General features: G+C 40.6%; 10 protein-coding genes across 20 annotated transcripts; 6 read left to right on the forward strand and 4 right to left on the reverse strand.

Moving 5' to 3' along the window:
• The first annotated feature begins 532 nt into the window (after positions 1 to 532).
• On the forward strand, positions 533 to 6,571 carry LOC135485668 (procathepsin L-like). Its single transcript, XM_064768005.1, has 8 exons — positions 533 to 663; positions 2,108 to 2,359; positions 2,799 to 2,951; positions 3,590 to 3,713; positions 3,847 to 3,947; positions 4,468 to 4,628; positions 5,025 to 5,135; positions 5,597 to 6,571. Exons 2-8 carry the CDS (start codon positions 2,108 to 2,110, stop codon positions 5,694 to 5,696), a joined length of 1,002 nt encoding a protein of 333 aa, XP_064624075.1. The 5' UTR covers positions 533 to 663; the 3' UTR covers positions 5,697 to 6,571.
• Positions 6,572 to 14,588: 8,017 nt separating this feature from the next.
• LOC135485670 (uncharacterized) lies at positions 14,589 to 23,037 on the forward strand. Of its 2 annotated transcripts, XM_064768015.1 has the most exons (14): positions 14,589 to 15,726; positions 15,934 to 16,025; positions 16,315 to 16,499; positions 16,890 to 16,963; positions 17,486 to 17,669; positions 17,858 to 17,949; positions 18,448 to 18,541; positions 18,728 to 19,143; positions 19,379 to 19,523; positions 19,864 to 20,100; positions 20,491 to 20,614; positions 21,498 to 21,635; positions 22,036 to 22,188; positions 22,377 to 23,037. In XM_064768015.1, the coding sequence occupies exons 1-14, from the start codon at positions 15,704 to 15,706 to the stop codon at positions 22,475 to 22,477; spliced, it is 2,058 nt and encodes a 685-aa protein (XP_064624085.1). In that variant the 5' UTR covers positions 14,589 to 15,703; the 3' UTR covers positions 22,478 to 23,037. The 2 variants fall into 2 exon arrangements, with proteins under 2 accessions (XP_064624085.1, XP_064624086.1); XM_064768016.1 differs by lacking the exons at positions 14,589 to 15,726; positions 15,934 to 16,025 and adding an exon at positions 16,065 to 16,084.
• LOC135485669 (sodium/calcium exchanger 1-like) lies at positions 23,023 to 134,862 on the reverse strand. Of its 7 annotated transcripts, none has more exons than XM_064768010.1 (9): positions 132,671 to 134,862; positions 54,957 to 55,057; positions 53,701 to 53,730; positions 47,874 to 47,897; positions 45,207 to 45,394; positions 44,838 to 44,937; positions 40,290 to 40,400; positions 39,773 to 39,931; positions 23,023 to 27,646 (listed from the first exon to the last, which is right to left on the reverse strand). In XM_064768010.1, the coding sequence occupies exons 1-9, from the start codon at positions 134,419 to 134,421 to the stop codon at positions 27,270 to 27,272; spliced, it is 2,841 nt and encodes a 946-aa protein (XP_064624080.1). In that variant the 5' UTR covers positions 134,422 to 134,862; the 3' UTR covers positions 23,023 to 27,269. The 7 variants fall into 7 exon arrangements, with proteins under 7 accessions (XP_064624080.1, XP_064624077.1, XP_064624082.1 ...); XM_064768007.1 differs by having other exon boundaries at positions 44,835 to 44,937; XM_064768009.1 differs by lacking the exon at positions 23,023 to 27,646 and adding an exon at positions 28,426 to 36,749.
• A 3,762-nt stretch (positions 134,863 to 138,624) lies between these two features.
• LOC135485671 (N-alpha-acetyltransferase 40-like) lies at positions 138,625 to 147,134 on the forward strand. The gene is made up of 9 exons (XM_064768018.1): positions 138,625 to 138,719; positions 139,016 to 139,060; positions 139,209 to 139,259; positions 139,724 to 139,776; positions 140,015 to 140,110; positions 140,454 to 140,612; positions 142,516 to 142,599; positions 143,351 to 143,428; positions 145,368 to 147,134. The coding sequence occupies exons 1-9, from the start codon at positions 138,714 to 138,716 to the stop codon at positions 145,540 to 145,542; spliced, it is 747 nt and encodes a 248-aa protein (XP_064624088.1). The 5' UTR covers positions 138,625 to 138,713; the 3' UTR covers positions 145,543 to 147,134.
• A 357-nt stretch (positions 147,135 to 147,491) lies between these two features.
• Positions 147,492 to 157,969, reverse strand: LOC135485672 (interferon-induced very large GTPase 1-like). Its single transcript, XM_064768019.1, has one exon. It carries the CDS (start codon positions 157,882 to 157,884, stop codon positions 151,954 to 151,956), a length of 5,931 nt encoding a protein of 1,976 aa, XP_064624089.1. The 5' UTR covers positions 157,885 to 157,969; the 3' UTR covers positions 147,492 to 151,953.
• Positions 157,970 to 169,967: 11,998 nt separating this feature from the next.
• LOC135485673 (interferon-induced very large GTPase 1-like) lies at positions 169,968 to 185,837 on the forward strand. The gene is made up of 3 exons (XM_064768020.1): positions 169,968 to 170,140; positions 176,541 to 176,608; positions 178,379 to 185,837. Exon 3 carries the CDS (start codon positions 178,408 to 178,410, stop codon positions 185,776 to 185,778), a length of 7,371 nt encoding a protein of 2,456 aa, XP_064624090.1. The 5' UTR covers positions 169,968 to 170,140; positions 176,541 to 176,608; positions 178,379 to 178,407; the 3' UTR covers positions 185,779 to 185,837.
• Positions 185,838 to 195,977: 10,140 nt separating this feature from the next.
• On the reverse strand, positions 195,978 to 197,568 carry LOC135485043 (uncharacterized). The gene is made up of 3 exons (XM_064766771.1): positions 197,154 to 197,568; positions 196,620 to 196,850; positions 195,978 to 196,456 (listed from the first exon to the last, which is right to left on the reverse strand). The coding sequence occupies exons 1-3, from the start codon at positions 197,348 to 197,350 to the stop codon at positions 196,300 to 196,302; spliced, it is 585 nt and encodes a 194-aa protein (XP_064622841.1). The 5' UTR covers positions 197,351 to 197,568; the 3' UTR covers positions 195,978 to 196,299.
• Positions 197,569 to 203,525: 5,957 nt separating this feature from the next.
• LOC135485674 (ethanolamine kinase 1-like) lies at positions 203,526 to 209,150 on the reverse strand. Of its 2 annotated transcripts, none has more exons than XM_064768021.1 (9): positions 208,983 to 209,150; positions 208,102 to 208,255; positions 207,183 to 207,457; positions 206,789 to 206,944; positions 206,313 to 206,461; positions 205,856 to 205,942; positions 205,107 to 205,270; positions 204,470 to 204,549; positions 203,526 to 204,109 (listed from the first exon to the last, which is right to left on the reverse strand). In XM_064768021.1, exons 2-9 carry the CDS (start codon positions 208,243 to 208,245, stop codon positions 204,034 to 204,036), a joined length of 1,131 nt encoding a protein of 376 aa, XP_064624091.1. In that variant the 5' UTR covers positions 208,246 to 208,255; positions 208,983 to 209,150; the 3' UTR covers positions 203,526 to 204,033. The 2 variants fall into 2 exon arrangements, with proteins under 2 accessions (XP_064624091.1, XP_064624092.1); XM_064768022.1 differs by having other exon boundaries at positions 208,979 to 209,150.
• Positions 209,151 to 211,400: 2,250 nt separating this feature from the next.
• On the forward strand, positions 211,401 to 218,750 carry LOC135485746 (uncharacterized). The gene is made up of 4 exons (XM_064768140.1): positions 211,401 to 211,410; positions 212,745 to 212,830; positions 215,729 to 215,950; positions 218,329 to 218,750. Exons 2-4 carry the CDS (start codon positions 212,755 to 212,757, stop codon positions 218,565 to 218,567), a joined length of 537 nt encoding a protein of 178 aa, XP_064624210.1. The 5' UTR covers positions 211,401 to 211,410; positions 212,745 to 212,754; the 3' UTR covers positions 218,568 to 218,750.
• Positions 218,751 to 219,097: 347 nt separating this feature from the next.
• Positions 219,098 to 225,744, forward strand: LOC135485675 (uncharacterized). Of its 3 annotated transcripts, none has more exons than XR_010446595.1 (4): positions 219,098 to 220,078; positions 221,239 to 221,366; positions 221,738 to 225,214; positions 225,313 to 225,744. XR_010446595.1 is itself a non-coding variant. In XM_064768024.1 (4 exons), exons 1-3 carry the CDS (start codon positions 220,050 to 220,052, stop codon positions 222,649 to 222,651), a joined length of 1,071 nt encoding a protein of 356 aa, XP_064624094.1. In that variant the 5' UTR covers positions 219,098 to 220,049; the 3' UTR covers positions 222,652 to 222,671; positions 225,313 to 225,744. The 3 variants fall into 3 exon arrangements, 2 of the variants coding, with proteins under 2 accessions (XP_064624094.1, XP_064624093.1); XM_064768024.1 differs by having other exon boundaries at positions 221,738 to 222,671; XM_064768023.1 differs by having other exon boundaries at positions 221,738 to 225,744.
• Positions 225,745 to 288,358: the final 62,614 nt, after the last annotated feature.

Here is a 288,358-nt window from a genome sequence, read left to right on the forward strand (position 1 = left end):
GTCTCTTTCGTGTATCTTGGAGAAACTGTTTTTTTCTGATCTTACGTCTCCTTTGGCATATGGCGGACACGGACTGCCGTTATCTTGGAGAAACTGCGTCTCTTATGTTTCCTTAGGCACGAGACTGTCTCCATCTTGGAGAAATGTATCTACGTATCTTTAGGCAAGCGGGGGCACGGACAGTCATCACGTCCACGATACAAACCTAATCCTTCAGTACTGCGTTTTTAATGTCGATTTCAGCCCTTAGTCTCCCCCGCTCCCCGCCGAAGTTGGCGGCCAGTGGATCCCGGTCAGAGCACGGTATCTTCCACATTCGCCTAAACCTTTTTCGCCTAAACCTTTTTCACCTAATCCACATTCGCCTAATTCCACATAGGCGAATGTGGCATAAACCATATTCTATTGGTTCAGAGGAAAAAACCATACCTAACTATATATTCAATGAGAGGAACAGGTTCGTCTTCCTCATTCCCAGTAATGATTAAGATAATTACGGTAAACATCATGGGACCAGGAGCCACACATTCAATGGAACTGGGCCATTTCATCAGCAGAACCACCGGCTATAAGTGGTTTCCAGATCACATCCTCTATCACTTTGATTCCACTCTCTGCACACCGCTCAACAGCAGCCAGACGAAGCGCAGAAAATCTTAAAAGGTAAGCGAATTTGCTTGTCATTTTCGTTGTCCGTTTTCAAAAGACGGAAATAAATGTCATTATAACACGTCTATCTTATGACCTGCCCTCTCTTCCGAGAGTACATCCGGGCGCGACCGGTCTTTGAGTTTTTCTCATGGTCATACCAGTGCCGGTACCTTTGCGAATCACGATGTCCGAGTTCACAGATGTTGCTGCAATCCCGCCCAAAAATTAATGTTAGTCTAGTCAACAGGTGACCATCTACCATACGAAGGGCACTAACTGCTGCTAAACACCTTCACAGAATAGGCTTGCGAGACAGTTCTCAATGCGAATGTGGAACTGGAGACCAGACTCCAGCTCATGTGCTTCATACCTGCTATCTCTAATGAAGATTAGAAAGGAAGACTGGCTAAAAGTCGCCACCCTTACCACAAAGATCTTGGGCTCTGAACTCTCTCAGGACAGCCAACTTTGTAACGAAAACTGAGTGACTGTCTAACGTGTGTCTCAAAAATGCCAAACGCCCAGAAGAAGAAGAAGAAGAAGAAGAAGAAGAAGAAGAAGAAGAAGAAGAAGAAGAAGAAGATATCTCCTAATCTTTCTAATAAGGCAGTCACAACCAGCTGACAAGCACATCTTTAAATGGCCTAAGATGGAGTGTCCCCGGGAGAAAGGCATATCGAAGGTCACTGGCCTCCACAGAACCAGCATAAGAACAATACATTAGTCCGTCACCATACAAAAGAGGACACTTTTTCCATAGTACTTTTAAGACTGCTACTCCGGAGGACGACAGATTATCGAAGTTTTGTAACAGTACAATATATACCAATGCAGGATCCCATTCAAATATAGAAACTATGACCAGGTATAGATACTCACATATACACCGGAGTAGCGCAGAGGAAACTTCCGCGCCTGTCACCTCCGAGGTCCCCGGTCGGTCCCGGTACACCCATGGGATAGAGAGGGCGACTCTCTTCGACAGCCTATAGGTTTCCTGTGGGTTCTACGGTTTCCTTCTACATGTACTTACATTACAATCGCCCAATGTTGTTTATAGAGCTGGTTGACGCTCAGCTCTCAACTCAATATTTTTTACCATCATCAGTCATGTGCATATAGATATGAATAAATAAACGGTTAATTTATTAATAATCAAGTAACGGTCATGGGACGCATGGCATCCTCGATTACACCCATTGTGTCAAAATGGGCATGAACGGGTGATCATTTTTTTGATGAAATGTTTGATTTGATAACTAGTGGATAATTGTCGCAATCAGCGCCAGAGATATCCTGATGTGGCCTACTTCTGGTAAGTCTGGATGGACGACAATGATGTTGTAAACCGGATGCTGTCATCGGATCCATCATTGGGAGTAAGGTGCAATAGTCAGATTGTGACAAAATCTATTCGGGTGCTGCTATTTTCTCATTGCCTCTTTCCTCTTCAAAGATGAAGACCGCCGTCTGCCTCCTGGTATTTGGCGTACTCGGCCTTGCCACCTGCTCGTTTCAATTCTCGGTCGACCTTGAAGACGAATGGTCCAAGTACAAAGTCAGCTACGAGAGGAGCTATGAAGCGACGGAAGATGGCCTGCGGAAGATCATCTTCATGAACAACTTGAAGACAATCATGCGTCACAACATCGAGGCGGACATGGGCGTCCATACCTATTGGATGGGCGTCAACCAATTCACTGATTTGGTAAGTGGGGCCAATTTTCAGCTATCTACATCACAAGCGCGGAGTGAGGATTTTTCGCGGCGGGTGGTGGTGGTGGTGGTGGTGGTGGTGGGGGGGGGGGGCAATGTACGTCGGTTGGTCTTGCGAGGTACACAGGGTGTAGATAAAAGGTGATTGGAGATTCAAATGGTGATCTTTTCCCAACATCTAGCAAGGAGCGGCGGCCTCTTGATCCGTGCGTGCTATGGGATCAATTAAATTATCTCCAAAGTTAGGGGTGGGTTCATCTGTTTGTGCAAGACACAGAGTAAAATTCGCATCCAAATGTCCCTTTGACGAAAGAATGAACACTGTTTTACCGTGCTCGTCATAACCGATACTCGCTAGCTAATAAGTAGATAGCTGTTATAACTGAAATCGAATGTGTATCTCTTAAATAGAGTGTGAATTCTCTTTTTAGAGTCATGAAGAATTCAAAAATCTTATGTCTGGGTGTGTCCTGAAGCCGAACAACATGACCAGTGGCTCCACCTACTTGCCTCCTGCCAATTTGGATGCACCCTCCACAGTTGACTGGAGGACCAAGGGATACGTTACCCCAGTCAAGAATCAGGTACGTCTTTGCCACCAAGTGCCCTCTAGGCTAGTCAAGGCAATCATTGATTGTTGGAACTTTTTTCAACAGTAAATCTTCCGAATGTCCTTTTTAAAATCTGTACATACCTACTCTCAAAGCAAGCTAGTAACCAAGATATCAAATAGTATCTGATCAACGTGATATACCGTCTGCTGTAATCAGCATAATTGCGGACTAAAAAAACGAATATAGAAATTAGTCCGAAAAGTCCGTGGCAGAATAATTGAGATCGTGTTGCCAGGATGTGCCGTCTTCAGTCTTGCCATCGATCGTGCCAGGTAGCCGCCTGGAATGCCTTTTTCGTCAATCTTATATCGTACTTCTCCCAGCCTTTCTGTGGACGAAGGACCGACCTATGAGTAAAAGTGTAAGTTAAATGTGAGGACGAGAAAAAATAAAATAAAAACGAATAGATCTATATATTGCTTTGCTATCGTCAGTCCCATCCAGGCCGGTATATTAGTTACTGCGTCATCTCATCTTTTCTTCCCTGGCAGACTTCTTTATACATACTGATGCGGCTATTAAAGCAGAAAATATGGCATCCTAAGATTCATGGACTCTTACAATACAAAAAGTTAATCCAGAACGTATGCATGATGTTTCATTTACAGGCACAATGCGGCTCTTGCTGGAGCTTTTCCAGCACAGGGGCATTGGAGGGACAACACAAGAGGAAGACAGGCAAGCTAGTCAATCTGTCCGAACAGCAACTGGTAGACTGCTCTACACGCTGGGGTAGGTAATCGATCACTCAGAAAAAATACGCTTCCTTATAACTGATATATACATATCGATTTGATGTGGGTTCAGTGGTAAAAATACTGACATATATTTTATATAGGCCCTATCATTTACATTATTCGCCTAGGTAACAATGGATGTAATGGAGGAATGATGCCCCTGGCCTTTAAGTACGTGAAGGACGTTGGAGGTCTAGATACGGAGGCGTGCTACCCCTATACAGCAAGGGTTGGTAGATATTTTATTGTAATTGGTTTTGAGCACAACCAGAGAGTTCCACGAGTCATAGCCGAACAGACCAGAGAGTTTCAAATATGACTTACAGCAACTTTGGCCCAACTGAGTCAACGGAACGCAACCAACGCGCAGCATGAAATTGGAAGATGTTTCATTGTCGGGAGCAACATGAAACTACAACCCAATATTTCTGTACCAAAAGGCAACAGCAACGTAGGATAGCTTGTTTCTCGCCCGAGCAGCATCCTTACTTTCATTCTCCCATTGATAAAGTTTCCTTGAATAAACTACATTCGTTTAAAACAATTTTGGAAGAAAGTCATCGATGGGCATTTCCAAATCCCTGATGACGATAAGTGTAGGGCAGTTCTCTTTGCGGTTAGTCAGTGGAACCTGTAAAAATGTCCTTGTCTGAATCGTTTCCCTGCAAGCTCCGTACAGCTACTTCAGTCGAATGAATGTGCTATACTGGAAGAGTTGCATAAGAATGAGTTTCAATTCGAATTTACAGGATGGTACATGTCATGCTAAGAGGTCATGTATTGGAGCAAAGTGCACGGGCGTCCAGCTCCTGCCCCCGGGTGATGAGCGAGCTCTCAAAACCGCTGTAGCCAGCGTGGGTCCTGTCTCTGTCGCCATCGATGCCGCGCAGCCCAGCTTCCAGCAATACAGGTAGGTCTGTGCTGTGACCATAAACTACCGCAACCTATTGTATCCAACAGAGGTCAGCATCTGATCCCATGCCGCCTTGACAATTGATACGGCCCCTGGCCGAGATTACAGTGTGGAAGGCTTATGGACATGTGGCGATGAAGTCAACGTTAATGAAGACAAAACACACCAATACGACCAAAATCCTGAAATTGGCTTGTTCTATAAGACGATAAAAGGGACAATATCGTCGGATATATGAGTAGTTGGGGCTTGGGAGTGTGTCCGTCTCGCCGCGATCGAACTATTGATCAAGATGAACAATGGTTTGTGGTTCTTGTGATAGTGACGTGACAGTAATCTGTTTGTAGCCGGAGTCTCCTCCTCAAATCCTCTCCCCTCCTCTCCTCTTTCTAGTCACGGCGTGTATAACGAGCCCAACTGCAGTCCCACCAAGCTAGATCACGGTGTCCTTGTCGTCGGGTATGGAACAGACCAAGGCAACGATTACTGGCTCGTCAAGAATAGGTAGGCAAGAAAAACTAAGTCAGTAAAATATCTTGCCACTCAAGGCTCAGAATAAGTTTCACTTTTTTACTTGTTGGAAAAAGGATGGCGATTACTAGACTACGATTGTAGTGACAATGGTGCAAACTGGCATTCTCGAAACTGCAGATGGTGGTGACAGATTCGGATAATGTCGCCATTGGAAAAGCTAGGCACCGGTCAGCTCATGACCCTAACTCTTACCCACTTCCAAATGTCCTTATCCTACTGGTACGTACATGTACAGCAGTTTCTTTCATGTTTTGCAATGATTCAGAATGTTTTATGGGGGGCCGAGAATGAAATATGCAGCCAAAAGATAGAAGGCACATTATTGTCTCTTTCATAGATGTCCGAAGAAGACGTAAATGGCAAATGCGTTGGTGAAAACTCACCTTGTCAGCAGCCATATTCACGTTGTCGCAACCTGTTGTCTCTTTCAGCTGGGGGCCCATGTGGGGCTTAGGTGGCTACATCAAGATGTCAAGAAACAAGGGCGACCAGTGTGGTATCGCAAGTTCTGCCAGCTATCCATTAGTTTAGACGACAAGACGACTCGGGCCATGCCACTAACGTCAATGTGCCAAATCAACGACTCTAACAAATATAATTCAATAAAAGAAAGCGACTTTATTCAAATAATAATGATAAAAAATGATTCGTCTCGGTCCTGGTGATTAGGATGATCGTGTTTTCAGATTTGGCCTACTGCTATAGAATAAAAGGATTCCCACGATATTAAAACAGACATATTATTTAAGCATACCGCCTCATCACACTACCAGGATGACCAAGTCTGCAATGTATCGATCCAGTCATACACTATTCATGTTATCGTTTGTTATCGATATGCGCTGCTGTATCTCTCTATAATTGATTGTACAATTTTATGAATAAATCAAATGATCTCGTGATTTATACTACACGCTTAAAAAATAGGAGTGTCATGTTGAAATCTTTGTACAAAGACTTGCCTCCATTTATTAGGGAGGTGTTCAGTTGGAGCACATCTAGCTCTCAGGAGTGGATCATCAAACTCGAACAATAGTTGACATCGACTCCAGGCCGTCAAGGTGGGTGCTGTGTCACAACTAATGACGAAAGACATGAAATATCTTACAGCCGAAATCACATACAGTGACATTATTCAGGGTGGATGTGACAATCATTGGTCTCCGAAAGCCACTGCATACACAGTGGCAACACTGATGTTATTGTAATACAGCCGCAACACTAGGACACTACCCTGGTACATTACCTCGCAATCCCAGTCCGCTGTGGTGCAAGTCAGACTGAGTAAGTTGATACGCTCCCAACTGCCGAAGACCAAAACCTCTGAACGGTAGGGGAAGTAAAATACTCTTGTTATATTCCCTACGACACCAACAACGTGCATGGCGGTCTGCTCTCTTTTTATTGAAGTCGCTACAACTTTCTTGCTTTTTAATCATATCAACCAATAATATGTAAAGTCAAGGACTTAGTGAGCCCCCCTTTAGGTCGGGGGAGCTCCCCCGAACCCCCCTACGAGCATATGTTAAGTGCAAGCTCTAACAACTACAGCTGTTACAATGGGGGGACACCCCCCAAACCCCCCTCCGTCGACATAGGTTTTTACCAGTGCGTTGGGGGGAAGCTCCCCCCAAACCCCCCGGTGGACAGTCAACTAGCCCTTCTGTGTCATACTGCTGGAGGGGGGGGGGTGCGATGGGACCATCCATATAGTTCCTTCCGACACATTTTTGTTTTGGTAATGTAATACATTGTGATTGTCCTTATTCACGGGAATCGGGCGTTTCCAGTGATATACGACACTTAAATGGATTGTCCTCATGCATTCACTTTGGAAACGCATTTTAAAATAGATGTCACGTCCTGTTAATGGGGCACGTCATCATCGCGTACATTTGGGAAAAACTCCCTAACGAGACCGGAGCAGACGGCTGAAAGTAGTTTAATTATTGGCCGCTAGGGTACAGAATGTACGTCGCTCACCCGAAATTTTCACGCAACTATAGCTAAATAGAGCTAGTTCTAGTTTGTGATTCATTTTGATACTTCAGATTTGGGCAGTAGACCAATATAACTTAGTCGTCAGTGTGGTTTTAAGCTGGAAAAACGTATTTATTTTTCTTAAAGTGCCTTTTTTGGACGGGTGTGTGCGATTGTTTTGTTTTTATGTCACGTGACCTCGACCATGTCGACACAAAATTGAAATAAACCACCCTTTTCTGTCATTATTTAGGACGGATATTTCTCTAATAAAAATATTAATATAATTGGCGAATTTCTTAGGCATATGATGTAGCGAATTCCCATGAAGATTTAAATTTAATTTAACTTAATTTCAACCAATGGGATAGCAACCACCACCGGAAGATCGCGGAGAAATCGGTAAACTCAACGGAGTTAATTCAGAAAAATACCAAAAAAAATTGTTTGTAGGATATACAATTGTTACTCTCTTTATTTCTAATCATTCACTATATACTCCCGCACACACGTGTATCTTAAGAGCCCCTCCTAAGAGGGGGGCTTAAAATCAAATATGTAAAGTCAAGGACTTAGTGAGCCCCCCTTTAGGTCGGGGGAGCTCCCCCGAACCCCCCTACGAGCATATGTTAAGTGCAAGCTCCAACAACTACAGCTGTTACAATGGGGGGACACCCCCCAAACCCCCCTCCGTCGACATAGGTTTTTACCAGTGCGTTGGGGGGAAGCTCCCCCCAAACCCCCCCGGTGGACAGTCAACTAGCCCTTCTGTGTCATACTGCTGGAGGGGGGGGGGGGTGCGATGGGACCATCCATAGTTCCTTCCGACACATTTTTGTTTTGGTAATGTAATACATTGTGATTGTCCTTATTCACGGGAATCGGGCGTTTCCAGTGATATACGACACTTAAATGGATTGTCCTCATGCATTCACTTTGGAAACGCATTTTAAAATAGATGTCACGTCCTGTTAATGGGGCACGTCATCATAGCGTACATTTGGGAAAAACTCCCTAACGAGACCGGAGCAGACGGCTGAAAGTAGTTTAATTATTGGCCGCTAGGGTTCAGAATGTCGCTCACCCGAATTTTTCACGCAACTTTTGCTAAATAGAGCTAGTTCTAGTTTGTGATTCATTTTGATACTTCAGATTTGGGCAGAAGACCAATATAACTTAGTCGTCAGTGTGGTTTTAAGCTGGAAAAACGTATTTGTTTTTCTTAAAGTGCCTTTTTTGGATGGGTGTGTGCGATTGTTTTGTTTTTATGTCACGTGACCTCGATCATGTCGACACAAAATTGAAATAAACCACCCTTTTCTGTCATTATTTAGGACGGATATTTCTCTAATAAAAATATTAATATAATTGGCCAATTTCTTAGGCATATGATGTAGCGAATTCCCATGAAGATTTAAATTAATTTAAATTAATTTCAATCAATGGGATAGCAACCACCACCGGAAGATCGCGGAGAAATCGGTAAACTCAACGGAGTTAATTCAGAAAAATACCAAAAAAAATTGTTTGTAGGATATACAATATTTACTCTCTTTATTTCTCATCAAATCAGTATATACTCCCACACACACGTGTATCTTAAGAGCCCCTCCTAAAGGGGGTCTTAATATGTAAAGTCAAGGACTTAGTGAGCCCCCCTTTAGGTCGGGGGAGCTCCCCCGAACCCCCCTACGATATGTTAAGTGCAAGCTCTAACAACTACAGCTGTTACAATGGGGGGACACCCCCCAAACCCCCCTCCGTCGACATAGGTTTTTACCAGTGCGTTGGGGGGAAGCTCCCCCCAAACCCCCCCGGTGGACAGTCAACTAGCCCTTCTGTGTCATACTGCTGGAGGGGGGGGGGGGGTGCGATGGGACCATCCATATAGTTCCTTCCGACACATTTTTGTTTTGGTAATGTAATACATTGTGATTGTCCTTATTCACGGGAATCGGGCGTTTCCAGTGATATACGACACTTAAATGGATTGTCCTCATGCATTCACTTTGGAAACGCATTTTAAAATAGATGTCACGTCCTGTTAATGGGGCACGTCATCATCGCGTACATTTGGGAAAAACTCCCTAACGAGACCGGAGCAGACGGCTGAAAGTAGTTGATTTATTGGCCGCTAGGTTACAGAATACGTCGCTCACCCGAAATTTTCACGCAACTATAGCTAAATAGAGCTAGTTCTAGTTTGTGATTCATTTTGATACTTCAGATTTGGGCAGTAGACCAATATAACTTAGTCGTCAGTGTGGTTTTAAGCTGGAAAAACGTATTTATTTTTCTTAAAGTGCCTTTTTTGGACGGGTGTGTGCGATTGTTTTGTTTTTATGTCACGTGACCTCGACCATGTCGACACAAAATTGAAATAAACCACCCTTTTCTGTCATTATTTAGGACGGATATTTCTCTAATAAAAATATTAATATAATTGGCGAATTTCTTAGGCATATGATGTAGCGAATTCCCATGAAGATTTTAATTTAATTTAACCAATGGGATAGCAACCACCACCGGAAGATCGCGGAGAAATCGGTAAACTCAACGGAGTTAATTCAGAAAAATACCAAAAAAAATTGTTTGTAGGATATACAATTGTTACTCTCTTTATTTCTAATCATTCACTATATACTCCCGCACACACGTGTATCTTAAGAGCCCCTCCTAAGAGGGGGGCTTAATATGTAAAGTCAAGAACTTAGTGAGCCCCCCTTTAGGTCGGGGGAGCTCCCCCGAACCCCCCTACGAGCATATGTTAAGTGCAAGCTCTAACAACTACAGCTGTTACAATGGGGGGGACACCCCCCAAACCCCCCTCCGTCGACATAGGTTTTTACCAGTGCGTTGGGGGGAAACTCCCCCAACCCCCCCCCCCCCGGTGGACAGTCAACTAGCCCTTCTGTGTCATACTGCTGGAGGGGGGGGGTGCGATGGGACCATCCATATAGTTCCTTCCGACACATTTTTGTTTTGGTAATGTAATACATTGTGATTGTCCTTATTCACGGGAATCGGGCGTTTCCAGTGATATACGACACTTAAATGGATTGTCCTCATGCATTCACTTTGGAAACGCATTTTAAAATAGATGTCACGTCCTGTTAATGGGTCACGTCATCATCGCGTACATTTGGGAAAAACTCCCTAACGAGACCGGAGCAGACGGCTGAAAGTAGTTGATTTATTGGCCGCTAGGTTACAGAATACGTCGCTCACCCGAAATTTTCACGCAACTATAGCTAAATAGAGCTAGTTCTAGTTTGTGATTCATTTTGATACTTCAGATTTGGGCAGTAGACCAATATAACTTAGTCGTCAGTGTGGTTTTAAGCTGGAAAAACGTATTTATTTTTCTTAAAGTGCCTTTTTTGGACGGGTGTGTGCGATTGTTTTGTTTTTATGTCACGTGACCTCGACCATGTCGACACAAAATTGAAATAAACCACCCTTTTCTGTCATTATTTAGGACGGATATTTCTCTAATAAAAATATTAATATAATTGGCGAATTTCTTAGGCATATGATGTAGCGAATTCCCATGAAGATTTTTATTTAATTTAACCAATGGGATAGCAACCACCACCGGAAGATCGCGGAGAAATCGGTAAACTCAACGGAGTTAATTCAGAAAAATACCAAAAAAAATTGTTTGTAGGATATACAATTGTTACTCTCTTTATTTCTAATCATTCACTATATACTCCCGCACACACGTGTATCTTAAGAGCCCCTCCTAAGAGGGGGGCTTAATATGTAAAGTCAAGAACTTAGTGAGCCCCCCTTTAGGTCGGGGGAGCTCCCCCGAACCCCCCTACGAGCATATGTTAAGTGCAAGCTCTAACAACTACAGCTGTTACAATGGGGGGACACCCCCCAAACCCCCCTCCGTCGACATAGGTTTTTACCAGTGCGTTGGGGGGAAGCTCCCCCCAAACCCCCCCGGTGGACAGTCAACTAGCCCTTCTGTGTCATACTGCTGGAGGGGGGGGGGTGCGATGGGACCATCCATATAGTTCCTTCCGACACATTTTTGTTTTGGTAATGTAATACATTGTGATTGACCTTATTCACGGGAATCGGGCGTTTCCAGTGATATACGACACAAATGGGTTGTCCTCATGCATTCACTTTCGAAAGGCATTTTAAAATAGATGTTACGTCCTGTTAATGGGGCACGTCATCATCGCGTACATTTGGGAAAAACTCCCTAACGAGACCGGAGCAGACGGCTGAAAGTAGTTTAATTATTGGCCGCTAGGGTACAGAATGTACGTCGCTCACCCGAATTTTTCACGCAACTATAGCTGAGCTAATTCTAGTTTGTGATTCAATTTGATACTTCAGATTTGGGCAGAAGACCAATATAACTTAGTCGTCAGTGTGGTTTTAAGCTGGAAAAACGTATTTGTTTTTCTTAAAGTGCCTTTTTTGGACGGGTGTGTGCGATTGTTTTGTTTTTATGTCACGTGACCTCGATCATGTCGACACAAAATTGAAATAAACCACCCTTTTCTGTCATTATTTAGGACGGATATTTCTCTAATAAAAATATTAATATAATTGGCCAATTTCTTAGGCATATGATGTAGCGAATTCCCATGAAGATTTAAATTAATTTAAATTAATTTCAACCAATGGGATAGCAACCACCACCGGAAGATCGCGGAGAAATCGGTAAACTCAACGGAGTTAATTCAGAAAAATACCAAAAAAAATTGTTTGTAGGATATACAATATTTACTCTCTTTATTTCTCATCAAATCAGTATATACTCCCACACACACGTGTATCTTAAGAGCCCCTCCTAAAGGGGGTCTTAATATGTAAAGTCAAGAACTTAGTGAGCCCCCCTTTAGGTCGGGGGAGCTCCCCCGAACCCCCCTACGAGCATATGTTAAGTGCAAGCTCTAACAACTACAGCTGTTACAATGGGGGGACACCCCCCAAACCCCCCTCCGTCGACATAGGTTTTTACCAGTGCGTTGGGGGGAAGCTCCCCCCAAACCCCCCCGGTGGACAGTCAACTAGCCCTTCTGTGTCATACTGCTGGAGGGGGGGGGGGGTGCGATGGGACCATCCATATAGTTCCTTCCGACACATTTTTGTTTTGGTAATGTAATACATTGTGATTGTCCTTATTCACGGGAATCGGGCGTTTCCAGTGATATACGACACTTAAATGGATTGTCCTCATGCATTCACTTTGGAAACGCATTTTAAAATAGATGTCACGTCCTGTTAATGGGGCACGTCATCATCGCGTACATTTGGGAAAAACTCCCTAACGAGACCGGAGCAGACGGCTGAAAGTAGTTGATTTATTGGCCGCTAGGTTACAGAATACGTCGCTCACCCGAAATTTTCACGCAACTATAGCTAAATAGAGCTAGTTCTAGTTTGTGATTCATTTTGATACTTCAGATTTGGGCAGTAGACCAATATAACTTAGTCGTCAGTGTGGTTTTAAGCTGGAAAAACGTATTTATTTTTCTTAAAGTGCCTTTTTTGGACGGGTGTGTGCGATTGTTTTGTTTTTATGTCACGTGACCTCGACCATGTCGACACAAAATTGAAATAAACCACCCTTTTCTGTCATTATTTAGGACGGATATTTCTCTAATAAAAATATTAATATAATTGGCGAATTTCTTAGGCATATGATGTAGCGAATTCCCATGAAGATTTTAATTTAATTTAACCAATGGGATAGCAACCACCACCGGAAGATCGCGGAGAAATCGGTAAACTCAACGGAGTTAATTCAGAAAAATACCAAAAAAAATTGTTTGTAGGATATACAATTGTTACTCTCTTTATTTCTAATCATTCACTATATACTCCCGCACACACGTGTATCTTAAGAGCCCCTCCTAAGAGGGGGGCTTAATATGTAAAGTCAAGGACTTAGTGAGCCCCCCTTTAGGTCGGGGGAGCTCCCCCGAACCCCCCTACGAGCATATGTTAAGTGCAAGCTCTAACAACTACAGCTGTTACAATGGGGGGGACACCCCCCAAACCCCCCTCCGTCGACATAGGTTTTTACCAGTGCGTTGGGGGGAAACTCCCCCAACCCCCCCCCCCCGGTGGACAGTCAACTAGCCCTTCTGTGTCATACTGCTGGAGGGGGGGGGTGCGATGGGACCATCCATATAGTTCCTTCCGACACATTTTTGTTTTGGTAATGTAATACATTGTGATTGTCCTTATTCACGGGAATCGGGCGTTTCCAGTGATATACGACACTTAAATGGATTGTCCTCATGCATTCACTTTGGAAACGCATTTTAAAATAGATGTTACGTCCTGTTAATGGGGCACGTCATCATCGCGTACATTTGGGAAAAACTCCCTAACGAGACCGGAGCAGACAGCTGAAAGTAGTTTATTTATTGGCCGCTAGGGTACAGAATGTACGTCGCTCACCCGAATTTCACGCAACTATAGCTAAATAGAGCTAGTTCTAGTTTGTGATTCATTTTGATACTTCAGATTTGGGCAGTAGACCAATATAACTTCGTCTTCAGTGTGGTTTTAAGCTGGAAAAACGTATTTGTTTTTCCTAAAGTGCCTTTTTTGGAAGGGTGTGTGCGATTGTTTTGTTTTTATGTCACGTGACCTCGACCATGTCGACACAAAATTGAAATAAACCACCCTTTTCTGTCATTATTTAGGACGGATATTTCTCTAATAAAAATATTAATATAATTGGCCAATTTCTTAGGCATATGATGTAGCGAATTCCCATGAAGATTTAAATTTAATTTAACTTAATTTCAACTAATGGGATAGCAACCACCACCGGAAGATCGCGGAGAAATCGGTAAACTCAACGGAGTTAATTCAGAAAAATACCAAAAAAAATTGTTTGTAGGATATACAATAGTTACTCTCTTTATTTCTAATCATTCACTATATACTCCCGCACACACGTGTATCTTAAGAGCCCCTCCTAAGAGGGGGGCTTAATATGTAAAGTCAAGGACTTAGTGAGCCCCCCTTTAGGTCGGGGGAGCTCCCCCGAACCCCCCTACGAGCATATGTTAAGTGCAAGCTCTAACAACTACAGCTGTTACAATGGGGGGACACCCCCCAAACCCCCCTCCGTCGACATAGGTTTTTACCAGTGCGTTGGGGGGAAGCTCCCCCCAAACCCCCCCCGGTGGACAGTCAACTAGCCCTTCTGTGTCATACTGCTGGAGGGGGGGGGGGTGCGATGGGACCATCCATATAGTTCCTTCCGACACATTTTTGTTTTGGTAATGTAATACATTGTGATTGACCTTATTCACGGGAATCGGGCGTTTCCAGTGATATACGACACAAATGGGTTGTCCTCATGCATTTACTTTCGAAACGCATTTAAAAATAGATGTTACATCCTGTTAATGGGGCACGTCATCATCGCGTACATTTGGGAAAAACTCCCTAACGAGACCGGAGCAGACGGCTGAAAGTAGTTTAATTATTGGCCGCTAGGGTACAGAATGTACGTCGCTCACCCGAATTTTTCACGCAACTATAGCTAAATAGAGCTAGTTCTAGTTTGTGATTCAATTTGATACTTCAGATTTGGGTAGTAGACCAATATAACTTAGTCGTCAGTGTGGTTTTAAGCTGGAAAAACGTATTTGTTTTTCTTAAAGTGCCTTTTTTGGACGGGTGTGTGCGATTGTTTTGTTTTTATGTCACGTGACCTCGATCATGTCGACACAAAATTGAAATAAACCACCCTTTTTTGTCATTATTTAGGACGGATATTTCTCTGATAAAAATATTAATATAATTGGCCAATTTCTTAGGCATATGATGTAGCGAATTCCCATGAAGATTTAAATTAATTTAAATTAATTTCAACCAATGGGATAGCAACCACCACCGGAAGATCGCGGAGAAATCGGTAAACTCAACGGAGTTAATTCAGAAAAATACCAAAAAAAATTGTTTGTAGGATATACAATCTCTCTTTATTTCTCATCATTCATTTACATTATCTACTCCCGCACACACGTGTATCTTAAGAGCCCCTCCTAAAGGGGGGCTTACTAAAGGGGGGCTTATTAAATAGAATATATTGTCTGAACAAACCAATCATAAAGCATATTTTGATTACTCTTTTGTCTCTAATATCCTTCCAGTTCGCCTCAAATGCGGCCTTTTATAGTGACAATTTTTCTCTCTTTGTTTTTTACTTTTGACGAAAGCCGAAATCCTTGATTTCCGCAGGGGCCGTTGTGTGCTCTGAAGACAGAATTTTAAGGGGCCTTTCTTCTTTTGCTTCAAGACCCATCTTTCAAGTGTTGATGGCAATTTATCATTCTTCTGGCCAGGTGCCTGGTCTAGCTTGCTCGGTTACTTTGCCTGCTAAGATTTGGCCCTGCCAGCGTCACTGTCCCGTGTCCAACTCCAAGAAGAGATGACCCTGACGGTGATTATGTGAATCACTTCTTCATGCCCAAAATGAGCTGTCATGCTAGTGTCATCATTCTTGTGTGTTCCAGAACAACAGATTGTTTCAATGTGTGCCAGTGTACTGAACAAAATCCAAAATGAAGGTTGTTGCCCTGATAAGGTAGGTTTTGGTTCTAGAGTTTCGTCAAAGAAGACGTAGTAAAGTGTCTGATCTCATCCTCTCCAGCACTACTGTTGTATTTTTGGGTTCGTGTACTTTCTTAGTATCTTGTATCAAGTATGATTGAGATTTGTGATATCATTGCCATTCTCAACCCGCTGATGTTCCTATCCTGCTCAATTTAACGTTTCCCTAAATCCCTTGCAGTGGTGGTAAGGACAGCTGTTACAACATGATGCAGTGTGTTGCTGAAGGTCATGAAATCGTTGCACTTGCTAACCTCAGACCCAAAGACAAAGGTAAATCCGTGATTCTGACTTTCACTTTAATATATTCATGGGTGTTTAAAGATCTTATTGTAAGTGATTCAATGGCTAAAGCTGACAGAATGTCAGTTGACTTTTTCTTAAAGAACATGACAAGTAGTAATTTAAAGTTAGATAAATTAGATGTCAGAAATCGTTTTGTTAAGGCTCGTTCTTCTTGACAAGACAGTCAGGTCGGCTCGTAAAATGTCTGGGTTAGTTTTTCAATGCTGTCCGTTATGAAGATAAAACACACTTGTCACGTTTATCAATATGTCTTCAGATGAACTTGACAGTTATATGTACCAGACTGTAGGCCACCATGCCATTGACTGCTATAAGGAGGCCATGGGCCTGCCTCTGTATCGCAGGACCATTGAGGGTGCTTCCATTGAGTTGGGCAAAGATTATGTCAAGAATGAAGAGGATGAAGTAGAGGACTTGTATCAACTTCTCAAAACTGTCATGGTAAGTTCTATTATACCTTGGAATCTTGAAAAGATGGCTGGTTATGATAGTTGATTCAGCAGGCAGCATAGGATATCATACTGGCAACCATCCACCTATGGGACCTGGGTTGATACCAGATTTCCTCTTGGGCAAAAGACGGTTCTACTCTGGTTCCTCTGCTTCCTTCTGTTGAAAGGAAACGAAATGAGCCATTGTTGATTGTTTGTTGATTGTAGACATGTATTAGATGTAAAAAGCACTGATAAGTTCTGCTCTATTTTAACTATTCCAGGATAAACTTAAGAATACCAACACTGTCTGGTACAGAAGTTGGCAAATGAATTAGCGTCGGCAAAAATAAGTAAGCGAGTTGACATTGGTATCAATTTTTTGGTTTTTTGTTTTCAGGATGATATCCATGTTGATGCTGTGTCTGTTGGAGCCATACTGTCAGATTATCAAAGAGTCCGAGTAGAAAATGTGTGAGTTGTTTGATTTTTGTCCTTAAATGACTGCTATGCACAATAAGTACATTCCCCCATGTTTACCCTTTTTCGACCATCATTGTCTTGTAGAATGGCATGCATGCCGTCAGATCCATTCTACGATATTTACCTATTCCAACCATCAATATGACAACTGTATGGTCTTGTAGAATGGCATGTAAGCCATCGGATCTTCGTCTCTCAAGTTTGGCTGACAAGAATGGGCTCTGTGCAGAAATGCTGACCTTACATTTCATAAATTAACTTCTCTCATGCAAATATATTCAGGGCTGGAAATAACCCCCGAAAAGTGTCTCTTGAAGCACAAAACTTGGCCCAGGACCCTCACATATAAAACTGTCAACTGAAAAATCAGTTGCTGGACTCCTGAGATTTTGCAAAGACTTACGTTTGACTTATGATCAAGAAAGTCTATCTCGAGCCCTGTAAATGTGAATACACTTGTCAATGATTGTGGAATTGTATGTCAACTCAATGAAGTTTTCTTGGTGTTTTCAGCTGCATGCGACTTGGCCTGACATCTCTAGCATATCTTTGGAGGAGAGACCAAACAACACTCCTCAATGAGATGATAGCAAGTGGTGTGGAGGCAGTTATCATCAAGGTGGCTGCCATGGGTCTGAAGCCAACTCCTCACCTTGGGATGTCCCTGGCAAAAATACATCCCATCATGCTTAATTTGGTAGGTCTTATTTTCATCACTATTATGATCACCATTTTCATCATCATGTCCCCAATCGGTCTTCATATTGTGGATAACACATCCTGGTAACCAAAGGTCCCAATACAACTTTCAGTAAAGTGTCATTCTTAAAATTTAATGCTGGATTATGATTATGAGTTATAGTATCTACGATGCTGGCTTTTCAGGAATCCAAATATGGTCTGAATGTGTGTGGAGAGGGCGGAGAATTTGAAACATTCACTCTGGATTGTCCTCTCTTTAATAAGAAAATTGTGGTGTAAGTATGATTCAAGTTTCTGGTTTCACGGCTAAACAGGAGCTGCTGCAAAACAAGCTGTGGACTTATTAGGGGCAATACGTATTCATATGTTTCCAAGTCTCAACCAACCACTTGCAATGGTAGTAACCATAGTTATTTGGTCCATCCGACAAAGTAGTAGGGAGAGTTCCTTTGCCAATCAGAATAGAAAAACATATGCTGGATTTAGGGGGTGGCGCATGAGGTTTGCCCCCCCCCCCCGTTTCGTCATAGAGCAAAGATTTTTCGGGATCCCTCTCCCAAAGAAGCAATAAATTACTTCTAGTTTTAGGCCTTAGGTGCCGGGAAACGTACATTTGGCACTTTAATATCCATTTTTGTTGATGGGGAAGGCACCAAGATCATGCCTAAATGCATTTGTATTCATATTGACTCAGAGTGGTTCAATATCATTTTCCAAGGTTACAGTGTATAGTGTAAAAGTGTAACTGTGTTCCGGTTTGTTTATTTTCCCAGTGATGAAGTCGAGACAATAATTCATTCTGATGACACCATTTCTCCTGTCGGCTACCTCAACTTCACAAAGATGCACTTGGAAGAAAAAGATCACGTAAGCTCACATGTCTTGGATTACCAATTGATTCCCTGACCAGTACTGCAATGCTCTGTTATACATCTACCAGACAGGAGGCAGTTGTCTATATTTCATACCAAAAACAACCAACTCTATGTTCACTCACTGAGTGACCTATTGCCTTTTGACCCAGTCCATAATATTTTGATTTGTTTTTTCTAGGATTTCATAAAACTCTCTCACTCTGATCGGATAAAAATGCTACCGATGAAAACGAGTGGTCTTATCTGCCGTGAACTTGGTCTTTCACCACCACCCGATCTGCCTCCAGCTGGAGATGTCCCTAAACCAAGTGTTTCCTCGTCTCAAAGAGAACCTAGCCAACCAAGCTGTAGAATAGTTTCCTGTGATGATGATATCTTAGTTTCCAATATATTCGGGATGGCCTTAAGGTCGGATTCTGATTCAGTTGAAAGTGCTACAAAGACTGCCATGGATAACCTCAGAGATGCTCTCGTGAGCTGTGACTTGACACTTGGTGCTGTGTTCATGATGCATTTATATGTAAAGGATATGTCGCAATTTGCTTTGATAAATGGCGTCTATAAACAATATTTTGGAATCAACCCACCGGCGAGGTAAGGATTTTGGGGTGCTGTCTTTCATATAAAGTTTCTCATTGGAGTCCATTGGTTTGTGGGGAAGTAAGGTACTTAGTCGCAGTAACATAACTCATTCACTGCCATCTTCACATAACCAGTGGTAAGCCCATTATAATAGCTTCGATACGCTACGCTCTCCATGGGGACTGAGTATTGGTCTAGAAACCCTGGTACTCCACCTCCAAATTTGATCTATTTTGCTACATTTCAGGATATGTGTCGAGGCTGATCTACCCGAAAAAATGTTACTCCAAATTGACTGTATTGCCTGCCGGTGTGAGCGTTCAACCATGCACGTTCAGGGTCTGTCACACTGGGCTCCGGCTAACATTGGACCATACAGTCAAGCTGTCACGGTAGGCTTAACACTGTTAAAAACTTGTTACTTGAAAAAAGTACACTCTCGTCTAAACTTGACTTGGCCAATAAATGTTATTCATCATTATTTCCATCTTTAAGATGTCAAAAATCTGACAGTTTTCCTATTCCAACTCATCACTTTTGAGTATTTGATTACAAGGTGAAAACATCATTTGTCTCTCAGCAGCTCTTGAGGTACGGGCTAATCTGGTATTGTCACTCATTTCATGTTCTATGGTCTATGGTCTGTTTCTTTTAGTTTGGCTTTGTCATTTGTTCGTAAGACCTTATTATCCTGTACATAATCTATACAACTTTGAGCACTTTTCATTTTAGATTGGCTCCAAGGTGTATGTTGCCGGCCAGATAGCCCTCTGTCCAGCCACTATGAAAATCATCGACGGTGGCATAAAAGCCGAATCCCGGCTGTCACTGCGTCATGTCCAGCGAATCCTGGCAGCAAAGCATCCAGGTCTTCTGCTCCATGGTGTTACCATGGGGATATGTTACGTGACATCATCGAGTAGTATACCAGATGTGGAGGCAGAATGGGAAAAAGCTTTAGAAGACGAGGTGAGGGAATCAGACATTAAAAATTAGACGTCATCAAAAGACTTTACACATGGATGATGACTAATTTCATTTCCTTATCATCTCCGAACTAGTACATCTGATGTAACCTGTGTTTTAACAAAGATGGAGAGTACCACCAATGTATTCGTGGTCAGCTTTAACTTTTCTGTCGGCTGGAAAATGCACATTACAAAGTTTAAAACCATTTCCACTCATTACAAATGATTGAGCCTTGAGCTGAGCTAGTAATGTCTAGATAGAAGTGAAGTGATTGTGGGGAACTCAGACTCCAACCTCTGAAGTGAATGCGTTGCAATACTCGTTGATTTATGAAAGAAACTGCCAGTCATGAGAAATTTACATGGAAAATATCTCTGTGCTTCTTTATAGAGAGCAGTCGAAGACTTCATCAGTGGTGATAGTGTGCCTTTACTTCAAGTGGTGGTCGTGTCTGGCTTACCGAGGGGAGCTCTGGTGGAATGGCAGGTGGTGGCTTCAGTGCCAGGAGCAGAAGGTACGCAATGTAGATGCAGTCACCCATGACAGCATTACGGTGGCCCATAGAGGACATGCGTTTATTTTCAATATAATAGAAATTTTTTTTTTTACAATGCGTTTTTTTTCTCTCGAATTACAACCGCCGTCGGATTTATTTCTCACCGCCGAATAAATAATTTCCACCGCCGGCTAAAAAATAATAATTCCCACCACCGCGGTGGAAATTAATATCAACAGTGGTGGAAATTAATATCGACCGCGGTGGAAATTAATATCCACCGCGGTGGAAATAATATCCACCGCGGTGGAAATAATATCCACCCGGTGTCAATAACGAATTAGCTCCCACGGTGGATATTATTTCCACCGCGGTGGATATTATTTCAACCGCGGTCGATATTGCGGTGGGAATTATTATTTTTTACCCGGCGGTGGAAATTATTTTTTTCGGCGGTGAGAAATAAATCCGACGGCGGTTGTAATTCGAGAGAAAAAAAACGCATTGTAAAAATTTTTTTTTCTAATTATATTGAAAATAAACGCATGTCCTCTATGGGCCACCGTACAGCATTCTAGTCAAGATGCTGGTATAAGCTGTGCACTGACAATTATCACCCGACCTTAGTTTGGAATTACTGTGAGATAGGAGAGACGATTTTTGTGACTTTCTGTAACTTTATTTTACCCACCTGGCTCACATTTGTACTCTCTTCAAATCATTCTCACTGTGTTGTGCCTGTTGTCAGGAAACAACTTCTAATTCTGAATTAGAAAACGCTGACCACTTATCTGAATTCATGATTCGAATTTTTTCCAGCACTGTGTAGATTGGGTCAAGTGGCTAACCCTGAATTGAATAATTCGAGAAGGCGTGACTTGAGATTTGATGTCTTTTTCAGATGATAAATTATTTGATATGGAGTCCTTAACTCCACTGCATAGTGAAGACAATATAAAAGAAATTGCACTGGAAGGCCTTAAATACCGTTGTATCTTAAGACAAAGAGGTACCCCTTCCAACAGGTGGTTACATCTAGGTAAGCAATATTTTTTTGGGTTAACTTTCCTTGTAGCCAAGATTCAGAATGAAGAGAGAGAACATTTAAAAGTCTGTGAAGGCACTTTTCAGCTTGTAGATCCGGTAATTCAAGACCCTGACCCTTAACATTTAGAGAGTATTTCACTTATTGTACTGTATTCTATTGTGCTGATTTGCTGGTATTTCTATGTATGTTCACCTCAATTATAGATAGCCTATGTGACTTCTGTCAATTGGTTTGATAAAGCCTTTGGTAATTCTTGGTAACTCTTGGTAATTCTTGGTAATTCTTGGTACCAATGAATACGGAAGGTTAGGCAATACAGGATGGAAATCTTTCAATCCTCATTAGAGTTGCCATTATCAGTAGTTTTCATTTACTAGTCTGTCTTTTCCAGCCTTCACGGATACATTGGACAACATTTCAGAAGGAGACCGTCTCCATGCATTTGACCATTTGTTAAGAAGAGCTCATCTTCTACCACAGTTTTCTAAAAGGGCGGTGGTATTCATCAGGACGGATGCCTATCAGTATGCTGATCTTCTTCAAGGTGAGTAGTACAGGAGAATCATGTGGTCAAGCCAGAGGAAATTTAGGCCCACAATGTTTTAAATGGTCTCCTATAGTTTTCTGTGCTGTCTAATGGTGCATTGCCTTCGATTGATGGAACCTTTAAGTCGATCATATGTCATTCGTCTGCATAAATTTCAATCTCATCACCACATTTTCTCATTCCAGTGTTGACTAATCAGTCTGCTCACCTTGATATGCCCTCATGGACTCTAGTCCCAGTACGTGGCTTCCAGCAGCGAGAAAGCGTGATCAGTATATGCGGCTGACAATGAACAAGTTGCCAGACACGAAAGTTAAAAGTGATCAGAAAACTGTGATGTAACATTTGCGATTTTTGGAGGATTTGCGTCCCCCAAAAGCGCTTCATGAAAAGATCTATATGCCTCAGCTCTCTTTGAGAACTTTGAATTTTCGAATCGGATAAAAAATAAATCATATTTTGCAGGATATTGCAGTTCCAAGGACAGCATTGTCACATGTGAAATAAATCTAAATTTCTTCATTCTGGGCACTGCCACATCCCTGGCAAAGAAAGCTGCAGTGGACTTGAACTTGACCAAGGACATCCTATCCAGGTTTTGGCAAGGGGGACTATTGGCTGGTACTTGGCTGTCAAATTGATGGTCTCCGAGTGGCTAAATGTAAAGGGATGTAACAGGTGTCTGTTTTTACTTGATAAAATATTTGTCTGTCCTCATAAGCATGCATTGTTAATATAGTGCCAAATGTACTTTGAGTTGAGACACGTGACAGCTATTTGTTAGCACTTTATACTAATGAGTATGTGAAATAATTGAAGAAGTCTGTGATGTAACAAAACTTGGATGTTTATTCTTCCCCTTTAAGGTGATCACTGCTACAACAATCCTGAGGATTATCTGGGGATGATTCTACACGAGAGGGGAGGGGGGACAGGTAAATACACAAATCTCTTAATGCTGACAGTGTGTCTGGCTTCGTTTCTATATCGTTTTCATCGAAGTAGCATTTGATGAGCTCCGAGTCTTTCTATAAATTAACTGAAAGACTCAAATGAGCTTTGGGCAAGTCTTACAGATGTATGAATTAAAGAAGCAACACATGGATGCCTATGTAGTCTGTAACTTGAAAATAGTTTGTTCATTTTCTGTTTATTTTCTGCTCGGGTCATGAGAAGTATGGAAACCAAGCCTTTGATCCACTGCACTACGGCACTGTTGAAATGATGTACAATATAGACAAATACACACTAGTTTTAGAGTCTAATTTTCTGAGAGTTCTGTATCATCAAAGCCAAATAAAGGTACTTCATGTGGCTCATCTCACATTTACGCAAGCAGTTCTTGAGTTCTCTCATTGAAAATGAGGGGATTCTAATGACATCCAACGAAAATTCCTGGTTTCTCAAATGTACAGCTCCGGAGATGTATAACAACATTACATGTGTATTTCACCTACATGTAGATGATTTGTATACATTTGAAATATACATACTTGGGGAAATGGACTTACATTATCATTATAATCAAACTTACAGCGTGTTCAAAGATAATGCTCATAGTTATGGATAAACCATACAAAAGTAAAATCATTGGGACATTATCTTTGGCACACACTGTATACAATATATATTGTTAGGAGTGAAGCTTGGCATGCTGAAAGAAAGCTTACAACTGTCACAAATTTATACAAAGATATAAGGTCATTTTGGATGAAATATTATAGAATGATTATTGATTATTGATGATTTTATAACATATCATATTTACAGATAAAATAGTGATTTGTTTCTAAAAGCTTGGTTCTCTGCTAATTATGCTAGATTTCAATTAATTTGAGTTCTCCCTCTTTAATGCTACCCTGGCAGTCGCCTTCTCAGTTGGCCAAAAATGTAACTGTTCATCTAGTCCTGCATGGTGTTTAAAGACATTTCTTCACACATAAACACCATGATCTCCGTGAAAAGTTTTGTGACGGCCCCTCTAGATCCTGGGACAACACAGCCTTGAGAGAGGACAGTCTCCTCTGGTCAACAAAGTGCTTCCTGAACACACCAGTCTTCAACGTGACTGAGGACAATGTCTCCTAGGGAATCAGACTCCTCCCGGCCTCCGTGTTGCATGTTGGAGCACCAACTGGGGACTCTTTTCACTAGTTAGGACTTCATAGAACAGTCTCATTTATACACCCCCCCCCCACCCTTCGTAAACAGGAAGAGCTTAAAGAGCATAGAAAGAGGCAGGGTGTTATATCTATGCTCCTCGAATGCAATGTAATCTCATACTACCAAATTTCTGGTGTTTATGTTCAATACAAAATGTCTTTAAACTGGAGTGTGAGATTCTGTTCCCTTCAGGATGACTTTTACCATTTGGCTCACACTTGCTATGCATCTCAACTCTGGGTGTCTCGAGCAGTCTCCCGCAATGGAGCTGGTTGTTTCTCATTGAGGGTGCTTACCATGGTGGCAAGTTTGGAACGAGTCAAGTAAACCCAGCAGAAAAAGCAAAATGTTATGCATAGGCCTAACAGATGCAAAACAGCAATAATGGATCATCTAAAAATACATTGAGGCTGTGAAAAGTACAAGTTGCGTCTCTGGGTGTGGCGAGATTTGAGAACTAACTCATCATTGTCACCAAAGTATTGAGCGTTGTGAGGTTGTGATGTGAATCTCACTGGTCTTTTTGGAGGGTAGTGTAAATTCCGTCTTCTTCAGCTTGAATGTATTTTGAGATAATCTTTATGTTCCTGAGAAAGGGAAGGATAGTTATGGCTTGCGCGTATGGAGTAATGGATGTTATGGCCCATTTTGTGAGCAGTCTCCTCACTCATGTATGATGATTACTTGAATGTCTAGGTTGATTTTGGCTTCAACGTGGCTATACCTGTTGACTTCAGCGTTCAAAGCTAATAACGATGCCAGAAATGGAGAGCTTTGTAAACTTCCATGCACTAGAAGCTGTGAAATTAAATGCCTCAACGAAATTGCCCGGACAAAAGAAATCTCATATTCACCACAGAAGAGTTATCTCACCATGATGATATAAGCAGCAAGCTGTGAGTTAACCATCGTGGTGAATTGTGGATTTTGCCTTGGTGAAAACGGACATTTCGCACTGTCTGACCATTCTACAAATATCGGATCTCAACAAGGACAATATCTACCAGGATACCTAAAACGGCGATTGCCCTATCTGACCATTTCACAAGTGCCAGATCTAATAGAGGACAAGGACAGGGTTACCTCATACTTCTCATTACTTGAGTAGGGGAGGGGTACAACACAAAAGTTCGAATGCCTAGGAGTGTCTTCCGAGGTTCTGTTCTGAGGCAGAACTGTGAGAAAGAACGACACAATCCGAAGTGGTAACCAAGTACCCCCCCCCCCCCCAAGTCAGTAGCCCTTGACCCAGAACACCTGGTACAGGTATTGCCTTAGTTGGTGGTACTAAGTACATCTCAGGTATGATATGGACTGAATCAGCTACTATGAAAAATATGAGTTGTTTTAATGGTCAGGACGGGCCCTTCTTCAAGTGCATAGTGAGAGAGAAGTTCGACCAAAGCAAGGCAGAATGGTACTGATACTGGGTTTCGTTCACAAATGCCAAGCGTAAATGTAATGTGGAAACATTTACTAGTTGCATTTTTATCCATGTCACCAAATGACCCGAGTGAAGTACCTGGTCTCAAGTACTGTCCTTGTAATGAACTTCTTGAGGTGGTTCAATGGTCAGGCTGGCCTGGAGAGGGAATCTCTACGGTACCAACGTCAGAAGTGTCCTAATGTTGTCCCAAGTATCGCACCTATTTCGAAGTACTGTTCTCTCCACATACTTGAGGTAGACGTACATTTTTTACTGGTACGAGTATGGTCAGGTTGGGCCTGTCTTCAAGAGCACAGCGAGGTGGAATCACTACCAGAGACAGAATGGTCATGATATGTTGTCCCTTATCATACCTTAGGAACATGTTTGTCCTCTATAATTATGGCAAAATCTACAGTTCACCATATATAGTTAGTTGACAGCACATTACCATAGTGTTTTCGAACGCTGATATATAGTCAACTATGTGGTGAGAATCGATTCCCCAATGGTAAAATAATCTTCACCTTCGGTAAAATCACATTGACCATGGTGAATTCAGCATTTACCACGGTGAATAAGAGATTTTTTCATTAGGGTTTGGATGGTGTGAATGCATGGAATCTCCCTGATCACACAAAGCCTACATCTTTTATTTTATCAGGTTGAAAAAAAATCATCAACACTCTGGAGGCAAAGTTGCTTCAAATTGCAGATTAGGATGTTGGAGTCGAGAAAACTCAAGAAGATACCTGCAGATGCGTCATAATGAAAGAGATGTAATGAAAATTGCATCACATGATTACAAATCATTATTTGAGGAAATACTTAACAACCTATAAGCAAAAACTAAGCTACAAGTAAGCTCTCAACACTCTATAAGCATTACTTTAAAGAATTGTATCTACTCTTCAACCTTATTTACACCTTCATAATTAAACCGTTTCACTTTCCTCTGATGATGATCATGCCGCATCATGCCAACTTACTTTTTTGTAACATGTTACGTATGATGATTTGCACACATCTGCAACTCTTTAACATCTGCTTCTTTAACTCTCACTTACGTAACGACTCAAGATCAAGATCCATCTCACTATTGACTAAAAATTCATTCTGTAAGTGACAGTGATGGATCTTGAAATACCCAATCACTCTTGCATGCAGAATGATCCATCACTCTCACTTGCAGATGACTCTTAATTGAGATTAGAATCCATCTCTCGCACTTGGCAGACTCAAAATTCAGGTTCCATCTGACTTCAATCAATTAAACGTGCCATACTCTGTTGGTCGTTTAGCATGCACTTTTACGCCTCAAAAGTCACTAGACCAAATTGCCTCTGTCTTACCGGTTACCCTCATTCGCCTGGTATGGGCCAACGTTTGCTAGTAGTCGTTGTCTTTAGGTGACAACCGTCATGACGTCACGTCTGTACCAGCAACTCAGTTGCATCAGTTAACGAAACCAAGGTGGTCCTTAACTTACTTAGAACCCTCCAATATAACAATATTCTTTGAGAGAAGACAAAACGATGTATAAAACCCATAAGGAAAAGAAAATAATTGACGTTGGAATCTTGAGTTTACGTGGACCACCTAATTCTCCCCCGACGATCGGGATCCTGCGTATAATCATCAGTGCGAACGCTATCGCAGCGAAGATGCAGAAGATGGTGACGGAGAACCCAAGGGAGCCTGGGTTGACGTAGAATGTGCCACCGATCGCCGCGTGGTAGACAGCGGCAAGGAACCAGGCGATGCCGATTCCGAGGAAGACGTTGACGGCATTACTTCCAGTGACGTTTCCGATGGATGCATCTGCGGTTTCGTCTCCTACAGCGGCGACTTTACTGGCGAACGTATCTGAAAGGAGTAGATGGTAAATGCATAATTAAACAAGACGGACGGTTTTAACGTTTTTTATGGAGCTGATGTTAGTAAGTCGTTTGTTTGATATATGATGGTAGGTGTTTCAACTCAATCTTTCAAACGCCATTTCAATCATCTGGAAACTGCATCCTTCCAGGCTTCCGATAGTAACAATTGTTGCTCTTTGCAGCTTAAAAAACGAAATTGAGCTGAACGTCAACTAGGACATTATTAGCTCTATAAACAAAATCAGGAGATTTTTACAGCTGCCCTTCTCAGCGTTATGCCATGTTGAATTGACAAACTTGAGTGTTGATTTTAGCTTCATATACATAAAGTACTCATAAATAATTTTGCCTCGTTAATTTCACGACATGTTGAAAAGAACCTTACACATGTCACCGTGCTTGGCCGCCTGAAACTTGGTTGATCAGTTAGTATTTGGTTGGTGGGTTTGTCCGTATCGAGTTAGTATTTCAGGGTGAAGGATTCTTTGAGATGATGTGTGAGGGTGTCACACTCCAACTGGAACCAAAAAGGTCTCCCCCAATTGAAATGTTCTGTCCCACCTGGGTGATGTTCTCTGTCAATCAGGACCCCCCCGCCGTAGCCCCTGCAGATTCATCATCAGCCAACATTTTTGCATAGGTGGCGTTCTTTGTTCCGTAGCAGGACATTTAACACAGGGAAACTTAAGGGAAGTCTTTCAGTACAGGACACTGTCGTCTTCATTTTACATGAAGATAAACATAGAAAATAAGAAAGACGCAACATCAGATTATATGCAGTTTTATTTTCTTGGTTGGTTCTGACCAGTGAATAACAATCCTCATCCATTCATATACGACGCGAGGTGGTAGTCACAAAAATGAAAGCCTTGTCCCTCTCAGCAAAACTGAAGTGATCACCAGTAGACGTGGCGACATCATACAACAGCAGTTTAATTCATAGGACTGAGTTGGCACTTATACTACTAGATCCACCAGAAGCCGTAGTTTGACATGTCATGTACTTCCATCTCCAATTTAGTACAGCTCTTGATAGATTTCGCAGTAAAGGCCTTTACTCATTGCGTTGATGTGAAATGGCTGATATATATTACTTTTCTATAACATGATAAGAGGGGCAATTGTAAACTCTAAGACAACAGCACTATTCTCTGATTAAATATTATTAAATACAGCATGACTTATTGCTTTTGATGCTGTACATGGCCCCTGACATCATGGATGTTAGAGCTGTTGAACTACGGCATCAACTTCAGCTTGGACTAGGCCTGACACAAAACTATCTTACATCTAAACATTTTAATTCAAAAATACTGTGATGTTGTATTGTGATACTTTGGTTCATTTGGAACCGTGAAGTGTCTATGATACATCTCCGGTGGGTTAAACACTTAGCACTTACGAAATTGAATTAGATGAAAAACGGTTATTTATACTTTCATTATAAACTTCAGCGACACTTTAATGATGATGCATTTTTACCTTGGTGAATAGTCTAGAAATTAAAAGATGTATCCTATAATCCGGCTGTGATACATATGCATGTCTATAGGGTCGATATAGCGATTACTATAATAATTATAATAGAAAAATAAACATCATTTGTTTCAAAGCATCTTTCGCCAGACTTGACACTGAACATCGAACCATCTAACTCACACTTGCACTTATGATCCCAGTATATGTTCCAACTATAGAGACTCTGACGACCAAACACAGTATTATGTCACATAGTCACTGCAAAGAATATCTTACAGCTCATCATAAAGAAATGAATACGATACAAATAAAATATTGGGTGATATCAATAATTCATATATTTATTCTTGGTGATATGAATAAAGACTAGCTAGTACATGCGTTTTCTGAAAACTTCATGTACATTTACACTCGGACTTTCAGTAAAGACTGATCATTTACTAGTCTTTATGCATATCGCCAATTAAGTTTTAACATTTTATTTGCACCATTTCCAATGAATATCAAAACTTTGGTTATCAAAATGTGATGCTTTTCTCTAAAGATTGTTTCACCTCACGCGAGGTCTACCAGACTACCGCATAAAACTTGCCTTCGCTTCTACGTGCTACAGCCAAACAACAATATCATTTTCCCGTTTCAGATGTGTCATTGAAAACGGACTGTCACGATAACCCCTTATTTGAAGCAGATATCCCTATTACCAGGATTTTAGCTTTAGAGGAATTGGGATGCTTATAACTTTTCGTCTGAACTGATTATTTGGTGAATTATTGACACTTGAATATGAATGAAACATAAGTTAATACTTTTCGATAATATTTGTGCTTGTGTTTATATCAATCAGTTTTGCTGGGAGGGATAAGGTGTCGTTATCATACTACTACTACTACTAACTACTATTTACTACTTACTACTATTATATACATACATCAACAAATACACAGAGGAAATGTACAAGGGCGTGACCAGCTTGTGGCAACGTTGAAAACAAGCCAGAAATCATTCACATTCAAATCGAAAATGAATTTTTCTTACACTGGTGCCTATATGCTCATAAAAATACATCAAATGCAATAATTAGACTTGAGATTTATCAAAAGCAGTTTGAAGGGATGTTGACATGGACCCACTTCTAACTATATTAAAGCTAAGGTCTGCCAACTACATTGGATAAGAGAGAAAGTTTTATGGTTTAGAGGAATTATTGACATCTATATTCTACATTAGGTCAATCATAGATTTGATTTATTTATTAATATATATTGACATGCCAAGAATTAATAGAGACTAATTTTTATTCATTCTTTATATAACCAACTACCACTTGGAATATAACATTTGTAAGAGGAAATTCGACTTATGCTTAATGCTTTGTCACATGTAGAATTGCGTCAACAGAGTTCTTTTAAATGTCAAAATTCTACAGAAGATGGTAAATATTAAAGGCGTTATAGCGATTAATTCCATTCTTAATTCTTTCAAATTCTCTCAATTTCTTCTTCATCGACACATCCCCGTATATTGAATAGTAATACCGTATTTTCCATCAATCGAGTGCAAACTACGACATTGAACCATGACCTCGGGTATCCATCGACTGCCCCATTGACAAGTCTAGATTGAAAATGAATCCTTTTATCCCATATTCCACGGTAACCGGACTTCATTCCCTGTCAACAACCGCCGCATACCTTATAGGTTTGTTGCAATCTGTACATGGGAATAACTGTTTCACCCAAGAGGCTTAACCGACACTTCTCTTAAATCTAAATAAAACGTTTAACACCAAATTTGAGTTCAATCGAGTTCATGACAATCCTTAGGCGTTTTTCAACATCTCAGATCTCAAATAACCGTAACGGGATCAAGTTTTCCTCTCATTTTATAAAGGAGAACACACTAGGAACAATATCTACAGCTTTTATTCAGTGACTACCTACAATACAATCAAGAATTAATAAGACTTATCAATTCTTGCTACAATCTACCCTATGAAATATCCGAATACAAAGGGTCAATGTCAACTGGTAAGGATGAGGAGACTAACTTTAGTGGCCACTAACTTTACAATAACTGTACAGAGTTTATTAAAATGATGAATATACAGCAGATACAGCATGATGCTGTGTGAAGCAGTGATGACTGCAGCTTGAATGATAAAGGCAATCATAGTGATGAATGACACAAGGATGATACGAACTGAAGTGGTCTTCTTTTGATGTACACCTACACTTTTAGAAATCAAGGTTTATCATTTGAAACTAACCATTCAAGGTTTTCGGCTAACAAAAAATATACACCTTTCCAGAAATGGGGCGCTGAGTGTCCGAAATAGTGATGTCATAAGGGGAAACTAGGCCTTATGGTGGAGGGACAAAGGAGATAGTCATGGTTGACCAACACACTTGAATGCCTTTAATGACGGACAAGGGGGAAAAAGTTAGTTCCAATGCAAGCCACTGATTTCGGGAAGCATGTATAGAGTTCTTTGGTAAAATGAAAAACCCAAATGGTTTTTGAGATTGTGAACAACCTCTTAGGGTTAATCACTTCGCTGAAAACCTCTCAGCGAGAGGTGCATATTTGTTGTGGCCAAGAATAACCAATCAAGGTTTTTTGTTTTTCAAATCTTAAATTCTAAGAGTGTGTATATATTATATGAGGCGCTGAAGCCACAATCTGACGCATCATGAATAGTCGAAATCACCATAAAATGCACGTTTTGCTAGAAACTAAGTGTCTTTCTCCACTACGCACAGTGGCAAGTTTCATGCACAAGTATTAAGCATTAGCAAAATTAGCAAAATAAAGAAGAAAAGGTCACACAAATTACCCGAAAGATCCTGATTTCTTTATGAATTAATTTTTTTTCAGGTAATTGCCGACGTTTGAGTTAGAAACGCGTTCCTCACACTATGCTACGTATTTACATGCCATCTGACCGAGGTTGCCATGGTAATCATACTAACAATACTAGTTAACCCTTTAAGGAAGGAGTTGTCTTGGGAAAGCCACTGTCCCTTGATGTCTATTTTCATTTCCAGAGACCTCGCGAAAAGGTTCCAGCGACAAGACCTTACTTGTGTGTGTGTAAGGAGCAACGCTGGCGGCCACATTTGTTTTGGTTATTCTTATCATAACCACGATAACACTATGCATCAAAGGGTTAAATATCTATCAACAACAAACACTTCCAAAATCATTATCACACTTAACATTTAGTTCAGCAGTTTTGTAAACAAGAGAATGCCGTCTTCATGGTTTTTTTTCTTCCAAATCTCCTAAAGATTGTCTTAAATGGACAAGCATGGCGTTGGTTTTTTATAAAACGGCTTTCAGCAGAACCTAGACTTCTCCAACAGGATCACTGAAAACTTTGCAATAACCAGTGCACTAGATGTACCAGTAGACCTGCCAACAACTCGCAAGTCATGTCAAAACTAGCGAAATTGATTTGTTAAAGATCAGCATAAATAGCGTCACGGTACATATGGCGGTGTATTATCCACCAAACACCTTATCAAACCAGGTTGTCCCTTTAAGATGTTCAAGCATCGAAGAGGAGTACGCAGTGCCAGCTGCCTATAGGTTTAAAGTCTACACTAACCCATCGGCATTTGGCCTCGGTAAGACACTATGTACTTTACCTGTAGCAAGGCTATACTGCCACGAGACATCAACCAGTCCTTGCATTACTCAGCCATTCACTTGGTAGTATCAAAGTATCCAGGCAAATGAATTGAATGACATGACCCCGCATTCCTTGCACAATCACAATTCAAGTTAAACATTTAGAACTTGCAAAACCATTTATTCACTGGTGTAACCGGAGGCATAAATTTTCAAATCAAAATATCGAACAGAATGAAATATCATGAACATTTAAAAAATACCGCCGGTTTTAAGCCATGAATCTTTTATTCCAAATAGAACTGTCGTCCTCCCTCCAGCCAAATGAAACTATAGATTTCTATTTTCCCCAATCCTACATCCTAACTAACTACCTATAGTGAAAATGTTGTCCGATGGCATCTAAATGGTATAAAAGGAGCTATATACATGAAGTACAATGCTAAGCAAACCACGTCCCCTATATGCCATAGCCCTTAGCCGCAAAGACACTAACAATAGGTAAAGGCGAGACAAGAGATGGTAAGACATATTGTCAAGATTCTGCATCATCTACAATGGCCTTGACTTTGTTTTAACATTGCTTTAATGTTTTATTTCAAGTTGACTGAGGTATAGACTTTTTGTGCTTAGGCGTACATAGGATCTCCAGACCAAGGGGTGGGACCGTTTGCCAGAAATACAACACGATTTCCCCCACATCCGCACATCCAATCACCCGCTCTGGCTATGCACCTACGAGTCGGCAGATATTACATGGACTTGGGCAGACGACCCTTCATAACCTTGACCTGAACAAAGGTCACGACAGAACGAGTACTGCCTCAGGAAAATACCACGAAAGGGATGCTAAAGGTCATGGTCTTTCGGCGCAAATACTATTCAGCTGTGGTGTTCTCTGTGTCAAGCATTAGGGGAGTGGTTTCCTTATGCGAGCAATAAAATTAACAATTACTTCAACAAACATTATATTAATTGTACACTATGTACATCTTCATTTGAGAAAACAAGAAAGGTTCAACATATAAAAAAAGAAAATGAGCCGATTTTACTCTGGTCCATCCATCATGGGATGAGAAAGATTTGGCTAAATCTGATCTGATTCAAAATCATGTATACATTCCTTAGCAGTTGGTGGTTTTATTCACAGCCACGAGTCGAAAGTGGGCAGGCTACTTTTGCTAAAAGTACTGGCACATTTAAAGGGCCCTTATCCTCCTCATACAAATGTTTCACAAAAGCGTTTTTTGCGGTCTGTGAAAATTTATTAAACTACTACCCGTTTCTTCAACAACAGGCCTAGCTGAAATGATGATTGTTTAAAGAAAAGAAATAAAAGAATCATTCTGATCATTGCTGTATTGCACGAACGGTGATTCTGTGGTGTTTTAATAATAATTTCCATTCAACCCCTAAACTGTCCTTAAAGGACGAAGTCACAACCAGAATGAAGGGATAATGTCATTTTAAACATGTCTAACTAAATTAAGGAGACATAGAAGTTAAATGCTGTTCTTGAGCAAAGCCATCTCCCGAAGTATTATGCAGAAACAATGAGTCTTTCTGATCCACCCTTCTCCCACAACGCCCTGATGAATAAACCAGAGTTTAAAACCAAAAGAATAACAGAATAAATGCAACAAGTCATCAAAACATGTACAATTTTCGCAATAATAAGATAAAAATATTCTCTCAATAAAGACCTTGCTATGGTGCCAGGGTGGAGAGTATCCATAACTATGTAACTCGATTGTATTCTTTATTACATTCACAGGGTGTACCAAAACATTTTCCCATCAACCAGATTGCTTCTTATTGTTATTTCCAAAGTATTTTTAATGAATGCCCCCAAGAAATACTCTTCACTAACCAGCAATATAAACAAACGTTTGTTTCTGAACGTGCTATTAAAAGTATATGACAGTTTGTCATCATCCATCATAATCAAACCTAAGCATAAATAAACCCTCAGCTGCAATCTATTTGGTTGGAGGACATTTTCGAACAGCCTGCGAACACTGTAACACTGAATAGTTTATATTGCCCTTTAGAGATAAATTCGATGGAGATGTGCTAAGAAAATAAATAAGAAATGTTCTTTTCGAGGATATCAAAGGACGTTTTTTTGTTTTTCACTTTCAGTTTTAACAAAATCTCATATATTCCAAGTTTAAAACTGTCAACGGAAACTGACAAACTGATAAAACTTACAAGATTGCAGTGCCTTGATATAGTCCGTCAAAAAATTGAGAGAGCACTTATAATTTTCTGACCAACAGGACATGCTGGAGTTCTTAGATGGTTAGATAGTCGCGGATAGTTAAAGTGATAAATAACGTGCAACATTGTATTTAAGATTTGAAATAAATATATCTACATTCTACATCACAACATGGTGAAGTTGATCAACATATATACAGACTTATTGGTTACTTTAAAAGAAATAAAATTCTGCAAATAAATAATCGGCCATAATGTCTATCTTGGTTCCCAATTTTCCCCAAGATTGAGGATATTCGTTTTGCAATATTGAATCTTAATCTATCAACGATGTATTGACATTCTTGAAGGACCTCCCTATGTTTGATTTTCCTTTGATCGAGAGGATTAGTCAGCGTTCAATTTTAGTTTCTTAAAGGCCCATTAAAACACTAGAACTTGCTGACTCAGGAGGTAGGCAAAGGCACATCTTGTGGACCCTGAGCTTCAAGTTCTCGACCACACCCTACATAATGATAATAGTTTTGAATTCCACGTCCCACTTTGAATAGCATGCTGTTTTGTTTTGAAATGAAGAAATGAAAGTAATGAAATGAAAAGAAGAAATGAAGGTTTGAAAGACAGAGTAAGAGCCACTCATAAATGGGTTGAGGGAGAACCTTGATACCAATATCCACCGTCCATGATGCAATACGTGTGATAGAAGAAAGAAGAAGTTCTCTAAGATTGATAAATGAGATGTTGTATCTCTGAATATGGTACAATAACTTGTTAATAATGAAAAAAAAGAATATTGCGGGTAAAAACCGTGAATCGTATTGTACTAACATATATTGATATATTATTTTTCAAATATTTCGAAAAGGAATTGTCAATTACTGATTTATTCCTTTTTTAAATATTTGAAATATGACACCGCCATGTCTCTTTACCCAACCCTACGTGATATATCAGAATCATAACTAGTCGGAGCCAGTTTCCATTGGAGCAACAGTAAGTCCAATTTTATCACTCTAAGCTATAGTTGCCAACCATGTAAAATAAGTTAGAAAGAAAACTGCTTTACAAACACTTGAGGAAAATGTGTTTAAAATATTGAAGTTATTATAAATATACGCATGTGCCTATGGCATTTCGATAAATATTTTTTAAATTCTGTGATTCGGACATGTGTGGCATACTATTCCAACACTTTGAAGAGAAAATCGATCAGAGAGGTTTGATTCCTTAAGATGCGAAACGTTTTCTCCAACTCTTCAGTATCTTTCAATAATAGTACGCAATCCATATGTGAGGATCCGTGCATGCACGTGCATTGGCAAAACATTGCACAAATTACAGGCAGGCAGTAGCCAAGCTTATGTTAACCACTTTAATGCTTTAGAACCCTTTGATCCAACAGTAAGTCTCCAGACTAGATATTACCACGTACAAAACCCATAACCCGAACAAAAATATGACAGTAAATATCTTCATCAACTTTGGCCCGCCTAATTCTCCACCAATACACTTATGCCTTCTTATCATCATTAGTGTTATTGCAACAACGGCAGAAATGACATAAACAGTTACAGAGAAGCCGAGAGAACCAGGTGGAACATTGAAAGGTGTGCCATCAATGGCATGATACACTGCTGCAATCAGCCATGCTACTCCGATGCCCAGAAAAACGTTGACCGCGTTACTTCCCGTCACATTACCAATCGACGAGTCAGCATATGCGTCACCCACTGCGGCCACTTTACTGGCGAATGTATCTGGAAAAGAAAACAATGAAATCAGATATGTCAATCAGATTAACTAGCTTAAATGTATGATATTCGAAGAGATTTTGTGTTTTTCTATATAAGACTTCTATAGGTACAGCTCTATCCACTCGTAACATGTATTGCCGGGGCAAACAGTCCACAGTTACATTCAAGAATAAATCAAACCTGAAAAACCATCTGTCCAGATGAGTTAACTTGGTGTTACATGTAATGCAGAGATCGAGTTTCATCGCAAAATGCGACATGCAGAATATGCAACATTTTGGAGTTGACCCACACCACGGCATTGCCAATGTGATGTCTTCTTAGTCCTCTAAATGTGAGAGAATTCGAGCCAACAGTTTAAAAAACGTTCTTAATGAAAAAATCCACAGTTTTCCTATTATGCATTTTCAGTTTTCAATGAATACCAAGCACCGAAGCTATTTTTCGCAAAATCGGATATACGTTGTGCCTCGTTTTGCGATGAAACTATTTTTACTAATAGTTCGAACATAACTCCAGCTGCAACTCGCAGATAAGCTGTGGAACAGAGCATCACAGTTAATTAAGACTAAATCGTGTTGGAATGACAGCAGAAAAGTACCGTGCTATTTGCTTGTCAAAGAAACTGAAGAAATATTAGTCAAACAACACCAACAACATTTCAACAGAATACAAACAGAAATGAATTAGTTTTAACATGCACAACTTTCAATGATACAACATGATAATATCAGAAGACCTCGCTCTGAAGCCTGGAAAACAAGAGCAAGACACAGCCGGTGGATTAGTCATCCTGACTCTCATGTGTTTGCGTCACCACTATCGAGCTCTGAGTGATTTAGCGATCTCAAAACAATACGGGTCAAGATGTTCTTTGATAGTACTGTGGTTAACTCTCTTGACAATCACCAACTCTGTGGAAAGAATGTCTGCTTTCGCTTTCGGAGTTTCAGATTTCCAATCCCTTAATCAGACTCCCAAAGCCCGATTTACTGTGACCGGGTCTGACAACACGGATAAAATGGTTAAGAAAATAATATCGGTCACCCTCGAAAAGCTACATGTACTAGGACCGGGCCGGAAGCAAGGGAAAATGCAATTACATTTTTAGCTATAGCTTCAGGTAAATAACGCCAAGATTTAAGCAAGACTAGTCTATTTTCACTGATAGATGTGACCTAGTATTTACAGTTTCTACCATGATAAGCCGCGAATATATCGAGACACCCGAAACCTTGGTTTACACATCATTATTCTCTTTTCATTGTTATAAGTTCAGTAGTTGATATTAGGAAATTTATTAGATAATATCGATTGATTCTAGCACTGGTATGCATCACATTTGCCACATCCTCTGCTAATTATCACCTTCAACTCATTGGCCTTATAAAATTGAAAAAAGAGCATTTTGAAAACGGACGCATGCTGCATTCACAGGTTGTACTTGTCGTATTTTCTTCACATGCCGATGGGCAAGTTATTTTTATTTAAATGGAGACTATAGGCAGGAACTACTTATGCAGAATAGGAGGTCACTGATATGATTTTGGAAAATCTATCCAGAGAATGATCTTAGACATGTTTGAGTAAGTGAATCTGGAGACTCACATCAGGTTGGTAGTTGAAGCAATAAATGGAGTTTGTTATAGTTTGTTCATAAGAAAACTGGCACAAGACTATGATTTGGGCTCACAGCTGAAATTCTCTCTCTGTAGAGATTGACGCAACGCCTGTATCATAGGATCAGTTATTTTATGAGCAGAACTTTGACTATTAATCTGTTTTCTTACTCTAAGGAACACATTGGTATCGAGCACTCAGAACACCACATGCTTCAAACGGCAGGCGAGACAATCTGAGTTGACTCTTACCTAAAATTTGATTCAACAAAGGACAAAATGACAAATTCGCTGGAAGTTCTGCCTTAGGTTGTCCTCTTGAATATTCCATCGACCTTTTCAAAATGGCTCCCATCGAAAACAGCCATTCCTACTGTTTACAAGAGCCGTCTACACTACGTGTCTGTCTCTCCCTGTTATCTGACTTTCTCCAGACTAATGTAATATGACCTGAACTGATGGTCAGGTTCGCCCAATGAATATGAACTCATGCAAATGGAACACATCAAAAACCATCAAAACACTGACTGTTCAGCGACAAGAATTGGTCATTTGTCCACGAACATTTTATTGTAATACGAGGACATGCTATCAATTGTACACCTTTACGGGTACATTACAGGACACGTGATATTTGCCATAATTCATATTAATAGCGCTTTCAGTAGGATGAACAACCGAAGGCACCTAGGCAGAGCTGTGAGCACAGATGCGGTAAGAACGGCAATACCCTTCAAGCTTTTTTGAATATGACCCTTGCAATCACGCGAAGAGGGCACAGTAACTGCGGCATGCATATTTCCTTGGTATATGTTGCAGAAACACTTATGTTCAAGAACATTCACCATATTCCTAAAGGGCAGAATGATACTCAAAATAACAGGCTGCTTTAAGCTAAAGCTTAAGATTGGAAGATAACTGGATGGCGGATAAAAAGATAATTTAAAGGAGGATGAAATACAGGACACAGTATATCGCAACATTTACTGATGAGTTAGTATACGAATGGCGCTTCGGGTCTGGATGAGAAGTTATATCTCTTCACCTTTGGGGTTCACCACCTATCCCTGTTTTATGGACGTTTAAAAATGAAATCGAGCAATAAACAACACCTACAACACGAATAAAAATGGTGCCAGAAATGACAAAAGGTCTTGAGAGTGTACAGTCAGATGCAATTATCCAAGTCCTTCCCCACTCTTTAGACGCTTATTGTTACAAAATCGTCCTTCCCTCTGATAGAAGCAATGAAACTTTCGACCATGATGTAATTTCCACAAGTCCCAACATGACAAAGGAAGAATAAGAGACATTCTTTCATATCTTAATTTTTTTGGATAATGTTGGACCCATTGTCATCCCTGACCAGGACAAAATTAAAACATGTCAACTGTGAAAGCCACTCACCTGGTACACTAGTTCCTAAGGCCACAAATGTGATAGCTGTCACGGAGTCCTTCATGCCTACTGTGCAACCGAAGCTTGATGCCAAGTCTCCGATAACGGCTGTCAGCAAACCAATCATCGAAATGGAAACGACAAAACAGGCCCAGCCACTCCAGTAATCTGGAAAGAATAGAATGTAAATTTATTGAAACATTGAAATATTCCTATTTGTTCAATGACTCCACAGAAATAAATCATTAACTTTGACCCTGGCTTCTATTTGGTTCAATTTGTCAGTTAAAGTACCATCATTAACATCCAGTGAATGAAAAGTTGCTTAAACTTGTTAAAACAATAAATTGGGTTGAGGGCATAGCTGATAATAAATATAAATTAGAAATATCAAATTCTTATTCATACCTAATTACTTATTACAAATCAGCAGGGAAAGAGGGAAGACAACCAGAATATGTGTGCGTTTTTTATCAATTTTACAAATAGAAATAGAATCAGAAATCTTCATATGGCTGTACTGTACCTGTGGGTGGGACACAAGCAAAGAGCACCTTCCAGAAGATGGTAAGGAAGTGCATGACATAGTCCATGCAGGATGGTAGCTTTTCTTCATCTTCATCTTCATCATCATCACCTGGAACATTGAAATTTAGATACAGCTATGTAGCAGCAAATAGTTACCGGTACCAGCACTGTTAGGGTTTGAATGTTAAAACCACGAAACATGGTTAAAATGGCAAACACGACTCTTTGGCCCAATAATACAAAACCAATACATGAATACTTCTTTTTGCCAACAGCAAGGATTGTTAGCTTATCTATCTCACAACAGCCACGCAATTCCCCCACTTGATCTCAAAGCGACCTTGGACTCAGAATTGAGGGAGGTATTGTGGAGTTCCACTGCATAATTTTGGCCCAAGGTTTCTGCTTCTTGCATACCGAGGGTTGGAAGTAAATGGCAACGGAATACAAGGGTTGGACTTTGTAGCTGAAGTCAAGGTCGTAATTCGCACACTAGTAGTAGTTATAGCCTTTGGAGTCTGAAAGCAGGTGAGGCATACAGACATTGCTAATACAGATTCCACTAGCATATTGAAGTTATTCTAGCCTGATTACATTACGACAGCCTAATATGATAGAAAACCTCCCAGTCCAAGCTTATACAAAATGAAACAGATGTAAAGAGTGATGCAGGGTTTTGGTCAATGATATAGTGTCAATATTGATCCACATTGAATTCAAGTGTTAGATTGCTAATATATTTCATTTGCAACCAAATTTTCCTTATTTCATTTCATTTCATATGAATAACTTTCGGCAGCATTGGCAGAGACATAACCAAGAAAAGCAAAATATAAAATCTCCATCAACCTCGATGAAAGCAAGAGATTTTAATTGAAAAACAGATTGATTTTGTGGTATGTAACTATCGATAATTAGGAATTGTTCCCCACAACCATGGTAAATGAGACAGAAAACTCACAACACGGGCTTGATGCTGTAGATGTTATTCTATACTGTAAGCCTGGACATATCAGACCTGTATCTGCTAAAATTCAGGTAACATCCCTCACAACGCACAACATTTGCATAACAATACATATCACATTCGTAAGGTTCCCTGAAATGTAGATCTCTCTTCATGGGTGCACTCTGAAGTGCACTTACAACAAGTTTGTAGAATACATGTAGTAGGTGGTATTGATAAAGATCAGTAAATGCTTTTACTTATGTTTTGTACATAAAGTGAATGAACATAAGGATTTTCCATTAAAAAGCATTTACTTGTTACATTATCACTAATTGTTTGATAAATGTTGCAAGTGATGTTACTGCAGGTGGCAGCTAACGTATCTGACACTCCCCTCCACCCATAAGCTAAAAACACAAGTTCATATTTCTAACTTAATCAATAGAAGAACACTTTTTTTTGACTAAGATTAAATGACTACTAAACTAACTCTGAGAAAAGTTAACAAATACTACTAACACGATCGAAAGAAACAAGCTATCCAGGTTTACAGTATTGACAACAGACACAGGCAAAATTGACATTATGAAAATGAAAGATCGGAGTCTCTGTCTCATTTAGCTGACATATCACAAATCAACCATTTCGACCAGAGCTTGTTCAACTGAGACAGGAAGATCACAAACTCCACAATATTTCATATTATAACATGCTATCGTAAACTGTCTTACATGAACTTCAGTTGATATTGGTAGATTTTAAATTTGCAATCATATTGAAATTGGCAGGGTTACCTTTCAAATTATACAAGATAAGCATCTTTGTTAAGTTCAACGTGTGTGGTTGGGAGTTAACTACCATAATATATACATAGTCACAACACATAAAGTGAGTGTCCTAGTGCATGACACATGAGTCAGGCTCACTCTCTTTGGGTTTGATATCCTTAAAGATGCCGTGGGCTTGTTGTTCATTTCATCTCTTTGTGTGTTGTGACAAACTAGTTGTTATTTCCATGTAAACTAATGAGTGTGAAAACGACTTACTGATGTGTTGATTGAAAAAGCTACAAATTAAACTAAACTGCTGCCATAATCAAACATGAACTAAAGACAAATGGAAAACTGAGACCTTTTTACCATTGGTTAACTTACTTGACTTATCTGTAGAAGGAAATTAAGGGAACATTTTATCAATCAGCCTCTGGTTTAAGCACTTTACTTTTAAATTTTCTCTTTAATTTCATTTAACTAAATCAACTAAGCCTCTGTGTTTTGGTCAAAAAAGTGCCTCATTATACAGTGTCTTCAGAATACTTAAACACTAGGAACTGACTTGCAATTAAAAAGTTCTTTGTTTGTTGAACTGTTGAAAAGCATTCAGTGCATCGCTTTAGGTATTTCTCTGCATACTTCATTCACCATCGATTCATCATCTAGGGTAGACAAATCAAACCATTCCGGCATATGGAATAGTATTCAACCTATAGGCAGTTGTGTTACAGAAGGCAAATAAAGTATGACTTATAGAGCCCATGCATACATGTAATGCTGTTCAAGTGAACAAAACAAAGTATGAAAAGAAGTTTTTTTCTCACTCAGTATAAACAGAGCGAAATTTTACATGCACTCTTTTTACAACATGCCCAGCCGGGGAGTTGCATTGGCATTGCCAATGTTTTACAGCAGGCTTGTCATCACACACTTATAAATATTTAAATTGAGCATAAAAAACCAACCATAGCGACAACATTTCCAAAGTGCTCCAAAAGCAATTTCAGAAGCAAATTGTTGAAGCTGTTTAAAGCTGATGTTGAGGCAAATTAAGGCTAAGATCATTTTGGACTCGGAACAAATCAAATTGTCTTCAATTTTTAACAACTTGCAGAAAGATGGCAACTCCCCTCAATAAGTGTGACTTTGTATTTATCTACAAGTAGCATGTGCAAGTCCCTTCCAACAGCTATCAATGTGCAAAGACTTTCCATGTCCAAAGAGACATACCATTTATTGATAAAAGTCGAGATCAGAGGCAGGATTGAAGATGTGTGTAGAAAAAGAGAGCAAGATTCTGTTAACTGCTGATAAAACACCAGCCCAGCGAACTGAGGGATACTAAGTATTTTTTACAAAGGCCTGAAGGTGAAAGAGAAGCGGGATTGACCATTGTGAAAAAGAAGGCAATAAAATATCCTGAACGACTGAATATTATCATTTGATACCCCACTAAGATTTAACCCCTCCTCCCTTCACTATAATATATGCTGATGCCTTACACCTTGGTCAGTTGATAGTAGTGTATAGCACAATGAATGCCAAGGTATTTCACATGTCAGATACGGGTATGTAATGAGAGAGTGTTATCAAGCAGTGCAGTTGCAGACATGTGAGAACTGTGCATAACGTCGTCAATACACTTGTAATTCGTTTTATTCCTTTCATGCCACCACCATGCAATTATTGAGAAGGATTTGTACCCTCATCATGTTCCAGCAAACCACAGCCCATCTGTGCATTGCTGGATTAAAAACTTCTGTATCAATGGCAGATTAGTTCCCGACACACTAACCAGGTAACAGAGATGATACTATCACGTTTTTGATGTGTTTGACCATATCTAAACTTATTTCAAGGTCAAACACATTTAGGTCACCAGGTCAACCGTTCCCAATTGACCCGCATACTACTCTAATGATATTTCGTATGCTCTAGTAAATGGACCGGGTCACAATCTTCGAGGTTTGTAATTTATAGCAAGGCCCCAATATTTGGAAGGATAGACCAAGATTGTTGAATACATAAGATCCAATTTTCCGCAAAATAGGTCACGACCTTCAAGATGGCAGCACCAAAAGTAGGAAGGATGCCGGGCTGACAATAATAATTATTGCAGGGTTATTGTGGAGGAGCTCTGTATTAAGCATATAGTATCAGAATATGTGTACAACAGTTTATATTACCTCCGTCTACATCTTCTGATACATCAAAGAACTGCCTGCCATGCAGGAATTCAGTAAACCTTAGCTGGCATTATTCGAGAAACCCCGCCTTCCAATGATATTTTCCATAAAATACGAGTGCGTCTTCTTATGAGTCGCAATGACCCCTATCTGAGTTTATCTCCGATATATCAATATTTCGTCTACTCAGGAACTAGTGAACCGCCAAAAACCCTTACCTGACAAGATGGGCAAGTGAACCAATCAAAGAGACGGCGTGTCCAGGATATAACAGGACAAGGCAACTGTGGTACTGTCATTACGTTACTCCAACCTCTTCTCCCTCACCGGAAGACCTGCGTGATTATGCCACTGCGCCTTGCCGCATCTCTTTAATTGTCCACCTATCCATATGTGATGTTATCAACGGAAACCAGACAGCTGTTGGAATTACGAAGGTGAACAGGTTTACTTCAACATATGTATCATTCATTTAAAAAGAAGTAAATTTCTCTTCATAATTTCCAATATTCTAGTACGGGTTTCCAAGACAACACCACGAAGTAATCTTACGCCAAACACGTCCAGCCACAGCAGAAAAAAGCGTGATGTCCACAGCCAAAGAAAGCGACATCAAGCGAAAAATGATAACTCACTACCTGCACTGACGGAGATGGCCTCAACAAACTGTTCTCTCCAAGATGACGTGCCCACCACAAGGGACAAGTTGGCCTTCTTCAATAATTTATCCACAGTACTCTGAAAGAAAAGGCTATTGTAAGTGGTGGAAGTTTATCAGTTGTTTGTAAAAATGATGAAAAAGGCACATTCAAGCACAGGCAAGCACTGCAACAATCGCTTCTTTGGTAAAATAGCTGTAGATCAAATCAATCGTCCTCAACTGAAATACAAATAATAAGCAGAGTATTACCCCAATGAAGGATACACACATGATGAAGTCGAGGCCAATTTTACATGTTTTAGGGTTAGGCTGGTCAAATATGGTATCTACAGTAACCAATGCTGACCTTGAACTCCATGCTCTCTCTGATGGCCACTTCTATACGGGTTGTGTCGCCAAGAATTGGCTTGCCGAGCTCTGCTAATCGCTCTTCTTCGGTGAGAGGCTCGCCGGAATTAACCTTGGCGTGGACGTCGTGGGCGCCAGAGTCTTCATCCTCATCCTTTTTGCTCAGCCATCCCTTCTCTGTATCACGTAATAAAAGAAAGAGCACATGGGTAAGACAATCTGATAGAACTAAGACAAAATATACGAATTGGGGTCAGAATTATTTTTTAAATCCTGGGCAAGATCATGCTCATGGAAAGTGTGATGAAGCACAAAAAGTGAACCTTCCAATATCAGGTTGACCTATTGGTATGTACACGTATATGTCAAGACTATCTTAAGAGGAGTGGGAATGTTTTTCGACGAGACTACTCTAGTCGCCTGCGGTGTTTGCTGGGTCATTTCGTCAGAAGCAAGAGTTTCAAATAAGTGTTTGGCTTTAAGAATCAGATGATAGACTCTGATTGTTGTGCATCAGAAACCTCTGCCAAAACAAAGTTCTGCTTTGTTTCTACCATGAGACAAGCTCATATTATGCTGCTGATGTAGGAAAACATAACGACGAATGATCGAGATCAAAAAGGCTCAAAGCCTTGATATAGACTCAGAAATTGTCAGATTCCATTTGCTTTCTATGGAGAGAGCAGATGGTTCTTTAAGACACTTTTCTATAACTTGATAAAATTAGTCTCATGATAAGCCGTTAGTAAGGCATCCAGAACACCATAAAAGTGACAAGATTTTAATTGAAAGAGGTTAAAATCATACGATTTCTTGTGGAAGTATTACAACTTTATATTAAACCAACTTACAGGTTAAAATCACAGTTATTAACATTACATTTAAAAGCTTGATAGCAAAAGAAGTGGTCACTGTGGGTTTTCCAAAAATGAAGCACATTGAACATAAATATATCTGGGTTTAACAGCGCTCGCCAGAAGCTTCACAAACAACGAAACAGAAATAACCGGGAAGATATCCAAAGTAATGTATGCCTTCCCAGACAATATGAAATAATGCAATAATATAATTAATTCAACCAATGTCCAAAACAATACATCCGAGAAGCAAATTTTTTATTATTAGCATTGCATTCCGACAACGTATAACGGGAGAAATTACAATGAAACAAATTGATTCATAAATAATCTTCTAATGTTGTCTTTAGGAACCAGGAACCAGTTTTTCACATCAGTTACTAGTTCTATAATGTCGGTAGTCGGCTGCCAAAATTCCAACGTCCAGGTCACGCCTTTCAAGGCCTTATAAGTTTGCGTGCCACACCACAAACATTCTGCAACTTTATCATGTTTCTGGAGGGACAAATATCTGAGCTTGGTCTCGAGTCAGATACTGATTTCGTGACTTCTTTTCGAGGCAGTAAATTTAGGTGCTTAATGATCGGTGGAATTGTCTTTTATTCCATTCTCTGCAATCAAGGTTACATAGCAATTCATTAAAAAGCTACCTTTATATTGCTACAAAAAGTGAATACTACTATATGAACTGCAACATTTTTGCCCGTATTTATTTTATTCATAAATTTTTCACAATTTGCCAAAATTTCTGAAAAAATAAAATGTTCACCATTTTAATTTTGATCAATTATGAAATTTCTCGTAGTTTTTCCAATCAAAAAATAAATTTCGCGATATTTATCTTTGCGAATCGAAGTTACAGTACCATGACGGACCAAGAGCGGTTTGGGAGGGGCTGCATCGACTTCAGACAAAATCCGCTGATTGATTTAAATGAATCGTCCTAGTAAATACTTATTTGAAATATTCATCAAGTTCGGGGAGAAAAAAAAATAAGAAGGAAGTAGGAAGAATATTTCGCCCGAGTGGTGCAGATAGCGGCTGCTTTGACACCATCTATGATCACCACACAACAACTTGTGTGGTATTGATAATGGAACAACGGTTCCTCCTGCAAAGGAAAGTTATGTTACGCGAAAAACACGAAACAAACATTAAACCCTACAGGGACTGAGGACAAACGAACCAAAAAGGTTACATAGTTAAAAGTTCCGAAATATTCCAAAACATTTCAGAAAGTGGAACAGTGCAACAGTGACGTACTGGTATTCTCTACTTCTGCGTTTCTTTTCTGGTAAATTGTTTTTAACGAGGGGTTCAGGAAGCATTGATAGTCCTCAGTCCCATATGAGTAAGACAACCTATCACAAGGTACAAGCCTTCATGCTCATTATAGCTGGGGCTAACATTATTACATGTGAAAGATATTAACAAAATACTATATTTAATACTGAATCATGCTGTACATGCAAACGGTCATTATTAAGACAAATGTATGGCAAATAACCGCAATTGACTGTAATGGACCAATACAACTCTACTAGGCTAACCAAGGCATTCGTTTCTGAGTTTGGATGCTTCTGACCTTAGAAGGTGATTCTTCTGAGTGACAAGGTGTGGATCCAGAACAAATTGTGTAACTGCTAAGGCACAATTGGCATATAAACAACTATCAAATGGCGAAGTAAACTTGGCCAGTACAATGTCATGTAGAGTAATACTGGTCGATTCAAATAAGAAAATAAAGAAGCAGCTTGATTTGACGGTTCCATGCAGATTTCCTGACGATCGCATCATGAGATACTTATCTTCACCACCAGATCCAGAGTCAACTAAAAACAGAAACATAAGGAACACATATGTAACAGATGAAACACATGTGTGATGCATGTGTAACACATATGGAATAAACCAAGGTGATGGAAGGTCCATGAATCCAGTGACACAGACCTAAAACAATTTGTATAAGAACGGCAAGTGAATTGTAACACACGCCATGAGAGGAATATGTGTTATAACACCATTTAAAGAGATATGTGTAACACATTACAGAGGGAATAACATTGTTGTGAATTCAAGTAGAAGAAATGCAGTCATTGTAAGAGGTATTGGCTGGGCCCCTCCAAATCCACCTCGGCTTGTTTGGCTAAGAGGATTCAGCGATGAAGGAAGGGCATGTTTTGCAGAGCGCCTGCAGAGAATAGGGGCTATATATGCACCAAAGTTAAAAGGAAATAAGGTGAATAAAATGATTCCGTCTGTCCCAGAGTGTCAGTTATCTGAAAAATATTGGTGAAATCTATCTAAGAAATTGTACAGTTTTTCTCACTGGTACTGGCAAGACCGATATTTAGCCAACTCAATACCACGGGTTGAATTAAGTAATATATTTCAGAAGGCAACCTGAAGTGATGTTCTGGTCAATTTCATGGCTTACAATGCCATAAAATGTTAGTGGTTTATAGCAAGTACCCGTTATATACTTCATCTAATGACATTCGAACACACAGACAACACTTTTCTAAATAGCAGTATTAATTAGGGGAATAAGGAATAACAAACTGAGGAATAAAAGTAAGACTTAGGAAATTTAAGGAAAAGGACAATGGAGATCTATTAGCTGCGGAAGGTAGGGAATCTATTAGTTAAATGCATTGTCAGAAACTCGAGCAGCTCGAGTAATGATGCTGTCTCAGCATCCTAGGGCTTATACAATACAACTTTGCCAAAGTGTGGAATCAGAAATCAAAACCTAGACAAATTTTCTTCAATCTCCTATGACTACAAAGTTGCTGACGACCAGATAAAACCTAAAATGCTGCCAAAAACAAAGGGAAAACAAACTTAGAAATCAAAACTTCAGATTTCTGAACTAGGAAAACTCCTAAGGCACAGGAAAATCCTCGTTTGTTATTGAGCCACATAACTGAGACAAGACAAACTGTTAGCCCACCAAAGCAGTCCACGAACCATCAACACACACTATAACAGCTTCACAAGTCACAAACTGTTGAAGGGAAGCTTTCTGTTGACTGATGCATTGATTACTTGGGCTTTCCTCTAAATACTTGTGCATCAGTGCGGTGATATCATAGCTACTTGACGACACCACAGCAAAGAAATAATATGTTAGTGGAAGTAGTTGGCCTGCATATTGTCCTCATTGTTTAGCTAAGAGGTTGGATGGGTGCATGTACGTTGAGAATAAGATAATTTTGGCAGAGAATGAAAAGCGAGCTGGCAGCAGATGGCCTAAAGTCTCTCTCTTGTAAGATTTGACTGACTGACAAAATCAACCAATGACTTGTTTCGCAAAGGATCGAAACCTATGATTGGTTGAAGTCATTACCATTTGCTCGCACGGCGATTCCGCATTGGTTGTTGTTGGTTTCACAAGGCTAAAGGAAAGTATACAAGCCACTGGTAGGAAATGAGAAAAAAATAGTGCCAAGGTTTCCTGTTAATAACTCTACAATGTAGTAATGCCTAGGTGCCTTAACTGGAGCGCAATGGTGTAAAAACATTTGCAGTGTTTTCAATAAAAGTCAGCTATTAATTTACTTGAAATCATGGTTGTGTTCAAATGTGTTTTGTGCTAGTAATCTTACTTGAACACCAGTCAGGAGTTACCATAACCTTACAGGTGGAAGCAAAAGTTCTGTTATGATTCATTTCATTTATAGGGCAGGTGTTTCTGCCACAACTCCTGAGAAGTGCAGTAAGGGTTTCAAAATGAATGGTGGCATCTAGAGAAGAGGTATTAGCAGGAGACGTACTGGAAGAACGTTTTATTTTTGGGGTAGAAGCAGAATTAACAGACAGGTAAAGGACGGACAAGTGTTGTGAAACATTGATGTTAGAGCTGGATACCATGTGTCCAAGGAGTCTTATACCTGGTGATGCTGAAAGAGTGAGAAGATAGGGAGAGATAAGTGGTGCAGGAACGTGACGAATAGTTGCGGATGATGTTCTTGATGTGCGTATGAAAAGATGATTGGGTGTTGTCAGGCTATTAAATTGCTTGAAAGCCTAGACATATTGACAGATGGTAGTGCAAATCATTACATTTGTACTTCTACCCCTCATCTTTTGATCCGTACCTCATGAACTGCCCTTTTTGTACTAACACGACTAAGAGTCACAAAGTACGATCTGGCAAAAGTGGACCATGATCAGAAGAGGGAACGAAATTTCGGTTTCATGCCAAATACTTTTAGGGATAAAGCCTGCGCACTAAGAGTCTTCATTTCGTTTCCTCTGCTTATCAGTACCGGTATAATTCCAGTATCAGAGGGAAGTCAAATTTCAAGCCTGATCTCTTGCTCAATTAGTCTAACAACCAATGTTCCCAACTGTGTCAATGATACAGAAGCCACAGTAACCAAAGTCCATGCCATCATAAGGAAGAATTTGAAGACCGTACAACGCAGAAGAACCAGACCTTAAATGGTAACTCTAGAGTAGCCCCCCACATGAGTTCCATACATGATTCGTCAAGTATCCCTGTGGTCAACACCATCTGTGGTGCGATGACCACATACATGCACAACAAAAATGAAAACGATCATTTCTTGAGAAACAACTAGTAGTAGAAAGTACAGCATCACCGTTCCCACTGAACACTATGTCCATAGCCGTCTGGCTAATTACTATACACTACTTCTTCTGAAGATAAGACTCTATCAATAATTATATAGTTCATGCGAACTGGACATTGTCAGGATAGCAACACAACTTTTACCGCCAACAAATCATGTTTCTCCTGAACAACGGATGGGAAGCTGGTTTAGATTGAATTCTGAATACATCTGGGGCTGAGTAACGAGTTTGAAAGGTTGAAGTGGGTGGGACATTATCACACCCATGAGGGCCATATTAACAGCAATATCACTAATGGAGAGTCAGATAGTTTTATTTATGATATACATGAGCATCGGTCAAACCAGTATAAGGTAAGAAGCAAGCTAATTCTGGATCATAAAAGTTACTTCTCGTTTCTTTTTGCAATCTGCATGACTGGAAGTACGATACAGGCAAAATATAGTCACAAGTCTTGCTAGTGTGCCATGAGGATACCAGATCACTAATAAATTTAATCGGAAACAAATAATGGGATGACAAGCACCATGACAGTTACTCTGGGTCCGGAAAGGGACATTTCTCCGTATGCAATTCGAAAGGTTCGAAAGAAGCTGACGCATTTCATAGCCAAAGGGAATGATATTGAGTTGTAACAATCCACCCTTGGTAAGGAATGCAGTTTGTTTTTGTCTCCTCTTCCAAAGTCGACTTGCCAACATCCAGACGCAAGATCGAAAGAGCAGAAACATTTTCTGGACGTTTTCAATAAAAACACATTCCCCCTGCAAATACTCTTCAAAATTTGTGAACTTTAAACAGTTACTTTTTTCTGTGGATGAGCCCATGGCAAATCATAGACTATGGAAGTTAATTCGTTACAATGGAATTGTGAAACTCAAATCCATTACACGAACATTTTGTCAAATGGAAAATAAAAATCATGTGAATTATTTATCAAACCCTTTAGCAATTCAAATTTTTACATAGATACTTGTTTCTATGGAATAGAGCATTTTTCATTATGGTAAATACACAAATTACCAAAATATAGTTTGCACACAAAGGAAGTAAATCCCTGGATTCGTAAAGAAAGAAATCCGGGATAACTCTATTAACACTGCGCATATATATTCGAAAGGTTTGAAAGTAGCTGACGCATTTCATAGCCAAAGGGAACGATATGAGTTGTAACAATCCACCCTTGGTAAGGAATGCAGTTTGTTCTTTGTTTCCTCTTCCAAAGTCGACTTGCCAACATCCAGACGCAGGATCGAAAGAGCAGAAAAGTTTTCTGGAAGTTTTCAATAAAAACACATTCCCCAAAAATAATCTTCACAATTTGTGAACTTTAAACACTCGCAAATATCCACCAACTATTGATATCCTCGAGTTTCAGCATAAGATGTTAGCAATGCAAAGGTTGTTAAAAAGGGGTAGGAATAACTAGGCATGTGAAGGGTGCCAATACGGTCCGAATATCTCCGATACAGATGCTGTGATTCGTCAATAATCTGTTTAATATGTCCGAGCAATACAATGAAAATAGATTTTTGTGAACTTGTTTTTTTATCATTAGCAGACTACATGTATTAGAAAACTAATACAAGAGACTAAGGCAACTGTTTACAGTATATAGCTCAGTTTATATACCTCGAGGTTCTGCATCGGTTGATTATAACCATATTGCGATATGGCCCAAATCATTAATGACACTTCTAATGGAAAGTGACATAAAGAGAGAGATAAATTGGCACTGATGACTTTAAGTGTTTATGTGCATCACGGAAATAGAAAGAATCTCCGTATGGGCACCGCCCATACGGAGAGTTTCCATCCATAATTTGGCGTATATCAGAATTGGCACGGCACAAAATGCAAGAGTCCAAGGTGATGAAACCCAAATAGGATCGTGCTAGGAAATCACTGATTACTATCATGACTATAGAAATGACTAAATTATCTATAACTCTTTAGTAAAAAGGTATGGTCTCATTATTTAACGTGTCAAGAGGAACATTGCAAGTCATGCACACCCGAGAACTAGAATTAGTTAGTCCTATGAACTACATAGAAGATCGTAAGGCCCATTTTATACCTTGGTTTGCTGAAACGAGAAGAGGTCTTGGCATTAAGTACCAAATGACCAAGAATTCACCAGTCTGAATTGATCAGATACATTGATAATGCATCTATCAATGCCAATTCAGCTATCAGGGACAAAAACGGGATGGAAACGAAGAAGAAAAATCTCAAGTTTACTAAAAGGACTGTAACTACTCAAAGCCTCCTCTATTGACAAGACTTGAATCGGTCCAAATACCAATAAAGGAAATGGATAAGATTCCTTTACAAAACCTGGCCACCAGCAAGACCTAGGAAGAACACTATAAAAGGTAAGGTTTTTAAGGCCATGCAACCGCTGACTCTTCACCATAACTTCTATTTTCTCTAATAAGAGATATCAAAGACATGCTATACAATAGGGCATACTAAACCCACCACCAGATTTCAATGGCTAGATAAGGAGACGTAGACATGTATATTCATGGATATGGCACACTTGTCATGATTATGCAGGGTTGGGGTTTGGTATGAGCAGCAGGCTTATGATAAGTGTTCAGCTGTGGAGAAGCTCCAAATGTGTCTACACGTTTAAAGTAGTGTTTTATAGTCACCATGATATACATGGTTTTGGCCAACCATGATATGCACAGTTTGGGCCAACCGTGGTATACAAAGTTTTGGGCCAAATATAGTATGATATACAGCTAGGGCTTTGGCTAAATATGATAAATCGAACGTACATACATGGTTTGGGCCAAACTTGTTTTATCGGGTTTTAGCGAGTTGAGTGTGTGCTAAACATGAGATGAAGGCTTAGGGAAAAATGTGACCCACACGGGATAAGCCAGACGTGGTACAAGCCAAATAATTAAAGACAGGGTTTTGGCCAACTCCATCTACCGGGATTAGGATAAAAATGATACACAGGAATCAGGCGATGCCAGTTGCAGCAGTTTAAACCCTGCAAACTGAACTGAAACGCAAACTTACCAGTTCCGCAAAAGAGATTTTCACCGGTGACTGTAATAACATGGTCAGTAATAATGCGGAGAAACACTCTCATGATAATGCTAAATACATGAATTTGTGACTTCAAACAATTTGGCCCATCATATCAAATGCCTATTCTCTTACACACTGTAGCATGATTTGAAGACCTACAGAAATAATGTAATGGATGGCAATTTACTGGCCAAAATGATGAATGGGATTGTCATTTCTTCATATTCATTAGGTGAACTTCAATATCTCAATGAGAAAATATCTTGACCATGAGAACAAGCTTTTACAGATGAACACCACATCAGTTACTGTAACCCCACCCATCGCCATGAGCCAACACTGAAAGTAAGCCACATATTAAGCATACAGTTTTAACACTATAGAAATAGTGTGTGTGATGCGAACTGGGCAACCTTCCATCACTATCTTAAACACCTCTGTAAACAACACCACAGATAGGGCTTAAGGGGAAATGGATGATATGAAGACCAGCAACTGCATTTTATAACGAAATTGTTTCTCCAAAAGCTCGATTGGTCATGCAAGTAGAATAGACCGAAAATGTATATTGGTGTCTTTTGTTTTTGTCTTTGTTTTGTTTTGTTTTGTTTTGTTGTGTTTTGGGGGGGGGGGGGTTGATGTTAGTCAGTTGGAAGAGTTAAAGGTATTTGTTTTCTCTCATCAGGTGTTGATTGGTCAGTTCTAGAAAGATCCAACATAAATTTTGGCGTTCAAACAACTGGACAAACGAGGACTAACATGGGTTTATTACCAACAGTTAGGGTAGAACATTTCAGAGGGCGAGGCATTGCAACCGTTTAAATAATTATAGAGTGTATTCACAGAGATTGATAAAGTGAAAATGATCTTCTAAACAGCAATTGGCTTCAATGAAGAAGATTATATGGAACTACAAGTCTGACTACTAGTATTAGAACAACTTTCATCTCTCAAGTTTCTTGAGACAAATTTAGAGACAGAAAGTTTCAAAGAGTTATCAAAATTCCTAACTGCTATAGATAATTCCCCTTCATCGAGTTTTTCAGGAGCCATAAATCCAATTTGCCCTCAGACTTCGTGGCTGATTTAAGAGAATTATGTTGCATCAAGGCAAAAGAAATATAGATCATTGAATCAAAACTGCAATTGCGAAGATTCATTTACAACTTCTTTCAGCTAGAACATTATGCAGGTGACGAAACATAGCAAGTAGTCAATATACTTGAGATCACGACTGTACTTACTTGATCCTCTCCTGACCAGGCGTGGATCCCCAAGTTCAATCGAAAATGTCTCCTTCTTTTCGTATTCTTCATCATCTATGATACGGATCTTAATAATTTGTCTGTAAAGATACAAATAAAGCGTATAAGGGTGATGTCAAGGTCACAATCAGTGAGATTAAGGTCAAGGTCAAGGTAAATGTCACATTGGATGTTAAAAAAAGAGATAAATTGTAGCATCATTCCTCTTGTCCCTTCTGTAAGCAAATGAAATACATAAATGAAGTGGCAATCAGAAAATCTAGGCCTCTATAAGTATCACCATTCCCTAACCGCCTGAATCACATGACAATGCTCTTCTCTCCAACCAACCATGACCAAATCACGTCTCAATAAATCAAATCTGAACTACCATCAGGAGATTAGCGAAAAGACCCCAAACTAATAATCGATATTCAACTCGGCCAATGCCTCGTGCATTTAAATCTCTTGGCAAGCATTTTCTCGACTGTCGTCAAGGATTATAGGGTAACAATACCAGTCTAGACAGCAACTGCCAAAGGGTAGAATTCGAAGACTATAGCTTGCATCATGGCCAACTGCAGCCTGATAAATTGCTTTTATTGGCGGCTAAACGATGTCATAGACAGCATAAGTGGTCCTCTTATCATTCTGAATAATGTGGAATTATCAGTCCCATACAGACATCATCCACTTCTTACATCGAACTACATCCACTCTTTAACATACATAGCGTAAGGATGCCTTCTTATAACAATGATCATACATGTAGTAGAAATAAGCCTGGATCAAGTGGTGGGTATCCCAAAAACTTGACATGTATATGACCATTCTATGTTCATCAAGCCCAATAACGCATTGATGAATAACTTCAATGGATGCATGATATGAATAAGACTATAAAAATGCTTATACTTCAGTTTGTGGACAAAGGCCCAGTGTACAAATACTTTCGACTAATAATGGTGTTATTATGATGTTGGGCAACTTCTCGAGGTACTGCAGTTAAATGGTGATGAATCATGCCACTGGCACTGCAAAGAACAAATCCTGTAACTACACGACTGCATTTCCATGGAACTATCTGTCAACTGCCGCGATGATCAAGCTCAGTACAGTATTAATTTTCCATAAAGAATCTATGAAATGAAACCTAGCGCAATTTCTGTCACATAAAACAAAGCAAGCTATCTTCAATTGAATTCCCAATGGCCCAGAACTGATCTCCGCCAAAGCCAGTCCGCCATTATTTTTGGCCCGATAGTTTCCATGTCTTCTAGCATGGAGCAGTCTGATTTATGATATCTGAAATATTCAATAGCGACTGGCCCATGAAGATCGCGGCTCTGAGTGATCAGGCTAATCCAGTAGACGGTATGCATGTATGTGGTGGATTATGCAAATGCTCGGATGGGGCTGCGAGAGTTGTCAGTGATGAGGGTCATTGGCTTTGAATGCCTTCGAAATAAGGTTCAAGAGAATTGGGTTTTAGTAATCGCTTCCGTTTGCTGAAGAGCGTACTCTCACCTAAGTTCCGGGAACAGATTGTAACTCACATCTTCGCAGAAAGGTCGAGCCGAGGCAATGATCTCTCTTCCGTTGAAAAGAAACTGAGCTGACTATAGCCGGGCATATGTCTAGGCTAACGAAATCTAGCCAATGCTTATAGTGTAAGCTTCTGGTAAAAAATGATCCAGTTGCAAGATATGAGAAGGTAAGCAAAGAGTCTCCCCGTTAACAAACAAGTGTGGCGGAATAGTTTGCAAGCAAACCTCAATCGGAGTACAGGAGTTTTCCACCATGAAGTCATGCGCAACTTGAAGAATGACAATAACAGCCACATTCGATCTCGCCAATTGATGACATCATAGTAGAGAAGCGCGATATCCTTTAAGAAGCACTTGAGACATTGTCAGTGTCAGTTCCGAATCCAGAGAGATGGCAAGCTTTTCTTCTTTTTTTAGGGAGTACACATTAAATATTGACGGAGGCTTTGGGCTCAATTAGACATTTCAACTTTTGGTCAAATGATTTCTTAAGGAATAAGGAACTTTGTTGCTGATGCGCGGAAGAAGTTAGCGGTCGAACACCCAGGTTTCCAGCCCATGTCAATTTCATCAACAAAAGGTTCTGTATTTTATTGGACATTAACCATAATTGCGACATTTGGCAATAAAAACGCTCAGAAAATATCACCAAGTGACTCAAAGTCTCCGTCTTCTCTTCCGGAGCACATGCAGAATTCCTTGCTAACTTTGATATCAAATCCAACCAACACGCAAGTACTCCCGAAGTCTACAACTACAATGTACACGGAGATAGAATAGAAAGGACGACCAAATGCTGCCCAATTTATATACCCCCAGGGTCAGGCTGGTCAGCCTGAAGTAACAGCAAGACTAACATAGCCAGTGGAATACCCAATACTGACCAGACCACAAGGTCATTAACGCGCTAATACTTCTCCAATGCTGACATTGCTAATGGTCATCCATACAATCTCATTTAGGAAGTCTCTCCTTTAGAAAACGACAAACACTAGGCCGAAGCGGAGATGGCCTCCGGCTTTTTATCAGACCGCTACACAAAGGGGATCTTCATTGCTTACAATAGGATGTCTGTGGGTTTAATGCTAATGGGAATCATCTGAAAAAACGAGTAAGGATCATCAGTAAAAGCAAAAATATAAAGAGAATCATCTGAGTAACCGAGTAAGTATCATCAGTAAAAGCAAAAATATAAAGAGAATCATCTGAGTAACCGAGTAAGTATCATCAATAAAAGTCAAAAATATAAAAGATAAGCTCGCTTATATTTTTTTAATTTCCATATCAGCAATTGGTGATAAGAAGGTATATACTTCTATTGAATTTCATGTGCATTTCACTGTTCCTTTTTGTGCAAAACTTAAGTAAGCATTTGCTGGGCTTTATTCATATCACTCCTTGTTTTTTTTTGGGGGGGGGGGGGTTAAGTTAGCAGCAGACAAAGGTTAATGGCTGCTAGATCGCGTCACAGAAAAATTAAGTTTTTTATTGATAGGAAATCGAATGATTTGTTGCGGCAGTGTCGATTAGGCCTACAAATCTAGAATGTTACTGGCTTTCTTTGCAGGCAACCCATGTTGGTTAGAGCGGATCCATGGGAAAAGCTAAGTGGGAGGAATCAAGTCGAGTCCATTTCTGACCGATCACAAATTTGATATGGTTGCTTTCCCCAAAACATAAATAGGCTAATTATCCTGGCATCCTGGCGACTGACACTACCTAATCGGGGTGTCCACAATCATCAGTAAAAAGCAGCCCCAGTGGATGAAAAATAACTGGAGGATCTGACCAGACTTTCAGATTACTCATGGGAAAGATAGACCAGATCAGTGTGTCAGATTGGATTAATATAAAGGATGGACTGGCTATCTGGGATGGCAATATTGCGAGTTTGCAACTAACAACAGTCCATAAAGCACAATGAAATATTCGTGTCCTTGATTGATGTACAGAGTGCCCGTGCAGGATGGTGGCTCAGCAATACAGAGGAGAAACTTGAGATAGGTACAGGATAACAATTGGCACAATTTGTGTTTTTTGCATTCAATTATTTCATATTCGTAATCGAGAAAGCATTGCTTCAACGATAGGAGCCCACATTTTCATCCCCAAGTAAACCTACCGTAGGTAGACTTTACAAGACTTCATCAAAAACCAGTTCTATACTATCATAAAAGCATTTTAACGCTATGGAATATCTAGAAATTTCCAAACTAATGATGACAAAATGTGTACCAGTATGGCGCCGGTAATTTAGCCAAATATTCGAGAAAGCTTTTTTGTCACAAAATTAAAAAACCGATTTGTTTACATGCGATGTTACATTCTAGAAAATGCTCTCTTTCACATTGTTAATAAAGTGGAGATGTTGCCCCAGATGAATAACAAGCTAAGCCTAGCAAGGCCTGGGAACTACATGAACGCCCACATTTTTGAAGTTCTGCTACATTATGTCAACACTATATATACATTACTATATGTAGTTATTAACCAAGTTTATGCAGGTTATAACTTATTGGGAAGGGATTGTGTCAGGAATACCTAGAGCAACCAAAATAACCTTTACCCAGATGTGCATATGGAACACACTGCAGTGGCCCAACCTCAAGACTTAGGCTACAACAAATAATACGATATCTATTAAACCTGGAAGAAGCTGATAGCCTGTTGGTGGCAATGATAAAATACAATCATACGGCCATGTGCTGTATTCTAGGGACTGGTGTCTGTACTCCACCCCCGTTACAGCGTGGTGGAGTGGAGCAGCGATCAATGATGGCTAATGCACAGAGCCACGATGATAAATATGAAAAAGGCCTCCAAGCTTTTACCCACAATCTACAACTCACTCCTACGCCACTCTTAGCCCTTAGAACTGTAAGTGTAACCGAGGTGATTAATGAACTTCTTAACAGTGAAAAAGATCCTACAGAACTCCCAATACAACACCAGTCAAGCCAGAGTTGAACACATTCGAGATAGAAACGGAGGATACATAACGAATTAGAGAAGTTATGAACGAGCCTAAAACACTTAAGGCGACAACTTGAGTGTCTTCTGCCAGGTCTGGTTTCGACTAGGAGTAGTGCTGGGCATATTTAGTGTCAATGTACATGGAATGCATTGGAAGTTCACGAATCGGCAGTATTCAGGACTGAAGGCGTGAATCTATCAATTTTGTAGACTCGGCTGATTTGATACAGTCTCTCGCTTCTTATTTTTGTACACATGCCGTTTCACTGTTGTCTCGGCCAGTATAAACTACCAACGGCCTCCCTCACCAAATATCAGCAACGCTTCTTGATATACATTCCATTGCAATGCCGATGCTTCCAACCTAAATACCTGTGTCAGTTGCTTAACTCACAGTATCCTACACTGCAATTGCTGATCGCGAGACGTTACTTTCTCCATTAACTGTTAACAAACTGACACAGTCCATATCCACAAATAAGTCCCGCGTCAACTTATAGGGACATGATGTTAGTCACTATCTGATACGGTCAAATTGTCAATTACCGCCGGATTTATCTGTATATACGACAGATTAACTCATCCTACTTAGCAGTTTTCCAAGTGCTTGCAATCTACAGGGTCGGCAGCGTGTGGTATATTTGAGTAGATCGTTGGTCGTTATGAAATAAATCGGCACGGTTGCTCGAGAAGGAGGGATTCACATTGTAAAATCACTATATTTTATCCCCTCATTGATCTAAATAGCTCACCAAGTATTATTTTGCCTACAACGATACAGTTGTAGTTAGAGTACTGTTTTAAATAATACATTTCATTCTTGTAAGATAACCTTCTTTTTCTTTTTCCACTAAGTTTAAAACATGCATATTCCATTTAACTTTTTGTCGTAAAACAGTTTGAATGTTTTTACTGGTCGACCTAATCAGGTTACCATCCATGGCCATACATGGGTTCTGCAGACTCAACATTATGGCACTTCATGCAGGGGAGGATGGATTACAATTCACAGCTGTGTCCTAGGCCTCCGCTGGTCCACATTGAAATTAATTTCACAAGAACTAATAAAGTAGCACACTCGGCACAATCATTTTACCAGGGCTGAGTTTTAAAATACAGCTGTAAAGAGGGATTATATATAAATTGCTCACTAAAAAGAATTAATGGGAAGGCTTTTATTGTTCGTTCCTGATATATATTATTATTATATTTATTCAAGTGTCATCCATTGGTACAATAATGGCCAGCCAGTTATGGCTTACAAGACACTATTTCAATTTTGGTCCTGCTCGAGGGTTTCTGCAGGAGCCCGCGCCAACGGCGTGCAGATACAATTTTTTAAAGTATTCGGGGCTAAACCTAGGGTCAACACTTTCACGTAGTTCCTGACGAAACTTAAAGATGGCCGCGACTTTCGTCTTCAATATGTGAATTTAACAGTTCATCCATGGGCTGTGATTCTATCGAACATTTTATCAACCTACTTTATGATAAGTTGACATCGCAGTGACATTATAACCAGAAATAAAGTTAATAGGCAGGCGTGTGTCAGCACCATCAATTGAAAGCCTAATACGTTCTTAAGATTATCAAGCTTCTTATAGGGCAGATTTCATGAAAGCAACTATGTTCTACTTAGGATTACTTCACATCATGGAAAATTTGACTTACGAGAAGCAATTAATATTTGATTAGTTTAATTTGTATGACTTTTTAATAGCTACGGAACTGGGATAATTTTAGAATATTATTGGGTACTTCAAACCCTGAAAATGGATTCACTTGACATTCAGCAACTGGCAACAAGGACTGCTGCACCGATTTTCATCATCAAAAGATTTCCCTTACTGATGGAGCGAGCAAAGATCGCCTCCACGTGTATTACCTTCAATCTATCTTGGGTATCAATCACCGATGTCAAAGCACTCCAGTCAGACTCGAGTTATTCAACTACACTTTGGGGGAGGATTTAGCAGACGTCTAGAGACAATGGGTGATATGAATAAAGAGTAGTAAATGCTTTTATCTAAAACTCCATGTACATTTACACTTGGTCTTTCTGTACAAAATTGAAGTAACAGCATTTGCTAGCCTTTATTCATATCACCCATTGTGTTGGGTCTTTAGGTCGTTATCAGAAACACACTTAACTACCAGTATGTCTGTCATTTTGATGTGCCGCAAATCCATTCATGGCTCTGCCAAGAATATTCACCTTGGACCAATGAAGCCCAGAAATGTGCTAGGTTTGGTTGCTCATTGTCTTCTTGAGTTGGACCAGTAGAGCATACAATCACTGGTCGTAAGAGCAGTCTGAAAAACGGAATCGATGGTAACTACAAAAATAATACCAAATGTATTGTCGCACGCTTCCGTCCTGCTGCCACACCACTGATAAAATGAGGCGATTTTCTGGCCATCTCTAACTAACACATGGAGTCGGATCAAAATAGATTTTATGCTCAAATGCCCACCAAATGTGATCATTCAGCAGATTCGCCCAGACAGATCAATCGGATAAACGCATACTCTTAACAGATTCTGATTTGGTCGTGCGTTAATGGCGACTCGGGATGTTAACCGTTTTAGTCCGGAGGTCCAGTCAAACCAAAATGCAGTTAAAGAACGGTTAATGTTAAGGATCTGAATGAAATTACGATGTAAAATTACAAATGTTGGTCATGAAATTAAGACGAAACATCTTGACAATCAAAACACATGAAAATTGTAAGAGATCATTTCTTTCTGTGGTTGTCGAATTAACCAGCTACAACGAGGTGAGTGATGGAACATGCAAATCCTATTACGGTGTGTACATAATAGTTCACATTGCCTTAAAGATCGATCAGTTTCGAGCACTTTCTAGAGCTATTCCCTTACTAGTTATTTATACAATGTAGTGTACTGATATCTTTAGACCATAGACATATCATTCAGCAAAGTTCAAGTTGAGAGAATTGAACAAAAAACCTGATGAGTGGCTTTTGAGTGAAACCAACACTGCAACAGGTAAGATAACACAATATAAAAACACTGCTTTGATTGCAAAGAGTGCTGATTAATCACACTGTAGTAGACACATGCAACAGGTGCAAGGGCATTAACCCATAGGCCTCGTTCTGGTGTTAAACAAAGCTCAGCAGAAACTTGATCTCTGGGAAGTCCATTCCACGTCAACAAGATTAATATTAGCAGAACGATCATTCGTTGCTCGGCATATATTGAACCCGAGGCGGAGGACCTTGGTTGAGTTACCAAGACACTCGAGGGTGGAGCTAAAATACAGTCCAAAATACAGTCCAAATACAGTCCAAAATACAGTCCAAATACAGTCCAAATACAGTCCAAATACAGTCCAAAATACAGTCCAAACCCTCGCCTATCGGCTCGGGTTTGGACGAAATTTTAGCTCCACCCGAGAGTGTCTTGGTAACTCAACCAAGGTCCGAAGCCGTGGGTTCAATTTCTATTCTAAAATACCTCAAACTTAAAAAGATAGACCACGAAAATAACTTGAATATGTGCGAATTTAGCAAAATTCCATCCATCGCCTGCCCGGAGCGCCGGTAGCGCCGTTGTTTACATTATGTTACGGCAGCGTGCATAGGAAGTCCGCATCGGCTCGCTCAAGTGATGCTAAAATCCGCGCAAATGGGCTATTTGGAGCGTTTTTCTCAGCAAATATGTGTAGTGCTCATTAAAAAACTTAGGGTGGTTGATGCTTCCTTGGCTGATTTGTGTTTGAAGCAGTGTTTTGAGAGCCTCAAACTTCTGAAGTGAGCTGTGTGCATGGTTTCCACATTTTAGTGCAACCCGAGGGAACTTTGGTAGAGCATCTTGGTTGCGTGTCCAAAACACTCCACTCTCAGAACGAGGCTTATGCATTTTCCATTTAAAAGTTGACTTTACGGTACCAAGGTATTTTAGAATTCTTATTACTGATTATGAACAGTGTGTCATGTTCGTCGTCTCATACTCTGCATCCCTTTATTCAAATAGGTTTATTTCCAAAACAAGACAACAGGTGATATGAACAAATACTAGTAAAATGCGTTCACTTCAGTTTTGTACAGTTCAAGGCCCAGTGTATAAACGTACGTGTGGCTTTCAGCGAAGCAGAACACTAATCTTCTAGTCATTATTTATGCATCCCGATCCTTCAGCTGAGTCGGGACGATATCGCTAATAGTTTTTTGCTCTTGAATTTAGATATGCCTGAATGCAATACCAAGGAATGCAAACCCCTGGGGAAAGAGAAATGGAGATGCACCATATTCATGATGTAAAGGTAAAATTCAAGGCCTACTTCCACGACTGTACGCACCATGCAGTGAAAGCAGACCCTATGTATGGCTCCTCCGGGAGCGTATGACAGCAGTGTACTCCTAGACATAGTACAATCCGGACGCATTGGACCGGCCTCGTCCTGTCGCCCGGTACATAAGGAGATCCAATTACTAGGAAGACGCAATGGACTGCCCCGGGAGTCTCAGACATGGTAGACAGGAACCTGTTTTAGAGGGGTTCCATGAAACACAAACAAACTTAGAAGCGAGTAATGCAAGTGTTGATAAGTACATAATAAGTGTTCTAATTAGAAACAATTAATTCAACAGATGGGTCCATCATCGCCGTCATCATCACCCTGCATCACCATCATCAGCAGCAATTATTAGTCGTTCACCTCATTTTTTTATTACGGTACAAGTTACTTCTAGAAAAGGATGAACCAGAACGGCCGGTAAAATCTCTCAGCTACAAACACAAACTTGTTCCATTTGTATAAGATTCGAGTAAACTTCACCAAAAGAAGCTCAAGTGAGTACTAACAACCACCTGTCTGGATGAATCTATCTTCTTCCTATTTCATTCCTACTTGTTTTCCGTTGAAGATAAATTGTTTCAACGCTCACTAAGATCCCGATAGATATTCTAAAGTTAATGGCGGGGGTGGGGTGGGGGTGGGGGTGAGTGAGAATAGGTCGGTGATTGACACTTCATTCCTGAACAATGGGTGATTTAAATAAAGACTATTTTACTGAAGACCGTATCTATACGTTATACTAGTCATTTCAGTACAAAAAACAGCGAATAGGCCCATTATGTTGACTAATATACTAAAACCACTGGTAGGTTTGAATTTACTGATGACTGGGAGAATTTCCAGTTAGTTTTATAAGAGTCTTTTAATAAATGTAAAAATACTCTGCTTTTATCTGTATTCACACTCAGACCCCCAAACGACAGGCAGAACATTAGTGACAGTACTCTGATCCGGGCAAACGAGCCAGTCAAGCCTCTTGCCAATACTTGTTAATCAACACAACGCATGTGGGTGAAAAGGGTCGGAGACTGGGTCGGACGAGATTAGAAAATAACTTGATTACTTACTGACATAATGTTCGCACTGTAGACCAGAGTTTTAATGAAAATCTGTGATGAAGTACCATGATTGCTTTTGGGAAGAGGGATTACCCAACACACTGAATATCCACAAGCCAGATGCCAGGCTTCGTCACAGATTTATCACGCAGAAACATTCGAGCAATTCCCCAGTATTGAATCTGTCTCCCACCAGCGGAAATAAATCTCCATTTTTCACAAGGCTTGTTGGTAATATTGCCTTGAGCATGGAGAATGGGAACGACATGAATAGACCATTGGTCGGCGTGGACGCAGGATTCAGAGAGCTTTTTGGTGTATACAGTGTAGCCTATAACGCAGAGAGACAGGCCATGAATTTTAGAATAGGCCAAAATGTACATTTGATAGCAGGCTACACTCATCCACGGCATTAGTTTGACAATTCACCTTGACTGTAGTCTTCTCTCAGTTTTACTCATGTTGAAGAATTGAGAAAAGCATATTCTTCACGTCTTATGGAGAAGAATCGGTTAATGGTTTCTACATGTACCACTATTAAAGACAAAGGAAACCATTTTGTGTACAAATGTAAGCTTAAACCTTGTACCCGTCGTAGACATTACCTAATGACGTAGATATCTTGGAAATACACCATTCCCTGCCAATTTCTGCATTCATAAAGCAGTCTCATTGACGTCATCATCAGTATGGAATATTTTATACATACCCTTCACCTGCAGACTTGCAATACCTACAGACTTGCACTGCAAACAAATCACTCCAGCTCTATGATGATATTATCAGAGATTAAGTAACCAAGTTGGCAAAATGGGTAACAGCTAACAGCAATTGTTTGCAAGTACAGCATAACAAGCCATAGATGTTTGTTAGCAATTTCTGTCATGTTTGCTTTAATGGTTGGTTGCTAATTCCCAAAACAAACTGACCAGAAATCTACCAGATATAGCCTCCTTTGATTGGCGGACGCTCTGGTGATGCAGTATTCGAATTCTCATTGGACAACACTACCTAACAGCTCCCCAAATTCCCGGAATGAACAGTGATAGCTTAAGGAAGAAAATATGATTTATGGAACCGGAATTGATACCGAACTGGAGGTTGGTATTGGTTGCCTCACCAAAACCGCTCGGGTAGAGCGCGGCTACCGAGGCAGAGCCGAGATTTTGGCCATGTCAACATTTCAGCTCCACCCGAGCGGTTTTGATGAGACAATCAAAACCGACAGTGAGGTATCAAGTTCTATTCTAAAATATCTCAAGGCGAATTAAACAATGAACAATGTGCTTTTAAATGATTTTGACAGCTTCCACATTTTGTACCAACCCAAATCAAAACGAGGTTTCGTTTGCGCATAGTGCATTTACACTGTAAAGTGCGGTTCGTTCTAAATCCAGGTATTTTAGAATATTTAATTGAAACAAATAGAGCACTACCGGCAGGAACCAATCCCGAGGTTATGTGTTTCCTCGAATAGATCAAAACCCACATTACTAAGGCGTTAACTTCCTTGGCTGCATCAACCTATTTTTACCACTAACGATACCATAGCAAGAAAATGATCTCGTCAACTGATTTCTATTCTGCATTCATTCGTAACGCTTCAACAGTTTCCTTCCAAAGAAACAGTGAAATTGAAACACAGAATATGAAACCCTACGAAGTCCAACTTTGACAGTTTTGAGAAAATCAAGATCAATTTGATTCATGAACAAGGGTGTATTAATAATTATGATATACACTGTGAATATAGTTCTCAGCAAATCGACTCGCCACGAAAATAAAATGCAACTAACTATAGTATGACATCCCCTGCCAGCACGATAGACAACGTCTTGCAATTACAGCTTTCCAGTAGCAAATACACTTCAAACATTTCCTAGCCAATATAGCCAACTTAACCGAATACAACGCACCCAAGTCCAATTACTTTTCCAATAACCAATTCACCATCACAGGACAGGCAACTACTCAACATCAATACAAAATGACAGCTCCTCTTAGAGGCAAGGATTCACCAAAACAGACACCAGCAATGTAAAAACAATTAAAAAAAATCGAACAGCAAAATACTCATCTCCACGGGGAAATGAAAGGAATAGAATCTCGTGGCTATAGGCAGTCTCGCTGCCGATGTTAAATAGAGGAGGTGGAGTTTGTCAAATGGAAACGATTGTCATGATGGATCGAGGGTGCGGTCTCTAACTGATAGTTAGCTACTGGATCTGACTGGTATGACTCTCGAAGGGAAGAGAAAATGGCAGATACATATTGCTTTAAGGTTTAATTTTTTGCTTGTGGGAGATGGCCAGCACGGCAAGATGATTGGAGATTCGGGAAATAAATATCAATGACTCCAAACTAACAATGTAATGGCTACACGGAGTCTAACTTACTTCTCTCCAATTTGATACAAAGGAAAAATATTGCTGATGAGGGGTTCAAGCTCAAAATCATTATAATATCAGAAATGTAACATGCTACTTTTTACAGCTTATTTCTAAACTAGCAATGACGAAATGCTGACGGTGTTTTCCTACTTGATACAAGTCAAACGGTATCAAACAATTCCAATTTGAATGTACTTTCTTTGAATGACACTCCAGACAAGCTACGCATTATTTCCAGACAAATTTCAGACCCCACCCTGAATTAGGTTGCTTTCTATGGATAGATACGAACCTGTTATGAATCAGTTCCACCCAATCATACCAAGACAAACATCTTTGCCTCGAACCCCATGAACCCAACCTCCAATCTTCATAACGATAATCATTGAAACTTTTGATAATCTTGTAGTAGTCACGTGCTGACGAGACAAACTCGATCGGTGCGTTACAACCAGTTCTAACTGGTACAAATTGATTAACTTTACATGGTCGGGTTGATGATAGTACACGATAATGGGTGGAGTAGATTACCATGGTTACAAGGAAAATATGAACAAGTTAAACGTGAAAATGTGACGTTCCACTATAATTGAGGATCATCGGAAATGGTTTGTGAAGAAAAAGAAACACCCATGTGTATGTACTTTACGTTTAAGTCGCTCGAGGCAATGTGTGTTCTTTTAATACTGTTTCTACCTCTGTCTTACATGTAAAGAAGTGTTTATGGTTTCAACTGAGGGTATTCGTAAGAAAGAATAGTTTAATGCATGACATTTAACTCGAGAAATATCGATAACATGGTGTAGACACTCCATTACATCACTACATTGCAATCATTTCTTGAATACTTTGATAGTGTGATTCCTAACAACAATCAAAACAGTTTCTACACCCTTTACAATTTTTTAAGAATTAAGAATTAAGACTTCAATTCTTCAATACGAATAATTATATTTGGCTGTTTTCTGTAGTAATCTTATAAGATATCATATGACTTCAAGGAAAATAATTTATTCCTTATTCAGCAAATTTACCATCATCCTCTTGCAAACAGGACCTACAACACGACTTCTCCTTCCGCATATTGATTATATATCGAGGGGAATGGCCTGATATTGTCAGGATGATTTATCACGTCAACACAGAGAGAGAGAGAGTAGACACATATATTTGTTGAATAACTCGCCTATTCCTAGACTTAGTGACGACCAAGGTATTTGAAGACCTTTCCAAGTCACCTGTTTCAATACGTCAGAACTCTCACTACAACAGTAAACAATCAATTCAAGAGGACACAGTGTAAAAAAACACTTGAAGCCATGCATTGAGAGATGAAGCCTGTTCAGCTCTTTAACTGTCGAGAATTATATCCTAGTACAAGTCCTTCTAAAAATAATGGGAATGACAAAGAAGACACAATGGTTTTTAATTTCGCTCATGCTTTTAAACTAAAGAAACTCCCCCAATCTTCTCAACACACATTGATAGTGCATACCATTTTGCAGCATAAGTTTACAATTGATGCCCAATAATTATCACATTCTGGTGGAATTGTTTTTGTGATCTTGTTAGGAGCTACTGTACGATTACCGATAAATCCATGCTGGAATGATCTGTTAATATCAGTTACTCGAACTTAACCAGTGTGGATTAGTAGTCCAGAGTTTGGCTGTTAAAATATCTGTTGGTATTATATCTATTTACTTTAGACCACATTGGACTACATGTAGCGATAACGCCAACATTGTTCAGCAGTCGACATTGTAGTTGCTCAGTAAATCAGCTATGCAGCTCTTTTAATCCCCTATGAAATGTTTCTCTACATGTATCAATGCCCTGTCCTCTCCGCGGCAAGATATCATCATCATACTCGTGTGTGATTACATGGCTTACACAGACAGCCACCTCATCAATGTTTAATCCTACCTTGTCGCAGTGTGTAAATAATATAATGAATCACGGCGGACAGATTGGACGATCAACATCAGAGGTAGGAAATCATGCCATGGGACACTGGACCTTTAAATCACTCGTCATTCGGTGATGCGAAACAAATGATGGCAAATATTTATCCAGGAGACAGATATCAGGCGACATGAACAAAGACTAGTAAATGTTATTACCGTACTTCAGTTTTGTACTGAAAGGCCTAAAATTGTAAATGCGCATGTCATTTGTGGTTTTCATCGAAATCATTTGCTTGTCTTTATTTATATCGTCAGCGCTAAAGTCAAATGTAAATTTGTTAGCAAATCGATGGCGATCAGCACTAAGTGTGGAACCTTTATTGACTCGATATCTTTAAGAAATCCATCTCGCCTTATCCCTTTTTCTATAACATAAAATTGGCCAAACAGGGAGAGAGGAGCCGTACTCAACAATCGACATACAGTTAAGTAGCTGAAAAGAATTACACTTATGACAAAGCATCGAAATCAATAGCCCTTCCAAGGAAAACCAACCCATCCATCAATAGTGTGTAGTTGATATTGGGGGCTGGATGGGAGTATCGTCAAAATCCATACCGATAAATCAATGTATGTGACCGAAGAGAATAAAGCAGTCGATCACGGTTTTACTCTTAAACTGATGAGCCAGTATTCAAATCGCGTCGGATCGGAAAATTGCATCTGAGCAGAAGATCATGATTATCATAAGTTCAGACGCATATACACATGATCATATACATAGTACTTGTAATCAAACGATCAGACGGAGTAAATAAGCACACGGTAATAACAAGTTCTGACGTATTTGAAATTGTAATTGTAAGTTCTGACGTATTCAACATATACGGTAATATATGATCGTGATATTTTGGTGATTAAGTTCAAAAAGATGCATTAATAAATATAAAGTTGATCCGACTTCAATCAGAAACAGTTCATCTTTTAAGTCTTATACCTACATACATGTAGCCCTAATTACTCTCCAATTCAGTTTTTGGTTAAGAGATACGCTATCTAGCGTTTCAAAGTCAATGTATGAGTGATGAACAGAGCTTTTGGGGCCCCCAGGGAATGAGTGGCTGTGCTGTGATTGTATTTCTGGTTTATAGACAGAGCCGTCAGGCCAGATTGTATGCACGGAGATACACCCCTCAGCTATCAAATCGAACTGCTGAACTGCTGTACTGTACACTGAGATACAGACTCATTGGAGATTCACCACTCGATTGTTTGACAAATTGAATGCATTGCCTGTTAGTAGATCAAGCCAAAATTGGAACCACCATAAGGACACCTGTTATCAGATGCTTCATTCTAGTTTTGTTTTAATTCCAAACCAATATACATGTACATGTACATGTACTTAAATCTAGATGTAGTACGTGTCCAAAACCTGTTGTTACATAATAATCCTGAAAATGGTTGGCAAATTAAATCTCTACATCTAGATAAATTGGCTTAACAGAACCACTGATACAGTTATCGTGCTGATGCTTTATTTGGTTCAGATTTTAGTCATCTCATTCGACCTACTCCCAAGGGTTTGATACATTGTTCTCGATCATATCTGAAGTTGAGATGTCACATAAAGTTGTACAAGGACCATTGGGGAGCTGCCGTAGTCAAATAAAACGACGATACGTATGAGATTTGAGTTGACTCTTTGCTTTGTATAAATATATTAAGAATATAACGCTGACCGCAATAGTCATCTAAGGACAATACTGCCCCTGTGAAAGGCCCTGCCAACGATTCAGCAGAGGGAGAGTAACTGTGATCCTGAATTTGACTCAAATCCAAAGCTAAGAATAGAATCGTCAGGGGGTATCGCCAGGCTCAATAATGGGGGTAACTATTGCATTGGTTCACACTCTTTTCTAAAGATGAAGAGAGAGCCATAGGTACGACCAACAATCCATCCACACCACTAAATGGTACGATCAATTACTGGAATATAAGTTGCATTGATTTGTGAAACCTCCTCAATCAATGTCCACATATATGAATGATACCAATACATGGAAGTGAAAGCAACTTGTAGGATATCTTGACGTCATTCAAACGCTATATTGACATCATGGACAAAGTACACATTACACACATACAAACCAGACATGACCAGCCACGGTTCAATAACATAACACCTGACTTTCCTAACAGTGCTCATTACTACCTTGATATGGACGAAATACCTTACAATGGGGAGCCAAATGCGGCCGACATAAGGTCAATTTCTAAAAACGCCTGCTACCATCTCGTTGACAACCTGCTCCTTTCACAACATATTGACAGCCAGCTAATAGAAATCATAGGCGAAGACTCAGCACTACTTCCTAATGGCTGAGGGGCTCGAATATCAAATATACCCACAAGCCTTACCAATATTGCGACAGCTCATATTTAACGCTCAAGACCGGAATCAAACTTGTAAGCACGTCGACACGAGCAATTGTGTTTTACTAACATCTTGATAACATTTTGCAACTTTGAAGTTATACAAAAAATGTCCTGCAGATGATGACGATACACAGTGGCTTGGGACACATGAACAGACCCTGCATCCTCACAACTGACTCCAATCCTCTGAACAGTAATGCACGGTAATACTGAATTAATAGAGCAGAAAGAAACAATGTCAGGGTTAATACAAACATCATGCAATATGTTGCCTGTGCGGAGTCTTATTCAAATTAATTGATACCATGTAAACATGATGTCCAATACTGTGAACGAGATTGAAATTTCATAATTTCCTATGTGCATGGGGTCATGCAGCAATGATGATCAAGAGAGCAAACAACATAGGTTTTTATGACTTCAGTGCATGCATAATTAATTACGAACTGGTTACAAATGACGCATGTCTCAATCAAGAGTGAACTGAGACACAAGTGCACATGGCTTCGGTATGAATATCAAGATTGAGTGGCGGATAAAGTAGGTCAGCGCATTGATTTGAGAGCAGAGAAATTGATAAAGGATTGCTCGACATGAAACGTTATGCGACACTGCGCAAGTCTTAAAATGCAAGAGCAATGGAGTCTTGGTGAAAACCTTCTCTGTCACTCAGAGAGAGAATGTGAAGCCCCTGGAAGATCTTTGAACATTGTATCCAACCTAGCGTGCTGTAACCAACCAGTAAACATCTCCACTATTCCACATGAAGTGCAGAATCAATTTTTCAAAAGCATTCTCGAGTATCAAAAGACATTGACACCATTTAGCTCCAAGTTTCATCATCAGAATTGGCTTTCTGCGTGCAATTGTTGTATAAAGCTGTCAAGATACGTTAAGTGCCTCAAAGCAACGGGGTCTACTGTTGAGAGGAGTATGCAACCACTTGGCATTCGTATTGCGCATATAGCACCCGCCGATACAGATTTATCGGCCTGAATGAGCAGTTATCTTGGCGTTATTTAGCGTCACGACTTATCGCATGTTGGCCCGGGTCGATCAGATCGCTGGTGGATGGATGCATGGTTCACAAGGGCAGATGCCGAGAAGCGGACAACAATGGTGTATCTTAGCAACTGGTCTAAATACATGGACCCCGTGCCAGAGAACTTGGGGAGCTTGAGAACAGCGACCTATCACGAATCCTTATACGTATACGGATAAGATTCTGTGGAAAGAGGACGAATTCTGTGTACATTTCGATCCGTATGCGTAATCCGTGATAAGTCACTGATCTTAATCTCCCTATCATTAACTATTGACTTACTTATGCCTTATTAACTAGGCAATAGTACGTATCTTGTATAAGATTTTTGCAAAATGACCACACGAGACAAACGATACATTTTTTTACAACCATCATACCATGAAAACTACTCGACAACTACGTCACGCCACAAACGGCATACCAGTTGCAGCAGTTGTGCACTGTACAACGAAACCTACTCAGTTGTCATTAGGATTGGTCCTGACCAGCAAAATCTTTTTAAAAGTCTCTGATTGGTACGCTAATGGGGACGGCTTCCTGATCACACATCGAGATTAGCGATAACATTAATTGACGGATTACCAAGTCAACATGAACTTGATGATGAGCACGTTTTCCAACTGTTTAAAGTTTCAGCCACGAGGCACATGCTCGCATGATGTTCATGACTCGTACACGGGGCAGCTCACCTTTCTAAACGTATGGATTTAAAAAAAAAATATGATGATAACAATAATGTCTGAAGAAATATGATCATAATTATTCACTGCTCAACCCTTACTTTAAATATGGCCGTCAAAATCATATAATACGTGTCTTTCTGGCCTCTTTGTCCCAATGGACCGTAACGCATATACAGCCCTATACAATGGCCTATGAGGATTAGCATTTAAAAAATGTACCGTACAAGAAGCATATTATTATTCAGATATAGTATGGAAAATGGTGTTACAATTCAAGCTGACTCGATTATCAAGAGTCTACACTGTTCATGCCACATGCCGGCATCTCTATTAGACTGCCTCTGCATTAAGCTACGGCAACCAGCATCATCCTCCCCTCTATCTTGCTACCATCCCATATATCAGTGGATATTGACTAAATGTCTTCAGACCCATCGGATATTAAACCAAATGAGACCATTAGGTTTAAGTCTTGGCAGCACCTTTTGAGCTATGCCCAAGAGGGAGTACGACGTATCTATGCGATATATATACGTGATGTAGTAGCTTTTCTATAAACTCATTTGGGTAGCAGGATGGTAACATAAAATCGTACTTAGGTTAAGAACACACTTGCCGCTAGGAGGTCACTTGAGGACATCACCTTGCATTCTGCGTGGAGAGAAATCGAAATCGCATGCAAATCAATAAACGTGATAATCCAGTCATTAATACACGATCGTGGGTTCCATGCATTGTTTCACCATAAAGAGAACCATTCGCCTAAACTCATGTTTCCTGGCCGCATGCAGATGGAACATTACCTCATTTCCTTCAGCACAGAAACAAACTCGACCACCGCCTGCGGTGCTGTTGACCACCATGGCATCCTGACATTTCCATCAGCAGACCAACAGTGGTGACGAGCCGGCATTGCGTGCTGCCCGAGGAAGCTCTCAGGCAAGAGACAGCAGACAAATATGTCTGGAAGGAAACTGAATTTCCTGGTCAAAACCTCTCTTTGTCCTTATAGGGTTTGTTTATGTATGATATTTAACCCTGGCCAGGACATCGCATGTGACAGGTGACAGATAACTCCTGTGGCAAACTGTCGAAGAGCATAGAGCTTTCTACTTGGATTTGGGGAGTTGCAATAATGGCCAACTTGACGTGTTGATGTTCTTCTACGGATGGTGTTTTAGTGCCAGCGAAATGCTCCATGACATCAATATTTTTCATGCTTGAAAGCAGAGATAGCCCAACCAAACCAATTTTCGGAAGAGTAATGTTCACTTAGAGATAGTGTCTGTCATGTAGCTCAAGTTCCAGGGGCATAAGTGATATAATATTTATAACATAAAAGCCTTTAATCGTCGCAGTCTGGCCATCTATAATGCTTCAGAGCACAGCACGGTAATATAATCTCACAGTCAGGGTTAGTCTCAGAGCCATTTCTGTCTGCAAGCTCGATCAAATGCCCAATGTATTGATCAGAACAATAAATCCAACAGCAGTGCTATCGGTCACGCTTCAAAGCACGATATCCTAACGGAGAAACAACTCAGATAAAGCCTACTACATTCGGAGGACCCGGCACGGAAAACTCTAATTGTGGGTGTTTTATCGCAGGCAGAGCATGTGGCAGTCGGACCATTTGCTGATAAGACAACTCCACAAGGAATCTGCTGAATGATAGCCCTAGTCATTTACGTACGCTGATAAACAGTAATCTCCATCATAAAACTGACTGGCAATAAAATGATGGTGTAGTTGGAAATGAAAAGACGACAATATCAAACAGAAAAGACCTATCGGTGCATATCGTGTTAACGATGTGACTTGGAGTTATTAATCATTAAGGAGAGAAATCTACTGAGCAGAAATCCACATCAAGTTTGGAATGGCGACCAGGTCAAGCTCTCGAAGAGAAAATGGTCATCAGGATAAGGTAGACAGTGTATGTGGACATCGCAGGCATCATCACCTGACTGAAATCCATGTTTTCCTGCAAAAAAGTACTGGTTGGAACATTTTCTTCGTGAAAGTTTGTTTTAACTACCTATGGCTTATATGACCCTACCTGGCCAGTCTTTAAAGGAGCTTGTATATGTTACTTACCTAAAAAGAGAGAAATGAAAGATACTTTAGTCAAATTGATTAAATAGCAGATGGAAAAGCCGCAATTATATGGGATACTAAAAGATGAAGAAATTCAGCATCAAGGATTTGAGGGCCAAAGTTAAAAGGGATTTTAGTCGAACGATTTGAGGAGTCACAAGGGAAACATGACAATGGGTGATCTGATATAAGGCAAGCAAATGCTTTTACTGAAAAACTTTTTGTACATTTACACTAAGCCTTTCTGTACAAAACTGAAGTAAAAGCATTTCCTACTTAGTCTTTATTCATATCACCCATTGGGGTACTTAACCTTGAGGGATCACTCGAAGTGACATTAACGAGTTGACTTGCCTGAAAGCATGGAATGCCAGCACGAAACGAACCCCAGTGGAGAGTTTTAATGTTGACAATGCTGCATGAACGCCTTCTATTTCAGAAATATGAAGTGGTGATGATGATGGTGATGACGATGATGATCGAGATGATGATGATGATGATAACGACGATGATCTAACTGGCACACCGTGTTCTAGTGTAACACTGCCGACTTGAGCTCTGTGTTATTTGCTGGCACCAAACTGCGAATTCATGTTTCAATGAAAATGGCAGCTTCAATAAATGCAGTCTGCGCGAGATTTGAAGAAAAAGAGACCACATCAAATCACACTTCAATCAGACTCTGAAGTAGGGCAAGCAAACATTAATCGCAAATAAAGCAGTGCCATTAAAACGGAATAGATTTGTTTAGATCACCGATTTATGCGAGATCCCCATGGAATGGGTTCAGAGATGCAAACCGGGAAGTTGATTAATGCGAGAATGACTTCGGGAGTCGATGTGCTATGGGCAAGGCATCAGCAATGAAAGGATTGGATGGAGATGTTCTAATGGAATGAGACGCTTAATACTTAGAATCGGGAAACACTTTAGGACTCTGTATAGGATTAACTGTTTGGTGGTAGCATGGGCGAAGCTGAGAGTGCATACTTAAATGAATTGCCACAGTTCTGCGAAGGCCTGTTCAAGTACTATTTCACCCAGAGCTATGAAGCTGTGACAACAAGGCCAACAAGGCCACCAAAGCAGCTGGTTATGCTTGAAATTATGTAAAAAAAGTTATTTGGAATAAACTATGTAAACACAACGTACACACAAGAACCCTTTAATGACGACAGACTAGTGTTGTCGAGTACATGTATGATTTGTGCAGTAAGGCAGCAAAGAAAAATTCCTTATTTGACACGACAGACTCTCAACAAATTACTCAACACTCCAGGATTTTCTTTATATTGCTAAACCAGGGCATAAACTTTCAGTATCAAAATTCTATAGACGGTTAATTGTCATAAACGCGATAGACTGAACTTGAAGTAGATTACAACCTCTCTTGAAGAGATAATCGTGGTCATGTCATAACCTCTTCTTATTATATAAGCACCAATGATATTGGCAATAAATTAAAACTGCATGCAGCTCAAATATTTAGTCTTCAAGCAAGGTAGCCACTACAGGTTCTCGGAAACAAGTGAACGCCACCATGGTGATAATATATTGATGTTGGATGACAACCGACTGCTTTATTGCACTCCACTTATAAAGGTGTAAATAAATAAGTGGTGAGTAATGATACTTCTATAAAACTAATATAAGCTGTTACCAGTGATTACCTGAGACATACGCACTAGTAGGAATACTGAAGCAGAAGCTCTCGGCATTAGCGTTTTGACCAAGTGAAGAAATAGACCAAGTATAAAAATATATTTCGCAGGAAGCAGAGTCGGCTTTGCTTCGTATGACCAATACATGTATTAGGAATGTTGACTTATCAGGAATTACTTCAAGATTCTTTTTGAAGCGACCATATAGGATACAAGATGACACAAACTGGCAGAACTTTTATTTTCAGACAGCATCAAACTGCTCAGCCTTCCCTGGAAAAATCTCACGTATTGCCTGCTAACGTGGTATTGTGCTACATCATACTCGAATATACCTTTTTTCAACTGGACAATTATTTAATTGCTAACTATCACCCTATTAGTATTACTATTTACCCCGACAACTACTATCCCCGTCGTAATATCGAAGTGAATGATCTGTTGAAAAGCCTCCGCTCCCAATACACACAGAATTCAAAGCGATGATGGTGAATCGATTTCAAGTGGAGTTCTAATGATAACCCATTTTTGATGATCACGCATTTGTTGATATGAATAAAAACTAGTTCATGCTTCTACTTCAGTTTTGTATTGAAAAGCCTAGTGTAAATGTACATGATTTTTTCCAGTAAAACCATTTTCTAGTTTTTATTCTATCATCCGAGTGTAGCCTGTACGCTATTCAGCGATGCAGAAACAGACAATCAGATGCAAAAACAGACAAACACCATTATCTATTTTTCTCTGAGTACCAGGGTATTGGCCATACAAAGAACAGTCTAGCTATCACATTTTACGTCAATTGGACTAAAAACTTACATTTCACGGTCGATAATGTGTAAATATTTCTAATGCATTTCCCTTTGATAGTACAATTTCAAATGCATTTTTCTGCAATTGAAAAAAGGGCATGTCGCTTTTTGAACTCTAACAGCATATATAAGGGTCGATAATACTTTTCATTTCAAGTTTCATCAGAGGAAACACTTGTTGAATGCGGGCTTCACTTCATGATTCAACTCTGACATCGATTTCCCGTGCAAACAAGCCTGCATGAAATATCAATATTCATATGCGATATTGTTACAGTAAAATGGATTAGATTTAGGGCATGACATTGGAAACTGAAAAAATAGATATTGCGACGTTATTGTGTGTTATGGTATTGGTATAGGTTAAGTGTTCTTTCTGTTTATAGATAGGCCAACGGGAAAACAGATACTGATCAATATAATAAATAAAGCAATGTCAGTCATAAAATTCTGATTATCTTGTACATTTCAATAACAATTTTCAATAGCTGAACAAAATGATAATGTCGATGGTAATTTTTTTTGGGTAGTCTTGATCTGGTCTTCAAACCTTGCTTCAGCACATTCTTGTTGTTTTTGTTATGGGTTGGGTTATGAATTCGCACTAGAACACAGCTCAATCCCGAGGCAATTTCCCTCCGTCACTAACCTCAAATAACTGCTATCAGCGGTAGGGACTTTTCCATTACTGATCCGAAAGAGGCAGTTCTTATTCCATCTGTCGTTTGATAACCAGAAGAGTGCATGCCTAAGGATGTGACCTCACAAATACGAAAAGAAACTGGCCACAATATATTATATAGCACAATTAAATTGGTTCGAAAGGGAAAGTCAGGGAGCAAGCGACATCTTGGCATAATGAATATACATGTATGTCTTATTATACCTTCCACAAGCCCTCTCACTCCCAAGACTTCTGTTCCCCATTACACATTGCCAGCCATTACCCTGACAATAAGCCAGGATATGGCCTCTTCTAGAACATCTTGTCCTGACGTCACTACCCATAAACATTCCAGGGGTTACTTACTTTGCCCTCTAGTATATCAGGCCAGACCACGAATTTAGATTTGTTTTGGCACCTGAAGGTGGAAGTGTATAACAAGAAAGCGTAGTTGTATGTTGTGTTCGGAACATTGGGTTGCACTTTATAGCCCGAGTAAGAGTATGACTGACTGCCCGGGGCCTGAGAAGCTGTTTGCTGTTGAACTAGATTGTCTATCATAATGTCTATGTTCTAAACTTCACACATATCATTCCGCCTTGTAACCAAAGGTAACATACTTCCATCTGCAAGGTTAGACCAATTTCTTCAAATCTTCTCAAGGCTATCCACCCTTTTCCGGTTATTTCTGAACTTATTACGATCGATGTACGTGTAGTTATATTATCTGGTTCTCAAATTTTAATATCTTCCCAATACAGACGAAGTAGACATAATATTCAAACATAATCCCTCTGCAATTATTGGCCTCCATGTTGTATTAGTCGCAGTACATTATACACTGCGATCGCGTAGTGTTATCGGACTGAAAATAGCCGCACTCGCCGCTTTGGGGATAAAAATTACAAAAACTGAGTAATCACAGGGGCTACATTTAGCATCAACTATGACAATTTTGCAATGACCCAGGCTATCTTACTTATTCAGTTAACATGCTTAACGAATTGGTTGAAGTCCAAAGCAAGTTACGCATACGGCACGGCGGAGATTTCTTGGAACGACCTCCTCTGCGTCAGAACTATGCGTCAGAATTGAGGACCAGTAGCCAACCGACCTCTCAAGCTTCTTGGCTCCTTCGCCTCAAAAAGCACATTCCCTGCTTCTAAATAAAACCATGACTTTTTAAGACTTCAAAATGTTCGTGAAGCAAGGTGAATGGCCTTCACCATGTTCACATGAGATAGGGTGGGAGTTAAGGTGTAAAATGATAAGTTTATTTAACCGATGAACTAACATAAGAACAGTGTGTGGATTTATTTCATTCAACAGTTCATTCAACTTGTACCTTTGGGTTGTTAGGGTTAAGATATAAGGTCACATCGTAGCCTCTGGATGAATTCCAAGGATGTCTGTCTGGGCGGGAAGGCAATTCCAGCAGAAACTTGCAGAAGTATGCTCTCCAGGTATAGGCCATACTCGAAAATCCAGAGTCAATGTACGTTACTGGGTGCCGAGTGTTGGTCTGAGGTTCAGAATGGGTATAGGCCTACCTGGCAGGAAATACTGAACCACAGGAGCTGTGTATCTCGCATTTTCACACAATAGCTACTTTATGTTCATTATCTCAAGAACGAACACTCCCTATCACTTGATAACAATATCATCAGTTCATGCCCACCCTGTGGCTAAAATTCCACCCTGCCTAAACTACTGTCAGGAAGAATCCTTGATTAAAATTTCACGATTTACGTCAATTTTTGCATTGTAAAGTAATGTTGTAAAATAGTCTATAAATACAACCAGAAGTATGTGGAAGTGCGAAGAAAGCAGAAAGATTAGTAAATGCATTTACCTCAGTTTTTCACAAAAAGGCAAAGCAAGTGCAAATGCAGTGCAAAAGTCAATGAAGTTGTTAGTGAACATGCTTCTAGCAGTCTTATTCATATTACCAAATATCTCAATTCTGAAGGGAATTAAACTATTTTGTCATCGATTAAAGGTCTTTTATTAATAAACGAGACCAGGAAAATTCGAAGAAATAATGTTCTCTCTCTGCCGCAGCATACTAGAATACAATTTGAAATCCTAGTAGTATCACTCTGTGCAGCATTATATTTTTACCTTGGGAACCAATTGGGAATAAGTACATGATTATTTGTTACACTTCGCCTAACGCGAGGAAAATACGTCCTGCGGAGAGCAATCGCCTGCATAATGGAGAGACACTTAGATCATTCGTAAAGCAGCATAACTAGTCTTGTCACATAAGGCATATTCCGACTCAAAGAATATCCTGCTGTGCATGCAGTGCTGACTTGTGCTGTCACCACGGCAGAGCTGAGAGCAGCAGAAAAATGTATAGTACAATGATGCAAGAGTCGACTACAAAATGAAGAGTAACAATAACACGCTTCAGCTTGTTCCTGACATAAAAATGTCTTGTCAATACTTAATCTGGATTCTACGACATTGCATGAGGCACAATCTGAATGCTGAAATCCATAGCTTATCAGCATTAAAAAATAGATAAAACCATACAACAAGTGTAACCTAATGACTTTATGAGATTATTGCATTAAAATGGTTAAATGATCAACGCATAAAGTGCGCCTTTGACGATAACCATGATAACATAATAAAATTACAGTGAAAAAAATGAATGTTACTTTCAGGCCGGGAATTCCCGGAGGTGTTTTAAATTCCGCTTTCTAGCTGTGACCAGACACTTTCAAATAAACCATTTGGATGAACCTGGAAGAGGCTGTTGCCAAAAACATAAATATGGCGACTGACACGTTGCCATGGAAACGCTTCCTTTCCAAGCTAGACAAGCAGCTAGGGAAGCAAGAGATGATTGGTAAACAAGAAAAAGCCACATGGTCTATAAGGCCAATGCCGGCTGATTGGTCATGGGGGTAAGCCTGTCATTGAATTACTATCGTGTCAAGGCAAAAAAACCTTTGAAATAATAACCAAGCATGAATGGGGCAATCAGCGCATTTTGTACGAAATCATGATACGCCCAAGGTCCATAAACATAAGTATCAGCTAATAAATGTATTGGCTGCAACTTATTAGATAATGCCGCTTATGCATCCGAAGACTGATCTTGTTACAAGAAACGCCAGGGCGCTATTTAGAAGTATGGTTTATTTGAAAAACTCGTTGACATTAATCCGGTTGACAGTTCATCAGCATTAGATATAAATATAATTCCAAGAGTGGTAATAGCAAAATTGCCTCGTCATTTCAATTTGATATGGGTTTTCTTTCATGACAACCCCTGGGAGTTTTTATATTAGTTAAACTGGGAAAGCTGATTGGTGGTTTGGTGACCTGATGGACTTAGTATGGTTTCTGGTAAACACTCAGTGTCCGTCGATTTGTTTTATCAACAGATATCATATAACTAATTGGGTTCCATCGCGGCTGAACAAAGCACATCACGGCTGAAATTAATACGATGATGGATCCTAATCGAATGGTGACAATTAAGTAGGGGCATATGGAGCATCATTGGATAACTTACAGCAAATGCAAATGCTTCAATCGTCGAATGACACTGAGAGGTAAGTTATATGCATGGTCGGTGGTACCATTCCTGACAAGCAGCACGAACTTATTTTGCTCTCCGGATACAATCTAAGACAAGGAAAGTATCCGGCTACTTTCTACTCCAAGTGCCATCCAAGACAACACGAATCCACTGCTGCTACAGCAATCAAAGACAAGGAACAACAGGACCAGGCTGCATCCTACCCACCCCAGACAAGTGTCATGCTAGTTTTCCACTCCTAATAAGCTTACAATCCATGACAACGAACTAAGACTACTTTACACTCCCCGTACCATCCTAGACGTGGATCATACGACTTTCATTCTGATCAATGAAATCATCAAAATAATTCCTGTCGTGTCCACACGCACCTGATCAATACTGTGAACGTAAATATATTGACAGGTACACCAATAACAAACACATCAGCAGTATAATTAGAAAGAGAATATGATCCGAGTTGTGATATTAGAAACTCAATGATGTCACTTTAGTCTGTCTACTGTCAACATTACGTTATTCGACCTATTCAGCCTACCCCAATACACCGCTTGCACCTGCGTCTCAATTCTCATTGTTTAACTTTCTTACCAATAGGTTCTCAGGGCAAATCTAGATGACCCCCACGAAATAGCTTCCATGGGGGTCGGTAGGCTTAAACCAGCAAGGGAAAATTAACGCAATGAAGACTTTCTGGAATCAGAAGTACGTTATCAGGACCGTACTTAACGGGGACAAAGTGTTTTTCAGGCAGATTTGGCCTCTCTTGGGGCGAAAGGTGGTGTTCCAAACCCCCCCCCCCGAGCCTACTGTCCCCCATTTCATGATCATGAATGCGGACACTAAAAAGGCCTTTGTTTGTGGCATCTATCGTCTGATTGAACGAAACGATTCCAGTCATGATGCACTCGAGCTGTCCCTGCTATCCTTGGCTGGAGTTTGATTAAAGTAGACTTGGATTAAGGCTCTCGAGCAAATCGGACATGCGAATGAACTAGGTTCAATCAGGTGTTTGAGAGGAAAGTCTGACATTTTCTTCAGGCAATGAACCAGGCTTGAGACAACTCCATGTTAAGTCTACTTGAATCGATTGTTTACTTCGCACGAGAAACGAAACATCCTTGTACGGGTAAACCTGTCAATAGATTGAACTTGGCAATATCGTGTATGTCGTTGAAACATGCTCTGTTCAGTCATGCGATTGGGGAAGCGCCTCGGGAGAAGGTACATTCACTGGATTATTCTTCAATCTTGCAGCTGGGTTTTAGTATTGCTCGATTCTGATTTCTTTGTCATTCTTGACAGGGAAAGATACACAGCATTATTTCACAATGGGCCAGTCAACTACAATGATGCAGTAGTTCGTCTGATGTTGCTCGACTCTCAGGTATCACGTCATATCTGCTCCAAAACCAATTCTACCAGCATGCTTTCACCTGATTGTCAAATTAATCAGAGTAGCAATCTACTCTCCAGATCTAATTGCCAAAGTTTATTTTGGAAAAAGGTTTCTTCTGGTCGAGCTACCCAACCATATTGAAACGCAAAACCTACTCAAAGGTCGTGATGGTATCAAGACCCTTGGAGAACTTTGCCTTTAGGCAAGGGCGAACACAGCCGAGGGGAAGAGGGGAACTGGAATTAGAAGGAGAAGGAGAACTACATGTACATGTAGGCGTTATCACTATCGATATAGGAGCGGCAAAAGTCAGTCAAACTTCAGAGGAGAGTTCCACTTGTTGTATCCGCCATGTCGGTGGTTTATCGATAAACCACTGCAAGACAAGTCATGCAGAGTTGGAAGCCACGTATATCAATGCTTCTAGCTTTCAGAAATATATAACAGAAGGCAACTTGACGTGATAAGTTGTTGCAAGCATCATTGGACAATTTAGCTGACAGATGCGTCAGTCTGAATGATATGTATAGAGCTTTTAGAACCAACATAGATACACATAAATGTTGTGGTAAATATGATAATAACGTGTTGGCTCATTTTCTGTCAAACTAGATGTTAGCATTGGCAAACTAGACGTTGGAATAATAGAAATTGAATTGATCTAGGAAGGGAAGGGCGCCGTTTGGTGATATGAATAAAGAATTGTAGTAAATGCTCTTACCGAAAACCTCATGTACATTATACATTGGACCTTTCTGAAGAAAACGGAAGTAAAAGCATTTGCTCGTCTTTATTGATATGATCGAGTTTCTCTAATCTCTTCTTGATTATACTTGATATAACTCATTATCACGTGGTATAGAAGTTAGTCTCAAAGCATAATGTCAACACCATATTTTTATATCATTCAATCAAATAGAAGAACTCAATACCAACAACTTCTTCTACAAAAGCGTAATTCGGAAGGATGGCTTCCTCCATTTATGCACCTTTTCCTGAGAGAGGTTGTCGTGAAATCTTCAAACGGGGCCACTCCATGTGATCAGAATCACACGGATTCCTCCAGAGGATTCGCCGATACAAACAGCGCATCCTTCGGTCGAACCGGTGGAGGCGATCAATACCGTATCTGGACTCCGCATGAGACACCTGTCAGAGCCAGAGGAATGGTAATATGATATGACTATTTCTTACTTCATGGCCGACAATCAATAAAGATTTATTGGCTTTCCTGCAGTTCGTGATTGATAACACAATTTCTTATGTATTGGTCGAAGTTTTTGCTGATCTGATGAAGGCAGGTTTGATCTCATAATACAGGGGATCAATCACGACTCTCTCCGGGTAATTGATTTCAATTATAACACATCTTAGGGAATTAAAGGTGTCTTCAATTGGCGATTTCATTCCACAAGAGATTGGCTTATTTGCCAAACCTGTTCCGGTACTACATAGCAGGTGGTGCATGTTCTATGTGGTACTAACTAGTAACGCGTGTCTACACATCAATCCCTTAGCTATTGCTTTCTTCATTTTGAACTTCGGAACTTAGAAAACTTCGGATTTTTCAAAGATTTCGGTTGTATGAATGAAAAATGACTTACATTACAATATCATTGGCGAGCATTGACAAACCATTGGCTTAATCGTGCAGTGATGTCAACAAGATGGTTCACTGCTCAATATTTCTCGGAATGGCGCGAACATTGACCAAGTAATCGAGTCAGATGAACCCACAGCATGAATGAGGTAATAAAGAAGTTTACTAGACCATGCATGGGGCGCGCTGATAAAGGCGATAGATCCATCAGTGAACTATCTCAACGCTTGGTCAACATCAATATGCAGAAATCTGATAAAAGCTCAGTCTGTCACAGAAACGTGATCACAGCTACTGGACCATGCAGGAATTCCTCCATCAATGTCGCTGAAATGAGCTGGAAACTGATAACGTTTTTCTACACCGAGAAAGAAATATTCCTTTAGTGCGTAAATCTGCATCTACTATGGACTTAATGGAATTTTCTATTGCTATCAGAGGCTATATTATTTGTGGTAATGCCGGGGTGTGACTTAATGCATAATTTTTGCAGTATTGAGAAACGTGTAGGCTATGATGAAGAGCATTTTCTGACTTGGGTCAAACGAGGCTATGAAAGATTTTTTTTATGATCTAATGCTTTCGTAATACTTTATACCAGCAACATTGTTGTTCCCATATATAATGCAACAGTCGCATTGTAATACATTGATGATGATTAATGTTTAGGGAGCCATTAACAACCACAACCACAAGATGTATGGAGTGACAGATTAATGGCTGGCTGCAGTTAAGCTACCGTATGTCACAGCAGCATATCCTTATCTTACCGGAGAGAGGTGCAGAACCTTTGTTTTTTTAGCCTACGATTTTGGCCGCATCAAGTCGACTTGTAGTGAAATCCGCAACGTGGGCGTTGGGGAATAATTTTTGCCGCACGCTAGCTGCGCGCTGCGTTTTTTCTTGGTAATATTGCAATGGAAAACCTCGATTAGCGATGGTACGAGATGCAGTGGTTGCACATAACAGGGTGTGCGCCTGGCATTGACAACACCATGTGCATGTATGACGCAAATTTTAATTGGGTAGACATTCCTGACTGATGTATCAAACGACAGATGATCTTGAACACCAGCAAAACCTGGAAACCCAATGCATTGGATGGACTCGCCCTCTCACAAGGAGGTACTCAATGGATGGCCTTAACGTTAAGGATTGGTATAGGTTACCATACTGTCACTGGAGAGGAAATCACATAGTTACACACTCTTCATAAATAATGCAGAAGGGGATACTTGTAGACGGTTTTACAATCATGGCGCTCTTACGAGAGCCAACAGAGGCTCTGCAGTTTCTATGCTAGCATGGCTAGCAAATCGAAGTGATTCTGCAGGCCCGTTTCTTTGAGGGGAAGTTAGCCATGGGGAATCAGAAGATGGGCACGGTAATAGCACTGGTTTTGTTTGAGAAAAAAAGTCAGTTCAATCTCGAGGAACACGACAATGGAACAAAAACGTATTTACTCAACAAACATCTACTGGGTAATTACAACCTTTTCTTTGTATCCAATTGCCATCATCACCAGAAAAAGATACGGCTTTTTTTCTATGTCTAAAAACATTTCCAATGACAATCGAGGGGATTCGTCCAACTCTTTTTTTCTGACATAAGTGCTGGTCTCAGATATACTAATGGAACTGCTTGTCTTACCATTTTTAACAATAGCCTGCCATCCTACTCGCCTCCACCGAGGTGCCAGGCACCGAGATTATGTTCTAATGGCGTACATGATCAGGAACGTAAAATAGGGGGAAATGTTGCCTTGTCATGAATACGGTGCCATGACGAAGCTGGAATCTGTGTCATTAGCAACACACCCTTGGTTGACCACAGACGCAATGTAAATTGGTCATTATTCCTCTGATGGTGTACTATAAACAGCCAATCATTTGTGATAGAGGATGCTGAGGGTTAGGCCAATCCGTGCACGGTATTTGCAGTTTCTATATCCGATGTTAGAGATAAACACTGCCAACATGGTGTATTTTGCCCTTAAAGTCTTTTTTGTGGATGCTTGAAGCTTAGGCCTGTTTACTGACCTGCTGCAAAAGCTGATTTAGAATGAAGCAATAAGTTTTGGCCTGCTGCCATAAGCTTATATATTGAACACAATGCCCCTGAACCCTGCACCAAAAGCTTTAATACTGTAGGGCCTGGACAAATGTGACATTCATGAACTACAAACCAAGTGTAGCCCCGGAACATCATCAAGTTATGAGTATATGCAAAGAAACTACCCACATAAGAAAGTCATCGCGTATCTACCGAGATCACGCTGCGTAATCCGTGGAAGAGAAATTGATTAAATCATTCAACCACCTTGTTTACACCGCACAAGTGGATGGTTTTTCATATACCGTAGAGTGCTACACGGTCAATAAGAAGTAGCACTCGGTTAAAAGAGAACTCTGACTGTATGGTAACATATGAATGAAAAGGTTCAGTGTCGTCACAAATGAGAATTATGGTTCAAGAGATGAGACGATTTGCACGTTGTCTCTCGGTACTGATTATGCACAAAGGGACACTATGCATAAACAAAAGCAGGAGGAAACTAGAGCTTCCAGATGAAAGAAACACAGCCGCATCGCCTGAACAAATGAAGTACATGGTTCATTGCTTGATAGTAAATGCCCATACCCAAAACTTCATGTACATTTACACTAGACTACATATCTTTTTTATGAAGTAAAAGCATTTGCCAGTCTTGTTAATATCACCCATTGGCAAGCAGGTCGTAAAATGTCAGATTAGTTTACACCGCCGATCTTCCGCCATATTGCTCAGATTTATTGCAACGGATTTGAAAGTAATGGTGATTCAGAAATCAACTGAGAAAACTACGAAATGAACTCATGAACTGGGTAATTTCATGATTCATGGGACTCGAACTGTGCTCTCGAGAAGCGGAAGCTCTGGAAAACAACAATTGAGGTCAATCTCGGTAATGTTTTAAGACTCAATGAAAAATCACAACCACGCACCATGCCTTCTTATACTGATAGTTTGCCCTAGGTTGACATTTGTAATGTTTTCAGAGCAAGAGACTGCCTGGTTGACCTTTTCTAGCACTTGGGATTTGCAGACGGCATAAATGACTTGCAAGAATGATAAGTGGGAAGATGAAGGTACCACTTCAACCCTACAGGGACCTGTGGTTAGAAATAAAGAGATAAGGACATGGTTTGTGGTCGCTCAGTCGTCTAGGGCATCTGATTCCGTTATTCTAGTTGTGACTTCGTTCTGGTGGGTTATGGTTTTTTTTTTGGGGGGGGGGGGGTGGTGGATCATGAATGTGCTACAATATCATATCATGTGAGAATATGGTCAAAGTGGGCGATCAAAGAAAGCTAATAAGGGCTGTCTTCAGATCTGTATCGTCCGAGCCCCACCACCAAATGCACAACTCAAATCATCTTCGCTTGCTATGAACAGAATACGTTTTAATGGAGCCCGTTCTCCGTTCACAGTAGCTGTAGCAACCAGAGACCTCTTTATTTGTGTCAAACACAAAAAGCTTGTCTGCCTTTGGCAAGATAACAAGTTCATCTAGTATTTCCTCTGCTTGTTCATTGTGTCTTAACGTATAGGGAACAAATAAGCAGTTCGCCAACACTGATATCCACTTCTTCTTTTTTTCGGCAAGTTCAGAGGGAAGTTCTAAAGGGAAACGGATGGAGTTCACAGAGAAGTGTACAAAGTATAGAAGTGTAAAAACTACACACCTAAATTATCATTCAAAATTATTACAGGATATACCAACAGGATTTCTGTCGACTATAGTTGTAGCACATGCACTGCATTATGTATCGTAGACGGTGTGAATAGCGGCTTCAATGGAATACTTAATCCGAACGCATAGTCCCATGCAATCATCTTTTCTTCCATGTCTCAAACCAAGCTGAAACACACAAAGGCAGCATGCCATTGGTAACACTTCAAACAGAAATTTCTCTTTATTCTTGAGAACCAGATAATCCATCGTAAAACACAAGCTCATACAGTATTTCCTCTAGAGCTTAAAACGTAAGAAATATGTCAGCAAGATGCCATTGTTAATTGAAGACATTGATTTCGACTACTTTCCATTTCAGAGGGCGGCCATATTGATTACAACAGCGGTCATGTTTGTTTAGAAATAAAGCCAGTGTTTCAGGCAGGCTAATAAGTACGGACGAAAGTCCTCAGAGACGGCAACACTTTACGAGACGTTCGCTGGAGATCGTGGTCTGACACTCTTGAACACCACAGCCTTGTGCATACATTCATCACTTAACATAAACCGGAGTTCATTGAACCCAAACATACACTCCCAATATGGCTTGCCTGGTTACTTTGTCACAGGTCTTGCATCTCTTCACAGGGTTGTTCAAGCTCAGGAGCAGGTTGCCAAGTAACAGTAGCCCCTCAACTCTAGAGCCACTTTATAATTGTAAAATATAACAATTTTTCATCATTTTTAACATTCTACATCGTCCCAAGTGAGCATTGTTATTGAATCTTCACATCATCATATACAGTATATTATAGCTTGCAATTTCAGTTCTCATGTGTTAATGAGAACGCAAGGGAAACAGCACATTTTTATAACGGCCTCATGGTATATATAGAAGCTTTGAAGTTTCTAAAATAGCCAACCGAAACATCTTTAATTACCACTTTCGTCATTTTGATGACAGCCACAGGCGACTGGAAAGCTTAATATTTCAATATTGCAATTCCACAAGCAGAGGAGATAGGAATGAGGACAAGAATCCCTGGAAGGATCTTGATACTGATCAATATCGGGAAAATGTCCAATGTCACAAATGGAATAAACACAGTGTATCAATAGAGGACATGAATGCCAAGGCCAACGCATCCTGATCCCTTAAGGCGTTACCGCTACGCCCGGGCGAAGCATGATGTCGTGCCACAAAACCTTAAAGAGTGGACTCAAATGCACGTCAATCATAATTTCGAAACCTTCAAGGAAGGTATAAACAAAAGTAGTCCTTTGAACGACCATGCCAAACAGCAGATAAGTTGGGGGAAAGAAGCATGACAAGTCGTTGTGTACTTACCTATAGATTGTTCGCGTTTCGCAAAGGATGTTCGTAAAGCACAAAGGATAAACATCCAAGGTTGAACATGAAAAGATAAACCGAGGAGACACATAAGTGCGTGAAACAGAATACAAATTAGGCAGGTTTCGCAACCCTAACGATCGACAACGTATGATGGTCATGTACGATGAACAATGGTTTTTCCGGTCCCTGGTGAGTCGCGTCGTGAGATTTGCGCAGGAAATGATGACAAAATTATCATAGCACACTGTCATTCTCAATGCTATCGAAACCTGCGTGTTATCAATACATTCTCGATTCGAAGCATAGTAAATATTTAAGGGAGTGTATAACAAATCGAGAAATGACCTTGAACTTTACTGTAATATAACGAAATACGAAAAGGTCATATGTCGAAGTCAACATAAACCTCACGAGAGATATAGAGACAAATGCAATTTCCCATGAACGATATTCTAAGCGTAGCACAAAAGAAAGTGTAGCAACAACTAGAATTATATCTAGATGGCCTGTTGGTCTGGTGATCGTACTGTGTCCGATACGTTTTATTGCTTTTAATCATCGCACCGACAATCACAAGTTTCACCAATCCTGATCATCCTATCACGCATTGATAATCGTATCTCTTAGTGATAAAGAACGATCTACCAGCATAACTATGATGTCCAATACCACTAACGAGATACACGCGTAGTTCGTCTTAACGAGACTAATCTGTGGCACCCGTAAGGGATAACAACCTCTTGCCAACTGCCTCACACACCTGGGCGTGGTAAAATCAGACAATTGTCAGAGACACAGAAAGAGGAGTGCGGTTCAGCATGTTATTGCTTAAGAAGGCTGCCTGTATCAGTGAGTATTTACATCGTCACAAGTAAGCTACTCGAATGCATCAATTTGTGGCTGAGAATCATTGGCGTTAGCAGGTAGACTAAAACGCTTATTTTTCACTTGGCTTTTTCAATCAAGGGTAATTGTTGCTAAGGCGAGCATTCTGCAACTGTAATATGCTACACTCCTGCATTCGCTCTAACATGTCTAATCTGGAAGAATTATTTCTCAATGAGTAAAAAGCACCACCAAGACATGTCAGCGTTTTATGGGCGACCACTACGGGCGACCACGACTGGGCGCCGATTCGGTTTACATTCAAGTGATTTCTTCTTCGACCAGGTAAAGGAGGAACCCATTTCAGGCTACGGTCCCCTTGGAGGGGTATTTTGTTTGCCTTGGCATTGTCACCAGGTACATATATTCTCGGTTTTACGTCTCCTTCGAAGAACAAGCAATGTAGGGCAAGTTGTCAAGGTACTTATGACAGCAGTGATCTATCACAGCGTCGAACATACGACCTCTTGTTTATGAACTCGGCGTTTTTACTACATGACTATGCCACTGCATGACTCACTTCTATCTACCGTCTATAGCAATGCAGATCAAGTGCGACCATTTTCTAGTTTTGTGATTGCAGTGTGCGCACCTGTAACATAAAACAGCGACATTTGTATTACACTCCCCTTTTAAAGTCTGGTCGGCTTGTCCAAACAAGGTTTATTGAAACAGATGTTGAAGAACATTACCGTAAAAACAATTATCATACGCCAAATTCATCTTTACAGCTAGATTACCGATGTACACACCGACGCTAGTTTACATGCAGTTACAAGGTTTCATGCAGTTCACCATTTGAATTAAGTTTTCGCTCTGACAGTTAATCAGAATCAGTATAAGAATGCAACCACACTGCGCGACTGCAAATAGTTTATCATTCTTTATGATCATGGTATAATAGAGTTGGTTTATGAACAGTGGTTTATGATTGGGTTGGCTCGAGAATAATCAAGTCTCAAGGAAGTCTAATAGGTTTCCACATGACGTCAAGACAGAGAAAATTCGAGACTCGTGATGTTGTATTTTGTCTTGTATCAGGCTGACATAGAGGCCCAGATGAAACTATCTCCTGGCAATAAAACAAAGATACATGCTCGGCATTCTGTTCCACTGCTTCTGGCTGCCGCGCTTCTTGAGACTGCTCTAACCGAGTGAAAAGGTACATTTGGCATATAACTCTGATTTCCCGCTCGCCAATATTTCCAAATTCCTCTTACTGTATCTAGATATCTCAGTTGATTCAACTAATCGGCGTACTTTCATTGCATTCATGTGTTGAAGGCCTGTTTTTAAATATATGTTTTTTTCGTATTATTATTGTATATTGTAACGATGTATGAAACGATATAGGCCTACTGTGTCAACACAATTAAACCGGTTGAGAGGCAGCTGAACAAAATACCAATATGTTACATTAAATATGCATGTGTAGCAAACGCGCCCCAACCGGCTTAATTACGCCGGTACAGTAAGAATCGGTATACATGTACATATAAACGTCGCGTCCTCCAATATGTCGCACAGATGCAGAACAATCATGGCCAAAGTATGGTGCCATTAAGTACTTTACCCCAAAAAACTGATATTGCCGAAGATGATACATCGGCAGTCTTTGTTCTTATAAACACCAAAGGAATTTATACACGACTACTTCAGAGGAAGGCAATTTGTAAAGTGAGCCGACTCTTCTTTTTTGCACACGCTATTCTTAGCTTTAGCAATGTGACAGGAACAGCTTTATCTTTGCTTTGTCATACGTATAAAATACTACCACTTTTATAATAGGATTTGTTTCCGTATCAAAGCAATTATCTTATGTATCTTTATGTTTGATATGAATTCACTTTCTACATGAATACGCTGGTTCGTGCATGTTGTTGAGCGGAGATGCGGGAGAAGTGCTAAGTTTGTATAAACAAGCATGAGGTTGCATTATAGATTACAGCTAATCTCTCAGCAAGACCTTTACCACTTCAGGACAGTGAACTACACTGGCATTTTCCCGCTGGGAGGCCGGTGAAACACCTTGGTTGACATTTGAGAACTAAGGGGAATATCTAGAGAACGTACGGCCAGAGTCACATTCATAAACCAGCAGTTTGAAATGTCACGCTTTTTAACATACTTCCATCCGATGATTTCCGCCCACGACACGATGATGCGAAAAAAAGGAGGTTTTATCATGGTTACGAAGTAATTGCCATGGCTTTCCACTGGAAGTAGGCATACGAGAGTGCAGTGATTGACTCCTCCAGACTGCTCTTGAAGTGCAGGTGTATGAACAACTCGCATGGTATATAACATGAGCATCCGAAGATGTATCATAGATATGTCAAGAAAAAATGAAGAATGTATGTAAAGGTTATATTCATAGGTTGCTCCTCGTCTAATAATGTGATCTTTTGACCGGGATAAAACGAGAAGAGATTCCATGGGTCTATTTGCCTCTAGAGGAACGAATATTTGCACTACTAAACGCACTTGTATTTCGCTACCCATGTACTGAAACATAGATGTAATGGAATCGAATCTCCTCCTCTTACTATTTTAATCTCAACTTCATCAGTCATATTATCATGAACAATTATACAAAGTTACACCCGTCCGTCCATTTAATAGACTCCGTCACAACCCTGGCTACTCTAAGACGCAAAGGAAACTTCTAATACGAAATACATAGGGATTCAAGCAAACCATGCTGTAATGAACTAAACATCCTTACTCGTTATTTGATAAACTGACATCGTCTTTGCTCTCAAAGATTATTGCTATCTTTGAACATCACTCTATCTCCTTGAGCTTACCATTTATTGGAATAGCAGTAGGTTCAGACGAAGATGAGCTGTCAGTGGGCTGTCAATGCTATTTGCTCTTGCAACTAGTTCGATATATTACGAGTAGTTTCATAGGTTATTGGGGTTGGAAAAATATATCACTCTTCTTCAGGGAATAATAGCAAGGTCATAACACGCTGTTGGCCACTTTTTTGAGAGGAAGAAGCTATTCGGATAAGGATTAACTTCCATATGTTGGATGCAACACTGTTGAAAAGCATGAAGAAGGATTTCAGTTGATGATAGTCCTAACCGCAGTTTCCCGGTGCTAAGCACAATTCCGCCTTGATTGTATTGCAACAAGATATGGGCCGTTTAGCAAGAACTCGAGAAAGCGTCGAAATTGATTTTTATGAGGACAACATTATTGGAAAGTTAAAGGCAGTGAGCCTTAATAATAGTCTGCCATAACTGCGGGCCACAAATATCAATTTACTTGCCGTTCGTATTAAAAGTTGTCCACACTGGGAGCTTTCTCAATAGCGAACGTCGGAAATGTCTGGAACCAGTAGTTAGGCCAAGAAGAAATCGAAAATAACCCGTTTCTTCTGATGGTAGAAAATAGACCCTTGGGGCCGCCAGCTAAGTGCACTCTAATGTAACAAGTCGCTCTAGACATGGCAGGGCCGAGCCATTACAGATGAAGCCACGAGGGAATGTCGTCCACGTTTAAGAGAAGATTCAGAGAAGTACGAGGTGAGTACTTTGTTCGGACGAAGATTATTTGAAGACGGAGACATGGCTATCGGCACTGTCTATTTTCATCTCGTCGAAGAGAGCTGAAATTACAACAGCCATGACAGCTAGCAAATGTGGGTACTAAGTAAATGGGACAGAGGTGCGTTGATAGGAGTTTTGCTCTTTCTAATTATTCATCATGATTCAATAGAAATACTAATGTTACATAATGGTTTGGTTATTAAGCGAAGAGTTACTCTGACCCTTGAAATATCGTGTAATGCAGACACAGGTATATCTTATGCCAAGAATTCATAAAGACTAAGAATTTGGAACTCCAGAAATAAAAAAATTATGATTCTTGCTGGTACTAACAAACAATGTAACGCAACCCACCCGTCAGCCTTTAGTAAAGGCCACCAGTTGTCATTTGGTATTTTGTTTTTATATTTTACCGATGTTTTCTCTTCCACTTTTTAATGAGTATGAAATGGTTACAAAATAATTCCATGCATACAACACGATTTAACCAGTCTTCCATAGGCGGCAAAATGTACTGTAGCAGTATGTGTGTGTGCACGTATACACCTGTACAAATACTATATGCACAGTACTATTCTCGGAGCAACACCTGTTTATTTCTTTTTAAGAACTGCTTCTTCGTTTCGTCTCAGTCTAAGTGTATGTGATACACAAGTACTTCTTCTTTGTAACGTGCACTGTTTCAAGCCACAACTACATGTAGAATTTACTTTTACCATTGTACATTACATGTTGCTTTTTCTCCATACTACATGGTGCATATCCAACATATACAATGTAGAATGCTTTGGCTTTGCACACATCAACAATCTCAACCAGACTAAAAAATGCTTCACCCGACACCCAACACTACCCATCCTGGCCTATTCTTTTGAAACTTGCAGTCAAGGCCATGCAGTAACCAGACTACATGTACTTCTGTTAGATGAATGACTTTAGTCAAAAGATGTTTCATGTCATTCAAAGATTATTATCTCCCCGCTTTCCGAAAAAGTGGGGAGCTATTGTATCACCGTTCGCCGTCAGTCCATATGTCAGTCCGTCCGAAAGTGATATCTCCTTCCAGACAGTTCAACGTACCAACTTGTTTGGAACTCCTCCACTGATATGCGCAACAACCTAAAAAAGTCGATCAAACTCCGTCTCTTGCCACCAGGGGGCAATATGTGAAAACAGACAAAGTGCGATATCTCGCTAATTAGTGATTCGGTGTTTTTACTTTGATGATAGGAAGGTGCTGCCGGTGAGTCGGGACATAGACGAGAAGGTGGTTATGTTTTAATAGTCTGTTGGTGAAACTGGCAAAATAGAAAGGGATAACATACAAAATGACCATGTTCATGATATTGTTGTTATTTGATTTTATTATACATTTGTAAGTATCCATGTTTTGTTGAGGAAATTAAAGAAATTGAACAGTTCTAAAGGAGCAATAGACTTATATTGATATTGATATTGACATGGATGTTGTTAGTAACAGATGGCGGTGTGATGGATAACCACTCTCAAAATGGATAACAATGGTTTAGTGCAGCGCACACTGTGTTTAATACTACACTATATATTGAGTTATACGTAATATATGGCGCAGACTCCCGTTTTGGCTGTGAAGCTTCGGCTGTGATCACCATGATGTTTTGCACCCTGTCTCATAGAGAGTCTGTCATTAGGTAATTATAGCCAGCAGACCCCTGTCATAAAGCCAAACCAAACTGTGGTGTAGGTAATTCGATATCAAAGCAAATTGTGATGATCCTATAACAAGAGTCTCCTTGTTGAACTCGGGTAGATAGATATAGAATGAGTCAGATCATGTTTTTCATGCCAAGTGTGAAGAAAAAAACCCGACCTTGTCCCTGGCTATTTTTCTCCCTGAGTCTCAAATGAATCAAACACGCTGTTTTTGATTTTTGAAAAACCGCCGTTTGTTATTTGTTTTGAAAAATCGTCCACGGCACTTAAGCTGTAAATTGGCTCATGTTTCTAAAGTAATTCAAGTAATTGGATATTTAAGGTTCCCATCGTTGAAGCTGCCGTGGTTAAAGTTCTTCATGCTGTTCAAGCTGAACTGGTTATTTTAACCCCATGTTTGTTTGATAGCTGTAATGGTGATTATTTTATGATAGGCAAATCAATCTCTTGTAATGTCTTAATACGTTTTGTGTTAACAATCATACGTTTGATGCTTCAATGATGAGTGGGTTTATCGATGAGTCATACACTGCTGTGGTTGGTACGTTCGTGCCCTGGAAAAGCCAAGGGTTGTCAGTTAACAACATAACCAGATGGCAGTGGTGCAGTGTACCTAAGAGTACTCGACTTGATACCGAGACAACACAGGAGGTGTAGTGTATCCATTACTGACCCAGCTTGTTGCCACATTGTTAGTGGGTTAAAAGAGGGTAGAAACATAACACTTGAAATGATGCTATTTGTAGTGCAAATGATAAGCCAAAGAAAAAAAAGTGCAACTTGTTGTTAAAGTAGCGATATTTGCCGGGCTTTTTCCTCTGTACTGCAATAAAAAATATAAATTGTAAAGTATGTTTTCCCTAAAATAGTCCCATCCTAGTCGTTAAGGGGTTATGGAGCGTACCCGTATTGTTCTATTATTGAACGCCAAGGCTGCTACTATATCAAATAACCATATTTATCAAGTATTTATATGATGAACACCAACTCATTACGTTAGTATTGACATACCCAGTGTGTGACAGCTTCAATATCACTATCTCCACTCGTTTGTTCAAACTGCGGTATCGCCGGAGCAATTAATATGCCCACATCTTCTCCATGGTGGTTAATAAGGCACTCGCCCAGCAGGTCGAAATGAGAACCATCACGATAAAAGCGGGCTCTGGCGTAATGCTGCCTCGTTAATTCATAATGAGGAGATTGTTTGGCAGTGTTTCATAACATTCTAGCATGGGGAGATGTCATTACACAAATGCCAGCACAAACACTGACACTTAAAGGCATACGCCGTTCGTTAAAAAATTAAAATTTGTCATTGAATACGAAAAGTCGAAATTGTGTGAATACGTTTTGAAAATAAATTTCAGCAATAAAAAAAAATTCGTTGGCCGGGGCTTAACAGATATACGAGTACAACGAATCCCAAGTCTCACATGTCTCAGCAAGTGTATATGCGTGATAACTGCACGCCGGCATTGTGTATAGCCTGAGTTTTTGGGCCAAAAGTAAATACGCTATAAAAAAACGTGACTTCCAGCCACTTAAGGTATGACTTTACACTCGAGACTGATAAGGGCAAAGTGATTGAGGTGATTTTTGCCAAATGGAGTTGTTGATATATCTTCGTACGATGAAATGACTCCCAGTGTGGCGGTTAAGGTTCACCAAGTTCTTCAAGCTGAAAGCTTTAGCGCGTCTGTTGTATAGAGTTTCCCCATGTTGGTCAAGTTCTCAAAGCGATTCATGAAACAGTTGTTGTAGACTGTTGTACGCAAAAGGGCGAGGTCTGCATTACAACAATCGACCCAAAATTGGCCAAAAACCAATACGAGAACTCAGCGGAAAAGCTGAACATCGGTTGACATGACTCCAGCAAAACCTGAAACTCAAATTACCATGAATGAATGAGCGTTCAGTGGAGCTTCTCATCATTTTGACGTGTTACACTAGCCTAACACGTCAAAATAATGAAAAGCCTCACTTCGCAACACGCGAAAATGACGAGAAGCCAGCCACCAGTCTATCGACGGAGATTTGTAGGGCGCACCAGTGCTGATTACAACATTTTGTACAGGTTAGGTGTCACACTATTGGAAACATAAATGGAGGGGGTGGTCTGTATCCCTTGATTTTGGAATTAATTATCGGAATACTTAACAAGTCAAGCTCATTAGCGATTTCAGTTAATTGACCTAAATCGACCATCAGCATCATACCACATTATTTGATTTTCGATCTAACAAAAATCTATCTCATCCATGCATGCACATAATACTACAAGATTTCGCATACCACACCAAACACTTGTAACAGCTGTTTCCCTGCCGAGTAGGCCTAGACAATCAAAAAAGTACAAGCCATACATTATATCAAGGCCCATGGTTGATTTACCACCGCGGCTAAACCATTCCCCTGAATTCAATACTAATCACCCATTTATAAATTTCCTCGGGGAATGTAGAACGAGAATGGTTCAAATCAAATTCACCTTTTTTTCCCCATGCAGATTCTTCTAATTCCATTTGCCTCAGAATGCAAAAACTGCATCTAAAACTGATGTAACTATGCAAACCACCCTTCCCTACGTCATGTAGATCATCATATTACACAAATATTCAAAAATTCTCAGCAGAATATTTTCAAGGCTGATTGGTATTATCATGATTAGCCCCAAAGTGACTGGCACGCGCCACAGCTGAGCTGCCAAACAATCAACTTGAAAGGTTTTATATCAATTAATCTTAATTTATCTGGAAAAAAACATCAATTTTTTAACATTTTGATCGATTACGAGTCGACTGCACGTTGCAGTTCAGTAACTACTAAATAATTTGTGTGCTTTTTTCATGCCGAAAATTCAACGACATGTTTTTTTGGGTTTTTTTCAGCTACATTACCGGATACCGGAGACTCTGGATGAACCACGGGGAGTTGATCAGACGATATTTGTGAAATGGACTCGGAGACCTCCAGTAGAAAACTTCCCTATTTCATTAATCCTAAAAGAGTTCTTGTTTTTACCCGATTCTTGGAACAACGAATTACAGAAGACGATTTACGATTGTCACTTAAATGAAATAGTATATGATTGGATACAACTGCATAACTTCAGAATTCGTCGTTCGTTGGGTTTGCGAGACCTGGCTATTGACATTATTCACCTGCTGCTAAAACACTCTCAAGGCTGAATGATAACATCACCATCAGCATATACTACGCTTCCATGTATCGATCTAACAACACATTAAAATTTCAGTCCTGCTGCTTCCATAAACATAACGACATAACTAATACAAATAACCGATTAAAATGTGCGATATTTGGTTGATTGTTCCATAACAAAACGATATCCAGGCATCAATTTACACGTTTTTATTTTCATTGGGAGTAGCTCGAGAATTGCAAGTCTAAAGCATTATGTGTTGACAGGAAGAGAACGGTTACATCAGGTTAAAGATATTGGTTTAAGAAAGTTAATATGACAAATTTCAGTCGATGCAAACTCCACGTAAAATCCTATCTGCAGCTAGGTGCCCGATGCCAAGGCTCCTTCCAACCAGTAGGTTATGAGTAGCATTTAACAGGAAAGTATCATTTCATTTGCAACAAATATAGAGAAAACGCGCACACCTCGTTTCTGGTATTGCTGAATTTCTGACAGATATGAATCTCGGGAGACGTGATGAGAATCAACTGGTGTCAGCCAGGTTAGCTTTACCAATATCGAACACGGTCGACAAATTGCCATTCATTGAATACCAATGGGATATTTTTTTCCCATAGATTTGAATACTAATATGAATATTTCATAACAAATACGGGATATGTTACATAGAAATGAAATCATGTTAGAGAAACTAGACTAGAGTCTGTTTTTACCTTGGTGGAAATCTGACATTTGCGAAGGAAACCTATTTGGGCCGTACCAGCTGTCATCCTCTCGAGATGGGTTAGAACAAGGATTATGAATAGACTGGTTCACGCTGCGGCAGGCAGAGATGGAAAAGCCACTTCGTCATTGAGAGTAGAGGAGGGACGAACAGAACTTAACAAAGAACTGCCAAACTCTAAATTCGAACCTTGTTTTCGAAACATCCGATGTGAAGGTTACTCAAACACTTCTTGCTGTACTCTAATGCACCCAGTGGCTACTCTGGCATAGGAATTTTTTTGGTGGAAACCAGTCGATTGCCACTTTCTCCAGACACAGAACTCGATACGGGAAATGCAAAGAGCAAATTGACAACTCAGAAATTACTCTTGTTTTTTGGTTAGATCGTTATTGGCAATCTGATAGAGTGAAAGTTGCAGGAAAGTGTTGTTGACGTGCACCAGAACAGACAGATTACATATTTTCTTTCTTTCAACAGCATAGGACAACTGCTAGTGTATCATGAAAAGCAGCAGCAAATTATCAACATCATCTACTGACGGACAAAAGCTGTACTTTAGTGATCAGTTATACCGTTCAACAGGCTAAGCACAGAGTGGACATATGTTGATGTACATAATACCAATAATTCATAAAGACTAAGAAATTGGAAGCGATACTACAGCATCTTAACGGGCACTCGGTACCAAGTTTTGCCAATAGGAGGCTTATGCAAAGGAATTCGGCTTCTATTCCATGAGTATCGCTACTATTAAAGGGTTATCGCGTGATTTCTGTCACAAATGACTCAAAAAGTGTACCTCGTTTAGTAGTGATTATTAGACTTATAAGGAAATGGTACTTTAACGAGGTTCTAAAACCCCTCTTGGACAAAGAATACCCACTATCACGCCATAGCACAGGAAATCAAATAGAATATGTTGTCTCTTTAATGTAGATTATATCTGAAGTTACAAATACTTCTTGATAATACTGGTCTGCTTCATAAGATCTTTTAGCAGAGTCAATCTACGAAATGGCCTCAAGAAAATGCTACATTTGATTATGAAAGGCTCATCGAGAAGATTAGAGTTATCGAGAAGATTAAAGTAGGCATGTTTTGCATTACCATCAATCGCACTTCAACATGTAACGTGAATGTAACCCAATATATTGGCCTCAATATTGAATTGCATTTGAGAATAATCTCCGATTCTACATTCACATCTCACGCCGTCTTTCCTAATACCGATGATGCATGTGAGATTTGGCACATTCTCACAAGTCATCCTCGTAACATGTTTACCCCACAGGCAGACAGCTCCCATGCAGGTAGACCTGTACTAGTCGTGACTACAACCAGAACCAGCAACCTTGAATATAACATACTAATCAAACTGGATTACGCTTGAAAAACCAAGATTTACAAAAAGGGGCTTAATTGAGAATAATTGCATCTGACGGCTGAGAAACAGCTTCAAGTCATGCTGGTTTTGATCTGCCTTAATCACATAATGAGCATCCACTATAACCTTCAGTTACAGTTAAAGCAATTTTGGCTACAGGATATCAGCCATGGCAACATCAGCTCGTACTGGCCAGCTATGATGCAAGGCATAGGGGCTATTCCGATTATGTGGCAAAATATATACTGGTATGCTTATGAGCAAGTAACTTTTAAGTGTTTTCCATCTTAATAATGTCCGTTTAGTACATGCCGTACTGGAAACAGCTCCTACCGGTTCTGCTGCACAAGTCATCCTTGCTATAAATTTAACATTGAATGGATCCGCATTACTAGATACAATTTACTCGTTTGGTCTCCTGTATACCGTGAACTTGTACGTTGGCCTGTACATTTTCAAATGAGAAATCATCTTTTGTTTGCAAACCCCGACGTTTCCTCTTGGTTGTTCAACATCCTTATGTAAAAATACCTAATGATCATAACACTAATTAAATACGTCATAGAAAACAGCAGCACAATATTTGTCACAGACAATTCATTGGGTTCCCATGGAGAAAGTATCAGAACTTAATTTGACCCCACAAATAATAATCGATTATAACTTCATCATCGGTGCAACGTTATGGTGGTGTTGACAATTTTGAATAAAATAGGTCTTCTCCGGCTGCTCAGACGTGGCTCCCTCGATGAGCTGCCCGGGCATTGACCACCGGTGCGTGCATTAGCTAATTATCACCAGCAGTTGTATGCAATGTCTTATTTTTTTCATGTATAAAGCTAATTGGGTGTTGCACTCTCATGAAAGCACATAGTTTTTAGATATGGTATATGTAGACATTTATAAATAGGGAAAGCTACGATGGGAAATACACGCTTGCCCCAAGTGATGGGAAGTGGAAGTATCATCAAAATACATGTATGCCAACCACACCAACGGGTATTTTCTTATTGAAATAACCCCTCGGGACGAATGTAGTTGCAGCACGTGCGAGAAAATACCCAGTAAGAATCAGGCCTTCAGCACCAACAGTGAAAAAGGCCTTTCCTTTTGGCCCGACATGCTGCAGATGTGTGATAATCTAGTCTGTGACAGCAAAGCTTTTCATCGGTTCTTTCCAACTTTCCAACACAACTCTGCAACTCGGAATTCAATACTTCAATCAATTGTTGTCTAACCATCTGGTTTATAGCAAAGCTATACTCTGGTGGAAGTAAAGCGGCTGGTTCTTCAACGGTAGGTGAAAACAAACGCCAGCTAACACATTAGCAACATAAGCTTCTCATGCAGACTCATGTATGAGTAGGCTTGTCTAAGGTTATATAAATTCATGTGCCTATAAAAACCGTGGCAGAGGTGAACTAGGTATTTTTACTGGTAGCACACCTCAGCTTACGTGTAGGTGAGATGGTTGGCCATGTACTCAGGTGCAACATGGTTAGTTAGAGAATGTTGGTGTAAGGCTTATTTGTATTGATACATTACATCATTTGAAGAGGAATAGGATGCTGATAAATGGTACCAGGCATACCCGACCAGACTAAGGCCAATTCTAGTTTGGTAGGAGGACCTTCTTCGAAGTTATTAAAAAAGCTTTCGGATCAACACTAACCCTGGAATTGGCTATTTGATGTAGGTAGAAACTGAGAGTGGTAGCCTAGTAGATTCCCAGATATAATAAGATCATGAAAATGGGTAAATTAAGTACAATCATTGATTATGTAGCAACAGTGATAAGTGACGCAAGTGAAATAAGAAACACGCCGAGCATGAGAAAGTTGGGTAATAAATTACTCAGCATTAAATATAAGATTTTTTTGCTGCAGAAAATGCGTTCAGAGCCACCGGCATTTTGTATCCATCGTGAGATATACATCGATCTGTTGAAGTTGATGGTTAGCTCATAAAGCCTTCAGGCAGCTTAAAGGCAGAGACTATGTGTTGATATGAAATAACTGTTGGATCACAGCGAATGCAATCAACGTTTAGAGCTCTCTAAAATATGCTGCAAGAATTTACTACAAATTTCAGTATCCTCCATACCTCTTATGAACTGACTACCTGAAAGCTATAAGCAGAGAACACTCAAGAACTAATGTACGTCGGTCAAATCAGCGTGCAACAAGCTCTACGCCGTTTGTGACAGACTAGGCATTATCTTTGCCACCTTGCTACAACCTTCTGTATCGTTCAAGTAGGGAGACAAGGAATAAGCCAGGTGGGGCAAAATTAAGTAACACAACGTATAGCCACTAGGTTTCTCCAGTATCTCGCACAGGGCATCGGCACTGTTCACTTCTGTGAGCACTTAATAGTCAAACCCGACAATGATATTCCTTTCAGCAACATAATCACAAACAAATCACAATCTATTGTCTGACCTTGAGAGCCCTTACAGAGGAATTGAGTCCCACGTAATCTAATAGTATTCAGAGATGATGCGTGCCCAATCCCCCTCCTTACCCTTCTTATTTTGTATTACCTCTGCCTTATTGTTATCATCACCTCATATCTTAAGGTGGCGCGCTACTTCAATATTAATCACAGTCTTCTATAAGGGTAACACAATTACGGCTGATCGAAATCATCACGGTCTAAACTACGCTAATTTTCACTCCACAACAATGCCAATCTCAATCCACAGCATTTCAAAAGAATAAATCAATACAGGACAGCAAGATACACGGACGTATTCCCAGCAGTCGATTTTGCGCCGACTATCGACACTTTCACCACGATACCACAGTTTAGCATACCGATTATCGGGTATCTTACAAGTACAAAAGAATCTCTGAATAAGTCATGGTGGTAATCACACGCGGGCAACGCTGTGTTCGTTTCTTATTAACTTGTTGTTGTGTTCAGTCAGGCAAAGGTTCGCAGTTAATTACGTCATGCAACAACTCCAAAGCCGTTCAGATATCAACGGCTTGACTAGAGGAAGTTGGAAACTGACGTGTAGTGGCCTGTGGTTTGTCTATCGGATCTTTATCTCTGAATAAATCATGACTGCAAAAATCCGTGTGTTTTTTCTCTCATTTTTTTACCATGCTTGTATTGCTTGTTCATTCGAGCAAAGGTTGCATTTTGCCATGTGACAATACTTCAAAGCCATTCAGATATGTGTGGCTTGTGTTCATTGAAACAGATATTCGCAGTTGTTACATTTGCTACCATGCAACTATGATAGCGCCATTCTGATTCGGCTTGACGCGGATTAAGCAAATTTGGATCTGAGGCAGCGCGAGAGAATGCATCACCGACTATCGGACTTTCAACGGCGAGTGTTCTCTTGAATAAATCATGATTGTATCACACATGAACAACTTTGTTTTTCTTTCTATTGTAGTCACGGTTATAATGTTCACTCAGGCAAATTTTCATGCCACAGTGGTTATGATTCGTCACCATGTTTACTGCATCTACACTAATGACATTCTCTGGCTTAACGAACGATGTGGGACTGTCGAAGAAATTTATGGAATATCATCAGCCCTGATGGAAACTATGGAAAAGGAATTTATGCAAAAGAAGTGAATGTACAGATGTCACAAAAACAGCAACATCATGGAACTAAAACAACATGTCCTGCAGATTAGCCAATATAATGAGCTTTTAAATAATCTTCATGAGACTCCTCTTTTTCAGAGCATTTAGCGAACAGCTATAATTGATGCCACGTCTGTTTTTACCTCCTTGTCAGGCCGGATGATTGTTTAGAACGAGTCCCGAACTTGGCGTTTAACTTTAAAATTTAACATCAAATTGAATCTAACGCCAAATCAGTTACTTAACTTGTTATCGAGCAACCCGCGCTAAAACCGGCCCTGGTTAGCGATTCTAAAGGATGTTATCGATTTTGGAGCCCATGGTTACATGTACTCATCAGGTACTTTTTTCCCTAAATGCCATTTACATCATCGGGCAGAGTGTCGATTGCACTCTTTGAGGCCATGAAACCACATATTGCGTTTCAGTTTGGACCAACAATTACAGTTATTTGTATGGTTACAGTCTTGGTCGCGTTGCTTACAGATGCCAGGATCGATGACACTGTACTCTAAGAGCGATTTCGAGGCAGGGACGGATAGTACCAGGCCATGGCCAATTCATAGTGAACAAACTACAAGCGACATCACTTACACAAACACAGACATCAAGAGAAAATTATTTGCGGTTGTATGTTACAGGCCAAGCCTAACTCAACCGTAAATTATAGTCGGTAACAATATTCTATGTACGCTACTGTACAACAAACGCGAATGAAAGTAATTCATAAGGTAATGACTAGACTGCAAGCGTGTTACAGCGTGAACAACACCGCACTGCAGTAAACAAAAGACGTTATAGGCCGACTGCCATTGGTATGATCAATCTCTCACATCGATGTCACGGAGTGGTCAATAAACCTGTAAACAAGAACACCCGGAGAGGGACTTGTTTTGTGCTGTGCCCTGACAGTTCTTTCCAGAAAGACACGTTTTTCTTATTTGTGAGACCTTTACAATGATAAAGATGCAACCCGAAACAGCATACTTGCCATGTTTGTCTTTTTAGCCTTGCCCTTGTTTCAACACTCTCAAGGAATGGGTTGAATCTCAGATTACTACCCATCAGCCATTCGCTTTCCTGGCATGCAATGCTTCAGAGGAAAAATGGCCACATTCAGTCACGTGATGCTTTTCTTTTCGTGTTGTTGGCACACATAGCACAACAACTAGCCTGGCCAGCCATAAGACATTTAAGACACTATAAACACCCACTGACTCAAAACACAGGTGCAAGGGATCTTGTTGATGAGGCAAATCCAGACGGCGGTACACTCTTTTTTAGCAGTAATTCCGTAATAAATGTCCACATCATCTGGCGCTGTTAGTTGTTAGTCTTGATTCATATCGCAAATTTATGAACATACTTTAAACTTAACAAATTAAGCTAATGTACACTTTTTATATACATTCATGTATTTGGATGAATCTCGCATTCAGAATCAGCTCGATCATACAGTACGACTCCTAGAGGAGACATCAAGAGAAGAGTCGGACTTAGACATGGACGAGTTATTGGGATCTTGGGAGCAGATGATTAGGGAAGATACATCGGGAGAGGTCTACAGAATTAAGATTAATACCATTTGGATTGACTCAGTCTACATGATCGATGGTTAAGTAGATAATATGAAAAAAAAGAGAAATGCTGTGGAAGCGTATCTATTTGTATGACTGTGAAAAGAAACATTCTGTTGTGCCTCCCCTCATATGCATGTGCCATATATACCTTTTAAACAGATAACACCACAGACTCTACTGTTTTTGAGATAATTGAAAATGTATACTCACCTAAAATTGATGACGGCGTTAACATGGATCAAGTCGTGAATCATACGATGGATGTCGCAAAGGAGAGACAGGACATGAAAAATAGAAAGAAATCAAAACACATGAGAGAAGAACAATAATCTAACCATCATGATAAATAAACTTCTGTTGGTGTCTTGTAAAATATCAATATCATCGTAGTCGTGGTCTGTTAAAAGAGAATTCTTTTGCATTTGTTTTTTTGACAGAGTATGATTGTGTTAAGCTTTGGCGACGTTTAAAGTCTTTCACCTCCAATTTTCTGTCAGCCCTGTAAACTTCAATCATCGCGTACGTAGGGTGTACATCGCCCACTGGAGCATGCTGCGTAACAGCTCACTTGGTCATAAATGCATTTAATCATGCACTAAAATGTTGCTGCACCCTGAAGATAATCTCTGAAATATCAGTGCTCATCACAGATCAACATCATGACAATAATCGAATCCCGATCACGATTACACTTTTTACGACGAGACACTAAACTATGACTCATATTGACCCGGAGACAACGATTTATAAAGGTCAAGGCCATATTGTGAGATGATCAAAACAAGTGTGGGCGACATTTCAACACGTTTGAAACCACAGTTCAATACTACAGCTGCATACGATCTTCCTGAGAACAGGGTGTGGTGTTGTATAGTCACGAACTTTTTGAGCGATTTGTTATTTGCTTTGTTTAATGAGTTCGATATCAAATGCCATCATCATCTACAATCAATAGTATTTATCAAATGAATCATGTGGTGTCATAAGATGTAAGACAGATTGCTAGCCTTTGGCGAAACAATCAAGGTGGTGTTGGTGTTGAATGGTGCAAATGACAGCTGATAGATAGTCTGACTCTCGGGCTGTCTTGCTGTTTGGATAAAAAAAATGCACTCGGAACGGATCGGATTGCCTGAGGGACACCTTTTTTTCCAGCTCATACGTATTTCGATTATGAGATAGCCTCAACATAGCATGCAAGTGATAAATCCTCTTCAACATGACAGAGTTAACGCATAAAGAAGGGAACATTTGATCTTCATTCCAAAGCACACTTTGAAAATCAGATTCTTTTCGTCAGCTGCTGATGGCTGTAGGGAATTATATACACCATGTGAATAATGGTAGACTATAGAAATACGTCGGTTTCCAAGGAGACTGTCCCATACTTTCTTTGCTTACAAGGGTCTCTCGGTTATAAGTGCATACTTTGATTATACACGTAGGCTATATTTGTAAATTTGAGCCCAAACCAGCACTATTGAATCAAGTCCATCTCAGTAGCACAAAGTAGGCTGGTTTGATGTTTGATGAGACAATTGCTATAACAAGGAGCTTTTGGCTATAATTGGCAAGCTACAGTTGGGATCTTCCCTCTTTGTACTCGTAATTGAATGATTTCGTCTGAATTTTCCCTTAAGGAATTTTGGCTTATCATGACTTACGGGATCAACCGCCTCGGAGTAGTCATGGTTGGCTTGTCCAAATCAATGTGATTGTGTTGGTGTCTTTACCTTTTTATACGTCAAAGGAAGTAATGCCGTCAAACTTGGACTTGAACTTCGCGGCTACCATTTTTTGAATTTCTGCCTTCAGTCCTGGCATATCGATTTGGCGTACATGTATTATGTTCCTGTTGGCAAGTCATCAATTAAACAGGATTATCTGCATGCGTTTTAATTCCTCATCCAGGAGATTAAATCATCTGCCAGCCCAAAGCTCGATGTCAATAATCCGAATATTAAGTGCGCCATCAATGATGGAGAGCCAACGCCGTGCCGATAAAATTATTTTCAAAACAGTTTTTTGATTAAGAAATGGAGTTGCTTGGATATCAGTATGAACCGCGATGAGAAGTTGTATGAAAGAATTCAACCAAAAGTCATTATCATGCCAGCCTATGGTGAAAGTCTCTCTCATGTTCATTACATAACTGGTAAATTCTCAAAATCATATCTTAAGGGTAAAATGTACGGAGTTACGCCTGCCTCTAAATACATCACAGTGATAAGGGTGAAATGGTATTTCATCAGTCTGGGTCATTTGAACGCACCATTCAATATGGCACTTCGTGTCAATATCTGCCGTGACAAAGTCAGTCAGACGCTGACATGATAAGATGGGGTCAGTCGTTGGCTGATGCAACTGTACATTTCAATCAATCATTCTGGGAGTCTGCTAAACAGCTGACTTTTCAAAAGAGGGAGGCTCTAACCACACCCAATATCATAGCGTTTAACTATAGAGTACTGTTCTCATATTGTTTGATATATGAGACGCCTGGCATTCATTTCTGCTATCTTTTCCTTAGTATGTTTTAATGCCAACCGTATTTGATTTGGCTATGACGATTCACAATTACTATATTAGTGGAATAATTGAAATATGGTGCCTATATACTTAGTATATCCCCGAATAATGAATTTCATGAGGATGGACTGTCTGATCTCTATTTGACATCAACACGTTTAAACATTTTAGGATTATCACTGGCGACATCATTTGATGTTACTTTACACAATTTCCGAGCGGCCCAATTGCCATTGTCGGCGATAATCCCAGTATACATAGCCTTGTAACAAGCAAATGACGATTCTGCCAAGTGTTATATCCCTAGGGCTCGTCATTAGTACACATCATACAAAGACAACTCCCTAATTGGATCTGAACACTGCAATTATCCTCGGTGTATACAGATATCACTTGATTAGCAGAGTACAGAATCCACCCACCCCAAGGCTACACATATATCTGGATCTGGCTTATTCCCTTGTACATTACAGTGTCAATCAGAACAGGTTGGATCTCATCTGACAATCACTCCAGTTGAGAGGTAGAGCATGAGTTTCCCTTTGGGGCAAGCTGTCACTTTGAAGAGCGTGCATTGGCTAATTTCTACCAGAGCAATGCCATTATTTCTTACTGTCAAACTGGAGGCCTAAGGAACGAAAAAGCCGAGTGTTTTGTCCTCGGGGCATAAGCAGATTTAATGGCAAACTTTTTAAGAGCAGACGTGAAACTATTCATCACCAGACATAGCTCCATGTAATCATGAATATACCAGCTCTTCTTGGGTTCACTGAATTATTCATCATTCCGTTCTTTCGAATCGCAAGCTACATTGCAGCTTTTTACAGCTCGCATCGCCGACAGCTAAGCAGAACGGATTTACATTGTGCATTAGTAACGATGAACTGTACTTTTCACTCGCAAGATGAATGGTAGACTGCGATGGAAACATTCGTATAGCCAGCGTTGAGGAAGTTGAAAAATTGAAAGAATCACCCAACAACTAAAAAATACTAACAATAAAGTAACGTTGTATACGGTATTCTAAAAATCTAGATTAATAATGAACTGCAGTTTACCAGTTACATTGCACTACGCGCCTACGGTGGTTCGTTTTGAATTCAACGGTTATGGTTAGGCAACCATAACCGCTTGGGTTGGCGAAAAATATGGAAGCAGTCAAAAAGCATTTCAAACCACATTAATCGGTTTTTAATTTGAGATGTTTTAGAATAGAAATTGATACCTCGCTGTCGGTATTGATTGTCTCAGCAAAACCGCTTGGGTGGAGCTAAAATCTTGGCTAGAACCTCGGCTACGCCTAGCTTTTGGTCTTCGTTTTAGCTCTACCCTCGCGGTCTAAGTTCATGACCACAGTCCGTCTGAACTCTCGTGATAATTTAAGCAATGAGACAGCCAATCCGCAGCTATACATAAATTGCGTTGATGAATGAATGTATAATATCATAGTATAACCAGCACCTGCATGGTGCCGCATACCATTCAGCAGTTAGTGTACGACCCTGGAACGCTAACACAGCCCAACCACGCTGGAAGCTATTGTAACCATTGGTAACAGCTTTGACTGTACTCTCGCAGACATATTCACGCAGTTCTGGTGACCAATATATTGCAGTCCGGATACATGCTCGTCAGATATAGATTCCTCTCCAACCGATGCCCTTTGAGTAGTCAGACACTTATCATGGAGTGCCATGCGAACGTCCTCAAGCGAAGTAGAAGAAATGATTGGTCAAAAATGACGTGGATGACACTATCAGGGACATCTTCGGGAACCTTAGAGGTAGTTTGTGATATTGATAATCGTAACTTGTACATAGCTTCTGTTCATGGAGCCTTGCGCTGAGCAGTCGACGGCTACAACATGTTCATTCTGCTTGCCAATATATATACAGAATCGGGACACTAACGCTGGATCAATCTGGAAGCCTTGACTCTCTTTTTCGCTCTCAATCAATAACCCTGATCCAATAGACCAGGAAGGAAAGCAATATGAAAAGTAACCATACAATCAACGTCCTCTCAAAGCATTGATCAGCATCCTGGCAACATTGGCAAAAGGAACGGTTCTTATGGCGCGATTCTTGTCAACAACATTTTATAAATCGTGCCCACGGTTGTGAATCAAACACAATTCGATCATGCATTACTAATAGCGTAGACTATTTTTTCAATTCTCTACTTGATCAAGAGCATCGCTTTGACCTTGACCTTGAAAATTCCAAGGTCATTAATCATGCTACATTACACTGGCCCTAATTTTTTCCAAACAAAATGGCCAGAATAGAAGTTGTAGTTCAGCTACATTGTTTTATTCCCTATTGTTTTATTAGGTCTTTTTTTCAGCAGCCCCAACGAGCAGTGCTCGAGAATGTTTACCGCAGGTTTGAATGTCAAGGTAGCTGGCGAAGGCATCCAGGTATCCTCCTGCCAAATTGTTCAGGCAAGAGTAAATGGGTGAAATGGAGGATTATTTTATCATATTCTTAACAGATTGCCTTCATTTGATGTTTGCAACTGAACGTTTCCCAAGATAATGGTCTAGGTACACCACTTACTGCTTTGTTAACAAGAGTACATCTCAGTCTACACACTTTCGCCTGCCAACCCAATGCCTGAATTCCTTTCGTTACCATGCACAGCAATGTGAAAATGAATTGTAGCCCTTCTAAAACCGCAACCAAACAGAGAAATAATGGACTTTTATTGGCATTTCCCACAGAAAATTGATTTGTGGAAATTCACGAATGAACTTGAAGCCTCATATATTTTGATGTTCACTAAGCTCACTGTGTGGTTGCAGTTACATGTACATGTATGTGGAATGCCAGTCACAACAAACAGATTTGTTCGAGTCTCTTTAATCATAACGGAATGACAAGAGCAAATCTGTGCTATGACTGATTTGCAAGTTAGGATTCTGTGGAGAAATGCATCTTGCCGATAGTGTATGACCGATCTTGCCTATATACATTCATCGCTACCCTCAACTTATCGTTACTACGTAGGTGGGTGTTAATTTCACTGCAACGCTGGAGGGTGGAGCATAAAACAGCCTTAACTCAAGATGAGTATGCCAGGTCAGCTTCAAGGATTCCAGATGGATACAATCGAATCATTAAACGAAGTCATCCATTACAACTTAACCTTGAGAATCCCCCATCGGATTCCATCAAAGTAATGAATAGTTTCGTCTCGGGAGGAATGCATTAATCGCGTTTCGTAAAGGTTCTGCGCGATGCTTAGCGATCGAAGTAAGGTTGGTATGCCGGGAGGTATTAGTGGGCAATCTGTTTCAATATGTAACAATCTGTCTTTCGATTGTCAACTAACTTGGCTACCGATTCATTCGACAAGTGGATTAACTTTCTTACAAGGAAAATGACCGTGTATTTTCTGAAGGAAGATACCGATAGGTCAGTTGGATCAATACGACCTTTAATTACTTCTTTCCCCCTTCGCTATTACAATCCAATATTTTTGGTAATGACACCACGGAGTAACGGCTAAATGGTCGGTGAATACTTCAACACACTATCCCCTTACATGTCTACTGCATCTTGCCATACCCATCTCATAAACTTGGACGCCTTTTTGTTTGAACACGACAGCGATAGAACCTAGTTAAACAGTCATATCTAATACCTCATCAAGTACAATGCAAAGATCAAGTTGGAGCTGTGGTTAGGAAGAAGAATAAGATAGCTATATATTGTATTCTTTCTCATCTATCAGCTTATTAAGCAGATACACAATCTCATCTCATCTGGAGTAACTGATTGCACAAACACTCAACTGCTAGCAAGAACGTATCCGGTGACTGTACCAGACTTCTGGAAAGAAGGTAGAAAAGCCTTCTCAGGCAACAACACAAAATGTAATGGTTATCACAAGCCCAGGTTGTAGAAGTGTTCAACGAAATCATATTTCAATTGAGAGCTTTATCTCGAACTAAGATGGTATCGTGTATCAAACACACCTATCGTCACACTGGATTGAATCAAAGATCTCAACAAATTGACATCTTGCAATTCTAGAATCACCGTCATCATCATTACTTCTTTCCCCCTTCGCTATTACAATCAAATATTTTTGGTGATGACACCACGGAGTAACGGCTAAATGGTCGGTGAATACTTCAACACACTATCCCCTTACATGTTTACTGCATCTTGCCATACCCATCTCATAAATTGGACGCCTTTTTGTTTGAACACGACACCATTTTGTTGATTTTTTAATTATTGTAATTTTTTTCCATTCCGATTACAAACACATTTCTGCACCGTTGTGAGATTATCCAGAACAATGTACTACCAAGAACTCCCGCTATTTATTGATATTTTACACTAGTATATCCCTAGTGCATGGCACTGTGTATATAGAGATGTGGGCTACAGACCAACTTTAGTAGTCGTTCTGACAGTCACGTGTAATAAAGCCTTGCGGTTAAGTATAATGCCGAGTGTAGACAGCAACCACTGCGACTATAGCACATATAGAACTATGCAGTCATGGCTCACATGCCACCAGGTAGGCCCAGAGTATGCCAATGATAAGATGCCGCAATATACTGATAAAGAATTTCAAGAGGAAGATCTAGGCCACAGCCCCCCCCCCCAAGGTTCTTCCAGGTTGCCTCTACCCCATTTGGAGAAGTAAAACTCCATTCAACATGAGTTGAATTCTCCCCTAACATTTGCCTATTAACGCCCTTTTTAATTACCAACCACTTTTGAATATAACCTAGAGACATACTGTACATGTATTTTTAACACCACTCCCATGCAGTGATCGATAACAAAAGCCATGGAGAGGTCTCGATAACAAATTGATACATCACTGCGCTCCGTGATAGCTGACACCCAAATCAACTTAGGTAAGCACTGATATTACAGTCATCCTCGGTCATCAAACACTAACTTTTTGGACAACACGTTTTGCATGCTATTGATTCTAGCTGGGACTTTGCCACGCCAGCACTGACCCTGAAGCACATCTATACCTGACGGGAATTTAACCCGGCAAAGATGTAGACGGAGAATTTTAATGAAGATTAGCATTATTGCACCCAATTTCTAAACCAAAAAAAGAAGAACTTCAGGTAGGCCAATTGGAAATACATATTTCGTTACAATAGTTATAACGTTAAGAGTAATATATAGTGACCAACTGTTGATGTACGCTTTTGAAACACTTCTGCACGAACATTTCAAAGGAATTTACTATGTCTACTATGTATTAGCTACTGAACCATCAGCTGGAAACTATAAAAAAAGAGTAAAAGACACGGACTAGAACAAAAAGTGTAACTAATTCCCTGAGCTCATAATATGCAAAATTACTTGACTGCTTTTATTTATGTACCTCAACGTAGTCAAGACTACTTAAAATTCCTTTCAAATCACAGGAGCCATTACAACACCATTTGTCACTTTCCCAAATCCTTTTCCCCTATCAATTCGTAGCAAAATATGCAGAACTGCTTTTTCTATGGCTCCACTATCACAAATGGTCGTGCGCACTTGATGTGCTTGAATGCACTAATAGATCATTCAGTTTAATAGTTGCATTTCGTTCGAGTTATGGTGAGCTTCGAGAGTGATGCTGAGATATTGTCTTACATGCCCTGGAACCCCTGGTGGTAACATATCATATTCTCGGAAAGATTAGGCGAGTTTTGGAAAATTCTGGTTTCAAGTTACTGACGAACTTAATAGGTCGAAAATCCAGATAAGATTATTTATAAGAGTCATTTATCAAGATCTTTTCAACTTCGCGTACAATGTACATTACATGCATAATCGTAACAAGCTTCTTGTAAAAATTCTTAGTTACGATCTTAACCAAAAACCTCGCGTACAATGTACAGTACATGCATAATCGTAACAAGCTTCTTGTAAAAATTCTTAGTTACGATCTTAACCAAAAACCTCGCGTACAATGTACAGTACATGCATAATCGTAACAAGCTTCTTGTAAAAATTCTTAGTTACGATCTTAACCAAAAACCTCGCGTACAATGTACAGTACATGCATAATCGTAACAAGCTTCTTGTAAAAATTCTTAGTTACGATCTTAACCAAAAACCTCGCGTACAATGTACAGTACATGCATAATCGTAACAAGCTTCTTGTAAAAATTCTTAGTTACGATCTTAACCAAAAACCTCGCGTACAATGTACATTACATGCATAATCGTAACAAGCTTCTTGTAAAAATTCTTAGTTACGATCTTAACCAAAAACCTCGCGTACAATGTACAGTACATGCATAATCGTAACAAGCTTCTTGTAAAAATTCTTAGTTACGATCTTAACCAAAAACCTCGCGTACAATGTACATTACATGCATAATCGTAACAAGCTTCTTGTAAAAATTCTTAGTTGCGATCTTAACCAAAAACCTCGCGTACAATGTACAGTACATGCATAATCGTAACAAGCTTCTTGTAAAAATTCTTAGTTACGATCTTAACCAAAAACCTCGCGTACAATGTACATTACATGCATAATCGTAACAAGCTTCTTGTAAAAATTCTTAGTTACGATCTTAACCAAAAACCTCGCGTACAATGTACAGTACATGCATAATCGTAACAAGCTTCTTATAAAAATTCTTAGTTACGATCTTAACCAAAAACTTCGCGTACAATGTACAGTGCATGCATAATCGTAACAAGCTTCTTGTAAAAATTCTTAGTTATGATCTTAACCAAAAACCATACAAGAATCTTACCTATGTACATTCACATGTACACGAAACTGAATAATAATCTTATAAAAATCGTACCATTGGATTTTTATTGTGGGAAGGGTTAATTATCACGTCAATGCTCTAAGAAGAAACCAGAACAGCCACTTCAAAGTACGCATGGGTGTGGCGATACTTCCACTTTGGAGAAGAACAAATTGTCTACCTACATTATCACATCAGAAGCAATTTCGAAACTTCTCAATCACCATAACAACGGCTACCAGACTTCCAAACAGATTATGTCAAATCGCATTTATTGGGAAATAAAGCTCACCAGATTAAATTTATCTTTGAGGTGTTTTTAATGTACAAAGTTTTTGATCATATGATGGCACACGACCTGATATATTTTTTTTCATCTAACCTACTGTAGCAAAAGGCGAACTGCCAGCATATGTTTTTCTCCCAGTTAACAGGCATTTTGCTGACAGCGTTGCCTATACTGAAGACCTGTTCATTGAAAGCCCATTTTCTGATTTCTGATTAATAATTTATCAACTTCGATCAAATGCAACGCTCGACTTGATGGCTTAGTATCGCAACAGGATTTTACATTTGAATAAATGACAATAGAAAGGTACAATAAGTGAAAACAAATAATATTTTTTCACGTCATTCCTCTGGATATATGACTGTAATTGTTATATTAGCCAGTGTTGCCGGGCGACCGAAACAATTATTGTATTTAATAATAGTAATATATGAAAATGCCTAAATTACAGGGACCAAATTGTTTACAGCATGACTGGCTTAATAAATACAGTGTAATGGTGGAATCTTTGTCTGTCGCTAGCAGGCTGGTTCATTGTCTAACCAGGGCCATTTTTAAAAAAAGCAGGAACAGGCAACGGCTTTGTTACAGGGCGTTCAAGACGGTGCCGGAGGATCAAGTGCCCGAGGTCTCAAAGTCGACGGCACATTGACTAACAAAACATTAGAAATACCCGCTAGTGTTGCCTACAGATGTTTAGCCAATGACTGTGACGACCTGTGCATACAATAGCATTTAAATATCACTGTTCATGGAGTATAAATAGCCAATTATAATACATGTACATGCAATATATGGCACCCCAAGAGGCCTCTTCAAAATGGCACCCGATACCGGTATTCACGAAGACGACCTGTAATTTGGAACGAATCATGCTGGCAATAATAAATTGATAAATTGTACACTTGAAATCGGGTAGGTCAACGACTTCAGGTTATTTCTGATGATATCCGCAAACATCAGAGCAGGCTAGACAAACATTTGATATTATTTGATGATGAAAATTGGTGTTCACAACATTTGATAAGGGAAGATAAGATGCACAAGTCAATGGTCGTGATCCTATATATCTTATATATATCCTATTTCTTGACACAGGTTCCGGCCTAGGTGGGACGCTGCAATGTCATATAGAGAAGAGAGCCAACATTTTAGAATGTTGCTTGACAATTTGTTGATGGCATTAGAGGCAGATATACATGTAGAACAGATTGAAATACATTGCACTTCTTCAAACTATCTTTGCACCTGTATACAATTAAGGGTTAAACCCCTAATTTGTTTTGATGATACAACCGTAGGTTACACCATTGACAAATGTAACAAGACAGGCCCGTGCCTATATATTTAATAACATTCAATTATCTGTCTGAATTATCATTTGATATTCATGTATTCTGTCGATGACCTACAATTATACCTAATTCCCCAACATTCATGTAGAAATGAATGAACAGGAGAAGTGCAATAATGTGTTCACTGCAGTCAATTGAATATAGCCGTGATAGGCCTATTCGAACAACTCTCATTCCAGACTGCTTTAAAGGGAGACTGGGCAGGAGACAGCCTCGTCCAAAGTCATTGTGCGTAGTACATAGCTTGTATTGTGTCAGGCTTTCACTTGTTTTAAATTCGCGTGTAAAAAGACTTTGCTATCAGCTGGAAAGAGTAACATTAGTGTAAAAATTTCCGAGTCAGAATTGCTGTATTATTTCTCGACTAAAAAAAGATATGTATTGCAAAGTTCAGGTGTATACAGTGTTGCGATAATCAATCAAACGCCAAGTTTGACAGGTATTGTGGTCCATGTTCATTTTATGCGCCTTTTCCGTTCCACCTAAAGCCCGTAGCACACTAATCGCCAACTTCGGCGTTCACAGGCGTTTTTTGCCGCAAGAGTCCTGAACGCCTGAAAAATCACTAGTCTGCTACGAACGGCGTCGGCGAACGCGACTTGCCGCGACTTGCCGCAACTAAACGCCAAATATCTAACATGTTTAATTTTTGACGCGTGTCGCCGCGTTTGAACGCAAGAAGAAGCCAGGTGTGCTACGCCTGCCGCCTGACTTGGCGTCGGCGGCGAGGCTATGGCCAATCAGCTTGCGTCTTGATGTCACATGATTTCGCGCTGCATGGCCCAGGATGGGTTAAAGTGGCGGAAAAGACGCTACTGGACGCCAATTCTGGGCAGGTGTGCTCTGACCTGGATCCACTGGCCGCCAACTTCGGCGTCAGCCGAACGCTTCTTGTCGCCAAAGTTGGCGGCTAGTGTGCTGCGGGCTTCTGATACAAAGTATTCACTTTTTTAACAACCAAGACCTGAGATAAAAAAAGACCCAGGCTTGAAGCCATGTGAGAAAACCCGCCGGCAATTAGTCGAAATCCGCCTCAGCCCGCCCGTCTTGGAAGCGGGTTCCCGTCTTGAAGTGCAATACCGGGCAGATGAGGTGCCACTATAGCATTTAATAAATGTTGAACACAGCTAATTTGAATGCATAGGTAGAATTGTCCGACCCATGGTAATAGCTACTGCAGGATACGCTTTTTTTAAAGACATCCAGTGTATAGTTACATCGACCATTATATTCTAGCTCTTTATCATTTGAACACCAATCCATCATTTTAGACATTTTACAAATAAACAACCACTGGAGATGAAGCTAAGCCATCACTAAGCCAAAATAACAATTGGGTAAATAATACCCAGAAGGATTACCAATAAAGCTCCTGCCATATCGAGGGTAGTACAAGGTTGTTAACCAGACCTTTTTTCATCAAAACTAAACTTCAAATTACTTTCCAATTGGAAAACTAAATCTTTAGTAAAGATGAGATGAATATGCCTTCGCCATTCAGTGGTTAATGTCAACAGCCTAGAGGCAGGGCTTGTTCATTCCATGATCGACATACAAATATATATATAACATCATTAATATTCAGATCGTACCATCATGGTCTGATGATTTGGAAAAAATTACCACCTTGATGAGGCACCCGGTTTCAGGCTCATCAGTAAATAGGTAGCTTTTATCACACGCTCGTTGATAACAATTTGGTGAGTTTTTAATAATTTAAAAGCGACCTTCTTGTTTGATAACTCGATACTTCCCATTTGTAAAGGACCGAGCCTTAACCTGGTATTGGCCTTAAAATTTTATCATTCCTTATCAAACTTCCAGTAAATCTTGTATTGCATTTACCTAATTCTTGGTATATAGAAGTCGAAACATGAGACGCTTTGTTCATGAGGAAAGCTACGTGAGTGACACTGGTTGTCTTAAGCTTAAGCGTTAAGTGACTGATTTCGGAGTGACCTTTAAAAACAAGATGAATATTTCATTGAAACATTGCATCCTAGTGAAGTTGTTTAATATTGAGAAGATGAAACGCAGTCCCTGTGGACCGTCATACTATAGTATTAGTATCCAAACTGGAGGGATTGAGTGGCTTTGCCTAATGGACCATTTGGCTGATCTGCTGTCTAGGCCAGCAGCTTCTACTGAGTACAACTACTAACAATGCTAAGCTTCTTCAAAACGAAAGAACACAATGTCTGTGTCCGTCCTTGACAAAATGCTGCTTGGCTTCTCATATTGCAGCTGTCATTTTGGCTTGCTCATGATTCCCAGCAGTACCGGTAGTCTAATAGTTTTCATGGAGAAGGCATTGCAACGGTTCATTTGATGACGAATTGCTTTTCGTAATGCATTAAAACAGAAGAACAATTAAAACAAGTACTCCGAAGTCCAGCCATGTTTCGGTTCTTACTAAAAAAATGATAATTCACTCAAATTTATGCTATGCATTTTCGTTTTGACTGCAAAAACTCCTCCATCCAGCCAATATTGGTTGCATGTTCTATTTGAATGATAATAACGGGACATCCACCCAATGATTTATTGACAGCTACAGATTACCTAATGACTTCAGATTGAACCAATCCATGCATGTGCATGACGCGAAATAGATTCAGCGGATGAATATTTCATATTGTTCTGACGACTTACATCAAAGCATTGTTCAAAACATTGCATACATGTTATGCGAACATTGTTACATGCATGCGTATTAAACCAAAATCAGACGACATAGTTGATGTAAAGCATGATGCTGATTGGAAATCTGACATGATTTGCCATTATCGTTTATAGCCTGGAGGCCAAGAGGTAGCCTACTTTGAGGCGAGTCTATAATTTATTGCTGGCATAGGCCCTCCATCAAAGTTGCAACCACACAAAAATTCTCAAAGTTCTGAACAAGTCTCTTCTGCGCGTTTTCATCTCTGAGCCGCACAATCCATCAGAATACAATTCGGCTGGACACTTTTTCCAAGGGGATATTTTCTACTTCTAAGGTCCGGTTTGATTTCCTCAAGATAAAAAATGCCCACAGTCAGGCCAATGTTCCGATTTTTGGTTGGCTGTGGGTTCCCAAATAAATGCGGTACAACAAAAAGCATACACATTTACAATGAAATAAATCATGCAGGCTCAGAGAAATCGTACATGAAAAGCAGTGGAGACAATTTATCAGGCACAATAAACAGCCCCCTACTGAAACATATAAAATATGCTCTTTTATCGTTACGCCCTGTACTGTATGCGGCTGGCTTGTTGATCTGGTGTTTTCATCATTCCGTCATAAAACTGATGATGATGGATAGGGGAGCTTATTCACAATTACAGATATTGTCACGCATTTCGTGGACATGCCTAATGAACGACCACGACATAATTCGATGGAGGAAAATGGTATTGTAACCGAGCAAGTGGAACGTTGGCATAACCATGCCTGGATTGTCATGAAAATTACTAAATTATCCACTATTACAGCGAGTGCGGCAAAACCGAATCCTGGTGTATCCGAATACAGCACAGTGCCTGTGGAGAAATGCATTCTGCAAAGTTATTTTGACATCACTTTGGAATGATGTATGGGGTTGTTGTATACTAATAACACTGTAGACCAAACCCATCCATGTTTCAGTCTGACTAACGAAGGAGCAAGGAATGAGTCGACAGTGCCCTGCTAGTCTGCAAGTGGTTGATGACATTGGACGTTGGCCAAGGAAGCATGTAGCGTCAACGACGGCGATGCACGTTCTCAACAGTGTTCGTTGCTAAAAAGCCGTTCCAAGGGTAGGCTTCATACCACGTGATGGAATGAACTAACAAAAACATTCTGCTGCTGACAATATATACATCAATTCTTGTTGCTCCCGACAAATTTTAGGATCCAAAAGCAGCACCAGGACGAGCCTACAAGTCTATGCAACAACATCTTCACTCAGCAAAAATAAATTGCTGCATTTTTAGAATGCAGTATTCACGCCGTGTTCTATATTTGGCAAAATCAATCAGTATTAATCAGTATTAATCAGTATTAATCACCAACAGTGTTGAGAACTGATTGGTAATCAATTAACACACATGAAAAACCGTCTAACATAATTACCACCGACGTCAACACTCGGCATGAAGGAAGGATAGCCCCGGGAGGATAGCTGCCAGAGAATACCCCCCCCCCCCCATGTGATGCCCGGCGCTTACGTTAAGCCGGTTTCGTTTCTGGCCATAAACATAGGTCTCCAACACGACCTGATAATTTCTCAACCCAATTATTGTCGTGTCTATATAGTGTCTTCTTCGTTTTGTCACAACCTGACCACGGCTCCCTTGGAAGTGGTCTCTGGGACGCTAGCATAATAGTATAATAGTAATAGATGGTAACGACAACAACAACGCAATGCACATGCCTATTTTTGAGGAGAAAATGTATCCGCGTTTGAGATTTGTTGATGCTGTAAAGGACAGCAATATAAGCTCCTGGTGGATAATCAGAGAGGGAGAGGAGCACAGTGATATAAGTTTTGTGGTGCTTAATGTATTGTGTATGATAGGATAAGCTTATCTCTGTCGGGTTTGTCTGCAAAGGGCAGCAATGCCAATTATTTAAGGATGCTGCATTGGGGCGGTGCTTTTCCCGTGGTTGTAATCACGTGATGTAATGTCCATCTATATCTGTCCATCTACATCCATATTTGTGGCTTGGAAGTGACAGATTAATAAGAAGTCGTTGTCTAAATTGACTACCTTAAGTGTTCACAATACATGTATATGTAAAGTTATTCTATTGTTTTCCCGAGGTCCACATATGAGCACAACTCATGTCTTAAAGTTTGTCCGACAATAGGTCTTTTGTCATCCATCATGAACTTCAGGGCCTTTCACTGCATGCTCACCGTCACTATGACCGAACTTATGCTCAGAAAGATGTGCGATGAGAGGAGCATAACTCTGACCCTGGTATTCGAGGATGCTAGTTATCATGACCTTTATCATACATTTGATTCAATTCTCCCCGAACCCAGCTTTTCAGCAAGAAATAAAACAAAATTGATTATTCCTCTGTGATTTATCCTTTCTCATAAAAATAAAATATTGAAAAGCTGTGTCTGACTATCAGTAGCTGACATTTAAACAGAAAAGTACCTATACATGAATAATTTAGAAAGAAACTAAAGGCAAGCGATCCAGCACCCTGTTTCTGTGGATATTGCTCCCGAGTTCCATTGATTGGCAATAATCAATACGAAGACTGTTTGATCAGAAAGCTATTGTGACTAGGTTAGAACAGGCGCCCTTGTGCTGCGATGGCAAACAGATAAACGGCAAATTCCCGCTGCGCATTTTCGTACAGCAAGAAAGATAAATCGAATGTTTCTGAAAAACATTCTGTTGATATATACCCTACAAAGGTTTTAAGCTAATGATAAAATTGCGTAAGTGTTTTGGCTGCACAAGCTGGCACTTTGTAGTAAGCTATAGAACGATCCCCTCGCAATTAGGATCGGTGTCGCAACCGGTCATCAGTTTGTGGCAGTTGCATGAGTTACATCTTCTTCTTCCAAGGTTATATCAATGACTGGCCCTACAATACGCTTTGTTATCAATAACTAAGGTACTGAGTACAACTTAGTATTCTAAAACAGCATGGGTACAAAATTTCATTTTTCATAACGAAATATGTATTAGCCTCATTTTGACCACAGAGGCGAGACAACCATAACCTCTTGATTCGTAGAAAACATGTCGAAAGCAGATTCTCGGTGGATTTTGCTTAAAATAGGCCTATATCAAGTTTGAGGCGTTTTAGAATAGAAAATGATTCGATTCCTTAAGCAACAGTAATGATATCAATAACTAAAGTTCAGTATATCACTAATCAGGAATAACGAATAAAAGGTCAGGAGCAGTCGGGATGGTATAAAACTAGAGCATTACATCAATATTCATTCATTATCAGATGGAACTCTGTGACATGGATATTTCCTCTCTCGGGTCATTTACATGCCCCTGTGACATAATAGCTCCACCAGAATAATACATGGATACATCTCCTTGACAACCAAACAGTTGTTTTAGAAGTGGGACGACGAAGGATGATCTGTGGTCCCACCGGTTGGGTAAAAAGATATCGACATTATGCCACCCAGAGAAGCGAAAATTCGTTTTCAGCGTTTTTCAAGTTCCCCTGAGGAGATTGCTCTTTGGCAATGGAATTGAAATAATCAAGTATCGTTTGCTCAGAAGTTTCTCGTTTGAATAAAGTTAGCGGTTGTTGTGGTTAACAAATATGACATGAATCCTTTAGAGAAGAGGCACATTTTGGTCATGGTGGCGAGTCTTTCGAAGATGCCTAAAGCAATGCATAAATCATCATCGCCAACCACATCTCTTAACAAAAACAGAGCCCCAAGCATTGTTCCACAGAGTGGTGGCCGGCCTCGATATGTCAAATGCAACAAAATGGCCACCATCCCTATAGAATAGAAGAAGTTGTTAACAAAGCTCTTATCAGGTGATGAGAAGGAATTTCTGGCGATGATATAGGCCTATACGAAGGCCAGTGATGGGAGTTCTTGAGGTGAAGGTAACGGCCTAGTAATGATCAATGGTGAATGTTCTTCCAGCAGCTGCAGGCCGGGAGTGTTAAATATGCCAGGGAGAAGGTAACTCAGCATCTCCCGCTCGGTTCATGTAAGATTGGTTTTCCAACAGAGCGCAAGTAGAGTTTTAAGTGCGCGAAATTACACCTGAATTTGAACTAAGTTTATATATGTCTAGCTTTACAGTGCTTTGAAGGTCAGATCAGTATGGAGCAAAATGCCTAGGAAGTACATGTAGTCATGTGGTACGGTAATGATAAAGTCTCTTCACCAGCGAAGGGTGCGAATCACGAACACCGCAGTTGAGAAGTTGCCAAGCTACATTTTTTTAAAATTGAAAATTCATCAAAAAGACAGCCTTCAATTACGCTGACAGCCTTGGATGCTGGCTTTCTAAAGAAGCCGATTGTCCTGGAGGGACAGAAACCTTGCAACTGAAATTGACATCGAGTACCATTTAGTTCCACATCTTACAAAGATGGTAATTAATTTCTTTTCTCGAGCATCAATGGAGGTGTGATATCAAACCAGGTGGATGCTTTTATAGGAATTTGCAGGAAGTTAGTACGACTGTTGGGAATATGAGAGCGCAATGCGCTCAAAAAGCACAAATCATTGTGAAGTGCTCTATTGATAAACTTGTCATTTCCAAGGCCAGCTTTCTGCTTTCGGGCATTGCAGAATGATGCAATTTTGAGAGGATCTCTCCTCATTGTAACTACCACTTAGTAATATCCAAAGATTCTGTCATGTCGCATCTGCAACCTGTCACTATCAAAGTACTTGCCAACTATATACGAACACGAAGTTAGCTTCGACCACCACGAAACAGCTCACATAGGCGTTGATAGGCCAAAACTGTCACTAGGGCCCAAAAGAGAAGTACCATCATAAGGAATCCCACTATTAGAAATAGGAGACAACTTTAAAGTATCCAGTTAAGGTGATCAACGACTGATGTATGCCATATAGGCCGAATCCGCGGTGGCTCAGTGCTCTGAGAGCTACCATCACTCCGATTACGCTAACTCAATCCCATTTTTCATCTTATTGCTTTTTAGCTTATCTATCAGTTTCATGGGTTAAGTCTAAAGCATCCCTTATTGTTTAAAAAGTTGTTTAGAATTGGCCATGAATTTAATCAGTTACGCAACTAGCATGGGCCGCGCCCTCTTTTCCCCAACTCCCGCCTACATGTATGCTATTGTAACGAGTGCCATTGGTGAATTCCCCATTTTCGCAACGAACGTCAACTGGACCAGAAAATGTTCTTTATTGACGTGTTCACGTTTAACCGATGCTGGAGATAATCACCGAAAGTAAGACTGACATGGTCTGTAATTACATCTGATTATCCAAACACCATGGCAACGGGTCATTGTATTTATGTCTTGTGAAACCTCAACAATGCAAATCTGGCAGGAATTTAATTGGAAAGGTAGCTTGTACGTGATCAGGCCTATTACGATTTAGGAATAATATGCCGGATAAAAGGAACTTAGTTACGGCGAAATTGTAAGATTCTTGCGAGAATAATACAATTTCCGTAAATTTCATCACCTATGATATACAGCTAGCTATCCGAAAATTGTAGGTTCCAGAAAAATGTTTGTTTAGTGCATGTATATATACTATGTTACTGGTACCTCAAGTATAATCTTGCTATTGCGATGTTACCGTTACCTCTATACATGATTTCCTTCAGTGCACCGAGCAACACAAACTGCACATATACAAGGTATTCTATCCCGATAGAATATTTTCAAAACATACTAATTTAACCTTAATCAATCATTTTGTGTTCCGACAGGTTTGCAATCACTAAGGTTAGTTTGTTTCCTCATCAAAACATGCTGTGCGAACTCTGTAAAGCACTGCTAGTATTCGGGTAGTAACAATTTTAAGAGTGACGTACAGATTCAGGCACAGCCATAAGGATAGATATAATTGTTTGGCAATATTAAACTGCCATCAAATTTTTTTCATGCTTCTGATATCGTAGCGACAACTTTTCTCGGGTTTTTTTCCGTTCTTATCATAAAAAGGCGTAATTCCGAGAGAAAATAGTCGTAATTACGAGAAAGAAAAAAAGCCGCAATCACAAGATTTTTCTGTGGTCCACGACAGGTGTTGTGGAAGTTCCAGAAAATGTATGATTTCACCCATGAAATAGACTCGGTCATCCAGCCACTGTTGCGGTACCGATAATCAATAGCTCTGCAACGATGCCAATAGATTTTGACAATTCATAACATTGATCAACGATCTGCATCACACACTGGCAGGGAATAACAGTATCAGTCCTAGTTGTAGAAGCCAAATGAAGTACTAAGTACGTACGATGATATAACGTAGGAACGTAACGGACAATTAGCTCATCTTTGTCGGGCTGTGGCCACTGCTTTTTCCAATTACAAACACGCACTATCCACTTTCCGTACATCCCGGCTCTAAAGAATACTCGCTGTCTGCAGTGACTGGCTCTAAAAATTACCCCAACCCCCTTCTGACATACTATGGCTCAACAGACCCGATTTCCCCATACACTGGCTCTAAAGAATATACCCTCTTTCTGCAATACTGACTGACTCCAAAGAATACCCTCTTTCCTCGCATAAACTGGCTCGGAAAAATATTTCCTTCCTTCTGCACACACTTGCTTGGTTCTTACAAAAAAACATTTGCACTGAAAATAGAACCTCTCTGCCCTAATGAGCGATCATCAATGAAGCACGAGACTCCTCATCTCCGCTCTTTGAGAAAACCCGGAACACTGTTGGAGATGCAACTTCAAAGGACACACTGGCTGCTAAACAGAGACGTTGCAAAGGTCTCCAGACAACAGACTTGGTTGAAAAAACCGAAGAGGCCATAACAAAATGTGGTTTTCAACAGGGACGAGCAGCAAGGCCGTATTATTTTCTCTATGGAACGGGTATTGGCGTCGAAGCGGTCAGATCGGCCAGCAGATCAGCGAAATACTACGTCATGGTACGGGGCTTACCAGCAACAGTCTCACGTACGTGGAGCTCAGTAGATTTATCTTTGTATACAGTTCATCCACGTTTGCATTGATAAGCCTTTTAACCAGGCATCGGGAAGGTTCGTTCGAAGGTAATATAACGGAGAAATAAAAACGTATTTTATCTATTCAAGGATTGCATATTTGCGAAGAGTAGCGGCTGGTTACTCTAAGATATCTGGGGTCATACCTTACATTCACAAAAAAGACTACATTAATTAAGATCTAGGAGTAAAAGGGCTTGTTCTTTTGAACGTTATTATGACATGGTGACTTCCAAGGTGTTGCAGCTCACGCAATGTATCTGACTCACAAGAGCAAAGTTGCTTTATATTGTCTGTGCCAAGCTCTACACGCGAGAAAGATACATGTAATGCATCACTCTGTTACAGCCGCCTACAGATGTATACAATAAGATGCGGATTGCAGCGACTCGATTCCTTGCATCCAGGGTACGACGATGCCGGTTTTATGAAGTAAGTGCACTGTATGGGAAGGTAAGTAACACAACAGAGGTAGTAAGACAAAGATTGGCATTATGATAAAGCAGCATTTACACGATTGTTCCTGAGAAATAGCTCAACGCGCGTAAAGGACAGGAAAGAATCGGATTAAACATACTGCAGTAAAAGGCGTGTCATCACTTTCGTTAAAAGTACAGCTATGCATGGTAAGGTAATGATAGCTTTTATGAAGGAGAGGGTATTATATGTATTTGCAAGTTTGCAGCTGAGAAACGGATAAGCTCAGGTAGTGTAGGTTTCCCACATAGCCATTGCCAAGAAATAGCACCGCTAGGTAGGCAATCAAAGGATTTCCACAACTGTGGCATTGTTTGCGCCTAGCTATTGCTAAGACGACTAGAGCATACAATTTCTTGTAGGCTGATCACTCTTATAGTAAATGCTTTGCCCAAGGACACACCTCCTGGTACACAATATTCAGATACCTAGATAGCTAGCAAGCGATAGTTTCCCAGCTCCATGGTGGGCGATTTAATTCAGTCAGCCAATCTGTGAAGGATGAGTCAAGGCTCGGTTGCATGTACATGTACGCAACAGATCATTTTAATCCAGCTGCGAAGCTATTTGTTGAATTTGCTTCAAGGCTTTCAGTTTTAGCAGATACTGCTAAATCTAGCCTAAGGGCCAAGGTGGGAAGGAAAGCCCACAGACTACGACGAGACGGGGCTCAAAACTGTTGTAAACACCTGGCTATTTTGATGCAAATGATAGAAAACGGATGAAAACACATGGGTGTCAGACAGAACCTTCGCTGCTCCTTTTCCATATTTGATTGTATGATACCTGATCCCATATAGTCTAGTCTATCATATTCGTGTACTGTAAGGCGAGATGATAAACATGGAGCTACCTGGATGCTCACTTTCTAAATGCTTGTTCCTGTTTTATGTTCTTTCCACATACATACATACACCTTGCCTGGTCAAGGTAAGCCTAGCAACAGGTAACAGGCCTAGAGAAAGATAAGCAGTAAGCAAACACTCTGCAACTAGACAGGCAAGTTGGCCTATATGCACATCATTGCAGGCGTACGAATAGAATCACTAGGCTGTGGACTGAATTCCGATGCATAATATGTAGGCCGATACGAGGGCCATTACATTATCACTAAACACAGCTTGCGAACATTGGTTTAGTCTGGGAATTACAGTGGACAGGGCAAATATGTAACAAAATGGCGCAAAACCGTCGTTCCATGGCCATAGCGAATCCCCAAACCTTGTTGGAAACAACATACATCATGTGACCGGTCCATAAATCCGATGTTCCCTTGAGACGTCGCGTATAGGCGGGCAACACTTATCAAGCGTCTAAGGTGTATACCATACTAAGCAGCATGTTGTTAGCAAGATCACACCAACCCTCAATAAGAAGGAACCATCCTTTTATTTCTGGGAGACCCGAAACTTCACCTTTCTGTAATAGTCGATACTAGTGACATCGACAATTCCTTTCCTTTGATAATCTTACACCACTATTTAACAACTGGCTCTTTAGGCTAATTTTTTTATTCTTTCCGAGCCGAAGGTAAAGTGCTCTGCAACCATCAGTACACTTCTCTCAGATGGTACCATCTACTGCAAGGAAGACAGCTCAGTAGATGATCAGATTAACTTACAAGCATCAAATATACATAAAGGAAGGAGAAGCAAGGTGCAGACTGTTTCTCGGAGGCATTTAGAGAGCGAAAATGGCCACATGCGACACTGCATACGGTGCCACCTTCATATATACGGTTGAAATCCGAATTTAGTTGTACACCTTTTGAATGTTTTCTGGAGGAAGAACTGGGTGGAATTCGAATTTGGATGCAGAGGTTATCTGTGAACCAAAAACAAGACGGTTATAGGCTCTAGCCTGTGAAGCTTTCTGTCAAAGAAATAATTCACAACTACATTGGTTCCCTGATGGTATTATTGGTGGTACTGACCATATTCATGTACAACACAGTAATACTGCATCAACTTACATCAGACACCAAACATGCCCGGTGTGGAATCTTCCTAATCTGTTACACACGTTTTAATAACAGCCATTCACAGAGAAGCCTTCGGGCAATGTTCCATCAGGGTCACAGAGCGTTTCCCAGGGCGGATAGGAATACAGATTTTATTAAAGGAGAGACGCTAGGAATTGTAGTTGTTGGTTCTTCTTGAATCAACAAACCTGCTGGGTAGGATTGAATACTATGCTGTAGTGGGTGTTCTTAACTGACGGATGCTGAAAGCCTGTCCCGATCACTCCAGCCGTTGTCAAAAGCCTGTCGGGTTTTTCATACTTTACTTAAGAATCAACAACACACAGTAACAAAATGACAACCGACCAAGCTGCAGAAGCATATTGCTATTAAATGTGATTCCGATGGGGTGAATGTCCTATTTATATCATATCTTCCTTGTCTCGGATGTGAAACCGAGATCTTTGATTGCTGGCCATTTCAACAAACGACGTTTTATTATCAACTCGTTCAGCTCCCAGGACATGGGTTTCTACAATTTTATGTCATCTCTGACTTTATGTAATCCATTTAGGACAAGGGGTCAGTAAGGAAGGAAATGTTACATAAACCATGGAAATCTACAATGTGGAGCATTCCATGATTTGTGATGTAGAACATAGAAGGTGTTTTCCCCCCACCTAGTTTCTATTGATCTAGTCAACAAGTCAACAATAAAAATGCAACCATCGTTCAACCATATTTCCACGCCAAACGCTTTCACAAACCCAGCGGTGCACTCCAATGCATCACAGCACAATCAGAACCATTCCCTCTCTTGCCACAGCAGAAGCCGAAGATGACACAGGGACAACATGCAAGTAATGCCGAGATCACCTGTTGGCTGGGATATACTGAAACATTTACGAAACAAGAGACAAGTGTGTTTAGCTGCATTGATTTCCAAAGATTTGATGATTTCGTGATATATCACACCATATAGATATGCTATCTAATGTTTGTATGACAGTGTGTCAGAGTGTGTCGTATACATAAACAGCTGTCTCTATAATATCATGTTGGATGTCTGTTTTCGATGAAAGTATAGACCCCAATTCAAGACATATAGCAATGCAGTTTACTTTCTGTCGACACTACTATGTTGAATACAATTTGTGGCAAGTGCAACTGACTTGGACGAAGGCAAGTAAGCTGTAATATGATATGAATTAAGATTGTACCGAAATCGTCAAGTACTTTTAGTTTTACACGTTGCTTGTCGTTACAAAAATGAAGTAAAAGCAATAGTCATTCTTTCTTCATGTCATCAAGCATAGTTTAGAGCGGGATATGGGATATGGTGGAGGGGTATAGTTTTCTCTTATCCTTATTTTTATAAGTTCCAAAATTCAGGACTCTATCAAAATGAACAGAATATTATGAAGTCCAGTTTGAACATCAAAATCCGAATACAGACCCTACACCTGAAGAGGTCACCATTGATCATTATGCCTTGTACTGTTTTGACTTGGACAACTGGGATAATCGACGTGACAAGCCATAGCACAAGGCCAACTATGATATTTGTACAACGCGATTACGTATATTGATTCAGTCACCATACGCCATCTGTAGCGAGTGAGAGTTGTGTTGTCAGTATGCACGCCACGCCATGACTTCGATCATATGCATGATATCGATTTTTCTAACAGCTGAATACAAGGCAAATCATGTTTATCTACCACACCTTTATCACTCTATCAGTTTATACTTTCCAAAACAAATGCAATTGAGTGTTCAAATAAAATCTGGGCAGCTATGTGTCGGACTAGCCATATTTATGATTTATTCAAATAATAAATCTGTATGTTTACATGTATGATTCATAATGTATGGTACATATGAATATAGCACATTGGCAGTACGCATTATTGTTTTGACACAGATTTTGGCTAAAATTTATCAATAGATCAAATAATGATTATACAATACATCAACACAATTGGCTAAGCAGCAATTCAATGCCAGTGCCACAGGCCAGGGGCCACTATTTCTTTAATTGTAGGCCTACCTCATGACCCAGCGGCCTTTTTCCCGGCCGTGCTTTACGAAGTCCCCAAAGGCCCGATAATGGTCCTTTTCATGCGTGGTTGGCACTGGCACTTTTACTCCGTGAGATTACCAGATGGCAGTTCAATGACCTGTAACTCAACACCTCAAGTAGCATATAGGCTCTTTCCTTCCTTGCAAACCTTAACTATATGTTATGGCAATCTCCAAATATCACAACGGCAATACTAGCATCAAATGAAGCATGTAGAAAGAAAATAACCTCACGATTTTGTCTAGAGAGGGGGAAATCGCGGTTAACTGCAAGTGTTAAATTGCAACAGTACACATGATTTAAGTGGCAATTAGGCCAAGACCTAATCCCTTCTCGTCCCATTCTGTAGACATATTACATGATGAAGTTATCGGGATGACTAGAATGCAAAGGGGTACTCTCTGGAGACACATCAGCAATCGAGGCTACACCTCTAATGCTATTATGACATACTACACAAAAATAGCATCCGTGTGATTCCATGTTCCTTTGAACAAGAAAAGAACGTCAGGGCTAGCATCCTAAGCTGGAGGTTCACAGTCACAGCTTTACCTATGTTTGGCAGCTGTGGCAGTATTGTGATAGCTTGTGTTTCGTCCCATTCCTAGTCACCACCAGTCAACCGGAGTAAGTGACTGCACAACGACATCATCTTCAAGGGTGCTTTTGACATACACCCTGGTAGATCTGAGGTTTCTAGGTGGACGATCACAAACAACTGCAAAGTCAGGCAAAAGAGTCATGCTGCGGAGGTGGAATACCAGCTTCAGTGTTCAACTAGAAATACTATACTCACTCAGTTTCATCGTTCTCAAAGATCACTTCACCAGTTGTTATCTCGAAGTCCTTTCCACCAACAGCAGTGCCATCACGGGTGTGGTAAGGGACCGCCACGCGACCACGTGCACCTGATGAACGGACAACCTTGATCTCGGCATCTCCAATGGATTCTACAACCTCGGTTGCTTTTTGTTCGAAGTGGAATATTCCAGCGTGATCATCATCGAGAATCATGACCGTCGCCAGTGATGGGTTAGCCAATTGGACCTTGACTTCACTGTCATTGGTAAACAGGCCATTGGGATCACCGACACGAATGTTGCTCAACCGCACATAGAAATGTTCATCTTCTTCAAAAATATCATCGTCAATGACAGAGACAGGGAACTGCTTATGCATTTCTCCAGGCATGAAGATTAATGTTCCTTCCGCATATTCATAATCAGAACCATGATTTGCACTTCCATCCTCTGTTTTGTAGTCAACGTAGATGGTGTTGTTCGTATCCCCTCCAGAACGAGTCACGGTGAGATGGAATGTACCAACATTCTCCATGACAGTGTAGTGGCCAGGGTCAAAAAATATTCTCTGGATGTCATCATCCACAAGGTCGACTTTGACGTCTTGTTCGCTGTTACGTCTCTCAATCTTTGACTTCTTGATAACGTTCCCACCACCAGTCAGTTTACGCGTTGCTTGGATTCGGTAGAATGCTCTGCTCTTAGGACCTCTGTTCATGACTTCATATTCGGCCATCTCCTCTAAGGTCTTCATGTCGATGTTGGGATGTTTCTTCCTTAGTTCGCGGAGGATATCGATGTATTCTTTACGATGCTTTTCAAACTCCTGCATTTCGGCATCTCCTCCTCCGTCAGCACCCTTGAACTCCACCTCATCTCCATAATGGTTAGCCTTCCCGTCCATCTCCACATCTCCCTCAGATGTGACCACAACCTTTTTGGAGCGACTTGCACGGTACTTCTTTGAGAGGAAATTGTGGAAGAAGATCTTCCTGTCTGCAATATATGCAGTGATGACTGTGGCCGGGAAAAACAAGAATGTTAAGAGTGCTTCCCAGATTTCCACAACACCCTTGGAGGAGACAGCAATGATGAGATAGAGCCAGAGATAGGCAAAGATACTCCATGATGCAGTGATGAAGAACACGCGCAAATGTTTGATACGCCGCACCTCTCCGTCAGGGATCACATGCACACAAATGGCAATGATGACAAACAGGTTAAAAGCGGCGCTTCCAACAATGGTACTTGGACCTAGGTCACCAGCTTCAAATTTATTGCCACATATCTCAATAACCGAGAGCAGAATTTCAGGGGCAGACGAGCCAAGAGCCATCAGAGTCAAATTAGAGACGGTTTCATTCCAGATTCTGACATGGACTGTAGTGGTTTCACCATTTGGTTTTTTTACTGTGATTTCCTTTTCTTTTGAAGTGATGACTTCAATAGCTGCCATGAACCGGTCTGCGATAATGGACACCCCAAGGAACATGAAGACCATGCCAGCCATATAGACGATCGCCCTAGCAGCTTTATCCCCTGCACTGAGATTCCCGATGGGTTTCCACGCTGGGAGAAGCAAGCCATTGACACATGGTTTGGCAACTCTTGTACATTCTTCCTTCTGAGTATCATTGTCAACATGACCAGTTGTAGCCACAATTGGGGTAGTAGCCTGAGAAACTGTTTGATCAACCAATGCTAGCACTGCGGCTAGCAATACAGTAGCACACAAAGCTTTAGACATTGTACCTTTTCCTTCCTGAAAGTACAGCACAAAAGGCGGGAAAGTGTGGGCGTGTCTCCCCTGAGAACTGGGCCCTATTCCAAATAGCCGGTCAACTTACTGTCCAAAAAATTAGCATTAGTACACTGAACACCGACGCCCTTTCCGTGAAAAAAAATCCAGTTAGTCCAATAAAATACGAAGGTCTGCAACTGTGTAGTCCACTGTGTAGGCAGAGTCAATGACATACGTCCGTGAATGAGCCGTAAGTAAAAAAATTCACAATTCACTCCAATGATATATCAATCCTATATCCAGTATGTTAGAAAACTCCAATCCACACTGGCGGCTAGGGATTAGGGTAGCAAGCTAACGTCTACAGCATGTAGTATGTCCGGCTGTACACTCTACTCAGTACGAGCAGCCTCCCTCCATAGCACCTTGCTGTAGAGTGATTCACACGCATTGGATGCTGGGTAATTGATGAGGCAATTGGCGCCAATGACACCAGAGCCATCTGGTAGGCAATGAAGTATTTGCTATCCTGAGGTTGTAATGTAATCATGATGACGTGTGTAGCGGAGAAGCAAACATTAACCCCTGTTTCTGGAGGATGTCCCCTTTATGAGCGTAGGCCTACCGTAGTGCGGACAGTACTTATACCTCACTGCAATCCGGTTTTCTTTCATTGCGGTTTCCAGCCATCCCTTGATCGAAAAAGATGCCGTTGAAATATAATTGAACTTCCTCAATTATCGTGTGATGAACTGATATCAGTCTGCACGTGGGGTGACCAACCCGTTCATCAAGGTGGCCAGTTCAGGGCAACTGCGATGGGAAATGGAGATTTATTCAAGGCTGAATTCTTCAGCTCCACTCTGTCGTGATGAATGCCCTGCGGTCAGCCTCATCATCTGTCACGGTAGGTTGAACATTCCCGCTCGTGGCTTAGCTTTAATCGATCCCGTCCTGTATTCTGTTGGGTTTTTTTTGCATCAAAACTCCCAAACGGTTCACGCCCAGTCCGTTCCGCAAATTCGAAAAGGCCTACTGCAGTTCATATCACTGGAGGCGAGATTGATTGAATGCAGGTGGTGCAATCCAATGATAACTCACACAACGTAGTGAGTGTAATGGTTACGTGTATGTATAAAGTGTAAACAAAATTCATATATCCATCATGTCCATCGAATCTGAAAAAATTTGTGCAGACCCATGACAGTTCCGGTTCCGGTACAGTTTGTTGCATTCCATACGGGCCGCGCTTGCCGATCCTGCTTTCACGACGCACCGCAACCACAGTTACCATGATTCCCGTTGTTGACGCAATTATTTCATGACGTCATGAGCCATTGACCAATCACGCAAGTAGATTTATTCACACCGGCGCCACTGTCTTGAAGTGCTAAAAATCGTCTGCTAGAACATACAGGACAACAACGTCGGCGGAGACAGTTGTGACATTTCATTGCAGACGAAGTAAACGTCCTCTTCTTCTCGATTTACGTACTGTACTTCAAAAAGTCAGTTTTAACACTACTGCACGAATATAGAGTGGTCTTAAAGTTCCATTTGGATAGAGATTTGACGGACTGATTTGGAAATTCATTCCAACCATGCAACTGTTTCAGAAATGAGAAAAGCTCCTGGGTGTCATGACATGCATTCAATTATTATTTCACCACAAAGAGCTGCTTCTTTCAGCAGATATGAGACAGCTACCGGGGCGGGGACTATTTCTTTATGGGGCCTTTGTTCAGTGTCTCCAAGGAATTCTATTTTTAGAGTCAAATGGGGGGGGGGTTGGGGAGGCCTTCCCCCCAATGTACTGACTAAAACCTGTCACTTTCAGAGAACGGGGGAGGGGGTTTGGGGGACTCATCCCCCAATGTACTGGCTCAATATGTCAGAAGGACGGTTGTGTGAGTTCACTAGAGATTGCTCTTTACATATTAACTCACACAACGTAGTGAGTGTAATGGTTACGTATGTATAAAGTGTAAACAAAATTCATATATCCATCATGTCCATCGAATCTGAAAAAATGTGTGCAGACCCATGACAATTCTGGTACCGGAACAGTTTGTCGCATTCCATACGGGCCGCGTGTTGGCCGATCCTGCATTCACGACGCACCGCACCCTCAGTTACCATGCACGTCGGACGTGATTCCCATTGTTTCCTTCCTCGTGACGCAATTATTTCAAGACGTCATGAGCCATTGACCATTCACACAAGTAGATTTATTCACACCGGCGCCACTTAAGTGCGGGTTTGGGACATCATGTATTTAAAAATCGTCTGCTAGGGTCTCATAGGTAGTTGTTTTTTTAAAATTCATGCGCAGCCCCACCGTAGTTCCTAAAATCATTGATTTCTCGGTCCTTACAGTATGTCAGTGTTGATTCAGCAGTTGTTTTGGCAAAGACATGTTTTTTTTGGAGTTTCTGAAACCTAGAGCGCTACTCAATAGGCGGCTAACAAGAAACTACGCATTTATTCTGTTGTTGCCGACGTATGTGTACACTGAACTTGGGATGTGCGTCGGCCCCGTGATGAAATGCCGTCCAGTGCCAGTTGGTGCGTTTTTCGCTGATTTGTGCAAAATTCAACATATCTCAAAAGTTCAATGGTTGACCCTCGATTTTTTTTTGATTTTTGTGCGTAAGCAACTGTCTTCAATGGGAGAATGGTCTCTGTAAGAATTATTCAGGAAGAAATGTATAATATTTTGGGGTTTTTCGTAATTGTCCGGCCCAATTGTCAATATTGCCATTTGGGATGGTGAACAGAGCTAGGAGCAAATGCGACGCTTATGATTTATTTTAAAGAAATAAAATGCCCGATTTAACAGCCTGCAGAATCAGGGGAATCGGGCGTTTCCAGTGATATACGACACAAATGGGTTGTCCTCATGCATTCACTTTGGAAACGCATTTTAAAATAGATGTTACGTCCTGTTAATGGAGCACGTCATCATCACGTACATTTGGGAAAAACTCCCTAACGAGACCTAGGACATACAGGACAACGTCGGCGGAGACAGTTGTGACATTTCATTGCAGACAAAGAAAACGTCCTCTTCTTCTCGATTTACGTACTTTACTTCAAAAAAGTCAGTTTTAACACTACTGCACAAATATAGAGTGGTCTTAAAGTTCCATTTGGATAGAGATTTGACGGACTGATTTGGAAATTCCAAATTCCAAATTCCAACCATGCAACTGTTTCAGATATGAGAAAAAGCTCCTGGGTGTCATGACATGCATGATGTGTCTTGCCTCTGCATTTTTGTACTCAGAGGGCTTTCAACTTTCATATCATTGAAGAAATAATTCATTCCAATCTACAAGTATATCAATCACATCATTTATTTAAAAATCGTCTGCTGGGACATACAGGACAACGTCGGTGGAGACAGTTGTGACATTTCAATTTTCATTGCATAGAGATTTGACGGACTGATTTGGAAATTCATTCCAACCATGCAACTGTTTCAGAAATGAGAAAAAGCTCCTGGGTGTCATGACATGCATTCAATTATTATTTCACCACAAAGAGCTGCTTCTGTCAGCAGATATGAGACAGCTACCGGGGCTGGGACTATTTCTTTATGGGGCCTTATTGTTCAGCGTCTCCAAGGAATTCTAGTTTTAGAGTCCAATGGGGGGGGGGGGGGGGGGGGGTTGGGGGGGGCCTTCCCCCCAATGTACTGACTAAAACCTGTCACTTTCAGAGAACGGGGGAGGGGTTTGGGGGACTCATCCCCCAATGTACTGGCTAAATATGTCAGAAGGACGGGGTTTGGGGGGCTCCCCCATGTCAAACAGTTGTGTGAGTTCACTAGAGATTGCTCTTTACATATTACAAAACCCAGCGTCCACCATTCCGAGTCCAGCTTTTACCAACTACCTAAACAATGGGAGGGGGCGAGTACAAGCAATAGTGGGTGGGTAGTGGGTAGTGCATGGGTAGACTAGTGGGTAGTGCTTTTAGGGAGTGCCACCACGTGCCCACTGGTTATGCTCCGTTGCACGTGCCCCGGCGGGCTCGTGCAAGATCTCTGTTTGAAAGGCAGCGTAACTTATCAGGCCGGTCGGTTCTCCATGCCTGATTTCCCTTGATTTCCTCAGGATGGGGCACACACACGTGAACACGAATCCTTTCTGACGACGCCGAGGAGACCCGGCATGTACGGAAGTGCACAAATCTAAATTATCAACGAAACAACAAATGACAAAAAGCGCGCTGAAGCCGATTCAGTGAATAAAATCGCGAATTTTGCCTATTTATTTGCCATTTAAACCTTAATCATGGGTGTAAGTGATTGAATAAGATTAAGAAAAGTGTATATATGCTGTTGTTATTCTTAATCTGGTGATTAGTTCTTTGTAATTTCCCTTTATTCGGATGCTCAAATCTGACTGATGAAATTATTTAGGCCTACACTTCCCACCTACATGCTTACTCTACAGTGCATGCATGCCCACGTGAAACCCCCCCCCCCCCTCGAATGACAAGACATTCAAATACTGACCCTTGATTGAGTAGCTGGGGCTCGAACTGATTGAGCTTTTGTAAGGGATGTTATTGATTCATTTCCTATTTTTTCCAGAGAAAATCAGAGAAAGCGAAAGAAAAGAAACGTCTATGGAAAGAAGTGAGTCGTGTGAAAGCAATAAACTATTTATTACGAAAATCATGCTGACATTGTCACATTTTGTCTTTTGCATCTCTAAAAGTAAATTCAAGCCACCCAGTTTTCAGTGTTGCAGCATAATTTTAACATTCTATCCATTTTTTTTCAGGAGAATGCCAAGATCAAAGCATCGTTACTCATTGTGGAGGCTGCCAACAAGGTGTGTACGTGTATTGAGCGAGGTCAATAGGACACAATCTACTGTCATTCAGTGCTCCATACACTGAATGGGTGGGAAGAAGAATTAAAAAGAGGTTACACTTACAGGTTCGGTTTAAGAGCTGATCCCGCTCACCTAGCAAGTATATATAAGCCTGGCGTTTTATTCTATTGTGATTTCACTGACCCTACTGCAATCCTACTAACCTAGCAAGTATGACTCATTGAGCCTGGCCTTTTACTCTTAACACCTTGATTACAACTTCTGTTTACAGTGTATAATCAGGACTCGGGTGTAATACAACTTGTAATGCACTATATATGCACCAACTCTGCCTCATTTTGACTACAGCGGTTATGGTAAGGCAACCGGTATTTTTGACTATCGTAACATTATAGTGACATACCAGACAGAAATATTGGTTGTACTACAACTTAATTTGATATGGTACATCTAAATTTCAGCTGGAGGATCCAATGGAAAAACTTCTTCCCTTCAAAAAGTTCGACAGAAATGGGTATGTTATTGCATATTGTCTAACTCTAGAGAGTAACAGTCTTGGATTTAAAAGATTACTAGCAGTGGTACTGTGTACTGTTAGTGTGGAGAGTAGATGATAGTGCAGAAATACACGCATTTCAGGGATGAAGCAGTTGGTTTGCCGAAAAGTGACAGAATTTGAGGAAAGAGTATACAGTTGTACCTATCAGATTCACACTCACACTGTCAAACTTAATGATTGTTTTTTCCTTTAGGCTACAGGTGACCATTGACTGTAAGAAAGGACCAGATGTGAGTGTCGAGATCATGGATTGGGCATTTGAACTCACGAAGAAGAACATGCAGTCACTGTACGTCAAAATTTCAAATGATTGAAAGGAATGAATAATATATGAGCGAAGATCTACAAACGCATTACTGTAAACCATGAAACCAATATAATTCAATCAACTGCCGATAGAAAATAGCTTATTTTCTATTGGCAGTTGATTGAATTCTCTTGCTGCTGAATTCTCTTGCTTCCGGGCATTGTGTCTAAAATATTGGCTATCTGATGGTTATGCTGCTTGCAGTCCGAATGGCTAGTCTCACTTAATTGAAAGATTCTGACTGAATTTCTCTGCAAGTTTGTGAGTGCCAGGTTCTCTGCACGGGAGACCTCTTGACATGGTTTGAATGATGTTTCTCTTGCAGATATGAGGAGAGTGAGTGGGGTTGGAAAGACCGTGAAAAGCGAGAAGAAATGGAAGAAGAGAAGGCTTGGTATCTCCTCGCTTGTGATGGCACCGCCAAGACCGTGGCCTTCGTTCACTTTAGATTTGATATGGAATGTGATGATGAAGTCTTATACTGGTAAGGAGCACCTGCATTCTTGTATAGAGGTTCTTCACGTGACGTCACGACATGACGTTTTGATGGCAAACTGCCAATGCATTTCCTTTACGTCATGACCACGTTAGACGGCCAATATGGCAGTGAAAAACAATTGGTAACGTCATCATGTGACGTCAGTGAAGAACCTCTTTTGGCTCTGTGATGTTGTAAACTTTTTCGCCACTGTATCCAGTAGTTTCCAGGTCTTGCATGCCGTAATTCGTCCTGCAAAATATTTCCCAAGTGCTATCATTTACCACTGTCTCTATAAGTGGTTGGTTAGTCACTCCTGAAGAAAACTTTAGATGGCAGCACTGCACTCAATTAAATGCAGGCCTCGTCCTTAAAGCGAACTGGAACCGCCGAGCGATTTATTCAACTTTTCGACTTTCACCGCCCGAGAAAGTCGAGTTCAGATTTGTAGCTCCGCCCCCAGTGCCCGAGCATGCGCAGTTCAATTTGTTATTATTGAGAATCATGTGAGAATCACGTGAGTCATGCGATCTTTCATTCATGAATTTTCGTAGTAAATTCCATAGTAGTGACGTCACTGAATGATTGACAGCTAGGCGCCATGTTTCATTCATGCCTCGCTCTGATCACCCGATAAGCGGGGAATGAAAACGAGGTCATACGAATTGGCTTGGCGGTTCCAGTTCGCTTTAAGATTGGGTAATGCTAGGTACTTTTGTCTTACAATGAAACTTTTCCTGATCAAGTAGGGTTGCATGCCGCCAGGAGGGGCCAGGGGTACTATACGCTGCCTAAACCTTGGTAGCGAAAGAGTTCAGGAGTAGTCGCTCTAATGCAAACTGCTCATGAGGTTACTGATTTAAACTCGTTGAAATGGTGATTATATAAGCTTGAACCATTTTATACCCATCTCTATGTTTCAAGGGTTAAATTTACAAACTTCTACTGTTCTCATTACCTGTTCTGCGAACGTAACTTTGGTTGAAGAGACTTGTCCTTAGATCACCAGTTGTGTCCAATTAGAACTTACTAGTATATACCCATGGAGCGGGCAAAGTTGAAATGTAATATACATTAGTTAAATGGGCACGATGATTGAGCTACATTAAATTTCTAACGTTACTGAAGTTTTATTAAAGGTTAAACACGAAATTAACTGCATTTAGGGACTTATTGCTGCTATCTACATGCAACCCCCAATAGATTGATTGGAGTACGCTATTTTGCACAATGCGTTGAGACCAGTGACAGCAGGTCCTGTTCCAAATAAGGCCCTCACATATTAGGCATATCACCTACCCACTCCCGTACCCAATGCCACTGTCGGACCAAAGCCAGGCGCATGGAGAGATGCAGAACGCATTTCAAACTGACAACATCAGTCAGTAAAGAATAAAACAAAGAGCAAGCGCTGGCCACTGTACATATTTTGTCCATCCTGGCATAACTGTTTATTGATACCCTGACTACATGTTCCGGTAGGCCACTCTGCAGAATTTGCCTTATCACTCAGGTCAGTGTTTCTCGAATAGAACTAAAATAGAACAGGCTAATCATTAATCTCCCTGCTAATACCCTGCACCATGGACCAGGTTGTATAGCACTACATACGTGCTGGAAGCTAATACTGATGTGGCAGGGAGAAAATGCGTGAAGTTTGTGCATGCTTTTGAGAATGAGCGGAGCTCTCCAGTCGACGTGCTCTCTGAAAAGTTGTTATTTATTCTAAAACCACGAAGATATTCGACGTATGACACCCTCAGTGACACTCTTACTTATGATCCACACCTACGAAACCAAAAGTTGCAAGAATTCGACGCATTTTCGAGGCCCAATTGTGAAACAAAAATCGCCTCCTATTTAGCGGCCACAACGCGCATTATAGTATAGATTCCAATCTTTCTTCTAGTTATGAGATTCAACTTGAGCCAACTGTGAGAAGAAAGGGCCTTGGGAAGTTCCTCATGCAGATATTAGAGTTAATGGCTCACAAGTAAGTCTTTACAAAATGCATCACTCTCATACTTGATCCACATCTTATTTGACCCATAAGTGCTTTGCTATATTATTACCCTAGCGTATAACAGTAGCAGTATAGTGGCACGGTATTTAGGCAATTGAATACGACTAGCATACGGAGGTAGGTTTTTAAACAGAAACATAACAACCGAGATGAAACAACCACTGTGAAAGCAATTGCGTCCGACGAGATCCATTTGATCAATGGCTGTTTGTGTCTTGTGACGTCATTTGCTGGCTCTATCGTCTCGCATGACGTCATTTGCATCATCAGCTGTTGGTGTCGTTGTGATGAAGTTTGAACCGGCCCTGAAAAAGTACTCAACTTGCTGCGCCAATTGACAGGGATTTATCAAGTCCCTTACAGTTTTATCATGATCAAGATGTCCCCTATGGTTCCTCACTACGAGGTTCCTAGAGTGTTGTTCTGAAATGCATTCGGAAATACAGTTGAACCTCTCTATTAAGGACACCCTCGGGACTGACAAGTGCTGTCCTGTATAGAGAGTCGTCCTGATTAGAGAGGTCAAATTGAATGGAAACAGCCAATTGGGATCAAACCTAGTGTCCTTAATAGAGAGGTTCCACTGTATACACTGACTTAGTGTATCTTCAAATGTCTGTCTGTAGCACTCTTAACAGAGGAACTCTAATAGAACTGAGGTCAAGAGCTTGACTCCTGGAGGACTATTAAAAACTAACGATTCTAACTTTGTGCTTTAAAGGACGCAGATGAAGAAAGTGATGTTGACAGCTTTCACACACAATGCTGATGCTGAAATGTTTTTCAAAAAGAAACTCAAGTAAGTGTCATTCAATGTTAATTTCAGATATTCTTGCTGTGCATTCGTCAATCTTTAATAACAACTGTTCTCTTAAAATCAGAAGTTTAGCCAAACATGTTTATTTGTTGATTATCTGCATGTATTGTATTTTGAGTCTCAAAGGCTCGCGCCGTTGATTTACTTTGCAGGGGGTGTATACAAAACCAAGACCTAAGACATAAGACCTAAGACCTAAGATCCCCCGAAGTACAAAACTAAGACCCAGGTACAAAACTAAGATCCCGAGGTACAAAACTAAGACCCGGGGAGGCCAATTCCAAACTAAAATTTTGAAGAAAAATATCAGAGTCTTAGTTTTGTACATCAGGGGATCTTAGTTTTGTACGTACAAAACTAAGATCCCCCGAGGTACAAAACTAAGACCCAATGCCAAACTAAAATTTTGAAGAAAAATATCAGAGTCTTAGTTTTGTACATCAGGGGATCTTAGTTTTGTACCGGTTTCGCCACTTTTTGTGGAGCTGGATGGAGGCCGTATATGCTAGAGTATATGCTAGAGTGATGACCGGTCGTGCCTGCATAGTGCATATGGAGGTATTATTCAGATGGAGCAACTGCATGCATCTCAAAGGTGATATTACTACATCAAAATGAATTCGAAAGAGGGGCAGAATTTGGAAACTAAGATCCCCTGATGTACAAAACTAAGACTCTGATATTTTTCTTCAAAATTTCAGTTTGGAATTGGGTCTTAGTTTTGTACCTCGGGGGATCTTAGTTTTGTACGTACAAAACTAAGATCCCCTGATGTACAAAACTAAGACTCTGATATTTTTCTTCAAAATTTCAGTTTGGAATTGGGTCTTAGTTTTGTACCTCGGGGGATCTTAGTTTTGTACGTACAAAACTAAGATCCCCTGATGTACAAAACTAAGACTCTGATATTTTTCTTCAAAATTTCAGTTTGGAATTGGGTCTTAGTTTTGTACCTCGGGGGATCTTAGTTTTGTACGTACAAAACTAAGATCCCCTGATGTACAAAACTAAGACTCTGATATTTTTCTTCAAAATTTTAGTTTGGCATTGGGTCTTAGTTTTGTACCTCGGGGGATCTTAGTTTTGTACGTACAAAACTAAGATCCCCTGATGTACAAAACTAAGACTCTGATATTTTTCTTCAAAATTTTAGTTTGGAATTGGCCTCCCCGGGTCTTAGTTTTGTACCTCGGGGGATCTTAGTTTTGTACCTGGGTCTTAGTTTTGTACTCCGGGGGATCTTAGGTCTTAGGTCTTATGTCTTAGGTCTTGGTTTTGTATACACCCCTTTGCAGGTTGTTTCTATGAAAACGCCACACGCCACTGCTGTGCCTGCGCGAAAGAAAACTTGTTTTGGCAGATGCGATCATTGAAACAATACACCTACATGTACCTTGAAGTATTCTCATTTGACAAACTGCATACACACATATGCTTGATTAACATGCAGTAATCTAGGAAAATCAATTCATGCACCAATTGCACTCTGATGACAGTGGGAGCATGCATTAGGACCGACTGCTACCGTCACCTGGTGTTCGAAAATAGGAAATACGAATCGTGTCTGACTGTACTTTCCTGCCAAAGGCTACCCTTCTGTTTGGTCTGCTCGGCTGGTCTTCATGTTGGATCTTCTCTTCTCGTACTATATTTATGCTTTCAAGTCTCTGGTTTCTGTGTTTGACCCATTCTAATGGTTCTACTCTCTGTTCTGTCATACCTACACTTCCCTGCCTGTGGCTGCTTCTCAGTCCTCAGGCTCAGTCTCGTGGTCTCTCTGGTGATCTAGCCGACTCCTCTGCCAACGTAACTACCTAACCTTTCTTCTGATCTGTGAGTCTCTTCTCTTCGCTTGGTTGTACATGTTTTCTTGGTCGCGTTGTCAAGATCGGTGATCTGAATGAATTCATACTTTTTGCAGGTACGAGGTGGATGAAATCACCCCAGAAGATCACCCAATGTTCGGTGAGGGCTACACATACGAAATTCTCAGTAAAACAATGGCACAGCCTAAAAAAGTGGCAGCCCCGCCTGCCAATCAGGCCAATGGACACACTGCATGTTGTGGTGGTCATCATGTAAATGGACATTCATGATGAACTTCCTTTTATTTTTCCATGAAATTGAATACCAGATACTGACTGTTTTGCATTTATGATCGGTGATTAGGGTTCCTTCTCAGAAATTGCACTTGACGAAATCGATAAAGTTTGCAGAATGATAAAGTGAGACCCTCTATGGATGTGGCCTTTGCATGGTACTGCTACTCTGTTGCCAAAAAAACAGATAGAAATGCTATTGAGAAAGTGAGCGGTGTTCTGTCTAGGCTGTAAATGACATGGCAAAGCAAGTCGGTCCAACTTTCTCATCAATTCCTCCAAACCTTGGGATTTGCTTCCTTTTGTCAGTTCTAGACAGATGAGTGCTTCAATGTGTTTTGAAAGTCAATGAAAATCATGTCTAGGTTAAGCGAGAGACTGGGTGGACCAAGGGTTAAAGGGGAAAAGAATTTTGTACCTTGTTGTTTTCTTAAGCCTGCAGCACACTAGCCGCCAACTTCGGCGTTCACAGGCGTTTTTTGCCGCAAGAGTCCTGAACACCTGAAAAATCCCTAGTCTGCTACGAACGGCGTCGGCGAACGCGACTTGACGCCACTTGCCGTAACTAAGCGCAAAATATCTAACATGTTTGATTTTTGACGCGTGTCGCCGCGCTTGAACGCAAGAAGAAGCCAGGTGTGCTACGGATGGTCGCCTGACTTGGCGTCGGCGGCGAGGCTATGGCCAATCAGCCTGCGTCTTGATGTCACATGATTTCAAAAGGGCAGCCTAAAGTGGCGGAAAAGATGCTACTTGACGCCAATTCTGGGAAGATGTGCTCTGACCGGGATCCACTGGCCGCCAACTATGGCGTCAAGATACGTCAGCCGAACGCTTCTTGTCACCAAAGTTGGCGGCCAGTGTGCTGCAGGCTTTAGAATTCCTAATTCATGTTTGTGCAATATCATGAAATAGCTTAATTCCCTCGGTCACAGTTTACCAATGTTAGTAATGGAAATGACGTAAGGACACATTATGATCGTTATTATGCAACCAAGGACTGACAGGCTCAAATTTGATGGCAGATATTTACTGTGAGCCCTTAGAAATTAACTCGATTAATCAACACGCTGCTGGTCCTTGGTTGTCTAATCTAGACCATTCTGCACCCCAGACAGCCAATGCTCAATTCCTTGAGGTGGCAGCACACCTGACTTCAACTCTGGCGTCCAGAGGAGTTCGACTGAATGCCACTCATCGCTGAATCGGTAGCACACCTGGCTGCTTCAGGTGTTCACTGGCGTTCACCAGAGTCCAAAATCAAACCAGTTTAATATCTGGCGTCGAGTGGAGTTCACCGGCGGCCAGCGGCGTCAAGTCGTAGCACACCTGGGACTGGGAGTTTTCTGGCGTTCAGACGGCCAAAAAACTCACTGGAGGCTGAAGTTGGAGTGAGGTGTGCTGCGAGCTTTAAGTACCATGAGTACAGACCTGCATTGGCCTATTATTTGGTGATGTTTTGAAGACAAAGTTTGAAAAATCATCTTTCCAGTGCTAAGATTGAAATTAATCATAGACTATGTACTACTTCAAAAAAAGACCAAGCCATGATCATGATTTGTGTTTTGAAATTTTTGTATTCAATAAATTGGCACGAAAGAAAATGTTTCTTTTTAGTTTTTATCTTGGTTGTGGTTCATAAAAGGGCCATACTTAGGTATGTGTACATGATTTTCAGGACCGCTCCCCTATCCCTGTAGGCCTAAAATAGTAAAATTGTACTGGAAAATGTACGGTGTACGCAAATTACCGCCCAAATTCTTGCCCCCCCCCCCTCGGATGCATACATGCCAAAGGAGAAGTTGAACAAAGCACTCAGGATATGCATTACCCTGAACCCTGGAGAAACTTTAATATTTCTTAGGAAAGGAAAGATAGCAAAATGATATAGTGTAAGAAGTCGTGAATGTCATTATCATGGAATTTATTAGTGAAAGATGGTCGGAGCCAGCATCTTACAGAAAGCCAATGGATAGATGGATTTATCAAAATAATGTGTTAACTTGTTTGAGCCAGTTGAGGGGCACCTGCACAATAAGTCAATATCTGTATTGGCCTATGTGTATCATTCCGTAACTGGCTCAAACATGTTGCCACAGTACGAACGCCTATTTCCACCACAGCAGAAATCGTGAGAAACTCGTTTTTTGTATATAGAAAACACATAAATCCAACAGATATAGGTTGTTGCAATGTCTGGCATTAATTATTGTTATTGGACATCAACAGCCTGTGAAAATCGGAAAATCATGACTACACCCGCTGTGGTGGAAACGGGCCTTCAACTTTGTTCGAACTGTCACATATTGGAGTCGCACATTAGTGCGCATGCCACATCATTGCTAATTGACCTGTTTATGCTCGTACCGCCACATGCCTGTGACACACCCATTACCACTTGGTATGGTGGAAATCTGAGTTAGCAGAGAGAATATCCTTTGATCTGCTTGGAGATTGCACTCAAAAAATAACTCATTTTCACCACTCCGATACGAAGTAGTTCCTATTGCACCGACTGTAAAATAACAAATAAGCTTTAACTATCGAATTCTTAACCATTTTAGTGATTATCTTTTACTACACGTTTTACTAATTTCACTGTTGGTACAATAGGAACTACAATGTACCAGATTAGTTGTTCGTTTTACTAATAAATTTTAAGAGTGTGCCCTGACCCTCCACAGGACTTGTCTTGTAATGGACTGCCCCTTAGGAGGTTTGTATACTGACTCGACATCAAGTCTGAAAACATCCTCTTCAGAATGCAAACTTATTATAGCATCATCTCTGCATCTTCTTCAGAATGCAATCGGATGATAGGATCATCTTTTACACAGGAAACAATAAAAACATAAAACATGTAATTCTATTCTTACAATGAAAACACGATCTTGTCAACCCTTTTAGCTACTAATCACTGATTTCACCCTCTGTAGAACATGGGTAACTTATATACCTGAGGCAAATTCTGTAATCTTGGCGAAAAGTTCCTACAGCATCTCGTGAAAAGTCATTCTGTTTTCGCCTTATTGCGAGATGGCACTGCAGTCGATCTTGAAACGATGTACATGTACCTTTAAATTTAGGAATATGGCTATTTTGTTGAAAACCTCTGGTAGCTAAATGTGTAATTCCTCCTACAATAAAATCTCGTAAAGTTATTACTCTCTTGCTATAGAAGTTGAAATATCGTCAACCTTCCACTAGCTTATCACTACTCCTTAATACACTTTTTGAAACCATTCGGCCAAAATCGCCTCTAGGCTTAAAGTATAAGGAGATGCTATGTAGTATTGATTCGCCTTGGGTTTTTTTCAGTTAAAACTACTTGTGCTGTACATATAATCACGTCTCTCCTAAAACGAAACAGTAATCTTAATAAGCTTTCTTGTAGTACAAAATTGTGATAACATCCCTTTTTCTTGTAATGAAAACTTCCTTGTAATTAAACTGATTACAATTTGTGAACATAAATTTGTGATAACATAACCCACGTCTTGAAATAAAAAAATGGAAGCGGAATATATACCATGCTTGCAATGAAATTAATAACAAACTATTCATACTTTTCTAATATCAACTTGTGATAACATCCTCCCCTTTCTTATAATGGAAATGACATCATCCCTTTCATGCCAAAGCATGTGAAAAGTCACTCTTCTAGCCTTTCCAAACCTGGCGAACTGATAAATCAGTCACGGATTTAAAAAGGATGTGGCAAGTGCCTCTAATGCACACTCTTTTCGTTGGCGAGCAAATTTTCAGAGCGCCTCTCCCCAAGAAATGAAAAACTATTTCTGCTGTAACTACAGCTCTCAGATGCCCAGAAAATACATTTCGCACCATTTATTCAGTGGACAGAGATATTGACACCGTCTCACCTTCTGATTTGAACAAAATATTTACAGTAACCCGGAAAATCAATTTAGCATCTTTGACCTGTTCTGCAAAAATTGGTACAAAGGTTGACAGTATTCCAAAATATGGTATCTTTCCTCCAATGGAAATGGGAATTCTTGCAACAGAATATGATAAAATATAACATGTATATATCTCTCTTACAAACAATCAACAAATCAAAAAAAGAATGATTTGTAGTATAAGTGTAATCATCCATTTCTTCCAAAACAATAATAATGCTAATTCCTTTCAAGCCTCACTTTAAAATGAAGGCTGCTAATCACTTACAATAGAAACCAGATAATTGTGCGATGCCTTTTTGTAGAGTGGAACTGTATTAAGGCATTGCCCTTTTCTTTCAATTGAAAATGATAAGACATTCCTTTGAAAATAGTTCAGTTTGAGATCTATAGTGGTCTCACCATACCAGTTGAAGGGTAATTTCCATTCAAAGTATACTTCTTCTTGAATAGTGAATAAGAGGTGTAAAAAAGTTTCAGTCTTTGAGGCTCTATTTAACCCATCGTAGTGAAAAAACTGATTTGCAAGTTAAAAGCCAGCCATCAAAAATCACCCCTCTAACTTCAAACCCCCAAACCCAGAAATTATCATGCATAACGTTCAAGGAAAATTTCACAGTCTAGGATAGGTCTATTTGGCTGTGAAAATTTTCTCCTAGGGTACGTCTCGAGAATATCATGACCATCATGGAGCTTCAAGGGTTAAAATTCACACAGTTCTGTTGACTCAACTGCCAGTTTTTGCCCCTATTTATTATCATTGTTGCGCTTCTCCAAAAATCTGGAAAAAATATTTTCCCGCTTTTAATTGGAAATCTCAAATGTAGCTTATTCGCGAAATCTTCAAAATAAAACGCCTGTAAAAATTGAGCACTTTACAGTAACAGGAAATGAGTTAGTGATCAATTCATCAATGTTTAAAATCCTTGGTGGGCATATGGTGCCTTACAACATGTACACTGAAAACTAATAATGATATAATACTATACATAAAAATTATACATAATGGATTGTTATATACGTTGCATACATGTAGTCCCTGCATGCACTTCTTTCATTGCCTTGAACTGAAAATAATATCATCCCTTTTTTATTCACTTGTAATAGAAACTATCAATGATCAAGTGATATCATTATTCCTTTCAATGGCATCTGGCTATCAACACACCATCTCACACGGTAAAAGCTAAATCTTAGATTGGATATACAGTGCCAGTGGACAGTAAATCTCACTTTACAATGGAACTGTATTAAGGCATCGCCCTTTTCTTTCAATTGAAAATGATAAGATATTCCTTTGAAAATAGTTCAGTTTGAGATCTATAGTGGTCTCACCATACCAGTTGAAGGGTAATTTCCGTTCAAAGTATGCTTCTTCTTGAATTGTGAATAAGAGGTGTGAAAAAGTTTCAGTCTTTGAGGCTCTATTTAACCCGTCGTAGTGAAAAAACTGATTTGCGAGTTAAAAGCCGGCCGTCAAAAATCAACCCTCTAACTTCAAACCCCCAAACCCAGAAATTATCATGCATAATGTTCAAAGAAAATTTCACAGGCTAGGATAGGTCTATTTGGCTGTGAAACTTTCCTCCTAGGGTACGTCTCGAGAAAAGTTATGAGCATGTAGATGGTAAAATTTTTATGGGAAAACGCCTTTTAAAAACTTTATTAAAAGTGCGTGACCATCATGGAGCTTCAAGGGTTAAAATTCACACAGTTCTGTTACTCAACTGCCAGTTTTTGCCCCTATTTATTATCATTGTTGCGCTTCTCAAAAAAAATCTGGAAAAAATATTTTCCCGCTTTTAATTGGAAATCTCAAATGTAGCTTATTCACGAAATCTTCAAAATAAAACGCCTGTAAAAATTGAGCACTTTACAGTAACAGGAAATGAGTTAGTGATCAATTCATCAATGTTTAAAATCCTTGGTGGGCATATGGTGCCTTACAACATGTACACTGAAAACTAATAATGATATAATACTATACATAAAAAGTATACATAGTGGATTATTATATACGTTGCATACATGTAGTCCCTGCATGCACTTCTTTCATTGCCTTGAACTGAAAATAATATCATCCCTTTTTTATTCACTTGTAATAGAAACTATCAATGATCAAGTGATATCATTATTCCTTTCAATGGCATCTGGCTATCAACACACCATCCCACACGGTAAAAGCTAAATCTTAGATTGGATATACAGTGGACAGTAAATCTCACATAATATACAGCTAAATCGTACAATGTATCCAGTACTTGCATCCCTCTATTTGCCTATGACAGAGGCATCCCTGTGACTCTAACTACTAACTATATATATTGTGGTCGGGGGGGGGGGGGGGGTCTATGGTTGTCATAACATGGTTTCAACCCCAAACCTGGTTCTTCTGTCATTGTACATGTGGTACGCCCAGCTACCAGCTACACACCAACACACTGGCCTGACTGATGGTCAGAAATATGCGGGGGGGGGGGATATTGCATTAAAACGACACCCTCAGGCTTTCAATTGCCTTGTCTTTGGTAATAGACTCCCATGATTTAGGGATGTTAGGAAGCTTGGCTTTATAAAGATCTTTGAGCTGATATTTGTACGTCTTCAAGAACCACATCCAGTACTTTGCATTTTCGTTAGTGGAGCTAGGAGCTATGTCCCAGTCAGGCAGGACACTTTTGTAATCCACCCAAGTATGATATTCACCACGCCCTGTATCAGTACAAGTACACCTATTCTGTTTACGACACTCGTAATGTGCATCTCTACAGCTAAACAATACGTCTTTCCATTGGACGGAATAATGACATGATTCTGTGCTCAGTTGGTCTTTGTACATTCTCTGCTGATTATGGTCGACACAGCAATCCGAGTCCCAGCGATCTCCTCCTATCGCCCCTGGGCGATGTTGGATGCATTGGTGACTCACTTTTTTGTCCCTTCCATTCCAGTGATCTGGATCCATCCACTGACAAGGTTCATTACAGAAAGGACACTGTGCCCCGCATCCCCATAACCTGTCGAGAACCTTTTGGTAAGGCGTCATTCCTTTCCATTTTATAGCATCTGTTTGGGCCTGGAAACTCTCTAGTATGTGATGCTCTAACAAGGTCAAGCGGTCTTGATCAAGAAGAAGATTCTGGAAGTTGGACAGGTCGCTGACACCCTGCTGGGTGACAGTTATCATCTGTAGCTCTCGAACAGGCAGGACAGATTCAACCCCGTCACAAAAGTACTTCAACCACTGTTGCATATTTCCAGCCTCCTCATCTTGTAGACGATTGGAAGCGTACCTTATACCCTCCTTCACCCCTTTAATGATTTGCTTTAGCTGCACCTCGGCCATTTCTGCATACTTGGTTTGCACTCCATTCTGGCGGAGAAAGAATTTACGATTGATGTGAGTTGTGAGCCATTTGAGTGCGTGGACCTTGGAGTCCTGTATGTAGGACTTGAAGTTGTCAAAGTTTCCCGTGTTGGCTAGTTCCTCTAGGATAGCTATGATCAAGTGGTACTTTTTAACAAAGTGTGTGCAAGTATCATCGATTACTGCAAAGGGCATGCTCTCTTCTATCTTTGTTTTTATGAGCTCTTTTAGTCGATCAAAGAAGAGATCTGCTGCTATCCTCTCATTTGTACAGTTTTTGACCTTGTTCCAAAACATATTGAATGCGGTTTCGTTGAACTCTTGCAACTTTGTCGCTTGACTGTGTCTCTTAATGTAATCCCCACTCAGCTTCGTGAAAACAGCAACGGCATGGCGACATACATGTACTGCTAGTTTCACAATGAATGTAGATGTCAATGTAAATTCATCACGTTCGGCGTTCATTCTGGTGTGTTTTTTGACTTCATCCGTTACCATTTTGATTACAACGGTTGCGAAACTTTGTTGAAAACCTGTGTCTTTTGACAGTAGGTTGTTCAAGTACACATCGATCTTTCCAAATGCTTTCTGAACAATGACCAGGATATGATGCTTGCATGTATCCCATCTTCCACCATCACCGAAAATTGTCGATGTCACCCTTGATGTGATAGTCCTTTTTTCAGATATGTCATTAGAAGCTAGTTGTGTGACGCTAAAGCTTCCGGACAGTTTATTTGTCCCCAATGATTTATCCAAGCGATGTTTTTTTAGTTCTATCCTTAGTGCTGGTGAATATGCCCTCAGTCGGTCCCAAAGTATTGACTCTACTATAACAGAAATGGGTATTTCTGAGGGTGGAATGGGTGGTGCAAGTTCTGAAATCCATCGAGTCCACATTTCATTAAATTTCGGGCGCAATTCCCCCTCATCGTACGATTTCCCCTTCATATCGTCCGCCAACTGTGATGCCTTTACCACAATGATCTGGCTGAGTTGGTCCTGCTTGGTGCGGTTGTTTAGTTCAAACACCAAAATGCCTTTCTTCTGGCAAATGGCAGTCTTTGTCTCTCGCACTATCTGATCAGCGAAGGTCTGCAGAGAACCGGCCTTCTCCGCTTTCCACTGAATTATTATTTCTTGCAGAGGATTTTTCTGAAAGAATTCTTCAAGTTCCCTCTGTTGTTCTGCAGTGTGGTCTTCAACCAAGGTTTCAAGTTCGTTGAGCAAATCGGCTGTTGTAGTTTCAAGTGCTTCTTCTGTTTCACACCGTTTAAGTTTGATTGATGCGGTTTCTGAATACCACTTCATGACACTCTGTTCGATAACCCATGCAACTTCTTGGTACTTGTCCTCAAGCCCACTGTATGCCTTGACTGCCAAGCTGTTCCTAAAACTGAAAACAAAATCATCAGCAAGAATTCCTTTCCAGATATCTTGAATTCGTTTCTTCAGGTTTGACACGGAAAGGAAATTGCTCTCTTTCTGTTTTGATACCTCATATAAGAGATATTCCTTTACACTCTGGACACTCTCACTGTATCCTGGATTTGTTGGAGCCATGGGTGGGTCCCCTTGCCAGAGATCAGAAAAATACCACACCGATTTGTTGACATCAATGTCAATTACTTGGCTAAATGACTGTATACCCTTCAACCTCTCAAGATCAGCAGCTTCTTTCGCCATCTTATCAAGATTATCTAACAGACTTTGTCGACCATGTACCATTTTCTGTTTAGCGTTTGCAGCGGAAACATTCTGATGAATGAACACGCATGTCTGTTGGAGTTTGATATCTACATTGACAACTTTCATGCGCAGAAATGCATGCACAGCAATCTGGAGGACATCTTTCATTTCTGCCATATTTTCCCCCTTGATGTTCAAAAACACGGCATCCCCTAGCCCAATCGCGAGGGTAGCCAGTTCATTGTCATGCTCGTGTTTATCGTGACAGAGTTCAGGGGCCCGAAGACCCTCCGTGTCCACAACCATGATGTAGTCAAAAGGTAAACCTGTCTCCGATCTGTCTACTTCGACAAGCTGAACGTACACACCTCTTGTACATCTACCCGCACTCACTGCAAATCTGAGACCAAACATGGTGTTCAACAATGTTGATTTGCCTGAACTCTGGATTCCAAGGACCGACAGGACAAAAACTCGCTTCTCTCCTGTTAGAGAGGCAAGATTTGTTAATATTGCCTGAACCCATGTCAGAGGGACGTTTGCAGCATCTCCGTCCATAAACTCTATTGGGTGGCCAAGAAGAATCAGTTTAGCAGCTATCATCGGGAGCTGATCTATCACCCTCTGGGTATTTGGAGCCAAGGGGACATTGCTATCTTTGCTGGCCTCATAAAGCTGACCTACTTCTCGGAGGAGGTGTTCAAGCCCACAGGACGCCTCAGCCAAACTGATCTCGGCACTTCGTACTCTTTCTTCCAATTCCTTGACAGACTTCGGGTCATTTACTGTCTTTCCTTTCGCAGCCTTCAGTTCAGCCCAAAGTTTGTTGTATTGTTTTCTAAGACCCGGCAAATCATCCCGTGATTTTTTGTCAAAGTACAACTTCAGCCACTGAAGAACCATTTGGACTAGATCTGCGTTTTCAATGGTTTGACAAAGTATATCTATGAATGCTTTAAGTAATGGGGTAAGCGTTCGACACCGATCGAGCTGCTCTGCTCTCAATCGTGCCATCTTGTGTCCCAGCTGTTCTTCCTCAGTGGCAGAAGGGGTCTTGCGGTCCTTTCCCGTTGTTCGGTGTTGCTTCTTCAGCAATTTGCTCCACTGGGGCCAAATGTCTTTCTGTATTGGGAGAAGCTTTGACTTTACGTCAGTGAGTGACATATTGCTTGTATGTACCAGGATACTCGTGGCAAATTGTTTTCCTTGGTCACAGAAATGATCATTTTCGTCAATGTCTATCAATAACGCTTCTGATTGGACGACAATGTTCTCCATTGTGATGTGATCGCTTGCCTTTGAAATCGCTGACAGCTTTTGGTGAATTTCATGTCTTATCTCGGGTAGTGTCTTTTGTTTCCCAGCCTTGAAGCAAAACACAGTTGTAAGTGATGCCATGTTGCTTTCACCGATGGCATCTATGAATGCTCTCAGTTGTTGTCGCACTGTTTGCATGTTTGGTGCACTGGAACAGCTTGTAAGGAGAAGAATAGCTTTAACTTTGCTTTGGAACATTGTGTGCAATGCCGCAATCGTGTCGGACTTACCAAGGGAATCCATGTCGACAACCACAGTCACAACTGCGGATATTGAACTTATCAGGGATAGTTGTCTTTTGAAGCTGAAGGCATTCCCCCGCAGGTTAAGAAACATTGTTACACTATCCAATATGTCACTCTCTTTCCGACTAGGAAGATACCATGCGGCCTCAATTAGGCCACAAGATATTGTTCTCGCAGAAGTTCCTAAACTACACGATTCTTTACTGAAAAAGGTGTGATGACTTTGTCCATTGAGTACTTCATTCAGTAGCTGTGACTTTGAAAGTGACGATTCCCCAATTCTGACGAAGGAAACAACCTTCATTGGACACTCAACCAATGCAGACTCGGCCGTGCTCTCATTTGCACACTCAACAACAATACTCCTCAGGGACCACAGGCAGAGAGTCAGGTTTGTTCCATGCGACGAAGTGGGCATGACAAATGGAACAGCAAGACGACACATGTTCATTTTTTCAAGTATGACCTGACACAACATCAAATCGCAGCAGCTAAATGTAGCTAAGAAAATATCTAGTGGATTGGGAATGTTCTCACTTGTTGACCCATCATCAAAGCCTGCCATGATGCTATTCAGAAAGTCATCATCGACATGTCCGCTACTGGTATCACCTGTGAGCTGCCTTTCCCAAGCAGTATTTCTCCCCCGATAATCGATCATAATAAACCGCCTTAATATAGCCAAAGGGATGTCAACCAGATCAAATTTGTCCTGTTGCAGTTTATTGCCTTTATTGATGGCAATTACATGATTTAGTTTGATCTTGCGTGGATAAAAGTCCAGCAAACCCAGCTGTTCAAGCAGTGCTCGTTGGCGGGCTTGTGGCGGTTCTCTTTTCTCTTTCTCGGAAACATTCAGAAATTTACTGCCAAGCTGAGCAGTCTTTGCTGTGGGTATAAGGTTTGAATGGATATGCTCAATGTCCTCGATGATGATTGGTTCTGGTTTCTTATTGATCGCATCTCTGTCGCCATTCATGAGCTTTTCAAGGATGACGGTGAGGCCAGGCCAGTCTTCTGTTGGAAGGAACCGATTGCGTGCTTCATTGATTTCTTGGCTTATTTCACACTGAAAGTCTTCCAAGGCAACACTAACTCTCATGAGACGGTCAGTTGATGATCCCTTGTCACCAAATGGTGGCTCGAGTGCAAGTTGAACTAGGTATGCCTCAAGCTGCATTTTGCCATCAGAAGCATAACGGCAGAAAGCTTGGAAAGCCACTTCAAGACCAGTACAAAAATTACTCAATTGTTCTTGCGTCAAAGTGCTTCTGAAATGCATTTGACTTTTGTCATAGCCTAGGCCTTGGGTCATTGTGATCAGAAAAGCATGCTGGTGGTTATCTTTGCATGCCTTCAGAGTTTCACGGAGTTTGAACACCAGGGTGGCTAGGTCCCCAGTAGCCTCTCTTGGATTTGTCAAAATCTTGGGCAAGATAGCATCTCTGGCTTCTTTCAGCAGATCGAACGTATTCACTAAGTTAGGCCTAATCTCTTGGGGTGTAGCTTCAGCTCCACCTGACAGGACGGTGCTGCTCTCTAAATCTACACCTTTCATTGTATCCCATGCTTCCCTAATAATCTCTGCAAGTTTGGATGAATCATGGAAATCGTTCCGATTCTCGTTGATAAGTTTCCATATACCTATATATTTTCTATCAAGCACTGACCAGGACTCTTCAAGAAGGTGCAAGCCCATCGACCAAATCAGGACTGTATTGACTGGTTGTAGTCCTCCCGAACAAGTCAAATCGAGGCTTACTTTTGAAACCTCTGCCTTGGGATAACTACCAGATAGCATACTACTACAACAAGCAATTTCTTCCCCGCATAAAGGAGAACCCTTCCCACGGAACAGCCCTATGTAACTCCCGCGCACATAGGAGTCATGAATATCTCTGACCATTTCTTCAAAAGATACAGAGTGCGAAAGGTTACTACAGTATGAAGCATTCCACTGGTATATACCACCAAAATGCAGATCTCCACAAGTTACATGGGAACCATAGTTTTCAAGGAATGTTCTACACATACCATCTACCAAGTGCTGGTTTCCACCGGAACTTATCAGTCTGTCGATTTTCTTCAGGTCGTCAACTGCATCAGAAGAGAGGCGGAGATTCCTGTTGTCAAGTTCAGCAGTTGCCATCGGGAAAATCATATACATGTGTCTCGAGAAAAAAACGTCACCTTGAGTTTCTTCCGTTCGTTTTGCACCTGAATTGTTTTCGACTGTGGCGGTTCTTTTATACATCCGCTGATGGTGAATGGTCAGAGCTCTCTCGTAACCTAATGTTTGTAGCATTGTACTAAAATCCCGATATTCTTCTTCGGAATTGTGTTCAACGACAAAACATTTCTGATCGAGTACTGACGATGTCATTTTGACCGTGGTCGGTGCCTCCAGCACTCTCCCACATAACCTGGCTGTTTCAGTCGACAGGACACCCCGAAGGACAAGTTGATCACTTGCTGTCTGAACAATGTCTGTTGGAACTGTTCGTTTCTCATTTCGATCAGTAATTTGCTTGCTTAAGTTTTCTATGTCATGGCGCAAACAACTCAGCACAATGTCCACACTTACTTTGTCACAATTCCTGATCCATTTGTCTGATGGTACAGCCAATATTTGCCTGATATCTTCAGCCTTTGTTTTGAGGATTCCTGGCTTGCCCCCCGTACTGTTGATAAGTGCACTCAGCTCCTCGATCCGCTCCTTCCACTCCTTCACTTTCACCTGCTGCTCTTCACAATTTGACTGTACTGTTGATGCCATTGTCAGTTAACTGAATTGATCACTGAAATATATAAAATATATAATACATGTAAATTATAATTTGTGAATGGCAAGCTCTAGTAAACTCACTGTTTGACATGAGGGAGCCCCCCCCCGCAACCCCCGTCCTTCTGACATGTTCTAGACAGTGCATTTGGGGGGATGCCCCCCCCCCATTGGACTCTCAATAAGTCCTTCTTAGGCGATGGAGTGGAACCCCCAAACCATCTCGAGTCCTCCTGACACCTTAAGTGGTGCGATAATCTCAACAATCATTACCCTTCCTATTCATGCTGTTGCTAATCCCAACTAAAACGCTTCCTATTCATCATGCTATTGATAACCTCAACCATGACACTTCCTTCTCATAGTCATACATGCTAGAGCTTTCTCTAACCATGACCTTTGATTTTGATGCTATTGCTAACCCCAACAATTACCCAACCTTTTCATGCAATAGCTAACCCCAACAGTGACCCTTCCTTCTCATATGCCGTAGCTAACAAAACCATGACCTTTGATTTTGATGCTGGTGCTAACTCCAACCATTAACCATCCTTTTCATCGAAAATAAGTGAGGTTGGGATACTTTTTGGAGGTAGACACCCTGTAATACAGAATGAAACGGAACATTCGCCAATACCAAACAATCACAATTGCAGAACAAATATAATGATTTGGTAAGTGCACTGAGGGTAGTTTACAGATAAATTGTCAAATGCAGAAGGTTATCCACTCGCTGGTCAATGTTGTTTTCATCTTCGTGAGGAGAGAAAGTGTTAATAAAAATAATCATCTGCTTCAAAAGACTAGCTGCCCAGCAAGTGTGGCAATGAACAAGTTATTGTTTGTTTGTTTTTTACCGGAACGAATTTGTAAAAAGCATGAAATATTGTTAATAAAAGGAATGTAGGTAATAAAGGCACTGGAAAAAAAGGCACTGGAAAAAAGGCACTAGGTAAAAAAGGCACTGGAAAAAAGGCACTAGGTAAAAAAGGCACTAGGAAAAAAGGCACTAGGAAAAAAGGCACTAGGTAAAAAAGGCACTTCAAAAAAGGCACCAGGAAAAAAAGGCACTGGGTAAAAAAGGCACTGGGTAAAAAAGGCACTGGAAAAAAAGGCAATGGAAAAATGACACCAGAAAAAAATGTATGGAAATCTCTGAGAAATCGACTTTGTTTGGTCACGTGAATGTTGCTGGATTTTTCAGTGTTGAACAAAAAAAAATGTTGCGAGATATTTTTGAAAGATGTTGGATGATTTTTTTGAAATTGTTGAACCATAATTTTGAAATTGTTGATATGTATTTTTGAAAAATGTTGCATGAATTTTTGAAGTGTTGGATCATAATTTGAAATTGGTGAGATGTATTTTTGAAATTGTTGAACCATGATTTTGAAATTGTTGAGATGTAATTTAAAAAAATGTTGCACGAATTTTTTTGATTGTTGAACAATACTTTTGAAATTGTTGCCACGTATATTGAAAATGATGACTTGACTTATAAATTGTTGAAGTATATTTTTCAATGTTGAGATAAATTTGACAGAGTTGCAAAATATTTTTGCGTGTTGAATTAATTCCGCTTTGGCTTGCCATAGGAAATACGCTGAGCAAAACATGTAAAGAATTGAACGGCACGAGGATACCGCGTGTGTTTCATACATGGCATTCACGTCACTCTTCGCTATCTTCCATGTTTCATGCAAATTTCTCGCATTCCTAATAATGGCACCGCCCCCCCCCCCCCCCCCCCCCATCAAAGCCGGAGACTCCAGAGTCTGGCAAGACTCAACAGACAGTTCTAGTTGAATGTATACGATAGCAAGTTATTCAAATGCATGGTTGTATTGACAACAACTGTGTACGTGTCACAGGTCAGCGGAGTGATTTCGAGGAAACTAGGACAGTGCCATTGCGGAATTTCACTGGACGTTTTTTCATACATTTTGGGGGATTTCCTACCATCGTTCTAAACAATTTGATACTTACTAATGGAATATTACGAAAGTTTATTGAATATTTAGTATCACTATTCTCTTAATTACTGCTTTCGGGGTTTTTCTGCAGATTCCGCTTTCTCGTTGGTCCAGATCGAATACATAGAGAGGTTCAACGTTGGACCACATCGATACAGACCAGACCAGATCACATTCGTGGGCGTTTGCACAGCACACCAATTTCGACCGATCCGGATTGGTCTATCAGTTTTTTATCAGCGGTCAAATAAACACGCCACGGTCCACCAGCTTGGAGAACGAGATGAAAATAAAATGTATGATCAATATGGTATATGTAGTAATTACTTCAAACTCTACAATGAACTAACTTAACAAATTGTGAAAATGCCCTAGCCATAGCAACCACTACACCAACGCCTAACTGACGCATGCATTCTAGTGCAGGGTATACAGAATGTGCATCAAGGAAGTAGGTCATATCCTGGATTTTTAACACTGATTTGCAAAATGAGCACCAACAAAGTACTAACTTTACATCATGTGTGGTATATTTCAGTTTAAGATGACTATTTTTTGTTACGTTAGGACATTATGTACCCATGGATATCATACATCAACTGTCTTGAACTCTAAGCCTCACAGAACATGGCACCCAACATGTGTCTCTCAGCATGTTTGACCCCATCTATCAAGCCACTGTTCATTTGAAGATTTCTGAGAACTTTTTAATTTCAAGTCATCAGACCGCTTGCATCTGAAAGAAGGCATCATTATCTGCCAAAATGTGCATAGATACTGAGCTGATTGGCTGAGACCACGCTAAGACGACAGCTTTTTCTATTGATTGGCGTTTTAGAACCCTGTCCCTCATGGCTATAGCAGAGACCAGTTGAGATATGAAATCAACGTTTTGTATACCATTAGTCAAGATATCAAGAGAGAGGCCTAGTGGATATTTCACCCTCAATGCCCTTTAAGCCTCCCAAAACACGCCAAAAAAGGGCAGCCACACCCTTCAGGATTATTTAGGATTATTAATCTGTCTACTGGAGCTAAATAGGATAATATGTTTGAGGATAAATATTATAAACAGTCAGTGAGTAACATATTCTTTCAATATCAGCAAGATTGTATGGGCCGTGAAAACCGCAAAAAATCTGTACATGTTTTTTGTAAGCGGTCGTCGCTCGCGCAAACTTGTCTTGCATGTTTTTGTGAAAGAGGACGTCGGAGAACGCGGTCGTATATCAAAACAGACGTTGGGTGGCGCTCGCGCAAACTTCCCTCACATGTTTTTGTGAAAGAGGACGTCGGCGAACGCGGTCGTATATCAAAACAGACGTTGGGTGGCGCTCGCGCAAACTTCCCTCACATGTTTTTGTGAAAGAGGACGTCGGCGAACGCGGTCGTATAAAAAAACAGACGTTGGGTGGCGCTCGAGACGGGTCATCCTATTTAGTGTCCAGTGGCGACCAGTGGCGTCCAACGCGAAATAATAGGGTGTATATGGTTAAAAATGTTTTCAAGCTCCTAAAACACTTTCAATAAACAAGATTTAGAAGTTTGGTGGAGTTTGCAAACCTAGTTTTTGAATAATTATCACCAGAAAACGATCTTAGTATGCGTCCAGCAAAAGTACTGGACGCCATGTTTGTTTTAACTGCCGTTCCTTGGGTTTATAGAAAAAGCGGAATCGGGATCTGGCATCAGGTTGGCATACTAAGATCGTTTTCTGGTTTGCTCTGGACGCTAAATAGGATGACCCGTCTCGAGCGCCACCCAACGTCTGTTTTTTTATACGACCGCGTTCGCCGACGTCCTCTTTCACAAAAACATGTGAGGGAAGTTTGCGCAAGCGCCACCCAACGTCTGTTTTGATATACGACCGCGTTCGCCGACGTCCTCTTTCACAAAAACATGCAAGACAAGTTTGCGCGAGCGACGACCGCTTACAAAAACATGTACAGATTTTTTGCGGTTTTCACGGCCCATAAGATTGAAGCAGATGTGGGTAACTGTAAGATCACAGGGGACACTTTTAGTGGCACATAATCATTTGGCTACTCTCTATCAGACAGGTAGTACATTGCAGTACCAATGCACTATCATGGATTGGTACAAAAACGAGGCTGAGTTTTAGCAGATAAGGATATAATATGGCCTAGATTGCAGTCTGAGAGCGAAAAACACATTTCGTGGTGGGCCCCGTAGAAAAAATATTTTCACTAGCAAATTGGAGCACGGTTTCTAAATTTAGAGCAATATTAAAGGGCAATTTCTGATTAACAAAATCAATTGGCCTTCCCTGAGATATCAAGTTTTTATCGGTTTTCTATATAATTAATTTACCATAAAAAACGGAGCAATTTAGAAAAGTCCCTTTCATGCGACCCGAAATTTGAGACACTTGTTCAAACTCTCTCCTCTTGCACACAAATGTCATGAAACATATTGCAAATAAAATTGTTAAAGATCATAAACTTTTATTTTGATGACTTTAAACTTCCTTGTTTGAGGCTGTTTATGATGACCAATGATGATCAACTGATTGCCCTACGACTTCGTATGAACATGCATATGCCATGTATGTGGTGTCGGTTCGGAATCGGATAAAAAATTCTGAATTTTGCTTTCTTGCAAATGAAACATTTTGTAAGATTTGTATCAGCCTGCATGTCATTGTCGCCTGTCAAGTTCAGTAGCACGTTTGATACAATCGTAGTGTATTCCACCACTTGTTGTAAAATTTCTACTGACGGTAAGCTGGAATTTGCATGATCACCACTGAACCACTGAATGTATGATCTAGTATTACAATCGGAGAATTCGTGGTGTCTCCTCCGAGGTTCTGACTGCAAAGGTTGTGACAACAACCTCCAAGATTGTGAACATCCGAGAGGGTTGTTTTCACCAGAGAACACGGAACGAGAAAGGTGCTTGGTTGGAAGAATTGTTTTAATAGATCAGAGAGTGGCTGAAAGCCATAAGATAGAAAAACATGAACTGGCCTAAGGTTCTGCCAGTTAGTTAGGTCAAGCACCTTCCCCTGAACCTGCTGTGAGAGATGGATATGCCGGATATGGACATGATACTGAGTGACTTTTATATTAAGATTTATAATAATGATAGGCCCGAAATGATATTAAAATTGCAGTGCAGATGATTTTGATCTTTACAAGAAGCATGCAGCTGCATGATAAAGGGCCATGAAAAAACCATGGAGTGGGGCAAAATATAAAGAGCGTGGTGTTGCCTCCAATAAATAATAAATTGGAATGACCACTTAAAATTTTGGTCAAAAGACGCCGAGCAACACCCACGCTGATTGACCATCACAGGTCACGTGCCGGGAAGAAGAATTTTAATTGGCACAGGCGTGTATAGCGAAGTGTGCAGCCTTGACCTGAGAGCGGAAAATTTGCATAGTAATTAGCGATCCTGGAAGGCCTGGTAAAATACAATTGTCTCTAGAGGGTATCCACAAATGTATTCTCCCAATACGCGTATTGATAGAAATATGCTATAAATAAAGATTCAGACAACTAGGAAACGTATGGTCAGTCTGCAATCTAGGCCATATTATATCCTTATCTACTAAAACTCAGCCTCGTTGCTAAAACTCAGCCTCGTTTTGGTACCAATGCAAGATAGTGCATTGGTACTGCAATGTACTACCTGTCTGATAGAGAGTAGCCAAATGATTATGTGCCACTAAAAGTGTCCCCTGTGACCATACAGTTACCCACATCTGTTTCAGTCTTGCTGGTATTGGAGAATAGGTTACTCACTGACTGTTTATAATATTTATCCTCAAACATAGTATCCTATTTAGCTCCAGTAGACAGATTAATAATCCTAAATAATCCTGAAGGGTGTGGCTGTCCTTTTTGGGCGTGTTCTTGGAGGCTTAAAGAGCCTTGAGGGTGAAAAATCCACTAGGCCTCTCTCTTGATATCTTGACTAATGGTATGCAAAATGTTGCTTTCATATCTCAACTGGTCTCTGCTTTATTATTGGTTATAGTCATGAGAGGCAGGGTTCTAAAATGCCAATCAACAGAAAAAAGCTGTCGTCTTAGCGTGGTCTCAGCCAATTAGCTCAGTATCTATGCACATTTTGGCACATAATGATGCCTTCTTTCAGATGCAAGCGGTCTGATGGCTTGAAATTAAAATAGTTCTGAGAAATCTTCAAATAAACAGTGGCTTGATAGATGGGGTCAAACATGCTGAGAGACACATGTTGGGTGCCATGTTCTGTGAGGCTTAGAGTTCAAGACAGTTGATGTATGATATCCATGGGTACATAATGTCCTAACGTATCAAAATATAGTCATCTTAAACTGAAATATACCACACATGATGTAAAATCAGTACTTTGTTGGTGCTCATTTTGCAAATCAGAGTTAAAAATCCAGGACATGACCTACTTCCTTGATGCACATTCTGTATACCCTGCACTAGTATGCATGTGTCAGTTAGGCGTTGGTGTAGTGGTTGCTATGACTAGGGCATTTTCACCATGAGTGAAGTTAGTTCATTGTAGAGTTTGAAGTACATTTGTAACTAGTACATATACCTAATTGATAATATATCCCAAATGTCCACTTAGATTAGTTAGGTTTATAATATTCATGAAATTTTTTATCTTTCACCCATGGGTGGATGGAGCCCATGTGGTCAGCATGAGCTAGTAGCTAGTTAGTTGTCCAACAGACAATTTGCTTGGGGTTGTTTCTTTTGGATTGCTATCCAGTCAATCACGGATGCCTCTCCATCACGGAATGGCTATATTGAGCGTGTCCTAATTAGAGTCTGGCCTGCTTGCAGCAGATATGCCACTCAGCGGAAACCAAACCGAGGCCATCAGATAACGCGGGAACTGATATCAATTACATATTCCTGGTCTGGATCGTAGACTGGGTTTCAACACCGAAGCCACCGCCCGTTTAGAACATGTCAAAAGACGTACGTTGGGACAGAGCGCTCTTGGGTCGATCACGCGTTGACTATGACCAGACTGCTATAACCGACCCAGAATCTTTAATTCTCAAATACGAACCGCACTCCACAGCGAAAATGCACTTTGCGCTAACGAAGCCTCGTTTTCAATTCAGTGGCTATGGTCAGGCAACCATAACCACTTGAGTTGGTGCAAAATGTGGAAGCCGTCAAAAAGCATTTAAAACCACATTTTTCGATGCTTAATCTGGGATATTTTAAACAGAAATTGATACCACACTGTCGTCGGTATTTGTTATTTCACCAAAACCGCTGAAATGTCGGCAAAACCAAGGCTCTGCCTCGGTTTATCGCTGTTTTGGTGAGACTACCAATAAATAACAATAATCATGAGACTAATATAGCGCTAAATCCAACATCGTGTTGGGCCTTGTTTGCAGAGGCATGTTTACTCTTGTTGCCAGTGTGGACGGGTCGAAAAACATGTGAAAACATCAGCAAACTTGTTGGCCAATGTTAGGCCATGCACCTTCTGAAAAACATGTTGGTTGGTGTTAGGCAATCAGCAGCCAATCAGGGAACAGATTTGGCTCATGTGATGGAGCTACTTGGACAAAATGGCAGCCTCAATGAAAGACAGAGAGTGGAGACAAGACCACAATGGATTTTTTAAGCCTTTTAGCAGTTTAATTAAATTGTCAATGTTTGACCGCGACGCATCAAATACTGCGTTCGGTTGTGAATCTGAAATTTAGATTATGTTATTCCGGACAGTCGGGCAAGTAAATGGTGAAAAATAAACTGGTGATTGACCACGGAAATTTTTTGATAATCGACAAATTAGACAGACTTTGATATTTCCACTCTTTTCAGCCAACTGGCAGAAAAAACTCAAAACACGCCCCCTATTACCAAATTAGCAAAATTCGAAATTAATTTTTTCATCAAATAATTTCTTTATATCTGTAGACTTGCCACAGCAAATATTTTTTCAATACCTCTCCAAATATGTACTTGAGAGTTAAAAACATGCACTCGTCTAATTGATAGGCCTCGACCGGCCTCCAACCTATGAATATTCATTAGTGGTCTTGTCTCAATGAAGGTAGATTTCAGGGGTTAACATTTTGAGATTTTTTTCAAACTAATGTAGATGACATCCCACAACTCTCCAACAAAGGAAAGTCATATCTGGACATTTTTGGAGAAATGAGAGACATTTCAAAGAGTGGTACAACTGTGCCAAAGCGACGAAAGAGGACAAAATCGACAAAAAGTCATGATTTTGCAGCCAACAGCACCAAATTCAAAGACCAGCCCTGGCCAGAATAAGCAAGCTATGGAGCTGAAAATTTAGGATGTGATTTAGGAATATCTTTGCTGCTCAGGGAACAACTTTCAGAATCAAGGCCTAAGTAGTTTCAAAGAAATTACAAAATGAATGGCAACACAACAAGACTTGTAAAAATGAAACCGAACTTAGACCGGGGCTAGGTTGACTCATATTTGGGTCAAATTAAGTTTTTTTCTCATTATTTTAGCTTGTTTTGACCTTAAATCATCAGCAATACAATATTCTAAACGAATTAGAGTGATTTGAGCACATTCAAATTTTTCACTAAATTGACCCAAAATGTAGTGTAAATGGAGACAAGACCACAATTGATTTTTTAAGCCTTTTAGCAGTTAAATTGTCAATGTTTGACCGTGACGCATCAAATACTGCGTTCGGTTGTGAATCTGAAATTTAGATTATGTTATTCCGGACAGTCGGGCAAGTAAATGGTGAAAAATAAACTGGTGATTGACCACGGAAATTTTTTGATAATCGACAAATTAGACAGACTTTGATATTTCCACTCTTTTCAGCCAACTGGCAGAAAAAACTCAAAACACGCCCCCTATTACCAAATTAGCAAAATTCGAAATTAATTTTTTCATCAAGTAATTTCTTTATATCTGTAGACTTGCCACAGCAAATATTTTTTCATTACCTCTCCAAAAATGTACTTGAGAGTTAAAAACATGCACTCGTCTAATTGATAGGCCTCGACCCTCCAACCTATGAATATTCATTAGTGGTCTTGTCTCAGTGGGAGACAAGACCACTAATGAATATTCATAAAGTACATATTTGGAGAGGTATTGAAAAAATATTTGCTGTGGCAAGTGTACAGATATAAAGAAATTATTTGATGAAAAAATTAATTTCGAATTTTGCTAATTGGGTAATAGTTTTGAGTTTTTTGTGTTTTGAGTTTTTTCTGCCAGTTAGCTGAAAAGAGTGGAAATATCAAAGTTTGTCTAATTTGTCGATTATCAAAAAATTTCCGTGGTCAACTACCAATTTTTTTTTTTCACCATTTACTTGCCCGACTGTCCGGAATATCATGTCAAAATTTCAGATTCACAACCCCACGCAGATTTGATGCGTCGCGGTCAAACATTGACAATTTAACTGCTAAAAGGCTTAAAAAATCATTTGTGGTCTTGTCTCGTGGCAATTTCAAGAAATTGAACATTTAATTTCGGAATACGAAAAGCTTTATCCATCCGCAGGAAATTCTTGAGGCTTTTGGGGTCTGAGGCCCTTAATTCTTGAAGGAGGCAGTGATAGGCCCCACGCCTTTCCCTGAGGAGGATCCATGCCCTGGTCCACCAGCATTGCTTTTGTCAGTTGAAAGAATTGCTGCTGAAGCACCTAGGCATGCTTTCTTCCTGTGGTTCTCCATTGTTTTGAAGAAAAATGGAGAGAAATTACTGATTTTCCCTCCAAATTGCCCTCAAATTCATGCCAAACACGGCCAAACTTAGCCAACAACGTGCAAACTTGCCGTGACCAGACTCTTTATTAAACGACTCTGGTTATTTATAGACATCAGTGTAGACATCTCAAAAGACTAAAAACCGGTTTCTCTTTTAGGCGTACATGTGTATATTGTTTCCGAGGCGGGGTCCTGCCCCAGGCGACTATTAAAAAAAACGGGAAAAAGCACATTACCTTGCATATATTGCATAAATTGACCCGATAAGAAGGTGTCTACTTCGATCGTATGCTGATGGCGTTGATTTCACACACCGAGAACAAGTCCAGTATTCGATTTTTTGCCCTGGCTGCTCAAAAGTGGCCAGTGCTCCCATCCACTTCGACATTCGGATAAAATGACTGTCCTGTAGGCTCGAATATATTCGAAGAAACCTCAATACTCTCGCAAGCAAACAGCCTATTATGATATGCGACCGATAATCTCTACTCGGCAATCACTTAACCGAAAAGTCTATCCTTGCGATTACTGGGTAATGATGTTTATGTCCGCCGCGGTTGACGAAATGAGTTCACGGACATTTACGTCAGCCCCCGCCGCCATTCCAGCGGTAAGTCAACCATGTCTACTGCGCAGAAGTCCCAGGTCTTTAGTGTACCTCCTTCCGCATGACCGGAAATATTTATATCGATGTTGTTCCGTCCCTGCTTGAATTGGCCGCCATTGCAATCTGAATGTTGTGAATTACCTCATCCACAAAACTACAAGACTTTTTGTTGCTATTTTTATTCCGAAAATTCAAAAAAGGTTGTCATATTGCATTTCAAGTCTTGGCCCGAAAAAAGCCCTTCTAAAACGAAGTAATTTTGAGGGGTTTTATGCGCACTAATTTGGAAGCGTATAAAAAATTGCTATGTAATAAGGTTTGTGCGTGCAGCCAATTATTTTAAGCGAGGTGAGTTTTGACCCTTCAACAGTTAATCGGCACAAAATGGGAATCAATATTCCTTTAGTAATATTAAACAGGGTTACAATACAACAGACTCGAAGATCTTTAGTAAATCGCCATATACGTATACGGCATTTTGTTCGAGCATTCTTGCCGTGTACATTTGTGTACATTATACATGCAATAAACGTGCAAAGGAAGCCAATACACTGGCAGAGATGCTTGAATATTATCGCTGCTTTGGAGAGTGGTATAATACCCGTGCTTGGAGCTGTTTTATGATACGTGTCGCTTTTTGGAAGGTGACTTTGGCGTCACCAGCGCAATTTTTAGCGATGACGTGGCGATGATCACGTGGATGCACTGTGTTATTTTCGAATCGACCAATCACCGAACCTATCATGGAAATAACCTGGTCACAAGATATTTCCGTCGAATTCAACTAAGCGATCATTCCTGTAGCGGAACGGGCGCGGTCGGGTCATATGATGTTTACGTCTCAATTTCGATTCGCTTGGTTAATGCGCAATTCATAATGTGCTACGAGTCTTTTTGAACTGGCTGCAGGAATAATAAGTGTCGAGTTCAAATGTTTACGCATGTCTTCGATTTGCCAGTCTAGGGTACATGATGTGGATTGTAAAGGTAAGGCACACCAAGTATAACCTTGAATTCCACTTCTCTCGCCAGTGTCATCAGAAAAATGATCAGCCGATACAATCGTCGATAAAACCATTGTCGACATGATTTTCTTGGGGTGTACTCCTTCAGATGCATCCCTGCAAGTTGCAAGAGAGCTGCTATCTCCAACATGTCTGACCATTTCAAGTTTCAAGCTTATAGTCTGAAGCTACCTTGAAAATGCTAAGGATTTACTTCTTAGCATATATGCTTTATACCCCTGTCTTAATATAGAACGAAGCAAAAGATTAGCCAGCCAGCTACAACACTAAAAAGCAACCATTTTGCTTGTATTGTAGCACAAGCTGTGCATTAGGTTTTATGCTTGTAGATCAAAGTAAAAGTAAATGCTTGATTGTTATAAATATCGGCCATTACGGACCTTCTTAATTCTTGCGACATCATTATCAGCAGCCAAGAACGCGACCTAACCACCTAATTGACTAGCTGTCAAAGAGTCCTTAAAAAGTGAATATAATTGTACCCCCAGTATTTTGTTAAAGGGGTACACCGTTGGTAATTACTTGTGGTCCAGTTAAATAGAAATTCTTATTATAAATACGAATATTTGTTTAAACTTGGTATTTATAGTATTTGTATATCAGTCTACACAATGGCAATGGTGAAATTATCACCCGATAGTATGTATTGAAACAATTGACAGTTTTCCAATTCAATTCAATCGCAAATTATTTTTTTTCAACGAACGGCGTAAGCCTTTAAAAAAAGAAGGAATACTATCCAACTTTCCTCAGATTTTTATAAGTTTATGTAAAATATGGCGTGTTTGTTAAGGATTCGATGAAAAATTGGATTTCTCCTCTGTGTCATTCTTCTTCTTTTGATGCCGACTATTTAACGACATCGAACCCCGTTTGATAATTCAAGAAATTGGGACAAACATTTTGTTCACGGGGGATAACACGAAAGTGTTCCCAAACCTTTTGATAGCAGTGTACGTGTTTATAATCGAAAAGAAACAGCAGTTTCAGTATCAGTCAATCATCTTTTGGGGAAGTTAAAGAAATGGGCGGCTTTTTACAGCAGTATGTTTGCTTTTCTTCTAGTTCATCAGTAAAAAAAATTTCTGAACGTGTTTGATGCTTTTCCAATTTTATTTGAGCTCTTAGATAGTAGAAAAACGCGTTATTAGTTATTTTTGATACGCACAAGTCCTGATGCGAAAGACCTTTCCCGCCACGTGAGTGTCCGCCGAGATCCAAGTTCACATCAGCCCGCTATAACGACGCAACGTCATTTCCATTATCGTCACAGTAGCCAAGTGCCATAAGCATGAAGTTGGAAAAATCGATAATCCACACCAATACGTCACAGGGTAGATCCATGGTACCAGGAAGCCCCTAACTAGTGCATCGTTCCGCATGGAAATGATCGACGCATGGAGAGCTTACGCGGGTCAAATCGGAGGCAACATCGGAAAAGCGTGATAGTTCAGTCAGTTATCGAGTTTTTCCTTTTTTTGTGCAATTTGTTGATGGAAACTACTAATATGTAGAATGGAGGTGACTGGGCCGCCGACAGCTGGGTAATATTGCCCTTGATAATGCCAATGGTCTTTTAAGTTTAGTTGTAAAAACTGCAGTATACGCCCCTTTTCTTGTGGTCATCCCATGCATGGTAGGTGGGGAGGACATGAATCTACTTCCCGCATAAACCTTCCGAAAAAATAACTCCCGCAAAATCTATCGTAAATTCTCGCAAAAAATTTCTCTCTTACTAAGTGCTCTGACCCTAATAAGCTATCTGCGAGAAAAACTAGGAATGCCGCCATCTCAGATTGCGCATCCTGGCAATTAATTTGTAGTGTAAGTTGGCTATGAGCGATTGTGTTATGTGTATGAACAGGAGGTATGCCTGGTAGTAGGTCTAGGCCTTCTATTGTGAATGCTCTGCCAGTTGGTACCAACCGTATACAGGGTTATCCATAAAGAAAGGCCTGACCTTTTCTTGACGGTGGAAGCATTGACTTGGCTGCCCTGTTTCGCTATAATGTTATCCATCTATGATCACATGGTCGAGCCTCTAAAGCTGGCAGCACACTGGACTCTGGCGTCCAGAGGAGTTCGACTGAATGCCGCTTGCCGCCACTCGCCTCCGAAGTTGGCGTCAGGAAGATCCCGGTGGGCGCACACCAGCGCAGACCTGGCGGTAGGAGGCATCTTTTGCCACCCTTTTAACCCATCCTTGTCCAAGTGTTCCAAATCATGTGACCCGAAGCTGCCGCTTGCGGCCAAAAAAACTCCACTGGACGCCGAAGTTGAAGTCAGGTGTACTGCGAGCTTTATATCTCTCCTCCCCGACGACAGATACGGCGCCACCGGCTCAGCTGAGAGGGGTCTGCATGGTAAGATTATCGGGTGCGTGCTCCTACCATTCCCGTGATAGTGTTTTTACTGTGAGGCCCACGTTATTGTGATGCGCTGCCAAACCAATACCAGAAAACTGACCTAGTTGCTATTACTGGGAATTCGTGTTTCCGTCTCGAATTTATAACTACTAGCATATACCCATGGAGCGGGCAAAGTTGAAATGTAATATACATTAGTTAAATGGGCACGATGATTGAGCTACATTAAATTTCTAACGTTACTGAAGTTTTATTAAAGGTTAAACACGAAATTAACTGCATTTAGGGACTTATTGCTGCTATCTACATGCAACCCCTAATAGATTGATTGGAGTACGCTATTTTGCACAATGCATTGAGACCAGTGACAGCAGGTCCTGTTCCAAATAAGGCCCTCACATATTAGGCATATCACCTACCCACTCCCGTACCCAATGCCACTGTCGGCCCAAAGCCAGGCGCATGGAGAGATGCAGAACGCAATTCAAACTGACAACATCAATCATTAAAGAATAAATCAAAGAGCAAGCGCTGGCAACTGTACATATTTGTCCATCCTGGCATAACTGTTTATTGATACCCTGACTGCATGTTCCGGTAGGCCACCCTGCAGAATTTGCCTCATCACTCCGGTCAGTGTTTCTCGAATAGAACTAAAATAGAATAGGCTAATCATTAATCTCCCTGCTAATACCCTGCTCCATGGACCAGGTTGTATAGCACTACATACGTGCTGGAAGCTGATACTGATGTGGCAGGGAGAATATGCGTGAAGTTTGTGTATGCTTTTGAGAATGAGCGGAGCTCTCCAGTCGACGTGCTCTCCGAAAAGTTGTTATTTATTCTAAAACCACGAAGATATTCGACGTATGACACCCTCAGTGACACTCTTACTTATGATCCACACCTACGAAGCCAAAAGTTGCAAGAATTCGACGCTTTTCCGAGGCCCAATTTTGAAACAAAAATCGCCTCCTTTTTAGCGGCCACAACGCGCATTATAGTATAGATTCGCGCGTATGGCAAGCCAAAGCGGAATTTTTTCAAGACTTTAGAATTACCATTCAAGAAGTTAAATATAAGTTCAAGAAGGAAATATATGTTCAAGACTAAAATATGTTCAACCTTGAATCAAATGTTTTCAGCCTTGAATAAAATATGTTCAACCTTGAATAAAATATGTTCAACCTTGAATAAAATATGTTCAACCTTGAATAAAATATGTCCAACCTTGAACAAAATATATTCAACCTTGAACAAAATATATTCAAGACTCACGTGACCATATTCAAGACGCACGTGACCACAAAATTGATGACGTAGAGCGTAGAATCTGTGGTACTTCTGATGCGTTCTGTTTCACGACATGATTGATTGCCTGTATAGCCTAAACACTCAAACATGTCAAAAGACGAGAATCCGATACAGTGGTGTCGGCCTCAAGAATGAAAGGTGAGAGGCATTGCGCATTTTGAACCTATTATTTGCCTGATATGTCTGTGAAACATGTATCGACTCTGACATTCAATCGGCATCCATGTCATGATGTGTAGGATTACAGTACATGTCAGGTGTAGGCGGCTAGGTACGTGTACAACCATGTGTCAAAACCTCGTGCGAACAATTCGAGCTCCGAAACGCAACACAAGTACCATGGGTTCGGGAAAGTCCGGACGCGGGTTCGGGAAAGTCCGTAAAGCATCAAAACATGAGCAACTACGTCATCAATTTTGTGGTCACGTGCGTCTTGAATATGGTCACGTGAGTCTTGAATATATTTTGTTCAAGGTTGAATATATTTTGTTCAAGGTTGGACATATTTTATTCAAGGTTGAACATATTTTATTCAAGGTTGAAAACATTTGATTCAAGGTTGAACATATTTTAGTCTTGAACATATATTTCCTTCTTGAACTCATATTTAACTTCTTGAATGGTAATTCTAAAGTCTTGAATAAATTCCGCTTTGGCTTGCCATACGCGCGCCCGCATCCATAAACTGACCTAGTGGCCTTTGCTGGGTGTTTACACGTCAGGTCTAGACTTATGCATTTCATCACTGAGTCTGTCTCGAATTGGCCCATAGTGGCTACACAGTGGTCAACTATTGGGACTTTTAGAACAAAATACGTTGACGCAACGTACACACCAGAGTTGGACATAACATTCTTTAGTGAATAAATCTCCCGCTCGTGTAAAGTCGCGATCAAATTAGTGCGATTTGCGATTGACAGACAACTGATATAAAAAGTCAACAGTCTAACTGACTAACTTACCACGTTATTCCAAGGCACCAGAACGTGTCACGACAGAATCCTGTCGCGGATTTTAAAACTAAAATGAAAACGTTTAGAATTGTTTCATCTATTCCATCATTTTTGTGATTACATGTATATCATAAATATATCAATGTCTCTATGATACATATATTCACTTTCCATTATTTTTGTGCTTATTCATTTGCCACGGATTAAATTTGTGAAATAACAAGGTTTTTGTACACGATCCCTAGAATATGTTTTGATATTTACATGTATGATTATTACTAATCTTTAAATTTCTTGTTGTTCAAATAAACATATTCCATATTTAATAATTCTTTATAATTTATTCAATTCCCAACGATCATTCGAATTATAAAATTTAACGCATAGTTGGTCGAACTCGAAGTGGGTTTAAAGTATTGGTGAAAATGGACTTGTATGGGACATGGAAGAGTCTATTTTTGAAGGGGGTTATGGAGAAGATGACAAAATGGGAACTGGCGGAATGGCAAACTGGCGAAATGGGAAACTGGTGAATTGGGAAACTGGCGAAATGGGAATTGGCGAAATGGCAATTTTCAGTGGCGAAATGGGGATTTTCAGTGGCGAAATGGGGATTTTCAGTGGCGAAATGGGGATAAACCCTTGGGAATTTGAATTCATGTCACGTATTTACGAAAGCCCAGACGTATAATTCGAAATACGTAGTATAGCCTACACGAATTTCGAAATACGAAATTCGAACTTTAATTCGAGATTCAATGTCCAAGTCAAATTACTGTGTCTATAAACAGCGATGATTTGCTGGTAATTTGGTTCAGACTTTCCGAATAAAACATACTTCAAACATAATGATCATCATCTAAATAATTTCTCGATATTGCAGTTGTGACAACAGGTGCGTATATCGAAATCACTCTTTTAGACGAATTTCGAAGTTCCAATATAATTTTAACTAACATTGGAACTTGTGCAACTTCTTTTATCAAATCATGTAGGAAATGCCATTATTCCTGAAAGTGAAATCATCAATGAAATATATTTTGGAAATAGTATATTGTACAATTCCAGAATTTTGATATAAAACCAAATTATCAGCATGCATGAAGGTATTGGTCTAACTGTAAATACTGTAAATACTCCAGACTCACCAATCCGAGACCATTTTATGAATATGCAAGTCAAGCTTCCGTAAATACTCTAAAACCTCGAATACAAGGTCTGAGGCTCCGCCCCCATTCATTACAATGATTGTGCATGGGGATGGGCCAACATAGATGAGTCAACATAAGTCTTTTATCTTTTTTCCCCTTTATTTGAGAAAGCCCTATTATTTTCACAGGTTTTCTAGAAATCTGACATTTCAAGATTAAGTCGGACTTTTGGTGCAAATATCGGGAAAAGTTACAATGGAAACCGTTCGGAGAAAGCCTTCTACTAACAAATAGTATAGTCCTTATTTGAAACAAGCAAATTCCCCCTCAAGCCTTTTAGGTTTTAAATGGTATTTTATCGGTAATGAACAACTGTATCTTATCTCAATGACAATCAATTAATCAAGGCTCATATTTCGCATTTCGTATTTCGAATGATCCGTTTGGGCTTTCGTACATTTCATTTGTATTTAAGAGACAACTGATTAGAGATAGGCTTCATGGAGAAGTTGTCACCGATTCCACCAGGAACAAGTGAATCTTATTTTGAATGATGTTATTCACTGCAATTTTTTCAGCATAAATCCGAGTTCTACAGATTGAGGGCTTTGAATGACTCATCCAAGAAAAGTTATCAGACGATCTGGTAAGTATAAGACTATAAGGCAACCACATTGCTTTTCAGTCTTAACGTCAACTAACATCACACGCTCATCAGATGAAACCGTCCACGTGAACGTTGCACATACAGGGTGACCCCTAAAAATAAAAACCAATGAAAAGGCTAATAAAATTAACTATCACGATAGTTAATTTTATTCAACGCCAGCTTTTTGCCCATCATCCTAAGTCATTGCATTACCTACACACATAGATTCATGACTGGGATTCAAGCAGCCTTTTGTGGTACATGTATGCGAAGAAATTGTTAAAAAAATTTAAAACCAACCGTAAATGTCACAATGTCACCCAACAGTATGTAACCATATTCTGGTGAACAGAATGGCAAGTTGCCATTGAAATAATTCATCTGCCTTCCCTTCATTTACGCAGTAACATATCATCCGTCGTAAGCGATTCTAAGGGCAGCTTTGATTTTGCGTTTCAAGTGCTGTAAGATTTTAGGCGAACATGGATTGTCCACTAACCCAATGTTCTGAAGCTTTGACAACATATGTACAGTCCTACCAGGAAGTAAATGTCCACAGGTTTTTAAAAAAAAATATCACGGAGATAGAATAAGGTATTTGAATGCGGTTTTCAGCAGAGAATGGTATATCTAGTTGGCCATGTATCTGTTCTATTTGGACCCAGCTAATCCTGTCTCTTCATTATGTAACATGCAATTCTAAAAAATCCCAAAAGTAACTTTTTATTTTATTTTATTTTTGTTCTTTTTCACAACGTATGGGTGGACTATAATGCAACAAAGGCTTTTTTGCTTTCACAACTAGAAAATTCCTGCTAAATTCTTCATTTTGAAGATTAGTTTTAGCTCGCTACAGGTGATAGTTTTTTCTGACATTTGATGACCTTTGAGAACACTCCTCTTGGTCAGCAATGCAGTCAGTCCGGGCCAACTCAGCTCATACATGAAGGATTGGGGATCTTTATCAAAGCTTATGAAAGAGAATAAAAAAATTACATAAAAATCATAAGCAAAATTGTGCATTTGTGCTGACAATCGAACACAATGTATGGAATTGCAATTGCAAAAAAATGTTGGTCGTAAAGCACAGTTCATGAGCTCATATGAATCTTGAAAAGGCACATGAAATAAAAAAAGGTGATTTTGGGACCTTTTTAGAAATACTTGTTTCATAATGAAGGGATGGAATTATGTGCAACCAAATACAACAAATATATGACCAACTAGATATACCATACTTTGCTGAAAACCGCATTCAAATATCTCATTTTATCTCTGTGATTTTTTTTAAAAACGGCGGACATTTACTTCCTGGTAGGACTGTACATGTACAACGGCTCAGGTACAGCAAATACTGAGCGCAAGAGCAATAATTTCATATTCACCATACTTCACATCAAAAACAAGTTATAAAATTCTGATCGGACAAACGCTTCACACAAGTCTCAGTCAATTATCGGTACTATTGAGTCATCATTATCCTGCTACTATTGTGCGAGAATAGTTAGAACAATTATGATCAAATTCCGTCTATAATCCCTAAAATTGACAATTTCGCTGGACTTCGAAAATTTCGAAATCACGATGGCGTTTACGGCGGGGTATACGCGAGTCTACTGTTTGTCACATATTGTTTGGACATGCTAGCAAATATTAGTAGAAGTCAAAAATCTACCAACGAAGTTGTGTACATGAGATGTTTTGCTTCTCAAAGAACTATAGAAATTATAGACATTATAAGCTGATCCGCTCTGTATTACCTTTTAGGTGACATCTTCAAAAGCCTACCACAATAGATGAGAATGGCGTCACCAAAGTCAACCTCAGATTCTTTGCATCAGAAGCTGGAGGAGTCGGGCTTGGACATCAAATACTGGTCCAAAGTCTTGAAGTCTGACCTCGAAATAACGAAACTGCAGCAAGTTTGTCATCTTGATGCTAGTGAAATTGACATCCTCTCAAAGAGCAAGCGACACAACTGGGAAATTGGTGCACTGAAACAGCTTGTCCATTCGATTAAGCCTGGTGAGAATATCACGAATAAGCACCAGAGGGCTGAGTTACTTGTCAATCAATTGAAAGACCTGAACGATACTATCGGGGTTCGATCAGACAATCTCATTAAGAATCAAGTAGACAGACTTTGTCTCGAATTAGAAGTCCCACCTGCTGAATGGTTGAAACAGTATGATTCTGAGACAATTAGCGATGTGGTAACTAGCATGACTGTTGATCTAGCAAAGCTTGAACCACGATTGGTAAATGTGACTGTCGAAGCAAGCAGTGATCAGGTTTTGAACAATGCAAGTGATGGCTTGGCCCTGCGTGGTGTTCTACTGACTGATGATCTAAAGGAACGCATGGAAACTCGTGCGAAGGTTCTATCTGCACCCCCCTCTATCGAATTACATCCCCCTAAGTTGACTGAACGTACACTCCAGAGAGAGCTTTCCTCAAAACGTCAATGTGAAGAATACAAAGATATGCTGCAAACCCTGGGATACAACATTGCATCAAAGCAGGGAACTGACACGAAAAATGTTGTTCCGGAGAATCATGGCAGAGACAATCTTTATTATTCAAGGACTTGTAGTGTCGTGGTTCCAACTGCATTGATAGATTTAAATGGGACCTCTTCATTGAGGCTGTCACCAAATGCTCTCGAAGAACTGCAGATCATTGACAAGCTGCTGACTACAGGCGGCGGCGAAGGCTTGGTAAAAAGTAAGTGTAAAGACTTTCTGAAAAAGTACGGTTCACATGTAAATATTGGAAACATTCATTTTGGTGGTGTCTATACATACACTGTTGCATATTCTGGCTGTGGTTCCTTAGGCCCATCGCAGCAGTCAATGGTAGACATGGTAAGTGATATTCTGAGTGCAGTTGTATCAGCCAGCTATACTACATTGCTCCCTCTTTTAAAAGCTGATGGGTCTCTCAATTTCGAAAAGCTACGACAGCTCGGTCTTCTTTCAAATTCGTATGACTCGTCATTGCTGTTAAAAACCAGTGTACATATCACGAGAACAGGTGGCATGGAAACGATTGCATCTGTTCCACTTTGGAAGGCAAGTCTGCAGCTTGGTAATGATATGTGTTCAGTTGTTGATAGAGGCTCTTCCTTCTCTGTTGATTTCTGTAGTATTTGGGACTTGCTCCACTACCACCAAGGAGATGTTGATGATGCTGGCAAACTGGCCGACAAATTGCTCTGTGAATGGCAGAATCTCGGTGGGGAAATTTCCCCTGTCCCAACCACACCTACTACTAGTGACGAAAATCAATTGGTCGCCTTCGATGAGCTAAAGAAAGTGGTGGAGAAAATTGAGGACTGGGTCAAAGATCCAGAGTTGCTTCACAGTGTCATGGATTATTTGGAACAGCTTCAAAAGGCTGTTCATCGCACAAAGAGCAAAACCCAATGGCAAAATATTCTTAGTAAGGTTCCTGTTGTTTCAGCGTTCTTTTACAAAATAATGAATCTAGAACTGGGCAGTAGCATCATTCACCATACAAAGATGATCATTGAAGACATGGCAATAGATTGGGCGGGGGCGGTAGACTTTGATTGCAAGGACGATATCAGAAGGTGGATTGCTGTGACACCTCAACTAAATATCGACCGTTTGAAAGACTTTACGGCCAGAAATGTTGAAGGTCTGCTTAGCTTTATAGTTGAAACTTTATTGCCTTGTTTTGAAGCTGGTAGGGCAAATTCAGAAACAGTGACAAAAGATCTTGCTATCTGCATCAGTAAAGTAAGTAATTGCTTGAAAAGTAATGAAGAATTTCATCAGCACTCGTTCCTTATCACAATGTTACATTGGTTATCCTATGACAAGAAACTGATGTGCTTCGAGCAGAACCTGACCTACAATCAGATTAAATCATTCTCCGTTGTGTTACAGCAACAACAGAAAAGGTATGAGGAATATGCAGCTGCTGGACAAATTCAGTTGGAGGCATATCTGCTATGGCTTGTTCTTGATACTGATAAAACTTGCCATAGTACCGTCATGCCAATGGAGGTTGAAAACAAGCTCCATCAGGCTATCGAAGACTTTAAGGCTGTAATGACAAAAGATGTTAAAAATGTGACTGATCAGTACGTCGACACAAAGAATTGGGAAGGCTTTGAAAAAACGCTTACTACGTTTATGTGTCATGGAAAAAAAGCACTTGAAACTGAACCGTTAGTTCTTCCGATAAGCCCATCACGTGAAGACGGCCCTGTTCAAGAAACCACTCCAGTTCAAACGAAGGAGCTTCGACTGGAGCAGGCCGATGCTCCATGTGAAAAACTACTGACGCAATTACATTTAGGCCACATGTACCCTCGCAAAATCACATTGAGGCACATCATTGCCATCAAGAAAGATCGCAATGAAAAACACAAATTAGATCTTGCAGATATACCGTGGGTAATTCTGCAGAGGATACTAATGATCGATTACAATGGTAGAAATACAGCGTGGGAGAGAAGGTTGGTCGATTGCAGTGACGCTCATGACAATACTGATTCCGGTGATTTTCTAGAAAACCTTCTGGCGGGAATTGATAACTGCTCATCCAGTATCAATATCCCCAACCCAATGGACATCTTCATCGCAACATTCAGTTGTTGTGATCTCATGCTACGTCAGGTGATCTTGGAGAAAATGAATATGTGTCGGCTGGCTGTTCCCCTTGTCATGCCCGATTTGTCTGAACCAGATCTGACATTGTGTTTCTGGGCTCTGAGGAGTGTTGTGGTGGAGTGTTTCGAAGTTGGACATGCCGTTGAGCGTTCTTTGGTTGAGTGTCAGATGAAAATTGCTTCCTTTGTCAGACTTGGGGAATCATCACTCTCAAAGTCACAGCTCCTGAATGATATACTCAATGAGCAGAGTCATCATACTTTCTTCAGCAAACAATGTAGCAGTTTAGGGAATTCTGATAGATATGTATCTAATGGCTTGATTGAAGCGGCTTGGTATCTTCCAAGTGATCGAGATTGCAACGTATTTGATGATGTTACCATGTTTCTGAACCTTCGAGGCGATGCATTCAATTACTCAAGACAAACAAGACTGGTCGGTTTTATATCATCAGTTATAACGATAATTGTTGATATCAAAACACTTGCAGACGATTGCACTGTTGATGCCATCAGATCGTTTCAGCAAAATCAGGCTGGCATAATCATTGTCCTGATTGGTTCTGCTAACACCGATGCCGTCAAGTCACTGATCGCAACCTTTCGAGAAAAATTTGGTACTGAGAACCTCTTAGCCTTGAAAGTAGTAAACGCAATGAAGAGCGGAAGGGATAAAACACTGATTGAGATCAGACACGAAGTCCGTGACAATATATGTTTGTTCCTTAAAGAAAGACCAAAAACGACATTCGAACATCTCAGACTGAAAGCATTAGAAGAACAAATCTGTGTAGACGAAAATGACGAAGTGTGTCAACAGGGTAAAGGATTTGCTGATAAAGTGGTAAACCACATCAAAGACATGTCGATTGCAAGAGTTAAGAATGAGATGCTGCCAATACAGAAAGATCATTGGCCCGAGTGGAGCAGGTTACTGAAAGCTAAAAATCGCACAACTGGCAAGGAACGAAAGACAACATCTGTCCAGGAGAGCGATAGGTTTATTCAACAAATGGCATCAGTAAGAGAGGAACAGTTGAAAAAGTGCAAGACACTGTCACCAATGATGCAAGCATTTTCCTCAACGCTTGGTGAACTGATTGATACACCAAACAAAATGATGTTCTTCCTTCAATGGCTGAAGCTGTACTTTGATAAGCGATCACGAGAAAATTTGCCGAGTCTCAGACAAGAATACAACAAGCTATGGGCCCAATCAAAGGTAGCCAAAAGCAAGCCACCAGAAGATCCGACCTCTCTCAAGGATTTGGAAGAAGGAGTACAAAGTGCTGAGCTTCGTTTGGCTGAGGCGTCATGCGGCCTTGAACACCTTCTCCGAGAAGTTGGACAGCTTTACGAGGCCAGCAAGGAGAGCAATGTCCCCTTAGCTCAAAATACTCAGAGGGTGATAGATCAGCTCCCGATGATAGCTGCTAAACTGATTCTTCTTGGCCATCCAATAGAGTTAATGGACGGAGATGCTGCAAACGTCCCTCAGACATGGGTTCAGGCAATATTAAAATGTCTTGCCTCCCTAACAGGAGACAAACGCGTGTTCGTGTTGTCAGTCCTTGGTATCCAAAGTTCAGGCAAATCAACTCTAATGAACACCATGTTTGGTCTCAGATTTGCAGTGAGTGCGGGTAGATGTACAAGAGGGATGTACGTGCAGCTTGTAGAAGTGGACAGGTCGGAGACAGGTTTGCCTTTTGACTATATCATGGTTGTGGACACGGAAGGTCTCAGGGCCCCTGAACTCTGTCACGATAAACACGAGCATGACAATGAACTGGCGACCCTCGTGATTGGGCTAGGGGATGTCGTCATTTTGAACATCAAGGGGGAAAATGTGGCAGAAATGAAAGATGTCCTCCAGATTGCTGTGCATGCATTCCTGCGCATGAAAATTGTACAACTGCGGCAGACATGTGTGTTTATACACCAAAATGTCTCGGCAGCAAATGCAAACGAAAAGATGATGCACGGTAGACAAGCACTGTTGGACAAACTGGATGAAATGACAGAACAGGCTGCAGAACAAGAAGAGATGAAAGATATTCACACCTTCAGTCAAATCATTGATCTCGACCTGGAGAAATGCGTTTGGTATTTTTCGGATCTCTGGCGCGGTGACCCACCCATGGCTCCTATCAATCCTGGATACAGCGAAAGAGTGCAGAGTGTGAAGAAATGCTTGTTGTATAAGATTGCAAATGCGCAGCAGCAGAAGTGCCTTTCTATGACAAACCTGACGACTCGAATACAAGATCTTTGGCAGGGAATTCTTGCAGATGATTTTGTTTTCAGTTTTAGGAACAGCTTGGCAGTCAAGGCATACAGTGGGCTTGAGGACAAGTACCATGAAGTTGCATGGGTCATCGAACGGAGTATCATGAAGTGGTCTTCAGAAACAGCACCAATCAAACTTGAACGGTGTGAAACAGAAGGTGCTCTTGAAACTACAGCAGGAGATTTACTCAACGAACTTAAGTCTAAAGTAGCCGACATCTTGAAGGTTGGAACCACGGAATTGGAGCAGTACTTTGAACAGAATTCCCTGCAGGACATTATAATTCAATGGAAAGAGGAGAAGATGCACTCTTACCGTTGCTTGGCAGACGCCCTTGATACTCGAACACGCAAGGATATAATTCAAAAAAAGGAAGTTCTGAAGTTTGAACTGCGTAACACAACAAAACAGGAGGACCTTGATCAGAGAATCGTGTCGAAGGCATCCGAATTGGCAGAAAAGCTGAGAGGGCAACGTCTTCCTGAAAATGAGTTGCAGTCGAAGTTTGACTCAATGTGGGTAGGATGGGTGACGGAACTGGCACCGCCTCCAGAAAGGCATGACACTCCAGTTGCAGTAGAAGTAGAGCATGTTTTGTATAAGTGGCTAGACAGATACCGAGTTGATGTGAGAAAGGAATTAAAGCTGCATCCCCTCAGTTCTCCCTTTAAAGGGTCATCCCTCTTTGGAACATTCAGAATGGAAAGTGGTGACATTCGCCAAGTCAAGTGTCTTGCGGACAAAGTTAGATATGCCCTTTTCGATGCTGGTAGGGGAGATGAAGCCTTTCGCAAGCAGGTAATTGACTTTACTGAGAAAATCTTTGAAAAAATGGAGCTTTATTTCAAAGACCTATTGTCAATGGACTCTAAATTTCAGCCTTTCTATGCTGCAGAAGTTGTGAAGACTGTGACGGAGCACGTTGAGTGTCACAATAAGCATGATTCCCAATCACGACGATTCACCTTCTTACCAAAATACACAGTCCGGTTGACAGTGCATGTTTGTCGTCGAGCAGTTCAGGTGTTCTCGGAGTTGAGGGAGACGTATGAGAGCAAACACAGTCCAGCAGGAAAGCTTGAAATCATGAGGAATGCAGCATTCAACGTCTTTAAAAACAAGGTATTCAACAGTACCAATGAACGAGTGGCAGCCGACTTGTTTTGTGATCGTCTGGCAGAATTGATAAAGCGGAGAGTCAGTGAGAAAATGCCCATGATGGTATTTGAAGAGGTGTGCAATGACTTTTCGCAGAAGAAGTACCATCTCATCATTGCAGTTCTGGAAGATCTTGCTGATCGTGATATCTTTGACGAATGGGCAGAGTTTCTGGCAGACTCAAAGACCTACACGTTCAAATGGATGACGGCGGCAATCAACAAGAAGTGTTTAAGTTCTAACTTAGAACAAGGCGGAAGCTATTATAGCTTTGCAAGTTCTTGCCTCAGTACCGTTCTCAGCGGCGTACTAAAATGTGTCCGTATGGCATCTGAGCATGTCCACCAGTACTCACTCCAAAATCCCTATTCAGCAGCAACTATTATCAATGAGTGGATGCGGATTTTTTGTGATCAGGCAGAGACCCATCTTGCTGTAAGAGAGGGACAGATAAAATATATTGCAGAACAGGGGGTAACCGACTTTGAGAACTTTGAAAAGTTAGCGACCGAGCGCCTTAGACAAGTTAAAGAAGAAATGCTTTGTAGCTATCGAGAGATGAACACCATTGTATGGGAAGGATCTACACCTTCTCAAATGGTTATGGACAAACTGTGGGGATGTAGCGCCCATTGCCCTTTCTGCAAAGCACCGTGCCAATGGACGGATTCCAGCCACTGTGAAGGCGCAAATAAGGTCAGTCACAGGTGTATCCAACACCGTCCGGAAGGCCTCGGAGGTTACAGATGGACTAATGGTGACCGCGCCGGACGCTTGACTGTTGAGTCGTGCAACTATTTAGTTCAGATGACAGGAGCTAGTTTTAGCTGTCGAAACGAGCCAAATACATGCACTGGAAACGTGGAGAATCACCCTTACACGAAATACAAAACATACTATCCACTGTGGGATATATCTCCAAGTGCGACCATGGAATCGTCAAAGTTTTGGATGTGGTTCATGGCTTCTCATCAAGAGCAGCTAAAAGACCACCATGAGGCCAAGTCACCAGATATACCAAAATCGTGGTATCAAATCACAAAGGAGCAGGCCTTGAAGAGCCTGAGAGAATCCCTTTAAATTTGGATGGACCACAGATCAGTCAAAGTTATAGGGTATAGACATGGATTCTAGGGCATTTGCCCCCCGGACATCTGCCCCCCGGATCTTTCCCCCCGGATTTTTGCCTCCCGGACATTAGCCCCCCTAGGACTTCTGCCCCCCTAGGACGTCTGCCCCCCGGACATTTACCACCGGGGACAGTCAAAGAGAACTTGGATGAGTCGGTCAGTCCAAGAGTAGCAGGGTGATCAGCTTTGGCCTGTATTAATAGATTTAAGAGCATACTTATGTGCATTACTCCAGGGCAATCCATAGGTCAAATGTAAGAATGGTAAGGATTGCTGTATTTCTTTTAAATGAAAATTACTGAAGGTAGCAGAATTACTGAAGGTAGCAGGTAGGCCACCCTTCAGTAATTTTCAGCACAAAATAATTTAAATAATGATTACCTTCTTTGACCTGTACTATAACTTCATTTCTTGATTGGTTGTGATGGTGGAAGGAGACGGAGGTGTCATGTGAAGTTTTCTATTTTAATCAAACAACAAACACGTTTCAAAACATCAGATATACATGTACATGTATTAAAAATAGATTTAAAGAAACATTGTATGACAGAGGCATTTCTCAGAAAAGGAGTATCATTAGGCCACTTTAAAAAAAAGCTGGTTAGCGTCCTTGCTTCTGGGAGGAGGTGGGTAGGGGGAGGTGTTTTTGTTTTTTTTAATTCATTTTAAGGCTGAAAATATAGCTGCTGAGCAAATAAAAAAAAATCTGAATCATGATAAACCCGGGTAGGTGTACATTCTAGTGTAAAATGCACTATACATTTTTTTTGGCTCTCGAGCACTTTGTCGGGTAGGAAGGGGGACGCCAACTAACTTTTTTTTTATTCGGGCTTAGCTACGCAAGCCTATCCCTTCACAAGCATCGGAATAGCATTCCGCGACGTTACTATATATAGAATTATCGTTACTATAAATAGAAAAGATGTATTCAGAAATCCTATGGGGGCTAATGTCCGGGGGGCAAATGTCCGGGGGGCAAATGTCCGGGGGGCAGATGTCCTAGGGGGCAGAAGTCATAGGGGGGCTAATGTCCGGGGGGCAAAAATCCGGGGGGCAGATGTCCTAGGGAGGCAGAAGTCCTAGGGGGGCTAATGTCCGGGGGGCAAAAATCCGGGGGGCAGATGTCCTAGGGGGGCAGAAGTCCGGGGGCAGAAGTCCGGGGGGCAAATGTCCAGGGGGGAAGTGTCCTGATACCATAGACATGATAGTACATACATATTCAGGGTGCCGACGGCAATTTTTTTTTCACTTGAATATCACATTTTCCCTATTTGTTTTGCGTACATGTACTGTATACATACATGTGGTATGTACTAAATGAACAGCCCTTTTGCAAACGTCTGCATAGCTACTGTTTCCAAGGTCTTCCCCGTTGGACATTTCGGACAACAAAAAAGACCGCTTTCGTTTGCGAGAAACTCGATCAGCAGATGAGGTAAATATTATATTTTATGGGAAAAGTTTATGTTAATATCAGTTGAGCCGATTGAGGTGTCCTTCGTTTTCTTCCGATCCTTGGTATTCACCCCAAAGTCTGAGTGGTTTATAGCGGCCGATTATTTAACAAGTCGGATTTTGATGCAGGTTATGTCATACGTTATTACATTGTGAGCGGTAGATCTGGACTGGATTCAAATCTAGCTTCTCGGACCTTTGTGTTTTTAATTGTTATTTGGCACCCAAAGCCGTGACTAGAACCCTTTAAGCAGACGTGATTACATGTCGTGGTCAGATCTTGTGTCGACGGCCCAAATTACTTGGGATTGTGGTGGTCTTGCATCGTATTGTACTGGTAGCTTATGTTCCATGAGGGACCCATCGAAGGGAAAGAGAGGGAAGCGTTTACTGTTTTAACAGAAAATGACAGCAATGACTTTACACATTAAAAGCATCAGAATGCTGGCGACCGATGCGGATCGTAGAAATCTCGATAGTAGTCCGTAGGTATACTTGTATATATTTATGTAATTAGTTTAAGACATTTACAATGAAAAATTAATGTACATGTATTGTTTAAAGTGACTAGGAACATTAGTACAGATGTAGATTTAGAAAGTTTCTCCTGAAAAAGGTATCCGGCCCTATTGTACATTCTGACGGATTATGGTATGGTTCTCATGAACAGCAATGCATTGATTAAACTGACTAGCAACATTACTACAGGTGTAGAAGATGTAGAAAATGTTCTCCTGGAAGAGATATCCGGCCCTATAATTGTACATTCTAACGGATTATGGTATGGTTCTGATGAACAGCAATAGTCAGAAAAAAGCGCATGATTGAATCCTTTGTTCCCCGGGCATTCTGTCCTTTAGGACATTTCAAACTCTTCTACAACTGTGGGAACTTTACACAATGTTTGCGTCCTGGTAAAAGATTTCCACCACTTTGTCAAGGTAGAATAATTGGCAGGTTTCGCAGTCCGTGCGAACGACGAAATACGAAGTACGAATGCCGCGGTGTCGTCAAGTCCTTTGCTAATTTGTTTACGCGGCCCTTGTAGATAATATATTTTCAAAAGCTTTTTAAGGAATCCGGAAAATCATCCAAAACAATCGTCGAGTAAATAAGTTAAACTCCTTCGTCATTCGTATATCTCTTTCGTCGTATGGCTTGCCAAACCTGCCTTTTGACAAGATCGTAGAGACGAGGTCGTGGAGGAAGTACGAGATTACTATTTCCATTCAAACCCTGTTTGTCAGGTTTTAATGGCTTTTAAACAGCATGCACCTGGTATTCCGGTTAAGACCCATGCTTATACATTTCCATTAGAAAATGTATCTTTCATTCCGGTGTGGGGCTTCTGTCGTAAGTCCGGATTTTAGCTTGAATTTTGCACTCCTTTCGGTTGATTCAAACAAATTTTAAAAAGTATTCTAGAGGTTGCAGTGAATGAAATGAAGACTTGGAACGGAAAGAATGGGGTCTTCGCTTAATTCCAGATCACCTTTTTGGTGTATTTTTAGATACTTTTTTTCAGGGATGAGGGGAGGGGGTATATAAGGGCAGTAGGGGTACATTAAATTTCTTTTTAATAGATATCTAAAATTGAGGTAACCCATGTCTATCCATCAAATATAATAGAATGTTTAAAAAAAGAAGTAGGCCAATTATAAGAGGTTGAAAACTTTGAATATTTTTTTTTTAATAACCCGACACAGGCAGCTAGTCTGCAGTCTGGAAAAATAGTCGACATTGAAGGGTTGAATCCGCTGTACATGTACAATATTGTTGAGACCGATTAAGGTCATGCTAGCTTTTGAAATTGAAAGCCAGCAACGGTGCGTACCAGCGTATCAATGCCGCGTGCTTCCATAAACATACTGTTAGTATGCATGTATAAATACATCCTTTATTGGGGATGATTTCGAGTATTGTTTCGTATGGCAAACATGTCACTCAAATCATCAGAAGACTTGCAGGTTACGCGGAGTAATAACGGAATCGTGGGAACATATTACGGTATCACCCTTGCCACTAAATTTGGAGTACCAAAGATTGGCCTTCTAGATAGTACACGAAGGTCAGAGTAAAATGCGTGAAGCCGCCGATAGGGGTCTCTCCAATTTCACAACGAACTATTCACAGGGGTATATTATCATCTGTGCATCAGACACAGTCCTGGCCCCAAACTGTGCATAGTGGTTACCTGAAGGCTGTCAATTTGACCCTTGTAGCTTTAATATGGGATGGGATGGAGTAAGTAGAGGTAATCACCAAGGCATCATGGACTAGGATTAGAATATTAGTTGTCTTGGGGAGGGGATCGTAGAGGAAAAAGTAAATTTTTTGTTATGGTTTGAAATGGTCTTCTACTGCAAGACAAAGCCAGGCTGAACAATGTAGTTCTAAGGTCGGTGTTGACAATAATTTAATTCACTTTCGAATTTAGAAGGTGTGTATTTGTGTGTGCTTATCTTCCACAATCAATCGCTTTCCTCGCTTCTATTCAAATTGACAATTTGTTTTGCTCCTGGTGAGCAAAACTAGTAAAATAGAAGATAATAGTGAATTTACCTCTGACTAGATGTATGTGTGTTTAAACTGCAATGTAGCAGTGCCTTAACTTTTGATCTTAGATGTTATGTAAATGTTTACCAACTTTGTAAGTGGTCATCTGTATGATTATCACAATTTTCAAAAGTCTCTGTACAGAACACACGCTTTTGGCAGACCCCATCCGTCTCCTTCTTAAAAACGTATTTAAAATTTTTACATTTTTGAGGTGGATTTGTTAGGACTGCTTGGCAAGTCATGTGGCTTATAATGAATGACAGATGCCGTACACTTTGTTTCATTAAATAACAATATTTGAATATACAATTTTGATTATTGTGGTGCGTTTAGTCTTAAGACTTGAGGTTGGGGCTTGTATGAAGACGACGGTATAAGCAGCCCGTTAACCCCTTAGCTTTATGCATGATAAATGTATTGATGAAACAATCTAAATGTCTTTAACATGTTTAAGGTGCTATGGAGACAGTTGAACAATGTTTCACTGTGGAATAGGTAACTTAGAGAATGGTTAAACGGCAAAGACATTTTAAGCCACTTTCAATTCAAGACTATTTATAAATGACATCAGTGGCTGCTGACAGTGTCCCATCCTCGTGTGTTTTGACGGAAGACTTCTGAAAGATCTTGACAATAATGATATGGTGATATGACTCATACGCTGAATTCATAATTAGAAATATTCATTTGTACTACATGTATCAGCTGATAGCTGAACTAACAGTGGCTTTAGTGTATGCATTGTCATTTTATAAAATAATTGTATATATCATGTATAGGGTGTACCAAAAAATGCCGGTTTCGCGGTTCATGCCCGATTGTAGTTTAGTGAGCTTAGAACAAGAATGATGAAAGAGAAAAGCAAGGACAGGACCTAAAGACCAATCGTTTTATTTTTAAACAATATTTGGTTTCCCGGTCATTTTATAAATTATATATATCATGTATAGGGTGTACCAAAAATGCCGGTTTCGCGGTTCATGCCCGATTGTAGTTTAGTGAGATTAGAACAAGAATGATGAAAGAGAAAAACAAGGACGGGACCTATAGACCAATCGTTTTATTTTTTTAAACAATATTTGGTTACCCGGTCATTTTATGAATTATATATATCATGTATAGGGTGTACCAAAAATGCCGGTTTCGCGGTTCATGCCCGATTGTAGTTTAGTGAGCTTAGAACAAGAATGATGAAAGAGAAAAACAAGGACGGGACCTATAGACCAATCGTTTTATTTTTGAACAATATTTGGTTACCCGGTTTCAACTTAAATGCATGAATTACGAAAAATAAGTTTAATCTTTCTTTATCATGGCAGTTTTTTCCCACTCGAATAATCGTTCCGGAGATTTTGGGCCAAATATGTACAGTCATGTTGATATCTTAAAATATTATATGTTAAATTTGTGGCTATCAATCCACTTTAACGTGGTTAATATGATCGTAATAAATGATTTAAATGCATATTAGCACTCGGTCTGATAGATTAATTATTTGTATAAATTCAGTGTTAAGCATTGAATTTAATGGTTGCTGGGATATTTAAACCATTTAATACGATTGATATGATAAGAGACGTGACAGTCTTAATTGATGGCCAGGTATTGTATCTTAGTAGGTCAACGACCTTAGTTCACAACTGGCCAGAACCTTTGTAACATCTATTAAAACTGCACAATAACTGTTCGGCGAACTGGGTCATTTTTTATATGCAAGCAGTGTGTAAGACAGTAATGTATGGAGATTCTAGGAGTTGACAATAATGCTTCAATAGTAGCTTTTAGAATATGAAAAGTGTCAGAATAGTGAAGTTGTGTAGTCTCCACAAGTAAACAGAGATCCAGACTTAAATGGAATTTTGCACGTCAAACAATATGCCAGACATTAACGTTTGCAACGTACCCTTTAATTTCTTGTTGCGTAGAAGAATTCTCCTGATAGCTGGTTTTGGTCTGCTTATTTCGTCTCCCTTTGATACCGACTGATGCCCGGGGAATATTAAGGGTAGAGTGATCCAAGATGCATTCTTACATGACGGCAGTTAATAATAAAAATTGTTTCATGTATCTTTTACTGTCTATCACTATATTGACTCTATTGGCTATCGTATCTTACTATCGTTCACATGTGTATATTATCACTTTGCACGGTTGATAGGGGGGAGGCGAGGAGTCCAACAGTAAATCTTCCCAGTGACAATACATTTTGTTCTTTTGGCGTGATGCTGGGGCCAATTTTATTACATTAACCGTACTAGTAAATGTAGTATACATGTATAATACACCTTCCTTCCGATGTTAATGAGTTTTTAGGGCACCTAGTTTTCAGTGTATATGTAGATGGTTTGGCGACTGTTAATTTGTTGGGTTAAAATTTTTTGCTGAATTTACATGTCGATACCGGTTTGAGGTGTGCAAAAGACTATTTTTACTGTGGTCTTGATAGTTTTTGGCTCACCGTAGGGGAATCTATACAACAACGCTGTGTCCGACGTCCGTCGTCCATCGTCGTCGTCGTCTGTATCCTGTTTCAGAAACAATGGCACGTTTCTTAACCGCTAGGGCTATGAATTTAAAAAAACTAACCACCAAGGTCAGGTGACCACTGACAATAAAATTCGGTCCGATCTGATTCTTGACTTGGCAACCAGGAGGCCAGAAGTGGAAACCTAAAAAGTGTGATATCTCTCGTATGAGTGACTCGTTTTCCTAGCAAGGATACATCACATATCCTACGGGTTTTTGATTTGACCTAATTTTCAAGGTCACAGACGTGAAATGGTGTAAATTGATGGTTTGAGTGGTACTATGGCACGTTTCTTAACCGCTAAAATTCTTAACCACCAAATATCTATACGGTGAGCACAATGGCCCTTGGCCGTTTCATTTAGCTAAACCTTTCCAAATGCATTCTTTCAGATGCAGTTTCTTGCAATGAAACTTGTAGCGATTTGTTTTTGTTTGGTTAAATCGGTTGTGGTTTTCATTCAGTCAAGGTAAACATCATTTTCAACTGGAAACACGACTTCAGGAGAACAAAAGACTACCGGTATACATGTTTACACCTTGTAAGAATTTGAGATAATTGCAAGTATACATATATATACATGTACATGTATCCTTCATATCAAATTCATTATACCAGTTATCGTAGACCGACCACCGGGCAGAACAAATACTACATATTATCTTAAAATTTATTTGCAAAAATAATTAACCTTGTTGTTAGTGTTGTGAAATTAATAAAGATAGTAGTGTAAATAACTATTGAAAAGTAAAAATAACCATTAAAATTATTAAAAATTACTTTCATTGTTAACAACTAATTTCACAGTTGGTGCGATAGGAACTATACCAGAGTAGTAAAATTCCTATAAAGTATGTATTTTCACCATTTGGTTTTTTGAGTGCAGTACATGTAGAGTGCTGGTCATCAGGAAGTTAAGTGTAATCCCAGCCAATCGAAAATCAAAGCTCATTCTGCGCAGCAAGCTAAGGGATGTTTGTTCATGAGATTTTCAACCAATTACAGACTTGTTGCTTTTTGATTTCTGAATTGAACATCGACTAGCTTCCACTATATAACTTCATTGTATTCCAAGCCGTTATAGTGCTCGGCGTAGTGATGCCTATTTTTTGCTTCGACCAGATGTAATTTGTCTGAAGATATGATATTAATGTAGCGCTCATTCTCGTTTCTGAGTTCATATTTAATCAAATTTGATTCGATATTATGCAGCATGCACAAGTAATAAACATTCATCATATCGCACAAATATTCAATCTTTCTTTGGTCATTTTCAAGGTTTCCTATATCACCACCTCCCTCTAAATGAGCTCAGCCTCCCCAGAAGTCACTAGAAAATGTGTTTTTGACCGAAATTTTCGAAACCTGCCATATTTTCTCCTCAATCGGGTTGTCTAATGCTTTGGTCATGGTTTCGATCTTGAGATTTACTCTTTGGTGTGGTGTGGTCTCGGCCCCCTGTTTACCCCAATATGTAACATACCTTCCACCTGCCGCACTCGCGCCACCTTTCTATCCCGGTGTCACAAGATTATAATCCCAGTGATTTTCACTTTTAGCCGCTCTATTTACGACCATTGCGGCAAATATACGCTCAGTTAGATGCTGGCGCCACCTATCCATCCCATGAACTAGCCAAAATTGTATTCCAAACTAACCTCATGTTACAAGATAATAGTCCCTTTAACTGCCAGTGAATCACCTGTAACTCAAAATAGTATGCCATCATTTGCATACCATATAAGACCTTGTGTGTGCTGGAGTATGTGTGCTAGCTTGTTGACTCCTTTTTGCGTTTGGCCTACTTTTGCAATCATAACGCCCAACGTAACCACGGTCTGAGGATGACCAGGCTGTGTATTATAAATAAGAAAATACACCGTTGTTTGCGGAAAGTCCAGTAAACCTATTGCTCCGCCAGTTTCATTAGACATATACAAGGGGAAGGCCTAAAATACTTGAAATCTATTGAAAACCACGCTCTTCCAACCAGTCAGTGCACATGTCCAAAAAGACCTTACAACATGTCTGGAATCTGCATCGTAAAACCCCCGGATAGGGATACTAATCGCGTGGGATTTCCTGTTTCAAAATGCGATCCTTATTCTTCTTGTACCAATCAAGGCGTCCCAATGTCACTCTGAAAGGCAATGAAGAGGACAGAATTGAGAACAGCCATGTTTCTATTCTTTTCAAACTTTAAATAATTCTGCTTTGGCAGATCTATTGCATGCTGAGAAATGTTACAAATAATCGAACCATGTCTTATGTTCTAGTCCATACAATAGAGGTTCTTCACTGACGTCACATGATGACGTTGCCAATATGTTTTGTACTGCCATATTGGCCGTCACATGTGGTCACGAGGTAAAGGAAATGCATCTGGCAGGTTGCCGTCAAAACGTCTCGTCGTGGCGTCACGTGAGGAATCTCTATAGGCATCTCCTCCATTTTTAATTTGTTTATTGTTTAAAAACAAATTAAAAATGGAGGAGATTCATTGCGGGATTACTTCTGAATGTTACTCAATCATCGTATTTGGATCCACCTTGTCTAAAGAACCGACGAACTGGGGTATAAAGATTGCTGTGAAGAGGAAAATAACCTGGAAGAAAACATACATTTATATTAGGTTACTTCTATCAGAGTCTTTCAATATTAAACTTTTAAAGACTTGATTTTAAATTTCGATTTTTTTCAAAATAACTATTCGTCCTTGTTTATATTTACTTAAAGGTCATATATCAAGGTTTTTTGCCATTTTCTGCTGTAAGACGATTTCAAAAGTGTACCTAACACTTTATACAATACAGAAAACCAAATGCAATTAGCTCCATCCATTTTGAAGATATAGCCAATTATGTGTTTGACAACTTGATTACCTGATCAGGCTAGCAACTGGCTTGTTAGAGCCAGGCGGCGGGTTCAGCAAAAGTTGTGATGTAGATCATGTCATGCAATCATAAAAGCAGGAGGGCCTTAATTAGTTATGCACACCTGGAAGTAATGTGTTTCATTCACTATGGTGTATTGTGTGGCTCCGAATTGTGTCAAGGCTAGCACAAAGAACAATCGAATGACGGATGGGACCCATTTTCATGAATTTCCAAAGCCAGTTGAACGAGAGAGGAGGAAGCTGTGGATTTGGAAGTGCAAACGTTTGGAGTGTTGGAAGCCTGGGCCTTCGGCCAAACTTTGCAGTGATCACTTTATCGATACGGATTATCACATGAAGCCGGATATCTGCATCCAACTGAATATTAAATGCCACTTGTTAAAAACAGCTGTTCCATCTGTATTCGATTTGACCAACCCCACTTACATGCGACAGCCTCCAAAGGAAAGTTCGTTAGCCAAAAAACGTAAACATCAAGAAGTGAGTTGAACACTATTTCATGATTTATACACTGCTGATGCACACAACACTCATACTACCCAAATGGCACATGTCATCCACTGTACAGTGGCTACACAACCATGTCAATTGCATTTAATGCCCGAGGCTGCTGAGGTCGGTTGTTATACATAATGTGTTCACAGAGAGACTAACACTGTTCTTCTATTTTGGCATCAGTCAATTTTGAGATGGTCCCTTTAGAGAGGTTCCACTTGACTGTGAACACCATTTCCATTTCCAGAGGTATTTCATGGAGATGATCTTGTGTCACCAAAAACAAACAGGACATCCTATAAATACAAAATATTTATTGTTCAAAAAAAATCAAAATATTCGTTCCTTTTCAGAATACATTGAACTTCTACTGAATGAGGTATTGAGACTTCGAGAGAAAATGCCCTCGTACAGCACTGCATTGGCCAATAGAGAAGATCGCATCAAGTCTACCCCCAAGCCAGTCTGTACGAAATACACGAAACGTCAAACCAAACTTGAGGTCGTGGATAGCCGGAAGACTCGATTTAATCGGACGCTCAACTCTTTGGATAACGAAAGCCAGTGTACTCCTCTGAGGGCCAGGTAGAGCGAATCTTGTCACGAGCACAGACTGGAAGAGGAAGTCTTTGCTTTTTGCCCAAACGTTGCCAGCACCAGCGCACAAATCTGCGGTATGCAAGGTATCTCCATAACCTGAAAAGACAGTTTGAAAGAAAATTTGAGTTCAGATGAAACATAATGCATACAATGTAGTATGGTCATGAATCATTTGTGCTGAAAGCAGTTGTTTCTGTTTTGTAAATAAATAGGAAGTGTACATGTACAAGTTTCTGTTATTTTACTTATTTCAACTTACTTGTGCATTGGCTGATCATTTCCTATTGGCCCTTGATCTTGGATAAATTCATACATGGCACTTTCCAGGACATATCGGTCAAGGCAGTTGCTTGCGAATCCGGGATGCAGAGTTATGCAGGCAACTCCATCTGGCTCATAACTTTCCTTCTTGGCCAGAACTGGGGAATAGTCACTGCAGCACATCGACTCTGTTCCAGTGATTTGAGCTGTGCAGTTTCCACAGTCACACCTGAAGTGATAAACGTTTACATATTTACAAAAAATGATGATTAACACTAGACCAGTTGCCAGTTGCCCTCCTTGGCTTCCCTCAGTCTCAGTGATGGATGATGAGGCCGAGTCCATGACATGGCAGATGGCAAATGTCCTTCAGAGACTGTTCAAATACATACAACCATTGAACCAATACAAAGCCATCCAAGAAGTGCCAGAGCATCAGATAAAGTCCAATTGTGTAAAGTAGTAGTGGATGCATGTCATGATGTAGTGCTGTGTGCATAGAGAACAGAGTGAGAATGTAAACAAAACTTGCCATTTTCTGTTGCCTGCACGTTCAGGGCGTTCATCCTCCACTTCCTCATCACTTTCGTCCGAATGATCACTCTCATTATGATCTAGTGATATCAATGGCTCGAACATGTATGGCTCAACGTTTAAATATCCTTCTGTATCGACCAAAACATCCTCAAATTCACTGCTCTCACTCTCTGAACTGTATGCGGAAGCCATCTTGCTTTGTTCTGACTGACACGACCTACGTCATCAAAAAATCCCTAGCGGCCACATGTGGAACTAATCTAAAGTTGTGTGTGGTGGGAAATTCAAATAGTTTCAAATTGAAAATTGAAATAACTAAATAATGACTTTATTATTAGAATTTTTTTAATGTCTGGGATCTTGTTTTTTTAACCCTCAACATATTTCATGAGTATCAAGCATGTTTTCAAACCTTGATATATGACCTTTAAATCAGTTATTACGATTAGTCGTATCAACCATCTCAAAGTGCAAGGATACCCCTATCTTCAATAGACATGTACTATGCCATTCACATACTTAATTTATTACTGACTGACTGAAAATCTTGAAATCTCCTTAAAATGGATATGTGAATCATAAATTTCTAAAAAAAAGATTTCTGGGGAAAAAAGATTCGCCACGCGGTCTTACCAAAACGGCCGGCTCGATCAGTATGTTGTATTTCTCTACCAGCTGATCAGTGACGGGACTAATGTCCCCGTTTAGTTTCTTCAGCTCTTCGAGATATGTCCTCACGAACGTCCTATTGTATTCAGGCAAGTGTTTCTTGAGGTCAACGTCACCCTCCATTATTGCCTGAAGTAAAACGGAACTTATCCGTCTCGAACTCGGAAAGGCAAGGTTACTAGTGCACAAAACTAACCAGTAGCCAACTCGCTTGCCTGTCATGAAGGGCATCCGTTGACTCTGAGATGCGGCTGAGCATATTATATCGGTCTGTATGACAGCAGATCCGACAACAGATTGTAAATTTTGTTTTCAACTTAGTTGAAAGCTGAGTGTCAACTGGGACATTATTAGCTCTATAAATGATGTTGGGTGATTTGTACTGTAAAGTAGGAAGAAACCAGAGGAACCCTACGCTGTCGAAGAGAGTCGTCTTCTCCAGCTCTCACATCAGGACCAACCGGCAATCGAACCGGCTGAGATCTCGGAGTTGGCAGGCGCCGACGTTTCCATTGCGTTACTCAAGCCAATATCAAGTGTGTTATCATAGAGCCTATAGGTCTATCTAGACGATATATACGGGAAATAATCGGGGAAGGGGGACTAGACCTACTTTCACATCGGGAATATAGTTGTAGCGGCATTGATATCTTTAGTCTTTAATCATGCAGTGGCTCGTTTCATCCAACCTTAGATTAACGGAAGACAACAGGAACAAGCTTGATTTCTTTTCCCATCTATTCACCACGTAATAAACTGAAAGATACAATAATTGAACAACAACTAAGTACATATTCACAATAATTGAACAACAACTAAGTACAGATTCGTAACAACAAAGAGACAATCATGGAAGACAATAGTACATCCATCAGGAGGACTGAAAAACATGTTACAACACTGTCCTCAAGGAGGTAGAGACACCTGACGATTGAATATCGAACTAAAATATTCATAAAATGGACTGAGATTATGCTACTAAAGTCCCCATTGTTGCCCCAAAACTTGATGTTAACTACAAACAAAATTATTAAGATGAAGAGCTCCAATACCGAGCTACCACACAGAGACGATAGATTGAACACATCACGATATAATCAAGTACTAGCCATGTTGAGATGTCCGAAGTGGTGTAACGAAAGAAATGTCACCGGGAATATTAAATCTATACTTGATCTAAATGAAACGGCCAGGGGCCATTGTGCTCACCGTATAGATATTTGGTGCTTTGTAATTCATCCAGATTAAGAAACATTGTACATGTATAGTATATAGGTCAAACCAAAGTCGGTATGACATGTGATGTATCGTTGCTTGGAGTAAGTACCATAAGAATATCATCAAAAACAAGTCAATAATAAACGAGATATTGCACTTTTTACCTATTTTAGTTTTGGCCTCCTGGTGGCCGAGTTGAGTACCAGATCAGATCGAAATTCGGTGTCCGAGGTTACATGACGTAGGGAGTCATGTGTATCAAATTTCAAGTTCAAAGCTTTAGTGGTTAAGAAACGTGCCATAGTTACAATCAAACGACAAATTTACGCCATTTGACCTCTGTGACCTTGAAAAGCAGGTCAGATCAAAAACTCATATGATATGTGATGTTTCCTTGCTAGGAGAACCTACCATAAAAATGTTATTGAAAACGAATCACTAAAAATAAGCAAGATATTGCACTTCTTACTTTTTCCATTATGGCCCCCTGGTGGCCGAATAAAGAATCAGATCGAGCCAAAATTTGGCATCAGAGGTTATCTGATGTAGGGGGTTATATGCACCAAGTTTCAAGTTCATAGCTTTACTGGTTAAGAAACGTGCCATAGTTTACACTCTAACGGCCAATTTACGCCATATGACCTCTGTGACCTTGAAAAGTAGGTCAAATTGAAAACCCGTAAGATATGTGATGTATTCTTCCTAAGGGTACCTACCATAAAAATTTTATCGAAAACAAGTCACTTATAAGCGAGATATCACACTTTTTAGATTTCCACTTTTGGCCCCCTGGTGGCAAAGTTAAGAATCAGATCAAACTGAAATTCAGCACCAGAGGCTATGTGATATAGGGGGTTATATGTACCAAGTTTCAAGTTCATAGCTTTAGTGGTTAAGAAACGTGCCATAGTTTACACTCTAACGGCCAATTTACGCCATATGACCTCTGTGACCTTGAAAAGTAGGTCAAATTGAAAACCCGTAAGATATGTGATGTATTTTTCCTAAGGGTACCTACCATAAAAATTTTATCGAAAACAAGTCACTTATAAGCGAGATATCACACTTTTTAGATATCCACATTTGGCCCCCTGGTGGCAAAGTTGAGAATCAGATCAAACTGAAATTCAGCACCAGAGGCTATGTGATATAGGGGGTTATATGTACCAAGTTTCAAGTTCATAGCTTTAGTGGTTAAGAAACGTGCCATAGTTTACACTCGAACGGCCAATTTACGCCATATGACCTCTGTGACCTTGAAAAGTAGGTCAAATTAAAAACCCGTATGATATAAGATGTATATTTGCTATGAGTACCTACAACAAAAGTTTCATCGAAAACAAGTCACTAATAAGCGAGATATCACACTTTTTAGATATCCACATTTGGCCCCCTGGTGGCCAAGTAGAGAATCAGATCGGAGAGAAATTTAGTGTCACGGGTCATCTGACCTAGGGGGTCATGTGTACAAAGTTTTAAGTTCATAGGCCTAGCGGTTAAGAAACGTGCCACTGTTTTTGAACTAGGATACGACGGACGACGACGACGACGACGACGACGACGACGACGACGACGACGACGACGACGACGACGACGACGACGACTACGGACGACGACGGACGACGGACACTGCGGTATTGTATAGACTCCCCTACGGTGAGCCAAAAACAAGCCACTAAGTTCTCCTAAGTTCTTGTCATCACAATAAAGGAAATTATTTCTATTCTAGACATATTAGTTACCTTTGTAAGGCCCTTAAATTCTCTATAAAACTTTCAGGGATGAGGCAAATTCACTCATTTGATGGACCAAAAATAGGGAAGATTCTGGATCTTAACAATGGCGGTAAAAGCGATAACACGAGGAGAAAATAGGTGGAGCCATCTACAAAGCTTAAAGGCTGGCTACAACCAATAAAAACAAGATTCACCCAGAAACAGACTGGCCACAGTCACAATAGTACTCGTATTGGTGAGGTGAACTTGGAATCATAAAACATTTGTCGTGATTAACAAAAAATGGGGTGGGACTTACAAAGTGCGGACATACAGATATAAGTCCCCAGGTCTCTTATCGGCGAGCCCAATCCAGACATCTCGCACCGTTCTACCTGCGATTAGACAAGAAGTGTTCGTGCAAAAAAAGAAGAAGGATTTAGCACGCTCCATTCTCGGTCATGGTATGCTCGACTGGACGGTTGACAAAAGCCTATCGCCTGACAGTATCATGAGGATGAGTATCGAAAAAGTACATCATGACCCTCAATTCAGCTTCCAGACGATGGGCGGAGGCTACGGAGGCAATAAGCCTACCGCTGAAAGTTCAGTGTGAAATAACACATGAATTTAAAACGTTGATGCAAGGTCCTGGTAACATTGCTTCTGCAGCTACATCGGACATTTCAGACAACATAATCTTAGCCTAAATTCGATACTTAATTACAAATACAAGGCGGTCTTAGTGCTTTCAAAATTTCCCACCTTGGTCCTCCTGGTATATGATATTGGTCGCATTTGGATCGTTGTGACAGAGCGTGTCTTTTATTCCCTCAAAACCACCCTGCACGTCACCCGCGAATAATGCTATTTCCCTCCTGAATTCATCAGCGGTGCACATGTCTTTGTAGAATCTGAAATAACAAATATTTGTATTACATGTATCTGTGCCTCTTCCTCTGCCTGCCTGTAAGTACCTGTGACTAATTTGAATCTAGCGGTCAACTACATGTAATTCGAATTAGAGCGGTTGCATAATTTCTTATTTATAGCCCACGCAGTCTTCCAGTGGTGGGAGTCTTTATTTGTTCCCGCGCCAAAATGTACCTGCAGGCTTTGAATCGGCATCACGATTGAACCAAAATTTTAGATTTTCTATTCGATCGGAACTTTTTTCCGCACTTGCCTGACTTAACTACTAGTAAGATTGTGCTTGCAATGAGAGGATAAGGTTTTACTTACTTCTCGTGTAGTTCAGGATTCGCAATCGGAATGAAAAAGAAAATCGATTCATGCACCAATTGCAATCAGATGACAGCGTGAGCATGCATTAGGACTGACCACTGCTGTTGCCTGGCGTTCAAAATTATGAAATACAAATGGTATCTGACTTGATTTTCCTGCCAAAGGCTGCTCTTCTGTTTGGTCTGCTCGGCTGGTCTTCATGTTGGATCTACTCTTCTCGTACTATATTTATGCTTTCAAGTCTCTGGTTTCTGTGTTTGACCCATTCTAATGGTTCTGCTCTCTGTTCTGTCATACCTACACTTCCCTGCCTGCGGCTGCTTCTCAATCCTCACGCTCAGTCTTGTGGTCTCTCTGGTGATCTTGCCGACTCCTCTGCCTACGTAACTACCAAACATTTTCTTCTGGATCTATGGGTTTCTTCTCTTCGCTTGGATGTACATGTTTTCTTGGTCGCGTTGTCAAGATCGGTGATCTGAATGAATTCATACTTTTTGCAGGTACGAGGTGGATGGAATCACCCCAGAAGATCACCCAATGTTCGGTGAGGGCTACACATACGAAATTCTCAGTAAAACAATTGCACAGCCTAAAAAAGTGGCAGCCCCGCCAGCCAATCAGGCCAATGGACTCACTGCATGTTGTGGTGGTTGTAGTAACCAACAGATAATCTCTACATCGCTGATGTCAATAACTATACTTGTGCGCATGCGTAATAAAGCATTTGTCTCTCATCAAAGAATCCCGTGTTCCCGTGTTGTATTAGTGGTCATCATGTAAATGGACATTCATGATGAACTTCCTTTTATTTTTCCATGAAATTGAATACCAGATACTGACTGTTTTGCATTTATGATCGGTGATTAGGGTTCCTTCTCAGAAATTGCACTTGACGAAATCGATAGAGTTTGCAGAATGATAAAGTGAGACCCTCTATGGATGTGGCCTTTGCATGGCCCTGCTACTCTGTTGCCAAAAAAACCAGATAGAAATGCTCTTGAGAAAGTGAGCGGTGTTCTGTCTAGGCTATAAATGACATGACAAAGCAAGTCGGTCCAACTTTCTCATCAATTCCTCCAAACCTCGGGATTTGCTTCCTTATGTCAGTTCTAGACAGATGAGTGCTTCAATGTGTTTTGAAAGTCAATGAAAATCATGTCTAGGTTAAGCGAGAGAGTGGGTGGACAGAGGGTTTAAGGGGAAAATAATTTTGTACCTTGTTGTTTTCTTAGTATTCCTGATTCATGTTTGTGCAATATCATGAAATGCCTTAATTCCCTCGGTCACAGTTTACCAATGTTTGTAATGGAAATGACGTTAGGACACATTATGATCGTTATTATGCAACCAAGGACCGACAGGCTCAAATTTGATGACAGATATTGGCTAATATTTATAAAGACTAGTAAATGCTTTTACTACAGTTTTCTACTGACATGGCTAGTGTAAATGTACATGTAGTTTAAAGTAAAAGCACTTACTAGTCTTTTATAGATATCAGCCATTTACTGTGAGCCCTAAGAAATTAACATGATTAGTCAACACGCTGCTGGTCCTTGGTTGTTTAATCATGACCATTCTGCACCCCTGACAGCAAAGGGCTGCCTGCTCAATTCCTTAACTACAGACATGCATTGGCCTATTATGCGGTGTCTTTTTGAAGTCAAGGTTTGAAAATTACGTTTCCATTGCAAAGATTGAAAATAATCATGGACTACGTACTACTTCTAAAAAGACAAAGCCGTGATCATATTTTGTGTTTTAAATTTTTGTATTCAATAAATTGGCACTGAAGAAAATGTTTCTTTTTTAGTTTCTACATTTTTCTCTTGATTGCAGTTATTGTATAATAAAATCAAAAGAGCCATACTTAAACTATGGGTCAAAATTGTTTGAACTTTTCAGGACCCCTCCCTCTACCCTGTAATTCTTGAAATCTATTAAAAACACACTCTTCCAACCAGCCAGTACGCAATTGACATTGAACGTGTCTTGAAGATGGCATCGTAAGACTCGTGGATAGGGGGACTAATCCCGTGGGATTTCCTGTTTCAAAATGCGATCCTTATTCTTCTTGTACCAATCAAGGCGTCCCAATGTCACTCTGAAAAGTAATGAAAACCGATTGACGTGGAAAACAGAATTGAGAACGGCCATGTTTCTATTACTGCTTTGACCGATCTATTGCATGCTGAGAAATGTTACAAATAATCGAACCATGTCTAATGTTCTAGTCCATACAATAGAGGTTCTTCACTGACGTCACATGATGACGTTGCCAATTGTTTTGCAATGTCATATTGGCCGTCACATGTGATCTCGAGGTAAAGGAAATGCATTGGCAGGTTGCCGTCAAAACGTCTCGTCGTGGCGTCACGTGAGGAATCTCTATAGGCAAGTTCATATGAGCCTAAACAAATTAAAAATGGAGGGGATTCATTGCGGGATTACTTCTGAATCTTACTCAATCATCGTTTTTGGATCCACCTTGTCTGAAGAACCGACGAACTGGGGTATAAAGATTGCTGTGAAGAGGAAAAAAACCTGGAAGAAAACATACATTTATATTTGGTTAATTCTATCAGAGTCTTTCAATATTAAACTTTTAAAGACTTGATTTTAAATTTCGATTTTTTTTTACCAAATAAATATTCGTCCTTGTTTATATTTGTGACCCGCTCTACCAAAACTAGGCGCTTGTCGCATCTGAACTTGACAGGTTGATACGGACTTGTTGTTCATTTCCCTATTGTAGACCTTTTGTGAAATGTGACCAAATCAGTTTGTAATAGATTTCACAAAAGGTCTACAATAGGGAAATGAACAACAAGTCCGTATCAACCTGTCAAGTTCAGATGCGACAAGCGCCTAGTTTTGGTAGAGCGAGTCACATTTGCTTTAATCAGTCATTACGATTAGTCGTATTAACCATCTCAAAGTGCAAGGATACCCCTATCTTCAATAGACATGTACTATACCATTCATATACTTAATTTATTACTGACCGACTGAAAATCTTGAAATCTTCTTAAAATGGATATGCGAGTCATAAATTTCTAAAAAAGATTTCTGGGGAAAAAAGATTCGCGACGCGGTCTTACCAAAATGGACCGCTCGATCAGTATGTTGTATTTCTCTACCAGCTGATCAGTGACGGGACTATTGTCCCCGTTTAGTTTCTTCAGCTCTTCGAGATATGTCCTCGCGAACGTCCTTACGTATTCAGGCGAGTGTTTCTTGAGGTCAACGTCACCATCCTTTATTGCTGGAAGTAAAACGGAACTTATCCGTCTCGAACTCGGAAAGGCAAGGTTACTAGTGCACAAAACTAACCAGTAGCCAACTCACTTGCCTGTCATGAAGGGCGAAAGACATCCGTTGACTCTGAGATGCGGCTGAGCATATCATATCGGTCTGTATGACAGCAGATCCGACAACAGATTGTAAATTTTGTTTTCAACTTAGTTGAAAGCTGAGTGTCAACTAGGACATTATTAACTCTATAAATGATGTTGGGTGATTTGTACTGTAAAGTAGGAAGAAACCAGAGGAACCCTACGCTGTCGAAGAGAGTCGTCTTCTCCAGCTCTCACATCAGGACCGACCGGCAATCGAACCGGCTGAGATCTCGGAGGTGGCAGGCGCCGACGTTTCCATTGCGTCACTCAAGCCAATATCAAGTGTGTTATCATAGAGCCTATAGGTCTATCTAGACTATAATTACGGGAAATAATCTGGGAAGGGGGACTTGACCTTCTTTCACATCGGGAATATAGTACTCTTATTGGTGAGGTGAACTTGGAATCATAAAACATTTGTCGTGATTAACAAAAAATGGGGTGGGACTTACAAAGTGCGGACATACAGATATAAGTCCCCAGGTCTCTTATCGGCGAGCCCAATCCAGACATCTCGTAGTCAATCAGCACCGTTCTACCTGCGATTAGACAAGAAGTGTTCGTGCAAAAAAAGAAGAAGGATTTAGCACGCTCCATTCTCGGTCATGGTATGCTCGACTGGACGATTGACAAAAGCCTATCGCCTGACAGTATCATGAGGATGAGTATTGAAAAAGTACATCGTGACCCTCAATTCAGCTTCCAGACGATGGGCGGAGGCTACGGAGGCAATAAGCCTACCGCTGAAAGTTCAGTATGAAATAACACATGGATTTAAAACATTGATGCGAGGTCCTGGTAACATTGCTTCTGCAGCTACATCGGACATTTTAGAGAACACAATCTAAGCCTAAATTCGATACTCAATTACAAATACAAGGCGGTCCTAGTGCTTTCAAAATTTCCCACCTTGGTCCTCCTGGTATATGAAATTGGTCGCATTTGGATCGTTGTGACAGAGCGTGTCTTTTATTCCCTCAAAACCACCCTGCACGTCACCCGCGAATAATGCCGTTTCCCTCCTGAATTCATCAGCGGTGTACATGTCTTTGTAGAATCTGAAATAACAAATATTTGTATAACATGTATATGTGCCTCTTCCTCTGCCAGCCTGTAAGTACCTGTGACTAATTTGAATCTAGCGGTCAACTACATGTAATTCGAATTAGAGCGGTTGCATAATTTCTGATTTATAGCCCATGCAGTCTTCCAGTGGTGAGAGTCTTTTTTGTTCCCGCGCCAAAATGTAACTGCAGGCTTTGAATCGGCATCACGACTGAACCAAAATTTTAGATTTTCTATTCGGTCGGAACTTTTTTCCGTACTTGCCTGACTGAACTACTAGTAAGATTGTGCTTGCAATGAGAGGATAAGGTTTTACTCACTTCTCGTGTAGTTCAGGATTCGCAATCGGAATCGGCCAAGCTTCCAGCATCAGGCCGATCATTTCATTCGCATCCATCCCTTTACCTATATTGTACTTGCTCGACATCTTCAGCGTAGCGTCGCAGTGAATCTTGGCGAACTCCTTTGCTACAAGTCTGCAATATTCAAAATTACTTCCTAAAGGAATGGTGCCTGTCAACAAATTGCCCGTAAACGTCAATTTCATGTCACCGTGAAGAATCAACCAAGTTTAAAATGTTTGAAACAAACATTACCAAAATCTTCCTCAATGGAATGAGACTCCTTGGGCAGTACATCCGTCATACTAAACAATGTTTTTTTAGAAAAGGGACGTGACGGATCAACTGCGAGAGATTCTGATGTTAAACTTACTTTCCCACCTTGATGTCACGGAATGCTGAAATATCTTCCCAAGTGAAAAATGACCCGCTAACATAGGCAGAGCAGATACCATTTTTAAAGGTACAGTATACTTCGGGTCCAATTCCAAGTTCTGCAAAGCATTTGGTGCATCCGAACTCGTTCTCTCTCGACATCGTCACGCCTGCAAAGTTGGTCGCGAATATTCGGGCGACTACTGCTGTCTCGTCCACCTCTTCGCTCACGTAACAGGTCAGCATAAGATTGATCATACCCTGCGCCAGAGGCTGAAAGAGCAACCTTAATTGATGTATACTTACTGCCTTTGAAATCTGCAAAATGTTACCCGATGTAGCACTTATAGATGTTTCCCTTGTCAATCTGACCATACCATATTCATATAAAGCAGGTACATATTCAAAGCATGTTGAAGCATATTCTCTCTGCCAATACAAGCTTTCATGTTTTATTTGTCAATTTATATCATCATTTGTGCCGAGTAATAGCTAGGGAGTCAAATCTTTCGCCTGTGTCTCATGTATAATGGTTTAGGAAGCAGAATGTTAGAATATAAACTCTTTTTTTAAATATCAAAGAAGAAGAAAAAACAGCAATTAGATTTATTCCTACAGAAAATATATACACTTTGCTCAATTTTACCCAGTCCCAGCTTAATTTTCCTTGAATCAAATCGTGAATGGATCCAGATGCTAGGTCGGGCGAGGCTCAGTTGTCAGCAGGGATATTCTAATATTCTTTTACTTAATAAGTGGCAGAACTGATTTTATCATGTGTTCAAAAGAATAGCAGCCATCGGAAGACAGCCGTTAGCCTCATAGCCAATCGATCGATGGTTTTTCTGGCACGATCACGCACTAGGTCTATATACTACTACATGGCAAAGACCATGCAGAACTGTGTTTGGGCTTACCTTAAATCTGACGGCATCCTTTTTCCATTTCGGTCTGATGACGGCCAGGATTTCCAAGAGAGCATCTTTGTAGTCCTGAGAGTCAACCTCGACATCTACATGAGGGGGTTGCTTCAGAGGGGACGAGTCTGCTGAGGATGTCATGGTCTCGGGACTATGAAATGAGGACGAATTCTAAATTCATATGCCTGCTTGTCACTTATAAACCTAGTGGTTAGTATATGTAAGTGTTGTGTACGGCCTGGATATTATTTGGCCTACTAACACGCTTTTGGCCTTGAAACCTTTAACTCACTAGTATCATGAATACGACCCCATAGTGTAGTATCGAGCTCAATCACGTCAATGATCACAATAAGATAATTATCATAACTGCTTTCATGGGAGAATTCCGATGCTTGAATACAGTTTAGCTGTACACCCTCCAATCTTTATTATTTGTAAACAACAAGTGGGCTAATTTGATTTGAAATGATATTTCAGGTTGATTTTGCATGAAGTAGGGACTCCTTTTCTAGATTTTACAGGGGCGGAAAGACATTCGTCCCCTGTACAGGCAGTCATTGTTTCATATATATTCAGACATATATTTCATGAAGACGCTACCGGTAATAAGAGAGTTAAGAATCTTTAGAAATGTATACTTATAGTGTTGTCAAGACATAAGAATACGCTTCCGTAAAGTTTGATTTAAATCCCAGCTTTGGATTTGAATATCACAAAAATGAATGTTCGTGTACAGAATGTACACAGAATAGCAGGACAGGTTTTATGTGTACTTTAGCCCCGCATACAGAAGGCGGATTCGCCCGCGGAAATCAGTTCTGCACTATAGTTAGCCATGGCAATTAGCTAGCCTAAACATGCGAATACGTACCTACCTATACGAGTAAAAAGAGATAAGGCGAGCAAGCTATAATGTCCAACGAATCTTCAGCAACTCGGCACGATAACAGGTAGCATCAACTGCGGCTACATGTAGCGTCATTCAGCTCCTTGCTCGGCAACCAATTGCAATTATGCTGGCCTTGATCGTGTTCTACTTTATCGACCTTGGTGATCACCAAGTAACATCCTGAAATAGCGCATGATGATGCATCCACAACATCGACAAAAACTGGATCGATATTTTTTGCTGAGATGGTCATATTACTGTGTATAGCTATAGTCGAGGTTTATTGGGTGTGGCATGAGTGACAGGGGCTGTTGTTGAAACAGAACGCTTAGATATTGGAAAGAGACCGTGGAATCCGCACTACTGGCAGTCGCGGGATCCGCAGATTTAGAACGGGAATGGGGCGCCCCTCCCCCTCGAAACGAAACTATTGAGACCGAGGGCCAAATCCAAAAAAGCTTTCATTCGTAACAACATCTCGGGGGGAGAGTGAAAGTGCTTTTATCATGATTAATTAGATAATCACGTCGCATGATTGAAACCTTCTCACAAAAACAGTTGCACTTACCCGGATATACTGACTATAATCACGAGAATGTCCCATAAAAACTCCAGTTATTTTAGTTCACCAATAGCTACCAGGTGGCAAAATATATGCTCCATTCAGTGCTGCCACCTCGGATATAAGTTATGTACCAAAACTAGTATTCCCATAGACTCTGTTGACAGGACTTTCTGGTTACTAATGTGAATATATCTGGTTCAGAAGCAACTATTTGTGTGGGAACTTATATTTTAGGTGAAGTAAGCATCACGAGAATAGCATTTTTATTCTGCCCCCGAAATATTGTCACGGATTCAAAAACTAATTAAGCCCCTTTTTGCTCAATGTCATTGGTCAGGTGTGACTTCCGGCCTTGTGGTACTGGGTTGATGCTAGGGACGACCTGGTTTATAGTTTGATCAGTAGACCGATTGGCCTGTCTTACAATATGTGTGTATATAATTGTACATGTATAACCCGTACCTGATCATTCCAATACCTGTCACCAACGCCATTAATTAGCTCGATGGCAGTAATTGAACACTAATAATCAATCCATCAGCAGAAGATACGAACCGGTCAATGTCTCAACGCTAACCTCAGCAACCGTTTCTACGTCTGACGTGAGTTTGCTTTTGACTCTTGGTGGTTAAGTGCCACACATATCTTCTTACATTTTGAATTTGCTAGGTTTAATCTAAAAATTGAACGAGACTTACATGTACATGTACATGTAAGTTGAAGTTTGATTGAGATTCTGTCGAACCCGCAATCGAGAGTGGAGTATCATGATTTATACAAATGAAAATTACGTTCAGCAGTATATGCCGAAGACTTCTATCGCGAATTGCGAGACATAATCGGCCGAGATCCTAGCTTTTCAAAAGGCCTTTTCAAATAGCCAAAGTGTGGCCAAAATTATGTAACGTTGTTCACAATTTGAGGTCGCGGGTGATGTACTTTGAAACAAGCCTTTTAGTTTTATACCATTAATGTTTATCATATCATAATCAGTCATAAATTAAAATATTAAAGATATATCTTTGTATGCCTGTAACTTTCTTTAAATATAGTTTTTTTATTTTGTAATTTTAATTGTAATTGACGTAACCCTGACATGACGTCAATATGTGTGTAGGTCAACATGACGCCATACGACGGTCAAAATGATGATCGCGGGTCGCTGCGACCGCCGATTTTTATCGCAAACGAGCAGGTCGCTGGCGCCAATTTTTCCCGGAAATGAGCGACCCATCCATGCCACTCGCACGTTGCAGCGAGCTGCGAAATCGATTCGATGGATGATCGCTGGTCATAGACTTCTTGTTACAGGTTTCTCGGCTGCACTTACCACCGCAATCGAGCTATATGGCGTTGCATGCCGGGCGATTTGAATCGCATGTCGCAGCGATTTAAATCACTCGTTTGCAGAGCGCTAATCTGTCCAGGAACCAGGCTAGCTTTGATGTGACTGCCGATGATCAAATGATCGATCTGTTGTACTTGGTAGTGGCAGCCGGACAAACGCCATTTTCGTCGCATTGGTTAATAGCTAACTGGCCGTAAAATATATCGGATTTGTTTTGATTACTAGATTTTTGACTCAACCATCACAGGCCGGTCAACCTTTTAGTGGAGCGGAAGTGTGAAGCGGAGCTGTGGCTACTTAGCAGGCCAGACATTACCGAGAGATGATCGAAGCGAATGCTTATTCTAGGATTTTCGACACCTCGTAGCTGGTGTCGGTAATTCGGACTACTGGATCTAAGCAATAAACGCTTTCTTAAGGGCGTTATTTATATATATGTTGAAATGTTTTAGTGATACGTTGAAAGAACATTTAATGGGCATTGTCATTGAACTACTTACGGTAGGTAATATTCTTACGTTCTTTGCTCCCTTGGTTAGGAGTAAGAAAAATTCTTTATATCTTCCTTCAAAATCGTCCCTCCGAATACCCAAGCCAGGAAATTACCTAGAATATTTCAATTGTAACTTATTCATAGCACCAATTTTTTCTATCGGCAATCACTTCATAAGTAAACCATTGCATGATTGACGAGATCTTTTTTTCCAATTAAAGCCGTAAAGAAAAAATCTAAAGAACAACTACAACTAGGCGTACCAAAGCAACTTCATAGTAAACACAAGAGGCCGACGCCTTTGAATTTTGTAAAATACGTACTGGATACGAACTATCAAAACTGGTATACAGATTTCAGTAAATTTGTGTGCTTGATTATAAATGCACTGCCATGTTATTGTGTATTACTGCAGTTCTATATACTCTTGAGGCCCAAGTGAATAATATAAGAATGGTGTACCCCTTTTTAAAATATTTACGACGTACATTTACACGTACTACAAAAATTAACTAGTTGATACAAGGTGTCTCATTTTTGCTGTGATAATGTTTTACCAACAAAGTAATTGGACGTGCTGATATAGCTACCGAACTTTATTATCATAATCTGTTCCTGAAATTTCATGTTATTTGGAAAATTTGAGTAAGTGCCATTTTGACTTAAAAGTCGATAGTTGCCGATACGAATCAAACATCGGGAAGAACGCTGTGTTAAAGTGCAGTGTGACAGACCTGACAAAACTGACAGAATTACCGGATGCATGTACGCACTGAATAGATAATATCCCAGTACATGCTATGCCGAACGAAACAATTTCCTGTGACAAGGATTTCCTCTCTCAAAAGCGGGTAATAAGTAGCACTGAGGGTACGGAGCAGTTCACATTCTTATAACTTAGTGCATACGCTTTGTTTTGAAACCACTTCTATATTTGCATTGTTCTGGTTCCTGAGGTACTTACAAAATTAATGTCTTTGAGAAAAAAATATTTCCCTGAATGTAATTGGTCCGAAACAATCATTACATTCTTCTGCCCCTTTACACCTTGCAGCTAAAAGAATTCTGACCTAGCCCAATACCCAGTCTAGTGTCTTAAAACAAAGCCCGCTCGTATCTAGGCTTAAATTCCCATTTTGCTACTGTATTTTGCCAGATATGATTGGGATTTTAGGGAGCTAGCCTTGCTGTGCATTTGATCACACTGTCCTGCAAGAGGTGAGATTTATGTCCTTGTGACTTGGGGGTGTAAGGGTTAACAGTGGCTGTTGATATGTGTTGTTGGTTATCTTTGTACTTTTTGTATCTTTGACTTTGTCTCGTGTGTTTTGACCTTCTTCAGGAGAAGCACAATGAAACATTCAACACTTCCTTGGTCTATCTTCATCGGAGTTATCCTACAGCCTCCTCTTGTACTGTGTACAATCGGTAAGTCGTGTCCACTGACTCGCCAGGTTTCCTATACATGTAGTCGATACCCCGGTCAATACAACAGATCTTGGAGTGGGAATATCGGTTTCGAATAAACTGGACGGGACTCGCAAGTCCCCAATCATTTCAAGAGTGTTGATGCATAAGGTAAGATGTGATAAATGTAGCCCCTCTTCACCTTTACCTTCGGTTACGCTAGAGATTTCCCGGTGTGACAGCGGATATAGTCCCCCTGGAGTCATAGTCCGGTAGCATGGTATTTGATCAATTAAGCAGCATGATCTATTGTACCGCTAACCCTAACCAAAACATTTAGCAATGCGGGCTATTGTTACACGGACTATCAGCCCTAGGACTACTATCCCTTGCACACCGGCAGAGTCAGGCTGGAATCGGGCTGGATAATGTAATGTTACACCTCTTCCAATAATACGTCGATATTTTCACAAAGTGACCCATCTACAATTTTTCTGAAATTGAGATAACAGCGCCATCTGAGTTGTACTAGCCATGTCTCCTTACATACCAATTATCATGGTGATATTCAAAGCCAATGTCAATAATATACTGTTTCATATGTAATGCACAGAGTCATTCAAACTATACGGAGTGTTTGAGTGGAGTTCCCTTAAAATGAAAAATTTTGCTGTGATTGGTTACTTGGTGAAATCATCGACGAATATTGCCTGCCTGTAATTCAGGACACTTTATCCAATGCCATGTTTCTGAGTGACCGTACAAGACGTGAGGCCAAAGGCTGCAATTACCCCGTGGCTTTTGTTTTTGGGTTATTGAACCCCCTGACTGCAATTTCAAATTGATTGTTTTTTATGTTTAAGAACATTTTGTTCATGGTAACTTTCAATATTATTCCAGTCCAGTTTTACAGCGAGGTTTTGCTTGTATCAGTACACGCCCAGATGGTTTTGATTGATCTCATAAGAGATGTTCGACACAAACCCTCAAAAAATATTTGCTGAAAGAAACCAAGTCCCCTTTACCCCTTCGCTATACGCTGCACATTGTGTCAGATAAGAGCTTGTGATATTCTGAATTGACCGACGGTCTTGTCGTGCGCCATTAAACTGCGTAGTTTCAGGTAGATTTCATGTATCATCCCCAATTATATGGCTGCCATCATTTAATGGTTATGAAATGCAACCTCTCGCATCTTTATGGTTTATAACAGGTTATCTTGAGCCATTTCATATAGGGGATACAAATACCCTCAGGCAACGGGCTACAAATAGAAAAGTGTATCTGAAAAATTTCATGATCAAATGCTGCATAAAGCTTTCTTTACACTAAGTATCGATCACCTGAACCATGTTACAAATATGACGACTATACTAGTGCACCGCCCCGGCATGTGTCTGACTTGTTAACTTCTTGTAGCCAAAGCTCTTAACAACAGGTAGCATATTCTAAAACACCCGAGTGAGAATATTTCACTTTCATAATGGGTAATGTTTATAGCCTCGTTTTTACCACAGAGGTTTTGGTGAGACAACCTCAACCGCTTGGGTTGGTGCAAAATGTGGAAGTATTTCAAAAGCATTTCAAACCACATTATTCGATCTTTTATTTGATAAGTTTTAGAATTAAAATTGATAACTCACTGTCGTTATTGATTGTCTCACCCAAACCGATCGGGTGGAGCTAAAATATTAGCCAAAACCTCGGCTCCGCCTCGGTTTTGGTCTACATTTTAGGTCCGCCCTCGCGGTTTAGGTGAGACAACCAATACCTCCAATTCAGTATCACTTCCTCTAACCAAAAACTATGTATGTCATGGTACTCAAAAGTTACGTCTTTTATATCCGTGTATAAGTTGGCTGAATAGTGTCATGGTTACCGGGATATCAATCAAAATCATAGCCAGGGGCTACAATTAGACCGTTGCTACAATGTACAATTACCCCCATTTTACCATAATTACGAGTTTCGTATTTCATACTGATTATATTGTTCCAAATACCACGTTCAGTAAAAATGATATCGTAAGCTCACATCAGGTGGCCTACACTACTAAAAGTGTATTAAAAGCTGAAGAGGCATTTTATGCGTTCATGGTGGCCATTCGTCTTTCCCAAAACGAAATGTGGCCAGGGGTTACCCCGTGTTGAGACAATGGGTGATATGAATAAAGACTAGCAAATGCTTTTATCTAAAACTTTATGTACATTTACACTAGGCCTTTCTGTACAGAATTGAAGTAAAAGCATTTGCTAGTCTTTATTCATATCGCCCAATATTAGGCCTATACATGTAGTAGCACCGCCATCCTGCTGAACATATAATCATTGCAGCCAGTGTAATATTCGGCATAATAAATTATCTCTGATTAGTTTTAAGCCGTGTAATCCGTGTTCTCCGCCTGTCTGTCACTGAACTTTTTACACTGAATTTTATAACTGGTCTATGGACCTGTCACTGCATGAGACAGAGGTATATATAACAATGTTTCTAAAATATGACAGGCACAAACATTTTAGTACATGTATATGTACAAGACATAATTATTTCCTTTTTACCGTACTCATTTTTGTCAGTGTGGCCCACCCCATATTGGACAAATGATAAATGGTCGAGAGTTGAGTCGGATAAACATGTAGACAAGTATCATTATATTCTCTTTAAAGGGAAGTATGTATACACTATAGACAGGAGCTAGGGGTTCAAACTGGTGGCCTCCAAGTGATAAATGTGCACAGTTTGGGAACGGCATGGCTCTCATTTTATTCAACTATTAATATATTCCTAGTACGCAAACTGGACCACGAATTTACAAATGTCCTCATTACAGAATGAACGACCCCAGCCAATAATAGCTTTGATTTACTGCCTATATAGATGATATTGCGATATACATTCTGTTTGCTTCTCATCCTACAGCCATTCCGCCCGGGTATACATGGAGACAGGGCGACTGTGGCGGAAACGACATCACATCCTTCTCCACCAAAGACGTGTATCTATGTAGTTACTTATGTAACAAGTACCCAAGCTGTGTCTGCTTCCAGTTGAACACCCACTCTTCGAAATGCTTCTTAAAACGGAGGTCCTGCACGTCCACAGCATTTTACGGGTCCTCTGCTAATATGCTGGATAAAACGGGTAAATGCTGTCGTCCATCTTTTCATTTCTTGAGTGCATCAGGTTTGTCCGTCATTTCAGAGTTACGGGAGCTTATACGAGTTACAGGGGCAAATACAGCGGACATTCCCGCAAGCGGGAATTTCTTATCTGTTTCCTCCTGCTGTTTTCGGAGGGCCGGCGGGTGAATAAATAATTCCCAAACTGCTGCTGACGCAGATTCCTTGATTGTTGTTGGCTTTTGATGAGTACGTGATCTTTTGACGTATTCAACATGGATCCATCCATTCTCTGTCGATTCAAGAAAGATAAACACGAACAAAGTGATGCTTCGTGTAGTGTTGAAACGAGCCAAATGAAACAAAGACCAAACTAAACGAACCAAATACACATTCCAACATGAAATTGAAGCTCACGTTTAGATGTAATGTTTGCAAGGCGTTAGGTTGATAGCACTTTTATTCACTCGGGCCCACTAACTTCGGCTCGTTTAAGTTTTAAACAAGCCAAAATAAACGAGTGAATGAAACGTTCCATGATGCACCTAGCAAAACTTCAAATGAACCAATTTGAATGGGACTATGTGAATAATATTATATTTTATGCCAGAAACATACCGAATCTTGCAATAATTATTACATGTAAACTTAATCTTTCAGTTCAGGTTTAAAACGTTTATTTGGACCGTTTAGTTTGGGCTTGTTTCATTTGGCTCGTTTCAACAGTCACATACTACCATTTTGTATATTTTTTATTCACCATTTACTGTTTCGCAGTATGTTGTAATATTGCTATCGTGTGGTGCTAGGACCCGAATTTATCTGAGCTCATGGAAGTGCACATTGGATGACTCACAACCAGTTACAATACATATTGCACCATATGTACAAAACTCACGATCTATTCTAGCTATTCTATATACCAATTTCTACTTTCAATTTCAATTTATTCTGTATTAATACCATATGGTTATTACAGAGTTGAATAAGCAAGATAAGCAATGTACAGTGTGAGATGTATGTAAATAAACATAATGTTGATAAAAAGTACAGAGATGAAAGGAGATACATGTTTTAAACAACTGCCATCAGTTTAAATTAAAAATTTGTTTGCAGTCGATGACAAGAAAACGCACACGGTAGCTACATGTAAATGACCTACTTATAACATTTATAGCCTATCAGAACTACGGAATCTGTGTCTGTGGCAGTTCAGTTTGGAAATTATAGATTCGGGGCCGGCGGCAGGGGCTTGTGGTATTCGACTCGATGACTCGACGACGCGATGACTCGATGACGCGATCAAGTTGGAATCTTTTTAAAGAATATCACTGCTTGGACTGTAATTTATACATAGAATCATAAGTTGAGGAAAATAAAAAAGAACCGATCATTACCAACCCCTTTCCAGCTGTTTTCACCGTATCTAATCCGACCATTTTTCGTTTCCTACAAGTTCGCATTTTTGATAAAACCATGCGCCATGTTGCTATGCAAGCCACTGGTATCTTTACCGTCAATACAGCTAAATACACCTAAATATAGCTGGTTCAGATCAACCTCCTACCCAGGTTCTTTACGAGCAGAAGTTCCAATGTTAAAATGACACGCGAGTTCCTGGAGACAAGGTTGGCTCTGGATATCCGTTCAGCACGGCAATATTAAATGTCCTTTACACCTTTCCAGAAATGGGGCGCTGAGTGTCCGAAATAGTGATGTCATAAGGGGAAACCAGGCCTGTGGTGGAGGGACAAAGGAGATAGTCATGGTTGACCAACACACTTGAATGCCTTTAATGACGGACAAGGGGGAAAAAGTTAGGCTAGTTCCAATGCAAGCCAGCAATTTCGGAAAGCATGTAGAGGGGCTGATGTATGGGGGGGGGGGGGGGGGGGCAGATGTCAAGGGACGGAAGAGAGACTGAGTGACTGAGTCTAAAAAACTGCACATATGCGAAATTCCGATTGTTGACAGACTACCACATGACATCTGACATTGGCCACTAGAAGCTTGTTTGTCAATTAAATCTCCGGTCATTTTGCATGCTATGAAACTTCCGCGAGTCCTTTAAATATCAAAATCAATCGCGGGGACCAATCTTCAGTGGCCATGGCTGGGGGGGGGGGGGGGGGGGGAGGGGCACATCCTTCCACATACCGTAGCTGGGTATGGGAAAGGCCGAGCTAAAACCTCTGCTGTTGCAGCGGTAGCCCGGAGACCAGGATCATGGGATTCCGTATTTTAGCAAAATCCATAGCAACGATCGCGTCATCGAGTCATCGCGTCGTCGAGTCATCGAGTCGAATACCACAAGCCGGCGGCAGGTGCTCTGTTCTCATTTTCAGTATAGCCGGTTTAGTAAATATTTTCTGTTATTATTCGTCTGGTCCCTTTTTGCAGACTCTGCCATGAGGAATGTTCCATATAAAAAGTCGACGACAAGACCAAGCAAAGGAACACTGTTAAAGACAGTATCGACGAGGAGTTCTTTATCTTGTAGTGTAGCTTGCGTAGATAACACGAGTTGTAATGCGTACGCCTACGATGATGCCACAAAGATGTGTTATCTAATCGACACCCTGAAAAGTACATTGACGCTCCGGGCCACCGGTGACGCTGACGTTTTTATAATAGGATGACGGCAAGTCGGTGCAAATCTTGCCGACCATTATTATACTAGGATGATCCTGAAGAACGATCTTTTTGTATGTTGTTTTGTTGATGTATGCGAAAGGGTATCATCGTTTCAACGGCGACACCGACTAAGAGACTTTAGAATTTTGATTTCCGAGGTAAAATTTTTGAAGTCGAGTTTTGAATTTCGAATCTCGAATTAATGAGCCTTCTGGGCTACTTATGAGCTGGGCGAGCAGGCTGAAGTAGAGGGTTGGGGGGGGGGGGTGGTGGTCAAATACCTTTTTTACCTCTTAGAATAGCATAAGCTCTAAAAATTCAAAGAAATTGAATGAAAGCAGACGTTTCAGTGAGGGCCTGGGTTGGTGATTTGCCCCCCCCCCTCCTCACCACTAGTGGAACCACCATGGAGAAGTTGTGGCTGCGGAATTTTTCTCAAATTCTCCGAGCGATTTCTATACCTTAAACGTGTCAAACTATTGCGCACTTGAAAAGTTTACTTTAATAAGTCAGTAACTTTATTCTAGATGATAATGTATTCTACAAACAGATGTCGATAATGTATGGAGGCAGCGGATGGATCGATTTTCTCATCTGGGAGCCTACAGCATGCTGGGTACTCGCTTTGTAGTTCTAATTTAGGCCGTAATGAAAATGCTAAGCTGTGAGTGTGACGTAATAAACTGTTAAAGGCAGTTTCGACGGGGAAACAGTACCATTTAAATTGTACAGCGAAATTTCGGACAAAAGACAATGCCTAGTATATTGCGTAGTGTACGTAGATCATAACAGATACCGTACCTCTCGCAAAAAAGTGATATAGGCTTTGGTAGCCAAGTAGAATATTTAAATCTAATTGGCTAAAAGCTGAAATATAAAAATGATATATGATATGAAGTCTGTGGATCACTAACAATCGATTATAAATTCAAATTGTAATCAGCACTAAATGTCAATTTGAATATGATAGTATAATTTGCATCATTTGCTAGCAGACTCGGTCGAAATACATGTACTATCGATAAGAACAGCTGAATGGTCACGAAACTCCTCCCGTCATGTTTGCGACACCTGGTCGTTGTTACACATGCGCTGTGTTATTCCATCTGGATTAGCAATATGACTTCACGAAACAACAGCCACTTTCACTCAAGGCATTAATGATACAACAAAATAGTTGTTACACATGTATATTCAGCCAATCTATCTACATTTAGGAGATATAGGTTACTACGTGTAGTCGTCTGTGTTGTCATTTGCGTGTATATTTGCGAATTCTCAGGAACGCCGCGCGGGATTGGATTACTAGCTTTTTGAAAAATATCATAAACCAGACGTCACTTTCTCCAAATAACTACACACAATAGAACGAAATAATCGTCTTGTCGACCTCGTCATCACTGGTTTGGGTAGTCGGCTCAGTGTGGCGCCGCAGTCATATTCAACATTTTGGCTGTACACCGTTAACTGTACTGCGGTTTTTCTGGATGTCTCTAGAAGTCAACGCGATGCGAAGGTACGTAAAACGCCCATCTGGCTTATTTTAATGGGGATATGTAGTCGGGCAAATGAACTTCTGACAAGCCTAAGAAAAAAACCAAAATCATGGCTTTATCTTGTGACAAACCATCCTAAACCGTTGCATATGGATTTTGACAAAAGGTCGGGATGGATGCAACAGGGTCCAATTTGAGCAACACCTTCAGGGCCCCACTAATTATTAAACGTCCCGTTTAGGAGCAAGAAGTTGTGTAACTCCATATCCCTTTTAAGAGGTTTGCGAGTGGATTAGCACAACTGACACGAGACAAATACGTGTTATCAACTGCAAAATGTTGCTGCTTTTTGCGATGCTTTTGGAACGAAATATAGATGCACTTGTGACAGTGGAGAACGTGATTATCTTTTCAGCCCCCCTTTAGCTGTTGCAAAGTCGTAGGCCTATTTTAATTCGTTTTACATTCAATTTGCACACATGTACACTCGATCTAAAAAGGCAATATTTGAGGACATTTCGCGCCGATTCGCCCCCTAGATGCTTACAGCGAAAATACATTTTACACATCTGACTTTCTATCAGTGATCATGCAAAGCTGGACAGGTGTTTATCGATTAGAAATGTCGCCATCCATAAAACATCTGCACATTGTAGACATAGATGCCGAGCATACTCGTAAAAACGACGTGAAGCCATAAGGCACAACTCAAATTTATGCTCCACTGAGACAATTATTGAGTGGTTCCACCATTGCAAACCTTATGGATATACAGTGGGTACTCAATTAACTGGTTTTGTGGCATGATTGACTGACACCAGGTTTTCCTGGGCTCCTTTCCTAGGCCTAGTCCACTTCTGGGCCCCACTAATCTTAACTTAGTAAATTCTAGCAAAGACCAGTTAATAGAGCAACCACTGTATGTCTGCCTGCGGATTGATAATTTCTATTAGGGTTCAGTCCCTCTACAGAAAATTAAAACCACCCGATGTATGTTAAAGCGATCATTCAAATCACGTTTTACAGCAAGATTCGTCAGGCAAACTTTGCATAACTGGCAATGGTACATTTTCGACCCGAATTGCGAGTGGTTTATATGTATTTTAATCTCATCAACACATGCCACCGATGATCAGATGCAATTAGTGTGTAGATATCTCAATTCCTTTTTTTCCTTCAGCTATGGCATGACACCTTCCTGCCTCAAGGCTGGCACGCTTGTGGTGCTTATCATTGCCGGAGTTCTGGTCGGTCTAGTGTGGTGGAAGCCATCTTGTCCTTCCCATACCCTCCTCACAACTGGGCGAGGTAAAACACTCATTGCACTCGCACGAATTAATCCAAGGCAATTAAGCTTACTTTTGTTTTTTACAATTATTGTGGTATACTTCTCAAATATGATCGCTGAGATCATTGTTAGCACTACCGACACAAATCTGTATTCATCTGTTGTATTTCGTGTTCGCCGACCCATCTTGACTCGTCCACAGATATATCATCATCATCTGGAGGGAAGGGAGTCTGTTGCATCGTATATCCCTTTAAAAATGTGTGGGCATTTTTGAAACAAACCTTGAAAGTATATAAATTTGCAATTATATAGCTTTACCCTCCCGAACATCCAGATCAAGTTTCGTTCCAGAATTTTCTCATGAAACTTGTTTGTCTTTCTCCCGCAGAGCGATTGCCGCACACCAAGCTGGCGACCAAACTCAAATATCCACGTGTCTTCCCAGTTCTGAGGTGCACCGCGCAACAGCGACGTACGGACCATGATGGAATCTGTGACTTCTTAAGAGATTATCGCTTGCAGGAAAGTAATCGGCAAGCGCTTCTAGAACTGTTAGACTACTTTATGAAGCTAGCAACGAAGCATGGATGGAAGTACTATCTCAGTGAAGGGTCTTTGCTTGGCTCCTGGCGACACCATGGGATGATCCCATATGATATTGACATAGATCTGTATGTAGACATCCGCCATCGGGACGAGATCACTGCAGCCATTGATAAAGAAAACGACTACAAGCTCAAGACAGATGCGCGTGGTATTGCCCATGTTTATTCCGAATCGAAAGCAGCCCAACATGTTCTGAAAGGAACGTCCGGCAGATGGAAATGGCCATTTATAGATCTGCTGTACTTCACAGATAATGGGACTCATGTTAATTCTCTCAGCTACCCGGACAGACAGAGACAGAAGACGGACGTGTTTCCTCTTCATAACAGACCGTTTGAAGCGTTTGACGTACCCTCGCCGCATGACCCCGTTAAGTTCGTCATCTCCGAGTACATGTACGGCCATCCTAAGCTGTCCGACTGCCGCGCCATTGGAGGGGTATCTTACAAATGTGACCAACTGAAAAATGTCGTACCATTCGTTCATCGAGAATTTAAAAATGAACTCATGGTAGAAACATTAAAACTCGGCGATAAGGTCATTCAAGTGAAGGCTGTCAAAGAGGCTGAGTCCAATTTACCCAAGAGCCCGTATACTCTTGAGACTGTTAAGCCTAAAGAGGCTCCATTGTTCAAACCAGACATGATAGATGCAGCAATGACTATACGCATGCCTATTGTGAAAGGACAACTATAACAAACGCAGCTATGGCTATGGTGGGTTATTTATACCCGTAATGCACCGAACGTTAACATTGTTCGTACAGTAGAACCTCTCTAATAAGGACACCCTCCGGGCTGTCAAGTGCTCTCTTTAATAGAGAGCTTTGTCCTGATTGGAGAGGTCAAATTGAATAAAAACAATCAATTTGGGACCAAACTAGTGTCCTTAACAGATAGGTTGTCCTCGTTAGAGCGGTTTCCGCTGAAAGAGGTTCCACTGTATATATTTTAGAAAAAAACCAACTTTGATGTTTGGGAAATTCGGGTATACTGGATCCACTCACCAATAAGATCCGAAGCACGACAATACCCGAGTTGTACCACCGCCTCGCTGGGTAGAGTCTAAACAGCCGAACACAATACAGGCCTTTCGCAGCCATAAAAGGGGTTTTGACTGACGAAGACGGGGACATATCTCATGCACCCCTGAAGGCAAACCTGCACAAAAGGCCGTGATCATGAGCCGAGTGCCAAAAAGAAGCTTAGTGTTTTTATTCGGGAGAGCATCGGGGGCGCAGTAAAAAAGTTGAGTATTTTCGTGAAAGGTATTTTCGTGAAAGGTAAGGTGGTTACTCTTCCAACATTCATCCTGGATACCGTGTATAAAGGGCACGAGCGAACTCACCTCCCACACGTTCTTTCAATTTGACCTTTAACTTGGCGAACCTACTCACTTTGCTCTAACATCCATTCCCAGGGTTCGAGCGAATGGGTAGTGCCCAATATGGGGTCATCTGTGTGTACCTGTAGTGCTGATGCGATGAACTACATGCACAACTAGGACTCCCTTCTCCGGCAAATGGATTTGTCTCTCTGGTGTTACGCCTAATCTTGGTTATGTACGCGAAAGATGGCGGGCCGCAGTGTCGAAGTTGTTGTTCGCATTGCTATTGCGTTGATAGAAACACAGAAGGCAGATCGTTTCAAAGTCTTCGGCGTCCACATACGAAAAGGTCTTAGAAACAAGTTTGGCTGACTGCACAATTATCCTGACGGTACAAGCCGTATCATCCGTTTTTCTCCCTTGCTTACCGTTTCAATAGAATCTGTGTTTGGCAAGTTGCCGATTATGATCGAATACGATGTTTACGATGTGGCCTTGCGATTTTGTCGATGCCGTCTCCTATGTGACGTTAGTGTACCAACCAATCATAAGTCATGAAGGCACTCGTTTAGAACTCGTCAACTAAACACTTCCACCAACGCGTTTCTTGACTTCCATCTGTGATGAGTCTCAGAAACGGGCGATAATTGCACAGCGCGATTCGTTGATACTAAAAGTCTCAATGGCAAATCAATGCTAAATTTGGTCTTTTTCTTTAAGTTATATGAACCAATAGTTACTTCGCGTGATCGGCAGTGTAATTCGAAACTGCCGAAATGACTGAGGAACACAAAAGCTGCCGCAAATAAGGATTTCAACGGTATCGATTAGTTGTTGGATGTAAATGCATTATTTAACCCGTAGTATGTATATTTTATCGGTATATGGTCAATGGATACCGAGAACAAAATACTTCCTCTGTTTGAGGAACTAAATAACCGGCCTCAGTGAGAGACAAACAAAACAAAGATTCTGTTGCTTCTCGTGCAGACGAAAACACATACATTCATCCCGGATACCGTATATAAAGGGCACGAGCAAACTCTCCTCCCACACGTTCTTTCAATTTGACCTTGAACTGGGCGAACCTACTCCTTTGTATCACCTTGCTCTAACAACCATTCCCATGGTTCGAGCGAATGGGTACTGCCTAATATGGGTTCATCTGTATGTACATGTAGTGCTGATGCAATGAAGTACATGCACAACTAGGACTCCCTTGTCAGGCAAATGGATTTGTCTCTCTGGTGTTACGCCTAATCTTGGTTATATACGCGAAAGATGGCGGGCCAGTGTCGAAGCTGTTGTTCGCATTGCTTTTAAGTTGAGGAGACACAGAAGGCAGATCGTTTCGGAGACCACATACGAAAATGTCTTCGACACAAGTTTGGCTAACAGCTCAATTATCCTGATGGAACAAGCCGAATCGTTCGTTTGTCTTCCTAGCTTTCCGTATCAATATAATCTGTGTTTGGCAAGTTGCTGATTATGATCGAATACGATGTTTACGATGTGACTTTGCGATTTTGTCGATGCCCTCTTTTATATGACGTAGTTTACCAACCAATCTTAAGTCACGAAGTCACTCGTTTTGAACCCGTCAACTAAACACTTCCACCAACGCGTTTCTAGACTTCCATAATATCTGTGATGATCGATTCTCATAAACGGGCGGTGCTTGTAAGGCCCTAACTCTCACCTCCTCTCATGATATGGACAATAGACGCTGTGGTCTTTCAACAATTGTACAGCGAGATTCAGTGGAACTCAAGTTCAATGGCAAATCAATGCTAGCTTTTGTCTTTTTTAAAAAGTTATATGAACCATTAGTTACTCTGCGTGATCGGCGGTGTAATTCGAAACTGGTGAAATGACCAAGGAACACAAAAGCTGCCCCAAAAAAGGATTTCAACGGTATCGATTAGTTGTGGATGTAAGTGCATTATTTAATCCGTAGTATGTATATTTTATTGGTATATGCGTAATTCAAATTTTATAGGGCTATATTGTGAAAATCTTTCTATTTAAAAGGTTAAGGAAAAGGATGACGTACACCAAGAATGGCTACATCGTCGGGAAAGCTACATCATGGACAACGTCACTGTCAAGTTGATGACGGCACGACCACGAATATTGAAGAAGGAGCAGGAATTATAACCGTCCCATATTAAAGGCAGAAAGCACGGGATTATGCGTTCACTTCGGCGTTTCGTGGTAGGGTGTGAAAACACACTAGAGTCGGTGTATCCGGTTAACGTGCAACTATTTTTGTGAGAACTTTTTTTAATCACATGTTAGTATTTTCTGATTAGATCTAAAGGACACCTGGATTTGTGGTAAAGTCTTTGTAAATTTCTACAATATATTAGCTGCTATTAGAGGATTTCAGCATTTGCAGGCTGATGCCCTTATTGTCATATATGTCATAGTTGATATTATAATATAAGTATAATTCCATCACATTATTGATTGTCGGTTTGGTATTTCGTTTTTACATTAATCTATCCAAACTAGCCTACTTCGTCACGTCTATGAATGACGTCAATTTTTTATTCAAAAACATCTAATTCACCATGGTTAGGTCCCGCGTTCTTCATCATCTAACATGCGTCCGCAGTATAAAAAGTTAACGTCATCCCTAAAGTACTTCAATGTACACATGTAGATGATGAAATTTACTGCATAATTTGAAACGATGAAATTAGACATTGCGACGGCCAATTCGCGGAGGTATATGGGGGAACCTGCAATAAAAAAAACCCAGCGGAATATAGCATACGGGGCCATTGAAAGGAAATATATCAAAGAAACGATAAACAGATTTTTGACTAGTTTTCTCTGCAGTATTTCCGTCTTGGAGTCTTTAGCTAAGTGCTTAATATTATTGCCTGCTCGGAAAACTCCAGCTACAATCAGAGTGTTGATGATGAACACGATACAGACTGGAGCAACCATATTGGTGTTGAATAGCCAGACATCAAAGGCCTCTAATAGCCAGGTTGGAAACATGCCCGGCCCTTTCAAACAAAACCGCCTGGTAATGCCTTGGATTTTCATCGTGGTCGACACATAAGTCAAAAACGCCGGACAGTAAAACGTAAAAGAGGTTAATAAAAGGACGACGAGAATGATATTCCGCCGTCGACTGGTGAAGAGGCCTGCCACCTTCAGAGGATACCAAACCGCTACACAGCGTTCTATACTGTAAGCGATGATGATGAATGCCGACATAAACACAAAACAATTCCAAATGAATATTCGGAGTTGACAACCAATATCTGTTGCGCCAGACGGGATGTTAATCTCTCCATTTGTGACGTAAAATAAACCATTATGAAGCCAGGTCTGAAAACTCATGACCAGGTTTCCGGTATCTGACACAGCCAACGACACTAGGTACACGCTTGCTGCGGTGTTCCTCCTTCTCTGCCTTACGAAGATAATAATGGAGAACATGTTTCCAACGAACCCAAATATTATAACCACCAGCATTAAGTAGGCCCCAAAGAACTTGTTGAGGAGTCCTAGAAATGATGGTGCGTTTTCCGATCCCTCGACTTCGGTCGTGGTTTGAAAAAGAACCATCGTACTTTTGCTGCTGTATCTGAATTATTTGTGAAGTTTGGACCAGGTTTATATTTATCATTAGACTCTTGATCACGAGAACTGTTTATATGTAACACGTGTCAGAAAAGTATTTTTCTGATATCAGACACTACCCTTTACAAATTTCAATTTTTTGCCAACGTACATGTACCTACCTGCTCAATCATTGACTTGTTCTGAATCTGTCTTAAAACTCAAAGCTCTAATACTTGAATTGGTAAAAACGTGATATGTGCTTTTTAACAAATACTCGTGTGTGTTATACTTTAAAAACCTAAAGGTCGACAGATGCCGAGGACAACAAGACTTCCTCCTCTCGACGAACAAAATAATCGGCCTTAGTGAGATACAAGGAAAAGATAGATTCTGAAGTACATACAGTTTTCAAAGGATAGAACGGTGCTCCTCATGACGGAGACGAAAACACACGCACTCATCTTCGACACTGCATATAAAGAACGCTCTCAACACGGCCCGAGCGAACTCTGATCCAATACGTTCTTTCAATTTGACCTTTAACTGGGCGAGCCTACTTCATATTATCACCTTGCTCTAACATTTGTTTCCAGTGAACGGGCGAATGGGTACTGCCTAATAATTGGGTCATCTGTATGTACCTGTAGTGCTGATGCAATGAACTTCATGCACAACTAGGACTCCCTTGTCAGGCAAATGGATTTGTCTCTCTGGTGTTACGCCTAATCTTGGTTATATACGCGAAAGATGGCGGGCCAGTGTCGAAGCTGTTGTTCGCATTGCTTTTAAGTTGAGGAGACACAGAAGGCAGATCGTTTCGGAGACCACATACGAAAATGTCTTCGACACAAGTTTGGCAAACAGCTCAATTATCCTGACGGAACAAGCCGAATCGTTCGTTTGTCTTCCTAGCTTTCCGTATCAATAGAATATGTGTTTGGCAAGTTGCTGATTATGATCGAATACGTTGTTTACGATGTGACTTTGCGATTTGTCGATGCCCTCTCTTATATGACGTAGTTTACCAACCAATCTTAAGTCACGAAGTCACTCGTTTTGAACCCGTCAACTAAACACTTCCACCAACGCGTTTCTAGACTTCCATATATCTGTGATGATCGATTCTCATAAACGGGCGGTGCTTGTAAGGCCCTAACTCTCACCTCCTCTCATGATATGGACAATAGACGCCGTAGTCTTTCAACAATTGTACAGCGAGATTCAGTGGAACTCAAGTTCAATGGCAAATCAATGCTAGCTTTTGTCTTTTTTTAAAAGTTATATGAACCATTAGTTACTCTGCGTGATCGGCGGTGTAATTCGAAACTGGTGAAATGACCGAGGAACACAAGAGCTGCCCCAAAAAAGAATTTCAACGGTATCGATTAGTTGTGGATGTAAGTGCATTATTGAATCCGTAGTATGTATATTTTATTGGTATATGCGTAATTCAAATTTTATAGGGCTATATTGTGAAAATCTTTCTGTTTAAAAGGCTAAGGAAAAGGATGACGTACACCAAGAATGGCTACATCGTCGGGAAAGCTACATCATGGACAACGTCACTGTCAAGTTGATGACGGCACGACCACGAATATTGAAGAAGGAGCAGGAATTATAACCGTCCCATATTAAATGCAGAAAGCACGGGATTATGCGTTCACTTCGGCGTTTCGTGGTAGGGTGTGAAAACACACTAGAGTCAGTGTATCCGGTTAACGTGCAACTATTTTTGTGGGAACGTTTTTTATCACATGTTAGTATTTTCTTATTAGATCTAAAGGACACCTGGATTTGTGGTAAAGTCTTTGTAAATTTCTACAATATATTAGCTGCTATTAGAGGATTTCAGCATATGCAGGCTGATGCCCTTATTGTCATATATGTCATAGTTGATATTATAATATATAATTCCATCACATTATTGATTGTCGGTTTGGTATTTCGTTTTTACATTGATCTATCCAAACTAGGGGTAGCCCACTTTGTCACGTCTATAAATGACGCCAATTTTTTATTCAAAAACATCTAACTCACCATGGTTAGGTCCCGCGTTCTTCATCATCCAATATGCGTCCGCAGTATAAACAGTTAACGTCATCCCTAAAGTACTTCAATGTACACACGTAGATGATGAAATTTACTGCATAATTGAAAACGATGAAATTAGACATTGCGACGGCCCATTCGCGGAGGTATATGGGGGAACCTGCAATCAAAAAAACCCAGCGGAATATAGCATACGGGGCCATTGAAAGGAAATATATCAAAGAAACGATAAACAGATTTTTGACTAGTTTTCTCTGCAGTATTTCCGTCTTGGAGTCTTTAGCCAAGTGCTTATTATTGCCTGCTCGGAAAACTCCAGCTACAATCAGGGTGTTGATGATGAACACGATACAGACTGGAGCAACCATATTGGTGTTAAATAGCCAGACTTCAAAGCCCTCGAATATCCATGTTGGAAACACGCCCGGCTCTTTCAAACAAAACCGCCTGGTAATGCCTTGGATTTTCATCGTGGACGACACATAACTCCAAAACGCTGGACAGTAAAACGTGAAAGAGATTAATAAAAGGACGACGAGAATGATATTCCGCCGTCGACTGGTGAAGAGGCCTGCCACCTTCAGAGGATACCAAACCGCTACACAGCGTTCTATACTGTAAGCGATGATGATGTACGCCGACATAAACACAAAACAATTCCAAACGAAGATTCGGAGTTGACAACCAATATCTGTCGCGCCAGACGGGATGTTAATTTCTCCATTTGTGACGTAAAATAAACCATTATGAAGCCAGGTCTGAAAACTCATGACCAGGTTCCCGGTATCTGACACAGCCAACGACACTAGGTACACGCTTGCTGCGGTGTTCCTCCTTCTCTGCCTTACGAAGATAATAATGGAGAACATGTTTCCAACGAACCCAAATATTATGACCACCAGCATTAAGTAAGCCCCAAAGAACTTGTTGAGGAGTCCTAGAAATGATGGTGCGTTCTCCGATCCCTCGACTTCGGTCGTGGTTTGAAAAAGGACCATCGTACTCTTGCTGCTGTATCTGAATTATTTGTGAAGTTTGGACCAGGTTTATATTTATCATTAGGCTCTTGATCACGAGAACTGTTTATATGTAACACGTGTCAGAAAAGTATTTTTCTGATATCGGACACTACCCTTTACAAATTTCAATTTTTTTGCCAACGTACATGTACCTACCTGCTTAATCATTTACTTGTTCTGAATCTGTCTTAAAACTCAAAGCTCAAATACTTGAATTGGTAAAAACGTGATATGTGCTTTTTAACAAATAGTCTTGTGTGTTATACTTTAAAAACCTAAAGGTCGACAGTAAGCGAGGACAACAAGACTTCCTCCTCTCGACGAACAAAATAATCGGCCTCAGTGAGATACAAGGAAAAGATAGATTCTGAAGTACATACAGTTTTCAAAGGATAGAACGGTGCTCCTCATGACGGAGACGAAATCACACGCACTCATCTTCGACACTGCATATAAAGAACGCTCTCAACACGGCCCGAGCGAACTCTGATCCAATACGTTCTTTCAATTTGACCTTTAACTGGGCGAGCCTACTCCATATTATCACCTTGCTCTAACATTCGTTTCCAGCGATCAGGCGAATGGGCACTGCACAATATGGAGTCATCTGTATGTACCTGTGGTGCTGATGCAATGAACTACATGCACAACTAGGACTCCCTTGTCAGGCAAATAGATTTGTTCCTCTAGTGTTGCGCCTAAGCTTGTTTATGGTCGCGAAAGGTGGCTGCCAGGTGTCGAAGATGTTGTTCGCATTGCTTTACGTTGGGAGAAACACAGAAGGGTCTTAGGTGTCCACATACAAAAAGGTCTTAGACTCAAGTTTGCCTGACTGCACAATTATCGTGACGGTAGAAGCTGAATCGTCCGTGTGTCTTCCTAGCTTTCCGTTTCTTTAGATTCAGTGTTTGGCAAGTTGCCGATTATGATGGTGTTCGTTGTTGACAATGTGACTTTGGGATTCCTCGATGCAGTCTCCTATATGACGTGAGTGTACCAACCACTCATAAGTCATGAAGGCACTCGTTTTAGACCAGTCAACTCAACACCTCCACCAACGCGTTTCTTGACTTCCATATTTTTGATGACTCGCAAAATCGGGCGGTATTTGTAATTCTCTCACTCGAACTTCCTGAAATGAAATGGGCAATGAGACGCCGTGGTCTTTCAACAAGTTGCTTTGCGATGCAATGCTTCGAAAATCAAGTTTCAATTGTAAACCAATGCTAGCGTTTGTCTTTTTCTTTATTAAGTTGCATGAACCAATATAATAAAGACTCAGTGAAAACCTAACTTCCATGATCGATATTACTTCGCGTGATCGGCGGTGTAATTCGAAACTATCGAAACGACCCGGGAACACAAAATCTGCTGCTATGATATGAAAAGTGTGGGATTTCATCGTCTAGCCGTTGGAATGAAGTGCATAATTTAATTCGTGTATATGTTTTATTGTGTAGGATGGGCAGATGTGCGATTCAAATTCTATACATTTTAATAATGTTAAGAATAAAAGGTCAAGGAAAAGGATGATACCATTGCGAGACTTCGTTGGTTCTTCTGTTAAAATGGGTATATGATGGGTATATGATGACAGAAAGAAATATCAAGGGTATTTCAATGATAAAATACACCGACCTGGCGTTACCGTCCGACATGACAAGAAGCAGAATGCACCCATGCGTTTTCTGCGTATGCACACGAGCCAACTAAATAATCTATTCCCTGATGCAAGCAAATGGACGCCATTTACAATGATAAATGTAGATATTGCAACGTACTCTCTACTATACAACAGTAGAGCATTTCACTGTTGTCGATAACGCATTAAACAGTGAACATTCTACTGTGTGTTTGCTTTGCGCACCCATTCTCTGCGCAACGAAGAATACCATTGAATATTCTGGAATATTGTTGAATGACCACGTGTTTTTAATTTGTACTATATATATAGTTTTTGACTGTAGCCGAATAGATAATCAATCAATAAATCAATTTGAATTTGAAATTTTGACTCTTTTATACTTCTTAGGCCTACTTGAGTGTTGATTTTTTAGCCTATGCCGATATACTGGCCGATGGGTAGGCCTATAGACAACAAACAGCAAGACAGCAGACCCTCGAATTCGATTGCTCTGCTCCCTCGCCACGAGTCACAATCTGGTAACTTTTTTCCCATCATTCCCAGCCACGAGTCACAATCTGGTAACTTTATGTCTCACGTATGAAGTTTGGCAGTGATCATGGGTCAGGGTCCTATCATTCCAAGCCGCGAGTCACAATCTGGTAACTTTTTGTCTCACGTATGAAGTTTGGCAGTGATCATGGGTCGGGGTCCTATCATTCACAGCCACGAGTCACAATCTGGTAACTTTTTGTCTCACATATAAAGTTTGGCAGTGGTTATGGGTCGGGGTCCCATCATTCCCAGCCGTAAGTCACAATCAGGTAACTTTTTGTCGCACATATAAAGTTTGGCAGTGATCATGGGTCGGGGTCCCATCATTGCCAGCCGTAAGTCACAATCAGGGAACTTTTTGTCTCACATATAAAGTTTGGCAATGATCATGGGTCGGGGTCCTGTCATTCACAGCCACGAGTCACAATCTGGTAACTTTTTGTCTCACATATAAAGTTTGGCAGTGATCAGGGGTCGGGGTCCTATCATTCCCCGCCGTAAGTCACAATCAGGTAACTTTTTGTCTCACATATAAAGTTTGGCAGTGATCATGGGTCGGGTCCCATCATTGCCAGCCGTAAGTCACAATCAGGTAACTTTTTGTCTCACATATAAAGTTTGGCAGTGATCAGGGGTCGGGGTCCTATCATTCCCAGCCGTAAGTCACAATCAGGTAACATTTTGTCTTACATATAAAGTTTGGTAGTGATCATGGGTCGGGGTCCCATCATTGCCAGCCGTAAGTCACAATCAGGTAACTTTTTGTCTCACATATAAAGTTTGGCAGTGATCATGGGTCGGGTCCCATCATTGCCAGCCGTAAGTCACAATCAGGTAACTTTTTGTCTCACATATAAAGTTTGGCAGTGATCAGGGGTCGGGGTCCTATCATTCCCAGCCGTAAGTCACAATCAGGTAACTTTTTGTCTCACATATAAAGTTTTGCAGTGATCATGGGTCGGGGTCCCATCATTGCCAGCCGTAAGTCACAATCAGGTAACTTTTTGTCTCACATATAAAGTTTGGCAGTGATCAGGTGTCGGGGTCCTATCATTCCCAGCCGCGAGTCACAATCTGTTAACTTTTTGTCTCGCATGGCAATGACTCATAGGCAGTGAAAGTCAGGTAATTTCATGTTTAGAACCGGTTTGAGATTTTGGACGGAAGTACCATTAACTGGGACAATTCTTCCTAATAACAATTACAGAACTGAACAGCCCATGGCGGGCGGCAACTCAGGGGTCAATCAAGTGAGAAAATTTCAATATAGGCTAGGCAACGTATTATGAAGCTTGATCATTAATCCAACAAGTCTGACGTAACGCGCGGAAGCACACTTCTCAGGTTGTTGTCGGCGCCACTTCCCAGGTGTCTGGTCGTGACGCTTTTTATTAGACTATACCATTAAATTTTGCAGAGTGACTTAATAGGTGGCCTCAGTTACCTATTTTGACGCTTGGGGAATGGGTAGGCGATGCCGCGTAAGAGTGGAGACGAGGTCAATATTTCACAGTAATACAGGAAATTAACGTCTAAGATTTAAAAAAAACAACAACGGGGGAAAAACATAAATTGTTGGTAACCAAAAAAACAAACTAATGGAAATTAGTGGAGTAGAGTTTGTTAAAACTGTTTGACGTTTAATGAATAATCTGTGAGCGTGTGTGTGTGTGTGCGCTACCGAACTAAATTGTTCTTAGTAGGGAGCTCTTAAGCGAGCTTTATGGTTAAGGGTCGAATGTGTGTGTGTATACCGTCAACGAAAAAAACTTGACCCGGTTGACCGGAACCAGAAAACCTCTGCACCCAGGTGACATTTTTGCACGCGAATCGTATACGCTAATGCACAGCAATTTACCTGGGGAGAGATTTTCTTTTTCCAAACAATTCAGCGGGACGCTACGATGTTTACGCAGAGAAGCCGCTGTTCGGTTGAAGATTTCGTCAAAACAGGGCCGAATCAAAGTGTGACGATACCCTGGGGCGAATCGAAATGCATTAAACAACAATCTGCATGGATGCCAGAGATTATTTTTCTCTTTCCGCGACGAAATCGTGCTTTGAACTGGCAAAATTCCGCAAAAGATTTTCCGTCTGCTAACTTTTCCGTAGTTTCAAGCGCACCAACATGATCGGTCCGGGGCTGCCCGTTTCGACGACGATTTCGTCAATATCATGAAATTATGCAATAATCTTGAAAGTACATTGGTCTCAATGTCTATTTCCCCGTTTCCATGTCAAAATCCTACCGTGAAACCTGAAACCACTCGTCCACAACACTGGCCATTTTAATTTTCCGTAGAAAGCGCATGCGCACTTAACTCAAACGCACGCGCTACCCTCAGGTCTCACTAGCCGGTGCGGAGGACAGGCCTACCTGCCTCCAAAAATGACGCGACGTCATTTCATGCACCCCTGTTCCAGCGGCTGTAGACTTGGCAGTACCTTACTCTCACACAAACCTATACATTTCTGAATAGCTTGTCTCTTGTAGAATACATCTGACCAAGTTTCAACGTCGTCTAGACATACAGTCATGCATAGACTGATGTAGCACAAAGCATAAGACACCCTGTATAACGCAAATTTGAAAAAAATTCCACCTCTATGCCTTATAACTTCAAGATTACACCTGATCACCACTGGCTAGTGAGACCTCAAACTATTCAGGACGGGGGGGCGGCTAAAAATGCTTATCTCCGGGCAAAAATACCTATCCTTCTCCTGTTGTGTTTCAGTTTAGTTTTCCACATTCTCCCCACCTATTTTCTATACTGCGACAGCGTCTATTGGGTCAACTGCCATGATGGCATCATCCTAACTATATCCCCCTCTCCCAACCACGGACTACTTGCCATCATTGACATTGTGTGCTAGCCAACTGCTTCTTCGGTCAACTGCCATGATGGCATCATCCTAACTATATACCCCCCCCCCCCCCCCCACCACCCGAGTCTTCTTGCTCACCAGCCCTATTAACGAAGAGCTCCCTATCAAGGCCCGAGCCTTCCTCATATTAGTCAATATCATACTGGAAAATCAACACATAGAAGTTTAATTTTATTGCGATAATAGGGAGCTCTTAAGCGAGCTTTATGGTTAAGGGTCGAATGTGTGTGTGTATACATGTACCGTCAACGAAAAAAACTTGACCCGGTTGACCGGAACCAGAAAACCTCTGCACCCAGGTGACATTTTTGCACGCGAATAGTATACGCTAATGCACAGCAATTTACCTGGGGAGAGATTTTCTTTTTCCAAACAATTCAGCGGGACGCTACGATGTTTACGCAGAGAAGCCGCTGTTCGGTTGAAGATTTCGTCAAAACAGGGCCGAATCAAAGTGTAACGATACCCTGGGGCGAATCGAAATGCATTAAACAATAAGCTGCATCGCTGCCAGAGATTATTTTTCTCTTTCCGCGACGAAATCGTGCTTTGAACTGGCAAAATTCCGCAAAAGATTTTCCGTCTGCTAACTTTTCCGTAGTTTCAAGCGCACCAACATGATCGGTCCGGGGCTGCCCGTTTCGACGACGATTTCGTCAATATCATGGGGTGTGACAATATGTCAACGGTCTGGTTCCATTAATAATGCAATAATCTTGAAAGTACATTGGTCTCAATGTCTATTTCCCCGTTTCCATGTCAAAATCCTACCGTGAAACCTGAAACCACTCGTCCACAACACTGGTCATTTTAATTTTCCGTAGAAAGCGCATGCGCACTTAACTCAAACGCACGCGCTACCCTCAGGTCTCACAAGCCGGTGCGGAGGCCAGGCCTACCTGCCTCCAAAAATGACGCGACGTCATTTCATGCATACCCCTGTTCCAGCGGCTGTAGACTTGGCAGTACGTTACTCTCACACAAACCAATACATTTCTGAATAGCATGTCTCTTGTATTGTAGAATACATCTGACCAAGTTTGACGAAGTGATCAGGTGTTAATCTTGAAGTTATAAGGCATAGAGGTGAAATTTTTTCAAATTTGCATTATACAGGGTGTCTCATGCATTGTGCTACATCAGTCTATGCATTACTGTATGTCTAGGCGACGTTGGTCTTTTTGAATTAGAATATAAATCTTAATTACACTTGGGTCTTGGGATCATTATGCTTATCTCCGGGCAAAAATACCTATCCTTCTCCTGTTGTGTTTAGGTTCGACATTCTCCCCACTTATTTTCTATACTGCGACAGCGTCTATTGGGTCAACTGCCATGATGGCATCATCCTAACTATATCCCCCCTCTCCCACCCACCAACTACTCGCCATCAATCATTGACATTGTGTGCTAGCCAACTGCTTCTTCGGTAAACTGCCATGATGGCATCATCCTAACTATATAACCCCCCCCCCCCCCACCGAGTCTTCTCGCTCACCAGCCCTATTAACGAAGAGCTCCCTATCAAGGCCTGAGCCTTCCTCATATTAATTACTAGCATATACCGTAACTCATGAAAAAAAGTGTTACTCACAAACCAGCACCCCATTTACACCAAACCCACAACATACCAGCACCCACACAATCCGATTTTTATACCTCGAACAGCCCGCGCCTGAGTGTAATACTTCTTGAAAACGGAACTATGTAACCATGTACATGATGTACAGGCGTCCACAATGCTAAACCAATTCTCGGAAAACCAAGATGGTGTAGACTGGTGATGTACTCGATATCAGCCAGCGATTAGCGCCTGAATGGTTTAAGTTACCGGTGTGTGCGTAAATCTTGTCTCCCGTTGGGTACATTGTGTCCTTAGATGAGCTATTTGTGAATAAATGGCCGTCTCGAGGTGGAAAAGCAGCATTTTTCCTTCAGATACGGGCGCCGCCATCTTGCATGCTGGCGTCAGTGACGTCGATTGTGATTGGTGGATGATGCGCGCATGGAAGGGACCATTTGAACAGGACATCTGATTGGTTGATAGCGGAGGTGGGAGGTGGCTCGGCAATTTTCGTGACGGTAATAATGCAGAGAGATAACTGATGGACTTCTCGGCGAAGAGATTACTTGGAGCTCTCCAGTTGACGGCATCTCCACAAAGTTGTTATTTATTCCAAAACCACCAAGATATTCGACGTATGACACCCTCAGTGACACTCTTACTTATGATCCACACCTACGAAACCAAAAGTTGCAAGAATTCGACGCATTTTCGAGGCCCAATTTTGAAACAAAAATCGCCTCATATTTAGCGGCCACAACGCGCATTATAGTATAGAATGGTGGCCAAAAAGGGCAAGCCCACTCATTGTTAGTTCAAGAAGCGGATAATAGACGGCGAAAGCATCTGGCCAACTGTGAACTGTCTACTGTGTGAGCGGAAAATGGAGACAGTGAAGAGTTCACTGTTTTGTGCGGAGCATGCTCTGGATATTGCTAATAGGTTATATAATAACGTAATCAGTAAAAATTCATTAAAATATATGGTAAAGTCGATACATATCTGATCGCAACGTTTTAAAAAAAATACTATTTCTGTCATTGATCGAGTAGACGCATAAAGTACAAAACCTGCGCTTATCGAATCCATGAGACTTAACGGAAGGCTTTAATGTTCAACCATTGCTTCTAATTTTTGAAAAGTCGCTTAAGAATATCGATATTCGTCGGGTTCACTCCAACATTAGAATGGTTTGGTATCAATGATGGAAACCCCACCCTTCTGTGAACTGAGGTTCTCCTGTGGGCGCCTGTCACCCGTATGGGTTTGCATGCATAACAAGCTGGCTCCGTCTCTTTGCACCTGTTGTACTCAGAGCATGGCGCCGTTATCATCTTATTATGCATGGAAACTTATTACTGTCTTCGTATTTCCTTAGGTGGTGTAGAGGCTATAGTAGACGTATTACAATCTGCAATTGAGAAGCGAAGGAGATTATGAAATCTTCTCAGGAGATGACACATTGGGGCCTCTGGCTATGATCATTTTCAAAAGTGCTCTACAAGTCAATGCACTCTTCTGGTAACTTGTATCATAACTTTTTTGAGAGAACTGCCAATCTTTACACAGGCAGAAGAAGTAAACGTACACACATACACTTTCCAAATGCTAAAAAACTACGCCAACGCATACGTTCGTGGACAGAGGCGTTCACGTAGGCGTTTCGCGGTGGGGTGAAAAAACATAGGAGCGTCAGTGATCTGGTTAACGTGCAACTATTTTTGTGGGAATTCTTTTATTAGGAGACGTGATCACCGACTTTGTCAACCAAGCAAACTGGCAACTATTTCAAACGAACACTCGGCTATATCTCTTCTTGTTACGCTTGTTTGGTAACTCGTGGATATCCATCTACATTAGTCATTCAAAATATTGGTGCACACCAGTACATGTACACGAAAGTATTTTCTTATAAGGTAAAACACCTAGATTTGCGGTAATTTCCTTGTAACTTTTTGCTATACATGAGCATCCATCAGAGGATATCGACATATGCAGGCTGGTGCCCTCATTTGTATACGATACATAATATAGTCATATCATTGTTGGTTCTCAAATTGGTATTTTGTTTTGACATTAATTTATCAAAATGAGGAAAAGCCTTCTTCAACGCGTCTATTAATGTTGGCAATTCTTCATTAAGGAATATCTAACTCGCCATGTTTGCAATGTTCCCGCGTTCATCATCTGATTTGCGTCCGCAGAATAAACTTTTGACGTCATCCCTAAAGTGCTTCAATGTACATAAGTAAATGATGAAATTTACTGCATAATTAAAAACGATGAAGTTAGAGATTGCGATGGACCATTCGCGGAGGTATATGGGGGCTCCTCTGGTCAAATCAATCCAGTAGAATATAACAAACGGGGCCATTGAAAGGAAATATATCAAAGAAACGAACAGCAGATTTTTCACCAGTTTTCTTTGTAGTATTTCAGTCTTGGAGTCTTTAGCAAGGTGCTTAATATTGCTTGTCTGAAAAAATCGAGAAACAATTAGGGTGTTAATGATGACGACGATGCAGACAGGAGCAACCATATTGGCGTTTAGTATCCAGACACCAAAAGACTCAAATATCCAGGTTGGGAGAATGCCCTGCTCTCTTGAACATAACCGCCTGGTAGTGGATGACACATATTTTAAAGTCAAAAATGCTGGACAGTAGAACGTAAAAGAGATAAAGAGAAGGACACCGAGAATTATATTCCGCCGTCGACCGGTGAAGAGGCTTGCCACCTTTAGAGATTACCAAACCGCTACACAGCGTTCTATACTGTAAGCGATGTTGATGTACGCCGACATAAACACAAAACAATTCAAAACGAAGATTCGGAGTTGACAACCAATATCTGTGGCGCCAGACGGGATGTTAATTTCTCCGTTTGTGACGTAAAATAAACCATTATGAAGCCAGGTCTAAAAACTCATCACCAGGTTCCCGGTATCTGACAGCGCCAACGACACTAGGTACACGCTTGCTGCGGTGTTCCTCCTTCTTTGCCTAACGAAAATAATAACGGAGAACATGTTGCCGACGAACCCAAAGATTATGACCACCAACATTAAGTAAGCCCCAAAAAACTTGTTAAGGAGTCCCAGAGATGATGGTGTGCTCGCCGACCCCTCAACTTCGGTCGAGGTTTGAAAAAGGTTCATCGTACTTTTGCTGCTGTAAATAAATTATTTGCGGAGTTTTGAACCAGGTTTATAGTTATCTTTATGCTTTTGATACATGAAAACTATGTCTATGTAACACGAATCTCAAAAGTATTTTTCTGATATCAGATTACTACCCTTAACAAGTTCCAATTTTCCCCAACGTACCTACCTACCCAATTATTTACTTGTTCTTAATCTGTCGTAAAACTCAAGGCTCTAATACTTGAATTGGTAAAAACGTGATATGCGCTTTTTAACAAATACTCTTGTGTGTTATACTTTAAAAACCTAAAGGTCGACGGATGCCGAGGACAACAAGACTTCCTCCTCTGGACGAACAAAATAATCGGCCTCAGTGAGATACAAGGAAAAGATAGATTCTGAAGTACATACAGTTTTCAAAGGATAGAACGGTGCTCCTCATGACGGAGACGAAAACACACGCACTCATCTTGGACACTGCATATAAAGAACCCTCTCAACACGGCCCGAGCGGACTCTGATCCAATACGTTCTTTCAATTTGACCTTTAACTGGGCGAGCCTACTCCATATTATCACCTTGCTCTAACATTCGTTTCCAGTGATCGGGCGAATGGGTACTGCCTAATATTGGGTCATCTGCATGTACATGTAGTGCTGATGCAATGAACTACATGCACCACTAGGACTCCTTTGTCAGGTAAATGGCTGTGTCTCTCTGATGTTACGCCTGAGCTTGGTTATGGAAGCGAAAGGTGGCTGCCAGGTGTCGAAGATGTTGTTCGCATTGCTTTACGTTGGGAGAAACAGAGAAGGGTCTTAGGTGTCCACATACGAAAAGGTCTTAAACACAAGTTTGGCTAGCTGCACAATTATCGTGACGGTACAAGCCGAATCATCCGTTTGTCTTTCTAGCTTTCCGTTTCATGAGAAATGTTTGGCAAGTGGCCGATTTTGATCGAATACGTTGTTTACGATATGGGTTTGCGATTCCCCGATGTAGTCTCCTATATGACGTATGTGTACCAACCAATCATAAGTCATGTTGCCGCTCGTTTAGAACCCGTCGACTAAACACTTCCACCAATGCGTTTCTTGACTTTCATTATATCTTTGATGAATCTCAGAAACGGGCGGTACTTGTAAGGCTCAAACTCGACTCTCCTTCAATGACATCGGCAATATAGTCGCTATCGTCTTTCAACAGTTTAAAAGCGTGATTCATTGAAACTAAAGTTTCATCGTTTAAAGTTTCAATGACAAATCAATGCTAGCTTTTGTCTTTTTCTGCAAGTTACATGAACCCAATAGCTACTTCGCGTGATCAGCGATGTAATTCGAAACTATCGAAACGATCGAATGCAAAAGCTGCTGTTAATCAGGATCGGTATCGATTAGTTGTGGATGTAAGTGCATTATTTAATACGAAGTATGTATATTTTATTGTGTGAGATGAGCAGATGCGTAAGTCAAATTTGATAGGCCTATTTTTGAAATTCTTTAAGTTCAAAAGGCTAAGGAAAATGATGACAAACACCAAGGATAACTTCACTGTCAGGAAAGCTACATCATGGGCAACGTCACTGTCAAGTTGATGACGGTACGACCACGAATATTGAAGAAGCAGCAGGAATTATTACGTCCCATAGTAAAACCAGAAAGCACGCGATTATAAGTTCATGTTGGCGTTTCGTGGTAGGGGGTGAAAACACACTAGTGTCAGTGTATCCGGTTAACGTGCAACTATTTTTGTTGGAACGTTTTTATCACATGTAAGTAATTTCTTATTAGATAGTTAGGTCCCGCGTTCTACATCATCTAATATGCGTCGCAGAATAAACAGCTAACGTCGTCCCTAAAGTACTTTAATGTACACAAGTAGATGATGAAATTGACTGAATAATTAAAAACGATGAAATTAGACATTGCGATGGCCCATTCGCGGAGGTATATGGGGGAACCTGCAATCAAATCAACCCAGCGGAATATAACATACGGGGCCATTAAAAGGAAATATATCAAAGAAACGATGAACAGATTTTTTACCAGTTTTCTCTGCAGTATTTCAGTCCTTGAGTCTTTAGCAAAGTGTTTATTATTGCCTCCACGGAAAACTCCAGCTATAATCAGAGTGTTGGTGAAGAACACGATACAGACAGGAGCAACCATATTGGTGTTGAATAGCCAAGCTGAAAATATGCCCAGCCCTTCCAAACAAAACCGCCTCGTAATGCCTTGGATTTTTATCGTTGACGACACATAATTCCAAAACGCTGGACAGTAAAACATAAAAGAGATTAATAAAAGAATAACAAGAATGATATTCCGCCGTCGACTGGTGAAGAGGCTTGCCACCTTTAGAGGATACCAAACCGCCACACAGCGTTCTATACTGTAAACGATGATGATGTATGCCGACATAAACACAAAACAATTCCAAACGAAGATTCGGAGCTGGCAACCAATATCTGTGGCGCCAGACGCGATGTTGATTTCTCCATTTGTAACGTAAAATAAACCATTATGAAGCCAGGTCTGAAAACTCATGACCAGGTTCCCGGTATCAGACACAGCCAACGACACTAGGTACACGCTTGCTGCGGTGTTCCTCCTTCTTTGTCTCACGAAGACAATAATAGATAGCATGTTGCCGACGAACCCAAAGATTATGACCACCAGCATTAAGTAAGCCCCAAAAAACTTGTTGAGGAGTCCCAGAAATGACGGTGCGTTTTCCAATCCTTCGACTTCGGTCGTGGTTTGAACGAGGACCATCGTACTTTTGCTGCTGTAACTAAATTAATTGTGAAGTTTGGACTAGGTTTATATTTATCATTAGGCTCTTGATCACGAGAACTATTTATATGTAACACGTGTCAGAAAAGTATTTTTCTGATATCAGATCACTACCCTTTACACATTTCAATTTTTGTCAACGAACCTACCTGCTCGACTATTTTCTTGTTCTGAATCTGTCGTAAAAGTCATTGCTCTAATACTTGAATTGGTAAAAACGTGATATGCTCTTTTTTAACAAATACTCTTCTGTGTTATACAGTACAAACCTAAAGGTCGACGAATCCCGAGGAAAAAAACCATTCCTACGCTTGAGGAACAAATAACCGGCCTCACTGAGAGAAAAACAAAACACAAATTCTGAAGTACACACAGTTTTAGAAGGATAGAACGGTGCTCCTCGTGATGGAGACGAAAACACACGCACTCATCCTGGACACTGTATGTAAAGAACCTTCTCAAACAAGGCCCGAGCGAACTTTGATCCAGCACGTTCACCTATTTCTTATTTCAATTTTACCTTTAACTGGTCGAAGCTACTCCTTCATTCGTATCACCTTGCTCTAACATACGTTCCCAGGGAACGACCGAATGTGGGGTCATTTTGTATGTACCTGTAGTGCTGATGCAATGAACTACATGCACAACTAGGACTCCCTTGTCAGGCAAATGGCTTTTTCGCTGGGGTGTTATTACGCCTAATCTTGGTTATGTATGCGAAAGGTGACAGACGAGTGTCGAAGATGTTATTTGCATTGCTTTTCGGTTGAGAGAAAAACAGATGGCAGATCGTTTCTAAGTCTTCGGCGTCCACATACGAGAGGGTCTTAGACACAAGTTTGGCTGACTGCACAATTGTCGCCACTGTACAAGCCAAAACGTTGGTTTGTCTCGCTAGCTTTCCGTTTCAATAGAAGAATCTGTGTTTGGCAAGTTGCTGATTATGATCGAATACGTTGTTTACAATGTGGCTTTGCGATTCCTCGATGCAGTCTCCTATATGACGTATATGTGTACCAATCAAGTTATGAAGGCACTCGTTTTGAACCCGTCAACTAAACACTTCAACCAACGCGTTTCTTGACTTCCATATATCTATGATGAGTCACAGAAACGGGCGGTACTTGTAAGGCACCAACTCGACTCTCCTCTAATGACATGGACAACATAGACGCTGTCGTCTTTCAACAGTTTTACAGCGCGATTCATTGAAACTAAAGTTTCAATGGCAAATTAATGCTAGCTTTTGTCTTTTCCTTTAAGTTACATGAACCAATAGTTACTTCGCGTGATCGGCATTGTAATTCGAAACTGCCGAGACGACCGATGAACGCAAAAGCTGCTGTATATAAGGATTTGAACGGTATCGATTAGTTGTTGGCTGTAAGTGCATTATTTAATCCGTAGTAGGTATATTTCATTGTGTAAGAGTAGTATATTAAAATTGCATAGGCCTATATTGTGAATTTCTTTAAAGTTCAAAAGGCTAAGGAATAGGATAACGTACACCAAGGATGGCTTCATCGTCAGAGAAGCTACAACATGGACAACGTCACTGTCAAGTTGATGACGGCACGACCACGGATATTGAAGAAGAAGCTGGAATTATTACCGTCCCATAATAAAAGCAGAAAGCACGCGATTATAAGTTCATGTTGGCGATTCGTGGTTGGGGGTGAGAACACACTGGTGTCAGTTATATGGCTTACCGTGCAAGTAATTTTGTGGGAACGTTTTTATCACATGTAAGTACTTTCTTATTAAAGACACCTTGATTTGTGGTAACTTCTTTATAAATTTCTACAATATATAAGCTGCAGGCTTATGCCCTCATTTTCTTATACGTTAAAGTTCATATCATAATACATGTTATTAAATCATATTATTGATTGTCCGTTTTCGTGTTTTTGTGTTATATTAAGTTATTAAAACTAGGAGTCGACTACTTCGTCACGTCTACGAATGTCGGCAATGTTTTATACAAAAATATCCAACTCACCATTGTTGGTTGGTCCCGCGTTCTTCATCATCTAATATGCGTCTGTAGAATAAATATCTGACGTCATCCCTAAAGTACTTCAATGTACACATGTAAATGATGAAATTAACCGCATAGTTGAAAACAATAACATTTGATATTGCGTTTGACCATTCGCGGAGGTATATCGGGGCACCTGTAATCAAATCAACCCAGCGAAATATAACATACGGGGCCATTGAAAGGAAATATATCAAAGAAACGATAAAAAGATTTTTGACCAGTTTTCTTTGAAGTTTTTCAGCATTGTAATTTTCAGCAAAATGCTCATTATTTCCTGCTCGAAAAACTCCAGCTACAATCAGAGTATTGATGATGAACACGATACAGACAGGAGCAACCATATTGGTGATGAACAGCAAGACTTCAAAGGCCTCAAATAACCAGGTTGGAAGAATGCCCTGCTCTTGCATACACAACCGCCTGGTAATGCCTTGAATTTTGATCGTGGTCGATACTAATTAAAAAACGCTGGAGAGTAAAACGTAAAAGAGATGAATAGAAGGATAACGAGAATGATATTCCGCCGTCGACTTGTGAAGAGGCTTGCCACCTTTAGAGGATACCAAACCGCCACACAGCGTTCTATACTGTAAGCGATGATGATGTACGCCGACATAAACACAAAACAATTCCAGACGAAGATTCGGAGCTGACAACCAATATCTGTTGCGCCAGACGCGATGTTGATTTCTCCGTTTGTGACGTAAAATAAACCATTATGAAGCCAAGTCTGAAAACTCATCACCAGGTTTCCGGTATCTGACACAGCCAACGACACTAGGTACACGCTTGCAGCGGTGTTCCTCCTTCTTTGTCTCACGAAGACAATAATGGAGAGCATGTTGCCGACGAACCCAAAGATTATGACCACCAGCATTAAGTAGGCCCCAAAAAACTTGTTGAGGAGTCCCAGAAATGACGGTGCGTTCTCTGACCCATCGACTTCAGCCGCGGTTTGGAAAAGGTCCATCGTAATTTTCTGCTGTAATTTAATTATGTGTGAAGGTTTGGACCAGGTTTATATTTGTATTCAGGCTTTTGATACATGAGAACTATGTATATGTAACACGCGTCTCAAAAGTATCTTTCTGAAATCAGCTCACTATTCTTTACAAGTTTCAATTTTCGTCAACGTACCAACCAGCTCAATTACTTTACTAATTCTGATTATTGGTGAACAGGTGATAAGCGCTTTTTAAGAAATACTCTTGTGTGTTATACTTTAAAAACCTAAAGGTCGACGGATCCCGAGGAAAAAAAGACTTCCTTCTTTTGACGAAAAAAATAACCGGCCTCACCGAGAAACAGACAAAAGTCAGAATCTGAAGTACACACAGTGTTCGAAGGATAGAACGGTGCTCCTCGTGACAAAGACGAAAATACACGCACTCATCCTGGACACTGTATGTAAAGAACCTTCTCAAAGAAAACCCGAGCGAACTGTGATCCAGCACGTTCACCTTTTTCTTATTTTTAATTTGACCTTTAACTGGTCGAAGCTACTCCTTCATTAGTATCACCTTGCTCTAACAACTGTTCCCAGGGAACGAGCGAATGAGTACTGCACAATATGGGGTCATTTGTATGTACCTGTAGTGCTGATGCAATGAACTACATGCACAACTAGGACTCCATCCCTTGTCTGGGAAATGGTTTCGTCCCTCTGGTGTTATGCCTAATCAGACTGGCCTAACCTTGGTTAAATACGCAAAAGGTGGCGGACCAGTGTAAAAGATGTTATTCGCATTGCTTTTGCGTTGAGAGAAACACAGACGGCAGATCGTTTCTAAGTGTTCGGCGTCCACATACGAAAAGGTCTTAAACACAAGTTTGGCTGACTGCACAATTATCGTGACGGTACAAGCCGAATCGTCCGTTTGTCTTCCTAGCTTTCCGTTTCAATAAAATCAGTGTTAGGCAAGTTGCCGATTATGATCGAATACGTTGTTTACGATGTGACTTTGCGATTCCTCGAAGCAGTCTCCAATATGACGTAAGTGTACCCACCAATCAAAGGTCATGTTGCCACTCGTTTAGAACCCGTCAACTAAACACTTCCACCAATGCGTTTCTTGACTTCCGTGTATCTGTGATGAGTCTCAGAAACGGGCGGTACATGTTTCATAGAACTTTTTAACAGACTTCCTTCAAGGTACCATAAAGGAAGGATATAACGTCTATTTAAAGCTGCGTATTTAAAGCGTTTCATAACTCGTTTTTGCTCTGCCATTACATTAAGTTTAACAGGCCTGCCATTAATAAATGATTGTATGGTGTACCTCATTCATCTTGGTGAAAAAAAAACAAACTCGAACGCAGAGTGATTTATTGTGTTGAGATTCGTAATACATGATCGGGCCGTGGCAAAATGTGTCAATTTCAGTGTCTTTGGTTCCTATACACTATATGAATGCCCATTAATAATAATAATAATAATAATTTATTTGATTTAAAGTGCTAAAATAATGGTGCATACATTTTCTAAGCACTGTACATAATATTAAATGAGTACATTAAAAGTGGTGATTTCATGAGGATAAAAAACAGTTTAAAAACATCCGGAAAATATCAATATTTAAAACATGTATGGCCTACTCTGAATATGTTAGGATAAAAAGATGAGTTTTGAGTTTACTCTTAAAAGTGTTTAGCACAGTGACATCACGTAACCAGCTTGGAAGGGCGTTCCACAGCCCCGCGGCCCGGACACACAGAGATCGATCCCCGAAGACCCCATTTGAACGTGGGATGGCAAGGAGCCAAGGGTCATCCGAGGACCGAAGTCTGCGGCCGGGCGCACGGAGACTGAGAAGTTCCTTCATATACTGTGGGCTCTCCTCATGATGGATGACCTTGTGGGTTGTGAGAAGAACTTTGTAGTCGATACGTGATGTCACCGGCAACCAATGAAGAGATTTTAAAATAGGGGTTATGTGCTCTCTCTTTTTGGACCTGGTTAAGAGGCGAGCACTAGCATTTTGTGCTTTTTGAAGGCGCTGGATTTCACAGCCCGGTAATCCGAGCAAAAGACCGTTTTGGAAATCCAGGCGAGATGTTATTAGCGCATTTATTACTCTGGCACAGGTGGTATTGTCCAGGTATCGTCTGATCTTTGCTATTCTATGGATCTGATAGTAAACCCCCCTCACCACTTGGGACACCTGTTGTGACATAGACATGTTTGCATCAAAAACAGCACCAAGATTTCGAACCTGAGATGAGGGAGTAACAGAGGATGATCCGATCTGGATTGAAGGAAGTGGCTCAAGTCTTGACAGCTTTCTCTTCGACGCAATGATGAGGAATTCAGTTTTATCATCATTGCCCTTCAAGTGATTGGGGCCAAGCCACTCCCGAACATCTGCTACACATGATTCAGCCTTTTTAATGGCAAGGCGGAGCCCTTCTGGTGTGACATCGAACGTATCATATAATTGTATGTCGTCCGCGAAGCCATGACGACACATGTCATGATTTTCAATGATTGCCGCAAGGGGTTTGATGTATATAGAGAAGAGTATAGGGCCAAGCACGGAGCCCTGTGGCACCCCAGAGAGGAGAGGCATTTTGTCAGACTTTTGCCCTAGAACGAGCACCGACTGAGTTCTCGAGCTGAGGTAGGATTTAAACCACTCCAAGGCTGTCCCCCTGATACCAAGCTTGTCCTCAAGTTGTGAGATCAGAAGCTTATGGCTGATAGTATCAAAAGCAGCAGACATATCAAGGAGGATCAAAATCACACCCTGCCCCCTGTCAAGAGCCACATCGATGTCTGCCTTGATACGCAGTAATGCCGTCTCCGTGCTGTGTCCAACTCTATAAGCAGATTGTAACGGATCATACAGGCCATGCACCTTCATATGCAACACGAGCTGCTTCGCCACCACCTTTTCAATGACTTTTGATAGAAAAGGAAGATTGGACACAGGGCGATAGTTTTTGAGGATATTGCAATCCAAACCTGACTTCTTTAGCAGTGGTGTCACAAAGGCATTCTTTAAGCAGTCCTGTACCTGACCGGTCCCAATCGATTCATTTACACAACGAACCAACAGTGGCAAAATTGCATCCAGCACAACATCATCCCTGAGTAGCCAAGTAGGCAAAGGGTCCAAACCGCATGATTTGGGAGGACTCTCTTTGATCACCATTCGACATACGAAACTTCCTTTCCATGCATTAACTCTGTGTCTCGAGGAGGAAAGTCATCATCCCCTGCGTCATCATCAGAGGTCTCGTCATCATCGTCATCGTCATCTGAATCCTCCACTAAGGGCAATCTATCCCGGACAGCAATGTTGTGGAGCAGGCAGCAGGACTGAATAATAATGCTTGCCTTTTGTGGTGTGTATTGAATCCCCTTGCGGAGGCATCTGAACCGTTGCTTTAGGAGACCGTTGCAACGTTCTATGATGCATCTGGCTCTTATTTGCATCCGCTGGAATGCCCCTTCCTGTCTGGTTTGGGCATTGGCAAGAGGTGTCAAAAGCCACCTCTTGCAAGGATACCCCGAGTCTCCCAACATCCAACCATTCGGTGGATTGTTTTCAAATGCCTGGCCAAGGGCTGAACTGTGGAGAACGAAGGCGTCATGAGACCCTCCTGGAAAACGTGCCACATAGTTATTTATGATCATATCCCAATCACAAACTAGCATGACATTAATGCTGTGGTATCCTTTCCGATCGATATACACGTTTTCGTTGATGTGAGGCTTGCGTATACGCCGGACAATGGGTCCCATCGATCGATCCAATTACTCTTGGAAAACCCGTGTTATCAAAAAATTTGGTTTTGACCTTCTGGAGGTCCCTCTCGAAGTGAACTTGTTGGTCAATGCGTGCTGCAAACGCGGATGACACAGCGCCAATACACCTCGATGTTGTCGCAATGCTCACATGGTTAATATCACCGATACTAGATTGTTCATGCCCGGTTGCGAAATATCGTAATGCTATACACACTTGCAATGATACTGGGAGGGCGTCATTTCTCTGAGTAGGATGCTCCAACTCCTCCGACAGCTGACGACAAAAATCGAAACATATGTTCTTCGCGGCTAAAGGAACTCTAGACTACCTACAGGTTTAAAGGAACCGAATAAAATAAAGACAGGATAAAACCACTACCTGAAACACTCTTAATGGTAACATTAACCTAGATATTTTAAAGACACGTTTATTAAACGCGTTCTTCCTTTAAGGAGTGACTTTATCCTAGCATTATGGCTAAAGGCACTTTATTAGGCTTTATGAAACAGGTCCCAACACATATTTAAATCGCAGTTTCATAATTGAAATCTTCATGTTAGATTAACTCTATCTAACTTGCACACAATTTTTAACGCCATCCGTAAATGTCGATTCCACTACGTATTGTGTTCTTAAGTCCCCGGATGTTGTTCAGTCGGATTATGTTCAACTTATAACCCCAAGTTGATATTTATATTACATGTGTTAAATAAAATACGCAAATTTGAGTTAATTTAGGTTAAATTTCTACAACATATTAGCTGCTAATACAGGACTTTGACACAGCTGATGCCCTTTTTTTACTTCTACAATATAGTTTATATCATAATATATAATTTAATTATATCATTGATTGTCAGTTTGGTATTTCGTTTTGATATTAATCTTTCAAAATTAAGGGCAGCCAGCTTCGACACGACTATGAATGTCGGCAATTCTTTATCATCTCACCATTGTTAGGTCCCGCGTTCTTCGTCATCTGTTTTGCGTCCGCAGCATAAATATCTGACGTCATCCCTAAAGTACTTCAATGTACACAAGTAAATGATAAAATTTACTGCATAATTAAAAACGATGAAATTAGAGATTGCATTTGACCATTCGCGGAGGTATATCGGGACACCTGTAAACAAATAAACACAGAGGAATAAAACGTACGGAGCCATTAAAAGGAAATATATCAAAGAAACAATGAACAGATTTTTGACTAGTTTTCTCTGCAGTATTTCCGTCTTGGAATCTTTAGCAAAGTGCTTATTATTGCCTGCTCGGAAAACTCCAGCTACAATCATGGTGTTGATGATGAACACGATACAGACTGGAGCAACCATATTGGTGCTGAATAGCCAGACATCAAAGGCCTCTAATATCCAGGTTGGAAGAATGCCCTGCTCTTGCATACACAGTCGCCTGGTAACGCCTTGGATTTGTATCGTGGACGATACATAAGTCAAATACGCTGGACAGTAAAACGTAAAAGAGATTAAGAGAAGGATAACAAGAATGATATTCCGCCGTCGACTGGTGAAGAGGCTTGCCACCTTTAGAGGATACCAAACCGCTACACAGCGTTCAATACTGTAAGCGATGATGATGTACGCCGACATAAACACAAAACAATTCCAAACGAAGATTCGGAGTTGACAACCAATATCTGTGGCGCCAGACGCGATGTTGATTTCTCCGTTTGTGACGTAAAATAAACCATTATGAAGCCAGGTCTGAAAACTCATCACCAGGTTCCCGGTATCTGACACAGCCAACGACACTAGGTACACGCTTGCTGCCGTGTTCCTTCTTCTTTGTCTAACGAAAATAATAACGGAGACCATGTTGCCGACGAACCCAAAGATTATGACCACCATCATTAGGTAGGCCCCAAAGAACTTGTTGAGGAGTCCCAGAAATGATGGTGCGTTCTCCGACCCCTCGACTACGGTCGTGGTTTGAAAAAGGTCCATCGTACTTTTGCTGTGACTTAATTATGTGTGTAACTATTGTACCTTAACGTTTGTATTAGTGTATTCACGCCGAATACATGAGGGCTATAATTAGCATGCGTCTCGATGTATCTTTTTGAAATCTGCTGATTACCCTTTCCAAGTTTCAGTAATCGGCAACGTCACAACCATTTCGAATAGTTTACTTATTTTGAATATTCCTTGGATCATATATCTAAATGTGTCAAAATTTGATGCACGCTTTTTAACGAATACCCCTCGGTGCCATACTTTTCAAACCTAAGGGTCAACGGATACCGAGGACAAAAATACTTGCTATGTTTGAGGAACAAAATAACCGGCCTCAGTGAGAGACAAGCAAAACACTGATTCTGAAGTACACACAGTTTTCGAAGGATGGAACGGTGCTCCTCATGACGAAGACGAAAACACTCGCACTCATCCTGGACACTGTGTATAAAGAAACTTCTCAACAAGACCCGAGCGAACTCTGATCCAACTCGTTCGTTCAATTTGACCTTTAACCTGGCGAACCTACTCCTTCGTATCACGTTGCTCTAACATTCGTTCCCAGTGATCGGGCGAATGGGTACTACACAATATCGGGTCATTTGTATGTACCTGTAGTGCTGATGCAATGAGCTACATGTACAAAAAGGACTCCCTTGTCTGGCAAATGAATCTGTCCCTCTGCTGTTACGCCTAAGCTTGGTTATGGACGCAAAAGGAGGCTGCCAGGTGTCGAAGATATTGTTCGCATTGCTTTGCGTTGGGAGAAACACAGAAGGGTCTTAGACATCTACATACGAAAAGGTCTTAGACACAAGTTTGTCTGACTGCACAATTATCGTGAGGGTACAAGCTGAATCGTCCATTTGTCTTCCTAGCTTTCCGTTTCAATAGAATCAATGTTTTGCAAGATGCCGATTATGATCAGATACGTTGTTTACGATGTGGCTTTGCGATTCCTCGATGAAGTCACCTATATGACGTTGTTGAACCAACCAATCATAAGTAATGATGGCACTCGCTTTGAACCCGTCAACTCAGCACTTCCACCAACACGTTTCTTGACTTCCATATATTTGCGATCTCAGAATCGGGCGGTACTTATAATACCTGAAGTTGAATCTCCTCTAATGACGTTGGCAATGAGACGCCGTGGTCTTGCAACAAGTTTACAGCGTGATGCTTTGAAACTTAAGTTCCACCAGTAAATCAATGCTAGCTTTTGTATTTTTTTTAAAGTAACATGAACCAATAGACCCGGGCAAAGTATTCAACGAAAACCTGACTCCATCATCGATACTACTTCACATGATCGGCGGTATAATTCAATACTGTCGAAACGAACTAGGAGCACAAAAGCCGCTGCAATGATTTGAAAAGAGATGTGGGAGTTTATCATGTGGCTTTTGGAATGAAGTGCATTGTTGAATCCGGGTATATGCTTTATAGCGTAAGATGGGCAGAAGCGTGATTCAAGTTTTATATATTTTGAACATGTTAAGTATGAAAGGTTAAGGATGAAGGATGATAGCATTTCGTGACTTCGTTGCTTCTTCTGTCAAATTTGGTATATCATGACGAAAAGAAATATTAAGGGTATTCATTGATAGTGAAATATACCGACTATTTTTTACAAGCTAACATCGGGATCGTGGCGAGAACACTTTAGTGTAGGTAATACATTTATCACTTCTTAGGAATGCTTGTCAAACAGAGCGAAGTCTGTTTTGTTGGCGCTTACCGAACTGAATACCTTGCCTATATCGAAATGTCATTGGCTGCTGGTTGAACAAATAAAACGTTATTGCTTACCGTCGTTTATGTCCTTGCAAAAGGATTGAGCGGAATTACAAATGTTTGTGAGACTTTTTTACCACCTAACATCGGTCTCGCGGCGACAAAACAATAAGAAATTCATTTATGAGTAGGCTATGAATCATCATTTTTTATGGTGCTTACCGATCTGGACACCTTGCCTGTATCCAAATGTCATAGGTTTCTCGGCTGTTATAAAACGCGGATTCCGCGGAAATCCGCGGAAAAATCTAACTTGGCTCCTGGGTGGCTACCTGAACCGCAGGTGAGAGTTTTTCATATTAGTAGTAGTGTGCATTATTGTGGGCATGAAGTACTCCTGGTGACAAGGTCTTTGGGAATCCCCGTTATATGGTGCGCTGTATGCGCCGTAAATCACAAGCACCTTGTAGTTTGAAATAAACTTATACTCTAGACGGGCCGCGAAGTAAGTTTTTGTGATTGCTTAAAATAGACTCCGATGTGCAGTCGCATATGGTTGGTTAGGTTCGAGCTGCAAGGAGATTGTCCTAAAACATTTTCGTAGACCAGAATTCAGTTCGTCATCGAGACTTATATTTGAAGGAGGCATATACCATAACGTACATCAATCCGGGCATCAATCACACTTGAAAGCAGCCTCGTAATGTGTTCCGTTAGGGAAGGAACCACGGTGGTGTCGAAGATAACATGCAAAGTTTATCAACACCAAGAAAAAAAGAGGGAAGAGTCGATCGGAATGGCATGAATGGCGCTCCAGAGGATTAAAATCTGACCGATGAAATGTGCAGATAACTGGTAGTTCTTGCCTCCGATTTATGATTTATGTTGTTATTTGTATAATATAATTATCATTAAATATCATGCGCGTATTTACTGGCGGCTTTGTGATTTTTCCGAGGATTTCCGCGGAGTCCGCGGTTTATAACAGCCGTAGGTTTCTGGTTCAGCAAAGCTCTCAGTCATTTTCGTGGGTAGGTCCGCGCGCCTACTAATTTATAAGTATCCATTAGAGGATTTCGACATCATACAGGCTGATGCCCTCATTTTCTTATCCGTTGAAGTCATATTCAGATGCGAAGAAGATTATGAACTTTTCTCGGGAGATGACACAATCGGGCAGCTGGCTATGATCATTTTCAAAAGTGCTTTACAAGTCAATGCACTCTTCTGGTAACTTGTATCATAACTTTTTTGAGAAAACAACCAATATTTACACGGGCAGAAGAAGTACACGTACACTCGTACACTTTCCGAATGCTAAAAAAATTCGCCAACGCATACGTTCGTGGACAGAGGCGTTCACGTAGGGTGCAAAAACACAGTAGCGTCAGTGGATCTGGTTAACGTGCAACTATTTCTGTGGGAATTCTTTTATCAGGAGACGTGATCACCGAATTTGTCAACCAAGCAGACTGGCAACTATTTCAAACGAACATTCGGCCATATCTCTTCTTGTTTCGCTTGTTTGGTAACTCGTGGATATCCGTCTACATCAGCCATTCAAAATATTGGTGCATAGAAGTACATGTAAATATTTTCTTATAAGATAAGACACCTAGATTTGCGGTAACTGCTGTGTAAATTTCTACTACATATAAGCACCCATCAGAGGATTTCGACATTTGCAGGCTGATGCCCTCATTTTGTATACGTTAAATTTGTTTATATCATAACACACAACCTTATCATATTATTGACATTAAATTATAACAATTAGGAAAAGCCTACTTCAACGTGTCTATTTATGTTGGCAATTCTTCATTTAGTGATATCTAACTCGCCATGTTTGCAATGTTCCCGCGTTCTTCATCATCTGATTTGCGTCCGCAGAATAAACTTTTGACGTCATCCCTAAAGTACTTCAATGTACATAAGTAGATGATGAAATTTACTGCATAATTAAAAACGATGAAGTTAGAGATGGCGATGGACAATTCGCGGAGGTATAAGGGGGCACCTCTGGTCAAATCAATCCAGTAAAATATAACGAACGGGGCCATTGAAAGGATATATATCAAAGAGACAATGAGCAGATTTTTCACCAGTTTTCTCTGCAGTATTTCAGTCTTAGAGTCTTTAGTAAAGTGCTCAATATTGCTTGTTCGAAAAAATCCAACAACAATCAGGGTGTTAATGATGAAGACGATACAGACTGGAGCAACCATATTGGTGTTTAGTAGCCACACACCAAAAGACTCAAATATCCAGGTTGGGAGAATGCCCTGCTCTTTTGAACAATACCGCCTAGTAACGCCTTGGATTTGTACCGTGGATGACACATAAGTCAAAAACGCTGGACAGTAGAACGTTAACGAGATTAATAGAAGGACAACGAGAATGATATTCCGCCGTCGACTGGTGAAGAGGCTTGCCACCTTTAGAGGATACCAAACCGCTACACAGCGTTCTATACTGTAAGCGATGATGATGTACGCCGACATAAACACAAAACAATTCCAAACAAAGATTCGGAGTTGACAACCAATATCTGTGGCGCCAGACGGGATGTTAATTTCTCCGTTTGTGACGTAAAATAAACCATTATGAAGCCAGGTCTGAAAACTCATCACCAGGTTCCCGGTATCTGACACAGCCAACGACACTAGGTACACGCTTGCAGCCGTGTTCCTCCTTCTTTGCCTAACGAAAATAATAACGGAGAACATGTTGCCGACGAACCCAAAGATTATGACCACCAACATTAAGTAAGCCCCAAAAAACTTGTTGAGGAGTCCCAGAAACGATGGTGCGCTCGCCGACCCATCAACTTCGGTCGAGGTTGGAAAAAGGTTCATCGTACTTTTGCTGCTGTAACTAAATTATTTGCGAAGTTTTGGACCAAGTTTATATTTATCTTTAGGCTTTTGATACATGAGAACTATGTCTATGTAATACGAGTCCCAAAAGTATTTTTCTGATATCAGATCACTTCCCTTTGCAAGTTTCAATTTTCTCCAACGTACCTACCTGCCCAATTATTTACTTGTTCTTAATCTGTCGTAAAACTCAAGGCTCTAATACTTGAATTGGTAAAAACGTGATATGCGCTTTTTAACAAATACTCTTGTGTGTTATACTTTAAAAACCTAAAGGTCGACAGATGCCAAGGACAACAAGACTTCCTCCTCTTGACGAACAAAATAATCGGCCTCAGTGAGATACAAGGAAAAGATAGATTCTGAAGTACATACAGTTTTCAAAGGATAGAACGGTGCTCCTCATGACGGAGACGAAAACACACGCGCTCATCTTGGACACTGCATATAAAGAACCCTCTCAACACGGCCCGAGCGAACTCTGATCCAATACGTTCTTTCAATTTGAACTTTAACTGGGCGAGCCTACTCCATATTATCACCTTGCTCTAACATTCGTTTCCAGTGATCGGGCGAATGGGTACTGCCTTATATTGGGTCATCTGTATGTACCTGTAGTGCTGATGCAATAAACTACATGCACAACTAGGACTCACCTGTCAGGCAAATGGATGTGTCTCTCTGGTGTTACGCCTGAGCTTGGTTATGGAAGCGAAAGGTGGCTGCCAGGTGTCGAAGATGTTGTTCGCATTGCTTTACGTTGGGAGAAACAGAGAAGGGTCTTAGGCGTCCACATACGAAAAGGTCTTAGACACAAATTTGCCTGACTGCACAATTATCGTGACGGTAGAAGCTGAATCGTCCGTTTGTCTTCCTAGCTTTCCGTTTCTTTAGAATCAGTGTCTGGCAAAGTGCCGATTAAGATGGAATACGTTGTTTACAATGTGGCTTTGGGATTCCTCGATGCAGTCCCCTATATGACGTGAGTGTACCAACCACTCATAAGTCATGAAGCCACTCGTTTTAGACCCGTCTACTCAACACCTCCACCAACGCGTTTCTTGACTTCCATATTTTATATTTTTGATGAGTCGCAAAATCGGGTAGTATTTGTAATTCTCTCACTCGAATCTCCTGAAATGAAATGGGCAATGAGACGCCGTGGTCTTTCAACAAGTTGCGACACAATGCTTTGAAAATCAAGTTTCAATTGTAAACCAATGCTAGCGTTTGTCTTTTTCTTTATTAAGTTGCATGAACCAATATAATAAAGACTCAGTGAAAACCTAACTTCCATGATCGATATTACTTCGCGTTATCGGCGGTGTAATTCGAAACTATCGAAACGACCCGGGAACACAAAATCTGCTGCTATGATATGAAAAGTGTGGGATTTCATCGTCTAGCCGTTGGAATGAAGTGCATAATTTAATTCGTGTATACGTTTTATTGTGTAAGATGGGCAGATGTGCGATTCAAATTCTATACATTTTGAAAATGTTAAGAATAAAAGGTTAAGGAAAAGGATGATACCATTGCGAGACTTCGTTGGTTCTTCTGTCAAAATGGGTATATGATGACAGAAAGAAATATCAAGGGTATTTCAATGATAAAATACACCGACCTGGCGTTACCGTCCGACATGACAAGAAGCAGAATGCACCCATGCGTTTTCTGCGTATGCACACGAGCCAACTAAATAATCTATTCCATGATGCAAGCAATTGGACGCCATTTACAATGATAAATGTAGATATTGCTAATAGGTTATATAATTACGTAATCAGTAAAAATTCATTAAAATATATGGTAAAGTCGATACATATCTGATTGAAACGTTTTAAAAAAATACTATTTCTGTCTTTGATCGAGTAGACGCATAAAGTACAAAACCTGCGCTTATCGAATCCATGAGACTTTACGGAAGGCTTAATGTTCAACCATTGCTTCTAATTTTTGAAAAGTCGCTTAAGAATATCGATATTCGTCGGGTTCACTCCAACATTAGAATGGTTTGGTATCGATGATGGAAACCCCACCCTCCTGTGAACTGAGGTTCTCCTGTGGGCGCCTGTCACCCGTATGGGTTTGCATGCATAACAAGCTGGCTCCGTCTCTTTGCACCTGTTGTACTCAGAGCATGGCGCCGTCATCATCTTGTTATGCATGCGAACTTATTACTGTCTTCGTATTTCCTTCGGTGGTGTAGAGGCTATAGTAGACGTATTACAATCTGCAATTGAGAAGCGAAGGAGATTATGAAATCTTCTCAGAAGATGACACATTGGGGCCTCTGGCTATGATCATTTTCAAAAGTGCTCTACAAGTCAATGCACTCTTCTGGTAACTTGTATTTTAACTTTTTTGAGAGAACTGCCAATCTTTACACAGGCAGAAGAAGTAAACGTACACTCATACACTTTCCAAATGCTAAAAAACTACGCCAACGCATACGTTCGTGGACAGAGGCGTTCACGTAGGCGTTTCGCGGTGGGGTGAAAAAACATAGGAGCGTCAGTGGATCTGGTTAACGTGCAACTATTTTTGTGGGAATGCATATCATGAGGGAGTCATCCATCATAATAGACTTTATGCTGGGATACACCGGTTTGACCTGCGCTGAACTGCCAACCTCAATATTTGAGGACATCGTTTATATTCTCATCACTCTTCGATGTATGCAAGTTAGTTCTTTGTCTTAGGGAGACATCACGCGATTGTCTCCCCACTCGCCTAAAGATTCTGAAGCGAAAGCAATTCTACAACTTGGACTTTTTACCGTCCTCCTCCCAATCCACCGTCCTTATTGTTAATGTACATTGTATATCCATTTATGATGGTAAGGTTTAGAGAGGTTGGCGGTACCCTCTCAACCGTTTCAGCAAATTGTCTATTTTATTTGATTTATGGTCACGTGACCCTAAATTCAATCTCTTGGGTCACGTGACGCATTTACCTTTTACCCTTTCTAGGGTTTTGCAGAAAATGCTCTCTCTATGTAGCCCGTTTGGCAAATAAATATGTATCTCAAATCTTGGCCTAATCGGTCCATAATCAATCTATACACTGTGTTGTGTTAGTCATTCTAGGTGTGTCTAGGGGATAAATTCCTTTATTAGGAGACGTGATCACCGACTTTGTCAACCAAGCAAACACTAGTGGCAACTCTTTCAAACGAACACTCGGCCATATTTCTTCTTGTTACGCTTGTTTGGTAACTCGTGGATATCCATCTACATTAGTCATTCAAAATATTGGTGCACACCAGTACATGTACACGAAAGTATTTTCTTATAAGGTAAAACACCTAGATTTGCGGTAATTCCTTGTAACTTTTTGCTATACATGAGCATCCATCAGAGGATATCGACAAATGCAGGCTGGTGCCCTCATTTTTTTACGTTAAAGTTAATATCACAATACATAATATAGTCATATCATTGTTGGTTCTCAAATTGGTATTTTGTTTTGACATTTATTTATCAAAATGAGGAAAAGCTCACTTCAACGCGTCTATTAATGTTGGCAATTCTTCATTTAGGAATATCTCACTCGCCATGTTTGCAATGTTCCCGCGTTCTTCATCTGATTTCCGTCCGCAGAATAAACTTTTGACGTCATCCCTAAAGTACTTCAATGTACATAAGTAGATGATGAAATTTACTGCATAATTAAAAAAAATGAAGTTAGAGATTGCGATGGACCATTCGCGGAGGTATATGGGGGCACCTATGGTCAAATCAATCCAGTAGAATATAACAAACGGGGCCATTGAAAGGAAATATATCAAAGAAACGAAGAGCAGATTTTTCACCAGTTTTCTTTGTAGTATTTCAGTCTTGGAGTCTTTAGCAAGGTGCTTAATATTGCTTGTTTGAAAAAATCGAGCAACAATCAGGGTGTTAATGATGACGACGATGCAGACAGGAGCAACCATATTAGCGTTTAGTATCCAGACACCAAAAGACTCAAATATCCAGGTTGGGAGAATGCCCTGCTCTCTTGAACATAACCGCCTGGTAACGCCTTGGATTTGTACCGTGGATGACACATAAGTCAAAAACGCTGGACAGTAGAACGTAAAAGATATTAAGAGAAGGACACCGAGAATTATATTCCGCCGTCGACCGGTGAAGAGGCTTGCCACCTTAAGAGGATACCAAACCGCTACACAGCGTTCTATACTGTAAGCGGTGCTGATGATGTACGCCGACATAAACACAAAACAATTCCAAACAAAGATTCGGAGTTGACAACCAATATCTGTGGCGCCAGACGGGATGTTAATTTCTCCGTTTGAGACGTAAAATAAACCATTATGAAGCCAGGTCTGAAAACTCATCACCAGGTTCCCGGTATCTGACAGCGCCAACGACACTAGGTACACGCTTGCTGCCGTGTTCCTCCTTCTTTGCCTAACGAAAATAATAACGGAGAACATGTTGCCGACGAACCCAAAGATTATGACCACCAACATTAAGTAAGCCCCAAAAAACATGTTGAGGAGTCCCAGAAACGATGGTGCGCTCGCCGACCCCTCAACTTCGGTCGAGGTTAGAAAAAGGTTCATCGTATACTCTTGCTGCTGTAACTAAATTGTTTGCGAAGTTTTGGACCAGGTTTATATTTATCTCTAGGCTTTTGACATATGAAAACCATGTCTATGTAACACGAGTCCCAAAAGTATTTTACTGATATCAGATCACTATATCCTTTACGAGTTTAAATTTTCTCCATTGTACCTACCTGCCCAATTATTTACTTGTTCTTAATCTGTCGTAAAACTCAAGGCTCTAATACTTGAATTGGTCAAAGCGTGATATGCACTTTTTAACAAATACTCTTGTGTGTTATACTTTAAAAACCTAAAGGTCGACGGATGCCGAGGACAACAAGACTTCCTCCTCTTGACGAACAAAATATCCGGCCTCAGTGAGAAACAAAGAAAACACAGATTCTGAAGTACACACAGTTTTCAAAGGATAGAACGGTGCTCCTCATAACGGAGACGAAAACATACGCACTCATCTTGGACACTGTATAAAGAACCCTCTCAACACGGCCCGAGCGAACTCTGATCCAATACGTTCTTTCAATTTGACCTTTAAATTGGTGAGCCTACTCCATATTATCACCTTGCTCTAACATTCCTTCCCAGTGATCCGGCGAATGGGTACTGCACAATATGGGGTCATCTGTATGTACCTGTAGTGCTGATGCAATGAACTACATGCACAACAAGGACTCCATTGTCAGGGAAATAGATTTGTTCCTCTGGTGTTGCGCCTGAGCTTGGTTATGTACGCGAAAGGTGGCTGCCAGGTGTCGAAGATGTTGTTCGCATTGCTTTACGTTGAAAGAAACACAGAAGGGTCTTAGGCGTCCACATCCGAAAAGGTCTTAGACACAAGTCTGCCTGACTGCACAATTATCGTGACGGTAGAAGCTGAATCGTCCGTTTGTCTTCCTAGCTTTCCGTTTCTTTAGATTCAGTGTTTGGCAAGTTGCCGATTATGATGGTGTTCGTTGTTTACAATGTGGCTTTGGGATTCCTCAATGCAGTCCCCTATATGACGTGAGTGTACCAACCACTCATAAGTCATGAAGGCACTCTTTTTAGACCCGTCAACTCAACACCTCCACCAACGCGTTTCTTGACTTCCATATTTTTTATATTTTTGATGAGTCGCAAAGTTGGGCAGTATTTGTAATTCTCTCACTCGAACCTCCTGAAATGAAATGGGCAATGAGACGCCGTGGTCTTTCAACACGCTGCTTTGCGATGCAATGCTTCGAAAATCAAGTTTCAATTGTAAACCAATGCTATATTTTGTCTTTTTCTTTATTAAGTTGCATGAACCAATAGAACCAGAATAAAGACTCAGTGAAAGCCTAACTTCCATGATCGATATTACCTCGCGTGATCGGCGGTGTAATTCGAAACTATCGAAACGACCCGGGAACACAAAATCTGCTGCTATGATATGAAAAGTGTGGGATTATATCGTCTAGCTGTTGGAATGAAGTGCATAGTTTAATTCGTGTATGTGTTATATTGTGCAAGATGGGCAGATGTAAGATTCAAATTTTGTACATTTTAAAAATGTTAAGAATAAAAGGTTAAGGAAAAGGATGATACCATTGCGAGACTTCGTTGGTTCTTCTGTCAAAATGGGTATATGATGACAGAAAGAAATATTAAGGGTATTTCAATGATAAAATACACCGACCTGGCGTTACCGTCCGACATGACAAAAAGCAGAATGCACCCATGCGTTTTCTGCGTATGCACACGAGCCAACTAAATAATCTGTTCCATGATGCAAGCAAATGGACGCCATTTACAATGATAAATGTAAATATTTCTGATAGGTTAAATAATTACGTAATCAGTACAAATCCATTGAAATATATGGTAAAGTCGATACATATCTGATCGCAACGTTTTAAAAAAATACTATTTCTGTCTTTGATCGAGTAGACGCATAAAGTACAAAACCTGCGCTTATCGAATCCATGAGACTTTACGGAAGGCTTTAATATTCAATTATTGCTTCTAATTTTTGAAAAGTCGCTTAAGAATATCGATATTCGTCGGGTTCACTCCATCATATATTTAATGTAACATTAGAATGGTTTGGTATCGATGATAGAAACCCCACCCTCTTGTGAACTGAGGTTCTCCTGTGGGCGCCTGTCAACCGTATGGGTTTGCATGCACAACAAGCTGGCTCCGTCTCTTTGCACCTGTTGTACTCAGAGCATGGCGCCGTTATCATCTTATTATGCATGCAAACTTATCCCTGTCTTCTTAGGAGACGTGATCACCGAATTTGTCAACCAAGTAGACTGGCAACTATTTCAAACGAACACTCGGCCATATTTCTTCTTGTTACGGTTGTTTGGTAACTCGTGGATATCCATCTACATTAGTCATTCAAAATATTGGTGCACACCAGTACATGTACATGAAAGTATTTTCTTAGAAGGTAAAACACCTAGATTTGCGGTAATTTCCTTGTAAATTTTTGCTATACATGAGCATCCATCAGAGGATATCGACATATGCAGGCTGATGCCCTCATTTTTATACGTTAAAGTTTATATCATACTACTTAATATAGTCATATCATTGTTGGATCTCAAGTTGGTATTTTGTTTTGACATTAATTTATCAAAATGAGGAAAAGCCTACTTCGACGCGTCTATTAATGTTCGCAATTCTTTATTTAGTAATATCTAACTCGCCATGTTTGCAATGTTCCCGCGTTCTTCATCATCTGATTTGCGCCCGCAGAATAAACTTTTGACGTCATCCCTAAAGTACTTCAATGTACATAAGTAAATGATGAAATTTACTGCATAATCAAAAACGATGAAGTTAGAGATTGCGGTGGACCATTCGCGGAGGTATAGGGGGGAACCTAGAATCAAAAAAAACCAGTGGAATATAACAAACGGGGCCATTGAAAGGAAATATATCAAAGAAACGAAGAGCAGATTTTTCACCAGTTTTCTTTGTAGTATTTCAGTCTTGGAGTCTTTAGCAAGGTGCTTAATATTGCTTGTTTGAGAAAATCGAGCAACAATCAGGGTGTTAATGATGACGACAATGCAGACAGGAGCAACCATATTGGTGTTTAGTAGCCACACACCAAAAGACTCAAATATCCAGGTTGGGAGAATGCCCTGCTCTTTTGAACATAACCGCCTGGTAACGCCTTGGATTTGTACTGTGGATGACACATAAGTCAAAAACGCTGGACAGTAGAACGTAAAAGAGATTAAGAGAAGGACAACGAGAATGATATTCCGCCGTCGACCGGTGAAGAGGCTTGCCACCTTTAGAGGAAACCAAACCGCCACACAGCGTTCTATACTGTAAGCGATGATGATGTACGCCGACATAAACACAAAACAATTCCAAACGAAGATTCGGAGTTGACAACCAATATCTGTTGCGCCAGACGGGATGTTAATTTCTCCGTTTGAGACGTAATATAAACCATTATGAAGCCAGGTCTGAAAACTCATGACCAGGTTCCCGGTATCTGACACAGCCAACGACACTAGGTACACACTTGCAGCCGTGTTCCTCCTTCTTTGCCTTACGAAAATAATAATGGAGAGCATATTGCCGACGAACCCAAAGATTATGACCACCAACATTAAGTAAGCTCCAAAAAACTTGTTGAGGAGTCCCAGAAACGATGGCGCGCTCGCCGACCCCTCAGGTTCGGTCGAGGTTGGAAAAATGTTCATCGTACTTTTGTTGCTGTAACAAAATTACTTGCGAAGTTTTGAACCAGGTTTATATTCATCTTTAGGTTTTTGACATATGAAAACTATGTCTACGTAACGCGAGTCCCAAAAGTATTTTTCTACCCTGTACAAGTGTCAATTTTCTCCAATGCACCTACCTGCCCAATTATTTACTTCCTCTTAATCTGTTTAAAAACTCAAGCTCTTATACTTGAATTGGTAAAAACGTGATATGCGCTTTTTAACAAATACTCTTGTGTGTTATACTTTAAAAACCTAAAGGTCGACAGATGCCGAGGACAACAAGACTTTCCACTCTTGACGAACAAAATAATCGACCAAGGAAAACACAGATTCTGAAGTACACACAGTTTTCAAAGGATAGAACGGTGCTCCTCATGACGGAGACGAAAACACACGCACTCATCCTGGACACTGCATATAAAGAACCCACTCAACACGGCCCAAGCGAAGTCTGATCCAATACGTTCTTTCAATTTGACCTTTAACTAGGCGAGCCTACTCCTTCGTATCACCTTGCTCTAACATTTGTTCCCAGTGATCCGGCGAATGGGCACTGCACAATATGGGGTCATCTGTATGTACCTGTAGTGCTGATGCAATGAACTACATGCACAACAAGGACTCCATTGTCAGGCAAATGGATTCGTCCATCTGGTGTTGCGCCTGAGCTTGGTTATGGAAGCGAAAGGTGGCTGCCAGGTGTCGAAGATGTTGTTCGCATTGCTTTACGTTGAAAGAACCACAGAAGGGTCTTAGGCGTCCACATACGAAAAGGTCTTAGACAGAAGTTTGCCTGACTGCACAATTATCGTGACGATACAAGCCGAATCGTCCGTTTATCTTCCTAGCTTTCCGTTTCATGAGAATCAGTGTCTGGCAAGTTGCCGATTATGATCGAATACGTTGTTTACGATGTGGCTTTTCGATTCCTCGATGCAGTCTCCTATATGATCTAAGTGTACCAACCATTCATAAGTCATGTAGGCACTCGTTTAGAACTCGTCAACTAAACACTTCCACCAACGCGTTTCTTGCCTTCCATATATTTTCGATGAGTCTCAGAAACGGGCAGTACTTATAATGCCCCAACTCGAACCTGGCAATGAAACGCCTTGGTCTTTCGATAAGTCTACAGCGCGATGCTTTGATACTAAAGTTCCACCAGTAAATCAATGCTAGCTTTTATCTTTTTCTTCCAGTTACATGTACGTGAACAAATAGACCCGGACAAAAGATTCAAAGAAAACCTGACTTTCATGATAAAATTACTTCGCTTGATCGGCGGTGTAATTCGAAACTATCGAAACGACACAGGAAAGCACCGCTACCACTACATTGGGCATTCTTAAGTTGTTGATTCTGAACGACTTGACCTTAACACACTTTTAAATCGCAGTTTCATAATTGAAATCTTCATGTTAAATTAACTCTAACTTGCACAAAATTTTTAACGCCATTCTTAAATGCCGATTCCACTACGTATTGTTCTGAAGTCCCTGGATCTTGTTCAGTCGGATTATGATCAACTTAATATTATCAGTGCAGTGCCCTAGTAAGCGCGCAGCGCCTTTAGGTTGGGGGGAAACCCCCCAAACCCCCTGGTTTGGACCCTGCTATAGTTCCTTCCGCCAATTTTTTGTTTTGATAGACATTTTTCTCCGTGTATCGCAGTATTAGCAGTAACTCAACTCCATCGTCATAATAGCCGGCAAAGAAATGGAAAATGTCCCCCCCCCCGAAAGGTGTCCAGACTATTCTGGGACTCTGGCAGATTCTAATGTAAAGTGCAAGCTCTATTGAACTCGCGCAACTGTCGCCATGGAGAGCCCCTCCCCCCCCCCCCCCCCCCAACCCCCGTCCTTCTGACATGTTTTAGCCAGTGCATTGGGGGGAAGGCCCCTCAAACCCCCTATTGGCCTCTCAATAAGTCCTTTCGAGCTGCTTACCCTGGGACGCTCGAGTGGAACCCCCAAACCTTCATGATGGTGCAGTCCTTTGACACGTTTAACCCAGAGCGAGGAAGAGGTACTCCTTTGATGGTACCCTAACTGCAACCCTCAACCATCATTACCCTTCCTTTTCACTGGCATGATATTGGCAAGACTCCCAAGAGGTCGTACTGGTGGCTTCCTTGAGACAATTGCTTGTGGTCGTACCTGGGCAACCAATTCAAGGGGTCAGGGATCAGGTTTTTCCCCCACCAACATGTTGCCGAATGGTTAATGCATAAAAAATTGGTTGGAAAGGGTTTTTGCAGGCCAAGAGACTTGAAGACACTTGACTCTTGAGGAACACCAGACTGATGAACAAAGAACCTGAAGAACATAGAACCCTCTTCATACTACCTGGGAGCATAAAAAGCCTGCTAGCGAATATTGATTATTCTTTAGAAAAAACCAGAAGATCTGCAAAACCAATGGTACCCCATAACAACATACATTCCTCCTTAAGGTGTCTTCGGATTCCAGCACGGCCCATGTGGAATTCGTTCAAAAGGTTTATTGAAATCTCAAAATAAAATATTTTTTCTCGAACGCCTGCCCGTCTTTTGCTTCATTATTTCGGGATTATATCCATTTTAAGCATCTTTTGGATATTATCACTAAAGTATCAAAAATCAAAACACATATGTCGGGGGGCAAACCCCCAGAAATTGAAGTTTGATTAAAAAACAGTGAGAATAATCGTGTGGTTCTCTCTCGGAGCTCAGAATAGTCGAGTTGCTTCATTCGCGCGTTTATCTCTTCTGGCGGCCATTTTAAGTCAAATTTAAGCCATTTGAAACGAATCCATGGACTTGAGAAACATTGTTTACATTGGATACGTCGTATGCACGTTAACCATAGTAGCGCTTCGCAGAAAAGCCTTCGGCTTTTCTGCTGCGCGCTTATAACACTAAGTTGATATTTATAGTACCTGTGTTAAATAAAATTCGCAAATTTGAGTTAATTTTGGTGAAATTTCTACAACATATCAGCTGCTAATACAGGACTTCGACATAGCTGATGCCCTTTTTTTCTTATACGATATAGCTTATATTATAATATATAATTTAATTATATCATTGATTGTCAGTTTAGTATTTCGTTTTGACGTTAATCTTTCAAAATTAAGTACAGCCAGCTTCGACACGACTATGAACGTTGGCAATTCTTTATCATCTCACCATTGTTAGGTCCCGCGTTCTTCATCATCTGATTTGCGTCCGCAGAATAAACTTTTGACGTCATCCCTAAAGTACTTCAATGTACATAAGTAGATGATGAAATTTACTGCATAATTAAAAACGATGAAATTAGAGATTGCATTTGACCCGCGGAGGTATATCGGGGCACCTGTAAACAAATAAACACAGAGGAATAAAACGTACGGAGCCATTAAAAGGAAATATATCAAAGAAACAATGAACAGATTTTTGACTAGTTTTCTCTGCAGTATTTCCGTCTTGGAATCTTTAGCAAAGTGCTTATTATTGTCTGCTCGGAAAACTCCAGCTACAATCAGGGTGTTGATGATGAACACGATACAGACAGGAGCAACCATATTGGTGCTGAATAGCCAGACATCAAATGCCTCTAATATCCAGGTTGGAAGAATGCCCTGCTCTTGCATACACAGCCGCCTGGTAACGCCTTGGATTTGTACCGCGGACGACACATAAGTCAAAAACGCTGGACAGTAAAACGTTAAAGAGATTAAGAGAAGGACAACGAGAATGATATTCCGCCGTCGACTGGTGAAGAGGCTTGTCACCTTTAGAGGATACCAAAGCGCCACACAGCGTTCATTACTGTAAGCAATGATGATGTACGCCGACATAAACACAAAACAATTCCAAACGAAGATTCGGAGTTGACAACCAATGTCTGTGGCGCCAGACGGGATGTTAATTTCTTCGTTTGTGACGTAAAATAAACCATTATGAAGCCATGTCTGAAAACCCATGACCAGGTTCCCGGTATCTGACACAGCCAACGACACTAGGTACACGCTTGCAGCCGTGTTCCTCCTTCTTTGCCTGACGAAAATAATGACAGAGAACATGTTGCCGACGAACCCAAAGATAATGACCACCAACATTAAGTAAGCCCCAAAAAAGTTGTTGAGGAGTCCCAGAAACGATGGTGCGCTCACCGACCCCTCAACTTCGGTCGAGGTTTGAAGAAGGTTCATCGTACTTTTGCTGCTGTAAATAAATTATTTGCGAAGTTTTGAACCAGGTTTATAGTTATCTTTATGCTTTTGATATATGAAAACTATGTCTATGTAACACGAGTCTCAAAAGTATTTTTCTGATATTAGATCACTACCCGTAACAAGTTCCAATTTTTCCCAAAGTACCTACCTGCTCAATTATTTACTTGTTCTTAATCTGTCGTAAAACTCAATGCACTTGAATTAGTCAAAACGTGATGCGCGCTTTTTAACAAATACTCTTGTGTGTTATACTTTAAAAACCTGAAGGTCGACAGATGGCGAGGACAACAAGACTTCCTCCTCTTGACGAATGAAATAACCGGCCTCAGTGAGAAACAAAGAAAACACAGATTCTGAAGTACAAACAGTGTTCCAAGGATAGAATGGTGCTCCTCATGACGGAGACGAAAACATACGCACTCATCTTGGACACTGCATATAAAGAACCCTCTCAACACGGCCCGAGCGAACTCTCTGATCCAATACGTTCTTTCAATTTGACCTTTAACTGGGCGAGCCTACTCCTTCGTATTACCTTGCTCTAACATTCGTTTCCAGCGATCAGGCGAATGGGCACTGCACAATATGGAGTCATCTGTATGTACCTGTGGTGCTGATGCAATGAACTACATGCACAACTAGGACTCCCTTGTCAGGCAAATAGATTTGTTCCTCTAGTGTTGCGCCTAAGCTTGTTTATGGTCGCGAAAGGTGGCTGCCAGGTGTCGAAGATGTTGTTCGCATTGCTTTACGTTGGGAGAAACACAGAAGGGTCTTAGGTGTCCACATACGAAAAGGTCTTAGACACAAATTTGCCTGACTGCACAATTATCGTGACGGTAGAAGCTGAATCGTCCGTTTGTCTTCCTAGCTTTCCGTTTCTTTAGATTGAGTGTCTGGCAAGTTGCCGATTAAGATGGAATACGTTGTTTACAATGTGGCTTTGGGATTCCTCAATGCAGTCCCCTATATGACGTGAGTGTACCAACCACTCATAAGTCATGAAGCCACTCGTTTTAGACCTGTCTACTCAACACCTCCACCAACGCGTTTCTTGACTTCCATATTTTATATTTTTGATGAGTCGCAAATCGGGCGGTACTTGTAATTCTCTCACTCGAACCTCCTGAAATGAAATGGGCAATGAGACGCCGTGGTCTTTCAACAAGTTGCGATGCAATGCTTTGAAAATCAAGTTTCAATTGTAAACCAATGCTAGCGTTTATCTTTTTCTTTATTAAGTTGCATGAACCAATATAATAAAGACTCAGTGAAAACCTAACTTCCATGATCGATATTACTTCGCGTTATCGGCGGTGTAATTCGAAACTATCGAAACGACCCGGGAACACAAAATCTGCTGCTATGACATGAAAAGTGTGGGATTTCATCGTCTAGCCGTTGGAATGAAGTGCATAGTTTAATTCGTGTATACGTTTTATTGTGTAAGATGGGCAGATGTGCGATTCAAATTCTATACATTTTTAAAATGTTAAGAATAAAAGGTTAGGGAAAAGGATGATACCATTGCGAGACTTCGTTGGTTCTTCTGTCAAAATGGGTATATGATGACAGAAAGAAACAACAGGGGTATTTCAATGATAAAATACACCGACCTGGCGTACCCGTCCGACATGACAAAAAACAGAATGCACCCGTGCGTTTTCTGCGTAACGCATACGTTCGTGGACAAACGGAGTTCACGTAGGCGTTTCGCGGTAGGGTGCAAAAACAGAGTAGCGTCAGTGGATCTGGTTAACGTGCAACTATTTTTATGTGAATTCTTTTATTTTGAGACGTGATCACCGAATTTGTTAACCAAGCAGACTGGCAACTATTTCAAACGAGCACTCCGCAACTCTGAACTCGAACCCAAAGACTAAACCAACTAAGATATATATTTACATTATTTATTATCCACGTCACTCAAACTTCTTATCTACAACCGACACTGAAACATTACAAAATAAGGTGCGCAACAAAGTGTCAACAAGAGTTGATATAAAAGAATCTTACCATACTATAAGGTCAAGGGTGAAGTCAATTAAAATGCTTTGGCGCTTTTCAAGAGAATGTCTTGTTTAGCTACAGAGTGTGAAGGATGGTTTTCTGGATCTGCCAGGACTTACTTGAAACATCTTTTAAGATGTTTCAAGTAAGTCCTCATCATTCATACGTAATTACACACACCCCTAATGGGTAAATAGCCTAATCCAAATATCAGACTCCGAGCCAACTATCACTCAGTAATTAAAGAAACAACCAATCAGCATACAGCTGTATTAATACAAGATTATCAGACAGGGCCTAGGACAGGGGCCTAGTAACCAGCTGCTAATCAGGAAGATCATAAAAGGGGGTCAAACAGCTTAAGAGATAAAGATTATGAAATAATGAAAAGGAGCAATTAAGAAGGAAGGTGTTGAAACTTATAACGGTTAACGATCCTGGGTGTCTGGGTTCACCAGGGCTAGAGAGAAACACAGAAATAATAATTACAGATATAGTAAGCAATTCCTAATATTGTCACACTCTTCTTGTTACGCTTGTTTGGTAACTCGTGAATATCCATCTACATTAGTTATTCAAAATATTGGTGCATACAAGTACATGTACATGAAAGTATTTTCTTATAAGATAAGACATATAGATTTGCGGTAACTTCTTTGTAAATTTCTGCTATACATAAGCATCGCTGAAAGGGTGGATGTCGTCCTGGGTGCCGACAAATGGTACCCAGGTTCGAGATCGACTGGACAATAAGCACCCTGGGTGCCATTACACTAGACAAATAGCACCAAGCTTCTTCTTCTACACTTTTTCTATACGTACAACCGAGGTTGGCCCCACGCTCACGGAGGTCACGTGTCACGATAACCATCATTTGGCAAGATGGCGACCGTCCCTGTTTCCAACCGCGCTCTAAAAAAAACATTTCTTTCATCTCTTTTTTCATTCTCTGAATATATCCCTCCTACATATCTTTTCTGAATAAATCATCCGAAATGTGCCTTCAAAGGCCTATAGGCCTAAGGTCTCACTAGCCAGTGCAATGGCCGGGCCTACCTGGCTCCACAAATGGCGCGACGTCATTTCATGCATACCCCTGTTCAAGTGGCTGTCGACCTTGCAGTATATCACTCTCACACATAAACCTATACATTTCTGAATAGCTTGTCGCTTCTAAAATACATCTGGCCAGCTTTCATTGTTATCAAGTAATTCAGTCATGAGAACATGGGGGCAGCACAATACATGAGACACCCTGTACATCGATGAAAATTTTGAAAATTTCACCTTGCCGCCTTACAACTTGACGATTAACATGGATGGTGAAATAATATTTTTATAAACTTCTACTTATCACCTTGAGAAAGCAAAATAATAACAATTTTAAATTTTGATACCAAAATAGGGTGTCGTTGCGGCTTTTCTTTGAGCATTTTGACCGCGAAGTCTCACCTTGAGAACATGTGCACTCTGACAGGAACCAGTTCATGTCAACATCCGATTGAGCTATACATAGCATGCGAGGCCTGGTCACTGCGGACGTGCACAGAAGAAGCTGATATTTTCCTCAAATAATCGTCAGAGCTACCTCTTCACAAAATACCCAGGACACCGACATTTGAACATGCAGCAATAGCGATATGATAGGCTTATCTGTATCCATGGTAATCGCCTGAGATTGAAGAACTTTTTTTTTAAGGGGGACCAATGTTGACCTGATCACCACTGGCTAGTGAGACCTAAACGCGTTTTTTTTTCTGTTTATCTGTTCTTTTTATTTCGCGCACTGCTAATGCCGCAAGTACCACGGCGCGAGATAAAACGAGATTGCAAGAAACGTCCCCGTCCCTAAGATCCGTAAACCAGGGAAAAATAAGCTGGGTGCTGTTTGTCTAGTGTATGGCACCCAGGGTGCTTAGTGTCCAGTCGATCTCGAACCTGGGTACCATTTGTCGGCACCAAGACGACATCCACCCTTTCAGCATCAGCATCCATCAGAGGATTTCGACATATGCAGGCTGATGCCCTCATTTTTATACGTTAACGTTTATATCATAACAGATAACCAAATCATATTATTGGTTCTCAGATTGGTATTTTGTTTTGACATTAATTTATCAAAATGAGGAAAAGCCTACTTCAACGTCTCTATTAATGTTGGCAACTCTTCATTTCGAAATATCTAACTCGCCATGTTTGCAATGTTCCCGCGTTCTTCATCATCTGATTTGCATCCGCGGAATAAACTTTTGACGTCATCCCTAAAGTACTTCAATGTACATAAGTAGATGATGAAATTGACTGCATAATTAAAAACGATGAAGTTAGAGATTGCGATTGACAATTCGAGGAGGTATATGGGGGCTCCTCTGGTCAAATCAATCCAGTAGAATATAACAAACGGGGCCATTGAAAGGATATATATCAAAGAGACAATGAGCAGATTTTTCACCAGTTTTCTCTGCAGTATTTCAGTCTTAGAGTCTTTAGTAAAGTATTCGATATTGCTTGTTCGAAAAAATCCAACAACAATCAGAGAGTTGATGATGAAGACGATGCAGACAGGAGCAACCATATTGGTGTTTAGTAGCCAGACACCAAAAGACTCAAATATCCAGGTTTGGAGAATGCCCTGCTCTTTTAAACATAACCGCCGGGTAACACCTTGGATTTGTACCGCGGACGACACATAAGTCAAAAACGCTGGACAGTAAAACGTAAAAGAGATTAATAGAAGGACAACGAGAATGATATTCCGCCGTCGACTGGTGAAGAGGCTTGCCACCTTCAGAGGATACCAAACCGCTACACAGCGTTCTATACTGTAAGCAATGATGATGTACGCCGACATAAACACAAAACAATTCCAGACGAAGATTCGGAGCTGACAACCAATATCTGTGGCGCCAGACGCGATGTTGATTTCTCCGTTTGTGACGTAAAATAAACCATTATGAAGCCAGGTCTGGAAACTCATGACCAGGTTCCCGGTATCTGACACAGCCAACGACACTAGGTACACGCTTGCAGCCGTGTTCCTCCTTCTTTGCCTAACGAAAATAATAATGGAGAACATGTTGCCGACGAACCCAAAGATTATGACCACCAACATCAAGTAAGCCCCAAAAAACTTGTTGAGGAGTCCCAGAAACGATGGTGCGCTCGCCGACCCCTCAACTTCGGTCGAGGTTGGAAAAAGGTTCATCGTACTTTTGCTGCTGCAACTAAATCATTTGCGAAGTTTTGGACCAGGTTTATATTTATCTTTAGGCTTTTGATATATGAAAACTATGTCTATGTAACACGAGTCTCAAAAGTATTTTTCTGATAACAGATCACTACCCTTTGCAAGTTTCAGTTTTCTCCAACGTACCTACCTGCCCAATTATTTACTTGTTCTTAATTTGTCATAAAACTCAAAGCTCTAATACTTGAATTGGTAAAAACGTGATATGTGCTTTTTAACAAATACTCTTGTGTGTTTTACTTCAAAAATCTAAAGGTCGACAGATGCCAAGGACAACAAGACTTCCTCCTCTTGACGAACAAAATAATCGGCCTCAGTGAGATACAAGGAAGAGATAGATTCTGAAGTACATACAGTTTTCAAAGGATAGAACGGTGCTCCTCATGACGGAGACGAAAACACACGCACTCATCCTGGACACTGCATATAAAGAACCCACTCAACACGGCCCGAGCGAACTCTGATCCAATACGTTCTTTCAATTTGAACTTTAACTGGGCGAGCCTACTCCATATTATCACCTTGCTCTAACATTCGTTTCCAGTGATCGGGCGAATGGGTACTGCCTTATATTGGGTCATCTGTATGTACCTGTAGTGCTGATGCAATGAACTACATGCACAACTAGGACTCCCCTGTCAGGCAAATGGATGTGTCTCTCTGGTGTTACGCCTGAGCTTGGTTATGGAAGCGAAAGGTGGTTGCCAGGTGTCGAAGAAGTTGTTCGCATTGCTTTACGTTGGGAGAAACACAGAAGGGTCTTAGGTGTCCACATACGAAAAGGTCTTAGATACAAGTTTGCCTGACTGCACAATTATCGTGACGGTAGAAGCTGAATCGTCCGTTTGTCTTCCTAGCTTTCGGCTTCTTTAGAATCAGTGTCTGGCAAGTTGCCGATTAAGATGGAATACGTTGTTTACAATGTGGCTTTGGGATTCCTCAATGCAGTCCCCTATATGACGTGAGTGTACCAACCACTCATAAGTCATGAAGCCACTCGTTTTAGACCCGTCTACTCAACACCTCCACCAACGCGTTTCTTGACTTCCATATTTTATATTTTTGATGAGTCGCAAAATCGGGCAGTATTTGTAATTCTCTCACTCGAATCTCCTGAAATGAAATGGGCAATGAGACGCCGTGGTCTTTCAACAAGTTGCGATGCAATGCTTCGAAAATCAAGTTTCAATTGTAAACCAATGCTAGCGTTTGTCTTTTTCTTTATTAAGTTGCATGAACCAATATAATAAAGACTCAGTGAAAACCTAACTTCCATGATCGATATTACTTCGCGTTATCGGCGGTGTAATTCGAAACTATCGAAACGACCCGGGAACACAAAATCTGCTGCTATGATATGAAAAGTGTGGGATTTCATCGTCTAGCCGTTGGAATGAAGTGCATAATTTAATTCGTGTATACGTTTTATTGTGTAAGATGGGCAGATGTGCGATTCAAATTCTATACATTTTGAAAATGTTAGGAATAAAAGGTTAAGGAAAAGGATGATACCATTGCGAGACTTCGTTGGTTCTTCTGTCAAAATGGGTATATGATGACAGAAAGAAATATCAAGGGTATTTCAATGATAAAATACACCGACCTGGCGTTACCGTCCGACATGACAAAAAGCAGAATGCACCCATGCGTTTTCTGCGTATGCACACGAGCCAACTAAATAATCTGTTCCATGATGCAAGCAAATGGACGCCATTTACAATGATAAATGTATATTGCTAATAGGTTATATAATTACGTAATCGGTAAAAATTCATTAAAATATATGGTAAAGTCGATACATATCTGATCGCAACGTTTTAAAAAAATACTATTTCTGTCTTTGATCGAGTAGACGCATAAAGTACAAAACCTGCGCTTATCGAATCCATGAGACTTTACGGAAGGCTTTAATATTCAATTATTGCTTCTAATTTTTGAAAAGTCGCTTAAGAATATCGATATTCGTCGGCTTCACTCCAACATTAGAATGGTTTGGTATCGATGATGGAAACCCCACCCTCCTGTGAACTGAGGTTCTCCTGTGGGCGCCTGTCAACCGTATGGGTTTGCATGCACAACAAGCTGGCTCCGTCTCTTTGCACCTGTTGTACTCAGAGCATGGCGCCGTTATCATCTTATTATGCATGCAGACTTATCGCTGTCTTCTTAGGAGACGTGATCACCGAATTTGTCAACCAAGCAGACTGGCAACTATTTCAAACGAACACTCGGCCATATTTCTTCTTGTTACGCTTGTTTGCTAACGTGTGGATATCCATCTACATTAGTCACTCAAAATATTGGTGCACAACAGTACATGTACACGAAAGTATTTTCTTATAAGGTAAAACACCTAGATTTGCGGTAATTTCCTTGTAACTTTTTGCTATACATGAGCATCCATCAGAGGATATCGACATATGCAGGCTGGTGCCCTCATTTTTATACGTTAAAGTTTATATCATAATACATAATATAGTCATATCATTGTTGGTTCTCAAATTGGTTTTTTGTTTTGACATTAATTTATCAAAATGAGGAAAAGCCTACTTCAACGCTTCTATTAATGTTGGCAATTCTTCATTAAGGAATATCTCACTCGCCATGTTTGCAATGTTCCCGCGTTCTTCATCTGATTTGCGTCCGCAGAATAAACTTTTGACGTCATCCCTAAAGTACTTCAATGTACATAAGTAGATGATGAAATTTACTGCATAATTAAAAACGATGAAGTTAGAGACTGCGATGGACCATTCGCGGAGGGATAGGGGGAACCTGAAATAAAAAAAACCCAGAAGACTTTTACAAACGGGGCCGTTGAAAGGAAATATATCAAAGAAACGAAGAGCAGATTTTTCACCAGTTTTCTTTGTAGTATTTCAGTCTTGGAGTCTTTAACAAAGAGCATATTATTGCTTGTTTGAAAAAATCGAGCAACAATCAGGGTGTTAATGATGACGACGATGCAGACAGGCGCAACCATATTGGTGTTTAGTAGCCAGATACCAAAAAGACTCAAATATCCAGGTTGGGAAAATGCCCTGCTCTTTTGAACATAACCGCCGGGTAATGCCTTGGATTTGTACCGTGGATGACACATAAGTCAAAAACGCTGGACAGTAGACCGTTACCGAGATTAAGAGAAGGATAACGAGACTTATATTTCGCCGTCAACTGGTGAAGAGGCTTGCCACCTTTAGAGGATACCAAACCGCTTCACAGCGCTCTATACTGTAAGCGATGATGATGATGTACGCCAACATAAACACAAAACAATTCCAAACGAAGATTCGGAGTTGACAACCAATATCTGTGGCGCCAGACGCGATGTTGATATCTCCGTTTATGACGTAAAATAAACCATTATGAAGCCAGGTCTGAAAACTCATCACCAGGTTCCCGGTATCTGCCATAGCCAACGACACTAGGTACACGCTTGCTGCCGTGTTCCTCCTTCTCTGCTATACGAAGATAATAATGGAGAGCATGTTGCCAACGAACCAAAAGATTATCACCACCAGCATTAGGTAGGCCCCAAAGAACTTGTTGAGAAGTCCCAGAAATGACGGTGTGTTTTCTGACACCTCGACTTCGGTCGTGGTTTGAAAAAGGTCCATCGCTCTATTGCCGCTGTTACTAAATTATTTGTTGAGCTCTTGGACTAGGTTTATATTCATATTGTGGCCTTTAAAACATGAGAAGTTTGAGTATGTAACACGCGTCTCAAAAGCATTTTCTGAAATCTCCTCACTACTCTTTTCAAGTTTCAAGTTTCGTCAACGCACCAACCAGCTCGATTCCTTTACTTATTCTGAGTCTGTCGTAAAAAACTTAAGTGTCTCCAATAATTGAATTGGGAAAACGTGATGCCCGCTTTTTAATAAATACTCGATCTTTTGTGTTATAATTTACAAACCTACATCTCCAAGGATTCCCAGAACAAAAAAATACTGCCTCGTTTTGACGAAGAAGTAACCGACATCAGTGAGAGATAAACAAAACGCAGATTTAAAAAAACAAACAGTGTTCGGAGGGAATGAGAATCAACCAAAAGATCGTTTTGCAGTCTTCGGCGTCCACATACGAAAGAGAAGTAGACCACGTTTGACTGATTGCACAATTATCGTAACGGAACACGCCGAAACATCCGTTTGTCTCCCATGCTGTCAGTTTCGTGAGAATCACTGTTTGGAAAGTGCTTATTATGATCGACTACGTTGCTTACAATGAGGCTTTGCGATTCCTCGATGCAGTTTCCTATAATGACGAGAGTGTCCGAACCAATCATAAGTGATGAAGACACTTATTTTAGACCCTTCAACTAACACTTCTACCAACGCGTTTCTTGATTTCGATATACACGTACTTGTGATCAGTCTCACACTCGGGCGGTACTCTAACTCGAACCTCCTTAAATGAAAAAGGCAAAATACGCCGTGATATTTTAACAAGTTTACAGCGCGATGCTTTGAGACTAAAGTTTCAATGGTAAATCAATGTCAGCTTTTGTCTTTTTCTTCAACGTTAAATGAACCAATAGACCCAGGCAAAAGATTCAACCAAAGCCTCATTTCCATGATCCATATTACTTCGCGTGATTAGCAGTGTAATTCGAAACTATCGAAACGACGCAGGAGCAAAAAATTCAAAAGTGTGTGGGATTTTATCGTGTAGCTGTTGGAATGATATTTCAATCCTTAGTATGTATTTTTTATTGTGTTAGATGAGTAGATGCATAATTCTTTTTTCATGTATTTTGAAAATCTTTAAGTACATGTATAAAAGGTTAAGGAAAACGATGACGTACGCCATGGATGACGTCACCGTCGGAAAAGCTACGTCACTGACCACGTATATTGAATAACGAGCACCAATTATTATCGTGTTCGTTCTTCAATTCGCTTGTGGCATTCTTCGATCAGGTGGTTATAGTGATTAATGTCAGTCCGGCAAACATTCTGAATGCTATTTTGCCTCTGTAGCTTTCACGCTGAATAAATGTCCTTTAATCGTTGACTTCTTCTTAAGCACCGTTTCCGCCATTTTGGGCCACGACTACTGCTTTTATGATTGCATGATATAAACAAATCCTCAAAAACTTGACTTAAAGCTCCGCATTAAATCAAGTTTGATCAAAATTGAAGCACCCAGTCCAGAGGTATAGCAAAATAACTGTTTTGTTTACATGTTATGTAACAGCCTTGGTTAGGTTTCTAAGTGAAGTCGGGCGGCAGGTTTACTGACACAGATCAGGCCGATGTTGGATTTCTTACTATAAATAGTATAAATTTGTCTGTAATACTTTACCTTATTATAAGGTATATCGAAGCTTTGAATTAGAAATACATTATGATAGTTAAAGTATTGTATAAATTGATGCCTTTTATGCAATTTTCTGTAAAAAGAATCGAATTTGAAATATTTAATTAAGTTCTATAAATTTGCCTAAATTGTCTATAAAACCTAAATTGGACCATATTTGTGGGGGGGGGGGGGGGTCTATGTTGTTTTTGGCATTGATTTTGTTTTCCCACTTCATGTATTTGCTCAAATAACACTTTCTAGATGTGAGATTTGGCTTATAAGTTCAAAGTATGCTTTCATACTTGAACATGGAAAATGCCAATGAAAAACAGACTTCATTATATCAATTTTAGGAGCATTAATTGATATTTGTCCTCCCAAGTAGGGCAATAGCCTGATCTACATCACAGCTTTTGGTGAATCCGCCGCCTGGCTCTAACAAGCCAGTTGATAGCCTGATTAGGAAATCTAGTTGTCAAACACATAAATGGCTATATCTCCAAAATGAATGGAGCAAATTGCATGGGGTTTTCTCTATTGTATAAATTGTTAGGTGCACTTTCGAAATCATCTTGCAGCAGGAAATGGCAAAATACCTGGAAAATGGCATTTAAGTTGGTGATTCTAAAAGACTGGACCTTAACACATATTTGGATGGTAGTTTCATACTTAGAGTCTTCATCTTAAATAAACTGCCACTTGCACATCATTTAACGCCGTTCTTAAATGTCGGCGATTCCACCACGTTTGTGTTTTTCAGTCCCTGGATGTTGTTAAGTCGGAGGATATTCGCCTTATGAAATTTATATTACCTCTGTTAAATAAAATGCGCCAATTTTAGCTACTTTAGGTTGCGCCCCTCTACGGATCCACCACTTGCGAAACTTAAGAAATGTTGGGTCTTTTGGGGTGAGTGCGGTATTCGTATCATATATGCATCACCAAGATTTTGCACAGCTCCCGGACTGTATGCTGACAAAAGGAAACATTAAGGGTATTCAATGATAATAAAATACACCGATTTAAGGTTACTGTCCCATCGTAAAAGCAGAATGCACACAATTACGCGTTCACGAAGGCGTTTTGTGGTAGGGTGCGAAAACATACTTACTACCAGTATATCCGATTAACGTGCAACTATTTTTGAGGGAACTTTTTCATTACGGGACGTGATCCCCGAATTAATCAACCAAGCAGACTGGCAACCACTTCAAACGAACATTCTGCCATATCTCTTCTTGTAACGCTTGTTTGGTGACTCGTGGACTTCCATCTACATCAGCCATGCAAAACCGTGGTGCTCACTGGTACATGTTCTTATAAGATATAAAAGACACCAAATTTGTGGTAACTTCTTTGTAAGTTTAACTATACATAAGCTGCCATTAGAGGATTTTCTTATAAATGCCTATATCTTAATGTATGGTCTAATCATATCGTCAATTGTCAGTTTGGTATTTCGTTTTGATTACTTCGTCACGTCTGTGAATGTCGTCGATTTTTCATTTTGAAATATCTAATTCTCCATGGTTACAGAATTAAAGCGTATCCTCATTATCTGTTTTGCGTCCGCAGAATAAATATCTGACGTCATTCCTAAAGTACTTCAATGTACACGAGTAGATGATGAAATTAACAGCATAATTGAAAACGATGAAATTAGAGATTGCGTTGGACCATTCGCGGAGGTATATCGGAGCAACTGTGATCAAATAAACCCAGAGGAATATAACAAATGGGGCCATTGAAAGGAAATATATCATAGAAATGATAAACAAATTTTTGACCAGTTTTCTCTGCAGTATTTCGGTCTTGGAGTGCTTTTTATTGCTTGCTCGGAAAACTCCAGCTACAATCAGGGTGTTGATGATGAAGACGATACAGACTGGAGCAACCATATTGGTGTTGAATAGCCAGGCACCGAAGACCCCGAATGTCCAAGTTGGAAGAATGCCCTGCTCTTGCAAACACAACCGCCTGGTAATGCCTTGGATTTGTACCGTGGACGACACATAAATCAAAAACGCTGGACAGTAAAACGTAAACGAGATTAAGAGAAGGATAACAAGAATGATATTCCGCCGTCGACTCGTGAAGAGGCTTGCCACCTTTAGAGGATACCAAACCGCTACACAGCGTTCTATACTGAACGCGATGATGAGGTACGCCGACATAAACAAAAAAAACACTTCCAAACGAAGATTCGGAGTTGACAACCAATATCTGTGGCGCCAGACGCGATGTTGATATCTCCGTTTGTGACGTAAAATAAGCCATTATGAAGCCAAGTTTTAAAACTCATCACCAGGTTTCCGGTATCTGACACAGCCAAAGACACTAGGTACACGCTTGCAGCGGTGTTCCTCCTTCTTTGTCTCACGAAGACAATAATGGAGAGCATGTTGCCGACGAACCCAAAGATTATGACCACCAGCATTAAGTAGGCCCCAAAGAACTTGTTGAGGAGTCCAAGAATTGACGGTGCGTTCTCCGATCCATCAACTTCGGCCGTGGTTTGGTAAAGGTCCATCTTACTTTTGCTGCTGTAACAAAATTATGTGTGAAATCAGCTCACTATTCTTTACCAGTTTCAATTTCGTCAACGTACCAACCAGCTCGATTGCTTTACTTATTCTGAGTATTGGTGAAAACGTGATAAGCGCTTTTAACAAATACTCTTGTGTGTTATACTTTAAAAACCTAAAGGTCGACGGATCTCGAAGAAAACAAACTTCCTCCTTTTCACGAACGAAATAACCGGCCTCACCGAGAAACAGACAAAAGACAGATTCTGAAGTGCACACAGTGTTCGAAGGATAGAACGGTGCTCCTCGTCACAAATATGAAAACACACGCACTCATCCTGGATACTGCATGTAAATAACCTTCTCAAAGAAAACCCGAGCTAACTCTGATCCAGGACGTTTACATATTTCCAATTTTTTATTTAACCTTTAACTGGTCGAAGCTACTCCTTCATTCGTATAACCTTGCTCTAACAACTATTCCCAGGGAACGAGCGCATGAGTACTGCACAATATGGGGTCATTTGTATGTACCTGTAGTGCTGATGTAATGAACTACATGCACAACTAGGACTCCATCCCTTGTCTGGCAAATGACTTCGTCTCTCTGGTGTAAAACCTTATCAGACTGGTCTAATCTTGGTTATGTACGCGAAAGGTGGCGGTTCAGTGTCGAAGATGTTATTCACATTGCTTTTGCGTTGAGAGAAACACAGACGGCAGATCGTTTCAAAGTCTTTGGCGTCCACATACGAAAAGGACTTACCAGACACAAGTTTGCCTGACCGCACAATTATCGTGACGGTACAAGACGAATCGTCTGTTTGTCTTCCTAGCTTTCCGTTTCATGACTTTCATTATGTCTTTGATGAATCTCAGAAACGGGCGGTACTTGTAAGGCTCAAACTCGACTCTCCTTCAATGACATCGACAATATAGTCGCCATGGCCTTTCAACAGTTTAATAGCGCGATTCATTGAAACTAAAGTTTCATCGTTATTGAAGCTAAATGTTCAATGACAAATCAATGCTAGCTTTTGTCTTTTTCTTTAAGTTACATGACCCAATAGTTACTTCGCGTGATCGACGATGTAATTCGAAACTGCCGAACACGACCGATGAATGCAAAAGCTGCTGTAAATCAGGAATGGTATCGATTAGTTGTTGGACGTAAGTGCATTATTTAATCCGTAATATGTATATTTAATTGTGTAAAGTAGATGCCTAAATCAAATTTTATAGGCCTATATTTTAAAATTCTTTAAGTTAAAAAAAGGCTAAGGATACACAAAGGATGGCTTCAACGTCAGGGAAGCTGCATCATGGACAACGTCACTGTCAAGTTGATGACGGTACGACCACGAATATTGAAGAAGGAACAGGAATTATTACCGTCCCATAATAAAAGCAGAAAGCACTCGATTATGTGTTCATGTTGGCGTTTCGTGGTAAGGGGAGAAAACACATTAGTGTCAGTTTATTGGGTTACCGTGCAACTATTTTTGTGGTAAATTTTTTACCACCTGTAAGTAATAATAATAATAATAATTATAATGATATCAATATTTAAATGATTGATAGCGCCAGAATCCACTCAGAGTGATCGGTGACACTTTACAAAAGAGAGACATATTAGGAGTGGTAGCGACCAAAGAGATAGGATTGAAGATGCGATTTTAAGACCGAGGTGCTGGCACATTCTCTCGCACTGCGTGGAATTTGATTCCAGAGCCTTGGGGCTGCAGTGTAGAAGGCTCGGTCGCCAAACGTTATCAACCTACTCCTTGGTCGCACCAACAGTGGGCCAACAGATGAGGAACGGAGACTGGGTCTAGGTTGGTAGACTTCTATGAGGAGGATATGTAATGTCAGGCTAAATTGTTCAAGCACTTAAATACAAGGAGTAAAATCTTATACTCTATCCTGTCGCGGATACGGAGCCAGTGGAGGTCGTTCAGCACTGGAGTAATATGATCTGACCTGCAAACACCAGTGATGACACGAGCAGCACAATTTTGAACTCTCTGGAGTCTGCCAATGGCATTTGCAGGCAGGCCAAGTAGCAGTGCGTTCAGACCATCCAATCTGGAGGTGACAAGGGCATGATCAAGGGTTTTTGTGGCATCAACTGTAAGGATTTTTCTGATAAGGCCAATATTGTGAATTTGAAAGTAGGCTGACTTACATATAGAATTTATGTGTCGGTCCATTGAGAGGTGTTCGTCAAAAATAGCACCGATGTTACGTGCATTAGTGAGGCACCGCTGAGATAAGCTGATCTCCTATTTTAATGGACAGGGGATGGTCAATGCTTAATTCCTGCCGTTGATAGCAAGATGATACAAGGATAAATTCTGTCTTGTCGTTGAGTTTCAGAAAGTTGATGGCCATCCATTCCCGCACCTCTTGGATGCAGCTTTCTGACTTAGCAAGAGCATCTAGTGTATCATCATGTAAGTGATTTCTTATTAAAGACACCTAGATTTGTGGTAACTTCTTTGTAAATTTCTACAATATATAAGCTGCAGGCTGATGCCCTCATTTTCCTTTACATAATACATGTATATAATTCAATCATATTATTGATTGTCGGCTTTTGTATTTTGTTTTTATATTAAGTTATAAAAACTAGGAGTCGCCTACTTCGTCACGTCTATGAATGTCGGCAATATTTTATAAAAAACTATCCAACTCACCATGGTTGGTTAGGTCCAGCGTTCTTCATCATCTAATATGCGTCTGTAGAATAAATATCTGACGTCATCCCTAAAGAACTTCAATGTACACAAGTAGATGATGAAATTAACCGCATAGTTGAAAACAATGGAATTTGAGATTGCGATTTGCCATTCGCGGAGGTATATCGGGGCACCTGTAATCATATAAACCCAGCGAAATATAACATACGGGGCCATCGAAAGAAAATATATCAAAGAAACGATGAACAGATTTTTGACTAGTTTTCTCTGCAGTTTTTCAGTCTTGGAGTCTTTAGCAAAGAGCTTATTATTGCCTGCTCGGAAAACTCCAGCTACAATCAGAGTGTTAATCATGAAGACGATACAGACAGGAGCAACCATATTGGTGTTGAATAGCCAGGCAGTAACGGCTTCCAATATCCAGGTTGGAAGAATGCCTTGCTCTTTCGAACATATCCGCCTCGTAATGCCTTGGATTTGTTTCGTGGACGACACATAAGCTAAAAATGCTGGACAGTAAAACATGAAAGAGATTAATAAAAGGATAACAAGAATGATATTCCGCCGTCGACTGGTGAAGAGGCTTGCCACCTTTAGAGGATACCAAACCGCTACACAGCGTTCTATACTGTAAGCGATGATGATGTATGCCGACATAAACACAAAACAATTCCAAACAAAGATTCGGAGCTGGCAACCAATATCTGTGGCGCCAGACGCGATGTTGATTTCTCCGTTTGTAACGTAAAATAAGCCATTATGAAGCCAAGTCTGAAAGCTCATGACCAGGTTCCCGGAATCTGACACAGCCAACGACACTAGGTACACGCTTGCTGCGGTGTTCCTCCTTCTTTGTCTCACGAAGACAATAATAGAGAGCATGTTGCCGACGAACCCAAAGATTATGACCACCAGCATTAAGTAAGCCCCAAAAAACTTGTTGAGGAGTCCCAGAAAGGACGGTGCGTTCTCCGATCCCTCAACTTCGGTCGTGGTTTGAAAAAGGACCATCGTACTTTTGCTGTTGTATCTGAATTATTTGTGATTTGATACACGAGAACTGTTTATATGTAACACGTGTCAGAAAAGTATTTTTCTGATATCAGATCACTACCCTTTACAAATTTTAATATTTGTCAACGAACCTACCTGCTCGACTATTTTCTTGTTCTGAATCTGTCGTAAAAGTCAAGGCTCTAGTAATTGAATTGGTAAAAACGTGATATGCCCTATTAACAGATACTCTTGTGTGTTATACAGTACAAACCTAAAGGTCGACGGATTCCGAGGACAAAAACCATTCCTACGCTTGAGGAACAAAATAATCGGCCTCACTGAGAGAAAAACAAAACACAAATTCTGAAGTACACACAGTTTTAGAAGGACAGAACGGTGCTCCTCGTGATGGAGACGAAAACACACGCACTCATCCTGGACACTGTATGTAAAGAACCTTCTGAAACAAGGCCCGAGCGAACTTTGATCCAGCACGTTCACCTATTTCTTATTTCAATTTGACCTTTAACTGATCGAAGCTACTCCTTCATTCGTATCACCTTGCTCTAACATACGTTCCCAGGGAATGACCTAATGAGCACTGCCCAATATGGGGTCATTTTGTATGAACCTGTAGTGCTGATGCAATGAACTACATGCACAACTAAGACTCCCTTGTGTGGCAAATGGCTTTTCCCCTCTGGTGTTATTACGCCTAATCTTGGTTATGTATGCGAAAGGTGACAGACCAGTGTCGAAGATGTTATTTGCATTGCTTTTCGGTTGGGAGAAACACAGATGGCAGATCGTTACTAAGTGTTCGGCGTCCACATACGAGAGGGTCTCAGACACAAGTTTGGCCGACTGCACAATTATCCTGACGGTACAACCCGAATCGTCCGTTTGTCTTCCAAGCTTTCCGTTTCATGAGAATCAGTGTTTGGCAAGTTGCTGATTATGATCGAATTATGATCGTTGTTTACAATGTGGCTTTGCGATTGTTCGATGCAGTCTCCTATATGACGTATATGTGTACCAATTAATCAAGTTATGAAGGCACTCGTTTTGAACCCGTCAACTAAACACTTCCACCAACGTGTTTCTTGACTTCCATGTATCTGTGATGAGTCTCAGAAACGGGCGGTACTTGTAAGGCACCAACTCGACTCTCCTCTAATGACATGGACAACATAGACGCCGTGGTCTTTCAACAGTGCGATTCATTGAAACTAAAGTTTCAATGGCAAATCAATGCTAGCTTTTGTCTTTTCCTTTAAGTTACATGAACCAATAGTTACTTCGCGTGATCGGCGGTGTAATTCGAAACTGCCGAGACGACCGATGAACGCAAAAGCTGCTGTAAATAAGGATTTGAACGGTATCGACTACTTGTTAGCTGTAAGTGCATTATTTAATCCGTAGTAAGTATATTTCATTGTGTAAGATGAGCACATTAAAATTGCATAGGCCTATACACCTTTCCAGAAATGGGGCGCTGAGTGTCCGAAATAGTGATGTCATGAGGGGAAACTAGGCCTTATGGTGTAGGGACAAAGGAGATAGTCATGGTTGACCAACACACTTGAATGCCTTTGATGACGGACAAGGAGGAAAAAGTTAGTTCCAATGCAAGCCACCAATTTCGGGAAGCATGTATATTGTGAATTTCTTTGAAGTTTAAAAGGCTAAGGAAAAGGATGACGTACACCAAGGATGGCTTCATCGTCAGAGAAGCTACAACATGGACAACGTCACTGTCAAGTTGATGACGGCACGACCACGGATATTGAAGAAGAATCTTAAATTATTACCGTCCCAAAATAAAAGCAGGAAGCACGCGATTATAAGTTCATGTTGGCGTTTCGTGGTTGGGGGTGAGAACACACTGGTGTCAGTTATATGGCTTACCGTGCAAGTAATTTTGTGGGAACATTTTTATCACATGTAAGTACTTTCTTATTAAAAACACCTAGATTTGTGGTAACTTCTTTGTAAATTTCTACAATATATAAGCTGCAGGCTGATGCCCTCATTTTATTATATGTTAAAGTTTATATCATAATACATGTATATAATTCAATCATATTATTGATTGTCCATTTTCGTGTTTTTGTGTTATATCAAGTTATTAAAACTAGGAGTAGCCTACTTCGTCACGTCTACGAATGTCGGCAAAGTTTTATAAAAAAATATCCAACTCACAGTTGTTGGTTAGGTCCCACGTTCTTCATCATCAAATATGCGTCTGTAGAATAAATATCTGACGTCATCCCTAAAGTACTTCAATGTACACAAGTAAATGATGAAATTAACCGCATAGTTGAAAACAATGAAATTTGAGATTGCGTTTGACCATTCGCGGAGGTATATCGGGGCACCTGTAATCAAATCAACCCAGCGAAATATAACATACGGGGCCATTGAAAGGAAATATATCAAAGAAACGATAAACAGATTTTTGACCAGTTTTCATTGCAGTTTTTCAGCATTGTAATTTTCAGCAAAATGCTCATTATTGCCTGCTCGGAAAACTCCAGCTACAATCAGAGTATTGATGATGAACACGATACAGACTGGAGCAACCATATTGGTGATGAACAGCAAGACTTCAAAGGCCTCAAATATCCAGGTTGGAAGAATGCCCTGCTCTTCCATACACAACCGCCTGGTAATGCCCTGCTGGGACCTGTTGGAGATACAACGGAGGCAGACCATGTCCCGGATGCAACTTCCCACACAAGTGCTCCGATTGTGGTGGGACACACCCGGCAACCCGATGCACTGGCCAGACCCGTAGCACCAGTAACCCTACCCGCCAGCCTCAACTGCAGTCATCCCTTACCTCCTCTGGCCGACCAAAATCCATTGTTACCCTGCCAAACAGACCAATGCGCTCCAACCAACTACCCGATGCAAAGCCGGCTGCCAACGCCCATTAAACCTCAAATACTTGCTAAATACTTACAAGGTTACGACCCAACCCTGGCGCAATTTCTACTCAATGGCTTTACAGAAGGTTTCTCTCTAGAATATCAGGGTCGTCGCTCAAGCCGCGTCTGTCCTAATTCAACATCAGCTGGCGAACACCCTGAGGTAATTGATAGGAAAATTGCATCGGAGCTGAAGGAAGGCCGAATCCTTGGTCCTTTTACTTTCCCCCCTACATCAGATTTCAGAGCATCCCCGATCGGGGTGGTGCCTAAAAAGGAACCCGGGGAT

The sequence above is a fragment of the Lineus longissimus genome, chromosome 3 (assembly GCF_910592395.1).
Source record: "Lineus longissimus chromosome 3, tnLinLong1.2, whole genome shotgun sequence".
Classification (NCBI taxonomy): Eukaryota; Metazoa; Nemertea; class Pilidiophora; order Heteronemertea; family Lineidae; genus Lineus; species Lineus longissimus.

Coding starts and splice junctions, on each gene's coding strand:
- LOC135485668 (XM_064768005.1), top strand. CDS start 2,108: ATGAAGACCGCCGTCTGCCTCCTGGTATTTGGCGTACTCGGCCTTGCC. Junction 3,714..3,846: donor AGACTGCTCTACACGCTGGG/GTAGGTAATCGA, acceptor TTATTCGCCTAG/GTAACAATGGATGTAATGGA. Junction 3,948..4,467: donor GCTACCCCTATACAGCAAGG/GTTGGTAGATAT, acceptor TCGAATTTACAG/GATGGTACATGTCATGCTAA.
- LOC135485670 (XM_064768015.1), top strand. CDS start 15,704: ATGAAGGTTGTTGCCCTGATAAG. Junction 19,524..19,863: donor CATACAGTCAAGCTGTCACG/GTAGGCTTAACA, acceptor TTTTCATTTTAG/ATTGGCTCCAAGGTGTATGT. Junction 22,189..22,376: donor GTATGCTGATCTTCTTCAAG/GTGAGTAGTACA, acceptor TTCTCATTCCAG/TGTTGACTAATCAGTCTGCT.
- LOC135485669 (XM_064768007.1), bottom strand. CDS start 134,421: ATGTCTAAAGCTTTGTGTGCTACTGTATTGCTAGCCGCAGTGCTAGCA. Junction 44,938..45,206: donor GAGAGAGCATGGAGTTCAAG/GTCAGCATTGGT, acceptor CTTTTCTTTCAG/AGTACTGTGGATAAATTATT. Junction 40,401..44,834: donor CATCTCCGTCAGTGCAGGTA/GTGAGTTATCAT, acceptor TCAATGTTCCAG/GTGATGATGATGAAGATGAA.
- LOC135485671 (XM_064768018.1), top strand. Junction 139,061..139,208: donor AGAAACGTCTATGGAAAGAA/GTGAGTCGTGTG, acceptor ATTTTTTTTCAG/GAGAATGCCAAGATCAAAGC. Junction 139,777..140,014: donor AAAAAGTTCGACAGAAATGG/GTATGTTATTGC, acceptor TTTTTCCTTTAG/GCTACAGGTGACCATTGACT.
- LOC135485672 (XM_064768019.1), bottom strand. CDS start 157,884: ATGCTATCTGGTAGTTATCCCAAGGCAGAGGTTTCAAAAGTAAGCCTC.
- LOC135485673 (XM_064768020.1), top strand. CDS start 178,408: ATGAGAATGGCGTCACCAAAGTCAACCTCAGATTCTTTGCATCAGAAG.
- LOC135485043 (XM_064766771.1), bottom strand. CDS start 197,350: ATGGCTTCCGCATACAGTTCAGAGAGTGAGAGCAGTGAATTTGAGGAT. Junction 196,851..197,153: donor CGTGCAGGCAACAGAAAATG/GCAAGTTTTGTT, acceptor TTATCACTTCAG/GTGTGACTGTGGAAACTGCA. Junction 196,457..196,619: donor AATGATCAGCCAATGCACAA/GTAAGTTGAAAT, acceptor CTGTCTTTTCAG/GTTATGGAGATACCTTGCAT.
- LOC135485674 (XM_064768021.1), bottom strand. CDS start 208,245: ATGACATCCTCAGCAGACTCGTCCCCTCTGAAGCAACCCCCTCATGTA. Junction 206,462..206,788: donor AATCCTGAACTACACGAGAA/GTGAGTAAAACC, acceptor TTGTTATTTCAG/ATTCTACAAAGACATGTACA. Junction 205,271..205,855: donor TATCTGTATGTCCGCACTTT/GTAAGTCCCACC, acceptor TTTTACTTCCAG/CAATAAAGGATGGTGACGTT.
- LOC135485746 (XM_064768140.1), top strand. CDS start 212,755: ATGAAACATTCAACACTTCCTTGGTCTATCTTCATCGGAGTTATCCTA. Junction 212,831..215,728: donor TCTTGTACTGTGTACAATCG/GTAAGTCGTGTC, acceptor CTCATCCTACAG/CCATTCCGCCCGGGTATACA. Junction 215,951..218,328: donor TAATATGCTGGATAAAACGG/GTAAATGCTGTC, acceptor CCCTTTTTGCAG/ACTCTGCCATGAGGAATGTT.
- LOC135485675 (XM_064768023.1), top strand. CDS start 220,050: ATGTCTCTAGAAGTCAACGCGATGCGAAG. Junction 220,079..221,238: donor GAAGTCAACGCGATGCGAAG/GTACGTAAAACG, acceptor TTTTTCCTTCAG/CTATGGCATGACACCTTCCT. Junction 221,367..221,737: donor CCTCCTCACAACTGGGCGAG/GTAAAACACTCA, acceptor TTTCTCCCGCAG/AGCGATTGCCGCACACCAAG.